The sequence below is a fragment of the Arvicola amphibius genome, chromosome 2 (genome assembly GCF_903992535.2).
Source record: "Arvicola amphibius chromosome 2, mArvAmp1.2, whole genome shotgun sequence".
Classification (NCBI taxonomy): domain Eukaryota; kingdom Metazoa; phylum Chordata; class Mammalia; order Rodentia; family Cricetidae; genus Arvicola; species Arvicola amphibius.
This window is the reverse complement of record NC_052048.2, coordinates 131,609,063-131,891,300: the sequence shown is the minus strand read 5'-3', so window position 1 is coordinate 131,891,300 and position 282,238 is coordinate 131,609,063. Positions and strand designations below refer to the sequence as shown.

Genomic DNA, 282,238 nt, shown 5'->3' with positions numbered 1-282,238 from the left:
CAGCCATACAGGCCAAGGAGTGGTAGCACACACCTTTAATCCCAGGACTCGGGAGACAGAGGCAGGCGGATCTCTGTGAGTTCAAGGCCTCCCTGGACTACACAAGATTGAATCTGTCTAAAAGAGAAACAGAGCTCACACAAAGGTGAGCCCAGCACTTGGGATCCTTTAATCACAGCACAAGTGAGGTGGAGACAGGAGCGATATGGCTGGGTGGAGAGAGGAATATAAAGGGGAAGAGACAGGAACTTAGTGGCGTGTGGAGTCTGAGGATTCATGGAGACAGGATCTCTCCCTTTCAGTCTGAAGATTTGGTAGAGGTAAAAGGTCTCTCTAGTGGTTGGCTGCTTCGCTTTCTGAACTTCAGGTTGAACCCCAATATCTGTCTCTGGGTTTTTATTATTCATACTATAGATGTGTATGGCTTAACTGGAAATAAGGGAAGATAAATTTCCATTTTAAAAGACATTGGCAATTGATGGAAACTATTCAAATATTGCGGTAATTCATGATTCCTTGTTATAGGCTATTTGGGAAAGAAATCTGGAGATTTTACCTGACTCTGGGTAGGATGGGGAGATGTTCTCTCTGGTGAAGGTTCTGGATAGTTAATAGCCTATGCTTTTCTCTCTCTTTTTTTTCCTTCATTTTTTTTTCCAGGTATGTGTGTATGTATGTTTTCATGTCCCTCCATCAGACACCGTGTACCCTGGGTCAGGGCAGGCTGGCATGGGCTGGAAGTCAGGGCAGATGAGATGCTTCAAAGCATGTCCTCCCTGGAGCAGGATGGAATGCAGCAGTCCCAAGGGGAGGCTGTGACCTTGGCAACACCTCCATTGCCCGTGTGTCATGGATAAAGAACTAGAGAACTAGGCCAGAGGCAAAAACTTAGGTTGGACATGGGACTCCCATAGAACTTCTCTCATTTCTTCAATTCTTGGGCATGTGTGTGCTTTCTTGCTTGCTGAGTATGCTTTACTTAATATTTTCATGGAAGAACCTACAAATACGGCGGCATATATGCAAGTCATCAAAATGTAAGTGAAAAGTTAATATGAAACGAAGAGAAAGAAAGCATGAGCTTGTCTTTTGTTTTCTTTTGAGAATGGGGTAGCCTCGAAGTCACTACAAAGCTGATGCTGATTTTGAATTGATGTAGCTGATGCTGATTTTGAATAATGTAGCTGATGCTGATTTTGAATTGATGTAGCTGAGGCTGATTTTGAATTGAACCTCCCAAGTGCTGAAATTACAAGTGAGTAATTTATAAACATTACAGAGCAAGGCAAGCAGCGGGGGTTTTTCCATGATATATTTCTCTTTCTACAAGTTACATAGACATGCTATAGTGATTCAGAGCTGAGAAACTCAGCTCCAGGAATCCTGGATAACCACCCCTGCGCTGCCTTCCAGGAGATTGGTAGGTTCTGTTTCCATGGCAATGAGGTCAGCCCAGGAAAGCAGCGGAAGATGCCAGGAGACGACAGAGAACAACCTGGGTCAAAGTCTTTGGCAAAGCCACAGTGGCATAACTGGAGACCCCATTTCTTCTCCCCTTGCCTGGAGGCCCTCACAGGAACTGTCTCAGGTCTGGGGCTCTCTGTACCTTAAGAAAGGTACCAGACATCACTGGGAAATGAAGGACCTTGGTTCTAATTCTGACAATATTGTTGCCATGCCTATTTGGTGTCTTCATTTCCAGACATCCCAGGTGACATCGTTGTTCCTGGAGACCAGAGCTCTTGGGTGACATGAGTCTCCATCATGAAGGCATCCATAGGCTATAATCTGCACCTGTCTGTGATGGACCGGGAATAAATTGATGGCTTTTTTTTTCTTCAGAATTTAACTTGCAGGCCAGTCTCTTACTTTGCCTCAGCTTGGTCCTTGAGGTCATTTCCAAGTCTTTGAATCCTGCCGCCTTCCAGAACCACCAGGCAAGTCTGCAAGTATGGCTACACTCCACAGACACAAACACAGGGCTCTCTCCCCAACAATGCCCGGTGCCACTGAGGTGCCTCCAGTACACCAGGTACCCCCTGTTGAGCCCTTTGGCGGCTTCAGCCAAGCACAGGAGTTCAGGGATGAGCACCACCCCTTCAGAGGAACAAGGCTGAGGTGGAGGATGTCTGTGATGCTCATAGGAGGTGGGTGGGTTCCTCTTCCTGAAGCTGGCTCAGCTCCACAGCCTACGAAGGAGACCTGCCTGCAAGGGGCTGTGTCTTGCCTTCTTGTTGCTGTGATAAAACGCCTTAACCAAAGCAATGAAGAGAGGATGGGGCTATTTTAGTTCCTAGTCCAAGTCTGTCAAGGCAGCAAGGCCTTGAAGCAGCTGGCCACATCTTATCCACAGTCAGAAAGACAGCACTGAATGCATTGACTGCACACTGCTCAGTTCCCTTTCTTCATTTATACAGTCCAAGATCCCAGCTAGGGAAGGGCGCCACCCTTAGTGGGCGGGTCTTCAGGTCTCAATGCAGTCAAGATAATCCCCTACAGACATTCTCAGAGGCCCATCTAAAGTCTATCACTTTTTTTATGTTTTTGTGCATTGGTGTTTTGCCTGCATGTATGTCTGTGTGAGGGTGAAGGATCACCTGGAACTGGAGTTACAGACAGTTGTGAGCTACTAGGTGGGTGACGGGAATTGAACCTAGGTCCTCTGGAAGAGCAGTCGGTGCTTTTAACCACTGAGTCTCCAACTCCTCAAGGTGACATTTAACACTGACCACCACAGGCTGTACAAATCTTGGCTTCTTTGACAGGCTGCTGTCTTGTGAATCCCCCAAGACTAGGAAATAGAGCAATCTCCTGCGTCCTACGAGATTGCCTCCGTGAGAACTGAAAACTGAAAACCAAAGCAGGTTACCTTAGGGAGCTCGGGTTCTTATCCCTGAAGATAAGCAAACCACAGGGGTTACATTCCCTACCTTGTAACAGTTTCCTGGAGGAAAATCAACCAGGAGCTAAGCCACTCACGGTTTGCTAGGTGGGTGGGGCAGCGCCTGGGAATAAAAACATGAATTCTGAGCCTTCAACAGCAGAGGGCGCCATACACTTCGGGATGTGATAAGCTGGCTGAGGACCAAAGTAACAGCAGCGGACAAATAGGATGTGCCTACGGCTTCACAGGACAGATCCAATTGTCCCAGATATGGAGTACTAACCCCGAGAAGCCTTCACTACAATTCATTTTAAGGTCCTAATGAAGCCAGTCACAGTTATGTGGCATGTGCCATTCTTAGAAGAGCTAAGCAACCACACCCTAGATTCTAAATTTAGTAAATGTAAGATTTTAGAATTATAATAGATGGACCTTCGATCTATCTGCACAGACCTTTACTGAGAATGAAGACAGCTCCAAAGAAAAGGAAAGTCTGGTAGCTACGGTTGGCTAGAACCCAGGCTCCTGCAACAGAGTCTCTGCACGCATGCTTGTCTACCAGTTCCTAGCCCAGAACTCTTAGAACAAACACTGCATAAACAAATGAGCAGATGGACGGATGGACAGATGGATGGATGAACGGATGGACGGACGGATGGATGAACAGACAAGGACGGATGGATGGACAGACGGATGGACTGACGGATGGATGGATGGCTTGTGAGAGGAATGTATGTTATCCTCTGCATTAGAGTTTGAGTTTCATCCGTCTGTTGTTTAGAAATCTATTAGTCCCAGGGTCTGATCATGCAGGTCCATTTCATAGTCAGAACATTTTGGGGATTAGCAATAAGAGTTGACACCAAAAATACTTAAAATACTTAAAATACTTAAAATACTTAATGTGTTTCCTTCCTTCCTCCCTTCCTTCGGGGTGTGTGTGTGTGTGTGTGTGTGTGTGTGTGTGTGTGTGTGTGTGTATGCATGTGCAGGTGTGCTTGCCTCTGTGGGCCAGTGGAATCCAGTGGCTGGCACTGAGCTAGCTTTCTCTATTGATCCCCCCCTGATTTTTACTCCTAGCAGCCGTATTGTTTCTTTATTTGGGGACAGGGTCTTCCACTGGATCTGGAACTCTCCACTTCTGTTACATTGCTGGTCAGTGAGCTCAGCTCTGCCTGTCTCTGGCCTCTGTGCTTGGGTATGAATATACCACCGTGCCTGGCTTTTAAATGGGAGCTGGAGGTCAGCTCTTACCCTGAGGTCCTCATGCTTTTGTGGTAAGCATTATATGGACTGAGCTGGTTCCTCAGTTCAACATCATTTAACTTCTTGCTCCCCTGGTTAAACAAGCCAATCGATACTGATGTGAGTCAGGTGTGTGTGTGTGTGTGTGTGTGTGTGTGTGTGTGTGTGTGTGCATGCGCTTTCTTCCAACCTCCTGTCTCTGCTTCTCTCTTTACACCGTGGGGCTGGCTGCTGCTCTGACCCCAGGATGTGTAGAATGTCATTAGCATAGTGAAGGGGAAGACAAAATATTTGACCCTGAGAAAGCAAAATTTAAGGAAAAAAGGTGTAGTCACTCCAGAAGGGTTTGTGGCAGCTGGAGACCACGTGGTCTCTCACCAACCAACACAGCAGTGAGCCACGGGGAAGAAATGACAGCGAAGACGTGGCTACCTGCATGCAGGAAACCGTTGGCGACCAAAGATGTGCCGCGCTACCAATGTGGCTAGATGGGTTGGAAGCTGTCACAGAAGATGGCATTAGAAATGGGTGTAGACTTGTCACAGCAAGGTGTTACAGGAGAAACTGCAGCCGTTGAGGAGAAGGCACTGGGAAGCAAGGGCAGTATAAAGCTCAAAAGTGCTCAGCACTCGTGGAGAGGAAGAGGAGAGAAGCTGTGGGTGTGGACGGATATGAAGGCTGCACAGTGGAGACCGATGAGAGCACCCTAGACACAAGGAAGCAGTAAAAGTGTGGAATTTTGCACACTAGAACTCATGCCTAGATGGCACGACCATGGTTGTTTGGCTATAATGAGCAACAGCAACCTTTAACCGCTAGCTGAGTAGATACTTAGCCTCAGTCGAGGAAAATAGTGACTATTGAAAATGACCATCCTAAAATACAACATCCCTTCATGATAAAGGTTTTGGAGAGAGCAGGGATACAGGAACATACCTAAAACAACAGTCAACATCAAATTAAATGGAGAGAAACTCCCAGCGATTCCACTGAAATCAGGAACAAGACAAGGTTGTCCACTCTCTCCATATCTGTTCAATAGAGTTTTTGAGGTCCTAGCTAGAGCAATTAGGACACCAAAAAGAGATCAAGGGGATACAAATCGTAAAGAAGTCAAACTCTCACTATTTGCTGATGATATGATAGTTTATATAAGTGACCCCAAAAATTCTACAAGGAACTTCTACAACTCATAAACACTTTCGGTAATGTAGCAGGATACAAGATTAACTAAAAAAAAAAATCAGTAGCCCTCCTTTACACAGATGATAAATGGTCTGAGAAAGAAATCAGAGAAACACCACCCTTCACAATAGCCACAAATAGCACAAAATATCTCAGAGTAACTCTAACCAAACAGAACTTTAAATCTTTGAAGAAAGAAATTGAAGAAGACACCAGAAAGTGGAAAGATTTCCCATGCTCTTGGGTAGGTAGAATTAACATAGTAAAAATGGCAGCCTTAACAAATCAATGTACAGATTCAATGCAAATCAATCAATCAAAAATACCCATCAAATCCCAGCAAAATTCTTCACAGAACTCAAAAGAATGGTACTCAATTTCATATGGAAAAGCAAAAAACCAGGATAGCCAAACTATCCTGTACAATAAAAGAACTTCTGGAGGCATCACAGTCCCTGACTTCAAACTCTACTACAGAGCTACAGTACTGAAAACAGTCTGGTACTGGCATAAAAACAGACAGGAGGACCAATGGAACCGAATCAAAGATCCAGATACCAATCCACACACCTAAAAACACCTGATTTTTTAAACAAAGAAGCAAAAAAAATATAATATGGAAAAAAAGAAATCAGCAAATGGTGCTGGCATAACTGGATATCAACATATAGAAGAATGAAAATAGATCCATATCTATCACCATGCACAAAACTCAAGCCCCAATGGAGCAAAGACCTCAACATAAAGCCAGCCACACTGAACCTTATAGAAGAGAAAGTGGGAAGTACACTTGAACACATTGGCACAGGAGACCACTTCCAAAATATAACCCTAGTAGCACAGACACTGAGAGAAACAATTAATAAATGGGACCTCCTGAAACTGAAAAGCTTCTGTAAAGCAAAAGACATGGTTAACAAGACAAAACGGCAGCCTACAGAATGGGAAAAGATCTTCACCAACCCCAATTAGACAGATGACTGATCTCTAAAATAAATATACAAAGAACTCAAGAAATTGGTCATAAAAAAACAAATAATCCAATAAAAAATGGAGTACACACCTAAACAGAGAACTCTCAACAGAGGAATCTTAAAATGGCTGAAAGACACTTAAAGAAATGCTCAACATCCTTAGCCACCAGAGAAATGCGAATCAAAACAACTCTGAGATTCCATCTTACACCTGTAAGAATGGCCAAGACCAAAAAAATTGATGACAACTTATGCTGGAGAGGTTGTGGGGGAAAGGGAACACTTCTGCATTGCTGGTGGGAGTGCAAGCTGATACAGCACCTTTGGATATCAGTGTGGCGATTTCTCAGAAAATTAGGAAACAGCCTTCTTCAAGACCCAGCAATACTCCTTTGGGTATATATCCAAAGGATGCTCAACCATGCTACAAGGATATGTGCTCAACTATGTTTATAGCAGCATTGTTTGTCATTGCCAGAACCTGGAAACAACCTAAATGTCCCTCAACCAAAGAATGGATAAGGAAACTGTGGTACATTTATACAATGAAGTACTACACAGCAGGAAAAAATAACGGCATCTTGAAATTTACAGGCAATGGATGGATCTAGAAACACATTGAGTGAGGTAACCCAGATCCAGAAAGACAATTATCATATGTACTCACTCATGAGAGGCTTTTTAAACATTAAACCAAAGAAAACCAGCCTACAAATCACAATCCCAAAGAACCTAGACAATGAGGACACTAAGAGAGACTTACATGGATCTAATCTATATGGGGAGTAGAAAAGGACAAGATCTCCTAAGTAAATGGGAGCATGGGGACCATGGGAGAGAGTAAAGGGGAGGGGAGAGACAGGGAGGGGAACAGAGAAAAATGTAGAGCTCAATAAAATCAATTTTAAAAAGAAATAAAAATAACAAAACTGCAGAAAGAAAGAAGAGGGAGAAGTAGACAGAGAGAGAGAGAGAAGAGAAAGAAAGAAGAAAAGAAAGAAAGAATAAGCAAAGACAAATAAAGAAAGAGACGAAAGAAGAAAGAAAGAAAAAGAAGAAAGAAAGAAAGAAAGAAGACAAGAAAGAAAGAAGAAAGAAAGAAAAAATGACCATCAAGACCCATCACCTCCTGGGTATTTCATGCTGAAAGGAAATGGCATGAGGAATGACAGAGAAATCGCTGAGAGTTTTGGGAGAGAGAGAACATGGTATCTGTATGTATGTTCTACTTTCATTTTAATTTGGATAAGCTATTATTCCAGTGATAGTCTACATAAGACATCACACAGTGTAAAACAAAGGTACAGAAATTATTAATATTAATATTATTTTTGACAGAGTCTCACTCTAACCCTAGATGACCTGGAACTCACTATGCGCCTCAAACTCACAGACATCTGTCTCTCTCTCCCTCTAGAGTGCTGGGATTAGATGCCACCATACCCCTTGTGTTTCTGAAAGAATTAACCCATCAATATGACCATTGACCTTAATCACCAATATGTAAAATTTCTCTACTAAAGAGACGTCCATGTTTATGAATTAGTAAATATAAAAATAAGTCATTGATTACAGAGAGCCACACATGGAGAATCCCAGATCACAGCACAGAAGGAAGAATTGCTACTGAGTGTTGTTCCTCATTGCAAGGAATATCAGCAGAGAAAGCAGAATGAATATCCACGGAAGTGCAAACCTATACAGAGAGTGGGGGAGGGAGGAGAGAAGAGGGAGAAAGGAGGGGGCAGGGCTCATTCTCTGCTTTATTGGATCATACACAGATACATCAGAAAATTGGTAACACGGCTCTGTTTTGATGACATCCTGGTGCCTATTAGCAACTGTGCCATGAAAATGACAGGAAGGAACAGGGAGCAGCCAACGCCAGACTGGATCCAAGATTCCACCACAAATGCAAGAGCCATTGCAGACAGAGCTTTGAATTAAAATCTGCTCCCTTCAAGCATTTCCACGGACTCAGCGACTCTTAGTGTGGGGCCATCAAGATGGCCTCGATGGTAAAGGCACTTGAGTTGCAAGCTTGTCAACCTGAATTTGTCCCCAGAACCCACACAAAGGTGGAGGAGACACTGACTCTATAAAATCATTTTCTGGTCTCAACACGCGTGGCTGTGACACATACGCCTACCCCCTCAACACTCTACACAATAATAATAAATAAATCTTAAAATGTAAATAATTAAATACCCCAGCTTGGGAAAACTCTCAGTGTCCTCTGGTCTAGACACATACCCGTGTCTTGTCTCTGCTTGGATCCTCTACCGACTGGGAGCTGGCTCATTACCTCCCAAGGTATTCTGTTCATCAACTGTTTCTAACCCTCTCCTTTGAGACTACAAAACAGACCTCACACCTCTCTGGTATGACAGACATCCCTTGTAACAACCAAGAGAACCCTGTGGGACCTTCAATATCATGCTGTTCAAAGTGGCAGGAAAGAGAAGGCATCAGGCCTGGATGAAGTCCCTCCCTCCCTTAGTTACGGTTACTATTGCTATGATGATACATCATGACCAAAAGTAAATTGGGAAGGAAAGGGTTTATTTTGCCTATGCTTTCCCCACGTCTATAGTCCATCACTGAAGGAAGCCAGGACAGGAACTCAAACAGGGCAGGAACCTGGAGGCAGGAGCTGATACGGAGACCAGAGACCATGGAGGGGTGCTGCTTACAGGCTTGCTCCCTCAGGCTTGCTTAACCTGCTTTCTTATAGAATACAGTACCCACTTGCCTATGGGTGGCCCTACCTGCAATGGGCTGGGCCTTCCCTCATCAATCACTAAGGAAATGCCTTACAGCCTTGCCCACAGCTTGATGTTATTAGGGCATGTTCTCAGCCTCCCATCTCTTCAGTGACTCCAGCTTGTGTCGAGTTGACATAAAACTAGCCAGTGCACTCCCTCAGACCTCTGTCATGGAGCTTCCTCTTGTGGTTCATAAGGACTTGGGGATCAGCGCTCAACTCCTGACCTCTGTGAGGACAATAAGGGCCAAAGCTCTTTTGGGCGCCAGAGGTAAGTACTAGAAGTCATGGAAGATGCTGGGGACCTTTCCTGTGCCTGTCTTCTGCCACACAGTCCTGACACAGAGTTCTGTGTTCAGTTGGAACCGCCCCCCCCCAATGCTTTATCCAGAAAACCCCATTCCTCTCTCTCCAAACCCTACCCTCTCTTTGCTGGAGAATCTCCAACCAAGAAAAGACACCAAAAAACCCAGTTCCATATTCTTGGTGGCTGCGGCAGGTCCTCCTTTTAAGTTGCCTGTAGCCCATGACCACTCCAAATTGTCAGCTTTTGACCATACTTGGGCACAAACCCAGCTTGTAGGGGACACATCATCATCCCTTTCTTACACGGTATATAAGCTCCCTACTTCAGTTTGGGAGGAGGTGTGACTTCTCCTGCCTGATCTCTGGATCTGAAGAACTCACCCAGGAGTTGCTTTGCTCAAATAAACCTGTTCTTTTACTTTTTTCAGTTTGGCTTGATCTGGCTTACTGCATCAGCAGAGAAACCTATTATCTCATTACAGAAAGCCCATTAGATGGGATTGGGGTACCTCTAAAATATCCTCTTGGCTTTTGTCGTGGACCCATGGTTAAAATCCATAATGTTGAAAGCCTAATCCCCAGTTCTTCCGAATGCGTCTGTACTTGGGCATAGAATCTTTTAAATCAGTTGAGGTATAGTGAGGTCATCAGCATGGCTCCCAACCCAATGGAATTGATGTCGTTATAATGAGAGGATTAACTGATGCATATTATTAATTAATGCATAATTAATTTATAAATGCATATATTATATTTTGTTATGAGATTTTTCACACATGTGTATAAAGTAATTTGATTATATTTGCCCTATGAGCTACTCTTGTCCCCGACTCTGCTCTTCTCAGCTATAGTCCCCTGGAACGTTTACGTCTTTTTTTTTTTTTTTTTTTTTTTTTTTTTTTGAGACAGGGTTTCTCTGTAGCTTTGGAGCCTGTACAAGCCTGACCTGGAGCTAGCTCTTGTAGACCAGGTGGCCTTGAACTCACAGAGATCCACCTGCCTCTGCCTCCTCAGTGCTGGGATTAAAGGCGTGCGCCACCACCGCCCGGCTATCTTTTTAAATACACATATACTTGCCTAAAAGAAAATGTGCAATATTTGTATTTCTGAGTCTGGCTTCTTTTGTTGAATGTGATAATCTTCAATTCTATTTATCTTCCTGGAAATTGCATCATTTTATTTTCCTCTATGGTTGAATAAAAACCTTTTGGATGCTACAACATTGTCTATGCCCGTTCATCTGCTGGCGGGCTGACAGGCGGATTTGAGAAGCTGGCTAAGTGAACAGTGCAGCAGTAAACACGATGTGCCCATGTCTCTGCGGTGTGCTGACTCCGGGTCCTTTTCAGTACAAGCTAGGAGCTCTACAGCTGGACCATATGGCAGCTCTATTTTTAGTGTAGTTTTTGGGAGGACCCTCCATTTCCATAGTGACTGCATTATTTCCATTTCCACTAAGAGTACGAGAATTCCTCTTCATCAGCCCCTGCTTCCTCTCTAGCGCGTGTGTGTCTGTCTGCATGTATGTATGTATGTGTATGTATGGCTGTGTATGTGTCTTTGTGTGCATGTCTCTTTGTGTCTCTGTCGTGTCTGTCTCTGTCTATTTGTGTGGGTGAGGGACTGTCTATCTTTGTCTGTTCATGGGGGTGTGTGACTGTCTATTCGTGGGGGTGTGTGACTGTCTGTCTGTCTATTCATGGGATGTGTGACTGTCTGTTTATTCATGGGTTGTGTGACTGTCTTTTCATGGGGGTGTGTGTGTGTCTGTCTGTCGTCTGTCTGTCTGTCTGTCTGTCTGTCTGTGTGTTTCCTTCACAATAGCCATTCTGACTTGAGACAAAGGCTCCTTACAGTCCTGCTTAGGATTTCCCTGATGGCCATGGATGTAGCGTGTTTTCAAGGAGAGAATGGATACTCAGAGACAGGAAAACTGTGTGGTGACCTGGGGCAAAGACGGCCATCTGACCTCAGGCTTGCAGCCTCTAGCCTGGGACTTCCTCACTGTGGCAGACCGATAGCGCTGCTGTCCTTGTTATGGCTGCCTCAGCAGACACCGCCGCTCTCACTGCCATCTGGACCTCCACAGTGTAGAGGAGGTCATAGAAACCACACGAGGCGTGTTCGCAGAAGTGGACCCTGGGCCATCCCAGAACCTCTGGATGGAGGAAGGGGAGAGAAAATGAGACATCACTCGGGCAGCAACTGGGTTCATCCCATGCACGTGAGAGCTGGGCCCTGAGCCCCTACAAGCAGGGAGCCCAGACTCTCCCAGGTAGAGAGAGGGGTGTCTTGTTGGAATCTGCAGAGAAAGGATTCTGTGGCCAACAAGGGTATGTAGAGCCTGTGGCGGGACAGGAGATCTGGAATGCCCTGCTCCACCCAACCTCCAAGGTGTCAAAAGCAACACAATGGGGAGAAAAGAGACAGCAGGAGAAGGCTGGGGAGGAAAACATGAGCAGAGCACAGTGTGAACGTGTCACCTGGAAACTAATTTTTGTACTTTAATTTTTTTTTAAATTCTAATCTAAAAATTCAAAGAAAGAAACAACATCAGGGCATGGGTGATGGAAGAAAATAAACCCCATTAGGCCGCCACACTGGCAGCAGATACTAAGAACCACAAGAAGGCCTAGAGGCAGAGCACATTAACTCAGGAACTTCTGTGTTTCCAGAACTTTCACGAGAGCTGATATTCCTTTCTTCCCGGTGACAGCTGTCAGAGGGTGTCAAGAGCCACACTTTCCCCAGGAAATAATGAAGCATTTCAGTGAAAGGATGGAGACCTGACTTTGACCCTGTAGCTCCATTACCTGGTCCAGGGTGTCCCTTTCCTCAATGATGACACACCCTCTGCCCTGGAGCTGTGTTTTTGTACGGATGAGAAAGTGCCTAGTGAGTTGAGTAAAGGATGGTGCCCGCTTCCAACGTCTCTGACGGAGTGGATGGTGCCGGCTCCATCGCCACTGACGAAGTGAATGGTGCCCGCTTTCATCCTCGCTGCTCTGTAGTACTAAAATTCTCAGAGGTTGAATACCTTAGGCTAATTCAAGTAGATCCAAGATGCAGTGATAATTACCGGGGCATGGCTAGCGAGACGGCAATGCAGGTAAAGGTGCTTGCCCACTGAGCCTGAGAACCTGAGTTCAATCCTCAGCTTGCACATGGTGGGATGGAAGATCCAAATTCCCACGAGTCGCCCCCTGGCTTCCACACATTGTAGTGCATGCACCTTCTACACACACACACACACACACACACACACAGAGTAAATAAATAAATACATGTCATAAATAATAATTACAATAGGAGGGAACATCCTGGGATAGAGCAAGTAGCATGGTGACATAAACAAGGTTTCGGCTTCAAGTCACCATCATAGGGACCATGAGGAGGGAGAAGCATGGGACAATAAGGAGGCCAGGCTCAGGGCCAGCAGCTCGGGGGTTTTGAGCAATCCCAAAAGGTTGTCATGAGCTATTGAACAGCATTTGTCACCCTTGACGGCAAAGCAGGGAGACTAACGTGCTGTGACATTTTGAATTTGCTTGGTACCTTCCTGCCAAACAGATCAAAGCACCTCAAAATAAGTTTTTTCCTAAACTTCTGAGAAGGAGGCACTGAGGAAAATTCCATTTCGTCTACTAACTATCTTTGGTGTCAGAATAATCGCCAACATGTGACAGTTCTCCCTGGTTTCCAGAAAGGTTTTCACACATGCCCTCGGCGACACCCTGGGGAACCGTGTGGGGAAGACCGGCCCCAATTTCCAGATAGGTAAAGCAGAAGGCTCATGGGCCTGTTCCAGAGAAGCCATCATCCATCCTAACCTGCTGGTGCTATTACCATGGCCCAGCGTCATGCCACAAAGGTCACAGACAGAGCCAGTCCCTGAAGGCCAGAATGAGACTGGGAGGTGGGCTCTGAGCATCCTCCATGTGACGACTTCCTCCATCTTAAGATATCCAATGTGCTGGGTGGTTTTGTGTGTCAACTTGACGCAGCTAGAGTCATCCAGAGGAAGAACCCTCAGCTGAGGAAAACTTGCCTTGAGAGTCAGCTGCAAGGCATTTTCTTATTTAAGGATCAATGGGGGAGGGCCCAGCCCATGGTAGATGGTGCCATCCCTGGGTTCTCGGTGGGTTGAACAAGCCAGGGGAAGCAAGTGGGTATGCAGCAGCACTCCATGGCTACTGCATCAGTTCCTGCTTCCAGGATCCTGTTTTGAGTCCCTGTCCTGTCCTCCTTCAGTGATGAACAGCAATGCTGATGTGTAAGCCAAATAAACTGAAGTGTAAGCCTAAAAAACTCTTTCCTCCCCAACCTGCTCTTTGGTCAAGGCGTTCATTGCAGCAATAGAAACACTAAGACCCCCAGTATTACTATGTTCCCAACACCTTCTCCCCATTTGCTCCTTCAGGAGTCTCAGTCTCTCTCTCTCTCTCTCTCTCTCTCTCTCTCTCTCTCTCTCTCTCTCTCTCTCTCTCTCACACACACACACACACACACACACACCCCTCTACCTCCCCCTGCCTTTGCTTTCTGGCTTCCTACAAGGACTTCTCTCCTGATCATACACATGGCCCTGTCAGTCCCTTCCTGTCCCAACACGCTTCCCCTGCCTTTACCTTTGCCCTTCATGCTTGTACTCCCAGCTACTCCCTGCTCTAAGTGAAATAGCCCCACATGCTGCAAGCACTGTCCCTACCCTGTGACGCCCGTGAGATGGGCTCCATGAGCCCAGCTTCCCCGGCAGGTCTCTCACTTGGGACACCAGGCACTCCCCAAATTTTCTTCTTGTCCTTACATACCTCACCCCTGTCTTCTCCTGAGCTGTTGGTCGCTTTCCTGGAGAAATGTAGAGAAATGTCTGTTCATCCCAGATAGAGAGGGCAGAGGTAGACCAAAGAAAGGATTCCTTCCAAATCAAGCTGGGTTCTGGAGTTACAGGATGAACCTGGACAGCTACACCATTGCCAGGCCGGTTGTTCCCCTTTTATATTGTGGCTAATGGACTCTCAGGAAGGGAGTCGACTTGAGCATCCCTGCAGGCTCTCCACATGGAAATCCACATAGCCCTGGTCTCTTAGGCGTCTCCCTCTGGGTCATCACACAATTCAAGATGGTGGTGGTCATGTCCAACCTGGAGAAAACAGCTATGCTATGCAAGTGGCCTCAGCAGATGGACCCTAAAACCACCCTCGGCACCTCCAAGATTTGGATTTCAAATGCTGAGTCTCATCATCTCACAGTCCCATGGGCTGCTCAACTTCTTGGGGCCTTTTGACGAAGTGTTTCTAAACCACAACTCTGTGCCTTCTCCTCAGGCCAGAGGCTTCCCCAGGAAGTTTCTTCCTTGCCTTCCACCAACACTGCTGGAATCCTCAGCTGCTCTGGGCTCTTCTGCAAACAATCCTCACATCCGGGGAGGTCACAGAAGCCTAATCCTTCCTGCTTTCCAGGCCATCTCTCTCTCCATCTCATTCCACAGGACTGAGCTACTCTGCCTGCTTGGAGGCCCCAACTCTGAGTCTCCAAGACTTTTGCACATGCTGGTGGCATTGATCCCTCTTAAGGAGGAACAAAGGACCCAAGGGACTACGGGTTAGGCAGATTTCCTAACAGACAGACAAAGAGAAAGCAGCCACAGATAGATAAATTATGGCGAGTTTCTAGCTTTTTCTCTCTCCCTATCTGAGATGAAGGCTTGGGTGTGTGGGAGGCTTCTTCTTCTACTAACAGGGCCATTGGCTGCTTTCTGGCTAATCTATCCAGGCTAGCCAAACGAGGTCAGGGTCGAATCTGGACGTGTCTTCCTCCAAGATGTAGGTTTATCACCTGCCATTTCCTTGTCTAAACCAATAGTTTTCAACCTGTGTAATGCAGCGACCTGTTAATGCAATTCCTCATGTCGTAGTGACCCCAATCATAAAATTATTTTTGTTGTAATTTCATAACTATAATTTTGCTGCTATTATGAATTGTAATGTAAATGTCTGTGGTCTTGGGTAACTAACCAAGAGATCATGACTCCTAGGTTGCAAACCACTGGTATAAACTGACCAACCCTAAATTAGGGGGATAGGATTAATTCCCAGTCACCAAAGACCCATAATCTCCAAGTCCTCCAGGAGAGATGGGACGTTGGCTCTGTAGAGCGGCCTTTCTTGGTGTGTGTCTGTATGCCACCTTTTTTAAAAAAAATAGTTTATTCTATTTTTTATGTGCATCGGTGTAAGGATGTCACATTCCCTGGAACTGGATTTGTAGATAGTTGTGAGCTGCCATAGGGGGTGGGCTGGGAATTGAACTTGGGTCCTCTGAAAGAACAACCAGTGCTCTTAACCACTGAGCCATCTCTCCCGCCCCCAGCTTCTCCACCTTAATAACTTTTTCCACTTGTTCTTTCCATCTGCTGTGTCTGAGACTTTCCCTGCTGCCCGAAGCGCTGAGGTTTCTCCTGCCCTTTGATTCCTTAAATAACAGCAGAAATGAACCTGATCCAGATCCCTAGATACTAACAGGCCCACTTCTCAAATCTGGCCTCCTTATACAAGCCCATCTTCCCAACCTGAATACCACAGTTAGCTGCATCCCACCGAAGTCCCCTACATGCAGTATCACAAGAAAAGCCACCTTCCCTGGGTGGGCTTCCCTCTCCCCTGCTGACTCTAGCCAGCCAGTCTCAGCAGGGAGAGCTGAACATCACTGCTGAACTTTAACATTGATAAAACACCTAGCAAAGTATTGGCATCAAATGGTGGTCGTATTTATAACAGAGGCCAAGGTATACACAATCCCACCTACACTGACCCATGCACCAGTTCCTCAGCCTTGGGCATCTCTCTGCAGCAGGGAAGGCAGCGATGCCCCACTCAGGGATCACCTGCAAGGGGAGAGACTGTGACACAATGACAGGCAAACAGGAGGAAAAATGCGATTAAAAACTAAGTCCATCCCAGGCACCGCAGCAAATAAGCAAAGCCTTTGTCTTAGGAGCAAAGAAGGGGCTGGGGCAGGCTGGGTGGCTGTCCCTCTACGCATGAGCCCATGAAGGCCCTCCTTGGGCTGGTACTGTTCCACTGGAGTGCTCTTGAGGGGCTTGACCTAGTCAGCTTTTTCCCCTGCTGCCTTCCAATCCTGAGCTGCAGCTAGAAGCTGTCCGCCTGCTTCCCACACCTAGCGTGGCTTCCCAGACTCTCACTGGAGATTCCTTACAGAGAACCGAGCTTCATGAGGCTGTAGACTCACACCACTAAGCCAGGCTTTTTTTACTGGGTGCTGGAGATCCAAGCCCAGGTCCCATGCTTGCACAGCACACTCTTGACTGAGCCAGCCACCTCCCAAGCCCCAGAACGCAATCTTTATTCCAGGTGCTGTCCAGCTTGAGCAAGAGTAGCGGTAGCAGCTTCATTGCAGGGAGTTATGTTTCTCTGGGGGTGGAGGTGCCTCTGCTCTAAGTTGGAGGATTCTATCAGGGTAGTCTGTTGTACTCACTACAAGCAGGGGAGGGGCAAGGGCAGGTCACAGGGCCCTCTCTGGTACCCACAAGAGCAGCTCATCCCTGCTACACCTGAAAATCTTTCTCATGTCCAAGCATGAAGACTTGCTCACATCTGTGATCCTTCAAACCCACTGACCATGCCCCAGTTCCTTCCCTCCAGAGGGCTGGGCTTCGGAGCCCCAACAGCGGGGATCGCCTCCTTTCTCTCTCTGCTCCTGGCAAGTGTCTGCCTTCTTTCCCAAGGAAATATTCATACAGCATCTTTCTCAGGCACAGCTGTCTGTGATTAAAGCAAATAAGAACCACTGCTTAATTCTACCCTTCATTATGGCCGTTTATGTTCTGGAACAAACTGACACTTGATGTGTGCCATCCAAAGTCCTTAAAGCGGTCCTCAAGACCCTCTTGGAGGGGGTTATGGGGTCAAAACTATTTTCATAATCATAATAAAATATTGATTCTTCCCTCTTACTTTCTTTTGAGCACTGAATGTGACTATAAGATTGTGAGGAATGAGATTGCCCACCAAAGCAGACATGCGAATCCAGCAATCTTCTATTCAGCTACCCATGAAGAAGATTTGGAAGTACGAAATGATGCCACTTCTTATTTTTTGTAGAAAACATAGTATTTTTCACAAAATAAGTTAGTAGGCAGTGACTTAATCATTTCCAACATACAAATTATTTTTTAATCTGAATTCATTTTCTGTGTGTTGATTATTAGTAACTGTAGCCCAGCTGGGCATAAGCTCTTTGGTACCCTCAATAATTTTTACTGTATGCAGAGGGTCCTAAGACCAGAATGCCTGAGAAGAACTACTACTCACTCTCTCTTTTTAAATACACACACAGTCTTTTTGTCTCTAGAAAGTTCTCACATATCGCTGATAGCTGACAGACAAAGTAATTTCTATTTCACAAAGAAAACTGATGGCCGGAAGACTAAGATGTGTTTGTCACATATGTATTTCGGAAGAACACATATAACACAGCTTTGCATGGCTGAACAACCCTCTTATGCCTTCTGAAAGTGACAGGAACACATATCTCCAGCCTAGTGTGGTGGAGTGTGCCAAGAATCTCCCAGCACTCCAAAGACTGGAGCAGGGGGATCAGAAGTTCTCAGTCATCCTTGGCCACAGAGCAAGTTCTAGACCAGTCTGGGCTCCGGTGAGACCTTACCACAAACTACAGACTGACAGAGAGACAGACAGACAGACAGACGACAGACCCCCTTGACTGCTGCTTTCTTCCTTGCTGTGACAGACCTGAGGGAAGTGACTACAGGAAGGGTTTATTTGGCAATGGTCTGAGGGGTTACATCCCGCTCTGATGGGGAAGCAGCGGTAATAGGACATTGCTGGGTGTCATTGTGCCCACCATCAGGAAACAGAGAGAGGGGAGCCCTGGTGCTCCTCTAGATTGCCCTCTTTTCCCTTTTAGATGGCACCACCCAGACTGAGGGTGAGTCTTTTCCAAGTTAAATTTCTTTTTTTTTTTCCTTTTTTTTTTAAAGACAGGGTTTCTCTGTGTAGCTTTGGAGCTGGTCCCAGAACTCACCCTGTAGACCAGGCTGGCCTTGAACTCACAGAGATCTGCCTGCCTCTGCCTCCCAAGTGCTGGGATTAAAGGTGTGCGCTACCACTACTGCCACCCAGTTCCCAAATTAAATTTCTCTGGGAACTTCCTCACAGACATAGCCATAGGTGTGTCTCCAGGTGACTCCAAATCCAGATGACAATGTAGACTAGTCATCTTGCATACCTCAAAGCTAGAGCTTCTCTATAACATATGAAACATAAACCCTTATATAACATGTAAAAAGTGAGCACAATATCCAACTGTAAAATTATCTTAATAATTTATGTCAGTATTCTATACCATTTGGTATTAAGTAATCCATGGCTATGAACTAACTCTTAGATTTTTGCTGAAGGTTTCAAACTACCCAAATATCGTGGTAAAAAAATATTCAAGATAGCATCTACCGAATTCAATTGCTGTTGGTACAAAAGCTTATAGATATTATTGACACATAGATCATAGACACATATGGTACTTGGAACAGCTTTCGTGGCAGACCAAGAGTATGTGTAGGGGCTGACATGTATCTCAGTTATAGAACACTTACCTTGAATGCTCCAGTGTCTGGTACTACCTTATTGATTGGTTGGTTAGTTGGTTGGTTTGTTGATTGATTGAATATGAGACAGGAATTCAAACTCAGGACCTTGCACATACTGGGTAGGTGCTCTACCACTGTGCTCTACCCCAGCCCAATGGATTAGCCTCTGGATTCTATCCCTAGAATCACCACCCCTGAAAAGTTTGTCCTTAACAATGAGTGAACACAAAACTTCCCAGTTCTGAGGTCAGGGCCATGTTTCTCTTCCCAGTTGTCTCAATTGATTTGTGCCCCCAATAGCCACATGAACAAAAAGGAATTCCATCGCCTTTACGCAGTAGAAAACAATTTCTATTATCCACCTTTGAGGATTCTCAAATGCTCAAGCTATACAAAAATGTACATTTGCAGCCATTGTTACAACCAGGGGAGTAACATTGGTCTGGTGGGCATGAGAAGCAAAAGAAAAGACAAAATCTGTAAAGAGGCTGATGAAGGAGAATCCGCTCACGGTCCCATGTGGGAGTGTTATGTCTGAATCAGGCATGTTCCCACAGGCTCATATGTTTGAACACTTGGTAGCCAACTGGTAACTCTGTCTGATGGGGTTCTGAAGCCTAGCTGGGAGATGTAGGTCACTGGAGGCCAGGCATCTGAGGATTATACCTACCTCTGATCCCAGTCTAAAGTCTCCTACTTCCTGGTCTACCAAGACGTGAAATGCTGTTACCTCGTGGTCCCACCACTAAGGAGAGAGTCATCCTGGCCACCCTACCTTTCTCACCATGACAGTTGTGCCCTTAAACCCACCAATCCCAGTAAATCCCCCATAGGCTGCTTCTTACCAGGTATTTATTTGGTCAGAGCAATGAGAAAAGTAACTGAATAAGGAGATCACTCTGATGGCCGACGAGAGACAGGCTGCCCTTCAGCCCTTCGGTGAGCTCCTCTGGCAACAGCCACCTGGTCCTGCCAGGTGACTTTACTGGTCATCTTGGCAAGAGCCCCCCACAGCCATGAAAGAACAATGGTTAAAATACACTTTTCAAATGGCAAAATTGTGACTCCTGATTGGTTTATAATATAACAAGAGTACATACCAAAGGCTTAACTAACCTATGGATTGAGGCGGGAACCCATAACTACATAAATCAGGTTAGAGAGAAATCCAAAAGACAGAAAACTGGAAATACTGAAGAGGATTTGCTAACAGAGACAAGACAGGCTTCTTCCATGGGAATCGAAGTCAATTTCATGTTTTCCAGGAAAACCTCATTTGCCGTCCTATAGAGAGGTTTCTCACAAGTGGATTTCCTCCATGGCTGAGCTGCAAAGTCTCCAAAGACAAAGACCAGTGCAGGCTCCTAAGAAATGAAGGACCTGGGAAGGGTCTTCTAGACCCTGAGGGCTGTGCTTCTAAAACTCAAAAGACACCAATTAATTTTAAGAGCATAGTGTATTGAACCCAGTCATTCTGACAGGAATCTCTAATGATTGACTGTATGTCAGGGCGCACTGTAGAGCTGTCTGTGCAACTCAGTGTGAATCAGACTCACCGTATTTCAAGTGGTCTTTGTGGTTAGCAGCCTGATGGCAGGCCACAGGACAATGTGTCCTCCCAGCAAAAGGACACCTGGTCATCATTTTACATATTTAAAAGTCATTCAGATTTTTTTTTCTGAAAAAAAAGAGTTAAAACAGAAAGTTTTTTTTTTTAAGGCTAAACAGCGTCATTTAAAATAAAATCTCGTTTTTAATGAAAAAGAAATTATGCTAAGATTGTAGAGAAACAACTTAGGCAAGGCAGCTCACGTCCTGTAATTTCCGTCCTGGGAAAGTGAACACAGGAGGATCACGGGTTCAAACTCAGCCCTTCTAGGATATTTGAGGTCAGCCTGGGATTCATGCGACCCTGTCTATAAAAAACAAATGCGCCTGAGCAGAGATGTGATGCCAGAATCTTTGCTGTGATTCTCCCTGAAGAGGGGAACCATAGTTATGGATTTTTTTTTCTTCTTTTTTAAAACTTATCCTCTATAATTTTCCCACAACAAATAAACCTGCTTCTGCAATAAAAAGAAATCAATAAAATGCAATTTTTAAAAGACCAGATTTTAAAGCTGCCAAACTGGGGTTTATTTACCTTGAACAAATTTTAATGCAATATCAGGCCACAGGCTCCCAGGCCATTTATGTTTCTGGAATGTTCTTTGTTTTTTTGTTTGTTTGTTTTTGTTTGGTTTGGTTTGGTCTTTTTAGACAGGGTTTCTCTGTGTAACAGTCCTGGCTATCCTAGAACTCACTTTGTAGACCAGGCTGGCCTTGATCTCATAGAGATCCCCCTGCCTCTGCCTCCCGAGTGCTGAGAATAAAGGCGTGTGCCACCACTGCCTGGCCGGGGGTTATTCTTAGACCCAGGAACATAGAAGAGAATAGGCTCCTTGAATGTTGAAACGCAGTTCATGGAATGAAAATGGAACATTCTCAGGAAGACCTACAGCAACATGGATAAAATTTACATGTCTTTCTACTTCTTGCCTTTGACTTCACATAGGTCAAGTAGCCTTTGAAGGCCAATGTCCCATTCTTGGTCACCATCCTCCATGGGTCGGCCATTCTCGCCTGGAGCCTGACCTCTAAACTCACCTGAACCTCTTTAAGTGTCAAACATCCACTCTAGGATTTATTTTATCCCCCAGCATCCTGTTCTGTGAACTAAGAGGAAAAAGGACACACCCACGGTCCCCCACAGCATCCTAGACCCATGGCAACTCTTTTCTCACCAGAATCAGTCCTCAAGACAGAGATCAGGGTTACTGTGCCCTTTAGCACACTGAGCCCATCCCAAACTACCATGAATACAGGGAGCTGGACCTGGTGGGCCACACATAGAATCCCAACACTCGGGGCTGGGGTAGGAGGACTGTGAATTCAAGACCAGTTTGGGCTACATAGTGAGGTCATGTCTCAAAACGAACAGCGTAGTGCTTGTGTTAGTCCCCACCTCTCTCACACTAGCCAGCGGGAGGAATATTTCTCCCACCATGGCAAAAGCAGCTCTTTTCCAGCCTTGTGTCCTCATGAGAGTGTCTTCGTTTCTGTCCTCAGTGCTGAAGCAAAATGCCTGACACACATTAGAAGGAAGGGAGGGTTTACTTAGACTCTCAGCTTGAGGCAATGCAGGTTGTCACAAGGGAAGCAGGGACATCAAGAACAGCTGTGGCTGCAGTCCATGCTGCATTCACACTTAGTCTATACTGCATCCACGCTTCGCCCACACTGCGTCCACACTCGTCCACACTGCATCCACACTGCATCCACACTGCATCCACACTGCATCCACACTCGTCCACACTGCATCCACACTCGTCCACACTGCATCCACACTGCATCCACACTCGTCCACACTGCATCCACACTGCATCCACACTCGTCCACACTGCATCCACACTGCATCCACAATTTATACACACTGCATCCACGTTTCGTCCACACTGCGTCCACACTTTGTCCACGCTGCATTCACACTGCATCCACACTGCATCCACACTTTATCCACAGCCAGAAAAGAGAGAAACACCCTGTGAACCTCCTCCCTTTTCCAGCCCATGAATGACACCTACCATATTCAAGACAGGTCTCCACCCGAGTTAAAACTTTTCAGAAACACTCTAGATCTGTCTCCAACATGAGTCTGAACACATCCAAACTGACAGTGGAGATTAACCAGAGCATTAAACCAACCAAGTAGTAAAAGATTCTTTACTGTTTTTTTAAATAAAATTTTATAAACCAATCAAGAGCAGAAGCTGGGTTTCCTAGTGTCCTCAGCTCCCCAAGGGGCTAATGAGTCAGTGTGCTGTGGGGTACAGGACAAACAGATGACTACAGACTCTCTCTTGAGCTCCCCGTTCTCTGAGGTGGTCCTAAGAGTTGCTTTCTTGCCCTCATTATTATTCTTGCTTAGTACACAAACGAATTTTGTTGAGGGAGAAAAAGAGCAGAAAACAAAGCTTCATTATCCTTGTCTGTATAATGTTGGCATTGTGAGACTCAGTGATTTCTAGGTTCCTTCTGACTTGAAGAATCTGTGTGCATGGAAGAAATGCAAGTTTCAAGTTGTGGATTTCAAATACGGGGCTAGAACTGCTGGAATCATCCTGCGCTTCATCCAGGATGCGGGTTGCGAGCATTCTGATTGGAAAAGAGGACGAACTTTTCTTTCAAATTTGAATTAAAAATAAATACAATAACTACAATCACACCACAGGCTAGAAGGAATGGCCTTTAATTTCCAGAGTGCTCTCAGCATTCAGACAGCGATGACACACTAGAACTAACTTTGATGTTTTCATCTACACACCCACCTCCAGCCCCTCCAGGGTCCTCTCTCCTGTGTTGCCTGTGTCAAGCTGGATGGGTCTCATTTCCCACTGCCCCTGTTTATGGATCTGATTGTCTGTTTGCCATGTGGCAGCTGAATGCAGGACCTCACAAATACCAGGCAAGAGCTCAGCCTTGACTCTTTCCATCTCACCCCTGCCCCATCTCTACAATCTTTAGATCTTCACGCTTCCTGTCTTCTTTCTCCCTCTCTCAATATCCATTTCTCTGTTTTCTTGTCCCTGTTTTGGCTCCTGCTCTGTGACAATGACCTAGATACAGAGGTTTGACGCTCGGCTCACAGTTATTTTAATGGCTAAATAGAGTTCAAAGTGTTCTCCACATAGGGCTGTTGCTGAGAAATGTGACGGAATAGGAGGTGAAAAGAGTAGGCTGATGAAGAACCTTTTCCTGGGCACGGAGATTGAGACAGGCTCTTTCTGTGTAGTCTTGGCTGTCCGGAGCTCACTACGAACCAGGCTGGCCTCAAATCCACAGAGACCCACTTTCCTCTGCCTCCCGAGTGCTGGGATTAAAGGTGTGCACCACCATGCCTGGCTTAGTTGAAGAAGCAATCTTAACACAGCTCCTTGCTGTTCTGGGAGAACCCCTTTCCCAGTAGAAACCAGAGGAGAAACCATTGAAAAGGGAGGGGCTAGACCTTCTGAGGCTAGTGGAACGTCAGCGAGCCATCCCGGGATCTTTTACTACTTACTGGAGAGTGGAGCCTCCTGGAGTGGGAGGAGGAGCAAGCAGCAGCAGCAGAGGTTGACTTTCCACCAAGCAGATGTCCTTTGGAATTCTTCTTCTGCTCCTCAGAACAGCGTGACTTTCTGGACATCTCCGGTTGAACCGGTAAGAAATGAGTACCGTCACAATCGCTGGGGGGAGCTGTAAGGATGGCATGATGTGTTGTGGACGATCTAACTGACCCTGCTTGCAGCCAGAGTTTCAGTACTTCCTCCTCCTTACATGATAGTCCCAGCGTGTTCCTTGTTCTCATTTGTTGTAAGGTTATTTCAATCCTAGTGCATGTGGACTTGTAACACCTACTAGCCTTGGGGTTTGCGGGGTCTGGCCCCAATCTTTGCCTATTCCCTTCTCTTCCCACCACCTCCATTCACGGATGGTCTTCAGTTTGAAGCTTTGGGAGGGTCCTCAGCTGTCTCCCAAACACCCCCTAAGCTCCCCCATCCACAAGCTTACCCTCTTTCATCCTTGACTGTCAGATCCCTGCTCAGAACCACCCATCAAGTCAACAGCCACAGGAAACATAGCTCCTCCATTCCATGGTGATGGGTCCGGAACCCGTTTCTCCCTTGTTTGATTTCATCTACTTTATCTGACCTTTAAGGAGGTCTTTAGTAAGTCACACCAAATTAACCTCTGTGGCTATTATTGTGGAAGTGTCGTATGTTTTTATATCCCTCACACTGTTCTACAACTTTGAATAAATAATAGTTCCATGTGTGAGTGTGTACTATGTGTGCTATGCCCTTTACACAAATTTCCTCCTGAAATGCATGATGACCCTGGGAGGCATACGAAGAAGCTAAGGCTCAGGATGGACTTCTTTGCCAATGTCAAGTATCCATAATGTGATGGGAACAAGGATCCACATCCAGAGATAGATGACGCTACGCTTAAATTAAATAAAAAGAGAGAATAAACTAAACAAAATAGCTAAAAGCTAAGTACTGAGGATACCTGAAATCTCAGTTTTGGGTGAGATTTTTTTTATCAGCGTTGTAGGCCAACTAGCCTTCAGAAATAGGCAGGCTGAGAAAGCAAGCAGTCAAGTACCAGACCAACTAAATGCTGCAGAAAACGCTTGCTGCCACTAGGGGGCTCCCTTCACCTTAGGCAAAAGGGGATCAGAAGCTCTTCCTGCTATGAGCTAACAGGGTGATTAACTACATCTTCCAGAAGCACGAGGCATTTTGAAAAAAATTCCCTGGGCAACTGGGGAGACCATAGGCAGGGACCCAAGCTGGAGCAGTTTTCGCAGACCCATCCCAGACTTTCTAGGGTTAGAAGTGTTTTGAGGACGGCCCTAAACTTGACTGGAGGTTCTACAGGAGAACACAGGACCCAGAGAAGGCAGAAAAAAACATTTTTCCTCACAGAATTGGAGACCAAGGCTCCTAGATCAGCGGTTCTCAACCTGGGGGTCAAACGAAGAGCATTGGAAAACACAGATGTTTACATTATGATTCATAACAATAGCAAAATTACTGTTATGAAGTAGCAATGGAATAATTTCATGGTTGAGGGGGTCACCATGACATGAGGAACTGTATTAAAGGATCACAGCATTAGGAAGGTTAAAAATCATTGCCCTGCATGCAAATTGTGTGACCCTAAAATTATCCAGAATGGATTGCCCAGTGGGACCCCACACTTAGGAGTACTGGGGTTTCACAAGCTGATGTACATTTTGTTAAAATAGTGGATCCCGCTCCCTCCAACCGAAATGATAAAGTACGGTTTCCTCTGAAAATATTCCTGTTTTGAAAAACACCTCAGGAAGGCAGCCGGATTCACACCCACACCCGCGGAACCAAGGGAAGCCCTTCTTCAACAGCAGTTGGAGATCCCCAGGAATCCAGGGTAGGGGTGAAAGGCAGGATTGATGTTACATTTCAACACGGTTTCGCAACACCTTTGGGGTGACATCAAATGAAAAGAGGCAAATTGTAAAGCCATATTTAAGCTGTCACCCCAACTACAGACTAACGCGGAGCTCAGGGAAAGGCTTGGGCGTTAGGTTAGTTAAGGGAGGGGGGTTCCTCCGGCTCCTTTTACAGGACTGGTTTTTGTTCAATCAAGTGTGCACAAAGGTGAAACTGGGCTGGGGGCGGTGGTAAATGTAATCCCAGCACTCGGGAGGCGGAGACAGGAGGATCACTACAAGTTCTAGGCTAGTGGGGGCTACAAAACAAGACCCTTAAATCAACAGTCAGGAAATAAAACAAGAATAGGTGACGCTGACGTGAACTGAGTTTAAAACACACACACACACACACACACACACACACACACCGCAGAGATTTCATTATCTTTTAAAGGAGCAGTCAAAAATAGGGTAGGCATCTTGAACCTGGGCGCTGCGCTGGAGAAAACTGTAGTCATCCAGAGAAAGAACTGTGGGTTAGAGACAACAGAGTGGGCAGATGTGAACCGAGGAGACCCAGAGTGGTTGTTCCCGTGGTCTATGGGAACAGTTTTCTTGCAACGACCTCTCCAGCCTGCAGTCCCGCCAGCGTCAGACTCTGTAGGGCGCTAACCCGGTGGCGCAAGTGGGGACCCGCAGCCTCGGAGATCAGCCGCCGTCGCATTGTTTCAGCCCCTCGGGTGGGGTCTTGCAGGGGGAGGGGAGGCGATGTGTCCTCCGGAGCCGCCCCATACCCTCCCAGGGGACCCGTACAGCTGCGCGCCTCAGCGCCCAGGCTTTGTGAAGTGTCGCTAGTTACCATGGGACCGAAAAGGAACGCGGAGAATGGTGCTTAATGGGCTGGGGGCTGGAGAGGTTCTGGGGCAGTGCCCTCTGTCCCCTCTCGGACCCCAGCCCTGCAACGGGGACTGTCGGGATTTGTAGTCCCAAAGGCGGCGGCCGCGCGAAGGATGCGGGGCGCTGCTGGTCCCGCCTCCCCCCACTAACCTGCTAGCGCGAGGTGGCGAGGGCTGGGGCGGAGCCCTCGGATCGGTGATTGGCCCAGGCGGCTCCCAGCCCCCACCCTCGTCCCCACCCCCGCTCGCCACTCGGGACTCCAGCTCTAGGCGCGCAAGGCGGCCACCGAGCGAGCGCGCTAGCAGCCGCTCCCTCCCAGTGCATCCGCAGCTACCGCGCCGCGGCGAGACCCACAGACCGACCGACGGACCCGCACAGTCGCAGCATCCTGGAGGAGTGGGTGATGGCGAGGGGAGGGTGGTGGGCTTAATCTTCCCGGGCTGGTGCATCCATCCCGCTCTCTCTGTTTCTTCGCGAAGCGCACAAAAGGGAGGGAATTGGGATGCGCCTAGGCTCTCCGGGCCGCGGAGAGAGACGTTTAGGATTGGGGCAGCCATCCGGACTAAGGTGGGGCGCTAGTTAGGTTCTTTGTACGCCCACCGAGCTCGGAGTGGTGCCTTGCCGCGCCTTAAAGCGTTGAATGTGTGCTGGAGAGATTTACAAATAACTAGGGTGAGGAGGCGGCCGAGTTGAAGGGGTTCACACCTAGCACCCACTAGTCGCGCTGCCGTAGCTGGTCGACGTACGGTAAATGGCCAAAAGGGTGGGACTACGGGGGAGTGTTTCTCTAGTAACCGTCTTGCCCCACGGTAAATCCCTGGATCGCCACTGTCCCGGGGACCCACCCACCTCCTAGATGCACGTCCTTGGTTCCTTTCGCTCAACCTGGACCAAACCCGGGGACCGTCTGCATCTACTATCCCGCTCGCAGCAGAGCAGAGGCCTTCGAGGCACCTGCGGGAACCACAAAGGCCTCTTGCATCTGCCCAGCCCTTAGCGGCATGGCCCTAGGTCCCTCCGCTGGAGCCCTGTCGCCAAGTCCGCCACGCAGCATCAATCTTGATGGGCGAGGGACGTCGACGCCCCGGGGTCTGGGAAGCTGGTTGGAGACTAACCGCGAAGGGGACAAACGAGGGTGGAGGCCTGGATTTGAGCAAAAACAACAACAACAACAAAAAAACCAAAAACCAAACCAAACCAAAACAAAACAAACAAAAAAAAAACCCAGGGAGCTGGGTGGGGACAGGTGATCGAATCTGAGGGAGGCGGCCGGGGGGAAGGACTGAGAAGTGGGTGGGGAGGGGGGACGGGTCTGAAGCTCCGCGCAGGTGGAGCGAGGCGAGGCTGGTCTGAAGAATGAAGAGGGGAGGAGAGACGAGGGAGGGTGCAGACCTCCTGGGTTCGAGTAGTGTAGTCAGGCGTGGGGAGGGGACTGAGGCTGTGCACGGGAAGGGTCCTCATGAAGGGAGGGTTCTCCATCGGGGGAGGGGCAGGCAGTTGAGGAGGGGCAAGTCTTCGCCTGAAGACCCTCATCTCTAGGCCAGTAGCCTACGGCCTAAGACGCTGGCTGGGCGTGGTCCGTGGACTGGGCCAGGGAGCTCCGGTGACGGGTCCCCGACGGGGCTGGGCTGGCTCGGCTAGGAGCTTTGTTTCTAAGCTTGGAATAACCCATGGGGACTCGTTTAGAATTTTATGATAATCCGCAGCGCCACCCCCCCCCCCCCCCCGCCCACCCTGTTCGCGTTTAGCCCAAAGGCTTTGCCCAGCGGCAGATGCTGCCCGGGAGGTGGATGTGGGGGGGTTCGTCTCCCGCCCCGGAGACCCCGAGAACAATAGCCTGCATATGTCCACCCGTCGTCGAAGCAAGGCCCCCCCCGCCCTAGAATTCAAGTGTGAGGTGCTCTGGTGCAGAAAACGCTCTCTGAGAAACCTCAGAGCACGTGCTGTCTCTGGGGTTTGCCTTAGGGCACCTGGCACCCCTGGGAATTCTGAGTGGGAGTCGCAAGTGTCCCCCGGGCTGTGGAGTCTGGGGACAGCCGCCGCCCCCGGCTTCTAGTGTCGCTCTGGCTGCCACGTCTCTGTCCCCGCCACACGCGATTGACGACTTTAGATAGTGGCGCGGGAGCAGCATGGCAGAGATGCAAGTCCCAGAGGCCGAAGGTCGCCCTGGTGCAAACCAGGCTTTGTTTGCCCAGACCGCCTGAGCCCAAGTCTGGGGACTGCTGTGCTTCCTAAAAGAGCCCTCAGGGCTGGTGAGGTTCGGTGTAAATTGGGGAGAAAACTTAGGTGGGGGTTACACGTCAAGGGTGCGGCTCTTGGGTTTTAGAACTTGCCGCGGGGGACTCAAAGCTTCGTTTTGCAGGTGACCACACCCAAGCAAGGGCATCCTTTGCAGATTACACGCATATTGTCTCCTGACCTAAGAGATGGCTGTGGTATATAGGTAGTGACTGCTTGCTCATAGGAAAGCTGATGAGCAGAGAGTAAACACACGCAGAGGTCTTCAGTCTAAACGCCCTCTCTATTGCTGGCAGGCTAAACACCTTGCCTGTCGGCTGTAGCACCCTGACATGCGAACTAACAGCCAAAAGCCTGAATTCTGTTATCTGTAGTTTTAATTCTGTGACTGATAAGCTATAGTGAATCTTAGGCATAACGTTCAAATATTACTGACTTGCAAAAAACAAAAAGTGAACCAGACATGTTTTTATTGCGGGATTGAAAAACTAAATGACAAAACATAGAAGCTACGTTATCTAGGTTTGCCATCAAATTAACTGGTGGGCCGTTTGGCCCTCCTAACTCAGCCTTGAAACCTGGGGGTTTTCATTCCCAACCAGTCTGTGAATTAAACTATCCTATGACAGTGGAGGTGGATGGTCATCCACCTCCGGGCCTTTTGAAACCCTAACAACCTAACTAGGACATCAGTAAGTCTGAGCTTGTTGGTTTTAAAAGGTGATGATTTGAGATGGTGCATCTCGGAATTTACAGCTAGTCTCCAAAGGCTAGCTGGGATGCTGCTTGCTGAATTATTTTTTATTGTAGTTTTATTAAATCTTACACACACACACACACACACGTATTTATATCTGAATACTTTCATCCTGGCATATAAAAACTAGAATTTTAACATTACAGACCCATAAAGCTGACAATAGAGAGCTTTTATTGTGAAAAAGAAAACATTTTGAAAGGGACCATGTTTTGGTTTGCTCTGTTTGTTACAAACCTGTGAATTTGGGGGTTTGTTTTGGTTTGGTTTTTTAGAGGCAGTTTAGCCCAAGCTGGCTTCAAACTTGTAGCAATTCTCCGGACTCCCTAGTGCCACAATCATAAGCCTGAGTCACCATGCTGGCCAATCCTATGGATTTCTCAAGAAGTTTGATTCTATGAGAATACCCAGCACCACCCTCAGGAAGGGGATGGTGGATAAGGGGTGCTGGTGTGTTAAGCTGGCTTTTGCAAGAAAGAGGAGGAGAAAGCACATACACCCTAGTCCCCCCTAACTTCCCATTCCCTACCCCCGCTACTGCAGGGGCTGCTCTGTATGAAACCCCTAGAACATAGAACCAGGGAAGAACAGAGACAGGCAGCCCTAGAAAGGGACTTCTAGGGTGCCATTTTAAACTCATTTCCATGAAACCAGGGACTTCAGTTAAGTACACAATTTTGTAGTTGACCCAGGGACCCCAGGAATTTTCAGCATGGCCTCTAGGCCACTGTGGTGTTAGCCTGTGTGGTTGCTTGATTGCCGTGTGCCATGGGCAAATCTCCAAGGCAAAGCCAAACTATGTTTTCTTGGATATTTTTCTTTTTAGGTAGAACGTAGAAAAGTAGTAAGGGGTGGCAAGCTGGAATTGTACAGCTAGGTTATCTGAGAGCCTGTCTTTCTCATATAAAAATAATTTCCAATGTTCTGTTAGGATCTGGTGTCTTCCCCCGCCTTCCTCTATAAACTTCAGTTTCAGAAAAGAATAAGTTTATGGTAGTCTATAGAGCTATCGAACAGAATGCCTTGTCAATGTGAAGTACTGTAGAAAGAAACTGGTGCCATATGATAGCAAATAAGTGTATTTCACTATCATTTATTTATTTATTATTGATTTTTTTTTGAGATAGGATTTCTCTGTTGCTTTGGAGCCTGTACGGGAACTCACTCTGTAAATCAGGCTGGCCTCGAACTCATGTAGATCTGCTTGTCTCTGCCATCCAAGTGCTGGGATTAAAGGTGTGTGCTACCACCACCTGGCTCTTTTTTTTTTTTTTAAGAAAGCAGATATTTGATTTATTGCACTGCTTGTGAATAAATAAGAACTCATTTGAGAATGCGTCAACATTTTTACAGGAAGACAAAGGTTGAAATGCTGAGGTATGAATTTTATGGACTTTGATATGTATGTATGAAAGCTGCTGTCAGTTTAGGAAAATAAATTCAGGAAAGTATGTTTATGATTTGTCCCATTTCAGTCTTTGAAGCTTATCTTATTTAAAATAAATTGGCCAGCTCTTAGCATCACTAGTGCCTATGAAAGACTGATGTCAATCATTTGTTCCCTTATTCCTTCCATATTATAGGCCTGTACTTAAAATTCAGGCTCAGAGGTGGTGGGAGAACAGACCCTTGGCCCACTGCTATTTTCTATATACCTAACCTTAAGTGAGTTATCTTTCAGATACAATAAATGTAGTTAGTTGATGGGTGCAGTGTGTACCAGAAGATGGGTTGATTTAATAGGTGTGCAGATCTAAGAGCATTGGCTGGTACCTAACAAGTTGCCCATAAAAATGATGTCACTACCACCACCATCACATTCTCTCCCATAACCTGTGCCCACAAAGCAACATTTTGAGTTCTTGTTTGGTCTTTTATTCCCCAGGACAGGCTTCTGCCCTGTGACTTTCACTAGTGGGAACCCAGAGTGGTTAGGACTCCTCTGAAGCCCCACCGTCAAAAATAGCAGGAATAACATGACTTTAACACACAACTGTTTTGAGCAGCTGAGAACTTGGAGACTTTAAGAAGGTTCCAGAAGTGCACAGATCTCAGGTTTGGTGAATCGCTGCTCTGTATGGGGTTAGCCTGTTGTCTTACCCTCCCATACCATCCAAAGGAGCAATCAAGTACCTGAGGGATGGTGTCCCCAGGAGGTGGGAAGAGTGACCATGCTTAGTTAATGGTAAAATGTTGGAAATACAATAGCTCTGAGTTTCCAGCTAGGAAATATAGATCCTGGGGCTGAGGAGAGGGTTCAGTCGGTAAAGTGCCTGCTGACCAGGCATGAAGGCCTTATTTGGGGTCCATGTAAAAGCTAGATGTAGTTTGTAATCTGGCGAGACAGAGACAGTTGGCTCTCATTGGCTAGCTGTGTTCAGTGGGACTCTGTCTCAGACAATAAGATAGAAAACCATTGAAGAAGATACTCAGCAGTGACCATTGGTCTCCCCTGTACCCCCCAAGCATAATCACCCAAAGTGTATGTGTTCACATCCACACAAACATGTGCATACACACACGTGCACACACATACACATGTGTACCCCATGTAAAGAATTAAAGATCTCAGAATTGTTGACTTTCCAAACACATTCAGAGCATTTTCTCTATTCAAGAGTAGATCCCGGTCATTACCATCTTATAGATGAGGCCCCAGAAATATGAAGGCTCTCTCACCCAGAGAAGGAAGTTGTAGTCTGTGCTCAAACCCCAGGAGTCTGCTTAGAGCTTGTGTTGTCAGATTGGCTTGGGAGCTAGCTAGCACATCTGGTCATTCATAGGGCAGGCTGGCCGGTTAGAAATATGGGAGCCGATGGTCCAGTTGTAAGCTAAAATCGCTTCTTGGTTTTCCCTGGGGATGTCAGCCTGGTGTTTTCTTTATTCAGCTGATTAGAAATGAACACTGTTCACACTATTGAGGAAAGTCTCGAAGTCTTCTTTGCTTATAGCCAACTGATGGCCGATGATCACACCCTCATCATCCATCCTGGGCACCTGAAGTGATGAACTCAATTCTAGGACGTGGTGGCCTAATCAAGGTCACACAAATCTGCACATTCCATGCGCTTAAATCCTACCCCAAACTGAAAAAACATGCTAGCTGGGTATGAGGTTTATAGTGAACTAAAGGATTTTCATGGGTGCTGTGGTACACCTGTAATCATAGCAATTAGTAGGTAGAGATAAGAGAATCAGGAGTTAGGCAGTACCAGATTCAAGGCTAGCCTCAGCTACAGGAGCCCTTGTCTCACAAATAAACAAACCAAAAGTAGGGTCTGGAGAGATCGCTAGTGGCTAAAAGTGCTTATTACTCTTGCAGAGAAGTGGAGATTGGTTCTAAGCACCCACAGTGGGCGACTTACAATTACATATCACTCCAGCTCCAGGGGATTGGATGTCCTTGCTTGGCCTCCAACACCATCGAAATGCATACACATACAAACAAAAATAAAATAGATTTTTAAAGAAAGCCAAAAATAGAAGTAACAAATTGAGTGGTAGGCCCTGAAATTAACCAGAAGTATGCCTCACCATGTTTAAAATGCAGTTTGTTCCTATTTGTTCCTCTGTTTTCAACACAGACTATTGCTCAGACTTAAGCACATGACGGCTGATACTGGAAGAGCAACTGGCTGACCGATTTAGATAATATTTCATGGAATTTTTCCAGCCACTGAGACCTCTGGCTCCTCATTTAAATTTACAATCATTTGAGCTAAATGAAGTTAAGATTTTGTGAATGGCCAGTTTCTCGTGGGGAGGGATAAAAAGAGCGTTTCCGCATTCTGAACTGAGCATTGTCACTTCCCACCCCCGACATCTGTCCATTTTCCTTGGCTTGGCACAGTGTTTTGGGTCTGTCACTGCATTAGTTGTGTGTGGATGTGTGTCCCCCACATGTGAGCAGTGCCCAGCACTCAGTCACACCATCCTTGTGTCACACCAGGGTCCATTTCCAGGCTGCCCCTTTGTTGATTTCAAATCCGCCATTGACTTGCAGGCCTGGGGTCTTTATTCTCTCTCCTTTTGTCTGGTCCTGTCTTTCCCTTTGTCCTTCTGCAGAGCAAGGCCCTCCATTGATTCCAAAGCTGCCTCCTTTCTCGTTTCCACTAGTTCAGACTTCTGTCTGTGTGGATTGATTTGCCCATTCTGTTATACAATCCGAATGCCACCTTGTATTTTAAAATCAAACAGCTATCTCTAGCGTGTGCAGATTCCGTCCCATCTAAGAGATGTTACATGGACTGGCTTAGGTTTGCCAAGTTCCCACGTGGCAAAGCATATATGTAGAATGGCAACTTGGGGAGACATAGGCATAGTGGTTGAGGATGTATTTGAAATATGTGGGGGCTGAGATTATAGCTCAATGGTCGAGTGCTTGTTCAGCATACAAAAGGCTCTGAATCAAGTCCTAGTAGGTCCCCTCTCCCACCCAAATAGTTTTCAAATGGTTTATGGTTCATTGAGACAGCCCAGCAGGTAAAGGCACTTGCTGCCAAGCCTGACAACCTGAATTCAATCTCTGAAACCCACTTGGTCATGCCTTGTCATGCATGTCCCCAACCCCAATAAATAAACGTCAAAAAAGAAAAAAATATGTATGTATGCTTGCTTATGTGTGTAGATAATTTTGATGCTATGTATTGAACCCAGGACCTGTGCATGCTTGGCAAGTGCTCAACCACTGAGCTGTACTTACAGGCTTGCGCGCCCACACACACACACACACACACGTGCACACACACGCGTGCGCACACACACACACACACAAAATTTTAGTGAAACCTAGTAGATGCTCAGAAAAACACCTAAGTGTATAGCTTGATGATTTTTGCAAGCTAAACATAACATCATATAATAATCATCTTCAAAGGATTAGATGACCAAATACATAGTCAAAAATCCCTGTGCCTGCTTCCAGTTATTAACATTTCTCCCAAGGTAACCCGATATTCTCCTGACTTTCTTTCTTTAACTTTTTTTCCATCTTTGACTTATCTTTATTTTTTATTGATTTTTATTGAGCTCTACATTTTTCTCTGCTCCCCTCCCTGCCTCTCCCCTCCCCTTCAGCCCTCTCCCAAGTTCCCCATGCTCCTCCTTTTTAACTTTGTGTGTGTGTGTGTGTGTGTGTGTGCGTTTTAGCACACCTGCACAATCAAATGACAATCCAGGGGGGTTGGTTCTCTCCTTCCACTTTGTGGGTCCTTGGGATGGAACTCGGGTTGTGAGCCTTAGTGCCAGGGACCTTTATGCCATCCCACGGGCCCCAATTTCTCCATCTTTGAGCAAAATTAACTGTACCTCTTGAGTCCACAGTAGCCTGTCAGGGGTGTACAATTTCATCCATAGTAACTGATAGTTTTCTTTTTGTTTTTAAGATAGGGCATCTCTATGTCACCCTGGCTAGTCTGGAGCTGCTGTGTAGTCCAGGCTGGCCTTGAACCCAGAAACTCACCTGCCTCTGCCTCCTAAGTGCTGAGATTAAAGGTGTGCATCCCTGGGCCCGGCAATGATTCTTAAATGTAGTAAGTTATAGGTACATGTCAGTTTCTTTACTTGATCAACTTTACAAATCTGTGCAATTAGAGATTTCTCTTTTCAGTGCTAGAGAGGGAAACCAATGCTTTGTGCAGGTTTGGCCAGGGCTCTGCCCCTGAACTTCCTCCCCAGAGAATGCATCCCAGACAGCCTAGTTGGCAAGTTGGTCATCACAGAGTTTGTGAGAAAGTTGGCATAAAATTGGGGTGGCGCTGGAGAGATGGCTCAGTAGTCAAGAGTGCTGGTTGCTCTTCTGGAGGACCCTGGTTCAATTCCCAGCACCCACATGGCAGCTCATAACTGTAACTCCAGTTCCAGGGTATCTTACGCTCTCTTCTGGCCTCCACAGGCACTTCATGCATGTGGTACACAGACATACATATAGATAAAACCCCATACACATAAAAATAAGTAATAAAACTTTTTAAAAATTATCTGAGGGGCTGGAGAGATGGCTCAGAGGTTAAGAGCACTGGCTGCTCTTCCGGAGGTCCTGAGTTCAATTCCCAGCAACCACATGGTGGCTCACAGCCATCTGTACTGAGATCTGGCGCCCTCCTCTGGTGTATGGGCATACATCGAGGCAGAATGTTGTATACATAATAAATAAATCTTTGAAAAAAAAAATTATCTGAGGTAACCAGTCAAGACCTATGATAAGAATTAAGGAAGGCAGAGGCCCTGAAGAAAAAGCTGTTTTTTATCAGTAAGTCCTCCCTAATGATGCTATCTCTTCTTAGCAGGTCGTGCCTAGAACTGGCCACTGAGAGAGAACTGATCTCCCTGCTGTGAGAGAGGAGACAGTTTTGGGCTTGAGGCCATTCACAGTGTCCGAGAAGACAGTGCCACAGTCAGGAACAGGAATGGATGCGAGTTAAGCTTAGTGTAGTTTGACCTTCTTGCCTGACTGTCTTGGACCGCCAACCCTCAAATAATGACAAGGAGACTTATTAATATGAAAGCTTGGCCTTTAGTTTAGGCTTATTCCCAACTAGCGCTTTTAATTTAAATTAACCTGTTTATATTAATCTATGCTCTGTACCTTTCCTCTGTACCATTTGTCTGACTTCCTCAGTGTCTTGCTGGCATCTTGAGCCCCTAGATTGATTCATCCCGAGTTCCTCTTTCTCTCTGGAAGTCCCACCTTTTTTCTCCTGCCTAGCTATTGGCCATTCAGCTCTCTATTAAACCAGTCACAGTGACACATCTTCACACAACGTAAACAACTAATCAACAACAGCTCAATAAACAGGCATTTGAACGAGAACTTTTCTTTCCTCAGCTAATACTTGATGTGGACTTGAACTTCCTCTCGGGACTGTCTGTATTTGCTAAGTGCCTACAACAGGCCTGATCCCCAGGAAGGAGCTAGCACATGGGGAAGAGAAATGGGGCCTGCTCGTTCATCTCCTTAAGCCTGTTTCATTGTGAACTGAGGGACTGTTAACATCTTCACAATGGGACAAGGTACTCAGAGCTAGAGGGGCTAGCACTCTATGGTATTGCCCTTTCCACTCTGCACAACCATCCCAGAAGTTGCTTCTGTTAGTTCCGTGTTGCTCTTGCTGTGTTTTGTTTGCGTGAACTTGAGGGATTCTAAGTCCTCTTTTTGGAAAAGCTCCCTGTGCCACCTGGCCTATGGTCTTTGAGGTTTCCCTCCACCCAGGAAGGAGATGTCTCTTTCCCCTACTCTCTGCCTCCAGAGGATCTTCCTCAGAAACCCATCTGGGGAGCCTAGCCCTTTCCCACATGCTCTGTGGAGGAGGGAGGCCCATTATGTCCATCCCACGCCTGTCACCTGTGTCAGCACACTGTATGCTTCCCTGTCGGTCTGCCCAGTCACAGCCATGTGCCCCAGTGCCTTTGCCACGACTAACTCTGGGCTCCGGATCGACCCCGTGAAACAGCTCTCGGTTCTTGGCCCCCATCACACTGTTGCTGCCCAGTCATTGGTCAGGGACAGTATTGACTGTCTTGACACTCACTGCCTCTTTCCCGATGCCCTCCTGAGACACCTAGTCCTCCCCCACCCCCTGGAGCCGGGGCCTGGCCTGGAGCAGCAGTATATTGAAAGGCTGTTCTATTATCTTGAGTTAGACATGATCTGAATGCCATAAAGCTGTTCTGTGTGCAGCTGTGTCCATGGGGTTTGGTATGTTCTCCGAGGGGCACAAGCGCCACCACGATGTAATACTAGAATACTTTCATTGCCCGGAAGAAGCCTCAGGCCCAACAGCAGTCGTTCCCCGGTTTCTCCCATGCATTTCCTCTCTGCTTCTTCTCCCCTAGCAACCATTCAGCTACTCCTGTCTGTGTGATTTGCCCATTCTGGGTATCTCATACAAATGGAACCCTATAGAACTTGGCCTTTTGTGACCATTGAAGCCCCATGTTCCAGTCACTTAAAAAAAAAAAGTAATATGATGTCTTCACTCTAGTTCACAATATGCTCTTTGTTGTTGTTGTTGTTACTTTCATAGAAAGATTAAGGACATTTGGGAAAGGGCATACTGTTAAATAGTTGCCCACCAAGCATGCTAAGCCTACCATAGCTCAGTGGCTAAGGGCTCGTCTGTCATGTGTGAGGCCCTTGGTTCAGTCCAAAGAAAAGAAGATGAAGAAAAAAACCTGGCTATCTGGCGCCACACTCTGAGAAGGACAGCTCACAGAACATCTAGACCCCTTTCTGTCCAGAGCAGAAACAGATCCCACAGTATTCTTCTTTAGGTAGATGGGGGTGATGGTCGACATCTAAGTGTCTCAGAAAGGAGAAGGGGATTGTGACGTTTCCATCACTGTGGCAAAACCCCGAGAAAACAGATTGGAGAGAGAAGGATTTGCTTTGGCTCACGGTTTCAGAGGGTTCATGGGGCACTGGCTCCATTTGCTTTAGGCTTTCTGTGAGACAGAATATCATGGTAGCAGAACCTCAGGCAGGGGAAGCTGCTCACCTCCGCAGAGCAACAGAGAACATAGGAAGGGCATGGATAACAGCATCCATTAAGACTCATCTCCACCCCCCTCCACCAATAATGCCATCAGGTTATGAACCCATGCGTGAATATACCCATTGATGTACAATCACGTCTCTGGATCTCCACCACTGAGCAATTCATTGCTCGGGGCCTAAATCTTCAACAAATGAACCTCTTGCAGAGAACACTGCAAGACGAAGTGAATGTGGAGGGGCCAGCTGGAGGATGCTCAGCTGCCTTCTGTGTAGAGACTGGCAGTGTGAACAAATAGCTAATGCATAGCACGGCTCTCGGGCTGGCACCGACAGAACCTTCTTGACTGCAGGGATCCAGCATGCAGCATCATTGAACTGGGGTTGGGATGGTTTGGTAGGGCAGGGGCTCCAGGCAGAGGGCTAGGTGTGAGGTGCCCACAGATATGAGGATCTGGTGGGATCAGCATGGCTGGGAAAGGGGACTTGAGCAGCAGAGAGGGGGAAACAGACAAGAGTGGTTAAACGCAGCTGAGACCACGCCATTACATTTTCATTTTCTTTTCTTGGCTCTTCCTTACTGGCATCTGTCGGCTTTCCAGAGTCCAAGGCTGCTAGACCCGAGGAGTGGACTCGAGACGTGGGTCATGAGAAGCCCTTGGCTTCATCTACATTAATTTAGATGAAATTATTTAATTTACTTTAAAGTTCAGTAGTTGCCCCGAGTCTCTAGACTGTCCTCAGAAAGTACCTTCTTTTTCCTGTGAATTAAACTCACTGACTATGCCTGGACACGTTTGGAAAATATCTCTAGTGTCTGTGTATGTTTAAGGAAATCCTGTGCATACATGCAATGTGTTTATTGCCTGTAGACTTGGTTTAAAATAACACCACACATTTGCCTTCCCCTTGGGAACCTTTGTTAGGTCTTTTATGCTCCAAAAGCTAACAAATAGCATGAAAGAAGTGGCCTGTCCTTGGTTATAGAATCTTGTTCCAGCTAAGATGTAGTGATTTTCTGTTGTTTTACATTTTGGCTGACATTGGGGTCACCAGAGCATATTTTCTGATATACAAATTATGTCATCATGGGTATGGACCACAAGAAAGATTCTGTGTGGGAAAAGAGAGTCCAGAGCCCGGAAAATGTAGTTTATGGTCTCTTGTGTTTGAAGCTAAGCAGTTGTCAATGGCTAAATGTTTACAAGGACCCAGTGCCAAGTATTATCACCCATGTGATAACTGAGATTTCTGTAACACAGTCCTCTGTCCCCCCAGTCACCCCAGACTGAAATGCTAGCAGTCATGAGATTCTTGAAGGCAGGGATCCCATAGTACCCATTTTGAACCCTGCTGTCAAGGATATTGAGGGTCACCATGTGTGTCCTTGTACTTAGATCTTGCCTTGCCATGTTTATTAATCATGTGTGTTATAGGTCGAGCCAGTTAACCTTTCTGAACATGCTGGGCCTCATTCGTTGCAGGGTTGCAGTGAGAACTGGAAATTGAGTATCGTTAGCTCTTTGTAGCGGCAGCCTCTCCATCCTGAGATTCAACCAAGTGTGGACTGGAAAATATCTGGGGAAAAAATTACATCTGTATGTATCCAGTCAACATGTTCAGACGTCATTTCCTGCAACATAACAACTGCTTAGGCGGTGTTAAAATTATATTAAAGATTATAAATAACCTAGAGAATACTTACTTTATGTATTTGTTTAGTGTGTGAGGGTAAGGGGTTGTTAGCGTGCCTATGGAGGTCAGAGCACAAGCTGCAGGAGCTGGTTCTCTACATCCACCGTGTGGATCTGAGGGATTGAACTCAGGTCGTCAGCCCTGCCAGCAAGCACCTTTCCTGGCGAGTCATCTTGCCAGCCGGAGAATGTCTAAAGTATGCAGAAGAATGTGTAAGCATGCTCTAGAAACACACGCCATTTGTTAATAAGCTCCTTGAGCATCTTCCGGTTTTAGCGTCTTGGAAAAGGGGGATCCTGGAGCCAGCCCTTTTCAGAGATGACTGGATAACTGCATATAAAACACATAGTCTGTGCTCAGCATGTAGCATTGCTGAGCAAAATCGAAAAGGCTTTCAAGGGTGAGTAGTAAAAAAACCAAACAGCACTGAAAGAAAATACCACAAGAAAGGAAGAAATCAAGAAGTTAGTGAATTGCTCTCAGGTAGCCGCCGTCAGCAGTGTGCTGACCGTTTCTGATGCACGCATTATACAAAAGCACACATTCTCGTCCAGTCTAGGTTTTGTTTTTTCAGATTTGTTTCTAGTTTTAAATTACGTATATATGCCTGTGTTTGTGCATGCGACCACAGGTGCCAGTGGAGGCCAGAAGAGGGTGTTGGATCCCCTGGAACTGGAATTACAGGTGGTTGTGAGCCACCTCATGTGGGTGCTGGGAACCAAACTCAGGTTCTCTGCAAGCTCAGTATGTGCTCTTAACTGCTGAGCCATGTCTGCAGTCACAGGTCCATTGTTTTAATGGTTGTTATCGAGAGAGAGAGAGAGAGAGAGAGAGAGAGAGAGAGAGAGAGAGAGAGAGAGAGAGAGAGAGAGAGATGAGGAAGAGAGGGAGAGAGAGGAGGAAGAGGAGAGAGAGGGGGGGAGGGAGAGAGAGGGGAGGGAGGGATAGAGAGAGAGAGAGAGAGAGAGAGAGAGAGAGAGAGAGACTTTTTCTTTAGACCACTAAACATTCCGCCCACCCTGAAGTAACGAGCGGGGTGTCTCAGGTCCTATTTGCACCATGCACATGCTGATTATCTACATATAGGCAGGGAGGGAAATAATTTTTGTCATTGTTCATTTGTGAAAATGAGCAGTTTGCATCTGTGTGCAGATATCACAAGTGTCTGCACTGGGTTTCCATTTCAGTGACATACACGGCTGCAGCTTGCCTGGTCTCACAGAGCTCTTATTTACATATATGACATTCAAAGGAATGGAGACCGTTGCAGCTTATCCTACCGCTGCCCACCTATGGGCAACTCGTCTGCTTCCAGTTGTTTCTGTTTGAATACAAGCAGTGTTGGTGTGGCCATTCCTGTGCCTGTCTCCTCAGGTTCCGATGTCTTAATTTCTGTGCTTAAAGTCCTAGCAGTAGAGCCATGGGGCTTTCAGAAATCTTAATAGAGACCTTTTCAGACTTCTCCAGAAAGGTGTCACACTCCAGTCTCCGCTGGCACTGTCTGAGACGGTCGTCATGGCAAACCCACACTCTCAGTGCCTGCCACTCTCGGAGTCAGCCATTGCTCCGTCCACTCGCATGCCCTTGACCGCTGTAAAGGAGAGACGTTAGGTTTGCTCCATTGTGCATTGCATGGCGCCCTTTCTCTTGTTTACACACGCCGTTCCCATCTGTATTTAAGAGCCCGGGGTTGTCACATGGACAGCACATGTTTTCCCAGCCATTTAACTGCTTATTTAGTGGCTGATTTCTGCGGCACTGTCTCGGTTTCTTTTCCTGTGGCTGTGATGGGGGGGGGGGGAACGGTTCACTTTATCTCAAGGTAGGGAAGTCAAGGCTACTGGAAGTTGAAGTGGCGGGTCGCATCCCAGCTGTCGTCAGAAGTGAGCAAGCGATAAATGTGTGTGTGCTGTTCAGTTCCTTTTCCCACCCAGGGAAATGGAGCCACCTGCAGAGAGAACCAGGCCTCCCACCTCATTAATGCAGTCAGGATAATCCCCCACACGTCCATTTTCCAGGTGACTCTAGACCAGGAGTTCTTAACCTGTGGTACACAGGGATCACATGTCATATAGCCTGTATATCAGATATTACACTACCATTCATAACGAGCAAAATTACCACTATGGAGTAGCAATGAAAGTAATTTTATGGTTGGGGGCGCTCAAGACAACATGAGGAGGTGTATTAAGGGGTTGCAGCGTTAGGAAGGTTGAGAACCTCTGCTCTAGACTGTCAAGTGTACAGTTACCACTAACAGTCAGACGCATCTTTTACTTCATCAAGTTAATTGTGCGGGGTCTCACCAAGATGCCCTGCCTTGGTGGCTTAGGTTTCCAGATTCAGATAGAAAGTCTCCTCTGTTCCTTGGTTGGGTGTGTCATTTCGTGAATCATCCAACATCTAGTATTTGTATTGTTTAGTGTTTTACCTTCAGATAAAGTCCAGATAGGTGACCGACTCAGTGTGTACTATAAGGTGGGATGAAACTTAATATCCTTCGTGAAAAGTAACCAGTTACGTCATGGTTGACTGCATGAGTCATTTCCCTCACTGATGTGAAATGCTGTTTTTCTTAGAGTGCTTTGGAATCGTGGCCAAGCACTGTGTTCCCCGCTCGCGTGTTTGTCTACTCAAATGCTGAAGCCTCAGCTCTGACCACAGTGATTTGGTGGAGCGTATTTTAATATTATTTACTAAGGTAGGAGTCTGTAACAGTCGCCCATCTTAAAGGTGCAGTCCGTGGATGATTTAGGAATATGTAGCCTTGTGACTAAGGATGGCTCAGCATTCCAGAGGGCTAGGGTCTGATTCGCAGCACCCACACGGCAGCTCGCAACTGTCGGACACCCTTACACAGACACACATGCAGACAAAACACCAATGTATATAAAATAAAAATAAATCGTTAAAAACCAAGACCTGTGCAGCCATGATAGTGAGGAAACCTTCTGTGACTGGAGGAATCCTTTAGCAATTTGCTGTCACTTCTGCTCCCATCCCCAGTCCCAAGGAAACCACCCATCAAGACAGATCCAAGTCGAAGATGCTCTCTGTAGAGGTGTGCTCTCTCTGGACCGGCCCTAGTGCTTTTCTTCTTTATTCTTAAGTGGTTTTTAAAATGTTTTTCTCTATTGCAAATACAGTGTTTCCCCATTTTTCTGCTACCTACTTGATAGAAAAAATACCTACTATATTTATTTTATTTGATTATTAAGATAATTTTACTAATAAAATATTAAGCCTTTTTTTTAAAGATTTATTTTATGTGCCTTATTTATTTTAAGTGTTGGCCTGCATGTATGTAGATGAACCATGTATATGCCTGGTTCCTGAGGAGGCAAAAAAGGGGCATTGGATTTCCTAGAACTGGGGTTGCAAAAGGTTGTGAACCACCATGTAGATGCTGGGAACCAAACCTGGGTCCTCTGGAAGAGCAGCCAGTGCTTTTAGCCACTGAACCATCTCTCCAGACCCATGCTGTTGGTTTTTTTTAACTATGTAGTTGTAATTCATTTCATGTTTATCTTGAGAATGGAGGCCATTCACTTGCGGAAGTGACCTTCTACTCATTGAAGATGATGTCTTGCTGCTAGGGACAGGCAGGGCAAGGGTGACTTTCACTGAGTTGGGGACACTGGGACCGGAGCCAAGTGGAGGCAGAACTTTGTGGGGGCCAGTAAGATATTAAAGTAGAAAATTCCAAAAGGCCAGTGGTTCTCACTCAACCTGTGGGTTATGACCCCTTTGGGGTCACGTATCGGATACCTGGAGTATCAGATATTTACATTATGATTCATAACAGCAAAATTACGGTTATGAAGTAGCACCACATGAGAAACTGTATTAAAGGGCCACAGCCTTAGGAAGGATGAGAACCACTGCAATAGGCCATTTGGTGTGCAAGTTCATTGTTAAATAAGTGTACAAGAGGCATAAGTAACTGCTCGGGGAATTTGATGACCGTGGCACAGATTTCTTCCACTTGTGTTTTTGTGTTACTTCCCTTCCCCCACCCCCTAGCCAGGGCTATCACTGACTGTACAACCACATTACTGTAGAAATGCCTTCAAAAGCAAATAGTGAAGTGAGACTGTGTCCCGCTGCAACAGCTCCCCATGTATAATAATATGCTATATAGATTGCATAGATGTGTGTGTGTGTGTGTGTGTGTGTGTGTGTGTGTGTGTTTGAGACTGGGTCCCATGTCACCTGGGCTGACCTCAGACTCGCTACGTAGCGTAGGATGACCTTGAACTTTTGATCCTCTTGCCCCCACTTCCTCTGAGTGTTGGTAATATAGGCCTGTGTCGCCAGCCCTGGTTTTATGCAGTTCTGAGGGTCACCAGGGCTTTCTGCGTTCACTCCATCCGCTGAGCCACATCCCCAGTTTTCCCTCTTTTTCTTTTTATAACTAAGACGTTTTAGTTAGCATTCAAAACCATGCTTCCGCTCTGACATTTTCATATTTATATACCATTGAGCTCTGCTCATACCATATTTGCCTCTATTACTCCCCCTTGTCCCCCCCCCCGTTTTCATGGTGTGTGGGGGGGCAGTCCTGAGCTTGTGTAGCCCAGACTGACCTCAAACTCACAGTCCACCCAAATGCTGGGATTACAGGCGTGTGTCACCACGCATGTTGTAGTGCTGGCTTTTCCCTCTCCGGGTGTCCTTCCTCTTCCTCTGTGCCATTATGGCAGGTGTAAAATGTAAGCCCATCTTGATTTGCATTTTTCTGAATATTAATAAAGGTGAACATCTTTTTGTTTTCTTATTAGCTCTCTATGTCCCCTCTCCCGGTGGCTTGCTGCTCATACTCTTCTCTAGTGGAGTGTTTCCTTTCCTCTGATGGTCTAGAAGCACTCCCGTATACTGCAAATGTTGATTATATGTTGGCAACATGTCTGGACCAGTTTTTGTTTATTTTTATGGAAAGCAATTTGTAGTACCTTTTGCAGTATTACGGTTTCCCAGTATCATATAGTCTTAGTTAAATCAATGTTATGTTCTGGTTTTGGATTCTGCTGCAGAAATCTCAGTCAAGTTTATAAGTACCTCTATGTCTTCTTTCGGTCTGCTTGATATTTTTTTAATGTAAAGTGTAAATCTAATGATGATATTTCTTTGCTCAAGACGCTGGCGAACCTTCCTGCTTTTCAGAGTCTCAACCACACTCTCGGGGCAGGTCTCAGGCCTTAGAGTATGTGGGCCCTGCCCTTTAGATTCCCACACATGATATGCACCAGTTGTCAAATGCACAGAGCCAAATGGCCCCTGGGACTCCTATCCGAAATTCCCTCACTTGGCCTCTGCCATGCCCCAGGGAGCTAAACCACCACCACGTTTCTGAGGGGGGCCCCCGTTCCAGTTAGAGCGAAGTCTGTACCCCCCTTTCAGTGCTGACGTAGCTCACCTGACTTCCATCACGTACTGGAAATGTCTGACTGCATCTCTTCCTACTATAACCTCTGACTCATCGATTGTTAATGCTCTCTGTCTCCTTGTACAGTGTCGCCATACGGTAGGCAGTGACCTTGTTTGTTTTGTTTTTTGTCCCGTGTCTGCCCGTCCATCTGTCCATCGTCCGTCCATCCGGGTGTGAGAGGATGGCGTCTGGCACGAGGGAAGGGCAGAGTGGCATCTGTGGCAGTGGCAATGAGGATACTTGCTCACATCTCACACATCAGGAAGCAGAGAGCTCAGCCCTTAAGCAGGTGACTGTCACCTTCAAGGCTCACGTCACAGTGACCTAGTCCTCCAGCTAAGTTCCCCCTCCTAAAGGTTCCACAATCTCCCCAAAACAGTTTCACCAGCCAGGGACCAAGTATTCAAACACATGGGGCAGAGGAGGGAGTCCTGATCAAACTGCGATGCCCTGTCTCCGTAATCTGGATTGCGATTTAGCAGGCTTCATGTCAGAGCAGTAGAGAGAGCCTCGCAGCAATCGGAGCAAAGCCATAGCTCAGGTAATCAGTAAGGGTCAGGCGTGAGCACAATGGGACACATGAGAAGCATCTGCTTAGTAGACAGATATGAGCTTAAAGCACTTGAGTGCCGTGCTGGCTTTGAGGTGTCTCCTAACCATTCCACCGGAGAGAGGATCAGTGTGTTAGCCCATGAGCACCATCCGGACCTCTGATTATTACATAACTGTTTAGGATTACTCCAGCTATCACCCCTCTGCACAGAGCGCACGACCTTGCCTGGTCCTTACTACCACATCACCTGAGGCCAGCTGCGAGGCAGGCTCCCTGAAGTACCTTGTGCTAAAAGGTGTGCTCGGGGCCAGTTTTCTGTTCTCAGCTATCTCCTCACCAGTATGGGTCAGTTGCCATCTCCTGACTGAACTAAGGGATTTCAAGAAAGAAAGTAACCATCAGCTTTTTTAAAATTGTATTTATTTATTTATTTATTCACTTAATTAATTAATTAATTTTCCAGGCAAATTAACTTATTTATTTAATTTTCAAACTATGTATAGCTTGGATGTCCCCTCCATTCTTTCCCTAAAAATAGTGGGTCCCTTCCTAGCTCTGTTCCTTCCTTTTCTATTCTGTGGGCCACCTAATTAACTCACACTGGCACCCTTAGGCTCGACTGCCAGAGACATGGTTTTCCTGCCTCCAGGCAGCTGGAGCCAGCTGAAGCTCCTGAGACCTGGCTCCTGTCACGTTTTTATCCGTGGCCGGACACCAGTTGTCATTCTGGCTACCGCTGACCTACTATGAACTGTGTGTCTCTCAGAGCCACTGCTGCTGGCTCTGCCCTCGTAGACTTCATCCCGCGTCTCAAAGCAGCTTCCTCGTCCTGGTTACACTTTTAAGGTCCCAAGACTACAAACATACTGGCCATCCCAGCTTCTTCAAAAAAAAAACTAGAGGATGCCTGCCGTGGTCCTCTCCCTAGTCCTTGGCCCACCCCTGGTCCACAGAACTCTCAATGAGAAGCCTTCTTGACCATTTCTGTTGGCTCTTCTTTTGACCAACCCTAGACGCATGCAAGGCACCATCATGCTGGCTTATCCGTCCTTCAACCAGTGTTTGGTGACCCCCTTCATTTCTCTCAGAAGGATGAAGTGAATTCATCCAGACCCAGCTGTCAAGAGCCTGCTTCCTAGGAATTCACTCAGCTTTCATGAGCCACAGCAAGAGTCACAGCGGTCACCTCAGAGGGCTCTTGTGAGACTTTCTGAGGCTGGCATGCAAAGGCGCTCGAGAGACAGGGTACTGATCGCGATGATGTCACTTGACAGCCACAGAGGAATGTTCAGTGGGCTGAACTCAAATCTGAGGCTCCTGGCGGTACCTCATGCTGAACCCCACTCCTCTTCCTCCGAAGCCTTCATGTCTTCACTCCCTCCCTGTCTGTGTTTCGTTTGTAATTTTAAATGTTTAATGGATTATATATACGAATTCATTTAGCAATTTAAGGACTAATTTGAAGCCAGTGTCTGTGTCTTTCACACCTAACAGACGCTCTTGAGCCCGCCACCACAGTCCCCTTCCTTATCAGACAGAGCCTCAGGGGCCGTTGTGCCCTTCCTTGATTTTTCATCCCATCTCACCACGATAAGCCTAGTCTCTCAAATTCACTTTTGCCTAGCGCAATCATTATATTAATGAAATCGCACTGTGTTTGTGTGTTCATGTCTGCCCGGTCCCCTCTAACACTGTTGACAAGTATTGTGTGTGGCAGTGGTTAGTTCATACTAATGTTCAGTCTAAATGAGAAAAAAATGCAGTTTTTATTCATGTTCCAGTCTAAATCTAGATTTTTATTAGGTAGTCCAGAGGCTTGTGGTATTTTGTAGTTAGGAAAACTTGGGGTTTGGGGCTTTTTGTTTGTTTTGCTTTTTTTTAATAATTTACATTTTTGTGAGCATTGATGTTTTGCCTGCAATGTGAGGGTGCCAGATCCCCTGGAATTGGAGTTACAGTTGTGAGCTGCCATGTGGGTGCTGGGAATTGAACCTGGGTCCTCTGGAAGAGCAGTCAGTGCTCTTAACCACTGAGCCGGCTCTTCATCCCTGGGGTTTTTGTCGAATTATTGCTGTTGTTGTTTCTGCTTGTGACTATCACACTCAGAGCCTAAATCTCAACCTGAAAGGAATCCTTTGCCTGTTCCCTTCTGGCTTCGGACATTTGGCCCTCCACGCCGTGGCTGGATTCTGGGAAGCAGCCCCTCTGGAGGTCTTGGAACTGCAGCTGCTTCCTTCAAAGGGTGCTGGTGAAATTCTTTCTGGGGTCTGGAGACAGCTGGTTGGGGCCCTGGAGAGTTCAGCAGAGCTGAAGAATCTGCCCAGGTCAGGGAGGGGACTGACTGCTGGTCCCTGATGTTGTGCTCTCTGGTTAAACCCTCAGCCAGGGGTCTAGAGTCCTTTTCTCTGTCAGCCCTTCTCTAGAGCCTGGGGGCCAGGATTGTGAATGAGGGATTTCATTATGCTTATAGCTCTTCAGAGTACTTGACCTCTAGACATTTAGAGAAAGAGCCAGTGTCTGCCTCCATGTTCAGGGCAGTATCCATGGATGTAGAAAATGCCCATGGAAATTGACACCCAGTGAGGTTGAACTGTCCCAGTCTATCCCAACCCACCCCCGATACGCATGTCTGCATGTACACACACGCGCACGCACACACACACGCACAAACTCTAGCTTCTGACAGCTGCCGCTTTCTCTCCCGTGCCTTCCAGCTAACCTTGCTGAACAAGTGTTCTGTGGTCCGCTTCTTCCCACCCTCTCACAGCTAATCCTTGGGAATGTGGCTGCTGTCCTCTGGGCACTGCTGCTGGCTCATTAGGAGCAGCCACGCTGATCCAGGCCAATCCAGATGAACCACCGGGATTAAAACCTCTTACTTGATCTTAGCCTGCTGAGGACTAAGCGCCCTTGGATTTGCCTTCCTGAAGTGACTTGTTCCTTTATCTCCTCCCTGGCCTGGGTGGAGGGAGGGGGCAGCTACTCTTGGGTGGGGTTTGTAGCAGCTCCTTTGCCTTGAGTTAGTTTTTAAACTTAAAAAAAAAAAAAAAGCTGGTCTGGCCATCACATGGGCATCCTAGCAGTAGGGTTCTCTTCCTTCAGAGCCTCTTAGGGTGCTGGGTCTAATTCCCATCACCTTGGGCTCCTCCTACTTCTTTGTGCTACAGTGGCCCAGGAGGGGAAGTACTGCAGATATAGATGCTTCGTGGTCCCCAGTTTCCAACAGCCTGTGCCAGTCCTCCCCATAAGTGACACACACCATCTATAGGCCTGATTCTGCCCAGCCTCCAGGTTAAAGAAAGAGGTCCGGAGGACATTAAATGGGTTCTTTAGTAGCCAGTCTGGACTATAAATATGTTTGTGAGTACAAAAGACCCAGGATGATGTCATGTGTTGGATGTAAAATTTGTTACAACTTTTTTCTAGTTGCTGTGTCCAGATAGCCCTTGTCTATCTGGTCTTTCTTCGTGTCCAGATCCCTGGCATCCACATCCCCAGCTGGTCTTTGGAGGTCCCAGACAAGATAAAGAGGTGCTGCCCTTTGATTGGTCCTCCTAGTTCCTCTCCCCATGGTGAGGTTCTACTTGTGGAATCCCTCAAAACATTTTACATGAGCCTCACAACTGACCCATATCAGGCCTGTCCCTCAACATATCAGGCCTGTCACTCAAGCCTGGACAGACACACTGGCCTGGGGCTCCTGGAAAAGTCCAGTTATCTGAGACAATTGACAGGGTAATCAAATTTGTTTCAGACAAACTGTGTCCCTACTGCCTGTGGAATATTCCAGAGGGTCTAGTGGGTATCTGGATAATAAGAAAATGAGCTCTCATTGACATGGAATGGGTTTGTAGATTCCTGCTTATTTGAAAAAGGAAGGAAGGAAAGAAAAGAGGACCAGGGTTGGTGAAGAACAGAGTTCTAGGGCAGGTGGAGTTTGTGGAACATCAGGGAAAAGAGGTAGGAGTGGAGACAGCTGTGTCCTTCCTCCTCCTCCTCCCCTTTCTCCCTCCTCCCTCTTCCTCCTTCCTCCTCTTCCTCCTCATCTTCCTCCCTCTCCCCTCCCTCCTCCTCTTCCTCCATCCTCCTTTTCCTCCTCTTCCTCCTTCTCTTCCTCCTCTTCCTCCCTCCCCCTCTTCCTCCTTTTCTTCCTTTCCTCCTCCTCCCTCCTCCTCCTTCCTCCTCTTCCTCCTCCTCTTCCTCCCTCTCCCCTCCCTTGTCCTCCTCTTTCTCCTCCTCCTCTTCCTCCCTCCCCTCCTCCTCCTTCTGTGGTCACCTAGCTGTCATTGATACTAAGGAGCACTTACCTCTGAAAGGACTTGGCTGATGGCAGTGCTGAACGTACAGCCCCTCCTGCCATTGCCTGTGTGCCTTACTTGTCTGTCATCCTTTAATTATTTTACATGGTTATAGCTTTAATGCTGGAGATTGAACCCAGGGCCTCCCACATGCTAAATATATGTTCTACCAGTGAGCTATACCCCCAACCCCATAAATACTATTTAAAATTACTCCACTGTTGATTAAAATTATTAAGAATTAATTATAAAAATTTTACTGTTTTATAGTCAAGTGCTATTTTGTGCTTTCTAAATTTAGAAATCAATTTACTTAAAAATGGGGCCGGAGAGATGGTTCACTTGTTAGGAGCTCTGGCTGCTCTTCCAAAGGACCCAGGTTCAGATCCCAGCATCCACGTGTCCGCTCACAACCATCTGTAACTCCAGGGTATCTGGTGCCTTGTTCTAGTGTTCATAGGCCACAGTCGTGCCTATAATGCACAGATGTGCAAGTGAGTAAAACACCCATACATGTAAAATAATTTAACATTTTTAATTTATTAACTTAAACCCAGCATTCCCCACTTGCCCCAAAGTTACGCTCTGCTTTTCACGATCTATTGAAGCTTTGATTTGTTGTTATGGTTTTAACTCAAAAGAGATCATTTTCTGGATGGCTCCAGGGTGCTCCTCTCCTCTTCCTCCCAGCACGCCCTTCTTCTTCTTTGGTTTTTCAGTGTTAGGGTCTAAGCAAGCTCCACCACTGAGCCGCACCCCGTATCCTCACACCCTTTGGGCATGGCTCTCCCAGGATGGCTCTCCCATGGAGAAAGCTGTTAAATGTCATCTCTGCTGCTTTCTTCTATGCTGATTAGAGGGGAAATAACTGCAGGTTTTCTGTTCGTGGTATTCTGGAACAGCTGCAAGTGCTGGCCTTTGATCGCATGGTAAGGACTCAACAGCCCGCCCAGGCCAGCTTTGGCTTCCAATTGCACCAGCTTCCCTCACCCCTGGATCATCCCCAGCTAACACTAGGTTAGCTTAAATGCCACAGGACCTTCTTGCCTTTCTGTCTTTTCTTCCTTCTTTCTTTTTTTAATGTCTTAGGGGCATGTTATATGGCAAGCCACATTCACTCTCTCCCCACCCCAATCTACCCCCCTTCTCTTTCTCTTTCTCCTCCCTTCACAGAACAGAAGCATGCTTTATTAAAAATCATCACAGGAAAGTGGAGAAATCAAGTGAAAGAGACACACCCCAGAGTGGGCAGGGTTCCCAAGGGAGGAAAAAAGTCCCCACACATTTTTGTGTGGAATCTCTCAAAAGGAAATGTGAGCCAAGCAGTGCCTGTTAAAAATAGGAATCGATCCCAAAGCTGCGGAGAAGCCGTGTCTCCAAAATCCAAAAACCAAAAAAAAAAGAAAGAAAGAAAAGAAAAAATCTGTGTCTTAAAAGCCAATGCGTTGTGCAGGAAGGAGCCCCGTTGCACCCATGTGCCCCTACAGCCTCCTGCGGAACTGCTGCGGGGAATGGGGACAGCTGTGCGGGACAGACTGCAGGCTCCCTTTGTCTAGCGCCTCCCCACAGGCATGGGGAGCTGGGAAAGGTGATGTCAGAAGCAGACAGTTCCAGAATGTAGACTTGGGGTCGACATTTCCTTGGCAGAACACTGCGGCTTTCTAGGAGTTCGGGGTGTGTGCAGTTCGTGGCTGCTGCCTTAACCCTGACCGTCTCTGTCAGCGCGAAGCGCCCAGGGCGGGTTCTACATCAGGAACGCCCACCTGCGGTTTCCAAGAGGTGGGAGGGGCTTCTGTTCAGCAATACTATTGCTGGATAGCGGTAATTGTTGCCATTTTGATCCTGAAGAGGCTGGCTCTGAAGGCCCTCTCTTCCTGCTCAGTGTTGCCTTCGGCCCAGAACGCCTGGATCCCAGCATGACCTGTCCCCTTAAGCACTAACCCGGGTCTGACTGAGGAAATGCAGAAGCCAGGCTACAGAATCAGGAAATCTGGGGATGCAAGCTGTGTGCAGTTAGATAAAACTTGGCACATCAAGAGATGCACCAGCTTGTCGTTGAAGGCCTCACTGCTTCTGAATAAATTTTAGAATTTTTCAGATGCCTCAGTTTGCAGGGGAACACTACCCTGTCCCTCCTGGAGAGTCCTTTGTTGGGAAAAGCCTAGAGACTGGAGGCAGAGTCACACCAATGACAGGTGTAGTTCTGGAATGCCATGCATTATTCTCCTAACGGCTTTAACTATCTGGCATTTTTATCAGTTCTGCCTGAGACAGACATGTGTTCTGAATTCTTTTGCCTGCATAGACAAGTAGCCATCTGATTAAAATTTTTGTTGCTGTTAAATGTATGGCCAGACACATCTAAATGAGGTGCCATTTATTTCAAGGCCCACTTGTCCCTTAATGGTGATTTAACTATAACGCTCATTTCTGTCCAGAGTGATGTTTAGTCTGTTCACACTGATGGGATGCAAAGGCATGGAACTGGTGATTTGACAGTTCTGAAGCCTGGGAGTGCTGAGGTCACGGTATCCACTGATTTGGTTTTTGATGACAGCTCCATTCCTGGCTTTTGGGGTGGGGGTGCTTTTATGTTGTATCCTCACGGGGAAGAGAGTGAGAACGAGATATCACACTCCTGTTTCTTCTAATAAACATACTAATCCCATCGGAAGGGTTTCACCTTTAACCTCATTACCTCCCAGGGCTTTACCTCTGAGTACCATCCCTAGCCCTGGGGATCCAGGTTTCAAGCTTGGGAAGGAGACACACGGCATGCACTCTATAGTGTGTAGTGAACCTGTCGGCTAGATACAGGCTCTGTCTGTGCCGTTGCAGTGTGATTGGGGAATAAACGGGGTGATCTGGTAAAAATCAATCCTAACATTCCATACAGTTTCTGTGTTTTGATTGGAACCTTCTGACTAGAATGCTGCCTGGATTAGCTGGCTCCACCAGAGCAGAGGGACAGATTAGCCAGGGGCATTGGTGGCACTAAAGAGCTATAATACAATTGCCTTCAAATCTCTCCCTTTTGGGGACTCTCCAAAGAAGACCAGCGGATCACGCCGACTCCGTTCTGTCCCAAACCCTTCCACAGGCAGCCGGCTGGCAGAGCTGTGGAGAGATGCCAGGAACATGCTCCTTTTGTTTAGTTTAGCAGAGCTGAGCAGGGCAAGCTGTAGGAACAGGTGCTAATGAGGTTACGGGGGAGGTGAGAAGCCTAATGAATGTCAACAGCCAACAGCAGGGGAAGTAGAAGGGCTTGGCCTTCTTGGTGACACAGGTTGGAAAATGTAGAAACCTGTGGGAGAATACTGACGTCACAAGGCTCTCCTGCCATCACTGAACAGCTCTGGTCTGGTAGACTGGGAAGGAACCCAGGTTAAACCAGTATCGGTCCGTGTTTATCTCTTTATCTTTCCACTGTGAGGTGGGTACCTGTGTGTCCCTCACACAGTAGGCTGGATTTCCTCAGAGCTGGCCCTGGGTCTTTTCCACAACTGTGCCCAGTTTAAAAAAAAAAGTTACAAATGATTACAGTGTTACATTTGCATTTAAAGAAATAGTATCCAGATGTTTGAGCAGGGGATGTATTAAACAACCTTGCCTTGGTATTATCTGAACAAGGCAGGGCAGGTTGGGGGTTTTCCAGGATAACCATCCACTGTGCCTCCTGCAGCTAGAACCCAAGTCAGGACTGGGCTCTGGGCACTGGGTCCAATCCTGCCTCAAGGCTAGGCTGTGGTTAATACCTAAGTGGCTCCACTGGGCAGCTGTAGATCTGGGGGCTAGGTCATCCCGCTTCCATATTGGCAGCATGGCCTAAGACTGTGCCTTTGTGTTTGTATGCCAAGGATGCTGTAACAATGTCACAGAGTGGGTGGAGTAAACAGTGAAAGCTTAACTGGCTTCCAGTTCCGAGACTGGAAGTTTAATTTGGGGAGGCCTGTCCGACTGGCGGTTGGCTACCTTCTCGCTGTGTTCGCATGGCTTCCCATCTTTATTTTTTTAACATCCTTAGAAGAAAAAGAAAAAAAAAAGACCAGCTGGTCTCTTCTCTTACAAGGGCACAAATCCCATCGGGTCAGGGTTCCTCATCCTATTTATAACCTCATTTAACTTTAAAGATTCTTCTCCAGATACAGCCATCTGCCCCCGGGGATATGGCTTCGGCATATACACTAGAGGGTGGGGAGACATGGGGGGAGGCAGATGAAATCCTGAGTAAATGTGTGCTGTTGACCCCAGGACGGCCAGGCTCACGGAAGTGGCAAGGCCTTCCCCTGGTCTGGGTGCAGATGTTAACTGTGGGCAGTAAGTGTCAGTCACAGCTCCCTCCTGTGGCTAAGTAATGAGTGAAGGAATTTCCCCTCAGTGGTTCTAAGTGCGGTCCAGCCTGACTACCTAAGACTGGCCCAGCCCTGTAGGAATGGTGTCTCCCAGACCAGGGCAAGTGTAGCATTGCCTGCTCTTCTCCAGGGGAACTATCAGGGCTGAGTTTGCAGTCAGGGATTTCCAGCTGGGAAGTAGGGGGAAAACACTTGTTTAGATGGTGGCAGCCCAGAGAGAAGGGGAGGGAGCGCTGGAGCCCTGTGAACAGCCATGGCTCCTGTGAGAAAGGATGGCACGTCTGAATCCCACCAGCTGGCCTGGATCAGCTTACTCGCGCCTGGCTCTCTTTCGCGGGGAAGGTGGGCACGGGGGGGGGGGGGGGCTTTCAAACATCAGTTGGACACATTGGTGCAAGCCTTTAGTCTCTGGAGGCAGCAGTAAATGGATCTCTGAGAGTTCAAGGCCAACCTGGTCTACAAGGAAGTTCCCGTTCAGCCAGAGTTACATAGAGAGACCCTTTCTCAAAACAACAACAAAAGGCCAAACAAGCAAACATGAATGTTCAGATTATACAAGCAACACAAGTTTACTATATAACATTTGGAACTACTGGACCTATGACAGATATCATAGTCACCTGGGCTTCTGGCGCTGAGTTCCCACTACTAACTTCCTTGCCCATCCTGATCTGAAGTGCATCCCTGCCCCCCACCCCGGTGTGTGACCTTTAACAGGTTCCCATTGCCCGTCCTTCCCAAACTCCTGTTTCCTCCTGTTCAGCTCAGGCCAACACTTGGTGCTGTGCTCACTCTTCACAGGGTTGCACAGAAAGTGCTGGGCTCCTGATGCTATTGTACTGACAGTCACTGCTGCTGTTGCCATGGGAGACAGCGCTCCTGACTTCTGATTCTGGTGGCACAGCTCAGAGCGGAATCCCCTGTAAGGTTTCCTGTCCCCCACACATGCGCTGTGAGCACCGAGGCAATCCAGCATTGCCCTCTGAAACAGGAATATGAGTATTGCTACAGTGTCCCAGTGTACGGGAGCCTTAAGGCCTCTTGGAAAGCCAAGGGTTATGTCTGCACCTCCTGCCCTCTGCCCTGCCCCAATGGTCATCTTGTTATAAACTCTGGGCCTGCCCCTTCTTCATCACAACTGGAAGAAGGCAGAAGAAAGAATTTGGCCTGAGTAGTTTTCCCCATCACCTAAGAACCAACTCCGTTTCAGATTATTATAAAGTTAAGACTCCACTTAACTGTGGGGCAAAAGAGCCCATGCAATGCGTTTGGCCTCAGACAACAACAGGCTTCTCCCCATCTTCCCAGCCTCTCTATCTCAACTCCCTTCGACAGCCTGTTTGCCAGTGTCTCCCACACTGGGGAGCAAGGCCCCTCCTCCCCCAGGGTCAGAAAGATACCTTGCAGGGAGCAGATGTTCAAGGAGCACAGCGTCTCTCCCACTCACCTGCAGTGTGTCCCCGCACTCCCCGGGGCGACAGCTCCTGATTGCCACAGTTGTCCCAAAGTTTCATTAGCACCTGGTGGGCTGGTCTTGGGGGGCGCTGGAAGTTCCCTTGGGATTGTTTCCACGCGTGCTGGCCTAGGCAGTTGGCAGAAACGCGAGATCTCTCCGCTAACCAACCGTACACAGGGGAGCAAGCGGGACACTCCAGGTGGCTGATGTTTCTTCCCCAGATCCCAAGACCTGAACTTGGCTTGGGGGCGGGCAAAATGAAGCGAGGAGGATGGGAGAGAAAATCTGTAGCTTCCTTCATCGTGTTCACAGTACTTTGTGTTACCATGATCTGGTGTCCAAGATTACCAGATGTTCCAGAAACTTCTGGCACCGGCCTGCCGATCATGCTTTAAGCCACATTGCTTACCTCGAGTGCTGTTAGTAGCTGAGGTCTTCATCACTTAGTCACTGGTTCCGCGTGTTGTCAGGGTGAGCTTCACTTGTCTGCTTGACGTACCTGGAAAGAGGGGCCCTCAACTGAGGGATTGCCTCCGTCGGACTGGCGTGTGAGCATGTCTCTGGGGTGTTTTCTGTATTGCCAGTTGTGAGGAGGGTCCAGTCCATCTTGTGTGGTGCTGCCCCTGGGCAAGTGGGTCTGGGCTGTATAAGGAAGGAGGCCGAGCTGGCCAGTTCGTGGTGCTCCTCCATGCCCTCCGCTGCAGCTCCTGCCTCCAGGTTCCTGCCTGGAGCTCTGGCCTTGGCTTCCCTTTATGGTGGACTGTAACCTGGAAGCTGAAACAAACCATTTCCTCCCCAAGTTGCTTTTTGGCCATAGTGTTTATCAGTTCCATGAGTTCCATGAGAGCCTACAACCCTCTTCTGACCTCCTTGGGCACCAGACACACACATGGTCCACATACATATATGTAGGCAAAATATGCATACGCATAAAAATATTTTTATATTTATTTATTTATCATGTATACAATATTCTGTCTACGTGCATGCCTGAAGAGGGTACCAGGCCTCATTACAGATGGTTGTGAGCCACCATGTGGTTGCTGGGAATTGAACTCAGGACCTTTGGAAGAGCAGGCAATGCTCTTAACCACTGAGCCATCTCTCCAGCCCCTAAAAAATATTTTTTTTTAAAAAAAGAAAAGGCAGTGAACAATGCCTGAGGTGTTAACACTCACGGTTGACCTCTGACCTCCACATGTGTTTACACCCATGCCTGTGTCCTCCTTGTACACACCTAAAAGTGATGTTTCTGTGGGCCCCAGTCCCCCCAGCTTCTATATTAACACCATTGTGTCACAAGGTCCCAATAAAAACCCACTACGAGAACAGGGAAAGGCTTGTGATCGGAACTTCCTACAGAACCAGTTCTTTTCTCAGGCTACCCGTCTTTCTTCCCTGGCTACAAAATTGAGCTCTGAGAGGAAGGAGAGCGCTTCGGTGACGATGAACTGTCACCAAACGCAGTGGCCCTAACCAGTTCCACTTACCTTCCCCAGGAACATGCTTGCCAACTCAGCCAGCGTGCGGATCCTCATCAAGGGGGGGAAGGTGGTGAACGATGACTGTACCCACGAGGCGGACGTCTACATCGAGAACGGCATCATCCAGCAGGTGGGCCGCGAGCTCATGATCCCCGGAGGGGCCAAGGTGATCGACGCCACCGGGAAGCTGGTGATCCCTGGGGGCATTGACACCAGCACCCACTTCCACCAGACCTTCATGAACGCCACGTGCGTGGACGACTTCTACCATGGGACCAAGGTAATGAATGCTCTTTGGTGTACAGAGTGTGACTTGCTCTTTGTAGCTTTATCCTGTTTCTGGGACTGCTCCAGATGAGACCCACGTGAACCAATCCTTCCCAGTGCCGCTACAAGGGCTGGAGAGATCATTCAGAGGTTAAGACCACAGGCTGCTCTTCCAGAGGTTCTGAGTTCAATTCCCAGCAACCGCATGGTGGCTCACAGCCATCTGTAATGAGGTCTAGTGCCCTCTTCTGGCCTGCAGGCAGAACACATACACATAATAAATATCTTCAAAAGAAAAAAAGGGTTTCTCTAGGGGTCGATGTGGCAGTTGGGTTAGGGGTTTCAGCTAAATATCCTGGATCATTTAGAAGGAAGTATTTAGGTCTGTTTTGATAACCGAATCACCCATGTACCAAGCCAGGAGCTGACTTGACTTTTATATTGTTATGTCCTGTAACACAGACTTATGAGAAAGACGAGGATCAGCTAGTGTTTGTTGCTGTGCATGTTGGTTTGGTAGATCTGTCTGTGCATGGTAAGTTGCTAGTGTCTGTGGCAGACTGTAAAATCACCTCTAATTGTTACACACAGCAGAAAGCTGTCTTCTGTAATCATCGTCTGGTCTGTTTGTTTTCGAGACAGGGTCTTAATATGTAACCCTGGCTAGCCTGGAACTCAGTGTTTACCAGGCTGGCCTTGAACTCACAGAGCTCCACCTGCCTCTGCCTCCTGAGTGCTGGGATTAAAGGGCGCCACCATGCCCTCCTTTTTGCTTTTTGAGACAGGGTCTAGCTCTGTAGCTTAAGCTGGCCTCTAAATCAAGATAATCTTCCTGTCTCAGCGTCTCAAGTTTATTATTCTTTGAGTCAGCTTGGACAGTAGTAGTGGGTTCTCTTTTCTTTATGAGTATCTCAGACACAGTTCGTTACGTGGAGAGCTAGAGATGAGCTACTGTCTGTTCCCAAACACAAACTGTAGAAATTCAAACTTGTGAGACAGGTTAAATCCAAAGAAAACTGTGTTGTGGATATAATATATATATTATATTATATTATTTAATATATATTTATATATATTCATATATATAAATATATATATTTAATTATATATATTATATTATTTAATTATATATATATATATATATATATATATATAATTAAACCCACAAGAGGATGGAGCTCTGGTTATTGCTGCTCTTCCTCATCTTCTTAATGAACTGTCTGTCACGTTCCAGCCTCGCCCTGGACACCAGATCATGGTCTGGTGGAGGACAGGGCCTGGCCACACTCCTCTGCTCCCCCAGGGCCTGTGCCGACTGAAACTAGTGCATGTGCCTGCAGATATTTGCCCAGGAATAAGTGAATATTGCATATTGATATGGGTCTCTAGCAGGTGTCAGAGTCACAATGACGTTGTTTTAAAATCCAAAGTTGAGTCAAATTCCTGGAACACAAGCCCCCAGCCATGGCAGCCATTCCATGGAGGACTCACCTCTAATGAGCGCTGCCTGAGCGAAAGGGACTCACCAGTTTCTGGTCCTGCACCTGCAGTTCTATGTCCCACGTGGGCCTGCAGCCTCAAATCCCCCAAGTCCCGCACCCTGAATCCGCCGAGCTCAGGACTGTCCCTGTGAGATTCATTTTCTGAGGGCTCAGGTGTTCTCACTGGTAAGCAGCGACTGACAGGTCCCCCAAGCCCACCCTGAGGATTCTGGGTGGGGCTTTAGGGACAGGAAGGACTGTGCTCTGGCAGACATCCCTATAGGCTTGTCTACCCAAGGCAGATGGCCTAGAGGTCTTCCTTCAAGTGAAGACATGCCCACTTTCGAACCCAGAGGCTGCAGAACAGATGCTTGGAGGACCACATTGTGACACATCACAAGAGTCACAGCCCAGCCTTTGTGCTGAGGTAAGATGCTCCCTGGCTCTGAGGCCTGCCTCAGCCTGGGGAAGAAGAGGTGGCAGACGCTCTGCCTTCTCTGAGAACTTCGTGTATTCTGCAGGTGATGTTTCACTGGTGAGATAGGAAACCTCATCCTTATGAACCTGGGATCCTTTGCAGGGTGCTGTGGGGGCACTTGGGACTTTTCTTAAAGTCAGTAAGTATATCTGGTCACCACCGTGAGCCCTAAGGCCAGGCCTATTTTGTTTGTGGTTGTTTTCTTTCTTTTCAGTTTTTCAAGGCAGGTTTCTCTGTGTAGCTCTGGCTGTCCTGGAACTTTCTTTCTAGACCAGGCTGGCCTTGAACTCAGATCCACCTGCTTCTTCCTTCTGAGTTCTGGGATTAAAGGGGTGCACCACCACTGCCCAGCTGTTTGTGTTTATTTTCATTGTCAATTTTATTAAGGTACACTGTACACACAGAGGCATGCTTTGGCACCCCGAGTCGTCACACCCGAACTTGCTGTCGTCACAGGCTCTTTTTCAATGAACCAAGACCCAGAAGCCCCGCCTAGTCTCCATCAAGGGTAACCACTATCCTGACTTTAAATTCTACAGATTTTTTAATGTAACAGTGAGGTATTATTCACAAATCATATAATTTACTATGTAAAGTATACAAAGGGACACATCTGTAATCCCCAAATTTGAGACACTAATGTGGGAGGATTTTTGCAAATTTGAGGCCATCCTGGGCTGCACAGAATTAGGTCAGTCAGGGATACATACATACATACATACATACATACATACATACAAAGCAGTCGAGTCAGTGGTGTTTAGTATACTTTTCATAGCTTGGTTTTGAGTATTTACCTAGGATTCTTTATGTAAATGAAATCCCGTAGTTCTTTCACTCAGATCTTACTGCAACTTGCTGCATGCCGTAGTCTGCTGAGTGTCCTGACTTTGTGGCATTCCATATGGAACTTTTCCGCAATACTGTCAGTGAACACCAGGTCCTACAGTACCGTTGCTATAGATATGTCTGTGTCTTTTGGCAAGCACGTATGTACACAGTGCTGTGCATGTCCCTGGGAATGTAACTGCCAGGCCGTGGTATATGTCACTGACATGTTCGGCACTTGTAGATACTGTCCAGTAGCTTCCAAACTGGTCAGGGCCACTCCAGCCCTAGCAGGCAGTGTGGAAGGCACGGTGATTAACACCGACATTACTGATAACCACTCCAGTCAGTCTTGGAGCTCGTTCTGTAGGACGCCCAGGCCTTGAACCAAAGATTATAGCTTGCTGGTTGCTGCCTCTGCTTTGGGGACACCTTTGACCCTGAGCCGGATGCCACCCTGTCACTGTGCTTTCTACTGGCCTCGCAGAGGTCAGAGTGGCCTTCTCTGTCCTCTTTTCCACACTGTCTATGGCCAGGGCCTCATTAGCCATGAGTGACGCGTTTTCCCCTGAGAGCCTCCAGCTCTCTATAGATGATTAAAAGTGCACAGTTCTCTGTGGAAGGTGGAAGGAAACCTTGATCTTTTCCAGGCTGCTTATCCATTAGGACAAAAAATACCAGAGAACATCCAAAGGCCCCCGTGGGATTAAAGGCCACTGTTCTGCAGGTGTGGGCTGATGCAGACACCCCCCACTCTGTGTAATGCATTGTTGGGAATTTAAATCGTAGACACCCCTTCCCCAAGCCATCTTAGTTCCTGGTGACAGGGACATCTAAATGTGTGTGTGTTGTGTGTGCGTTGTGTGTATGTTGTGTGTGTTGTGTGTGTGTGTAGAAGTAAGAGAACAACTTTGTGTAATTGGTTCTCTCTATTATATGGGTTCCAGAGATCAGATTTACGTCGCCAGGTTTGCATGCCAAGCAACTTCCCCTGCTGACCCATCTCGCTGTCCTCTAAATAAAAGTTTTTTACATCTATCTCCTAAACAAGCCTCTGTGCCCCAGCCTTCCTATTGCCCACCATCTAGGTAACAAAGGCCCTGACCTCCTCAGAAGTTCTGCCTCAAGTCTCCCAAGAAGGGACTTCTTCCATGCTTTCTCCTTCACTGACCCCCACATCTCCCTTCCAGCTGCTGCTCCTAATAGCAGACATTCTGATTCCCTGTCTCAACTAGTTCCTGGTAGAAGAACTACTTCCCTGTTGACTCTGACTGTCGGGAGCCTGTGGGTTTAATTATGACAACTTGGTCTTCATGCAAAGGCTATACACTCCGGATAAATGGCCACTGATCTGCTTAGCTCACACCAGGAAAGACTAATTGACTCAAAGGATGTGGGTGTATAATAGAATCACAGTCCGGAGGAAGAGCTCCTGTGTGATTGGCCCACAGAGCAGGAAGGATCAGGCTGCATCTCTTCCCTGACTGTCTGGCGGACCCTTGGGTCTTGAACCCTGCATTCCCTGTGCATATCCTCCTCAGAGTTTGCATGCTTGATGTTTGGAGACCAGCCAACAGGCCTGGGAGAGAAAAGCAGTTGAAAGACTGACTTTGCCAGTAGCGTCTGAGTCCTCATTGTGCTGAGTCTGAAGGGAATTCTCCCTGGCACTGTAGCGAGCCAGCGGCTGGCTCTGCCTTGCTCCCCGGATCCCAGCTCCATCACTTGATCTGCTATTATCCTGACTGTCCCAGGCACCACCTCCCCACACCACTCCAACCTACAAGCTTCCCCACAAGCAGGACCAACCACTTGCAGTAATCCAGATCCCATTCCTGAAGGCTGTTTCCCACTGTGGGGAGGCAGATGTAGGGAAAGAAACATCCAGTTGTATTGGCTAAGAGTAGGGTTGTCCTCTTTGTGAATACCTCATATTGTGTCATCAAGAACATTTGCATGGGTGCTTGGCTGCTGTCAATCAGTGGTTCTCACGACCTGCGAGATAATCAGTATCAGTTATTTAATTTAAAAAACAAAAAGTTAGCTCATGGTGTCTCTGAGTGTGTGTGTTGCCTACGTGTTTGCCTGGGGGTCCTCTGGAACTGAAGTTAAAGACAGTTGTGAGCTGCCATGTGGGTACTGGAAATTGAGCCTGGGTCCTTTGGAAGAGCAGCCAGTGCTCTTAACTCTCCAGTCCAAAACCCATTTTAAAGCCATAGGCACCTGCCTCTTCACTAACATTCTGGTAGATGGGCAGACATGCACCACTGTCAGAAGCTTCCTGTGTGCCTCTCAAGCCTTCTCCAAAAAAATATTCTAAGAACCACGGCCTAGGCAGGCTGATGGTTGTCAGTCTTTGGAAGCAACATGCATTAGCACCACTTGGGGAATTTTTAACAGATGCCAGACCAATTAAATCAGGTCTACCCCCTCCCTCATCCGTATTTTTTTCCGAGATACCCTGTGATTCTAACCACTGGCAGGAAGGCTGTTGTTTGGAATGGTGCTGTGCCTTGGCTATGATGCCCATCTGACTGGCCCTTGCCTTAAGTGCCAAGGCTGACAGCTGAGTTCCATTTGACAGCATAGCCTGCCTGCCAGTCTTATTTGCATCTGTTTTTCCACTCACATTCCAGGCTCCTAGACACGGACTCCCAAACCCTAAAGCCTGCCACCCCCATACTCTCTGAGCCCCCTGGCACCATATTCTATCTTTCTTTGTGCCCCCTGCAGAAGTCATCATAGAGAAGTGGGCAGCTGGCTAGAGTAGCCATCAAACAGAATACTGAGACTGACTGACTTCTTGGAGGTCCCAGAGACAGCCTCCTTCCTGTGCCAAGGGCTGTCCAGTCACAGAGACTATCTCCTGTAGACAGAAGTTTCTGTCCCTCCCGGTTCCACAGCCATTCAGTCCCAAATATACATATAGAGGTTTATATTAATTGTAAACAGTTTGGCTTATTGTTCAGGCTTATTACCAGCTACCTCTTACAACTTAAAGTAACCCATAATTCTTATCTGTGTTTAGCCGTGCGACTTGGTACCTTTTCTCAGTAAGGCATTCTCATCTTGCTTCCTCTGCTTCTGGATGGCGGCTGTGTCTCTGCCTTTCCTCTTCCTAGAATTCTAGTCTGGTCACTGCGCCTGTACTTCCTGCCTGGCTGCTGGCCAATCAGCATTTTATTAAACCAATATGAGTGACAATTCTTTACAGTGTACAAGAGCATTCTCCCACAGCGTGAAAAAGTCAAGGTTTTTATGGTCAGCCTATGGGAGAAGAGTGTTTGTCAGGTATGAAACAGGCCTGGGGCTGTTAACGGGCACAAACTGAAATGGACCGACATATTCTGCCCCGACTGGAGGATCCTCGTCCTCCCTTTCTGTCTTCCACTACAAAGGAGCCTGTCTAGCAGGGTCCTGAGATATGCCAGGCTCTAATGCATAAATGAATTCCCTTAGGTGTTCAACCTTGCCAGCATCCGTCCTAAGGAACCCATTCACCCATTGGGCAGGCTGGTTTTGCCTCTGAAGTTTGCTCCCTTGAAATGAACTTTTTTGGTTTTTCAAGACAGGGTTTCTCTGTGTAAGAGTCCTAGCTGCCCTAGAACTCGCTCTGTAGACCAGGCTGGCCTCGAACTCACAGAGATTCAACTGACTCTGCCTCCCAAATTCTGGGATTAAAGGTGTGCACCACTACACCTGGTAGAATTAGTCCCCCCCACACACACACACACTAACTCAGGAACTCCTTAAACCAGCAGTTCTCAACGTGTGAGTCCTGACCCGTTACAGTCAAACTGCCCTTCACAGTCACATACCAGAGATCCTGCATGTCAGATATTTACATTGCTATTTAAAACAGTAGTAAAATTATAATTATGAAGTAGCACCAAAATAATTTTATGGTTGGGGGTCACCACAACATGAGGAACTCCATGATCTGCAGCATTAGAAACGTTGTGAACCACTGCGTTAAACACCATACAACCTTCAGATCTCTTAGTTGACCGCACACAAATAACTTCCTGGTACTCCATGCATTTTAAATTGTCTGACCAGACAAGGATGTCACATAACTGGCATAACAGACAGAAGCTGTTGAGCCCTCCACCCACCCAAGGCGGCAGCCCGATCTGCCCCCACCCCCATCTTGATGACCATGTGGATGTCAGCACTCTGGGGCAGGACAGTTCATACCATTTTCACACAGTGTACAGATGTCCCACAACAGATGTAATGAGGTGGTACATAACAAACACTTCACCCTGCACTTGAGATCCTTGTAGGGTCTGCTGCATCTACCCTGGGCCATCTTCCAGTGTATTCAGTGCCTTGAAGAAAGATCCATCCACTTTGGCTTCACCATGGAAGTGTTCTATGATCTTTTCTTTAAAGATTTATGTACTTATTATGTATACTGTGTTCTATCTGCATTTATGCCTGCATGCCAGAAGAGGGCACCAGATCTCATTACAGATGGTTGTGAGCCACCATGTGGTTGCTGGGAATTGAACTCAGGACCTCTGGAAGGACCTCTTAACCTCTGAGCCATCTCACCAGCCCACGACTTTTTCTTTAAAGATTTATTTTATTTTTGTTATTTGTATATGTGTGTCTGTGTATGTATGTGCACATGTGTGTTGCTCACAGGTGTCAAAAGAAAGCACAGGATCCCTGAGCTGGAGTTACAGACAGGTAGTTGTAAGCTGCTGGATGTGGAGCCCAGTGCAGTCCTCTGTTAGTGTGCAAGCTGAGCTTGACCGCTGAGCTGTCTCTCCGGCCCCTCTTCTGCTCTCCTGGATACCCTGCTGCCTGTGTCTCTGGCTCTGCCACCCTGGCACTTAAACCAACCTTCCTTGGGCATCATCTCTTATTTCTCAGCTCGTTTTCCTGGTTCAGCTGCTGCCTTACCATGCTGCCCTCCTGGCTGCCTGCCACCTCTGCAGCCTGGCTCTGCTGGTTGGAATCAGCGTAGCTCTGCCCCTCTTTCTTCTTTGCCATCCAGGTCACCCACAGTTGAACTGGGAGCGTTCTAGGAGCACCTATGGTACAGCTCTGCCTTATGAGGCACCTGGAAGAAATTCTCCCCCTCCCCCATGGTGCTTTGTCCACTTGCAAGGTGTATGTTAATTTTCTGTGTAACTAATTACTGTATTCGTCGTAATGTACAATAGCCATTTATTAGCTGTTTAGTGGGTTGGAAATGTGGGCACAGGTCCTCTGCCACCCACAGTCCCAAAAGCTATCATCAAGGTGTCACTGGAGTTTAGGGTGCTCTTATGCTATTGGTAGAATTCCCATTCTTGCCATTGAAGAAGGCTGAGGTCCCTGTACTTGTTGGCTCCTAGCCGAAGGCTGATCTGAGCTCCTCAGAGGCTTCCCACAATGCCTTGCCTCACGCCCCACTCGATCTTTGAAGGCACTTTCGTCTCATATCCCCTTCTGTCATCAAACCCTGGGCAGAATCTCTCCCATCATAAGCTCTGACCTGGGGTGGGTTCACCGAGTTATCTGAGGTCCACTTAAAGAGTTGGCTTCCTCTCTGGAAGGCAGTGTGCCTGCTGTTCTCTTCACTGGGTCCCTTCCTTCTCCACGGAAGGGTGCATGCGCGTCACTGTGAGTTCAGTCATAATTTTTCCCGCCACAAGGCATTCCATACACAAGCACAGCCATTCTGTTGTCCTTCTGCCTCCACTCGCCGGTTTTGTTAGCAGATTCTTCCCCCTGGGCTGGAGAGACGGGATGGTGGCTGAAAGTATGAGGACCTGAATTTGATCCTCAACGCCCACACGAAAGCTAGGCCTAGACGCACACATCCGTCATCCCAGCGCTGGGGTTGGTCACATGGACCCTGAGAGGTCGCTGGCCAGCCAGTCTATCCAAACAGCACACTCCAGGTTCCTCCAGGGTCAGTGAGAGACCCCGTCTCAAGAAATGAAGCAACGTGCAATGAAGAAAGACACTCCGCATCAACTTCCGGCCTCCACACGGATGAGCGCGCTGGTACACATACTTATGCACACATGCATACAGCACACAGAAATAGATAAATAAGATGGTATAAACACGTTTCCAAAAGTTTTATTTTTTTAGGTTTTTTTTTGTTGTTGTTGTTGTTTGTTTTTTGAGGCAGGGTTTCTCTGTGTAATAGCCCAAGCTGTCCTGGAACTAGCTCTTGAAGACCAGGCTGGCCTCAAACTCACAGAGATCCACCTGCCTTTTCCTCCTGAATACTGGGATTAAAAGCATGTACCACCACCGCCCAGCACATTTCAAAAATTTAAAATTAGATTTATTCATTCATTGCTTTTCGACTTTTTGGCTAAGATCAAGTGTAGATTTATTTATGTTTTTATGTGTGAGGGTTTTGCCTGCATGTTTATTCGGACACCATATGCATGGCTGGTGCCCGAGGATCATTGGATCCCCTGGAACTAGAGTTGCAGGTGGCCGTGAGCCACCACGTGAGCGCTGGGAACAGAACTCCCAACCTCTGCAAAGGTGATCAGTGCATATAACCTCTGAGCCATCTCTCCAGCCCCAAATAAATACATTTTTTTAAAAAATCAAAAGTCGCCTTAGCAGCAGCCCCTCCGCTGCCTTGATCACATCCCAGCTTCAACTGCTGTTGCTTCTGTTATCCAAAGCTTTGAGCTTAGGTTTCTAGATCTTCAGTCCAAGTACCTTACATCCGACCATATCCTAGCTGTCCACCCCTCGTGGCCCAGCTATTCCCAGCCCATCTGTGGCACCCTTCTTTGTGGCACCCAGTGTCACACTTCCTACAGCAAAGTCGGCCCCAGCCCCGTCATCCGGGCTTTGAGATTGCTTCCTGAGTTAGCTTTCCCTCTCAGCCAGGTGGCAGACTCTGAGGGCTGGAGACCATGGTTTATGTTTGGTCTGTGGTTGCCCGAAGACCCACACAGCTCTCACCACACAACAGACACCCACTTAACAGCTGACTGTCAGCTCGGTGTAGTAGTTAGGAGTGGAGCAGAGGCATGCTGCCCAAGTTTGAGCATCAGCCCCGCCTTCGCAGACTGTGTGCTTTACACAAGTTAATGCCTTCTGGTCTCTTGATGTCCTGATCTGGAAAACAGATGATTAATGGCCCTTTGTTTACATTTATTGAGTTACCATTTATGAAGAACTTGAAATAGCACTTGGTGCTTATTAAGCATTAAATAAGCATTTGTTAAATGTGTATATTGATCATGTTGACTGGAAGCAGAGCCTTGAAAATCTGCTTGTCCCTGGGCAGTGGTGGTATGTCCCTTTAATCCCAGCACTCAAGAGGCAGGAGGATCTCTTGAGTTTGAAGCCAGCCTGGTCTACATAGTAAGTTTATATATATATATATATGCCTTAGCAGCAGCCCCTCCGCTGCCTTGATCACATCCCAGCTTCAACTGCTGTTGCTTCTGTTATCCAAAGCTTTGAGCTTAGGTTTCTAGATCTTCAGTCCAAGTACCTTACATCCGACCATATCCTAGCTGTCCACCCCTCGTGGCCCAGCTATTCCCAGCCCATCTGTGGCACCCTTCTTTGTGGCACCCAGTGTCACACTTCCTACAGCAAAGTCGGCCCCAGCCCCGTCATCCGGGCTTTGAGATTGAGTTGTCCATATACATAGGACAACTAGGGCTCCACAGAGGAACCCTGTCTCGCAAATAAACAAACGAACAAACAAGAGAAAGAAACCCACTTGTGGTCTCTCAAACCCTGTCTCGCAAACAAACAAACAAACAAACAAGAGAAAGAAACCCACATGTGGTCTCTCATGTGTATCAGCATTAAAACTATAGGCATCAGTTAGGAACTGAATGACTGGATTTCCTTCCTACTCTTAGTATACCCGACTTAACAAAGCCTTGTTGGCAATTTTCAGTCTGCCTGAACACTGGTTGGCAGTTCGAAATGTAGAAAGGCCCAGTTAGTACTTCATAGAACAAGTGTGAGAGAGATACGTCATTTTTTATTTCAATTTTTATTGGAAATGACCCCCTTTGCTGACTCCTCCCCACCCCCCACTTTCCAGAATAAAGGGTGTTTGCAAAGAACTTATCAATACAGAGAGGTCATTGCATTTTGAAGTCTGGAGTCCGGAGTAGAGCTTACCATACCCGTGTGCATCTTAAGAAGCCTCCAGACCCACACAAGGAGCTCTGTGTTCTCTACTGAGCCAGTGGGATGGTGCAGCCAGTAAAAGAGCTTACGGAGTTCCATCCCTGAGACCCGCACGGCAGAGGAGAGAATTGGCTCCCAAAAGTTGTCCTTTCACCTCCGTGCATGTGCCGTGACACAGCACATGCAAATAAATACAATTCTTAAAATTTAAAAAGGAGAAAATGTATGTCTGTGTACGACAGTGATTCCTGCTGCGTATAGGAGATGCTGTTTCTTATTCTTTCCTTAAAGCCTTTATCGTTTGCTCTTTGATGTTATATTTTTGATATTTCAAAAGAGATTTTATGGGGTGTGTTATGTGTGTGGTATATGTGCATATGCACATATGTGGATATGGATGTTCGTGTGTATGCATGTGCACACACCCATTCAAGTGCATTTGGAGGTCAGAGGAGGATGCCAAGTGTCCTCTATTGCTCTTATTACCTTGAGACAGGATCTCTCATTGCACCGGAAGTGAACTTTTGACTAAGTTGGCTGGCCAGCAAGGTCCCAGGATCCACCTGTCTCCACTTCCCAGCCCGAGGGTTATAGGCACATGCAGCCTGGTTTTTACATTGGTGCTAAGGGTTTGAACTCCGGCCCACATGTTGCATAGGAATCATTCTATATATGAGACCCTTGCCCCAATTCCTCAAAGATATTTTAACATGGTCTTGTGTAAAACTTCAGAAGCCCTCAGGTGCAAGTCGGTGCCCTCCCAAGCCTTGTTGAGGTTACCTCTGAAGTCGCCATATTCCTTCACTGAACATGCAATGCATGTCTTAGGATGATCATGTATGTAGACACTGAATCTATCCCCTGAGAGGTTCCAGTTGCTTTTTTGTCCCCTAGAACCCTAGGAAGGTAGCTCAGTTGGTAGAGTGCTTGTCTAGCATGCATGAGGCCTACAACCACATAAACTGGCTGTGGTGGGGGAAAACAGTGCCTACAGTCCAAGCACCTGGGAGGTAGAGGCAGAAGGACCGAGGAATTTAAGGTCAGCCTCAGCTGGTTTGAAGCTAGCTGGGCTACATGGGACTGTCTCACAAACAAACAACAGTGACAAGAAAAATCTTAAAAGCTAGAGGATGCTTACCTAGTGGCTATAGCTGGCATCTGACTCCAGGAACAACTTCACTGACCAGTACCTCGATCTTATGCAACACTGCTCTCCCGCCCTTAGGCATCCTTGTGGTCCCACATCGACACACACAATTAAAGAGCTGGAAACTGACATGGGGAGTGGATTAATTTGACCTCTATCCATAAATTGCTTTCCCTGTTTAGATTTAAGTTCCATAGTATTTTCAATTAATATTTAAGAATTAAGCAAAGCTTGCTATCTTATTGGTGAGCTCTATCCTTGGGGAGATACAGTTATTATTAGATACTCACCCCTCCCCCCTTTCAATCAATGTCTTTAAAGCAACTTGGGCTGGAGAGATGGTTCAGCAATAGAGCGTGTATTACTCTTGCAGAAGACCTGGTTCAGTTCCCAGCACCCACATGGCAACTCATAACCATTTGTAACTCCAGTTCCAAGGGATTTCACACCCTCTTCTGGCCTCTGCCACTACTGCGTGCACTTGAGGCCCAGACATACCTGCTGGCAAAATAACATACACATAAAATGAAAATAAGTCTTTAAGAAAACAACCGGGCATGGTGGCACACACCTTTAATCCCAGCCTTCAGGAGGCAGACACAGGCAGATCTCTGTGAGTTCAAGGTCAGCCTGGTCTACAAAGCAAGTTCCAGGATTGTTACAGAGAAAAACCCTGTCTTGCGGGAGGAGGGGGAGAGGAAACAGAAAAGAAAGAGAAAACAAATATATTAATAATATTATATGTTTATCAATATACAATAAGACACATATTTTAACTTTTTGAAATTAAAATGTATCATTTCCATCTTCTCTTTCCTTTTTCCAACTCTTCCAATGTACCCTTCACCTTACTCTCTCTCAAATTTACAGCCTCCTTTTCAATAATTGTTGCTCTGTGTGTGTGTGTGTGTGTGTGTGTGTGTGTGTGTGTGTGTGTGTATTCCTAAATATATAAATACAACCTGTTCAGGCCTTATAATGTTACTTGTGTGTATATGATTTTAGAACTGATCATTTAGTATAGGATAACCAAGTGGAAACTACACATTTTTAAAAATATATTTATTTATTATGTACACAGTGCTCTCTGTCTGCAAGTTTACCCGCAGGCCAGAAGAGGGTGTCAGATCTTACTACAGATGGTTGTGAGCCACCATGAGGTTGCTGGGAACTGAACTCAGACATCTGGAAGAGCAGCCAGTGCTCTTAACCTCCAAGCCACCTATCCAGTCCCAAAGCTACACATTGAAAAGCATACGGTTTAGTACGTTTTGATATATTTATATACTGGCATGGCATTCCGATTAATATAAGAACCACATCTGCCATCCCTTCCCAGGGTTTTATAGCTTTGTAATCTTTCCAACTACTCTGGCCTCTCTCGCCCCAGATAATCAGTGACCTTTCTCCTGTGAATATGGGTTAATTCCCAGCACTTCTGTATAAATGGGACGATGGGACAGGTATCCTCACTCTCTCCCTTCTTTATCTGCTTTCTGGCATCGTCCTGTTAGGTTAGGGGCTATCGCAGACGAGGCTACTATGAACATCTGTGCCTGTGCGTTCATACGGACAGGAGCTACCATTTCCCTTTGGGAAGTACCTCGCAGCGAATGTGTCAGTCACACCGTGGGTGTGTGTTTGGCTTTTTAGGAGATCATCAAACTGTTCCCACACTGCTTGCAGCATTTCTGTTCCTCCCGGCAGATGCTCTTCCTCTTCGCAGACACCCGTTACGGTCCATTTGTTGAATGTCAGCCATTGTAATGTGTGGTGCAACTCATTGTGCTGTTAATTTCCATTTCCCTAATGATTGTGGCTGAATATTTTTCCATCTCGTCTGCCTGCATGTATCTTTGGTGAAGTGTCTGGTGCCTTTTGCAAGTTTTGGGGTTATTGAAGCATGATTTTTTTTTTGTTTGTTTGGTTTGGTTTGGTTTTTCCAGACAGAGTTTCTCTGTGTACCAGCCCTGGCTGTCCTGAAACTCACTCTGTAGATCAGGCTGGAACTCACAGAGATCCACCTGCTTCTGCCTCCCAAGTGCTGGGATTAAAGGTGTGCACCACCACTGCCCGGCTGGAGCATGATTCTTACCAGGTTGCAAGAGATGTTGGTGTGGTCTACTCCTTTGTTGAAAATACACCTTGAAAATATTTTCCTCCGATTGCTTGTTTAATCTTAATACTGGCTTTTATTTATTTATTTTGTGTGTGAGACGTGTGAATGCAGACACACAGGTACCCCAGCATTCATGTGGAAGACAGAGGACAACCTTGGGTGTTGTCAGCCCCTGCCTTCTATCTCTATTGGGACAGAATCTCACTTGTAGCCCTGGCTGGGCTCAAACTCACTACCTAGACCAGATTGGTGTGGAACTCACAGAGATCGACTTGTCTCAGCCTCCCAGATGCTGGGACTAAAGGTGTGTGTAGCTTGTTTTTTTACTCTTTGGGGGCCCGCCACTCATCTTCCAAACAAATACACGGAGACTTATTCTTACTTAGGAACGCGCAGCCTTAGCTTGGCATGGTTCTAGCCTGCTTTTCTAATTTAAATTATCCCGTTTCTCTTTAACTATGTTTTGCCTCTGGGCTTTTTCTACCTTTCTTTATTCTGTTTATCTTTCTTCCCTTCTTACTCTGCGGCTGGCTGTGTGGCTGTGTGGCTGGCTCCTGGCGTTCCTCTCCTTCCTTTCTCCCTTCTCACTCTCCCAAACCTAGATTTCTCCTCTTGCTTATTCTCTCTTCCTGGCAGCCCCGCCTGTCCTTTCATCTGCCTAGCTATTGGCCATTCAGCTCTTTAGTAGGTGTGTTAGGCAGGCAAAGTAACACTGCTTCACAGAGTTAAACAAATGTAACATAAAAGACTGCAACACAATTTTACAACATTAAACAATTATTCCACAGCAGAAACAGATGCAACACATCTTAAAATAATATTCTACAAGTGTGTGCCACCACAGCTGAATGACACAAGAGGTTTTTGTTTGTTTGTTTGTCTGTTTCTTTTTGTTTTTGAGACAGGGTTTCTCAGTAGCTTTGGAGCCTGTCATGGAACTCCCTCTGTAGACCAGGCTGGCCTCAGATTCACAGAGATCCACCTGTCTCTGGCTCCCGAGTGCTAGGATTAAAGGTGTGCGCCACCACCATCTGGCGACACTAGAGTTTCTTTTATTTCTGCAGCATCCACTGAGCAGCTGGCCCTGGACTTCTGGGAGTCTCCCTTCTCTGTCTCCCATTTTCCCCGTACAAGCTTTAGGGTTACAGATGTATCTGCCTTTATGTGGGTTCTGGGGATCCAAACTCAGGCTCTCATGTCTGTACAGATGACTTTTTCTCTCTCACTGAGTCATCCTCCAGGCCCCTCAACAATGACTTTTAAAGGGCAAAAGTATTTTTTATTTTATGTTCCATGTTTTGATTTCTTTTTCATCTTCATTTATTTGTTGTAGAATCAAGACGTTTTCATAAAATCCATGATCAGTAAGATTCTCCTGTATTTTTTAAGGTATTATTTTTATTTGATGTGTACAGGTGTTTTCCCTGTGTCCTCGTTAGGTTTCTGTTGCTGTGAAGAGACACCATGACCACAGCAACCCTTATAAAAAAAACATTTAACTGGGGTGGCTCCCTGACAGTTTCAGAGGTTCAGTCCATTATCATCATGACAGGGAGTATAGTATGGTGGCATGCGGCAAACACGTGCCAGAGCTGAGAGCGCTCGTCTCTCTTAGTTCTGGCCACTGAACCCAGGACTTCGTGGTAAGCCAGGTGAGCGCTCCACCAACCGCCACATTCCCAGACCTTTTAAGTTCCTTATGTTACTCAAAGGGAAAGAATAATAATAAATAACAAGTAATAAATATTGGCATGATTATAGATAGCTATGTAAATGTATTTATGGCCTTTGTATACCCTGGTTTCAGTTCGAAGTGTGGAAATATGACAGCAACACGGAAGACGGTTTGTAATGCGCTCCCTGTATCCTACACAGGGGCGTTCGAGGGTCGTCTAGGGATCCCAAGACAAGGGTAACTTTGCCTGGACTGAAAGTCTAAGAACTGTCGAGTTCCCAGCTTCTTTGTGATCCATTTCCCATCAGACCTGGGCAGGCTTCTCCCTCCATGCTCACTTGCTTTGCCAGTGTAACACACACCTGGACTTCTGTCTCTAATCTCCAAGCCCCAGACTCGGTGGCTCCGAGTTTAGTCTGTTTTCTGTACCATGTAAAACAACACAGTACAAAATGGGACCTCCTCAGTGTCTAGCGTGCTGTGGATCCCAGACCCTGCTAGCACCTGGAAGCATGTAGCCCTCCCCAGAACATGAAGCTTTCCCCCTGCATCCTCTCGTTTTGGTCGCAGGGTTCCTGTCACACACACCCCCATGGGAGCCATCAGGCTGTGACTTGCTGCTCAGAGCTCCCCCCATCCCCCTCTGCCCCTCATGCACCTGGTTTGGCCTTCAGAAGCCGGCTCAGGCAGACCTTGCAATCTGTCCTTCCTGAGTAGGAGGCTAGGTCTCCGAGGTTACATCACTTGCCAGGTAGGTAAATCCAGGGCAGGCCTGGCGCCCCTCCTTAACGGCTTCATGGCATTGTAATCACTTAATTGTGGGACTAAATGACGGTCCTGGTGTCGCTGGAACAGACAATGCACAGAGAGTAAGTGGGGTTACATGCACTTCACTCTGGATTGCTGGTCAACCCTCCTCTTGAGCATCTGTGAACAGCCTGGGCTTTTTCTAAGCATCCATGTGGCCTGCTGGTCTGTAAACTTTTCCACTTTGAGATTAGGAGGGACTCTGCCAAAGAGCAGGGTGACAAAGGGTCTCTCTGTGCCACCGTACTCTAGAGCCATTTCCACAGGCCCCTTGGCTTCTTGAGCGCTGGCAGCCACGTTCCTTCTGCCACCCAGCTCCCTTTGAGGATCGGCTCCGGTCTCCATGGTAACTACATGTCGGGAGACAGTCTGCGCAGTGCTGGGGCTTTGTATTAAACACAATGAATTTAAATTGGGTGCTCGGCTGTGAAGATAATCATTCTGGATCAGAGAGAGGCCCCGGGCTCCTCATTTCATAATTTTAAATGTCGGTACAATTCTCAGGGTTAGCCCTGTAATTCAGGGCCCAGCCACACCCTCTCCTCTATGTTGGCTACAGCTAGGTCTCATTTCCTGTGCGCTCTTTTTCATTCTTTGAATTTTGGAAGTAGGGAGCCCCTCGGTCATGTGGGGCTCACCCGAGCTGAGGGATGGCTAACCTGGGAGGAGCCTGGAGCTGTGGTCAGATGGGCTCTCGTTGGGCTTGCTTGTGTGATGTCCTCTAAGCCCCACTATAAAACGAGAGGAGTAGCCCCTGCCCTACAATACATTTTTTAAAATGATGTTGGCAAATATAGCTAACATAAAAGTCCCTACTTTAGCCGTGTCTATGCATATCATTCTGTGGGATTCAGGCACATTCATTTGGACACATTGCCACCCGGGTGTCCAGAGCTCTTTGTCTTAATTGCAGCTCCCCATCACTAAATGCTAGCTAACCCCGGTTCTCTCTTTCCTCCTTGTAACACAGCCGTTCTACTTTCTGTCCCTGTGGTGTGACCACTCAAGCTCTGCGTTTGAGTACAATCCCCCAGGGCTTGTCCACGGTGGCTACTTCCGTCCCTTAGCATAATGCCCTCGAGGTTCATGTTGGAGCATGTCAGAAGAATGCTCCATTGTGTGCACAGACCACATGTTCTCGTCCTCCCATCTGTGACTGTGGATGGAGTCTTGATTAATTGATTAATTGAGTTACCTCCATTTTTTATACATCACGAGTGCTGTGGACATGCGTGTATGCATGTCTGTTCAAGTCCCCACTTGTAATTACAGAGCGTTTTCATTGTTGTTGGGACAAAATCTCACTCTGCAGCCCTGGCTATCCTAGAATATACTATTGTGTGGCAGAACTTTCCCCAGGGAGACAAAACACACTCTTGTTTACTCATCCCAGCTAGGGATCCCATGAGAGAAAGTGTGCATACCACAGAGTCCAACTTGGTGGGACTTTATTGGGGTTACTTTCAGGAGCAGAAATGACTCAAAGACAGCTGTGTCACCAAAGCCCACCCCAGCATGGGTGACAGCTCTCAAAGCTGGGGACCTGGAGGATACTGCATAGCCTGCAGGTAGCTCAACAGGTTAGAACGTCCTTTCTGGGGTGTCAGTTGGCCTGAACCTCTTCCTAGAACCGCAGCTGGTCAGGTCCCTGAGTCCTCTTGGCAGCTTGGCTTGTCTGAGCATCTTTGCAGATTTTACCGCTTACTCTAACAGGGCTGGGCCTAATAAATCTAGTCAGTTTCTGGGACTTCCTAAAGCTATTTTGAATTGTTACCTACTAGGTTAAAGAAACTCCCTGCAGGATGGACCGTTACAATCTTGCGGGGAAACTTATACAACTATGTAGACCAGGCTGGCCTCCCACTTCAGGGACCCATTTCTGTGGGAAGGTATACATTACTATTTCCAGCTTACAGAGCCTTTAAAAAAAAGCTTATCTTTTATTTATTCTTTGGCCATTTCACACATGCACACAATGTGTCTTGATCACACTCGCCCCGACCCCTCCCTTCTACTCCTCCATACCTCACAACATAGCCTCCTCCCATCTTCGGGAGTCTATCTTTTTTAACAACCATTGAGTCCAGCTGGTGCTGCCTGCTGGAATGCTGGCTGAGCTTGTCACCTTGAGCGTGTTTGGTCATCACAGTTACAGCAAACTCATGCATGTAACAGCAACATCGTGACCAGAAGACAGCATCTTCCAGCACCCCCTCCCTGTCTTCCAGTTTGTCCTTTCTTTCCACCCTCTCTTTCACAGTGTTCCCTGAACCTTGAGGGGATCAATATAGATGTCCCGTTTAGGGCTAAGCATTCAACGGTCACTTATTTTTAATACTTTGGCTAGCTATGAGTATGGAGCCATTTTGAGGATCAAAAACAATAGTAAATATTAAGATTGCTGCGCACAGCAGGCTATTATTATTATTATTACTATTTGCCAAAGTTAAACCCAGAAGTTACTGTCGTAATAGGCTGATTACTTCAATGAGGGTGATGATGTCAGGCTGTGTCTGTCTCCCTGGCCAGCCTTGTGGAAATTCATTCATTCTGTGACCTAAAGGGAATGTCTTAACCATGGGAATGTGTGTCCTCGCTGTAAAAACCATACATGCGTTTATATTCCTCCCACCAATTGATATTCATGTATTCCTAACTCCCAACATGGGGGAAAAATTGTTAAGCCCTCTGTGTACACTTCCTTGTTAGCGGTCTATTTTAAGTACACCCTCCGGGAAACCCTGACATTGGGGTGGGACAGCTCGGGGCGCGTGACACCTGTTACACCAGAGAGCGTGGGCTTGGGAGTACAAATGCCTAGATTGCAGCCTGGCTGGTCTCAGAAAATCTGGGATGATGGCAGTGTCTGCTACATGTGGAAGCAACTGTGAAGACAAAAGGGAGGGACCCACTCCTGGATCTCTCCATGCAAGTAGCAATAAAGGATAGGATCTTGGAATGGTTTGGGGTCTCCTTTCACCAAGCCATCTGTAGGAGGCACTCTCTTGCTGCCCTGGAGCCGTCCAAACATGGAAACCTCAGACCTTGGGACCATCTTTCCCTGTGGGATCTGCAGTGTCCCTAACCAGACTCCTGCCAATGGTCCATTGCAGCCAAAGGCTGCTGCAGGCCACAGCCTCAGCTGGAGGCAGCTCCCTTTGTGTAGGGGAATGTGTGTCAGAGCGGGAGGAGGACAGGAGCCCTTGGCTAGCCTCCTTTGGACCAGTGCAGGTTCTGAATGCCCCCAACAGCACTGTTTATTAAAAGATGAAGGGAGAAGAAAGAGTGGATTTCATGCTGAGCCGTAGCCATTTGCTACAGGCCATGGGTGTGCACCTGCTGAGCTGGAGCCAGGACTGCTGAACAGATAAGCTCACTGGCTCTGAGTGACAGAAAGCCCTGCTTTTAGCCGGGCGGTGGTGGCGCACGCCTTTAATCCCAGCACTCGGGAGGCAGAGGCAGGTGGATCTCTGTGAGTTCGAGACCAGCCTGGTCTACAAGAGCTAGTTCCAGGACAGGCTCCAAAGCCACAGAGAAACCCTGTCTCGAAAAAAACCAAAAAAAAAAAAAAAAAAAGAAAGCCCTGCTTTTTACCCTCTAAACTCCTGGAAGCCAGTGAGTCCAGGAATATCAATGCCTTAGTTCCTATAGCTTCATGCCGGCTGGAACCCTTGCTAGTCTCCCTCTAGTTCTTGTCTGCACCTTTGACCCAACACTGTGTGGCTGCCTGGTGGGTCTAAAATGATCATGGCAACTCTTACAAAGGAAAACACTTAGTTGGGGCTGGCTAGTCCATGGCTAGTCCTGGCGGGAATGTGGCGGCCTGCAGGCAGACATGGCGCTGGAGGAGGAGCTGAGAGTCTACATTCAGATGGGCAGGAAACAGGAAGAGTGAGTGAGCCACTAGACCTGACTTGAGATTCTGAAACATCAGAGCTCCCCCCCCCCCACACACACACACAAGCACACACTTACTCCAGCAAGGTCACACCTCCAATAATGCCACCGAGTCCGTGGGACTGGTTTTTCTTTTTCTTTATATGCATTAGTGCTTTGCCATGGGTTTCAGGTTCCCTGGAACTGGAGTTACAGACAGTTGTGAGCTGCCCTGTGGGTACTGGGAGTTGAACCCGGGACCTCTGGAAGAACAGTTAGTGCCCTTAAGCCATCCCTCTGAGCCATCCCTCCTGCTCAGCTGTCTCTCCAGCCCTTAAGGGGGCTATTGTCATTCAAAACCCCCCTACCCCTCCAACCCCCCAACCCCCCCACCCCCAGATCAGAGGACCTTCACTGCCACAGCTGAAAGTCTGGTTCACGCCTGCCAGCCTAAAGTTCCACCCTTTGCCTTCATAAATCATTATTGCACTGCGCTTCTAGAAAAGGAAAGAGCCCCGAGGGCTCTAGGGATACTCCCAGTGGTAGAGAGTCTGCCTCGGAGGCACGAGGCCCAGACTTCAATCCCCACCACTGCTTCAACCGTGTGTAGTGGTGTATGTCTATCATACTAACACTGGAGAGGTGGAGGCAGAAGGTTCGAAAGGTCATGGTCACCTTCAACTATTTGGGCAAGTTTGTGACCAGCCTGGGCTGTAGTAGTTATTAAAAAATGCAAATGGCACCTTCAGCCCAAGCAAAATTTAACCTCCCCTAGGACCCTACTTCATCTCGTGTCATGCTAGATTTCTGCCTGGCTCCTAGACCCCTTCGTTAGTCCTTCTTGGCTCTCCCCACTCAGCTGTCTCGCCTGCTTTCTCTTGCCCAGCTCCTGGCTTTGGGAGATCCCTGTGACTACCCTAACGTGAATTTTCATGTGCTTCTCTTCAACCTCATCCTGGGTCACACCAGCTTTCCAGGAATTTGGCCTCACTTCCTGCTCTGCTGGGAAGTCTGAGACCAAGAGTGTGCACTGCCTCAACCCTCCCGTCTCCTCCTATATCCACACCCCCTCCCAAATGGGTGGCAAGTAGTAGCTCAGCCTAACTGGTGTGAAGAGCGACTTAGCTTCCTCATCTGACCAATGGGGTAGTGCACCTTTTTCATAGGCTGTTTTCAGAAATAAACAACTATACAATAAGTGTTCAATTATGCAAATATCTGCGGTTTTCATCTCCACTCGAATCAGAACTCTTCCATTTTACCTAAAACACCCTCCCCCTGCACCCGCTGCACATTTGATCCCCCTCTCCTGGTACTATTTGTCAGCCACTCAGTTCATTCAGCCTTCCCTGCCACTTATTTTCCTCCTCCATTGTCAAAACTTGCTTGTTCAAGGAACCTGCTCCACATCTGCCATTCCCATCCCCGTCCCAAGTTCCGATCAGTCATCCCCACGCTGCCACTGAACTCTGATACAGCCAGAGTAATATTCTTGTCCTCTGTCACCTGAAGCTGGCCGTGGCTGCATATAGCTTATAGCCAAGAGCAAGGAAAAACCCATCCCAGCTCTCAAAACAGCCTCTCCCTGGGCCGTGGACATGTCGAGGAATGGGAGCAGAGCCAGGGTTCTCTCTCCAGGAACTCCAGTAGGCCCACACTCCCTGATTCCCATCATTGCTACCACCTCTGTAAATACAGGTTGACAACATTGCTAATTGTATGAATTCCAGGTTAATCTAGGTTCATGCACTCGGTCCTTATTTCCTCAGCCTGAACCAAACAGGTCCATTCCCCATCCTCTAGCTGTGCCCCCAGCTTTACACACCACTTCCTACTCTCGTGGTCATGCCCACTCCCTGGCACAATGTGACCTTCCTTTCCTCAGGTCCTCTTTTGAAAGTGACGTTCTCCATCGTCCTTGAAGACTTTGTCTTATACTGGCTTATATTCCCACAGTCTCCTGAAGTCATTTCCATTGGGAATGAGCATTTTCCCCTCGGTCTGTTTGCCAGTTGAACTCTGCTCCACACGGTATTAATGATCTTGTTCCTGAAGCCCCTGCTGCAGAGCACAGAGGACAAATCATGCTACTTCCAAGTCCCTGCTGCCAACAGTCACAGTTTATTGAGCTCTCCTGAGCAGGCACAGGGTTGGGTACTTGACACACATGATACCACTCAATTCTTTTTTTTTCCCCCTGCATTAGTGTGTTATATGTGGTCAGACTTAGCAGCAAGCATCCAACCCCCCAGAGTCATCTCTCCATCTCTTAATTGTCGTAGTCACCCCCATGAGGGCTATAGTCACCCCCATGAGGGCTATAGTCACCCCCATGGGGGCTATATTCCCCCCTCCATGTCTAAAGTGAGCAAATGGAGTTCAGAGTGATTAAAAATTGCTCACGGTGTAACAGCTACTAAGTTATAGAACTAGGGTGCTTTACTGAAAAGTCAGAGTTAAAAGCCAAAAGAGATAAAAATTTATAAAGTTTATTTAAAAAAATTTTTTTGAAAAAAAAAATAAAGTCCTATTTTCCTGTAGTGCCAGCCAGTCTCAAATGTACTATCTAGCTGAAGCTGCTCTCAAACTCTTCCCCATCCTCCTGCCTCCACCTCCCAAGTGCTTAGGTTGCAATGTGTACCACTGTATCTGCCTCTGGAACTAGGATTTAAGCCTCCATCTGCACCCCTGCCCCAAGTTTGATTCACACTGGGGTACTCTTGCTTCTGAGTTTAGTGTTTTCGTTCTTGAAGTGTTAGCCTACATATTAGGAAATGTTTTCCCTGAAGTGCATTGTGAACGGAATGCTGCCTGCATCCTCTGAAGAAGGCTAAGCAGATGAGGTGTGAGTTTTAGATACAGGAATGCTCCTGATGTGCACACTGAAAGATCATAACATAGTCTACATAGTAAGTTCCAGGTCAGCCAGAGCTACTACATAGGGAGACCGTGTCTCAAAAACAAACAAACAGAAACGAAACAAAAATACAATGCTGAGAAAAAGCTGGTTTCCAAGAAGGCCGATGAGCAATGGATAACTGTGGAAGTGAAGGATGTTACCCCAAGTATCATAGAAACCCCTTAGCCAGAAGTGAAGGATGTTACCCCAAGTAATTTGGAAACCACTGAGCCGTAAGTGAAGGGTGTTACCCCAAGTAATATGGAAACCACTTAGCCGGAAGTGAAGGATGTTACCCCAAGTATTATAGAAACCTAGAAACCCCTTAGCTGGAAGTGAAGGATGTTACCTCAAGTAATATGGAAACTACTGAGCTGGAAGTGAAGGATGTTGCCCCAAGTATTATAGAAACCCCTTAGCCGGAAGTGAAGGATGTTACCCCAAGTATTACAGAAAACACTTAGCCAGTGATTTTTTTTCAGTACTTAGAGAATGTGAATTTTTTTTTTTTTTTTTTTTTTTTTTTTTTTTTTTTGGTTTTTCGAGGCAGGGTTTCCCTGTAGTTTCTAAAGCCTGTCCTGGATCTAGCTCTTGTAGACCAGGTTGGCCTCGAACTCAGAGATCCGCCTGCCTCTGCCTTCTGAGTGCTGGGATTAAAGGCGTGCGCCACCACCGTCCGGCAAGAATGTGAATTTTTTAAAAAATGGAAGATTTTAATATGAAAGGAAAAAGCAGTTCAGCGATTCTTGAAAAGCAGATCCATGTAAACAAATAATAGCTTCAGCAACTGCGTGAAGATGCATTTATCACTAGAGCTCCATTGGCCTGTTTACTGTATCTGTAATGAAATACTACAGGCTGTATGATTTATTTATACTCAAAAAAAAAGGCTTAGGTTGGCTTGTGATTCTTGAGGTCCAAGGCCAAGGGGCTGCATCTGGTGGTGGCGTTTTGTCAAAAGTATCCTAATAGAGTGCAGGGTGACGCACAGCAACAGAAAATGAAGACAGGCATGTGGCTACATAGTCTCTGGACTTTCTCCCTATAAGACTGCAGTGTTAAATCATGAGGCCCCACTCCATGACCTTGTCCTAATCACCTCCTAAAGCTCCCCACCTCTAAACACAGCAAGGGGATTGTTTCTGCCCTTTTCAGTATCTCTCAGTGGGGATTAAATTTTAACACACAGACCAGTAGGAAGTTACATTCGAACTATAACCAAACCATAGCAACATTGGACACTTGTCACTTTAATCTCAGTATATATGTAGCATGAATTCTAATTGGTCTTAGTAAATAAAAACCTGGAGTCAGATATTAGGGGGTGAAAATAAAGAGATCAGAGAAGCAATGCAGCTAGACATAAAGAGAGATATTTTACGTCTACCAAATCCTCAGGCCAAAAGGGCGATCCTGTCCTCCTCAGACTGCACTGAGCTCCTCTCTCCTCCTTATTATATTCCTCTCTCCGCCCAGCCATACCACTCCGCCTCTCCCGCTTTCTAGTGCTGGAATTAAAGGCATGGGCTCCCAAATGACTGGGATTATCTTTGTGTGCGCTCTGTTTCTCTTATAGACTAATCAATTTCGTGTAGCCCAGGGTGGCCTTGAAATAACGGAGATCCGGAGATCCGTCTACATCTTTTTCCCGAGTCCTGGGATTAAAGGTGTGAGCCACCACTGCCTGGCCTCTAGGGGCTTAACTCCCTGCACTCTGATCTTCAGGCAAGCTTTATTTGTTAAAACACAAACAAAATATCACTACATATAAACTCCCTGTAAAGTGAGTTTTCCTCAGCCCATACATCTCTGTAGCAGTGTCTCAAAGTTTCCCTTGTATATACACCCCTGTGATCCTGTACTTTTTCCCTAGAAGCCCTGTTTTGGACTTGACCCAAGTGCCAATCAGCAGAGGACAATGTTGTTTTGCCTTGATTTGTTAATTCTTGGCCTTGGATAAAGACAACCGCATTGGATGGGGAAGCATTGTGGGAGGGCGCCAGGGGAGTCACTATAGGAAACTGGAGGAAGAGTAAGATCTGTAGCAATGTGGAAGATACCAAGAGCATATCCCTTCAAAGCTCTTCTACCTGAGAAAGCTAAGAAGGACCAACTCCTTGTTCCTTCCCGTGTCTGAAAAGAAACATATCTAAATGACCCGTAATTATGCATTCTGCAGAGCGGGTGCCTGGTGAGCATGCAGACCCCTGCATTTCCCCCATAGTGTGGTCTGATGGAATGGCCTTCTGACGTATGAAGATAACATGCATAAAAGATTCAACTTTACTACCAGGGGGCTGGAGAGATGACTCAGAGGTTAAGAGCATTGCCTGCTCTTCCAAAGGTCCTGAGTTCAATTCCCAGCAACCACATGGTGACTCACAACCATCTGTAATGGGGTCTGGTGCCCTCTTCTGGCCTGCAGGCATACAGACAGAATATTGATACATAATAAATTAAAAAAAATTTTACTACTACCAGTTCCTACTCTTGGCCAACTGAGTCATAAAGTGAATCATCATTAAGCATGATTAGTGGTTTTAGAGAATAAAGAAGGGTAGCGTTCCTGGGCATCAAATAAATCCAGATTGACCCAGCAATATGCCATACACATCAAGAACAAAATATCGGTAGCCTCTTCGAAGTAGTAAAATTGTGTTTCGCACTCTGCCAAATGTGCACAGTGCATATGTGACTGCTGGTTAGATAATTCATGTCCACATTAATTGACAGAGATGTGAAATCCTACAATAGGATAAAAGTCATGCCCACATACACATGCCCAGGCAGGACGGCCTGGTTAGACAGGTGTGTGTGTGTGTGTGTGTGTGTGTTAAAGGCTTGGATTGAGCCAGGCGGTGGTGGCGCACGCCTTTAATCCCAGCACTCGGGAGGCAGAGGCAGGAGGATCTTTGTGAGTTCGAGACCAGCCTGGTCTTCAAGAGCTAGCTCCAGGACAGGCTCTAAAGCTGCAGAGAAACCCTGTCTCAAAAAACCAAAAAAAAAAAAAAAGGCTTGGATTGCTAGATGGACAATAGTTTTGGTCAGCCACCAAGTTCAAGGAAGCCCTGATGGGTTCTACTTTTCCCGGGTCAGGCATGGGTTGTCGAAGGTCTGCAGACTTTATAAAATTAGACTCCATTTTCTGCCAGTGTGCATCTGAGTGTGGGCTCTGCTCATACAAGCATGAGGGTCTTCAAGCAGGAGGTGAAACAATTAATGTCCAAGGAAACAAGTTGCCAAAGGATGCGGACAAGGTGATAGCATCATGGACTAGATAAACACAGAGAAGTATGTCAGCCTCAGAGCAGGTAATGGTGGAGATTATTGGGTCTATCAGAATAAATGATATTTCATTTGGAAAGTACCTCAGGCTGGAGAGACACTCAGCAAGTAAGTCACTTACCACTGCATGAGGACTGGAGTTCAGATGCCCAGGACCACACAAAACACCAGGTAGGTGTGTCAGCTCTCCTATAATCCCAGCTTTTGGGAAGTTCAGTGACAGGGGGAACTTTGGGGCATGCTGGCTAGGTAGACTAGTCAAATCTGTGAGCCTTGGGCCCAGCGAGAAACTCTGCCTCAGTGAAGACAGTGGAGGGCAATTAAGATGCCTACCTGGTGTCAATCTTCGAGCTCCACATGCAGTCACACGTATGCAGATGTACATCTGAACACGCAGGTGCACGCATGAGAATGAACACATGCACACACACATGCAAATGCACATCTGTACACACAGATGCACACATATGAACATGAAACCACACGTGCACACACACTACCGACACGTACATACCCAAATATACAAAGAAAAACATCTCATCGGGGGGTGTACCTCAGTGATAAAGCAAAGGTTTAATACATGAGACCCTGGATTCAACCTCTTACCCTGCCCCCCAAATGGTATTCTTGATAAAAATAAAAAGTTTAAAATATCTGAAGCAAAAAATATGAAATTATCAGTATCTGATAAATGTATGTGGTAGGTTACATGGGCAGGTTTTTTTAATCTTCTCTGCCTTTACTCTGCATCTGAAATATCTGTATAATATTCTGTAAACCTCTGAAATAACTAACATATTTTACAAATGGAGACATGGCTAACTAAGTTTAGTTTTAGCTTCTTCCAAGCGGATTTGTATAGTGCATATTACAAAGATGATATTGCTTTTAGTGTATGCTGTAAAAATTGATATATCCCATTAAATACATTTTAGAAAAGAAGAAAAAACAAATCACTCAGGACCAATCACCCCCAAAACAGCCATCAGTAACGTATTTGCCTGCTTCCTCCAGCATTACACTGAGTCTGCTGCTTCACTCACTGAGTATTGCCCTGTTACTGCTCAGCCTCTTTGCTGCTAGGGCTTTGTTTACTCAACCATAGCTAGAGCCATGTGGGAAGAGGGATCCAACTGAGAAAATGCCCATCCCACTGTGGGTGGCGCCACCTCTGGGCTGGTGGTCTTGGGGTGTACTAGAAATAGGCTGAGCAAACTGTGAGAAGCTAGGCATGGCCTCGGCATCAGCTCTGCCTTCGATGATGGACTGCTATGTGGTACTCTTTCCTCCCCAAGGTGCTTTTGTGCGTGGTGTTTCATCCTAGCAGTAGAAGCCCTAAGACAGCATCTATGAGCATCATCTTACTGCCTTTGGCTAAGTACTGTCCACAACTCACCTAAGCAACGCTTTTTGTGTAAGTAGTTATGACATGTGACAGGCCCGCAGCCAACTATCCTTCCACACATCCTTCTGGAAGCATCAGGAGCAGGACAGTGCCTTGCTCCAGTGATGTCTCTGCAAGGCCTTCAAGAAGGGGATGATACAAAGGTCTGTCACATCTGTGATGCCATTCTGTTCTTATGATGGAGCCCAGGGCATTCATCCTGAGCATCAGAATTGTGCCTGTTTGAAAGGCTAGCCGTGTGTGTGTGTGTGTGTGTGTGTGTGTGTGTGTGTGTGTGTGTTGCCTGTAAGAGAATGTACACCTCCCAGTGTCAGGTAAGCCCTGAGCCCGCAACTGGCGGGAAGAGAGTTTGCTGAGCCTGTGAACTCTGGTTTGGAGGCCCACAGGAGCAGTGTTGGTGATTGATCGCATTATCAGCGCACCCTTCCAAGCCTCCCATAGCTGCTGCCCTGGAGGTGAGTGGCTTGTGGAGGTGCAGAGGGGGCTCACAGCTGCTCCAGATAACAGCCAATAGGTGTGTGGCGGGGGGTGGGGGGATGGGGAGGTGTCAGTACCACCGCTCTGCATACTTTCCAGAACTCTTCAGTTCCTATCGTTGGACTCCAGAGGAGGCTGCTTAGGCCTTAGGCAACTTGCACGCTTTTCCCACAGAACTCAGAGGCTGTATCTGCCTGGAGCCCCTTAATCCATAGCCACACCATTGTTGGTCCCTGGAATTCCCTGACTAAAGGCCAGGAGCCCTTCCAGGATCCACACAAGCCTAACCTCTCTTCTTGGGGCTCAGAACACAACTCTGTGCATACTAGGTCCAAGGATGGCGTTTAACAGCAACGGACAGAGTTTAGACCTGTGTGCTCAGCATGTATCCAGGATGGAAGTGTCGAGAAGGGTGGACTCCGGGGGAAGTCAATTTCTCTGCCTTGTAGCTCAGTTTCAGGGGCCCTTGTAAGATCGTATTTGTCATGGTAGGAGGATCACGGTTTATCAGCCTGATCTGTACTGTCGTGTGCTTGAAGACTTGTGAATGAATTGCTTTTCCACTCTTGCCTCGGGGGTCCTAATTCCTTTATCACTGTGTCTCCCGAGAGTCCTTCCCCCCCCCCCCCCGCCCCATCCCTGGCTGCTGCTGTGGTGAAGATACACAAAGGACAACACGGAAAATCAAAGAAGAACAAACAATTTAGGGTATACAACGCTGGTATACCAGACTCTCCCACATGCACTTGGACAGGCAAGAAACGCTGGGCAGGCCAAAACAGAGTGCACCCACCTGCTGTGAGCATGAATCAGCCTGGCGGGATCCAGCAGAACCGGGAACAGAAGCCAGCTCGCGAACTACAATCTGTGCCCCACCCCCCTCCTCCCCCACTTCCCCCACCTCTGTTCCACCGTGTAGTACACGGAGCTACCGCCCTCTGTTGACTGCTTTGAGAAATGCAGGAAGTCACAAGCCACCAAGGCGTTGTGATTTTGTCTTAATTGTTGTTCGGTTGCTAGACTCGTTTCTCTTCATGCCTTAGTCCTCCCCAGCCATGTCTCCTGTTTGTGGTCAGGGGGATTTGACTTTTATAGAGAAGGCAGCTTCTTCAGGCTTTTCACCTCTCTGGAAAAGAATACAGTTAAGATAATTAAACACACCCATCAAGATGGCACTTTACCATTCCAGAAGTGATATTGGACTTTCTCTTCCAATTGCCCAACCAGGAACCTAGCCCCAAGTGTGAAGAAGCCTCTCATAAGCAGGGTTTGGGAATAGTTTTACCTGAAGTTTCCTTTGGGTAATGTCAGCTTTGGAAGCTCACAGAAGTCACATGCTCAAAAGTTTTCTTTTTTGAGTAATGGAGGAATTTGTTATGGACTTAGTCATTTTTCCTGGAGGGTTTGACTTGTGATTGTGAGTGAAGCTCCTAAAATCATCTTTCGAGGGGCTGACAAGATGGCTCAATGATCAAGGTGTTTCCCTCACAAGCGTGAGGACTAGAATTCGGATTCCCAGAACCCAGCCTGAAAGGTGGAGCCAGGAGACGCCAGAGCAAACCTCCTAGCCAAGACACCTTGTTTAGTGGAGAAGATGGAAGAGCAATAGAGGATGATTCTCAGCATTCACACTGAGTCTCCATACACATGCACACACCCCACACACACACTTGTGCCCACATACATGCAAAGATGCATACACGTGCACAAGAAATGGGGAAAAAATCTTTTGGAATTAGTAGCTTGTGGAGCCTGTGAATTGGGTCATTTTTCACTAGTAAATTAGACATACATCTAAAAGTGCTCTATCCCAGACAAGACAGGTAGAAGTAAAGTGAATAGGCAGATCTCTCTGAGATTGGGGCTAGCCTGGCCTACAGATTCCCATTTCAGGACAACCAGGGCTAGACAGAGAAACCGTCTGGAAAAACAAAAAGAAAAAAAGAAAGAAAGAAAAATAAATGAAGCTGAGATGCTAGGGGAGAGGGAAATGAGGATGAAGGGACGGATGAAGATGCAGTTGAATCTTTAAATAAAACTGCCTCATAAGAAGTGACAAAATAAAAACATATCTTCAACATACCACATTATGCACTATGGTTTAATGTATGTGTATAACTAGATCACAAAATTTTGTGCGTGAACCCTTGATTTTGCTTCACACCGTAACATATGTACATATACTCGGGCCTTTGATTGTGTTGTATGTGTATTGAAGTCAGCCAGAAGTCACTTGGAGGGAGACCCTGCTGGGCAGGTAGGATCTAGCCTTGTGACATGCTAAGTGCTTTTTCCAAAGGTCCAAACCAGAACTCTGCATGAGGAAGAAGCAGCTTTGTTTGCTAGACTCACAGTTCTAAGGAACATCATCCACTGCGCCTCTCTGGACCACCCCTTATGGCCTTCCCAGCCTTGCTGCGTCTGGTCCTCACCATCCCCGTGGTTGTTCCGCGTGCACCCTGAGCACCGTGTCTCACCTTGGTAGTGGCGTGAGTGCAGGCAGAGCGTGATGAGACGACCTTTCCCCTTGTTCCTTCAGGCGGCGCTCGTTGGAGGCACCACCATGATCATCGGCCATGTCCTTCCTGACAAGGAGACCTCCCTCGTGGAAGCCTACGAGAAGTGCAGGGGTCTCGCGGACCCCAAGGTCTGCTGTGACTATGCCCTCCATGTGGGGATCACCTGGTGGGCACCCAAGGTAACAGTGCTGATGGAACCCCCCACAAAGGAGGCACCAGTGGTCTGGTTCACAGAGGGGGTGTACCTGAGCTGGCTGGGGCCTGATGCTCTCTGGGTGTGTGAACAGATGCCCCCACCACCACTCCCCAATGTGCCAGACACATTTAGGAGCCCATAAAGATGGTGGGGAGGGGGACTGTCCTGCCAAACTTAAAGAACCCATTTTCCAGCATTCGCAGCGAGCATCACACTGCAACAGAGTCCAAGGCCATGCTCCAAACTCAGGAGCATTGGCTCCTCGCAGTGACTGCTGGGACTCAGTATGTTCTGATGTGTGCACGAGGTCCCATGAACATCCAATGGGGAGGAATGCCAAATGGTCGGCTCAGGCACTGAGAGCCAATGGCCGACTCTGGCACAGAGAGCCATGTCCTGTGTGCACTGATTGGAGCTTACAGCGCTGAACCTAGGCCTCTGAGACTGGAATTAGTCTTGGCCATTCTCAGCACTTCCTGGACCATCTCTTCACTGGGCCAGCACCTGCTGGTCCTCCTTGGCACTGACTTTGTGTTTTGCTCTCCAGGTGAAAGCGGAAATGGAGACACTAGTGAGGGAGAAGGGGGTCAACTCCTTCCAGATGTTCATGACCTACAAGGACCTGTACATGCTTCGAGACAGTGAGCTCTACCAAGTGTTTCATGCCTGCAGGGACTTTGGGGCGATCCCCCGAGTTCATGCTGAAAACGGGGAGCTTGTGGCTGAGGCAAGTCAGCAGTAGAGGTTACTGGGTGGGGGTGGGGGTGGGGCCCCTGGGCACAGTGTTCAGGGGCACCCTGATCATTTGTCACTGTCCTTCAGGGTTCAATAAATCTAGTAGTTAAATGATGTGAGACGTGGACATCATGGGTGCCAAATCTTGGTCTGAAACTCAAACTTTAAATATACATATATGTGAAGATATATATGTTAAAATATATACTAAAATATCTCTTTATAGTCCAAGAGGTTTCCTAAGTCTTAGATAATAATTTAGTGTGAATGTTATGATATTTAAATTCCACTATAGCAAAATAATTTAGAACATCTCTTGGGAATATTTTGAGGTATAGCATGCAAAAATAAACATCAACATTCCATTTTCCTAAACCTGTCTGTCAGAACTGTTACGTTATAGAAGTCTATTCTCTGATACAAAGTGGGGACCCCTTGGTTCTCCTAAGTCTTGGGGTGAAGCTGATCTTGAAGTCGCTGATACCAGAGACATGTGTTGAGATTTCCAGAGAGACAGCTCGAACTTTTAAACCAACTAATGGTGTTTGTCTTTGGTACCCCAGAGCTGTTGCTTAGCAACTGGTCTATATTTTTAAGAATAAAAGGTATTGTCTAGTCATTAAGAAGTGAGAAGGGAATCAGGAGAAGTTTACTGTGTGAGGTCCCTGGATTTATTCTTTGGAAAATGTGCATTAGGGAAGGAAGACATGCCTGACATACTTTACTGTCCCTTGGGGTTTGGTAATTTCTTGTATCTCTGTAATTCAGTTGTCTCTCTTGTGCTATTATTCAGGGTGCTAAGGAGGCTCTAGATTTGGGTATCACAGGCCCAGAAGGAATCGAGATCAGTCGTCCAGAGGAGGTAGGAGAAAATTCCTGTATCTATAGTCACTTTTTTTTCATGTAGACTCTCTGTATTCATTAGCTTTCTGTCACTGAAAATAAGCCTGAGAGAAAACTATTGCTGTTGTTATTCTTGTTATTATTATCATTTTATTTATTTATTTTGCACATGCTCATGTATTCAAAGAATCCAGTGGATGTTTCCACTTGGTCATAATGTCACGGTGACAGGGACATGTGGCAAAGGAGAGCTGTTCCCTTCATGATCAACCAGGAAGAGGCAAATGAAACAGGAAGTGACCGGGGAACTACCAGGGAAGACCAATCCCTATGGCCTCCGTCCTCCAGCTCAGCCTCACCTCATGTTTCTAGAAACACCACCACTATCTAGGGACCAAGAATTCGTGTCAGGAGACCATGGGAAACCGTAACACTCATGCAGTCTTTTGGCGAAATGCCAAAAATACGTTACATAGCAAGTTTGGAACCAGCGTGGGCTACATGAGACCCTCTAGCAGAATAAAGGAAAGTAAAATTATATCATTTGCATAGGGGAAATATGTGTTACACCATTTTCCCCCATAGATGAAATTCCTATCTCGAAGCTTCCCAAGGAAAATCAGTGTTGAGGAGACCTTGACCTTCCTTTAGAAAGACAGCATAAACCCCATCATGCGCCACTTAATTCTCATCTTGAGGCTTTGGGGAGACCATTTCAGGGTCACTTTTTTCAGAACTGAGTGCCGTGACAAAGGGACAGAGCCTTCATGTATTAGGAGAAAATTAAGCTCCAGTCTCTGCGTTCTGGAGATGTGCTTCTGACTGAGGAAGACTTGGAGCCTTCCCGCCAGAAACAAAGCTCATGACCATCCATGTTCCCTCAGACTCTCCGCTTCTCAGCAGGGTGGGAAGGAAAGGCGATGTGTACACTTATTGGGAGTTGACTTGGATAGCCAGTGTCTGCTGCTGAGAGATTCTACCCTGGCTGGTGGAACCACGGTTGATAATGCCTGCTTGTGCTAGTACCGTGTTCCGACAGGCTCACCCTTTGAAGCAGAAAGCTACCTCTTTTTTCTTCAAAGCCCAAAACACAGAGTAATGGGAGGGTCATGTGGGATCTGTATTCCCAGCTCCAGCAAGGTTGAGGCAGAAAGGGCTCAGGTTCCAGGTGGACCTGGGCTACATAGCGAGAGCCTATCTCAATCAATCAGTCATAGCGGGGTAGTAGTTGGAGCTCCAGGAGACCCGATGTGGGATCCTACTATCACTCAAGAGCCAACGTGGCGTACCTTATTCCTGCCTTTATCCTGTCCCTGTTGACCACTAGTTTAAATGTAGGTCCTGCTTGGGCACCTCAGAATCTGTAGAGAAATAGGTGCCAGGGCTGGGATGTAGCTCATTTGGTAGATGTTTGCCTGGCATGCATGAAGTCCTGGTACTATACCCAACACCACATGTAGCACCTACAATTTAGAGGTGAAGGCAAGAGGATCAAGAAGTTCGAGGTCATCTTCTGCTATGTTGTGAACATGAGGCCAGCCTGGGTTCCTGGAGACTCGGAGCACTTGATTCATGGGGTGGATCTGTGACAAGGTTGGCGAAGGGCCAACTCAGACTCAGGCTTTAGCTGCCTGTGCTGGGCAACAAGAGGAAGAACAAGGTTGTAGTGACAACAATGACTGTTACTGTCAGCATCTACTGCTCAAAAGGGACAGGCCTGAAAAAGTTTTTTTTTTTTTTTTAAAAAAAAAAAAAAAAAAGGTATGTACCTGGGTCTGTGCTGGGGCAGACTGGCCATCCAGAAAACATCTGGCAGTATCTAGAGATGTTTTCAGTTGGCCCAGCAGGGAGCGTGGGGAGAGTGATGCTGGTATCTGATGGATAAAGTTGAGGAATGCTGCAAACCATCCAGCAGTGTGCAAACAGCTCCAACCACAGAGAATTCTTGGGCTCTAGTGTCAGTAAGGCTAGGGTACAGAAGCCCTGATGTAGGCTAATCTCTGTCTGGATGTCTGTACTGCGTTTCATCCATTGCCCTTGTGCTAGCAGACAGGGAGAGGTGACACTCTACATGGCTGTTTGTTTAATATCCTTTCAGTGCCTTAAGACCTTCTTAAAAGTATGTTATCACTTTGTGGGGGAGGGGTGCCGCAGTACATTTGTGGCCATTAGAGGCCAACTCTGTTGGTCCCTAGCAACAATTTCATGTCACCTGGCTTGCCCAGCAAGCACCTTTCTAAGCCCTGAGTGGCATCCACCAGGGTGCACCTGGTATCCTAAATCCTAGGACTCTCTTCCCGTGGAAGTCCTAGTGGTTGGGTCTGGTGCCCCTGCCAGAGTGTTGCCCCTATCCACAGCCAGTCCTTGTGGATGCAGCCAGCCCCTCTGCTGTGTCAGCTGCTCCAGCACTCTCCCTGCGGAGAGCTCTCAGGCAGGTGCAGCTGGCTTGAAGGAGGTGGTGAAGGTCGATTCCTTATTGCCCCTTGTTGTTAACAGCTGGAAGCCGAGGCCACTCACCGTGTCATCACCATTGCAAACAGGGTAAGTAGCCCCCCATCCTCCACACTGGGACCATGGTGTGAATGCGTTCTTGTCTGGAGACCAATGCCACAAGCGGCTCTCTGGTGTGCATGCTGCCCGCCCCAGCGCTCCGCCCCACCCCTTTGAGCCGATGAAGGGCTGAAGCTGCGGAAGCTGAGATTCGTTGCTCAAAATATAAATGGCTTGGGCAGTTATCATTTAACCCTATGCTGCTGGGGCCTTTGTTTTCCCCGCTGCTTTCCTGGGTTCGGTTCAGAAAAAGTTCTTAACAGAGCACTGGCGGAGCAGAGCGGGAACCAGCTAGAGATGGCGCCAGAATCCAGAACCTTGCTCTTAACTATTAAATACGTGCTTTCAACCACATGCCCGTCATGCCCGCCTCTGATCGCCTCCCTCATTATCTGAAATTGGGATGAAATCTTACTCTGGAGAGTTCTTTGTGCCTCAGAAGGACCATCCTTTCCTGAAGGATGTCGCTGAAGGGTTCGATTTGCTCAGATAATCTGAACCACCGGCTCTGGAAGGATTGATTTCCAGCGGTGTGGTCTCCGGGATGGCAAAATCAGCACTGTGTGTCCGAATTACAGATTCAGATAAACAAGCTCTCGAGCTCCAGAGAGACCCAGACAATCAGAAACTGGGATAGTGCCCAGCATGCTGTGTTGAAAATTTGTCTGTCTTCCCCCAACCCCATGATTCTAATGAGGCCTCCTGCTTGGGACCTTCTCCTCTGGCCAGGGCTACTCTGGCTTCTAAATGCTGAAGTGTGGTTTTAGGATTGTAAGGGGCAGGGAGGCTGCATATCACCAGCCCTGGGATTGATCGACTCACACCAGGCATCTTAAAACCCCTGACTCCTACCTTGATAACCAGTAAAGACACAGAATGGCATCTTGGAAGGTTTCCTGTTAGCTCCTGGACATTGTTCTGTTGCCATGACTACAGTTATCTTACCAAATACTTCCTGATGGACACCCGGCCCACAATAAGGAAGGGTCTGACCAACCATCAGCCCCTTGGTTCTTAGCGCAAACGTGCCCAAAGAAATTAGACTGTGGGCTGTGTTTGCACAGTTCTGTAGAATAGCTGATGCATCTGACAGTCCAGATGTTTACAAGGTCAGTTTTGTCTAGCCCAGACTCTGAGCCTGGTTTTTCTCCCGAGTACATTCTGTCCGTCGATAAAGCAACCTTCAGACTGCTGGCATTGAAATGTCAGGTTTAGGATATGACTGTTTCTGGGTCATCACATTTGTGAACAGAAAAAATGAAACAGGAGAAAAAGCCCATGAGATCAGAGAAAATCTGAGGTTTAGACTCATCCTCTGAGGTCACCCCCCCCCCCGGGTTGGTGGTCTCCATCTGCTTCTGCCTCCCTCCACACAGTTCTGCAGCCTCTTGTGTACCCTGCATCCCGAGCGTAAACTACCATCTAGTCATGAGTAACGAGTGACACACAGGGATGTGTGTCGGTGCAGGACTGAGAGAAGGGTGCTCTGGGGGTGTGGCAGCTTTATGGGGGCAGGTAATGCTACTTCCTGCTGTCTCTTGCCTTTAGACTCACTGTCCCATCTACCTGGTCAATGTGTCCAGCATCTCGGCTGGTGATGTGATTGCAGCTGCTAAGATGCAAGGTGAGTCTTTGTACCTCGTGCCGTGGGATCAGAGGACAGGGTTCCTCAGCTCAGATTCGGCTAGGCTTGGCTGCTGAGACCAGGCATAGCCTGCCCTACCCATTTCTTCACGATTGTCTGCCTCAGAGTGCCCTGTGCTAGCCTGGGCTCAGTACATGAGAACTTTCTCCTCTCGCATGTTTGCCCAGCAGCTTTTCCAGAAATGTCTGTTACCTGGACCGGGTCAAGTAAAATTAAAGTCTTAAACTGAGTCATTAATTGATGTCTTTTGGGTCTGTTATATTGAGCTAACAGTTACCTTGGCAACTAATAAAATGCTAAACCAATGCCAGTAGGTATGTCGGGAGTGGGGGCAAAGTGGAAGTCGCTGGTAAAATAACAGTGCATGGGCCCAACTTCCCCTTCTCACTCCCTTGAACCCTGTGTCTGACCCTCGAGGGGCCTTCGTGTGACTCCCAGTGCAGACCCCCTGGTAGTACTGAAGCTTGTGGCCTGGGGCACTGGTAAGGGGTCCTGGTAACAGGAGAAACAAAGCTAAGCTAGAACCCTGTGGGTGTAAGCCAGAGGCATGGGTGCCACATCCTTCATAACATTGTGACATCTGGACCCCCACAATGCCTGTTCTTCAGCTGAGGGCCCCTGAGGGATTCCAGCTGGACTGTTGGCCCAGCCTGCTGGTTGGACCCCTCCCTCTTCTGACTTCCTGACTTCTGATTCTGCTCTGGATTCCACCCCAGCAGCTCCCAGAGCTGTCATGTCCCCTGCCTGCCCAGAGAACAGCCTGGACTGCCCACGGCCTGGCAGTACATGCATGCCCCACTATCATACTGCCTCACTCCCCCACAGCGGTGTGTACACAGCCAGGCCACACTAGACTTCTCAAAATTCTCCTCTATGCTCCTGGCCTCTGGATCCATGTCCCCCTCTGCCCAGTCTGGGCCTGAGCAAACAGGGGCGAGCCTTTTCCTATTTGCTGTCAGCCTCTTTACCTGTGTAGTGCGATGTGCTGTCCCAACACCTCGTGATGCTTTCCACTCTCCTTCCAGGGAAAGTGGTGCTGGCTGAGACCACCAACGCGCATGCCACACTCACAGGCTTGCACTACTACCACCAGGACTGGTCCCATGCGGCTGCCTACGTCACGGTGCCTCCTCTGAGACTGGACACTAACACCTCCACCTACCTCATGAGCCTGCTGGCCAAGTAAGGCGTTGGGGCCAACAGCACTCCATGCAGGGGGCTATAGGTCTTTAAGGTGATGCCCTCCAACTCTAGAAGTCAAACCTGACCAGGGTTTGGTTCCGTTGGGCCCTTGGGCTGGTTTTACTTGAACCTCTTCCTCCAGAGCCCAGCTGTCCCTTGCTATCCTGTTGAGCATCTCTGACAATTTCATTTGGAGTGAGAGCACTGACCAGAATTTCAGATGCCACTGACACCTCATCCTGAAGCCCAGTGGAGAGCTGGGACATAGGACCTCTTTTCACATGTATGGTCCTTTCTCTTCCTGACTGCATTAGTTACTGAGGGAGCAACTTTTAAGAGAAGAAGGCTTATTTTCACTCCTTCCCAGAGGTAGGTCCTCCATGAAGACTTGGGAGCAGGCTGTGGGGACTCCACACCTAAGCGGATCAAGAGACAGAGCAGAGAAATACAGATAGCTACCTGGATTTCTTTCCTTTTTACTCAACACAGACCCTCAGCCCTTGGGATGGTACAGCCTGTATTCTTCCTTCCTCAGTTAGTCCTTTCTAGAAAAGCCTTCGCACACACACCCAAAGGCATTCCGCCCTAACACCCTGACAGCTCTTAATTCAATCCAGTTGGCGTGGAGATCAGCCACACTTACCCTCACCTCTCCCTGTTGTTGCCTCAGTTTCTTTCCTTGTGTGTTCCTTCCTCCTCCTGTGCATTCCTTTCCATCTCTCTCCGTCCCTGTTATACCCTCTACCGACCTCCATTCTCAATCCCCTCTCTATCTAATGCTCAACCCCAACCTGAAGAAAAAAGTCCAAGGAACATTCTGGACTTGGCAAGGCACAATCATGAAAATGTTGGTTTTGTTTCCGGGACAGCTTACTGCTTCTTTGTCCTCTGCTAGTGACATTCCAGGAAGAGACATTACCTTCTCTTACCTTTGGCTATTAAAGTCATGTCTAGCTTATAGTCGACTCCTTGACAACTCCCCTAGCTCTCTCTGTTCATACTGGAGCAGATGGAGGAGGAAGAAAAAAATGGGACTATCTTCTCCATGCCCAGGTATGGTTTTTAGTCACCTTCCAGAGCCAGCAAGGGTCCTCATGAGCTCACTTACTCCAAGCCACTTTCTACAGTACTCATGGGGCTTAACTATCCCTTTGGTGGGAGAGCAGGCTAGACCACCCGTGTCACATCCAGAGCTTGGCTGTAGGCTAAACTAGTAAGATAGTGTCCCAAAGAACCTCTCAGCCCCTGGAAGAGAAGTCTGCCTTCTGGTTCTGATGTGAAGTTTGGGTTTCTGGAGAGGGCAAAAGGCACACGTAACTGAACTATACTGGTCAAGGTGTGGTCTTGTCCATCATTGACCCATCTTCGTCTAGCTCCAATCTCTCTTTAAAAGATGGTCTGGCAGGTTGTCAGAGCTGGGTGAAATCTCTTTGCAGAGACAAGTTTTTCCGCTTCCTCACCAAGCTTCTGTCTCTTCTCTCAACATGAAGGTTTCTGTCGAAACTCTGCTTTCCTGGGGTCATTGTTCAAGAGTCTGACAGCCAAGTGGAGGTGCCCAAGTGACCCAGTAAATAAAGTGGGGAGCCACCGTAAAAGACACCTGGTGGCAACTTTGGGCCTCTGAATGCATGCACAGATGGTGCACCCACATACATGCAAATATACACAACACTCATATATACGTATTTAAAAAATACTATAATAAAGACTTGGTTCAGAGCGTCCCTTGAAATGTTCCACTTGCTATAAGCAAATTTGCCAAAGGAACAAAAGCACAGTAAACGTCCAGTCTGCCTATACTCAAATTAGACAGGAAAAGGAAGCATTAGTCATTAAATAATTTTTCATAAAGCCTGTTTTCCATTTACTTTAATTATTTAAATTCTCATGTAAGAATTATGATTTCATATGGTAGAGAAATAGTTTTAGTTCCTTTTTAATCAGTGTGCATTGTAAATGTGTGCTATTTTATAGGATTCAGGGCAAAATTTTAACTATTCATAAGAATTTATGATTACTATAATTTTCTCCTATAACATGTTATTGGTATAATTCATGCAATGCAGAATGCTGGCTGGAAAACCCAGGCATCAGTTCCCTTTCCGGCAAGAGAATCCGAGTTGCTCACCCATCATTCACTTTTCCGTGTCATTTCTTAGTTCAGCATGAATAAAAAGTGCAATCCACAGTTGCCTTTTATTTTCAAGTCTGGTTTCCTGAGCAAGTGAGATACCTCAGCGGGTGAAAGGCCGTTGCCACCAAACCTGACAACTTGAGTTTAATCCCCAGAACCCATGTGTTAGAAGGAAAATTGTCCCTTGTTCTCCATGCTCATGCAGTGGTAAACATGTGTGCATGCATGCGCGCACGCGCGCGCGCGCACACACACACACACACACAAATAAATAGGTAAATAAGAAATAAATAAATTACAATTTTACCATCATTCATTCACACTTGCTGAGTGGTACCTGCTTCTGAGGAAGTTAGGTGCTCAGTTAAAGGTGAAAGTTGAGCCTGAGTTTCAGGGTTCCTGACCCGTAATGCGTTATTCTGTGTTGGACTCTCCCCTAGTCTAAGCCTCACCTGGATATCTGGGAGTCTCTGAAAAGAGAGTAAACCCTGAGACATCCTCATTTCTCATGGCTTCTGTAGATGCAGAGGGTATGGGGAGCCTTGGGGGTTCTAGAACACTCCTGCTCTCCGGAAGTCTCTTCCTGTCTCTGGAACCCTGGCTGAGGTCAGCCCTCTTACCCAAAGAGCTTAGTCATCTTGCTGTGGACTTGCCAGGAACATTAGTCTTTGGCAAGAGCCTAAACTGATGGGCCTGCCAGCTCCCGGGAGAGACAGCCCTCAATGCAGCCTGACTGGCAACTGCCCGGTAGCCTCAAAATCTGCCCCCAGACCCCATCACACCCCGTTCTGTTTCCAGAGCCCCTTCAGAGTGGGCGGCCCCTGTAGCTCATGTACTTATCTACAAGGAATGTGAGAGCCTTGGGGTCTCTACTGGGCCCTCCCACAATGACCCTGGTTCCACATGCTCTCCTTGCTGCAGCCAGGTCCTTCCTGGGGTTGCTTTGCCTTAGTGGCAGAAGCATTTTCATGGCTGAGGCTTCTAGTCTAGGAATCTCCCTGTTTGGCGGAAAGCATGCTGCAGCATGCCTCCCTCAACTCCCCAGTTCTGTATCTGCCTGAGGTCCTGGTTGAGCCTTAGGTACTCATAGCCCTCACCATGTGAAGACTTTGCTGTGGATGGCATTGGTGACAATGTCTTCAGCTTCTAGACGGTGGCTTGTTAAGTCTTGGCACCTTTTCTCCTGAACGCTTTGACTCCCAGGCACTTAGCAAGGTTAACACTGAACTTGGAAAAGCTTTGTCAAACATCTGTTATGTGTGTCGTGCCGGGACAGTGTGGGGCAGGCGAGCTGGTGGGAACAAACTGGCACGTGAGTCCTGGACATGAGGCCCACCTCTGCCCTCTCAGCCCAGCTAAGCCCTAAATGGTGGGCAAGTTGTTCTCTACCTGCTATTTTACCAGTCACCAACCCAAGCGTTGGAGTCTCCTGGAACATGCTCTGTGCATATGCCAATTCTGTGGATATAAATTGTTCATTTAAAGGAAAGAAACAAACCGTTAGAGGTCACCCAGCAAGTAAGCAGCAGGGTCAGGTTGGAAATGGATTCTCTGGGTTCCCAAGCCCAGGCTTCCCCCCTCAGCTTTTTCCCCACCCACTGGGAGATCGGCCTCCTGTCCCTTCACTTGTCACTTCTCTCTCTCCAGCGACACTCTGAACATTGTGGCATCAGATCACCGGCCATTCACCACGAAGCAGAAAGCCATGGGCAAGGAAGACTTCACCAAGATCCCACATGGTGTGAGCGGCGTGCAGGACCGAATGAGCGTGATCTGGGAAAGGGGCGTGGTAGGTGTCTGCAGCCTTGCCCACAATGAAGATCCCAGCGAAGCCCACTCATCAGGGGTGTGTTAGTCAGGGTCCTCTGGAGGAACGGGATTGGTAGAATATAAAGGAGATCTCGAAGAGTGGCTTGCAGGCTGGTCCGACAATGACTGTCTCCCAACAGAAAGCCCAGGAATCCAATAGTCGTTCAGTCCATGAGGCTGGATGTCTCAGCTGGTCCCTAGTATATGTTGGAATCCTAGCAAAGCAGGCTCTAGTATCAGTGAAGGAATGTCTCCGCAGCAGTGTGTATGAACTTGCCAGCAAGAGTGAGGATGAGCAAAGAGAAAAAAGCTCCCTTCTTCCATGTCCGTGTGTGTGTGTGTGTGTGTGTGTGTGTGTGTGTGTGTGTGTGTTTGCTTTTAGAAAGTGTGGCCCAGATTTAGGGTGGGCCTTCTAACCTCAAATGATTCAATCAAGAATAATCCCTCACAGTCATGCCTGTGTTTCAGCTAATTCCAATCAAGCTGACCACCAAGAATAGCCTTCGCAGGAGAGCTGACCCAGTCACAGCTCCTGTGGTACCCAGTAGCAAGGCAAGAGGTTGGCAGTGTCCGTAGATAGAGGAGGTCAGGCTTAGCTAGCATAGCATCAGCTCACACATACGAGGGGCGGAAAGGCTCGCCCCATTACACCGGAAAGTGATAGGACCTGTTAACGAAACGTGACAGTTGAGAAGCGCATGGGGAAGATCCATGCAGTTGGAACTTCAGCATTTTGGTATACTTCTTCCTACTTCAGCGCATGTGCCGGAATTTTCCTTTTGGTTTCTGAGACAGGGTCTCACTGTGTGGACAGGTTTGGCCTTGACTGTTTGGAGGTCTTCCTGCTTCATCCTCCCAAGTGACAGGATTTTAGACGTAAGCCACGGTGCCTAGCTAGATACATTATTTTAGTAACTTGATTCGTCTTTTTCCCCCTACATATTTTAAGACATTTTGAGTGTCTTCCTAGAAGTCTACAAAGCTGTGGGCTTTTTAAAAAGCTGGAATTTGGGACTTGTGATCTAACTTAGTTCTTCATACACACTGGGCTGGAGTTCCACCGCTGCCTACATCGCAAGGCTCAAAACGTCTTTTTTAAATTGCTGTGTAATACTCCTTTCAATGGAAATGCTGTATTTAATTCTTCCTTTGAAACTTTTGGCTGTTTCTGGTTTTCACACTTTAAATACTGCTATAGAGCAGTCCTTGCTTGTGAATGTGACCATTTCTAATTACTTCCTTAGGACAGGTTTCTAGAAGGAGATTTTTGGGTCAAGGGATATAAATATGAAGTTCTGGGTATATTTTGTCTAATTGAATTTCAAAAAGATAGGAGCTGAGATTTCATCTGGATGCCGCCTGTTCTGCCCATGCAGAGTGAGTAGATTTTGGCCCTGGTCTGTCATGGAGAACTCTCAGCACTCAGTATGCGCTCAAAGAGATTTGAAGTCCTAAAAACTAAGCCTCCTGCTCAGGGCAGGGCCGCGACTTAGCTCGGGCCATTGTCCCTTGAGGAGAGTGACACGCTGTCTGCGGCAGAGCAGGCAGCTCTTTCGGAACCCAGAATGCACCTCAGCCTCTCCCAGCTATCTCCAGTTTCAGGTGGTTCACAGTCCACAAAATAACAGAAAATCCTAAAAATAATTCATAGTTTGCGGAAGTTGTTTGTTTGAGACAGGGTTTCATACTGTACCCCAGGGTGGTCTGGAACTCATTTTGTAATCCAGACTGGCCTTAAACTCACAAGAGTCCTACCTCAGCTTTCCCAGAACTAAAATTACTGGCATGAGCTACCACATCCCATACTGTAAGTATTAAATAATTTTTGTTACAGTATAATGTTAAATTATTTTGTTAGTTATTGTTAGCTTCCTGCGGTGCCCAACTTTTGAGTTAACTTGGTTGTAGGTGAGCATGTATATGAAGTAAGCCTACTCTGAATTGGGCTCAGTTCTCTGTAGTTTCAAGCATCCTATGTGGGCCTTGGGATAATACCAGCAAACAAGGAGACGTAAGCTTTTGCACATGAAGGGAAGCCCCTTAGTCATCCCAAGTGGGCACATGTGTGGACCTTATCTAGGGGGTGCATTTGCCCCAGGCAGGCAGCCTTTGGCACAAGTCACCAGCGTGGCTGAGTGAGGGATGAAGGGGCAAGCAGGGTCTCAAGCTCTGCCAGGTGCCTCGTATTGGGACAGTGCCTATAGCACTGTTTGCCTTAGGACCACAGCTGTGGCCCTCTGAGCTAAGACCACAGGCTGGATATCAAATGCCTGGGAAGGAAGCCACACGTCCAGATCCAGGCTGATCTGACACATTTGCCACATTCCAGGTTGGAGGAAAGATGGATGAGAACCGCTTCGTAGCTGTCACCAGTTCCAACGCGGCCAAGATTCTCAACCTGTATCCTCGCAAGGGCCGCATCATCCCCGGAGCCGATGCCGACGTGGTGGTGTGGGACCCAGAAGCCACAAAGTAAAGCTTGCCACCAGTCTCCTGGGCCTGGGAGGACTTTATTTCAGAAATGCAAAGGCGAATAACCTTTGCAGCATTTCCAGGGTAGCGGAATGTGACGGTGACATGCCTTCCATGTGACTGCCCGCCTCCCTTGCTCATGTATACCCATTCCTTTGTATACCCATGTCCAGTGTCTCTGTCCCTGCTTCTAAGGACACCAGTCAAATGGGAAAAATACACACTAGTTTTTGTTTTTGTTTTTTTGAGACAGGATTTTTCTGTGTAGCTTTGGAGCCTGCCCTGAAACTCATTCTGTAGACTAGACAGACCTCAAGCTCACAGAGATCCACCTGTCTCTGCCTCCTAAATGCTGGGATTAGAGGCGTGCGCCACCACTGACCGGCCTACACTTTTTATGTACAAAAGCCTTTAACCTCTTTTTGCATTGATTCTCTAAAGGCTCTGTGTCCAAATATGGCTCCATTCTGAGATGCCAGGGGTAAAGATTTCAACACAAGAATTGTGAGGGGAGGGCTGGAGAGATGGCTGAGAGGTTAAGAACACTGACTGCTCTTCCAGAGGTCCTGAGTTTGTTCAATTCCCAGCAACCACACGGTGGCCTACAACCATCTGTAATGGGATCTGGCGCCCTCTTCTGGCCCTCTTCTGACATGCAGACGGGGCTGGAATTAAGCCCCATCAGACTGCTCTGGGTACCATGCCTGCCTACCGGGCAGCGTCTCGTTGCATCAAGCTGTACTGTCTTTACCGGTAGGCACTCAGATCTTGTCCCACCCTTATATCCCACCAGGACCATCTCGGCCAGCACCCAGGTGCAGGGTGGAGACTTCAATTTGTATGAGAACATGCGCTGCCATGGCGTGCCGCTGGTCACCATCAGCCGGGGACGCGTCGTGTATGAGAACGGCGTCTTCATGTGCGCAGAGGGCACTGGCAAGTTCTGTCCCCTGCGGTCTTTCCCAGACATTGTCTATAAGAAGCTGGTGCAGAGAGAGAAGGTAAGATGGGGTGGGAAGGAAGATGTGTGGGACGAGGTCAAGGCCCCTGTTGGGGGTCGTGTTCACTTTTCTCCATTAACGCTCAGATACTGTCGTGTTGTATGTTACTTCTGCATCCAAATGTAATCCGAATGCCTTAAGAGAGGAAAGGGTTAACTGAGCTCATAATTTCAGAAGCTTTAATGTGACCTGGTGCAGTTCGTGATAATGGGAGTGTGTGAAGCAGTGGTTCTCAACCTGTGGGCTGTGACCTCCTGCAGGGGCCACGTATCAGATACTGACATTACAATTCATAACAGCAGAAAAATTACAGTTATGAAGTAGCAATTAAATAATTTTATAGTTGGGAGTCACACCACAACATAAGGAACTGTATTAAAGGGTCACAGCAATTGGCTTTTGGGAACCTGTTCCCCATGCTGGATTACCTTGCCCAGCCTTGACCCAGGGGAGGAGCTCAGTCCTGCCTCCCCTTGAGTGTCTGGCCGGTGGGAGGCCTGCCCCTTTCTGAAGTGGAAATGGAGGAGGAGGGGAAGGAGAGCGGACTAGGTGGAAGGGGGTGGGAGACTGCAGTCAGTGTGTAAAATAAATGAAAAATGTTATTTAAATAAAATATTTTAAAAAATGTAAAAAGGGGTCACAGCATTAGGCAGGCTGGGAACCACTGGTGGAGTGGCTCACGGTTTGTATGCAGCAGGCAGGGAAGAAGCCAGAAGTCAGGACAAGAGGCCGGCTGGTAGCCTTCAGAGGCCCACCACAGTGACCTGCTTCTGCCAGCCAAGTCCCGTCTCCTAGAGAATTCCATTCAGACAAGCCCTAACACAGCGTTTCCTCTGGATGCTGTCTGTCACCATCTGTCCAGGAACTATGTGGCAGAGACAGAAGGGATAGTAGATTGGAAAATGCTGGTTTCCACGTCCCATTTTGCATAGATCTATTATTTATCATTATTATTATTAATGTGTGTGTTTGTATTGTGTGTGTATACACATATAAGGAAGGGTGCCCGTGGAGGCCACAGGGTTCAGATGCCCCTGGAGCTAGAGTTACTGGTGATTATGAGAAATGAACTCAGGGCCTCTGCAGGAGCAGCACACACTTTAAACCTCTGAGCCACCTCTGCAGTCTCAGCAGATAAAATGTAAACGGGCAAGCAGAGAGGGAGGGAGTCTGTGGCCGGTGAGCTCCTTCCATACACAGGCTGATTGCTCTGTTCCTGGCCCCTCTCGCTAACGCCAAGGATGCCTTCAGAAATCCCCTGTGTGGTTTCTCTCATTAGACTGGGCAGGCAGCCTGCAAAAGCGCAATTGAGGCTCCCTCCCAAAGGATACAGTGCTCACATCTCTGCCGCTATTGCTGCTGCTCCCTTGGCCACCTGCACGTCCTCCAACACACTTCCTCCCTGTCACAGTGGCACTTTTAATATAGTGAGTCATCATCACGGACCTAGGCCGGGACAGCTCTAAGTGACAGAGCTGAAGCTGGAGCCTTGGTGGCCTGGTTTGTGCAGTACAGCTCCTAACCCTTTATTTAGTATTGCTGCCGGCAGTGTCCCATGGCTACACCAACTCTATCTAGCCCAAGTTTTCTCTGGGTTGTCAGACCACACTGAAAGGTCTGCCTGTTGGGAGCCTGGCCTTGTCAGGACACTGCCAGGATGTTCACTGTGGAGGAGTTCCTCAGCTGTTTCTCTGGCAAAGTCCCCTGAAAGGATTCCATCCAAGCAGAGGGCAGAGACTGAGGCACTTTCTGCATACGCACATTTATGCGTGCGTGCATGCATACGCCCATCCTACGTAGAAGCCAGGAAGGCATTACTTCAGCACTTGGATCTACAGAAACAAGAAGCCTGTCGCCCGTGCGTCTTGGGTCCTGTGGGTCATAGCGGGTGTCTGTGGAGGAGGTTGCAGCTGTGTGCTTGGCCTTGACATTCCTGTCTTTTCTCTTCACCAGACCTTAAAAGTGAGGGCGGTGGACCGCACTCCCTACCTAGGGGACGTCGCTGTTGTTGTCCACCCTGGGAAAAAAGAGATGGGAACACCACTGGCTGACACTCCCACGCGGCCAGTCACCAGGCACGGGGGCATGCGGGACCTTCATGAATCCAGCTTCAGCCTTTCTGGTAAGGACGAGGATGTGGAAGGTGCTGGCAGGTTCTGGCAGGCAGGAGAGAGGCCTGGGCAGTAAACTGCAGCCTGTAGGTCCTTTGTAGAGCCATGAGGACAGGAGCCGTCTCCAGGTGCCCAGCTTTGTGGTCTTAGAAGAGCAGCTTATGCCAGGAACCTGTGGTTCCCACAGGAGGTACTAGTGGCCTGTGGGGAGGTGCTAGTGGCCTGTGGGGAGGTGCCGGTGGCCTGTGTGAAGGTGACCTCCAAAAACACACTCTCAAAGGGCTAGTCACTGCCACAAGCAGTGGGACATGAATGCTAGGTGCTGTTTCTTGTGCACTGTCCGAACACACTGAATCTTTGTCAGTCTGGGATGTGTGGCTTCTCAGGGTCTCCCGAGCACACCACAGCCTACAACAACTGACCTGGGCCTCTGGGGCCTGACTAGTCAGTTGCCTCTTTTGCCCCAGTCCAAGAGCCATGACTGGACAGTGGCTCCTTCCGACAAAGTAGACATCAAGTTGCCTGTCATCTCTCTTCCAGCCCCAAGTCTTAATCTGTTGGAGATGGGGATCACTGAATAATGCCCCACTGTGATCTTTGGGGTCCTAGACCCTTCTTTCTGAGTCTTAGAATTCCAGAGGCAGTGCCTTTGGAATATGGGTCATTTTTCAAAATAGTTACCAGTTTTCTGTTTCAGTATCTGGTCTACTCGTTGAGTGTAACTGCAGGTTTCTCTCCTGCCCGCCAGTTCCCAAATAACCACTCAGAGGCTTCATATTAATTACAAACTGTTTGACCTATTAGCTCAAGCTTATTATTAACTAGATCTTACAACTTAAATGAATCCATTTCTATTATTCTATATTTTACCACAAGGCTCGTGACTTCTTAACTTCACATCTTGCTTCTCCAGCGGTTGCTGGCGTCTCCCTTCTTTTCCCTTTATCTGTTTGGATTTCCCCGCCTGGCTCTGTTCTGCCTGGCTATTGGCCAAATCAGCGTCTTTATTAACCAATGGAAATATAACCTACTCACAGCATACAGAGGGGAATCCCACATCAACCAAGACCTGTGTGTGAAGGTCTGTGTGACCACTGGCTGATCCCTTGGTCTAACAGCACAAGTATTGCTGTCCATGTGAGTGAGCAGAGAGGCTCCTGAAGTAGCTCCGAGTCAAGAAGACCCGGGTTCACACCCCTACTGCTGTAAAATGTGGTTTCTCATCCAGATAATGGAATAGAGTCATGAGGGTTAAATGACCAGAATACCTGGGACTTGGGGAGTGGCTTCATCAATAAAGCATTTGCCTTGCAAGCGCAAGGACCTGAGTTCAATTCCAAGAAACCATGTTGAAAAAGGCAGGCACAGGGCTGGAGAGAGCTCAGCGGTTAGCAGCGTGTACTGCTCATCCAGAATACCTGTATTGAGTTCCCAGTTTCCCAGCACTCAACTACGTGCAAATTCCAACTCCAGGGAAATCCAACACCTTCTCTGGCACGTGCACATACCAATACACAGCTCCAAACCTGTCCTAAAAGAGGTGGACAGCATTCCCTTGAGGGGCGGGAGAGGTCTGAGCCTCAGTGGTCACAGGGAGCCTGCTAACCCAGGCAGCTTCTGCGTGGTTGACTTTTCCTGCTTCTTTCCCCCACGCAGGTTCTCAGATCGATGATCACGTTCCAAAGCGGGCCTCAGCTCGGATCCTTGCGCCCCCTGGAGGCAGGTCGAGCGGTATTTGGTAAAGGCTCTGACCAGCCCCCCCAAGTGAGGATGCTCCACTGCCACCCGCCTGCACACCTTCCGGCCACAGCTGCAGGGGGTGGGAGAGGTTGGGCAGGGCAGCGCTCTACAGGTGGGGGCTCCAGGAAGCAGAGAGCCCTCCCCTTGTCTGAACGTGATTCACGGGGCTTTGACCCACCCCTAACAAGGCACTTTGAGCTGTCCCTCCTGCTCGGCTCCCTCCTTCCTTCCTCGGTCCTGGGGTTTCTCTGGGCCCCAGCGGCCACACTATGCACAGCACCCAATGCATAGCGCCTGGCCCCGCCCCTCCTCTCACGACAACCTCCAGTGCAGGCTCTGGGAAGGCCCGGACTTGAGTGCCCTGCCCTGCTGCCCACCCAGACAGGCGTCCAGAGCACTTTAGCAGATGTGTGTTATAAGTAAGGGCCTTCCCCCCTCATCCCTTAGGTACTATGGTGACATTTCCCAAGTCAGACAGGTGTTAGCTCCCCAGCCATGCCCGAGATGTCCCATCTTTACTGACTCACCCCTGTGTAGGTACAGTCGGGACACCCTGGTTGTGGCTGTGGTTGGGACACCCTGTGCCCTTTGCTGGCCTCTTTCCACTCCCTACCCACTCCCTCTGGGAGCCCCAGGCCCCAGATGGGTAGCTGGGTGGGCATGGGGCTGGTGCCAGGCGCGTGTAAATGGTTTTGTTTTGCACGTTTGGTTTGCGCAGTGGTTTGGTTTGACTTGTTTGTGCACCCTGTGGACAATAACGGTGCTTCGTGTCACTAGCGTAGCATAGAATCGGGAGTAGATTTGGTTCTTAGGAGATGCTGCAGTCACCACCAACCAGACAGTCCAGGGCAGCGGTGGGGACAGGCTGTCCCCCGGCCCCTTTCCCCCAACCCAGGGTCCTGCTACAAGACGCAGCCCTGGACCATGCCTCCCCTGCCCATACCCCTACCTCTTACCACCCCATCCTACTTTTTCTACATTCAAATGTCCTGGATGCTGACCCTGGGAACCTCCAAGCAACAAGGCGGCCCCTCTCTCATCTCTTCTCCTGGTCACTCCAGCACGAACCCCCATGTCCACACCCTTACACCCTACACAGCTTCCTATAAGTTGCCCCTGCTGGACAAGGCCTAGCTACTCCTCCTGTGTGACTAGCAAGAGGCCTCATACCTGCTGAGAGAGGGGGAGTAGGAGAGGGTTGGCCAGCCAGCCACCAGGCGGGGGGCTTCAACATGCAAGCCCTAGCTGGAGAATCCACTCCACTGCCCAAGTGCTATGGGGTCCTGCACTCAACACCTCGCTCTTGTTGGCTGCTGGTTAGGCCCCGCCCTGCCTCAGAAGCTCTGGGGGTTCTCATAGGTGGCTACCCAATCTGAGAAGTGACCCAGCTGTCTGCCTTTGATAGGCCTCATCATCCTCCCTCCCCCTCCTTGGGAAATGACCTCGCTTTTGCTTGAGCTCCCCAAACCTGCCAGAGGCCTCAGAGATCTTGGTACTCATCCCTGCAGTGTGTACTGCTTTGGGCCCACCAAAGCACTTCCACGCATCGGCTCCTCCTTATGGTGGAATGCTTACCACTCTCCCCCATCTTACAGATTAAAAAAAATAATAATAACCTGAGGCCCCAAAAGTTAAGGCTTGCTGGCTCCAGAAGTGTCCATGACTGACCTTATGGCCTTGGCTTGTCTAACCTAGATGTGGAAAGCGGCTGTGGACTGATACCGGGCCCACCAGGAGTTTCACCAGATAGAATGAATGCTTTCTCCCTGAGGAGAAAAACACATTCTGCCTCACTTTGCACAAGTCGATCTTTATTATCTTTATTGTGAGCAGACTACTGTATACTCTCGGTTTGAGCCTGGACTAGAAAAGTGTTGGGAACTTGTGTGTGGCTTTAGTTGCATCCTCATCCTCATTGTCCTCATTTTGGAGCTGAAATGATAACCCGGAGAACTGAGGAAGCCATGGGAACAGTAAGCAATGACGCTGGAAAAGCCTCATGGGTAGCAAAAGCAGTGATACTGATCCCTGGTACAGCCCTAGCCTCTCTCTCCTCTTTTTTCTCCTCCTCTTCCTTCCTCCGCCTCCTGCTCCTCCTCCTCTTCTTTTTGAGACAAAGTCTTGCCTATGTAGCCTGGCCTTGAACTCAGAGCATCCTGCCTCAGTTTCCCAAGCACTGGAATTTCAGGCACAAGCTACCACACCTAGCTATATGTCATCTTTATCTATTTTTGCCCTTGCTTGGTCATGGGCCTTGGGCAGATGCCAAAGATCCGAGGGATGGTAGGACCAGCGAGGCAGGGCACCTTGCTTGGGCCAGGAAAGCTTTACCTGAGTGCCTCCACCTGAGAAGTGCATGACCTGGCGTGGTGAGAGAGTACGTGTTCAAGGGGCCGCTATAGGCCTTCCACTTCATCCATCCCCACCCTTGGGTACGCCCAGATCCACCCTTCCTTAGACTGTGCTCACCCAGAAGCTTCTGGGTGTGAATCAGGAGACTCAAGGAGCCAAACAAACCATCACACACCCCCACCCCCGTGTCCACTCCCTGCCCCATCAGAGCTCCAGCCAGCCCCATCCCAGGCCCAGTGGCTGCTGGCTGGAACAAAAAGGGTCTCTGGTTGCACCGAATGCAGCTCTCAAACTGGTCTTGTACTTGCTGAATAAATACTGTTGTTCTTGCCTTAGCTGCTCTCTAGGTTTGTGGGGTTAACGCACCCAAAAATTGTGCTACTGTGTGTGTGTGCGTGTGCGTGTGTATAGTGCTAGGAGCCCACAGTAGGCCTCTTGTCAAGCCAATGCCGTGATAAGGGCATCTCTTATACTGACCCAGAAACCACAGAACCACATAGAAGCCAAACCCGCTCCAGCTGCTGAGGCAGCAAGTACACAGCCTGGGGTCAGAATGGAGCTGTCGGTAGCACCCCAGCACCCAAGGGACTTCCTCACTCCTCTGTAATGTCATGGTGCTAAGATCGTGTCAATCCCAAGAGGACACATAGTCCTATGCTTTGGCCACCGTTTGAGGCAAAAACCAAACAGCCCGACACATTGTGTTCTGGTACAGGTTTGTATTAAACTGTAGCTACTTCTCACTCGGCCTCTGTTGTGTTTATTCAAGAAGTAGCCTGGCAGAAAGCCGCTTCTACAGCGGTTGTGTGGTGCTTCCGTTGCTAGGAGAACAGCTTTGGTCCATCACTCTGATCCAGTGGCAGCTCACAGGGAGGTCTGGAAACGTAAAAATAAAAAGTTTAAAAATAAACATTTGTTTTTAAGGGTCATCCCTCTCCCAAGAGCCCAGGATTTCTGATGGTGCAAAAGCAAACATTCCTGGGACAGTTGGCACATTATCTGAACTAAGAAAAAAATTAAGGAGATATTAGAAACAAAAAGAAAGGATCTAGACTCCCCACCCAACCGATGACACTTGTTCTCCTGGCTACCATTTGGAAGCCTACAAACCCCATTCCGTTCAGCAGGAGCTGACGGACTGTATTCCCATAAAGATATGACAAAGTCATCCCAAGGCCCCAATGTGTGTCTGAAGGGCCTTTGCCTGCTTACTAGCTTTCTAGACCCTCCCCACCTTTGAGTCTGGCCACTGGGCCCTCCAAATCCCTTGGGTGTTGGGAAGACTCCTCTGATTAAACCCACACTGAAATGAGTGACGTACAAGCTATCGTTGCAGTACTTGGACTGTTGAGACAGGTGGATCATGAGTGTGAGGCCAGCCTGGGTCACACATAAGCAGATCCAGTCTCAAAGAGTGGGTGTACCATTCATTTCAGTACTGTGAGACACCTTGTGCCAATTTCTTAACCCCCAAAGACGCAACTCTAATGAGGAAATTCTAGATCGTGGAGAAAATCGGCATAGCACACTGTTGGCGCATAGTCGGTTACCTAACTGCCCCCAAACGAAAGTAAATATGTGGGGCTGGGGAGAAGACGCAGCCTTTGGTGCCAGCACTCGGGGCAAGGGCAGGCAGAGCCACAGAGTGACACCCGGTCTCAACAAACAAAAGGAAAGAAAAGGCACTGTCACGTGTCGTCGAGTGTTTGCATGGCACAAGGCGTGTACAGATACATACTTGGGAAGACCCCGTAGACCTTAATACGTGTACAGTTGGAAAAGGACCACAGGTTTGGACTTGAAAATTTGGATCAGCCAAGGGAATCTACAATTTGGAGCTACTCAATTCAGTCAGCAGCTGTGCAGCCATCAGCAGAGATTTCATCAGGCACAGGTGACATTAGGAACTGTGGAAGAGGCTCAAGGAAACCCTGGGTCTGAAGAACAAACAGTATGATACCGGGGAAGGGTAGACTTAATTGTAGTAAATGATTAAAAAATACTTTTATTTTTTTTTGAATTTCACTATGTAGCCCAAGCAGATCTGGGACCATGTAGATCAGACTGGCCTTGAATCCAAGGGGGATTAAAGACACGCACCACTACACCTGGCCATGAGAAGCTTTCCCACAACACTGCCAACGAACTTAATACACTTAAAAGTTTGCTTTAAAACACCTTACTCTTGTCTACCTTTAGAGTGTCATCCGCATCCTATCTGAGCATTGTTTCCTGGCTACTCACACGGATGCACTGGACATTTTCCTTAAAAAGCAAGATGTTCATTTTTTTTAATTAGGAGAAAGTGATCCTTTTGAGATGGGGATTTCTGTGTGTCTTTCTCATTGGACAGAATGACAACATGGTTATAGGAATTAAAGCCTTCTAAGTCCCTCTGAGAGGACACTCTGCAAATCCAAGGTCACCAAACTGAAAACCGTCACAGACCACACTGCGTGCTTTGGTGACACCATCTAGCCAGTGCCTCTCATGTTGCTGGAATTCGTTGTAAACTGGCCTGAGTTTGGTGGATGGATGACCCTGGAGTTCCTCCCTTCTGTCGGCCCCCAGCAGCATCACCATGTCACATTCCAACGCACCTGAGGGGTTAACTTCACTAACAGACTTCTCAGGAAAGGCTTTGACCCTTCATTCCTGAGGGAACCAAAGCTACTGGAAACAACTCCCAAGAGGACCAGGTGTGTTTTGAGTCTCAAGGACAAGACCCTTCAGTGGCAACACCTTGTGACCCTGCTTCGGTGGCTGTGGATCATCTGAAAGAATTCCTGGTGGCCAGGAGAGGATCTTCCGGCCCATTGTGGGTATAGTAGGCTGAGTTGCTATGTGGGGGCTGCTGATGTTTATTCGGTGTTCAGCGGGTCTCTGTGAGCAAACCATCCGCGATGTGGCCTCGCTCGTAGTGTCTTCCCTCAGAAGGCTTTGTAATTCCTCCTTAATGGCTGCACTGTGGCCGTGAAACTCCCAGCAATGGTACCACAGGCTATGAGAGAATGCTGCCGCCTTCCGTTTGTAATCCTGTTTTTCATATACAGCACGTTCATCTGGCATCGTGGTCATGAGAACTAGTATCCCAATTCCAGTCACTGTGCAAAGCCAATACTTTGGGGATCATACTTGTTCACCTGGTATGGGCGAAGTGGGGCTCCCTTCTGGACCCTTGGACTGAAGTTGCTCATCGAGCCCAGTGCCTCTCAGCCAGGGCCAGTTTTGTCCTCTAGGAGATACGAGTAGGGAATATTTGGACATTCTTTCAGCTGTTACAACTTAGGGGACTGGGACTACTGGGATCTTGGGGACACCACTCCAGGACACTGCTGAGCATCCTACTCAGGAGGTACTCAGGGCAGCCATCACAATAAGGAATTGTCCAACCCAAAATATCAACAGCACCAAGCTGTTCTAGCTTAATGATAATATGAGATCATTGCTTTAGAAAACTGCATGAGGAAATTTAAGAAGAAGGAGGAACAGCCAGATGGTGGTGGCACACACCTTTAATCCTAGCACTCGGGAGGCAGAGGCAGGTGGATCTCTGTGAGTTGGAGGCCAGCCTGGTCTACAAGAGCTAGTTCCAGGACAAGCTCCAAAGCTACAGAGAAACCCTGTCTTGAAAAAGCAAAAACAAAAAAGAAAAAGAAAGAAAAGGAAAAAAAGGAGGGAGGCAAAGCTAAATTTATGGTACAACTGTATAGCAAGACATTCTATACAAAAATCATCATGAACAGCGCTGGACCAAAGCATCCCAGTAGCAGTCAGAAGCAGAGCCCCAAGGAGTCTTAGCATGTTCTTTCCCATGACTTTACCTGTTAATCCTCTGCCACCAAGATCAGGAGCCATGTTGTACGTGGTTCTGCTTGACCACTGTGCAGTGCTACAGGCAACAGAAGGCTCTGCATGCAGATCTGAGTGGGGTTCTAAATGCAGAGGTGCCATGGCCATCTCGATTCCCGAACCATCGCATTTATAGACTTGGTTTTGTTTTTGTTTTTTTGTTTTTGTTTTTGCCATATTCTGAAAATGGATCCCCACATTCTGTATAATCCCCATCAAAATTTCAACTACAAAAAAAGATGTCTGGTTTTAAAATTCATTTGAAACTGTGAGGGATTTGGAGGAGTAAACTAAGGAAAATCCTAAAGGAACTGGTGAAGCTGTCATTAACCCACTCGTGAAGATGGAGCCCCCAGTGACCTAACTGCCTTTCAAAGGCCTTTATTCCTTCACATCAACCTTGCCACACTGAAGACTGAGCTTCCAACACAAAAGCCTTTGGGAGATACACTCAGACCACAGCAAGCACACACCCAACACGGCAGGGGTGGAGCTGTCCTAAAGACACACATCCCCTCGACTGTCAGACTACTGAGACAATGAGCTCTAAAGGGATTGACATTTCCCCAGGAGTCCCATTCAAGGGAACAAAAATCCTGAGACCTGGAAAAAGACTGCACAGTATGCTGAGGGTACATGACAGACTGAGAGCCAGCAGAAGTCAGTGATGGGTGGGACCACTAGAAATGCCCAGTTATGTGCACCATGTACCTCTATTTAAACCTCATGTCAGAACTCCAGATGTGGATTTAGAGCACCACTGGGCCTCCTTATTTGTTCTTCTCAGTATGAATGCACTGAATAAATCTTTTTCTGCTCGTTACTGTTGTCCACCTGTTAGTGGCCTGTTGAGGATGGTGGCTTGGCCTTGCTTATTAGAGCTGCCAGGGTCCAGGCTCTGACCCTAAAAACTTCAGTAGGAGTATCAAGATACTCAGTAGAGAAAAACAGTATTCTCGATAAATTGTGCTTAGACAACTGGATATCCACATGCAAAAGAATTGAAATTGGAATTTTGCCTCACAATATGTAAAACTCAACCAAAATGGATAAAATTTTTAAATCTAAGAGCTAAAGCTATAGAACTTTTAGGAAAAAGCATAGAGATAAATCTTTATGACTTTGATTTAGTATCAGATCCGTACACATGATAGGGAAAGCACACATCTAATTTCAGCGGACTCTGAAAGTTCATATGTCAAATGAGGCTTTCCTCCCCCCCCCCCCACAGAGAGAGAGAGAGAGAGAGAGAGAGAGAGAGAGAGAGAGAGAGAGAGAGAGAGAGAGAGAATCTTTTGTGCCTTGGAAGATGTAGAGAACAACTGGAGAAGCAGAGGATTCTGGAGAAGCCCTTGGTATTAATCTCCTTTGGCATGCCTTCAGCCTTGGTTCGAGCAGCAGCTGACAGAAAGATGTATCTTCCCTTGTCCCATCCATTTCTGCTCCTAGTTGGGCCTCCTGCTCTCCCAGGGCCTTTCCAGGTTGAACGGGCAACTCAAGCCATAGTTCTACCCAGAAAGACCTCCAGATGGCGCTTTAAACTCACCAGTGACTACTTTGGCTTAAGCAACAGGCCACTGGGAAAGGCTCAAGGAAAACAGTCAGTTTCTTTGCTTGGTCCTGGACACTCCCAGAGGGGCCTAAGGTGGTGCAGTCAACACATGAATGAGGTGCCATAGCAGTTTGTCTCAGGTCTGGACAACTCTTAAGAGTTGTCTCCCTGAGCAGGCAGAGGCAGGCGGATCTCTGTGAGTTCGAGAGCAGCCTGGTCTACAGAGTGAGTTCCAGGACAGCCAGGGCTACTCAAAAATAAATAAACAAACAAACAAACGAATGAATGAATGAATGAATGAATGAATGAATGAAAATAAAGGTTGTCTCGCTCAAAACCAATCTCCAATAAATAAAACAAGACCGGTATGCTAAACTAAAGACAAAAAGGAAAAGAAAATAAAAAAGAAAAATCAGAAATTCACATTTAATTAAGATGTCATATATTCATCTAGCTTACTGAATGTTCCACCCTGTTTTTTTTTAAAGATTTATTTATTCATTATGTATACAGCATTCTGCCTTGATGTATGCCCGCACACCAGAGGAGGGCGCCAGATCTCAGTACAGATGGTTGTAAGCCACCATGTGGTTGCTGGGAATTGAACTCAGGACCTCCGGAAGAGCAGCCAGTGCTCTTAACCTCTGAGCCATCTCTCCAGCCCTGTCCCACCCTGCTTAACTGGTGCCTACGGTCATCCACTGGCCCTCATTAGATGTACAGAAGTAAGCCAAGGACAGCTCCTCCATTAGCAGTGAGTTGGGGATAAGATGTATTGACAAATAGTTGTAGTAGAACAAGCCTAGAATGGAGGGGAAAGTGGAGATTTGGATGTTGGCTCTCAGTTCAGAACCTATTTTTACTGTTTACTAATCGTGTGATTGTAGGCAAGTTATTAACTTCTCTGTGTAGCAAGGAGGCTGCTTGTTGGTTTTGGCTGCTTAGCCCCGAAATAATTACACAGAAACTGTATTATTTAAATCACTGTTTGACACATTAGCTCTAGCTTCTTATTGGCTAACTCTTACATCTTAATTTAACCCATTTCCATTAATCTGTGCATCACCACAAGGTCGTGGCCTACCAGCAAAGTTTTAGCACGTCTGACTCTGGCGGCAGCTCCATGGCTTCTCTCTTACTCCACCTTTCTTTCTCCCAGCATTCTGTTTAGTTTTCCCCACCTAGCTCTGTTCCCCTATAGCTCTGCGATAGGCCCAAAGCAGTTCCTTTATTAACCAGTGATAATCACAGCATACAGAGGGGAATCACAGCATATAGGGTGTGAAAATGGGAGTGTCACCACTGTTGGGAGGTGCCCAAGGAACACTGTCCATGGCAGAACCAGAGGAGATACCACTAAAACTGGTGTTAAGCAGTGGGTAGATGTTCACCTGAGGAGAGGCCACCCCACAGCTTAAGTCTCAGCCGTGAAACACCTGCTTGCGCGAGTAATTCCAAGTAGTTGTTTTCGTATGTGTGGAGCAGTGTTGACATGGGCAGGACATAAGAAGAGTGGAGAGGAAGAAAACGGTTGCTAGGGACCAAGTCGTGTGTCTACTGTATGAAGGAGCCTGAACTTTAAATCTTTAAGAAAGTGCCTCCCAAACTTCATCATTAAAGTACCCCTAAAGACGGGGCAATATGAAGAACATCTTAGCGGAGACCCCAGATTTCCTTAAAAGTTTTGTCTTCAAAATCATTTAGTTTTGCACTCCACTCCATGTGCCGTTTCAATGTAAAAGATATTATTAGCCAGCAGGCGGTGGTGCACGCCTTTGATCCCAGCACTTGGAAGGCAGAGGCAGGTGGATCCCTTTGAGTTTGAGGTCATCCTGGTCTACAGAAAGAGTTCCAGGACAGCCAGAGCTGCACAGAGAATCCCTATCGCAAAAACAAATAAAATGATATTGTTGTTCTTACTTTCTAGACAAAACAAAAACCCGGAGAAAGAGCTATTCTACAGCTCTTCTAACCTAGGTAATTATATGAATTTTCCACAAGCCAGTCAGTTTGTGAGGGAAAGCCATGGGGATTTAAAGCTAGGGTTACAGGAAAGGCTTTAGCTTGCGGAAAGAGCCCTAAGGCAATGGTGTTGAGGGTGGTTAAGAAATGGAGATACTAGGGGCTGGAGAGATGGCTCAGAGGTTAAGAGCATTGCCTGCTCTTCCAAAGGTCCTGAGTTTGATTCCCAGCAACCACATGGTGGCTCACAACCATCTCTAATGGGGTCTGGTGCCCTCTTCTGGCGTGCAGGCATACACACAGACAGAATATTGTATACATAATAAATAAATAAATATTTTTTTAAAAAAAAAGAAATGGAGATACTGACAGGGAGGATAGGTGTGAGATAAAGCCACCTCCCAGGTCGGGATGGTCCTGGCGGGAGAGATGAAGGAGGTGACAAACAGATGTGGGTGACGCTTCAGAAGTAGAACTGATTATAATAGAAAATCATCCCGAGGGCTGGAGAAGGGGTGGGTTAGGATGGTGCCCAGGTTTTTGGACCCCATCAACATTAGGACTATAGGATGGGTATCGGTGGGTGGGAGGGAAAATATATTTTGCTTAAGCATATTGAGTTTTTTATGTCAGGGCTGCCTAGAAAGTCTGAGACTTGGGAGAACCAAAAGGATGGAATCCCCAAGTACAGAAGTCACAGGAAACGATGAGGTCATTTAGGGAATGTGTATGGAGAGAAGGAAGCAGACAGGACTCTAGAACAAGGGGACTTACTGTTGGAGAGGGCAGAGTTTCAGTTTTACAAGATGCAAGGGGTTCTTCTGATGAATGGGGGTGATGGTAACCAAGGAGACCACCCAGTGTTTGGGTGACATTATGGGATAAGGTAGAATGAAAAAAGAAATGTCAAAAATGTCACGAGAGAGCACCAAACAAATGGGCAATGAAAGAAAACATGAACAGGGGGCTGAAGAGATGGCTCAGAGGTTAAGAGCATTGCCTGCTCTTCCAAAGGTCCTGAGTTCAATTCCCAGCAACCACATGGTGGCTCACAACCATCTGCAGGCATACACACAGACAGAATATTGTATACATAATAAATAAATAAATAAATAAACTAATAAATAATAAATAAAATATTTAAAAAAAAGAAAAGAAAACATGAACACATTGCATTCCATAATCATTTTTTTTAAAAACTGGTGGATTAAGAAAAACAGTATCAATAGAGTGAAAAGGAAACCATAGAATGAGAGAAATTATTTTCAATTTACATATCTGATAAGAGGTCAATTCCCAGAAAACACTCTGAATACTGAACACCAGGGAAAAAATAATCACAATTCAAAAATGGGAAAGAGAGACAACGCAGTGGTGACGCATGCCTTTAGTCCCAGCACAGGAGGCAGAGGCAGGTGGATCTCTGTGAGTTCGAGGCCAGCCTGGTCTACAAAGCAAGTTCCAGAACAATCAGGACTGTTGCACAGGGAAACCTTGTCTCGAAAAACAAACAACAACAACAAAGATGGGACAAAGAATTCTGAAAGACATTTCTCTGCCCCACCCACAATGTACAAGTAGCCAGTAGAATACAAAATAGTCTCAAAGTTAAAGGCAAAATCAAATTATAATGTGATTCCAGCTCATAGACATTATGACAACTATCAAAAAACAGAAAATGACAAATGTTTCCTCTAAAAACAGAACTACCCTATGTTTCAACAGTTCCACTTCTGAGTACATACCCCAAGGAATTTAAAACAAGGTCTCAAAGAGATATTCGTGTGCCCATGTTTACAGTAGCATATAACACACTAGCCAAAAAGTGGGTCTGAGCAAAGGGTTCACTGATGGGCGAACGGATCAGTAAAATGTTACATGAACATACAATGTCATTATCATTCGGCCTTTGTAATGAGGACAGTCTGTGTGGCACATGCCTGTAAGCCAGCATTCAGGAAGCAGACACAGGAGCATCAAGAGTTCAAGGCCAGCTTCAACTGCATAGTGAGTTTAATCAGGCTACTTACAACTTTATTTCAAAATAAGTAAAGCCAGGCAGTAGTGGCACATGCCTTTAATCCCAGCACTTGGGAGGCAGACGCAGGAGGATCTCTGTGAGCTCAAGGCCAGCCTGGTCTACAGAGTGAGTTCCAGGACAGCCAGGGCTACACAGAGATACCCTGTCTCAAAAAACCAAAATAAAGAAATAGACAAATAAAGGATGTATCTGTCATAAATTGAGCATCAAGGTAAGTTATCTGGGCTAAAGAGATCTCAATCAGGAAAGTGCTTGCCCAGTAAGACAAGGACCTGAATTCCATAACCAGAACCCACATTAAAACAAAGTAACAAAAAAAAAAAACAAAAACAAAACAAAAAAAACAAAGTAACAACAACAAAGCCAAATGTGGTGGTTCCCACTTACAACCCCAGTGCTGAAGAGGCAAAGACAGGTGGGTCCCTGTGTCACTGGCCAGCCTAGCCTGTGTGTCAAGTTTTAGATCAGAGAAACATCCTGCTTTTAATTTGAAAAATTAAAAAATGTGAACCAGGCCAAGAGAACAATACCCGAGGTTGTCCTTTACCCCCCCCCACACACACACACACAAAATCTTAGGAAAGAATTATAACCCACTGGTAAAACATCTGTATTCACACTTATGTACTGAATTGGCAGTGTGCCACTGGACTTCAGTTGCTAGGGACCAGTAACTACGATCTACACCTTCGCTTTCCTTCCTCTTTGAAATGAGGGTGTCTGTATCAGCGATCCCACGTCTAGACTACCACTGTATGCTGACTATGACTAAGAGGCAGGTGATGAGGTTTTTGACTTCATCCAAAGCCTGATGGATGGACTGGTACCCAGGATTTGTAACCAGAATACAGGACCAGAGGAGCCATATACACCCTGGGACCTGATTCAGATCATGAGCAGTCATTGGGCTGCTGGAATGAGACTTGAAAGTCTTGAGGGAAGAGATGAGTGAGTTTTGTAAACAGATGTCCAGATGTGACAAATGACACCTTCCACACTAGGAGCATCAACAGAGCTCCCATTCAAATAAATGTATTGGACTTCAGTTCATAAATGCCTGCCACACAAGCATGGGGATCCGGGTTTGATCTCCAATACCCAAGTAAAAGCTGGGCATGATGGCATGAGTCTGTGATTCCAGTGCTGGGGATGGTGGAGACATGGATCCTTGAAGTTTAGTGAACAATTAGTTTAGAAAATCAGTGAGCTCCAGTGGGGCCAGTGAGAGATCCTGCCTCAAAAAATAAGGTAGAAGCTGGATGTGGTTCAAACCTTTAACCCCAGCATTGGGGAGCAGGGCATTTAGATCTCTATACAGCTGAGGTCAGTCTGATCTACATAATAAGTTCTAGGCTAGTCAGGGCTACATAATGAGATCCTGTCTCAAATAAATAAGAAGGGAGGGAGGGAGCAATCAGACACTGATATTGACCTCAACCTTACACACACACACACACACACACACACACACTCACATAAAACACATACCAAAAAATTGTTGCATACTTTTGCTATATGACTTTGACCTTTCTTCCAATGAAACATGGGATCTATGCTCCCCGCCTTGCAATTGTGTTTTTTTGTTTCTTTGTTTGTTTTTATTTTTTAATGTCATATAAATTCATAGTTTATTAGTCAAGATTTTCAAAGATTTATTTATTATATATATTGTTATGTCTGCATATATGCCTACTCACCAGAAGAGGGCACCAGACCTCGTTACAGATGGTTGTGAGTCACCATGTCATTGCTAGGAATTGAACTCAGGACCTTGAAAGAGCAGCCAGAAGCCAGTGCTCTTAACCTCTGAGCCATCTCTCCAGCCTGTTTTTACTTTTTAAATCAACAGGACATGATTCAAGTATAGGATTCTTTTTGTTTGTTTTGTTTTGTTTGTTTTTTTTCGAGACAGGGTTTCTCTGCAGCTTTAGAGCCTGTCCTGGAGCTAGCTCTTGTAGACCAGGCTGGTCTCGAACTCACAGAGATCCACCTGCCTCTGCCTCCCGAGTGCTGGGATTAAAGGCGTGCGCCACCACCGCCCGGCTCAAGTATAGGATTTTGAAGCTAGGTTATAAAAAGGGATTTCATTTTTCTGTGCATTGGAACATTGACTCTTAGAACCTTCAACTACCATGTGAATAGCCCAATTGCCCTGAAGCTACCAGATGGTAGAAAAGCCAAAAAGCAAGGAGATACCATGAAGGCAGGAGGTTGTCCAGGAAGCCTCTAATGTTTAAGTCCCAGCCACCATTTGACTGCAATGACACTAGAACCATCCAAAGGAGGTTGCCCTAAACTCCCAGCCCACAGAAATTAAGATAATGAAACGATTCTTTACACCATAGAAGTTATGGCGATTTACTATGTAAAAACAAACAAGCAAACCTTCAAGTGTTAACGCGGGGAGACTCTGGAAGATGGGGTAAGTAAAATGTGCTATAAATCCTCTCACCTCACGTGTGATGGGAGCTGCTGACTTACAACCTTTCATCTCAGGATTACTCAGGGGCTGTCTGTACCACCCAGGTCGGCACCTGCAAACACAGGGCTGAGCTAGAACTTCACAAGGAAGCAAAGTACACTGGGCCTAACATCTCACCCTCGCTCTCCCAGCATCCAGACACCTTGTAGGTGCAGTGGGGAACCACGTCGGGTTTCCAGTTCTGCGTTCAGGGGCAAATGTAAACTGGTACCTACATTTCTAGTGGGAATTATTTGACAGGTTTCCTGAAAGCTGCTTTAGATGGGAAGGGGGGAAGGACTGGTTCACTCCATGTCAGGTTTTGTAGTTTTATTTTGTTTTCTCCTTATTCTCCTCTACCTCCTCTTTTCCCTGAGGAAACGGACCTGTTTGGAGTGCTTTGACATCAGTAGTCCTTGGGTGGTATTCATGAGAGCAAGAAATGGAGATTTATAGGAGAAAATTAGACCTCGAAAGCAACTTTTACGTCAAAGAGAACATAACATCTCTGGTGTGTCAACATGTCCAGAAGAATCCATTGATGGTCACCAAAGGGGTGTGATGAGAATAGTCCCGTGTTCATATAGAGGGTGACTGAAGTCAAGGAGGAGGGGAGGATGTCTTCAGCCAGTGTGGACAGACACCTCACTAGAAATGCCTGTGACTGCAGAAGGGAGGATTGCAAAAGGTGAGGATTCAGGATATAGAAAACACCAGAGTCTTGGTTAATAGATGACGAGAGCCTTGGCAGCAAGATCAAAAGGTAAGGGTGTGGGCCAGCTAAAATAGTAGCATCTGTAGTCTACAAAATATGTGCATAGACAATGAGGAAGATGTGGACTGAGAGTCTGAGGGAGTGAGGCCAGAGAAAGTGAGGGAAAATGAAACCTTTGTCTTCGCGTGAGCCAATTCCATACACAGTTAGTCGTTCTCTTCTGTGTGTCACATTCTGTGCGAGATGCAGAGGAGGCTGATGAATAAGACAGAATTCCTGCCCACCCGGACACATAGTCTGACAGGGGAGACAGAAGTGTAAACAAAGGATGTTACTGTAAGATGTGTGTAACAAAGGAAGTGTGTGTGAGGTGGGTTCAGAGGTGACCACAAGGCATCCATGGGAGTCAGGGCTAGGTGTGGGAGAGAAGGATAGCCAAGCCAATGAATGACATCTCGTTGAAGCTGGGCATAACAAACCTGAAGAGAACAGTGTGGGTCACGGGACTGCAGGCATTGGGAGGAAGATGCATCCAAAACCAAGGCCATTCATTAGAGCAGACTTGGAACAAGGAATTTGGCCACATGAATGGGTATGTCAATGAAGGATCTAGCCGTGAAGAGGAGAATACACACCAGCGTTGGGGCCGGGGGAAGGAACAAGCGCGGTTGTCAAATGCACTGGGAGGGGACAACAAGGCTGGTGGACACTCAAGGGATAGCTAATCAGAGATGGTAAGGTCAAGGCCACCAGGCTACAGAAAAGAGCCCCTGTCTTTTGTTTTTGTTTTGTTGTTGTTGAGAAAGGATGTCACTCGGTAGCCTAGGAATGACTTTGAACTTTTGGCAATCCTCCTGCCTCCACCTCCCAAGTTCTAGAATTATAGGTGTGAGCCTGTAATTTACCAGGCTGGGAGGACCTGTCTCAAACAACAACGGCAAATAAACAAACCCTCGGATATGCGTATAAATGCCATTCTGTTAGCTCGACTTCGGGGTAAAGGTGCAGGTTTCCTCGCAGGAGACTAAAAGGGACGCTTGGCTGAGGGAGAGGAAAACTACATGCCATTGAAGATTAGAGTAACAGACTGCAATTGGAAGACAGAAAGCAAGAAAGGCCATCACACCCCACTTCAGTCCTCCAATATCAGCGAGCGAGAAGAAATAGACTCTTCTTTTGCCTTTGCTAAAGCGGTAAGAAAGAACCCATCATCCCGCCACTACAGAATCAGAAGTAAAGGCTTGTTCCTTTGACTAGACAGGGTGGAGGAATTGTTACCCTGTTGCTAAGGAAAAAGGAAGGGGCTGTGCCCAGTTGCCATGGTGACAAGGTAAGAGCGTTCCCTCGGTACTGTCGTACGTTGTCCTGGCGGTTTCTTGTACTCGTCGCTATGGCGATCTAGAGCGATTGTTCTCGTCTCCCGCACCTCCCGCCGCCGTTGCCAGGACGAGTTAGAGGTAGGGGTTGTCCGCCTCTCGCCGCCCGGTTGCCGTGGAAACGGCGGGTGCTCTGGCCCCGCCCCGCTCGGGCTGACAGCGGCGGTCGCATCGCGCCTGCGCACTGCTCTCTTACCCCCGCAGTCTCTGTGCGTTGAAGCCGGAGACCGCGGCGGCCTCTGCTAGGACCCTCCGCCCCGGAGCCTCCGGCCGGAGCTGCAGCCTCTGTCGCAGCGTCCCCGCCGCCCGTCCCCTCCCCTGCCGCCTCCTCCGGAGCCGCCTCGCGCACTGTGAGTCGGGGCCGAGGCCACGGTCGCCGTGGGGCTGAGTCAGCGGGAGGCCCGGGCCGGGCTGGGGGAGGGGAACCGGGCTCCCCATCTCCGCCGGCCCCCACCCCCACTCCCACCCGTGTCCCATTCCACCGGTCTCCGGCCCTCGGTGGCCTCCGGGGCCAGGCCTCCCCAGCCACTCCTCCTACCCTGCCCTTCTTCCTTTCTCCGTCCCTCCGAACCCACCTCGGGGTTCTTCCCCTCTGGATGTGGCGCTGTGGCACCTTTGCCCGTGGCCTTGTATTTTCTCCCAAACTCCCTCCTGCCTGCCCTTGTCCCTTGTCCCTTCTCTTTACTCCGGGGCCTGACGTCTCCCGGCCTCTAGTTTCCCCAAGTGATATTCCAGGAAAAGAGTGACAAGTGAGACAGCCAGTGGAGACTTGGGGGAGGGGGGCATTGTATCTATCCAAACCTTGGGACCCTAGGAACCAACTTACCTACCCTCTTCTGACCCACTCCTGACCCTCTCCTGACGGATTTGGTTTAGGAAAGCAGGTCTGGATAGTTCTAAGTAGCTGCAGAGAGCCGGTGCGGCTTTCGGAATAGCTTTTTGCTAAGAGGGGTCAGGCTACCATGTGATCAGCTACTGTTGGGTGCACGGGGCTCGTGCATGGTGGCCTTCTAGTGTGCTGAGCCACTGCCCTGGCCACAGGGAAGCGAGGGGGGGGGGCATGGTTGATTTGGGAGTTTTAGCTCATGTGCTTCCGGTGCGTTTTTAGAGTCACATTACATCCTTGGTATATGTGAAGTTTGAAGACCGACCTGTAATATCTACAGCAAGTGCTTGCTGTGTGAGGGGTTTTGGCAGGACTTGATTTCCGATACGTGTAAAATTGGTGAAGTAACCAAGCAGGCAATAGTGGGTTTTGACGGCGGCGTGAGCAGAGTTGGGAGGAGGGGCGGTCGTGAGTCCTCATGAGTAGCTGGGAGACCTGTATTCCTGCCTCCTGCAGCTCTGAGTCTCCGTGGGGGCCCTTGCCTCGTAGGATTCCCAGGGTTGCCTTTGCTCATCTTGCCATACCTAGTGTTGAAATAGAGTCCCAAGCTATTTTCCTTTTTTTTTTTCCAGCAAGAAACTCAGCTGAAGTTCGTTTTTTTTGCGCTGGTAGCCAGAAAGTTCCTCATAGACGTGCCTCAACTCGAGGGCTCCTAACTACTGTGTGTACCTCATTTGCCAGCCTCTTTTGATTCCCTCCCAGATTTCAGTGTAGTGTTAGAAAAGGTATGTAACTGTAAGGCAGTTCTAATAAATAAGAGGCTTTGGATTTCTTTTCTTTTTTCTTTTTCTTTTCTTTTTTTTTAACTCCAGGCTTCAAAGGGCGTGGTCTACTAAAGCTCAGGGTGAAAGACCCACTCATCAGGTGTTTCTGGAGTTGGAAACAAGGGTTTTGCTCCCAGGCCTGCTCACTCATGGCCTATTGGCAGCCTCCTCGGGGCCACTCCCTGCCCCCATGCCCATCAGATTCGTTTGCAGTAGCAAACACGGCTGTCGCTCTAGTTTTAAGCACAGAGGTGGAGTTGAGGAAAATGACAGTCCCCATCCAACAGTGGAGTGTGTTCTGTCTCAGATGCCAGTCTGGGGTTTGGCGGGACACACCTGCCTGTGGTGCAGTGGGAACTCTGGGGCCTGGGAGTTACATTCCTTCTTGTGGTTCCTCTCTGTGTTGCATAGCTTGCCCAAATACCCAAGGAGGACAGGCGGAGACAGCTGTGCTGGAGAGCCGCTCTTCCTGGACTGAGTGTATTTTGGGAATCAGTGTTATTTGGGGTGGATGGGGGTGAATTAAGCAAGAAAATGTGTCAAGGATAGAGAGATCAGGGAAGTGTGTTCCCTTTGCAGCCTGCTATGGTATAGTACCTTTTCAGAACATCAGAGTGGCTTTTATATGGGTTAATTTGCCTTTGAAAATCCGTAGCAGTGTTTTATGAGATAATGACTGAATGCTCTATAAACTGATCCTCTTAAGAAACATGACTGAGACCTTTTTCATACACCTCTCCAACTGCTATTGAAGGTAATTGTTAAGATCAGGGAGCAGGGCATGATTTGGACCAAGTCAGACCTAAAGCTATGTGACAGATGTTAAATGGTTTTATAGGAGTGTATTTCCTTGATCTTGAGACAAGCCTGTAATTTACCAACAGCTTTTAGGTAAAGTGTGTGTGTGTGTGTGTGTGTGTGTGTGTGTGTGTGTGTGTGTGTATTCTGAGCTACATCCTAGTGAAGCAGAAGTTATCAAGCCTTGAAGGAGATATTTGTGTGTCTTCGAGTTAGAATGGTGTTTCATTTTCTGTGAAGATGCCAGGACTGCCCCACCTGAGTGCGTTCATTGTCAAGATGGGTGGCTCCAAGCCCATGCTCCTTGTGGGCTTAGATGATTAACCTGACTTAGGTATGCTAGTAGCGTTTTGTTTTTGTTTTTTGAGACAGGTTTCTCTGTGTGTCTTTGACTGTCCCGGAACTCACTCAGTGGACCAGGCTGGCCTTAAACTCACCAAGATCCACCTGCCTCTGCCTCCCGAATGCTTGCTAGTAGATATTGAACAAAATGAAGTTCCCAGATGTGAGTCCAACTCAGGACAATAATATAGTACTCTCCAGAAATTTAGCAAATAGCTGGAAGCAAATATCTTATGAACTAGCTCTGAATATAATAAGCAAGTAGCGTTTTCCAGAAGTTGAGTAGAAAATATAATTTTCATATGTTCATTTTACAAGAGGCATGTGCTCCAGCTCATTTGTAGACATGTTTGTAAGGGTGCCAGGCATATGTTCCTCTCCCTTTAGCGTGTTAGAACTGACAGGACCAAAGATGTCATAGTGTTCTTATCTCCATGTGTTGACATGAGACACTAAGAAGTAATTTGCCCCAACGTGACTCAACTAATATAGAAAGTATGTGAAAACCGTCACCTGTGTACAGTGTGTAAGTGGCGTTGGCAGCTCTCTGTGTCTGAGTCAGGATCATTTCCAGACTAGGGCTACATGGCACCACCACGCTGCTGCATCTGTCACATTTAATAGTACAAAGGGCTTTAATAAAAATAATTTAGTAGTCTCTAATTATCCCTGTAGACAAAGGCTTCTTTTATTGCCTGAGATGTTGCAAGGCCAGGCAAAATTTAATGTCCAAGTGTCTAATTAAATATTTATTCTTGCCACCTTAAAAATAATATTTTTTCCTCACATGTTCCAACTTCGGGAGGCCTTTATTTTTAAAATATGCATCACCTAACAGAAAGCAAATGTGAAATTGGTGTTGAAGTCTTCTCGGCTCATCCGTGAGCTGCTGCAAGCAAGGAGGAGAGAGCAGAAATGGGGCTGGGGCTGGGGCTGAGAGTGGGAGCCAGCGTGAGAGGCAGCTTCAGGGCCACCTTCCAGCTCTCTAGCAGCGTTTCACAGGTCCCAGGGGCCACGTGGTGTTCTCATCCCCAGCCTTTGGAAACTGAGTTGATCTGGCCTCTCAAAACAGATAAATATATCTGAGCACATATCCTAGTCCTTCTACTTCTAGCTGTGTGACATTGGGCAGGTTATGTAACTGCTAAGTGTCAGTTTTCTCGTCTATAAACCTGGACGGTGGCTGTCCCCCAGTCCTCTGTAAGCCTGGATGGTGCTGTTCCCCAGTCCTCTGTAAGCCTGGACGGTGGCTGTCCCCCAGTCCTCTATAAGCCTGGACGGTGGCTGTCCCCCAGTCCTCTGTAAGCCTGGACGGTGGCTGTCCCCCAGTCCTCTGTAAGCCTGGACGGTGGCTGTCCCCCAGTCCTCTGTAAGCCTGGACGGTGGCTGTCCCCCAGGGCTGATAGAGGATGCTAGTAAGCAAAGCTTGTAGAGTAGCTGCTTTGTGGCTTATTTACATTTACTGGTGCTTTAAGTTTAAAAATAATGTCTCCAAGTTTGTCAAGACAAGTCATCCTGAGCTAATGCTAAACCCCCATTCCTCAGGAGTCTTCCTAATGTGTTCAGCGGGAACAAAGATTTGTCCCATGAAAAACTGAGACTTGCAGTGTTATTTCAGCTGCCAAATGAGAGAGCATGTATATGAAATGGTCCTTTGTCTCCATGCATTCAGCTGACTTGGTTGTCTGACAAAATAACCAGGCATGAGCAGTGGGACTGGAGCAGAGAACAGGCCAGGTGACTTAGTGTGGCATGTGGTTGCTCAGTCCTTCTGCTGGGGAGGATAGTCAGAAGAATGATCTTTTTTTAAAGATTTATTTATTTTTATGTGCATTGGTGTTTTTCCCTGCATGTATGTCTGTGTGGGGGCATCAGGTCCCCTGGAACTGGAGTTACAGACAGTTGTGAGCTGCCATGTGGGTGCTGGGAATTGAATCTGGTCCTCTGGAAGAGCAGCCAGTGCTCTTAACCCCTGAGTCATTTCTCCAGCACCCTCCACTCCAGGGATGACCTTAATATGAAGTAGAAAAGCTGAGGAGTGCTGGCTTATTAGTAAGCCTCACATGGTCATCGTCATTTGCTTCCTCTACTGTCAGGGGTGCACCTTGAACCCTGACTTTGCTCAGATCGGTTTCTGTACTTGTGAGATACAGAGGTCGTGGGAAAGGAGTCCCTCCTCCCCAGAGGTCACCCTCTTCCCCGGAGGTAACCCTCCTGCCTGAGCGAGGAGAAGAAATGGGGTGCCTTCTGGATGGAGCAATTACAGAATGGTTACCAGGGAGTTAGTCAGGTGGCCAGACCCATATGGAGCTAAATCCCTAGATCAAGTTTGTGTCCATCTGCAGGCCTCTAAAGACAGCTCTGTAGTAGGTAGAGGCCCCTAGCACATGCAGCTTCCGGTTTGATTCCCAGCACTGCGGATAAACTTGGACAGTACCTACCCATGAGAAGTGGGATTTGGGAGTAGAGATGGGGAGAGGAGACTCAAAGGGGAACTTTTGTTTCCTGTGCTTCAGTCTTTGACCTGTTGGAAGATACACTGTTTCATGCACGTAGCTCAGTAAACACATTTTAATATAAAACCCCAGTTGGAGCATTCAGTGATGGGAGCAGATAGCACTAAATTGCTTCCTTCCGCAGAACCAAGCCAGTGTCTAAACCAGGCTCTTGAGGAAGGAAGGGCCCTCTGAAGTAGCTGCTTCCCTGGCGGCCAAGAATACTTAGTGAAACACCTACCTCGTCAGTTCTTTGTCCTTTCACGCCCCTTTTTGAGGATAGTCCCCTCTTCTTGATTATCTGAAGCAAGCAGTACTTCCTAATAAGCTAATTTAATTTCAACTATTGACAAAAGTGGCATCTTCCCATGTGACCTTTACAACAAATCTGTGAGGTAGACATGGTGCTGGAATCCCAGCACTTGGGGTAACTTGGGCTACATAGTGAATCTGAGTCTCAAATAATGACAAGATATTACATCTTGTGCTACTCATCTCAAAAGAGCTTGAAGCTTAAGGATCCAACCACAAAGTGGGCATACGCTGTGTTGGTAGCTGCAATCTAAATCAGGCCTGGCTGGTCCTTTAACACAATATTGACAGATTCTGTTAGAAATGATGAATAAGGGACTGGAGAGATGACTCAGCAGTTAAGAGCACTTGCAGTTCCTGTACAGGACCTGGGCTCAGTTCCTAGCACCAACATGTTGGCTCACGACCATCTGTAGGCACTCATATGGTGCACATACATGCAGGCGAAAAACTCAAGCACATAAGATAAGTAAGCCTAAAAAGAAAGAAGGAGGAAGAAATGGCCATTCCAGTGTGGTAAGAGTTCACTAAGTGATGCTGAATTTTTAATCTTGTCATCAGTTGGCCAGTTGTCTCTTTCAACCAGGTGTCCTGTTGAGTACAGAAAGATGACACGCTTATCAGTCGGGCATAAGCTTTGGGTACTTACCCAGAAGTAACATGGATCTTGCTGGGTAATTTACAACCCATCGCCCAGTCTTTCCTTTGGCTAAGACAAATCTGCATGGTAGCTGGCCAGGATTGGTGAGACATCCTACAGCCAAGGGTGGATTTTCCCTAGTGTGAAGTTGGCTGGCCAGTTGCCACACACTAGATCATGTTTTCAGTAGCGCTATGCCCTACCAACTTTGCTGAGCCGACTAGATGTTGTTTCCCAACTCCTTATCATAACATCTGTGTCCTACGCTCTGGATGCTTCATTTCTCACAAGTAAATAAGGACTTAGCCCATCTCAAATGTTTGTACTCCACACAAAAATGTTTTCATGAAACTATTACCTATATATAGGAAATACATACTACTTATATAATATGATTAAAATAGCTGAGCAAGAAACATGACTCCTAATCTGTCTAGTAGTTCAGACTCTGTGTATACATACACACATACACACACACACATATAGCCTTAAAAGGACACATATCCTTAGACCATAAATTGCCATTTTCAGACTATTTAGGACCTTCGGTTAAAGGTGCATTTAAAAATATATGGATTTTTATTAATACATTATTAATAATATAAAATATTTAAAACAGCCAGAATTGTTGTGCTGAAAATGCTCTGCACAGTGGCCCACACCTTTAATCCCAACATTTGGGCAGCAGAGTCAGGCAAATCTCTGTGGGTTCAAGACCTACCTGGTCTATGTATTGGTCTATACATAGTTCCAGGCTAGCCAGGACTATAGTGTGAGACTTTGTCTCAATCTCCCCACCCCCAAATTTAAGTAAAACAACCAGAAGTGTTAGACACTGAGGACAGGGTCAGGTTCGCAGAAATAAAATACTGCATAGGCTTTAAAACCCTTTGGTTAATATTGAAGCCAGCAATAGTGGCACGTGTCTATAACCCTAGTACTCAAGAGCCTGAGGCAAGGAGTTCCAAGTGCAAGGCCAATCTGGGCTGGATACCAAGTCCCTGGCCTCCTCAGCCACTGCACATATGTGGAACATATACATACATACATGCAGACCAGGCACCCTTACACACAAAATAAAAATAAGTTTATTTAAAAAGTGAATCTTAAAATAGCCTTATTTCCTTTTAACTTTTGCTGTCTAAATTTATCATCTGCCACAGACCCGACCTCTGTTTAGGGTGGCCTGCCTTCTCCCATGCCTCTCTAGATTCTCTGAATTGCCCGCTCCCCAGTGCTCTGGGCCTTCCTGTAGGCTTTCCCTTGTGTTGAGTGTACATATTCCCATTTGAACTGCTTTCAGTCTATGCTCAGGCCTTCACAGCTCCCTTCTTTTCTCTGTCTTTGGTCCCATTTTGTTTGCCCACCAGCTCAGAGATCCTTTCTCTTCCAGGAATGGATGTGGATGTCTAAGTTAGGCTTTTGCCAGTAGTGGAGTTTGTTCATCTTGAAATGCTAGGAAAGGGACACTTGTAACCTCCTCCTCCTGGGGATCCGGGCCCACGTGGAGTGAAGGGACATATGGCCTGGCACACAGCTTGGCCTGTGCTGCAATCAGTGTTTGCTAAACGGGGTCTGTCTCTGCTTCTGAGTGGTTCTGACTACCCAAACACTCATCCCAGATGGGACAGATGCAAGCCTTGCTGACTGCCTTTATTAGTGAACAAGTCTCTGGTTATGTCTGGCTGGAAAGACTCCACTAGCAAGTGATGGTTGAACAAGCAGTCACTTTATCTTGTTGTCCTGGTTACCTCGTAACATGATATAATTATAATATAATGTCCTGTTGGCCTTGTAGTGCTGTTTCCTGGCTGGTAAGAAGTGATATCTTAGCTGCTTTTGAGTCAGCAAGATCATAGTTAGGGTTGATGTGTGTGTGTTGCCATGTGGAAGAGGCAGGTCTGGGAGCCCTAGATGAAATTCAATATTCCTTCTTGTATAAGGAGTGTTGTGCTGAGGGCTTATCTCCAGGGCTGAGAAATGTACCTTGTAGCCAAACTTCCCTGTAGCACCAGACTCTTGGCCACTAGCCAGCCCTCATCCCCTTCCTTGTGGGTTATTGCCGTCTGTCAAGCTCTCGGGTTTTGTCTCAACTTGTTCTGATTTTCGGTAGGTAGAGTTCACAGCTGGAAACTCGCCCTTTGAGCATCACATCCAGATCCCTAAGCAACAGACTACGGAGATGTGATGTGCTGGCCCCAAAATAGCAAGCTACGGTGTTTTGAGACAACCGATAAGACTTGTACTCCCCAAGAAATAGAGTTTCCAGGTTTATAGGTTAGTCTTAGGATTGCGCATGTTGTCTTCATGAGGCCATGGTGTAAGTAGAGTCAGCAGGTACTTGTCAAGTGTTTTCTCTGACTTGCATACATGATTGCTATGTGTTGATGGTGGTCCAGCTAGTTTTCAGTTAGAGTTTAGTGTTACAGTGATTTTGAAGAGGTCGTCACATATTTAATGACATAAAAAAGAAGCGCTAGAGTCAACCATCCATATCTATGGGTTTAACCAACCAAAAAGCAAAACTTGAGTTTGGCATGTGCTGAGAGTCTATGCTGAATCTGTGTGAGGTGCCATGTAGTCACTGTGTTAGGTATTACAGGTAATCCTCTTGTGTCCTCCTGCATCATCCCCTTGACCCTGACCCTGATTTAAAGTATAAGGAAGATGGCTATACCTAGGCTGTATGTAGGTCCTAGGCTATCTTATAGGAGAACTGAGCATAAGACTTTAGCATCCATTGGAAGACCCTGGAGCCAGTCTCCTATAAAATTATGTACCAAGGGACATTTATATTTGGAGACATTCATTTAGTACAAAGGAGAAAGGATGCAGAAAAGAACTGTTTTTGAGAGACCAGGGAAAGGATGCCTTCAGATGCAAGGGCTCTTCTCCCTCTGAGATTGGTGGGGAAGTGGGGAGACCGCTCTTTCTGCCAAATAGGTAAAGTTCAGGGAAGATGGCTGGCTTCCTGGTAAGAAACACCCTTCACTTCTTCTGAAACTTGACTGTCAAGGCTGCCTGCTAAAGAGGAGTGAGGGGGTTGGTGGTGGGAGATCGAGGTCTTGAAGACCTGAATTAATCACAGTGAAGATTTAGCCTGGGCATTTGGAGATGAATAAAAGTCTTATTGTTCAGGGGCAAGGGCCTATTTGGGCGTATGAATTCATAATGGGCTAGGTCTCCTTGCTGGGCCAGAGACACAAGGAAGGGGGAGGGGCACCAGAGTTGGGGTTGTGTGACATTATCTAGGCAGGGATTCTGAGAAGGCAGAGTTTAGAATGGCTATGAAGCAGCCGGGCCAGAAAGGAGTGATCTGATTTAAGCAGAGCTGGCTGCCCACCAGAAAGTGGGGGCAGAGTGCAGGCCCCAATGAGAGCAGAAGACAGGTTTGCAATGAGGGATGAGCCATGAGGAGGCCAGAGATGGGGGAAGGTCTTCGCTGGAGCTGTAAGTTCTATTGCAGCTGCCTTTACCTTTGTTTACCGTCATGCAGTACTTGGAATTGTTTAAGTGGACATATAGAACCAGCCACATCTGTAGTAGCTAAAATCTCAAGAGAAGACCTGGGGCTTCGTGGTCCAGCTGGCTTGCTTGGACACTGATAAGGGAGAGCGTGATGAGGGAGCTGCGCAGAGTCGGGCTCTACAAGTTGCCAGAACTGGGAGGAGCCTCTGCTTGTCAGCTAGTGGCTCTGCCACCCCTGCTTGTCACCACTACAGAGGCATCCAGCCACTAGCCCTTATCTGCCTGCACACAGGGTTTAAGCTTGAGGCGCTGACGATCCTGGAAGCTCCAGAGCTGTATCTTAGATGTGCAGTTGTGTGGGCCGGGCTGTTTCCCGTCATCTGCCCACATGCCTTTTCAAGCCAGTCAGTCCTTTCTGGCCTTTGTCAGGGAAGAAGACCACTTCTGTGTCCCCAAGACTGATGCCACCCCTTGCTAGAAGTGTAGTCTCCTCCCTTAGCCATCGCCTGAACTGGGTGCTTTGTGCAGTGCAGAAACTGGACAATTTTATGTCCAGAAATCCTTCTTTTCTCTCCTGTTTTCAGTTCTAGCCTAAGGCCTTTGCCTCCACTGACCCCTCCGTCCCGCTGCCCTCCTAGAGCATCTACTTTGACCCTGACCCTGGCCGACATCCTTGCTTGTGGCCTTTCACCTGCTAGACTCAAATTACTCTCATGCCGGACGACTGAAGGCATTTGCCAGCTAGTGCTCCGAACCGGTCACAGGGCTGATGACCCTGGACACACAGGGCGGAAACCTGCGGGAGGCCAGGTGCGAGTGTGGGAGCTGGCAGAGCGGGCTGCCTCCAGTCCTGGGCTCTAAACCTAACCCTTGCCTGGATGTTGTGACCATACCCCTCCCTGAAAGCTAGGGCCCAAGCAGGAGCCTGGATCCCAACCAGTCCCCACAGGAAGGAACAAACAGCCCTGTACAGGCCTCAAGCCAGGTGGGTAGAGCGGAGGTGCATTGTTGTACACGGAGAATCAAAAATGGGCTCTTTGTAAACAGTCTCGTGCCCATCTTCTTCCCCTTTCTCCTACCGCACCTGGAAGAGAATCATTAGTGCTCGGCTCCTGATTGAGTGAAATCAAGGGAAGGACAACAGCTCATGGACTGCAGTGATGACCCTGGAGCTAGAGTTAGGAGACGTAGAGGAAGTCATATCTCTTTGATCTCGGTTTCTCTTCCTGTACCATGAGGGCGATCTGGTAGAGGACACATCCTTCCCTGGCTGTGTAAACCTCCTCTGTCCTGGCCTAACTGCTGTGCCCCCAGCAGCATTCTGCAACTCCCACCCTGTTCCCCTGGAGTTTAGGGTTCCTGGGTTACCTTTCTGTCCCTATGACAGAATCCTGTGAAAATCAACTTAGGAGAAGAAAAATACACATTTTAGCTCATGGGTTCCAGAAGTTTGGTCTATTGTCAACTGTCTTCATTGTTCTGGGCCTGCGGCAGGAAGAGCAGCCTGGCTGGGCATGTGTGGTAGAGCAGAGCTGCTTACCTTGTGACAGTCAGGAAGAAGGGAGAGGAGGAGGGGGAGAGAGGAGGGGCAGGGAAGAGGAGAGAGAAAGAGGGAAAGGTGAGGGAGGGAAGAAGAGAGGGAGGGACAGAGGAAGGGAAGAGAGAATATCCCCAGTGACCTAACTTCCTTCTGATAAGTCCCACCACCTAAGGGTCCTACCACCTCCCACCGTAGTGTGACAACCAGCCATGTATGAAGATACATGGGACTTTAGGGGAGATCCCAGATCCAAACTACAGTGGCCTCCATGATAGGCTTTTCCAGGTGGTGGGTCATAGTCATTAACAGCTGAGAGCAGTTAATTGGGGGTGTAGTCACTGTTTTTAAAATGAACAAGCCAGGGACTGAGGATATAACCCAATTGACAGAGTGTTCAAGCCCTGTGTTCCAGCCCCCTGCACCATACAAGCCTGGGCATGGTGGTACCTGCCTGTCATCCTACTGCTGAGGAGGTGGAGAGGCAGGAGGATCAGAAGTTTAAGGTCATCCTTGTCTGAGGCCAGCCTGGGCTACGTGAGACATGTTCCCTCACCTCCCCCAAGAAGGAACAGATCAGAAAATACCGACAACAATTGCTTATGATATGAATAAGAATGCTTTAATGAATCATTTGTTATTACATACATCTCTGTCCATATGTTTGAATATATGTTAAATTATAAAATACATTTTTATAAGTAGATTAAAGGCCTATGTTTTAGAGATCTTCTTTCCCAGTACTTGTCCTTTGTGATATTTTATGTGCTGTGGCAACAGTTTATAATTATCTCGCGTTATGGGTATGATTTATCATAACTAACAGGCTCCTTGAGGCAAAGACCAAGACTAACTCACTTATCCACATAAGACTTGATAGTGATTTGGATGTGTCCTTATTTTGTGTTGGTGTGTATATGTATATATGAGTGTATGTGTGGTCTGCATGTATGTAGTGTGTGTACACATCTGAATACATATGTGCAGGGCCAGAGGAGTCTGTGAGTCCCCTCCTCCATTGCTCTTCTCCTTCTTTCCTTGAGACAGGGTCTTGCACTGAACCTGGAATCAGGTGGGCACCAGCAAGCCCCGGAGACACTCCTATCTTTGCCTGACACAGTCCTAGGGTTACAGACACCCATACTCAGGTTTCTGTGTAGTTCTGAGGATTCAGAACCTTATACTTATAAGGGCTCAGGTCCTTTTACTTGCACACCAAGGACTCCCCTGTCTTCTAGTGTTAGGTTGGGATCAGCATGTCAGTGCCTTCTGGCCTTCAGGATTATGCTGTGTTGTCTTTCCTTAGTCCTGTGGCGTGTTCCTGGAGTCAGCACAGTAACTGTGAGGACGGAGGGAAAGCCTCACTATGTACGTGATGGACAGTAACACGGGAAAGCAGTCTTTCCACTTCTCCATCCTCAGTTAGGACTGATGCTAGAAAGTCCCCCCACCGGGCTGTTGGAGGCAGGAGGCCAACTAAGACACCCCTGAGCACCTCGGGTCCAGCTTTTCCAGAGCAGCCGCTTCCCTTCCCTTCAGGCCCTTCCTGCTGTTGGGGTCTCAAGGACTGGGGTGTCCATCAGGGTCTGCCACACATGCAGCTTTTCCTTAGAGAACTCCATTTCTGCACCATCGCTTCACCTTGTCCTGGTAATGTTTGCACCCATGGGTCTGCTTTTTCAGGAGCTGAAGGAGAGAAAAGACTACTTAGCACTATGATTTTGCCCATGTTTTGAGAGAAACTTCTAAGAATGCCAGATATGAAAGTTCTCCATAACCTTGTCCCCAGAGAGCCACTGCCGCTATTCAGTTGAGCAGTCCCCTTTTCTGCACACACTAATGTGACTTGTTTGTCTGTTTATTCAAGGCAGGGTCTCACTATGTAGTGTTGGCTGTTCTGGAACTCATACTGTAGACCAGCCTGCCTCTGCCTCACAAGTCTGGAATTAAAGGCGTGTACCACCGTGCCTGGCTCTAATATGTTTGTTTGTTTGTTAACAAACAAAGCAGCAACTTGAGGGGCTGGAGAGATGACTCAGGATGAGAGTCCCTGCTGCTCTGTAGTGGACCCAGGCTCAGTTCCTAGGACCCACATGGTGGCTCACAATCACCTGTAACTCCAGTTCCCGGGAAAATGGTGCCCTTTCTGGGTTCTACAGGTACTAGATATGAGTGTGGTACACACGCGTGCACACACACACACACACACACACACACACACACACGAAAGCAAACTCTCAAGCACATAAAATAAAAGTAAAAAAATTGAGATCTTACTAATTTTCTTTCATAGAAAAATCAAGAGATGTAGAAAAGCGTAAGTGAGAGAGGTAAAAACTCCTTAGGCTGGGTGTAATCCCAACACTTAAGAAACTGAGGCTGGAGGACTGTGATCTAGGCTAGCCTTAGCTACATAAGATCATGTGTCAAAAACTCAAGAGTTGGGCGGTGGTGGCACATGCCTTTAATCCCAGCACTCGGGAGGCAGAGACAGGCAGATCTCTGTGAGTTTGAGGTACAGAGTCAGTTCCAGGACAGGCTTCAAAGCAACAGAAACCAAAAAACAAAACAAAAACAAACAAGCAAAAAAAAAAAAACCAAAGAAAAAACCCCAAACACCTCAGAAGGAAAAGAAAATAGAACCACTTTTAATTATACTACTGAGAAGTGGTCCTAAGGGGTATTTAAGTGGGCTTCAGCTCTACCCAGTCTCTTCAAGCAGCCCTAAATAGACACAGTACAGGGGTGTGTGTGTGTGTGTGTGTGTGTGTGTGTGTGTGTGTGTTCTGCTTGTGCAGTTTCAAGACCCTCCAGGTAACCTTCCTGCAGAAGACTTCTCGCCTCTGAGCTGTTTACCTTGGTAAAATGGATGCATTTTCTTGCACGTCCTCTAACTAAATTAGAATCATCTGCCCCTAGGGTTTCCAGCAGTCATGTTCCAGTCCCAGGGCAGAGTCCTGTGGGAAGCACTGCCGGTCGCTCCCACAACTCTGGTGCCAGTTCTGCATTATTTCAAACAGGCAGAAATAAAATATGAGGAACTTTGCTCTGAATTACTCTGTATCCTGATCAGGGTTACTCTTGCTGTGATGGAACAGCATGACCAAAGCAACTTGGAAAGGAAAGGGTTGATTTGACTCACACTACCACATCACAGTTCATCACTGAAGGAAGTCAGGACAGGAACTCAAATAGGACAGGAACCTGGAGGCAGCAGCTGATGATGCAGCGGCCATGAAAGGGTGCTGCTTACTGCCTTGCTCCTTACAACTTGCTCAGCCTGCTTTCTTACAGAACCCAGGACCCACCTCCTAGGCATGGCCCCACCCACAGTGGACTGTGTCCTCCCCCATCCATCACTAATTAAGAAAATGCCATACAGGCTTGCCTACAGGTCAATCTGGGAGAAGCATTTTCTCAATAGAAGTTCCCTCCTCTTAGATGATGACTTCTGCTTGTGTCAAGCTGAGATAAAATTACCAGCTCACTCTCCCATGCTTCCGCTGTGATCTCTGAAGAGCTAAACACCAAGGCCATCAGTGACTAGCTCCATCTTAGCTGGACTCACCCTCACCTGTGAGTGTCAGAATGCGAAGGAGCAGCAGGGGCTTCCTGGGGCCTAACCTCTTTGAGCCTGGGTACCAGTTGCTTCATGCCAGGTCCTGCACAGATGAGCCTCTGCTTTGAGAAAGGCTGTTAAAGACATGCCATGCTAAACCTTTCTTCCCTTTTGTAGAAGGTTGTTGCCAGAGTCTTCTGGGTGCTGCCTAGTCATGCTCCATGCCACTAAGATACGACATGATGTTCTTGCGCACAGTATTTCACAAGGTCCTCTTCCATGCATCAATTCTCCATGAGCACACACCTTTCCAGAGGGACTTCTGAGAGAGTCAGGCTGAGCAAATGATGATGAAGCTATTCCTTTAGAGGTAGCATGGCAGACATAGGCTCTGGGGAGCCACCACATCAGACCAGCACCAGCCACAGCCAGGCAACCATCATAACCACAGGAAGCTCTACAGGGCAAAGCAACAGAGAGACTCTTCAGCTTAGTGGGCCCAAGTGACAGGAGATAAGATTTATGCAGTGATTTTCAATTTTGCCTCTAACAACTTAGAAATGTGCTGGCTCAGAATAGCACATCATCTTAAGGCTTTGGAAGCTGGAAGTCCAGAATCTTTGCCAATGGGTTTGGTGAGCAGAACGGTGCCTCCCAACATGTCCTAAATCCCAGAACTAGAGTCTACTACTTCATATGGCAAGACAATGAACATTACTTTATATGACAAAAGGTGGAGCTAAATTAAAGATCTGGTGATGGACACACTGAAACCCAGCACTAGAGGAGCAGAGGCAGACAGATCTCTGTTGGTTCAAGGGCAATGTCGTCTACATAGTAAGTTAGTTCCAGGACAGCCAGGGCTAGGTAGAGAGACCTTGCCTCAAAAACAAACAGCAAAACAAGTAACTCTCTTGAGCCTGGGTTATCTTGGTGGGCCCTAAATGCAGTCATGTCTCATTACTGGGGATGAGATGTAGCTCAGCAGCTTAGTGGTAGAGAACTTCCCCAACTGTGTAAGACCGTGGGGTTTGTCTCCTGTTCTGTCTCCAGGAAGGCAGGCAGCCATGCACACGCGCACACACACAACCCTCCTTGTCTGTGTGTCCTGATGAAGGAGAGGTAGAGAGGGATTTACGGAAGAAGAGGAGACTTGGAGTGGTGTGGCTATAAGCCAAGGGATGCCTGAGGCCCCCAGAAGCTAGAAGAGAGCCCAGGAGTAGATCCCCAGAGTCTTTAGAAGAAGGGGTGCAGCTGGGCCAACATTTTGATCTGAGGTTTCTGGTCTTCAGGATAGTAAGGAAATAAACGTCTGTTGTTTTAGCCACCCAGTTTGTGACAGTTTGGAATTGATTATAGCCAGAGGACACTCAGTGGGTCAAAGTTCAGGTGTTGGTAGGGTGTTTCCAGAGGCCATAGGTGAAACTCTATTTTCCTGCCCTCTTAGCTCACGGGCCTGAGTCACTCTACCTCTTTCACTACCCCCCGACCGCCAGCTTTCCTTGACCCCACTGGGCTCACCTAGATATTCCAGAAAGGCCTTTCCCTCCCGTGATGATCAGCTCATCCTCACCACAGGACAAAGTCCTCTTTGCCACTTAAAGTAAGAGTCAAAGGTTGCCAGCAAGAGGGCATAGATTCTTTGTGGGGGTGGGGAGGGATGCTCAACACAGTCTATAAACCTGAGTATGGGGAGGGAAGATGGGTCTGTTCACCACACCTCAGGGTGTTCCTGGGAGAAGCTATTCTTAAAGCTTGAGAAAGGTGGAATCAAGGAAAGCACTGGAGTTGTGTTACTCTCCCGGGTCCTTTAGGCAGGAAAACATAGACAGGTACTCACCCACTGGCCAGAGGACATGAGTTCAATCCCCAGGTTCTACAAGAAAACCAACTTCCAAGAGTGTTGTCTGACCTCCACATGCTTGCCATGGTACACATAACATCTGCACATACACCCCAAAAACAAAAGTGATAGATGAGGGTATGGATGCAACCCGGCTGAGATGAAGTGCTCCCTTGAAATTTTTGAGGTGACAGGGCCAGAGGGTTGTCTCCCATAGCACTCACTGTTGGTGCTCATGAGGCAGACTAAGCTAAAGGGACCTTTGACTTAGCCTGGTGACATTTCGTGCAGCCACCAGCTCTAAAGCTGAGGTGGAGATACTGGCCTCCAGAGATATGTCACAAGAAGTGTGCATAGTGGGAGGGCTAGAGGTGATGGGCAAGGTCTCACACTGAAAGTAGCATGCTCTATGGCAGATGCTGAGGCTCTCATTGCAAAAGATGGAGCTAGCCTGTAGGGTATTGGTCAGAAGGGAGAATGAAAGGCTGAGGAGTGGCCATCAGAAGCACTTCTACCTAGACGGAAGACAACTTGGGGTTAAGTGGCGTTGCTGCTAAAGCAGGTGGTGTTTGAGGCCATTTGAAAATAAATCAAGACCATCAAAAAGAGTCCCCATTCTGTTCCTGACTGTCTCTCCAGCTCTAGAAAATAATGATTTCTTCCTCAGAAGTAAATAAAGCTTCCTTCTCAGAGAGGATGAGAAGGCATTCATTATTAATGTTCATCTTCACATTTGTAGATGAAAGGCACACTGACTTCAGAGTGGTAGATTGTGACTGGGAAGACCGTTAATTCTCGACATTAAAATTATCTGCTGGAAAACACTCACACCAGTTTTGAAAAAGTTTCTTATGGTTGAATATAAAGTTGACAATTTCAAAAAGAGATCTGACAACCAATAAAAGTGAACAGTCTATTAGGACAGAAATGTTCCAGTTCCTAGGAACCAAAACTCATTTCTAGGACAAAGTTCTAGACAAGGGTGACAGCAGGCAGCCACATCAGGCACGCTGGGGACAGTGAGAGGTTCTGGCCAGTTCTTACAGGTTCTCAACTGTGCCACACCCCACTTACGGAAGGCCTCCCTGTGTAGCCCTGGCTGGCTTGGAACGCACAGAGGTCGCCTCTGCCTCCTGAGTGCTGGGATTACAGGTGTGCGCCACCACGCCTGACCTGTCATCTTACTTCCACCTCAGCTCTCTGTCAGGACACAGAGATTTGGAACTCTAATTGATGGATTTCCCTTTTAAAACAAGCTTTTAGAGTACTTGCTCAACCCTCCTAATGCTGTCACCTTTTAATACAGTTCCTCATGTTGTGGTGACCCCAACCATACAATTATTTTGTTACTACTTTATAACTGTAATTTTGCGACTGTTATGAATCATAATGTAAATGTCTGCTATGCAGAATATCTGATTTGTGATCCCCAAAGGGGTTTCAACCCACGGGTTGAAAACTGATGGTGTAAGGTAAAAGATGCCAAAAGAACCCATCCTTCAGCCACCTTTACACAGACACACTGCCACCTGACACACATACTCCCAATAGTCTCAAGTAGGCTGGCCTAGAATTTACCGTGTAGCCGAGACTAGCTGATCCTCCCGATCACACCTCCCTAATGCAGGGATCACAGGCGTGCACCACCACACTGTGTTTACACAGCACGGATCAGGCCTAGGGCTTCATGCACACTAGACAAGCAGTCTGCCAATCAATATTCCCAGCTCCCCGCTGTGCCTCCTTACCCACTGGCCAGTGCCACAGTGACGTGGCCCCAGTGTCACTCATGGACCAGCTTCCTGATGTGATGGTGGATGTGTTCCTTGATGGTTTTTAATTAAGGCCATTCCCCCATCTCAGCGTCCTGTGATGCTGCAAGACAGTATCTATCCTAACTATTTAATTACATGTTTAATCGTCAAGAAAGAACACTGCATGCATTTATCTGCTTTAGAAGAAACCAGTCAGCTGATAGCCATAACCTATAATCCCCAATCACTGATGTGATTTTGGGTTTTGTTTTAAGGGGTGATTTTTTTTTTACGTCTGTATAAGAAGGCAGCACTTTAAAAAAAAATTTCTTCACATTGCATTTATCCCATCATAACATTCTGGAACCCAAAAGAAAATACTAAGGCTTTTGGAGATGAGGGCTGTAAAATACCATGTCTTGCAGTGACCCAGCTGTTTACTGGTCAGGCTGCTGACTGACCAGAAGTGACAGGAACGGGGCCAGAGGCTGGAGACTTTGTGTGTGTTCTCTGGAGCTGACCTTCTCAGACATAACCCTACCACTGAGTCACCAGGCAAGTCTGTGAAAAACGCAGCCCCGAGCCCTAGCCCACATAAATCCTTCCCTGTGCTCGCCTTAGACTCTACGGTAGTAATAATATAGTCCGTCCATCCACACTGGAAGTTCTGAGGGCTCTGCCCTAAGGAGCTTTCCTTCTCGAGGTCAGTCTTGGTCTGAAGGTGTGTGTGTGTGTGTGTGTGTGTGTGTGTGTGTGTGTGTACTTTGAGCCAGGAGAGCGCCATGCACTGACTCAGCATTCTCTGCAGGGAGAATGACTTTATCTCTCATTGCCACTCAACTCTTCATAAGAAGCTGACAGTCCTGGCATTTTTGTGCTCTAAATTGATATAGCAGCAAATCTTGGCTTGCCACTGTCGTCACCTCTTTCATTGCATGAGGGTGTTCTTGAGTTTTTCTTAGTTCCCTAGGATGGAAGGGCTGTGAAGACTTTCTGGTTTGTTGGACATCAGGCAACATCCTCTAGTCTCCAGTGCCCCATGAAGCCCCTCCTTGGTTTGGTCCAAGAGAGAAATGTGTGCTTTGCTGAGCTTGCACCGTGCAGAAAGCCCTGCACGCACACCTTAATTCATAACAAAAGCCATCCTTCATCGTGTAAGTCAGGGGAAAGGACAGTAATAGGAACAGAATGACCGACAGGCTTGGCTGTGTTTTCAGTTTCAGTGTTGTTAGCCTGCCATGCTGGGAGAGTCAGCTCCTCGTGCCTCTACATATCCTTCTGGAAAATAGAAAATGAGGTTGCTGTCTGTTGCCGTAGCCTGCTCATGAGACAGTATTGAGAAGATTTTTAATTTTTCAGATGAAAGATGATATAAAACCCCAAAGTAAGGAACTAGGTACAGGACAAGGTGCAGGGTAACTGCAAAGGAGGCTACAGAGCACAGCTGCAACATGTCAGGGTGTCCTCCGCTGCCATGGGGGCGCTGGGACCATTTGTTCCACACTTGTCTAATGAAGGATAGGAATACACAGTGTCACAAAGAGAGGCAGCCTAGTGGAGTGACCACAGCAAAGCCTTGGGTCAGAACCAGAATTGTTGGGGATGGACACAGAGCACATTCCTAAGATGATCTAATGCACCCCAGAGGTGGAGGAGCATCTCTGCCCCACCAGCATGCTTTTACACACTTCCCCCAAAATGCACACACACCACACACACCACACACACACACCATTCTCCTTTCCCACTCAGTCTCTCCTGAACAAGTATCTTGCTCATCACACGTAAATCAGATGGCTCACTGCTGATGAACCAACTCTTCCTCCAGAGCCAGGTTGCACATTACCCTCTGCCCCAAGCTTTTCAGGCTGAATTACTCTCAAAAATGAAAGAATAAAGCCGGGCGGTGGTGGCGCACGCCTTTAATCCCAGCACTTGGGAGGCAGAGGCAGGCGGATCTCTGTGAGTTCGAGACCAGCCTGGTCTACAAGAGCTAGTTCCAGGACAGGCTCTAAAAAAGCTGCAGAGAAACCCTGTCTCGAAAAACCAAAAAGAAAAAAAAAAAAGAAAAAAAACTGAAAGAATAACATATACCTAAGAGAAAGCGGGGAGTTTTTCCATACCTACACAGAGATATGACCATGACACTTTGGGAGGGAAAAGTCACACTATATTCTGATTCTCTGCTCTCTAAATATTGATTAAAAAATGTGTCCATATAGTTTAACTTATATAAAGATTCGAAGAAAACGTACATATTAAGAGTAGTTTATGTGCTGGGCAGTGGTGGTGCACACCTTTAATCCCAGCACTTGGGAGGCAGAAGCAGTCAGATCTCTGTGGGTTTGAGGCCAGCCTGGTCTACAGAACGAATTCCAGGACAGCCAGGGTTGTAACACAGAGAGACACTCTTCCAAAAAACATAGAGAGAGAGAGAGAGAGAGAGAGAGAGAGAGAGAGAGAGAGAGAGAGAGAGAGAGAGAGAGAGAGAGAGAGAGAGAGAGAGAGAGAGAGATAGGAGAGTGTTTGCATCGTTACCAGGGAAGAGTTGGCTGTCCTTATAGTCCTTGTATAGTGTATCATCTTTGTGCTTGTCACTTTCCAATGTTCAATGACAAACTCTATAATGACAGAGCCCTGTGCTGTGTGTCTGCTTGTCACCAGTGCTCAGCACTCACTGCCCTTGACACTTTGGGGATTATTGGGTTTTAAAGAACTAAACATCTTGGCCTGGCATTGAATGCCTATAATGGCAGCGTTGAGAAGGCTGAGGCAGGAGTGTGACTGAAGCCAACCTGGGTTCCTGTTGAAGAGAGGGTGGGAAGGAGGAGAATCTAAATTATGTTCTGGGTGTCTCAGATGGTCATCCTGGGGAGGGGTCAGCTCAGAACTAATGAGCAGCTGGTGGTCGTGGCGACACTAGCAGGAATGAAGCAGAGTGTGGACCACCATTCCCCTCACCAAAGAAAGAATTTGGCAGTGGTGTAAGAAAGACGAGAGCTTGACAGTGGCGGCGGGTACACATGGTCTGGGTGGGTGGTCACTGCCACTGGCTTGTTACAGGCTTGACTTCTCAGTTCTACAGCCCGTGTCTGCCCAAGAAACTGCTACTCTTTCAAGATACAATAAAACACGCTCTTCCGTTGAGAGACATAAAGAAATAGTCTCATCTTCAGCAAATGGGCTTGTCCTGAGTGCCCTCAGTCTTTTCCTGTCCAAAATTCTCCCTCCTAAAATTGTCTCGGTGGTCTCTCTGGAAGGCCACCCTCTAGGTATCCCCTTGTCTCACGCTCACAGTCAGCTTCTCAGACCCTAAATGCAGACAATTAAAAATAGGCGCCACTTCCCATGTGCTGGTCAAGCTAGGCTGGTCACACTGACCCTCTTCATCCACCCACATGAGAACTGAGTTCCCACCCTTCACTATCAAAACCAGACACATACTTTGTGCCAACTCACTGGTAGAAATTGGATGTGTCAAAACTTTTCGATCTAATGATTTGGGGGAGTTAGAAGCTGTGCTGACGGTTGTACCTAGGAAAGAACAACAAATGGGGTGTTAATATTGAGAGTATTTATCCAAAAGCTCTCGCTATACATGTAACATATAATTTTAAAACTGAGGATGTAGCTTAATGCTGGAGTATTTGCCTAGCATACTCAAAACCTTGAACTCAATCACCAACACTGTTTTTTTGTTTTGTTTGTTTTTTTAAGTAACTTTAGGTGCTGGAAAGATGGCTCTGTGGTTAAGAATCAAAACTACTCTTGCAGAAGACCCAATTTCTATTCCCAGCACCCACACCAGGCAGCTCACAATCGCCTATAAGTCAAGCTCTGGGGGACCCAGTGTTTCTACTCCAAGGGTGCCTGGATCCACACGCACAACACAACTTTTAAGTTCATTTTTAAAATTTATTTTAGGATTGAGGTCACTGTGTCATCACACACATGTAGAGGTCAGAAGGCAACTCGTGGGAGTTGGTTCTCTCCTTCTACCTAGATCCTGGGGATCAAACTCAAGTCATCGAGCTTGGTGGTAGACACCTCACTCCTCAATCTCTCTGTCCCTCTAAAAAGTGATTTGAAAGTAATACTTTAGAGGAATCAGAACACTTGATCTTGTTAAGAATTGTTCTTATGCTGGGTGGTGGTGGCACATGCCTTTAATCCCAGCACTCGGGAGGTAGAGGCAGGCGGATCTCTGTGAGTTCGAGGTCAGCCTGGTCTACAAGAGCTAGTTCCAGGACAGCCAGGATTACACAGAGAAACCCTGTCTCAAACAACCAAAAAAAAAAATTTGACTTACTGTAAGAATTGAGATGATGTGTGTGGGGAAGAGAAGACAGGTCACTCAATGAGCATTATAAATTGACTTGGGCTATGTATCAAAATGAAAAGATAAATATTAGGCAACGCTACCCATTCCTGTCCTTGAATCCATACTTTGGTTTTAATATACTCTGCCATAATCTTGAAAATGTTGCATAAGTCCCCACCCTGAGACTGAATGGAAATTGATCGATATTACTCATCAGCATCCTCGTTAAGACACTGTGTGGGCCAGCAGTGGGAAGACGGCTCAAAGCCTTCCACTTCCCCGTGTGGAGGCTGAGTCTGCAAACCGTGTCGTTTCTGCCCAGGAAAACCAGGCTTCTGCTTTGTCCCCTGCACACAGTGTACCTTCCCGTCCTTTTCACTGTTCTGTTGTCTCAGGTGGGCTCCCCTCAGAGCGCAGCTCCTACTTGATTTCCTCTGGAGATGCTGTGCCTGCTGCAGCAGAGGACCTGGCCAAGTGTGGTGTTAGAAACTGATCGTCTGTACTCCTCTCTGGGCCCCTTCTAAACCATCTGTGTGAGTCACTTTAGGCTGTCTAGTGTCAAACTGACTGGGCATCCCACCAGATTACACCAATTTTCTAGTCACAACCTAAGTCCCTCTCTAAAATAAAAGCTGTTCCCAGGGACAAGAGATCTTCGTCTAAGGGGAAAGTGCTGGGGTGATTGGGAGGAGGTGTGGGGCCTGCCTGACTTAGTGCAGCGTGCTGACATCAGAGGTGGGCGTGGTGTGTGAGGGGCAGGAAGACAGACTCATCCTAACAGACCAACAATATAGATGTAAGGAGTGCCTCCAGAACACCCCGGGGCTGGTGCCAGATGGTGGGTGCTGTCCAACATTTCAGCCTACTTTTGTTTTTGCTGCTGGAAGGAACTGGAGTGCACTCTGGCCATCTTGACTATTTGGAGGTCAGCAACATGACTCTGGATAAAGGCATCCGCAACTGTCTTAGTTACTGTTACTGTGACAAAAACCACGACCAAAATATAAGTTGAAGAGGAAGTGTTTATTTGGCTTACCCTGCCATATCGCTGTTCATCGTTGAGGAAGTCAGGACAGGAACTCAAACAGGACAGGAACCTGGAGGCAGGAGCTGATGCAGAGGCCATGGAGGGTGCTGCTTACTGGCTCTTCCTCATGGCTTGCTCAGCCTGCTTTCTTAAGGAACTCAGGACCACCAGCCAAGGTGACACACCCACAATAGACTGGGTCCTCTCCCATCTTTTGGAGGAATTTTCTCATTTAAAGTCCTCTCCTTTCAAATAACTAGTTTGTGTGTCAAGCTGACATAAGACTAGCCAGCACAGCAACCAAACCTGAATATCTAAATTCAATTCCACAACCCACATGATGGAAGGAAAGAACCAACTCCATCAATTTTGTCTTCTGCCATAAGCTCGTGATGCTGTGCATGCGCGCGCGCGCGCGCGCACACACACACACACACACACCAATAAATAAATGCAATTTTTAAATGTATTGTTTGTTGTGTGCCATGTTCCAAGGAAACCAACATAGCTCACAGTGCTAGTTTCTCAGGTTTTTGGGTCTAACAACTTTCTGAAGGTCACAGGGTCCTGAGGACATGCTCTACAGTTATTTCCCAGACACAGAGCTGCCAGAGATTCAGTTTAACATAGTGAGGACATGCTTCTTCATATACTGTGGTGCCTTGGAAGTCAGGAAAGTAATCAGAGCTTGCTTTCTGAGCATGAGTCGAGAGCACCTAGAGTTGGGAAAGGCTAAGGAATGATGTGTCCTCCACATGACTAGTCCGTGCCCTCCACTAAGGAATGATGTGTCCTCCACATCGTGGCTAGTCCGTGCCCTCCACTAAGGAATGATGTGTCCTCCACATCGTGGCTAGTCCATGCCCTCCACCATCATCATGACCAGAATATCAATTCCAGTTGAAAAGGCTGCTACTCCACCAGACAGTGTCAGAAATTCTCTGGCATAGTTTCACTCTTCCGTTGCCTTTTCTAGATTCTGTAATGACCACCACTTCTGTTCAAAACCCTCACAGCAACCAGACCCCACGTTGTGCTGTATTACAGTTTTCCAAGTCTGCAGATTAGTTTGCATTGGTGAGTTAAATCAGCGCTGCCTGGTGGCGTATGGGAGCGATAGCAGCCATATTTGTAGTACACACTGTTTCTCCTGACAGGTGACCTTGTGCATAACAAGTAAATACTCCTTAGTAGGGACTTAACAGGCACTGGCTCTAAGGGCCAATTACAGAAAATTGTACCTTGGCGGGCCAGATGATCTCAGTTACGATGACTCTACTCTGCTGTTGCTGCCCACTATGGGTAAATGAGTGGGTGTGTCTGTGTGCCCGTAGAACTGCTAAAGAGAAGCAGGGAGTGCCAGCTGCTTGTGAGTCATGGCCCCAGAGGGATCTCTTTCCTGGCTTTGCCACAGGCCTCTTAAATATTGGCATGAAGCTTACACCTCTAAACTGGATTCCATCACCTCTCAGAATTCTGGGAATCTGGACATGGCATGCTCGAGGCTGAGACTGGGCAGCGCCCACATGGTAGCTCACACCTGCCTGTAACTCCAGTTCCTGGCATGTGGTACCCTCACACAGACAGCCATGCAGGCAAAACACCAGTGCGCATGAAAACAGATTGGGGGGCATCAAGACAGGGTTTCTCTGTGTGGTCCTGGCTGTCCTGAAACTCACTCTGTAGACCAGGCTGGCCTCAAATTTAGGGATCTGTCTGCCTCTGCCTCCTAAGCACTGGAATTAAAGGTGTGTGCCATCACCACCCAGCCAAAAATATGTCTTTAAAATAAAAAGAAAGGGAGGAAGGAAGGAAGACAGGAAAAAATTGAGTGCCTTCTTGAGGAATGGTGGGATGTGTCTGAAAACCCAGCAGGCATCTGGGTTCCTCCTGGATATCTTGTTTTCCCTGGGTTTTACTGGGACAATTAGAGAATCAAAATAAATTATATCAATGTGTTATAACCGCTCAGATAGAATAACAGTCTCCATGGTTACAGCAATCTTAATAAATGGGAAGCCAAAGCCCTTTCTAGTTGTGGATTACGGGGAAAGAGTCAAGCCAGGTGGGGTGGCACATGCCTTTAATCCCAGTACTCAGGGCAGACACAAGCAGAGCAGACGCAAGCAGAGCTCTGTGAGATCAAGGCCAACCTGGTCTACAGAATGAATTTAAGGACAGCCAGGGCTTCACAGAGAAACCTTGTCTTGGAAAGAAAAATAAAAAAAAAAAATGTGATTGTCCAGCAAACTAGAGGGAAGGCAGCATCAGACCTTTTCACACCCTGAGCCTCTTGCTAGAGGGTAATGTGCAGGAGAAAAGCTCTCCTGCTGAGGCCTGTGAGGCCTCTGGAGACCCTGACATCCAGGTCACAAAAGACAGAGGACAGTAGAAACGCAGTGGGGACCATAAGCCTTCCTGGCCTGGTCTTCCTGCTGTCCCCACTGTACTGTCTTTACTTCCTGTTAACATGCTTGATCTTCAAACCTGGAGCTCCAAAGCCAGAAGTTCCTGCCTCTAGAGTCCTTGGCAGCTCTGAGAAAACAGGAGACTTCTTCTGTAGTGATACTTTGTTTGTGTTTTAACAAATAAAGCTTGCTTGAAGATTCATAGTGCAGAGCTAAGCCACTAGAAGCCAAGCAATTGTGGCACACACCTTTAATCTCAGGACTCAGGGGACAGGTCGATCTCTGTTAGTTCAAGGCCACCTGGGCTACATGAAATTGGGATTTAATCTAAAAGAGAAACAGCTCACACAAAGGTGATCCCAGCGCTTGGGATCGCACACCTTTAATTCCAGCACTAAGGAGGTGGAGACAGTAGCTGGGCGGAGAGAGGAATATAAGGAGGGAGGAGACAGGAGCCCAAGGCAGTCTGAGGCAGTCAGTCTGAGGAGGCAGTCTGAGGACAGGACCGCCCCTTTGGTCTGAGCTTTGGTAGAGGTAAGAACTCTCTAGGGCTGGCTGTTCTGCTTCTCTGATCTTCCGGCAAGCTTTTTTTGTTAAAACACAGACTATCACTATATTCTTCAGTAGCAAAGGACACAGACACATGAGTACTTCTCTTTTTTGTTTCTTTTGGTTTATATTTTGATTTTTCCAGGCAAGGTTTCTCTGTATAGTCCTGGCTGTCTTGGAACTTGAACTCTGTAGACCAGGCTGACCTCAAACTCAGAGATCCCCCTGCCTCTGCTTTCCAAATGTGGGATTAAAGGCATGTGCTACTACCACCCCATTAATGTAAAAAAAATTTAAAATCCAGATAAGTCTAAAGAATAAAGTAAAAATCCCCTATAGCTTCACCATAGACAGAACTATTGAGATTATAGCATGTATCCTTATATTATTCTTCTGAGCCTGTTTGTTGTCTTGTTCAGTAATCCATCCCCTTAAAATGCATTAGAGGCCTCTTCACCTGTCTTTTCAGGACTTTAAAAAAACATTTTAATATTTACTGAATGGCATACACATGCCACAGCATGAATGTGGAGAGGTCAGTTGACTTGCAGAAGTCGGTTCTCTCTTTCTACCATGGGAGTCCTGAAGAACAAACTCAGGCTATAAGGTCTGGAGGCAAGTGCCTTTACCTGCTAAGCCTCTTCAGCCCGTCAGGATTGTTTTTGCGGATTTTTTTAAAGATTTATTTTTTACTTGTATTAGTGTGTAGTAAATATGTAGTCTGTTTGTGTACATGTGGTATCCAAGGAGACCAGAAGATGGTGGTGGATTTCCTAGACTTTGAGTTACAGACAGTTGTGAGCTATCTGCTGTGGGTGCTGGGGGCCAAGCTCTGGTCACCTGAACAAGCAGCTAGCCATCTCTCTAGCCCCTAGCGTGGTTTCAATGCAAGAAATAGCAAGGGCCGGGCGGTGGTGGCGCATGCCTTTAATCCCAGCACTCGGGAGGCAGAGGCAGGCGGATCTCTGTGAGTTTGAGACCAGCCTGGTCTACAAGAGCTAGTTCCAGGACAGGCTCCAAAGCCACAGAGAAACTCTGTCTCGAAAAAAAAAAAAAAAAAAAAAAAAAAAAAAAAAAAAAAAAAAGAAATAGCAAGGAATAGAGGCCTTAAGCAAGGGTGTGTGTGTGTGTGTGTGTGTGTGTGTGTGGTGTATGTGGTTTGTGTGGGGCATATGTGTGATGTGTGTGTGTGTGTGGTGTATGTGGTTTGTGTGGGGCATATGTGTGATGTGTGTGTGGTGTGATGTGTGTGTGTGGTGTATGTGGTTTGTGTGGGGCATATGTGTGATGTGTGTGTGTGGTGTGATGTATGTGTGTGGTGTGTAATGTGTGTGGTGTATGTGGTATGTGTGGAGGCATGTGTTATGTGTGTGTGGTATGATGTGTGTGGTGTGTGTGTGGTGTGTGCGGGGTGTGTGTGTGTGTATGTGTGTGTGTGGTATGCAATGTGTGTGAGGTGTGTATGTGTGTATGTGGTATTGTGGTGTGTGTGTGTGGTGCATGTGACTGTGTGTGGAGGTTGTTTTGCTCACGTAATGGAATCTGGAAGAAGGAAGTTCAGGGTGGTAAAAGCTTAGGACCTGCCAGCTCCCTTAGGCTGCTCTGCTCCCTCCTGGTCTCAAGGTGACTTGGCTCTAAGTCTAAGGGAGGCTGGGGAAGCAAGGGTCTCCATCCCTGGCCTCTGGACAGGCAGGAGAGAAAGATGGGTGTTGACTCAGCAGCTCCCGGTGCTGAAGCGTCAGCAGTACATCTGGAATAGTTCTCTTACATAGTGTAGCTGAGATGTACTGTGATGTGTTTAACAGTTTGTAATTGAGCATTTCCCCTGCTAGCTTTCGTGGTTATAGATAGGCTTATGCCTAAAACCGGGTATGGTGGGGCATCTTTGTAAACTCGTCACTCTAGAGGTGGAGGCAAGAGGGTGAGGAATCCAAAGCCAGTCCCGGCTACATATAGTCAAGGCCAGCAGGAACTGTAAGAAATCATGTTTTGAAACAAGTAAACAAATACATGCCTAAAGTGTGGACATGCCCATAGTTATTGATTTATTATAGAATTTCTAGAAATGGACTTAAGGTCAAAGGGCATATTGGAAATTGTAGAAGGAGTGGCGGCTGTGTCCCGCCACCCGGCTAGCTTTACCCAAAATAATTACACGGAAACTGTATTCTTTTAAAACACTGCCTGGCCCATAGTTTCAGCCTCTTATTGGCTAATTCTCACATCTTCCTTTAACCCATATTTAGTAATCTGTATAGCACCACGAGGTGTGGCTTACCAGGAGAGATCTTAACCTGCATCCATCTCGGAGAGGAGAAGCATGGAGACTCACTATGGCGACTGCCTGAAGCGTCTCCCCACTCCTGCTACCCAGCATTCTGTTCTGTCTACTCCGCCTACCTAATTTTCTGTTCTCTTAAAGGGCCAAGGCAGTTTTCTTTATTAATTAACCAATGAAAGTAACATAGACAGATAACTCTCCTCCATCATTTCCCCTTTTTCTGTTTAAACAAAAAAGAAAGGCTTCAACTTTAACATAGCAAAATTACATATAACAAAACAGTTATCAAGCAAGTATTACAGTTACAATATTTAGATCTATTTTATCTTTTATCATAACTAAGGAAAGCTATAACTATCTATTTATTCTTCAACTCCATCAAAGACTCCAGAAGGATATAATATTACCTAAGTAAACAAGTCATATGCAACTTTCAAACTCTAGAAATGACAGAGACAACTCGTTGCCTGGACAGTCACCCAAAGTTCCTCTGTACCGTTGGGGCATCCATCTTCAGCCTATAGGCCCATAAGTATCCAGCAGACATTTCCATGAAGCAGGAAATTCCAAAGACATTTCAGTCACTTTCTGCTGTGTCCTGCAGAACGTCTCGCAGACTCTTTAATGAATCAGGAACCCCAAAAGACCATCTCACCTTTAGGCAAGTTCAGCAGTCCTCTTTCTGTGGGTTCCTTGTGTCCAGTTTATGCAACAGTCCAGGCAAGAGCAGTTTCTTGCCCAAATGGCTAACAAACTCCATAAGTAGTCTCTTCGATGCCCATCTTCCTCTCGAAGTAGATTGGTGCTGCCAGGAGCAGACGTGTCTCATTGTCATGAAAAACCCTAAGTTATTAAAACATTAAATGCCATATTCTGCAGTCTTTGAAAGATATGAAGAATGTCTATCTAACTGAGATATATCTCTACATATCTAGAAAATCTAATAACATGACTACAAGCTTAACTATTATCAATGATTACCCATTAACAACCTATATTTCCTAATTATACATTACATTTTTAAATGAACTACACAATTACAATACCTTAATCAAGATCAGAAATACATATACATATAACAAATTGACCTTAAAATCCATACCAATGCAAATTGTTCATATCTATATCATCTCCCCCTTTAAATGTAAAAGAACATTTATAAACAATATTTGGGAAAATGGGCGCAGTTTTTTCTCTCCAAACTGCTTCCTGCTGAATGGGGGCATTGTTATTTAGGTCTTTCATGGTATAACCTGTCTGCCAGGTTCATCTCAGTCGGCAGTTGAGCGAAGTAATTTTTTGAGGGTGTTCACAGCAACCTTTCAGGAGGGCGTGGTCTATCATACCATATTGGAATAGAAGCAATCCACAGAGTCTCATCCTCTGTGAAAACAAAAGAAGAAACTCTTTTCCAAAGCATAATGTTCTTAGATCCAAATTCTGAAGTCATACCATTAAGATGTCCATTCTGGTCGAGCCTGGCAGCCCATATAATGAAATGTCTCTCTGTACTTAGCTCCTTTACAGTCAAAAATTTCAAAGAAAACACAATAAAATACATCATCCAGACTCTCTGTGAATTTTCCATTTTTACGTGGCTTATTTTTACTCTATCACTTACTTTATTCTGTCTCTTTAAAGACTTTACCCCTTTTTTTAAGGCATTAACTTTATTCTCTATATATTTATTTTTTCTCTCTCTCAAGCCTAAGTACAGTCATCCAACATTGTGACCCATATGGGGGTCTTCTATGTCTGAATCTGTCCTATTGTGAATCTGTAATTCTTTACTATCCAGGAGCACTTCCTAAAAGGTTAAGCACTTCATAAAACCTTAAGTTGCGCCATGTAGAGGTAATATGGTACTGCCTGTTTCCAGCCAACTCTAAACCTTAACTGCGCTGTTATCATGGTGATTACAATAGATCCTGCCTGAGATCAGCACAGTTCAGCGTGGCGAGCAGAGCCAAAGCCTCTCCTGCCTCAGTCATTTGGTGCCCCTGAGCCGCACACAGTTCCAGGCACACAGCAGTCCACATTGGAGCCGCAATCAGCAGTTTAATTCTGAGACTGAGCGTGCAGCACAGAAACTCTTTTCATCCAAGTTACAGCCAAATCTGAGACACAGAGCACTGCGCAGTCTGAAAACATTTCTCTGTATGGTGGCAGAAATCCGCCATGTTCTCCCGCTCGCCTAAGCCTGATTCCGCCATCTGCCCAGGTGCAGGCGGGGAGCTCTGAGCCATTGGCATGGTCTCAGAGCACTCTCCTTCCTATCCCAAGCGGGAACACAAATATCCAGGCCCATAAAAGCCACTGAAATGCTTTATAGCCAGAGTTTGCACTGGCAGCACAGCGCAGGAAGCTGCGTTTTAAAATGAATCAGCTTTTTCTCTGCCGCTATTGCCGAAACAGGAAATCTCTCTACGGCACGTCCAGGCAAACAGCAAAAAGCTGTGTTAAACTCTCTCTCTCCTTTATTTAAAGCTTTTTCAGGTTTTTAAGTGGATTTAGTCCATCACGTTGGAGCGCCAATGTAAAGGCATTTGATTTTTCTTTCCTTCCTTCCTTCCTTCCTTCCTTCCTTCCTTCCTTCCTTCCTTCCTTCCTTCCTTCCATCAGTTGCCCTCCAGAAAAGGCAAAGAGTGGGCCAGTGAGCTGGCTTAGCTGGCAAAGGCTCTTCTGTCAGGCATAATGGCCTGAATTCGAGCCCTGAGATACCACACACAGGGGTGGGTCCAGAACTGACTCTTGGTAATTGTTCTTTGAACTTCACACACACACACACACACACACACACACACACACACACACACACACACTATGGCTCATGCACCCATAACACATGCACAAACAAAATAAATACAATATTTTGAAAGGTGAGAGCATACTATTACTCTTACCAGTTATGTTTAAGAGCCGTTTCCTCATACGCCCCAGCAGTAGATATTTTAATTTTGTCATTAAGTCCTATGACTGCTATCCATAGATTCATTTTGCCTTAGCCCTGACAACACTCTGAAATGCCACTGGCCTCTTAGAACCTAGAGCCAGGGACCTTGGAAGCCCTGGACCAGTTCTCCCTCCAGCCCTTTGCCATCTGGAAGTGGGGCTGCAGGCTCACCGCATGGCTTCACAAGCCCGCCTGTCCCTGTGCTGAAAACCCTTGTTTTCCGTTTTGGAACTGGAGTCTTTCTACATAGCCCTGGCTAGCCTTGAACTCACTTTGTAGACCAGGCTGGCCTCAAGTCTCAGCAGTCCTCCTGTCTCTGCCTCCAGAGCGCTGGGAGTACAGGTCTCATGCTAACATATCCCACTCTGAAGTCTTTTCTGCTCTCTCATCTGAGTCCTCAGTCAAAGCCATCTGACTTGTCTAGATTTGTCTGTACCTGGGATCTGGCCTAATTAGAATAACTGCCTCCATATCCTGTCATCGCTCCTCAGGAAGGGACCCGACAGGTTTCTGACCTTGTCTGTGACAGAGAACTGGGTGTAGCTCAGTGGGGTGACTCGTGTTTTGTGTGTGTGAAGCAAGGAGCAGGGCAGCAGGGGTGGCTGTGTAGAAGAACAGATAATGTGGCCTTACTCCCGACAAACGGCTGAGAAGATGGTGTCAGTAGATTCCAAGGCTGTTTTAATCATATTGTTTTGTGACATGCTGCGGTTTCCTGGGAAGCAGTCAAAAGAACAAGTTACCCCAGGCATCACCACCGTTCAAAATGCCTACTAACTAGTGAGCACTTAGCCACTGTGTGTAGTCGTCCACTGCGGAATCAGCCACCCCATGCGCAAGGCCTTGGTGCAGTGCCAGTGGTGGTACCGCTGTGCCCACAGCTGCTCTATGATGTCCACACCTGTCAGCATCATCATCCTGAGTCATCAGAGGAGGGAAGGGAAACAAGCAAGGCAGCTACATCACACGCCAGCATTGTACCGCACCACTCTAGAAAGAACATTCCAGAATCCTGATATTGGGGGAGGAGGGTGACAAGGATTCCATTTTAATGGTCCTTCAGGACCTTACCCAGACCTAAGGGTGACTCCAGAGTGTGAGAGGTGCTGTCTTATGGAACACGGGTTCTTCAGGTGCCTTCTTGGGTGTGATTTTACTTCTTGTTCATGATTTCCACCACTGGAGAAGAGAAAGGAAAACCAAAATCCATGAAGCAGCTCTTGGGAATCCAGCTAAAGCCAGGACTGGTGTCATGTCCAGTCACTACTGTCTTAACTCTCAGCTCATGGCTTCTTCCCAAACCCTCCCTGACTCCACTGTTGAATGTTGCTTCATGCCACACACAACTCTAGCTATCACAGCCTCCAGTCTCCTCCTCCCTACCTCAGTAGCCCATTCCTGGCCCTATGTTAGGCTTCCTAAGATTCTCTTGCAGTCAGAATTGCATTTAATAACCTCTGACCTGTAACCATTACTAACCCAGACTGGTCAAAGTCAAGTCCTATGTGACTACCACACTACCTAAACTTTGACCTTCATAAAGTCTGTTGACTTTGTTTGACTTATGTTATATAGAGTTGAGTTTGTATCCTAAATTAGCCATTTACACTCCCTTTTCCCTGGATTGTCTGTACCTATGTCCTTGTTTGACAAGCCCATGATGGCTGAAAGGCACTGTATTATACAGTAAGAACTGCCCTGGAGAGGCCACCGTCATCCAGGGCACTGGCAATCCTGAGAGGCAGAGCAAGTGGGGTAGGTGGAGTTTTTCTTACAGCTTTTCTTTCCTTTTTTAAAATTTATTTTTATTTCCTGTACACTGGCGTTTTGCCTGTATGTATGTTGGACATCAGATTCCCATGGAACTGGAATTATAGACAGCTGTGAGCTGCCATGTGGATGCTGGGAATTGAACCGGTGTTCTGGAAGAGCAGCCAGTGCTCTTAACCACTGAGCCATATCTGCAGCCCCCTCTTATTGCTTGTTGTTTTTACTCTTTGCTTTTTGGGGGACCTACCACCCAGCTCCCAAAATAAATACACACCAGAGTCTTATTGTTACTTATGAATGCTCAGCCTTAGCTTGGCTTATTTTTAGCCGGCTTTTCTTAAACTATCTCTTCTATTTTTTGCCTCTGGGCTTTTTTGTTTTCTTCTGTGTATCTTAACTTTCACTCTTACTCCATGGCAGGCCCCTTGTGTCCTCCTCTCCTTGGTCTTACTCCTTCTTCTCTCTTGCTTCTTTATCCCTCTTTTTCTCCTTCTGTTTATTCTGTCTACCTGCCAGCCCCGCCTACCCTTTCTCCAGCCTTCCTGTTGACTGTTCAGCTCTTTATTAGACCAATCAGGTGTTTTAGACAGGCAAAGTAACACAGCTTCACAGAGTTAAACAAATGCAGCATAAAAGAATGCAACACTTCTTTGCATCATTAAACAGATGTTCCCCAGCATAAACGGACGTAACACATATTAATATTCTACAGCACCCTCTCACAGCTTTTCTTTCTGTGCTCCATACTGCCTGTCTGCGTAGCTGAGTGTAGCAGAATATTCCTAGGTGCGTACACCACCCCACAAGGCTGTCCGGGATATTCCTAAGTATGTACACCCCACAAGGCTGTCTGGGATATTCCTAGGTACGTACACCACCCCACTAAGGCTGTCCGGGATATTCCTAGGTACGTACACCACCCCACAAGGCTGTCTGGGATATCCCTAGGTACGTACACCCCACAAGGCTGTCCAGGATATTTCTAGGTACATACACCCCACAAGGCTGTCCAGAATATTCCTAGGTATGTACACCACCCCACAAAGCTGTCCTTGGTAGTTTTCAGTCAGAGTTTGTTCTCCAAGTTCTGTACTCCCTACTCACATCAGTACCTTGGGAAACCCCACATTATTTTCTTTTTCTGAACAAGTCCTTCCCATTAACCTTTTTTTCCCTAGACAGAAATTTAAGAGGGGAGTATCTTGGGCAAGCTTCAGCTTCTACTTGGTCCCCTGATAATTTGTGTTTTTCTGTTGGTATCAAATTCCCCCTTTTTTCAGTATAGCGGGAACATTCTGCTTGTTTAAATAATTGCTTTCTGTGGACCTTCAAAACCTTCAGTAAGTCTAGTGTTGTGTTCTTCAAATAAAACTCATAGACTAGTGAGTAAAAAATAAAATTAAGTATGTGGATATGTCCAAGGTCCATACAGATTTGCCTCAGGAGGTATGACTTGTGAAAATTCATCAGGATTCCCAGATGTTAGACATGCATGACCACGCAGATTTCCAGATGTTAGACATGCATGATCACACAGATTTCCAGATGTTAGACATGCATGACCACACAGATTTCCAGATGTTAGACATGCATGATCACACAGATTTCCAGGCGGTCACTAGATATTACCATCTCTCAAATACTTACAATTCACAGAAGAGTAAATGTGTGTGGGCAATAAACATGAAAATAGGTAAACCTTTACCAGTCACCAAAAAATAATAATTAAAAGGACAAAAACTATCAATTTTATTAAATCAACCCATTGAAAAATAATAATACTCAGGGCCTGGGCCTGATTTTATCAAGAATATTTAAAATTATACTGTTTAGTTCAGGGGTCTTGGATATGAACAAAATGTTTTGAGAGACACCTTGGAACAGTTCAGAGGACCAAGTGACAGCTATCCAGTTACTCCTCCAATTCTTAGGGCTGGATCTACTGACGTTCAGAATGACCTGCCTCTCAATTTCTACACAGACTTGTACAATGCCCTGTTAAGTCAGAGCAAAGAGGGACTAAAACAGTCCAAAGCATAATCAAGAGAGACCTTGTGTGCTCTTTGAAAGACCCTGACACTCCTAGCAAAGCATGCAACTAGGTGGGATTATAGATTTGCTCAGAGCCTGGAACCCTAAATCCTTGCTTCCTCATTAGAACCAAAAGAAAAACGGTGTCTCTAGTTTTTTTGTTTAGTTGTTGTTTTGGAGACTTCCAGGGATTGGATTGGATTGGTTGTTTGTTTTTTAGAAAAGGTCTCACATACCTCATACTAACATAAACTCACTCTGTACTGAGCTCCTAATCTCTGTCTCTGAAGTACCGTGATTACCCAAGTGTGTCACCACTCCCAGCTTGTAGTTTAATTAATGATATGTGATGATCGGGTTTAATTGTCAACTTGGCACAGCCTAGAATTAGCTGGGAGGAGTGTCTCAGTGAGGGATTATCTAGATGGAGCTGGCCTGTGGGCGTCTGTAAGGTTGGTCTTGATTACCTACAGGTGGCTGGACCTAGGATCTTGAACCGTCTGAGTGAAAGAAATCAGGCTGAGCACAAACAAGTTTACATCCATTCGGTTTCTGTCCTGGACTGGGTGTCACTAGCTGTTTACAGTAACTGGGGCCTTGACTTCCCTGCAGTGTTAGGCTGTGGTCTGCAACCATGAGCCAAATAAGCCTTCTTCTTTTAAGTTGCTTTTGCCCAGGTGTTTTATCACAGCCACAGGGAACAACACGAAGATAACATAACAAATGTAATGTAATGACCTGTTGTTAGTAATTGTCGTATAGCCTGACAGGAGGAAGCTGGGAGAGTCCGGAAGAGGACACCTGAGAACTTTATTTTTGTTTGAATTTCAAGCCTCAAATCACTTTAAAATAAAAAACTTGCAAAACTTGGAGCAGTCCTGGAATCAATTCTTTTCTGAATTTCATAGAAAAGAGGGCTCTGGAAGTTGTCCCTGGAGTTAGGTTACTAAATGCTGTGGCTCGGTGGTTTCTCCTCAGAAATGGTATTGCTGTTCTAACTATGGTGTTGTTGCCAGTACTTTGTATTGTTGCAAACATATTGTATTCACAAGAAAATAATCCTTGGTGAATGTCCGCCTTGACCCTGGCATCCAGAGCCGCTGGTGACGTGGCTTCACTCTCCTTCAGTCGTGTCCTTTGCCCACGTGTGCCCACATTCTGGGTAGGCTCTGGCGTCCTCTCTCTTCCCCCATTCATTTCCCTTCCTCCTCACTCAGTTCAAACTCTGCTTTTCCTAACAAGAAAAGGAGAGCGGCTTACTCAGCTGAGTGTGTCTCCTCTGGTCATTTCTCTCACTTCCCTCCAACACCAGCCTGGGTCTCATGGCTTCCTGTAGGCCGCATGCCTTGCCCAGTAGCTGGCATGGAGCCCTGTGTGTGGAACACACGGTTCCATTGTGGTGGGCGGACTGGAGAGAAGAACAGGGCGGTCTCTACAGTGTCCCTGGAAACCCTTTTGTTTCTCCTTATCGCCTTTCAGTAACTTTCCTTAAAACTAGAAGTCGGAAGGGCCTCTAGTGAAATATACAACCAAGCCAAACACTAAGTCAATCCTGAAAACATTAGCTTCTGGCTGGAGAGAGGGCTCAGTAGTTAGGAATGCTTGAGGACCCCAATTGGGTTCCTAGCACCCATACCAGGTTGTTCATGGCCTCCTGTAGCTGCAGCCCCAGGGCATCTGATACCCTCTTCAGACCTCCCAGGTACCTACCTGCACACAGGCAGCATACACAAGACACACACATACACATAAATAAAATTTTTTTTAAAAAAACATTTCTTCCTAAATATTCAACTTCATGTAGATTTTATTAACATTTCCCTCATTCTTTGGGGCATTGGCAATTAAAACCAGGTCCTTACCCAGGTAAGCTGGCCCTGTAGCTGAGCTATACCCTCAGCCCTGTTCATTCTTTCTTCCTTCCCTCCTTTTAATTTTTTTTGTTCTTGTTTTTCCTACTTTGAGACAGAGTCTCACTAAGTTGCCCAAGTCGGCCTTGAACTTGAACTTCGCCTATTTCTTTCTTGATCCTGTGTTCTAAGCATGGGGGATATGCTCCTACTCCTAAGCCTCCTTGCATGTAGATCTAGAACTGACTTGGGTAGACCAGGAGGAGTTCTGAAGAAATGTGGGACCTATCAAGCCACAGAGAACACGTCTGTTTAATCTATATGACACTTAAAATTTTAACTACAGGAACCTGATCTCACCACTCTACAGGCTGCCAGTCCCTTGTCTGCCACAGGCACAAGTGATCTTGATGACAAACTCCTGAATTCCTTCCTTAGCATTCCTCTGGCTGGGACTTCCCAGTTACTTGGAGGTCCAGCCTCTGTCCTCACGCGGACAGAATGACTCAGGACTCCTTCTCTCCTTCTTGTGCGCACTAATGACCACTTCATTAAGTTCTGGTCATGTCATTTACTGGACTGCCACCCTCCTCCTGGAACCAGCCCCTCCCTGGCTCCTGAGACTTGACTACCTGGCCTGGCCTCCTCTCCTTTGATGGCACTCCCTACCATTCCTCCACGGGTCTCATGTTCACTTTGTCAAATAAAAGTGACAGTAAACACACTTTCCATACTCCAGTTCCCTGTGTTCATCGCTCTCTGACATCCTGTCATCTTTCCAGGCCCAGACCAGGGATCCCTTCCCCCAGAATTGCCTGCCTACTGAGCCCACTCATTCTTTGCAGGCCACTGGGGTGCCTGAAAGCCAGATGTGCTGTTCTAGTGATGTGGTCCCTTGTTCTTTATGAATGACTTTATGTCTTCAACCAAACAAAAGGCTCCTTAAAGACAAGACCTGGCCTGGTGATGCTGGGCCTGCAAGGGGCCTCTCTGTGTTGAACGCATGGTCAGTGGTCAGCAAACACTTGTTGGTTGAAAGTAAGGCTGTTGAAATGGTATGTTAGAGAGACAGACAGACGAAGCCTCTAGAATTCCTTCCCTCCTCTTCTTACTCAGAGTGTGGAAGCCGAGTGTAGCGTTCTGCACTGCGGCTGTGCAGACATCAACCCTTCTTCCAGTCAGAGTGATGGTGTTGGAAAGAGTTATCTGCAATCAGGAGGCCAGGGCTTAGCCCTCACTTGGCCAGTAGATAATCATGAACATAGGGAAATTACTTGAATCCAGAGCCTTCATTTCTTCATATGCAGAACTGAGTTGGTGATTAAAGCCTTTGGAGGAGAAATGCTCTGACCTCCGTGGGTGATGCTCCCAGTAGGTATTTCAGGGCCTGTGATAGGCCAGAAGAGAGGCTCCAGGAAGGTAGGTGGGCCTTCTGGGACCTCACCAGTGTGAATCCTTAAGGTGGGATCTGTCTCCATCTGGGGTTAATCCTGTAAGGTGGGCAGGGAGGATGGAGTGCTGGACAGAGGACAGAGACTCAAACAACACTGAATCCTCAATTTGTTCTGGACAGCTTTATGACATGTGGGTGGATAGAAAGGCTGGAGGATAAATGAGCAGTCTGTGCTCTGTCAAAAGGGCAAGGGGTAAAACTGGAGGATGCTAGGGGGACACTAAATGGGGGGAAGGAAGGAGAAAACAGTGAAAGTGTCGAGCCACGGCCAGAGAAAACAATCAATTCATGAAATCCAGCATTTGGGGAAGGCCAAGAACTTAACACTGTCCTGGATTACCATGGTAAGCTTCAGATCAGAAGAGATGTAGTTCTGCTTTTTGGTTTGGGGTTTTTTTTTTAGTGTGTGTGTGTGTGTGTGTGTGTGTGTGTGTTTATTCACATGTGTGCCATGGTGTACATGTAGAAATCAGAGGATAATTTAGAAGAGTTGGTTCTCTCCTCCCACCACTTGAGTCCCAGGGATTGAACTCAGGTCATCAGGCTTTGCTGCAAGCACCTTGACTCACTGAACCATGTTGGAAGCCTAGATGTAGTTTTAAAAGAACATAAAGTAATATGGTCTATATGTATCCGTGGAGACATGGACAGGCTTTGGGAGCATGGAGAGCCACAAAGGAGATGCCAGACCCAATAGGTCTCTAGAAACGGGAATGTTCTCCTCCCAAAATGTCCCAACTCCATTCCCTGTCCTTGGGCCATCAGCAATGGGCCAGCTGTCTGTTCCCCTGGACATGCTAGGGGGAGAGACGCTCCTGGAACGTGGCCAGATCCTTCTCTAGAACCATCCTGCAATCCTTCTCTGAGTAACCTGGGGAACTGTGTTGTCTGCTGCTGAAGAAAAGGCTTCAGTCTATGCTGAGAGTCCCAAGCCTACTGTATGAGTAGCCAGATACCAAGTTGGTATTTCCTCTCTCCTTGTAGCCAACAGCACTTCCTTGGAGTAAACACATAAGAACAAGAACAGAAAACCATCTTTCTGAGCCCTTTTCTGCCTTCTGAACCCTGTCCTCTGGTGATGCCTCTCTTACCACTTAGCAGCTGTTGCATACAGGCTTCTAGGCCCACTCTAACTGAAGGAAAAGAAGGGTACCCAGCTCCAAAGACACCCCTCTGCTTCCTGCAGAGATCCTTGGCAGCCAGGCAGCAGAGAAGCAAAATCCAAGTCTGTCCCTGCCCTCTGCCTGCTCAGGACCCTGAGTCAGGAAAAGGAGTTGAATATATTGATGATTCTCAGAGTTGCTCAGCTGCTAAGGTGATGCAGCCTTCTGTCCTCACAGCAGTGCCTTCTCCTTCCCCTCAAACCAGCCCCATATTCAGTATTGTCACAAATCTGGTTCTTCAGTCATGAAAGCCAGGCCTCTTCCCTGGGCTGTCCAGGAGGAAGGATGCATTTCTTGCTGTACACATCTTCACTGCACCACATCCTCACTGCACCACATCCTCCCTGCACCACATCCTCACTGCACCACATCCTCACTGGACCACATCCTCACTGCACCACATCCTCACTGCACCTCATCCTCACTGCACCACATCCTCCCTGGACCACATCCTCACTGCACCACATCCTCACTGCACCACATCCTCCCTGGACCACATCCTCACTGCACCACATCCTCCCTGCACCACATCCTCCCTGGACCACATCCTCCCTGCACCACATCCTCCCTGCACCACATCCTCCCTGCACCACATCCTCCCTGCACCACATCCTCCCTGGACCACATCCTCACTGCACCACATCCTCACTGCACTACATCCTCCCTGAACCACATCCTCACTGCACCACATCCCCCCTGCACTACATCCTCCCTGGACCACATCCTCACTGCACTACATCCTCCCTGGACCACATCCTCACTGCACCACATTCTCACTGTATCACATTCTTCTTGGTTTAATGATGGGTCCATGGAGTTTTGTTGGCTTAAAATATGTTAATGGGGCTGAGAAATGGCTCAGTGATTAAGAGCATTTGCTGCTTCTACAAAGGATCCCAGTTCAGCTCCCAGAACTGGCATGGCAACTCACAACAGACTGTAACTCCAGTTCCAAGGAAATTGACACTGTCTTCTGGTCTCCCCTAGCACCAGGCATGCACATGGTGCACAGACTTATATGCAGGCAAAACATATCATCCACATAAAATTTTAAAAAACCTTGTCTCAAAAAGTAAAAACATGGCCTGGTGTGGTGATACACACCTCTAATGCATTTAATCCCAGCACTCAGGAGGCAGAGGCAGGTAGATCTCTGAGTTCCGGGCCAGCCGGTCTATAGAGCATGTTCCAGGACAGCTGGGGCTACACAGAGAAACCTTGTCTTAGGGGTGGGGAGATAGATATCCAGAGAAAAGCCTTTAAAAGAAATGGTTGTCTTTCTCCCTGCCCACTCAGATGGGCCTTACTAAAAGGACTACTTTTGGCAATAAGAGCTATTTCTGCACGCCTAGCTCTCCCTTAGCCATTTGAGTTATGATCAGATAGAGCACACTCACTGTGACTCTTCCAGAGACACCATTCCCTTGGCAGTGACCAGCCCATGGAAACACCTGTACTAATTCAAATCCTATTTGACAAGACAAGACCCATTACCCCGCACTGAGACCTCAGCAGGGCTCACGGCAGGGAAAGAACTCGGCTATTTAGGAATGTTGTGAGGATAGACTTCTGAAGAAGCCCTGGTCCCTGTGTGCCTCTGCCACCACCCAGATTTTATGCTGGATCTGCCAGAGTGGGTGCATGTGTGTCCCCTGGTAAAACCCTTAAACCACTCACCTGCCCACCTCTGCTTTGACTGATGCAGGTTTTTGCCAGTGAACATCTCTGTGAGTCAAGTCTTCACTCAGCCATGAGAAGAAGGTGATTGGCTAGGCATGTCAGGGCTTTGTGACCCGCTGGCAGAACCCTGTGTCTCTGCCAGCTCTCAGAGCCCTCCATCCCTGCTGTCACATATTGCCTCCACATATCCCAGGAATAGCATGAGTGTGTGAGCCAAACGGGGAAGGGATAGCAATTCTGCAGTGTTTTCAGACAAGCGACTTCAGCCCCTGGGCCTGGCAGGAAGGGGTAGCCCAGGGACAATGGGCATAACCCCATATCAGGAGTGGAGATACTTTGACAGGATCCACAGAGTTCCCTCCTCTCAGGTCTCACGAGCTCTGTTCCAGTTTTCCTTCAAGGTAGGATACCATCTGAAAGCAGATATATGGAGCTGGGCCTGGTGGTTCACACCTTTGATTCCAGCACTTGGGAGGCAGAGGCAGGTGAATCTCCATAAGTTCAAAGCCAGTCTGATCTGCAAAGTGAGTTCCAGGCCAGCCAGGACTATATAGTGAGACCCTGTCTCAACAACAGCAACAAAAGGCTGCTATATGGGGAAACTTGGGAGGGGATCATATCAGACCCTGATGGCTATCCCAGGCAGAAGGGCAGAGAACAGGACAGTGTTGAGGTATCTTCTGAACCACTATTAGGATCCCTGAAACCCAACAGGAGTTGTGTTCCAGGTGCCCGCTCTGAATCAAGTGCTCTTGGACTCTTTGTCTTCCCAATAATGTGGTGACACTTAGCAATACTGGGCACCAGACTGTATGTGCTCGGTGCTCGGTACATATGTAGTTCACTTAGCTCTCAATAGCTCCATCTGGTGGAGCCACCCATTTTATAAATACGGAAAAGTAAGGCCTAAAATAGAATAGGACATGGAAGAGACAGGATTTGAACCTGAGTGGTTTGACTAGAGATCCAGGACTCTTTCAACAAAGGTTTTGGAGTTGACATGATATCAGTCCCAAACTGTGGGGAGAAAAGCTACGTGAGTTTATAGCTGTGCTGAGCAGAGATGGTGACCTGGGACCTGCAGAGAATTCTCCAGAGCCAGGCTGAATCTGAGGGAAAGGGATCCCTAGAGATTAGAGAAGATGGGAGCCCCCGAACTGTCTTCGAGACATGGGTAGAAGATGGATGTTCACTCAAGATTTAAAAACAGCCAAAATGGGGGCTGGTGAGATGGCTCAGTGGTTAAGAGCACTGACTGCTCCTCCAGAGGACCCAGGTTCAATTCCCAGCACCCACATGGCAGCTTGCAGCTGTCTGTAGCTCCAATTCAAGAGAATCTGACAGTATTATATCAATGCGCATGAAATAAAGTTAAATAAAGAAAAAAACCAGCCAAAATGAAATGTAGTTAAGATGATGATAAGGCAATTAAACATTAGAATATGAGACCTCAGGGGCCTTTAAACATACTGTCTGCAGTTTAGGAGTGGAAGTGCCAGCCAGGGAGACCAGGTATCTGAGAAGTACTGGGAATCTATAGAAACCCTTTAAAAGAATTATTTATTTGCGTGTGTGCATGTGTGTGTGTGCATGTGTGTGTGCATGTGTGTGTGTGTGCATTGCTACAGTCCATGCGTGAAAGTCAGGGGACAACCTCAGTTCTTTCTACCTTATGGGCCCCAGGGATCAGTAAAGCTCCTGTTATCAGGCATGGCAGCTAAGGTCTTTACCCACTGAACCATCTCACCAGCTCTCTAGAAACCCTTCTGACCCGAGAGATCAAGAGTTGTTCCTGGTAACCATTTTTCAAGGCCTCAGCCAGCAGAATAAGCAGCAATTCCCCTCCTATCCAAAGCTGTGGTCCCCCAGACCCTGAGGATCCTGGCTCAGGCAATGACTTAGCAAAGTCCTTTCTGAGTCTGGAGCTGGTAACAGGAGTCAAGGCCCTAGAAAGCAGGCTTTTCCCAAAACTACATCTTGATGTGACCCTCAAGTCCCTAGCTAACCTGGAAGGAAACATGCTACAGCCTGATCAGAGGATGCTTCTCCAGACAGTCAGCTTGTCACAAGAATGGTGGTAGAAAGATAAGGACATTAGAGGACCTGGCTGGTGTAGCCCCTGGGAGGTTTCCTGTCATCCTCTCCCAGGAGTTAAAAAGCTCTTGATGACAAGTCTGTTACCATTACAAGGTATGGCAGAGGGTGACTCTGCTGCCATTCAGGCAGCTGCTCCAATGGGAAGCAAACGTCTGGGCCTTTGCCCCAGCCACTGGGTGCTGGGCCTGAGTCAATCCTCAGCCCAAAGGGCCATCACATGCTGAACCAGTTGTTGAGTTAATGGCTTTCAGAGAAGTGAAGGCTAGAATCATCCCAGAATCTGAGTGTAAACTGCTTGGGCCACTCCAGCTGACCTGGCTCTGAGGGGACAGGCATCCCATTCTCCCCTCTTCCATGTTGTTACCAGATTTGGGGGGGGGGGGGGGGACTTGGCCTTCTTTGGGGAAAGGGAAGCTCAGATCCAAGCTATTAGGGAGAAGGCTCTGACTGGGAGAGACAGTGCAAGGAAGGACCTGGGTGCCACCTGCTGGCATGTCTGTTTCCATGCACAGGGCCAGACTCAGGGCAGGAAAACTGAAAGAGGGCACCCATCTCCCCCATCCCCAAGCCTAACAAGGGGCCAAAAGGCTGGCTTCTTCATGACACTACAGGAGGTGTGTAGAAGATCTCCACAGAACCCATCAGATGAGTCCCCCTGACCCAAGATGGACCCAACCAGAGCAGAGAGCACCCCGCCTGCAAGAACCACTCTGGTTCTGGTATTGGCTGCTCTCTCACAAAGGCCAGTGATGGGAGGTTGCGTGATTGGTTACTTGGCCCTTAAAGGAGCTGGGGTGTTGTTGTTGATATTTTGTATTGTGCTGTTTTTTTCAACCCTCTCCTTCTAAGCACCATTGCCTCTCGAGGACCCTGGATTCAGATGCTGAGAAGCATGGGAAATGTTCCCCCCTGTCACGGGGCACTGACAGAATGGGAGGTTTCTGGACAAGGAGGAGACCTGGACACAAGTAGTCACGTAGCTCCTGGTGACTCCTGAGAGCAGTTGTAGTCTAAACTCTAATGAAACTAGAGATTTTTCTTGATACCAAGGAGGAGGGGGCTAACATTTTCCCTCAAGAGAGGTGGCAAAAATAAACAAATCCTGTTGTCCCAGCCTATGCCATTGCCAAGATGATGGCTGTGGTTCTCAGACCTGCCTTACAGCAGGATCACCTGGGATTTAAAAAAAATGTATGATAGATAGATAGATAGATGGATGGATGGATGGATGGATGGATGGACACACTGACAGGTGGGTAGATGGGTAGATGGAGAGACAGTATGCATATATAGTTCAAACACACACAGAGATACATGCACACACATGCTTGGCTTCTCCTAGTGTGGAGCCTCTGGAATGCATGGAGTGGACCTTCAGCAGGTCTGGTTCCATAGAAGCTCAGGAAGGCCTCCCTCAGGCTAAAAACCCTTTTGAAAGTCATAGACTGTAGAGTGAAGTATAGGACCATTGCCTCTGCTTATGTGAATGATCAGCCTTCGAAAGTCTTACCCATTACACAGAATAAAATCCCTTATTTGACTCAAGAATTCTCAGGGCAAAACAAAGAACAAGAACCACCCCACAAGCCTAGACCCTTTTAGGCCTGCCCCCCCCCAGAGTGTCAGCGGACTAGAGCTCAGGGGCCGCCTGGAGAAAAGAGTCCATATGGGAGAGGCTCATTTTCACAGCTACCAGAACAATGTGAGCCCACTGCACCCAGCCCAGCAGACACACCCAGACCTGACCACCCTCATGTGCGGACCCGTTTGGTCCACCTCTCTCTGAATTGCATGTCTTCCTTGACTGCCTGTCGTGATTTTGTTTTGCCACGCATTGTGGTGTTTGATTCGACTGTTTATCTCCTGAAACATGGGACATTTGATTCGACTGTTTATCTCCTGAAACATGGGACATTTGATTCGACTGTTTATCTCCTGAAACGTGGGACATTTGATTCGACTGTTTATCTCCTGAAACATGGGACATTTGATTCGACTGTTTATCTCCCTGAGCACGGGGCAGGTTTTCAACTCCCCCAGTCCATAACATATGAGATAAAATGTCATCCTTGACTCTTGCCCATGCTGCCTCTCGAAAGGCTTAGGATCCATCCACGCTGTTCACCACCCTGCTTGTACTTCGGAGGACTCCCTAGAGGCTCAGAAGCCTTGACTCCAGCCTCTGCCTTCCACCAATGTGGTTAGGCCATTACTGCTCACCAAGTGGTATCAGGGAATCCAGAGGTAAAACAGACAGCCTGGCCCTGAGGAGCTCAGTCAAGTAGTAGGGCAGACACAATGATGCGTTTGCGAGTGCAAGGACGCCACTGTTAGCTTTGCCCAGGATGCCATAGGGTCCCATAGTGAAATTCTCTGTGGAGGATGCTGGTACCAGACCCAAGGAGTGGAGCTGGGGATCCAAGTCAGAGAGTGACAGCAAACACTGAGAAAGGGTGTGAAAGGTATCACCCATAACTTCAGCAGTTTCCCTGAGTGGCAGACTATGTTTCCAGGCCCTTCCTGCCCGGGGGGGGGGGGGGGGGAGCCAGGCATAGAAACATGACTAATGGTGAGTTTGAGGGTCAGGCACAGGGCAGCAGGCTCAGACTCAGTCAAAATTATCCTGGGAAACCTTTGAAATTGCCAGATCCTGAGTCCTTAGAAAGTCCCAAGATGATAATTTTTGTTTTTCTTGGCTTTTGAGCCTCACTTGGTCTCCCTTTGCCCCAGACAGTGAAGGAAAGGGCTTATTTTGAAACAGAGGAAGAACTAGGAGTAAATAACAGGATTTTTCTTTAGTGGTTTTTATGCTGAAGGAAAGGTTCATTTAAGTTAAAGATGCATGTCATAGTCTCCATTAGACAGCGGTGGTGAGGGCCAGGGACAAGGCATCCAGACAAAGCTGAGTGAGCCCTGTTCTACAGCCGGATTTGTCTCATCTGCCTGGCCTATCGTGAGCGGCTTGATCAAAGTCTGGTTGGGATCGAGCAGGTCTAGCTAGGTCTAGCCCATCAAGAGTGTGTCTGCAGGTTGATGTGGAGGAGGATGGTACCATGGCATGTGCTACCACCTCTGGTTTTTCATGCAGATCAAACCCAGGGCTTCATGTGTGCTAGACACCACACCAACTGAGCTACAGCTCTAGCTCTGGAAATATTTTAGTGGGACCCCTTTTCTACCATTTGTGCTACTCCTTAAACAGACCCTGTCTCTCTGCCTTACCTCCAAATTCTTCCGGCTAGGAGCCAGAGGTAGCTCTCTCCTCAGCCTGCCTTTGGCAATCTGTCCCCAGTCCTGAAGTCCATTCATTTACTCCCCCAGTGGTTCACAACATGTCATCCCTGGTCTCTCAGCACTGGGCTATGTGGACACCATCTCATTAGAAATGATAGTCCTTGTACATCTCTGCGTATCAAGTTGGGGGTACTTGTGGGAAGGGATGGCTGCCTGCAGGGTACTAGGAGTTGGGGCCATATTGTCTTCCTTAACAAAGACACTGCATGTTAAATCTAGAAAAATAGCCAGGGATGATGGCCTTTTATCCCAACACTTGGGAGGCAGAGGCAGGTGGATTTCTATGAGTTTGAGGCCAACCTGGTCAATAGAGCTAGTTCCAGTACAGTCAGGGCTATACAGAGAAACCCTGTCTCAGAAAACAAATGAACTAACAAAAAGGCCTGGAAACATACTTTTTATTCCAGAAATAAGTGCTCTTCAGTTCTTAGGGCACATAGTGCTTTTATCTCGCTTGTTTCTCCATTTCTAATAAAGACCAAGGTATAAGAAATTGTTCCCGCTTTTCTTTGCAACGACCATGCACAGCTGATTCCTGACTTCTGTTCGGGGTGGTGGGTAGCAAGGGGCTCATGCCTGCCTCCTGGATTGGCCTGAATGCCTCTACTCAGCACCATCTGTAGGAGTGGGGAACATTTTGGCCCAGAGTGGCAAAATAAACCTTCAGAAATCCTCAGCGGTCTGTGCAAAGCACCCTGGCCTGTGAACACCGAGCACTGATGTTTCCAACATTGCCACTGCAAAACAGTTCAAGTTTGTGACGCAAACACATGCCTGGGCGCTTTATTTACCACTGTTGGCTTGAAGTTGGGATGTGGGTGTCCAGGCCTGCTGTTAAATAAATTCAGGGGTGTTGGAATGGATGTGGGAGAAGGGCTGGTGGCCGGAAGGCTTTGTGGGAGGTACCCGGTAGCTGTGGCTGCCAGAAACTATGAGAAAACTCAGAGGGAGGGAAGAGCCTGGACCATTGAGGAGGGGAGCTGAGGTATGAGGCATACTGGAAGATGGCAGAAGAGAGGGTTGGTGGGCTGGCAGACCTCACAGGTTTATAACAAGACTGATTCGGGGCTGGTGTTTATAGTCTCTGCAGTTGTACATACCGAAGATGTTTTATGAGACAGTTGTGGACAAATGGGACTTAGTTGCCTTTGGGTGGGTCATCTAGCCGACCACTGGCCACAGGAATGGGGATGCAGAGGCAGAGGAGAAGCGATGGCTAGTTGGCTCTAGAACAGAAATCTGATCAGGTTACTGTCTGTTAAAACCTTCCAGTGACTTCCAGTTGACTAAATAGAATTTCCCCAGGGGTAAACAAAATCCTTCCAGATCTGTCCCTGCTAATCTCACTGCATCATGCCTCAACATAGAAACCTATGCCCCAGGCCTGCTTAGCAACTCAGAGCTCTTGAAATGAGTGATGCCTTTGTTCTTGCCAGTTCTCGGGCTATTGGGCCCCTTCACCCCATTACTTGGTCTGCCCAGAAAATCCCTCCTCTTCCCATCTCTGCTCTGAGTCTTCACAACCCTGACAAGCCAAAGAGAGAGAGAGCGTGCACACACACACAGACACACACACACACACACATACACATATACACACATGCACACACACACACATATTCACCTTTTATTTTTTATTTTTTGCCATCCTTGAACTTCATGTGTTCATCAACTGCTCACCTCTCTGTGCTGAGGTTTGCCTGTTTCCTGAAGGTAGAAACTTAGTTAACTTTGTATCATTCACCAGCTCCTGGAGAGAGCCTAGGTATAAGAGACACTAGTAAACATGTCTAAGGAAGAAACCTAAGCCCATTCATTCTCTATGGGAATTGCAAGACTGGTGTAAAGAGAATGTTCCTTGTATCCCCAGGGCTCAACCAGGCTGGGGAGAGCTCAAAGCCATCATCTCTTCTTTCTCTACAGCTGGGGTATGGCCGTCAATGTGTACTCCACATCTGTGACCAGCGAGAATCTGAGTCGCCATGATATGCTCGCGTGGGTCAATGACTCCCTGCACCTCAACTATACCAAGATCGAACAGCTCTGTTCAGGTAGGTGGAAAGGGGGTAAAGGCTCACGTGACTGTAACTAACATGAAGACAAAGAGCAGGGAGAGCACGTGCTACTTAGAGTCGGAATCAGGAAACTGAGGCTGCAAAAGTGGAGAGCAGGTGGGGCATTCCTGGGAGACGAGAGCCCCGACAGACAGGGAAGCCACCATTTAACAGCACGGGGGTCCCATGGAGCCGCTCTGAGTCCAGCGCTGTTCTCTGCTGCAGCCCTTGTAGGTGCCAGTTTTCGCATCCAGTCAGAGCCATCCCCTGTCTCTGTCAGGTGGCTGTAGGGCTGGCCTACATACTGAAGTGCTTGGAATGGCACCAGTTCATGGTTTGGATCAGTATGGGGGCTGGGCAGGTAGCTCAGTGGTACAGTGCCTGTCCCATATTTTCAGGGCCCTGGGTTCAATCCTTAGCGTCACCACATGATTACATAACTGGTAATCATGGATGTTCTTGTAAAGCCAAGGGGAATTTAACCATATCTAACATCCCAGATGGACAAGCCCTAGCTGCAGGACAAAGGAAGAGGGACCAGGCTTTGGGGAGTACAGCAGCAGGGGCCCGGGGGGTGGGGGAGGCCCCTTCATCAGCCATGCCTCCTCACAGGGGCAGCCTACTGCCAGTTCATGGACATGCTCTTCCCTGGCTGTGTACACTTGAGGAAGGTCAAGTTTCAGGCCAAACTTGAACATGAATACATCCACAACTTCAAGGTGCTGCAAGCGGCCTTCAAGAAGATGGGTGTTGATAAAGTAGGTGTCTGTCCCCGGGGCCCATGAGGAGCGGTGTAGCCCTGGGGAAGAAGGTGACCCACCAGCCAGGGTGACAGGGCTACTCGGTTCATTCCACCACATGCCTTTGTACCCCGAACCCCAAAAGGAATGCTGTCCACCCAACTCAAGTCACAGTGAATGCACCCGCCCAGACCCCACTGAAACACCTCCTTCCCTTTCTCCTCGTGGGCCCACCCACTCTAGATGTTAAGACTCCAAGTATGACCGCTGCCATATCTCTTCAGAGGCCCACAACATACCAGCTGGCTATGCCGCCCGTATGGACCCTGAGCCTCCAGTTCACCTGCGGGCAGCAGGGTCACCTCCCACACAATTTTTCCTGTGCCTATAGGAAAGGAATGTCCCTGAATTCCTCCCTGGTGGGGCCTGCCAGCCTGCTTGTCCACTCTGGTGCCATGGGAGGGGGTGCAGATGGAGAAGGTAGACGATGCTGTGGCCTAGGGGCTGGCTTTCCTGTGCTCACAGTGGAAGGCCGTCCTCCACAGCAGCTGCCTAAAATGATGTGCTTCTGTGGTCTATTTCAGATCATTCCTGTAGAGAAACTAGTGAAAGGAAAGTTCCAAGATAATTTTGAGTTTATTCAATGGTTTAAGAAATTCTTTGACGCAAACTATGACGGGAAGGACTATAACCCTCTGCTGGCGCGGCAGGGCCAGGACGTAGCGCCTCCTCCTAACCCAGGTGATCAGATCTTCAACAAATCCAAGAAACTCATTGGCACAGCAGGTAACATGCCCAAGCTGGTGGAGGGAGTTTGGGGGGCTGGGCCGGCAGGGCTATCCAGCCAGGAGTGCCCCCTGGGTTACCGGCCCAGCCCTGCCAGCCTGGAGGAGACTGTTATCACGGAGTTCAGATGACATCACCTGCTGCTTACCTAGATGGGGAGTCCCATTTTGGGGTGAGAGGGCTCCAAATGTTGTCCTGAGAGGGGAGCCACCTGCACCAGGTATGGTAGCAGCTTGCTGAGACCCAGGACGCTTTGTCAAATAACATGAGCTAGCTTGTTTGCCTCAAGCTGGATGGGGCCTGGCTCCACTGTCCAGAGCCATCAGGCTGAGCTCCCAGAGCCCGGACCCAAGCCCCTTGTGTATCCCTGCCCACTGGATACCCGAAAGCAGGTTCCAAAAATCCCATAGCCCAGAGATTCCTTTCCAGAAATGAAACCTTGCTGGGCTGCTAGGAGCAGCGAAAGAAGCAATGAGGCCTGTGGCGACAGCAAGTGTGTGGCAAGAAAGAGGGGAGCAGCTCCCAGCCGCATCTGACCCGTCATAGCAGAGCCACCTCCTCCGTTTGCGCTGCTGTGCTGCCTGGGCCTGGCCCACCCAACTGCTTGCTTTGCACTAGAAGCAGCCGCTGTCTAGGGAGGTGCCAGTTGCTAAGAGCAAGTAGCCACAGCATGCAGGCTGTGCTAGGGAGGAGCCTGCGTCCTCCACCACTGTGCGATACCAGTCCAGCCCAGCAGGGGGAAACAGAGCCCAAACTGAAAGGGAGCTGGAGGGGTGGGCTGATGAGATTCACTGAGGGTGGCTTTGGCTTCTGCTGGGACAGACTGCATCAGCTGCTCTCTTGGGTCTCATCTGTCAGTACAGAGCCAACCAGCTCCACTTCATCAAGTTCACCATCCCAGTGTCCTGCATCCTACTCTCAGGCCAGCTCTCCTCAGGTCCCAGTACCCAGATCACCTTTCCTTTAGCTTCCTGTGGCACTCACGCTCCCAGGCTTGCCAAAGGGCTGTCCAATGGCTGTAGTGTCACATGTGGCTGAGGCTTGAGGCCTAGATGTAGCTGCTCTTCCTGGGGGAGAGTGCCTGTCTGTTGCATGGTCCTCATACTGGGTTCTCATGGGCTGTGCCGCGCCATCTGACTCTTGTCGTCTGGACAGTTCCGCAGAGGACGTCCCCCACAGGCCCCAAGAACATGCAGACCTCTGGCCGACTCAGCAATGTGGCCCCACCCTGCATCCTTCGGAAGAATCCCCCATCAGCCCGAAATGGTGGTCATGAGGCTGATGCCCAGATTCTTGAGCTCAACCAACAGGTGAGTGGGATAGGAAAGGGGAGTTGATGCTGGGGACAGGAGGAAGGCAGGCAGAAGCGTCAGAGGCAGGAACATCTGGCATAAATACTTCTTCCTGCCTAAGCAGCTGCTGGACTTGAAGCTGACGGTGGATGGGCTGGAGAAAGAACGAGACTTCTATTTCAGCAAATTGCGTGACATCGAGCTGATCTGCCAGGAACACGAAAGCGAAAACAGCCCTGTCATCTCTGGCATCATCGGCATCCTCTACGCCACTGAGGTGAGCCCTCTCCTCACCCCCTCCCACTAGTCTACCAAGATTGGAAAGCAGGCTAGACCTCTGAACCCGGGGCCACTTGGCCCTTGTCTCTAGACTGTGTGTGGAACCTGAGCCCTCAGCTTGGCCAGCTGGCTCACCTTTTCTCTCTCCTCCTCTCCAGGAGGGATTTGCACCCCCTGAGGATGATGAAATTGAAGAACACCAACAGGAAGACCAGGACGAGTACTGAGGGCGGCGCCAACCCTGGCTGACTGTGGCTTCCCTGCCCCCCATGCCCACCCCACATTATAAGTCCTTTCCTACAGCCAGCCAGCTGGGTGCTTTGTGTCAGTGCCGCAGCACTGGGGAGCTGGGCAAGTGGGGTTCGGGAGGTTGGGGCTGGTAAGAGGATGAGGCTCTGTCTAGTCCCTCAAGTGGCACTGGCCCGGGGACATCCAGGACCCCTGTCCACTCCCCACTCCTATTTATTTCCGTTGTCTCCATGCTGTGTTGGCCAACACTTTCCAGGGTGCTGCCGTCACCCACCAGCCAGCTCCCTGCTCCCCGACAGCCAGCAGCTGTATATTTGACAAAGGCATTGGTATATTTTTACTTACTGGTTGTCCTTGCACTTTACTGCTCCTCTCCAGGGCTGACAGCAGGGCTGGGGCAGTCTTCCTGGCTTGGCTCCCCTTCCCTATAGCCAAGACTGGGCAGGACTCACCAATTCTTATTTATTTTGTCTTTTGACTTCTCTCTCGGTAGTTGAGGGAAAGGCTGGTATGAGGAAGGGGGTAGGGGGCTGAGGAGGCAGTGCTGTGAGTCCAGGGATCAGGGAGAGAGAAGGGAGCATGCGAGGGATAGAAATGACCTTCTGGCACTGGGCTCACCCACCCAAGGCCCCGCCTCAGCACCGATGCCCAGCACTGCCCCAAGGCTTCCTAGCCACTCCCTCCTGCAGCCTGGTTATACCACACAGACTCTGCCTGGTCCCCATTTTCTGTCTGTCCCTCATTCTCCCACCTCCCCATCTTTGCCCCCTGGGCACTAGCCTGCATATGTGTTCACTTTTATTTAAATAAATTTGTGTGGTAAAAGTCCTTGCCATGTTTCCCTCAACCGAGCTACAGCCAGATATCAGGGCACATCCCTCTGTCCTCCTCTCTCCTGAGGGACAGCCATGCAGCACAGCTCACCTTATCAGAGCCACCACCGTCACTGGGCTCTGACCTACACCTAACTCCCAAGGCTGCTAACTGCTCTTGAGTCAGGTTTTATGTGACTTTTTCAGGGAGATGTAAGATTGCCTCCTAGAATGGGTTGGCACCAATAGGCCTGAAAATGACTTGATCAGGTTGATGAGTAGCATGAGTTACTCGTGGTTGTTATTTATTATTATTATTATTATTATTGTTATTATTATACTCACATTATCTTGATGAGTAACATGAGTTTATTAGGGATATAGTGTTATTAGGGATATAGTATTACTGTTGTTATTATTATTATTATTATTATTATTATTATTATTATTATCACATTATCTTGATGAGTAACATGAGTTTATTAGGGACAGCTTACAGGCCAGTGGATGACAAAAACACCTTCTACACACACCCCTATGTAAGCAGAGGTTTTCGTCAGGACCACCAGCTCCCAAAATAACCATACAGAGACTTACTATTAATTATAAATGCTTGGCCGATAGCTTAGACTTGTTACTAGCTAGTTCTTTCAGCTTAAATTAACCCATATTTCTTATCTATGCTCTACCACGTGGTGGTACCTTTTTTCAGCACAGCATGTTCATCTCCTGTTTCCTCAGTGTCTGCTGGTGACTCTGTCCTCCTTCTTCCCAGTGTTCTCTCAGTCTGACTCTCCCACCTAACCTCTTCCTGCCTATTTATTGAACAGTTGGTTCTTTATTTGGTGACACATGCCTTTAATCCCAGCAATTGGGAGGTAGAGGCAGGCAGATTTCAGTGAGTTCAAGGCCAGCCTGGTCTACAAGATCTAGATCCAGGACTGGCTCCAAAAACTCCAAATAAACCCTGTCTCAAAAAAAGAGAGAGCAAAACATCTTCACAGTATACAAAAGGATTATTCTTCAGCATTTCCCCCTTTTTGTCTAATTAAAAAAGAAGGCTTTAATACACAAGAATTTCAGTTGCACTATCCAGTCCATTTGTATTTGGCAAATTTAGAGAAAATACTCTATTATCTATCTTATCTTTGTGAGTCTAAAGTTTTATGCCTAATTTATTTTTATCATAACTAAGGAAAACTAAGTCTAACTATTTAGTCTTTAACTCCATTAAAGACCATTGAAGGATATAATATTACCTAATGGCAGAGACATCTGGCTGCCTGGACAGTCACCCAAAGTTCCTCTGTAATGTTCGCATATCCATCTTTAACATACAGGCCTAGTATATCTGACAGACATTTCTGAGAAACAAGGAATTTTGATGGATTGTCCTACCTTGTCAGAGTTTAGCAGTCACTCTATTTTGCATCCTGCTGGTCCAGTTTGGACAGCATACTCTCAGCAATTGGGGCAAGGACAGTTTCTTTGCACAGTGGCTAGCCGCAAACTCCATGCGGAGCTTCTTCGATGTCCATCATCTTTTCTGAAGTAAATTGGTGCTTTCAGGAGCAGATGTGTCTCACTGTCAAGAAAAGCCTTATATTATTAAAACATTTTAAATGTTATACTCTTTAGGTTTTTGAAGTATTTGAAGATCATCTATCTATCTAAATATATCTGTTTAACCTTGAAAATATACTTAATAAGACTACAAGTTTGATTACTATAGATGACTACAAATCTGTATTTCTTAATTATACATTACATTTTTAATGAGCTGCATAAACACATAAACCCAAACAGGATTAAAAACACACATACAGTGTAACAAAAATAACTTTAAATTTGTATCAATAAACCAAAATCCATACCAATGTAAAATATTTAAGATTAATAGTTGCTTTTTGGATTAAAGTGGATTTAATAATCTACCTTTTTATTTCATCATGTCTGTATTATATTCCCCCCTTTTTGGAAAGAGATCTTTGATTTAACTCTTTTGTTTAGCTTTATTCCTGACTATGACCAAACACAACTTGTAACCAACTCCCCTTAAATGATGACAAACATCCATAACCCATCTTTTGGGAATGTGGGCATTGTTTTCTCTAGAGTGCTTCCTATTATCCCGGCATTTGGGGGGGGGGAGCCTTGAGGATATCAGGATAATGGTTAAATCTTGGCTGGAGGAGTCTATAAGGGTAGACCATCTCAGCCAGCAGCCTTGAAGTTGTTCTGGATGCATAACTCTGAAGAAATTACAATAGAGGCATTCTGAGATGCTGGTTCACCTGAGCCATTCATTTTTATTGGTATCTGGTTCCCTTGCTCTGAAAATACATAAACTTTCAAAGGTAACATATATAGCTGCACTAATACAAGTATAGACTGTGTGTTGTACACAAGTTAGCCAAAGATAATTTTTATTTTATGTTTGAGTAAGTAAAATATATATTGTATGTCATAGTTTTTCTAGGTTTATTTCTTTATGTCTATATTCAAGATTTTCAGGGGGTCTTCCTCCATCAAACATGATCTTCTTTAACCCTGAACAAATCCATAGCCTTTCATTTTCTATGGGAACAAAAGCATAACCCCTTCCACAAAGCAACATGCCTTTTGATCTCCACTTTGAAGTCAAGACATTTTAAAATACATAGGTTAGATTAATCCAGCACAAGCCAGTGTCTCTTAGCAACTATTGCTTGTTCAGCAATCAAAAAATTTAAGACAGCATAGTAACATACAGAATCCAGATTCCCTTTGTATTTTTCATCTTTACATGGCCTTTTTCCTTTATATTACTTTACTGTTTCTTTAAAGAGTTTATTATTTTTAATTTTTTTTCTAGGACCGTCTATACTCTTTCTCTTTTCTCTCCCAAACCTATGTACATTTGTAAACTGTAACCCATTTAGAGGTTTTTCCCATCTGGATCTGTCTTTACTGCATATCTGTAATCTTTTCTGTCTGCATGTCCAAAACCTTAAACCACTGCATTATTTTGCTCATGGCATGCTGCCAGCTGTCTTTTCCCCCCTCAATTCCCTGAGAGCCCTAGCCTCATGCTTTAGGAAGTTTTTGATTCTACACTGCTTTGGGCATTTTTACCTAGTCTTCCCAAATAATCACACAGAGATATTATTTATTATAAATGCTCAGTCAATAGCTTAGGCTTATTGCTAACTAGCTTTTTCAACTTAACCATATTTCTTATCTACGCTCTACCATATATGGTGATACCTTTTCTCAACATGGCATATTCATCTTCTGTTTTCTCTGCATCTTCTAGTGACTCTGCCCTCCTTCTTCCCAATGTTCTCCCAGTCTGACTCTCCTACCTAACTTCTTTCTGCCTAGCTATTTGACATTTGGCTCTTTATTAAAACCAATGAGAGCAAAACACCTTCACCATGTACAAAAGGATTACTCCACAGCACCCTACTGATCAGTTTTGTACAGTTCTTATGTCTAGAGCAGAGCTGATGCAAACATGGGCTCAGAGTACTGCTTGATGCTAAGACACCAAAGGTGACTAAAGCTCAGACAGCATAAGGCTCAGACAAAACTAGACAATAAAATAACTGTGTTTACACGTACTCAGTCCTTGTCCTTGCCAGTAACTGAGCCAGTTCCAACAAACACCGTCCAGCTGAAGTAAAGAATGAAATCAAGGATGGCCTGTCTTGCTGCAGTCTGGCACATAGACCCACCAAACGGTAGCTTGCTGCAAGACAGTTACTCCAGCTAGGATCTGGAATGGTCTCACAACAGGGGGCCCTCAGGAGGAAGGAGAAAGCCTGCAGCTATGGCTGTAAGATGGGCAGCCCAGAGAGTGGCTGTGGAGTGATGGGGTATACTTGGCTAAGGAATGTCTACATGATAACCCTCAACTGCTTGTCAAAGTGCTCATACCTCACAGCAGCCGTGCAGTAAACAAGCCTGGGGCCCAGAAGACAGCCGTGTCTACGTGGTTCCTTTTTCTTTATTATTTGTATCTGTGTGTGCATGTGTGTATACTGGGGGTAAAAACCAGAGCAATACCCAAGTACCCATCTTATGCCCCAGCCCCTGAGCAGGTTGTTCTGCAGAGCAAGATGTCACAGGAGGAAGAACTCAGGAACAATTCCATGCTGTCCACACGGACCCACACTCCTGAAGCATGTTTGTCGAAGAGCCATAGTAGCCAAGGCCTTGGAAGCCCAAGAATTCTGAAGTGAATGCCAGCCCCTTGGGACTCTCTGAGAGCAGCAGTTCTCAACCTGTGGGGTCAGGACCCCTTTTACAGGGATTGCCTGCTGTAATTTTAAAAAAGCAGCATGAGAGGGAAAGACACCATGCAACAGAGCTCAGGTGGAGAGGTTTTTTTATTGGGGGAAAGTGAATGGGGAAAAAGGGAGGGGAGGAGAGAGAGACTGGCCTCTGGGACAGGAGCAGAAGGGAAGAGAGAGAGAGATGGACGGTGGGCAGAGCCCTTTTAAAGGGGAACGTAGTGAATGTGCACAGGAGGGGCTCTTAGTAGCTACAGCTGAGGATGTATACCCAAGATCAGGCCAGTACAAATGCCTGAATACTACCATCACCTAAGACCATCAGAAAACACATATATTTACATTATGATTTATAACAGCAAAATTACAACTACAAAGTAGCAACAAAAATAATTTTATGGTTGGGGGTCGCCACAACATGAGGAACTATATCCAAATACCACAGCTTTAGGAAGGTTGGGAACCATTGACCTAGACCATGCACAATGAGACTTGCTTGAGGTGATAGAAATCTTGGACTAGAATTCAATATGTACGTGTGTGTATATGTGTGTGCTCTCTGGTGCCAGAAGAGGGCATTAGATCACCTGGAGCTGTAGTGGGAAAACCAAGTGTTTCTCATCACAAAACAGGGCCTCTTCTGTGACCATACATGTGACATCAGTGATGGAACAAAAGGAGCATTGTTGGTGTCTGAGTAGAGGCGAGCAGTGACCTGAGAAGTTAACAGATTGGTGATCAGCTCAAAGACATTTCATCTTGGAGCTCCCTGAGACAGTCAGCCACGCTCAGGCCTGACGGGGATGGAGGAGCCCAGAAGGAGGCTGCAGGGGTTGGTCATCCCTCACTGCCTCCCCCTCTGTGACCCATCCTTCACACAGCCCCATGCTCAGTTTTTGTAAGGATCATGTCACCTAGCCATTGTTTTTTAAGGTCTAGAGAATAAAGTCCAGATTTGGCAACCAAGATCCTTTTCCAGGGCTGGAGAGATGGCTCAGTGGTTAAGAGCACTGGCTGTTCTTCCAGAGGTCCTGAGTTCAATTCTCAGCAACCACACCGTGGCTCACAACCATCTGTAATGAGATCTTGGTGCCCTCTTCTGGCCTGCAGATATACATGAAGGCAGAAAGCTGTATACGAAATAAATGATAGAGAGAGAGAGAGAGAGAGAGAGAGAGAGAGAGAGAGAGAGAGAGAGAGAGAGACAGAGACAGACAGACAGACAGACAGATAGATGATAGATAGATAGATAGATAGATAGATAGATAGATAGATAGATAGATAGATGATGGATGGATGGAGAAAAAGAAGGTTCTTTTCCATTCTTATCAAGCACTGTCATTTTTTACCACCCTAGACCTTTGTCTAAATTAATAAAGCCATACGGGTGAAGTAGTCTCTCCACTGGCTGTGATCTGCAACCAATGAAGATTCTCCCTTCCTAGGAGCCATCTCAACTGCCACCTGTTTCAGGAACACTGCCCTCGTCCTCCTAGGGCTTCATTCATCCCACAGTTGAACTGTACTGCCTTCAATCCCAGCACTCGGGAGGTAGAGGCAGGTGGATCTCTCTGTTAGTTTGAAACCAGCCTGGGCTACAACGCGAGTTCCAGGACAACCAGAGCTGCACAGAGAAAGCCTGTCTCGAAAAATCCAAAGAAGGAGGATGAAGAGAAGGAGGGAAGACAGAACAAGAAAAAACGGGACTAGTCCCATTTCCAAGCAGGCCCTGGCCGCAGGTGCAGAGTAGTCATTTTTGAGCCGCGGGGGCGGGGCCTGGCTGCCGCCGCCACTCCCCAGACCCGCCGCGCGGTGGCGCGGACGGACTACGAGTCCCAGGCTGCTTTGCGACGGCGGCAGCGAGGACGTGGCACCCGGGGAAGGCCGTGCGGACTGGAAAGCCAGTAGGTGGTGGAGCCGAAGTCATGTCGGCCAAGGCAGCGGGCCCCGGGGGCTGGGAGGTGGTGAAGAAGGGCCGGCGACCTGGAGCAAGCGGCGGTGGACGAGGAGGCGGCGGCGGCGGTGATCGCCGAGCGCTGGGAGAGGCGAACGGAGTGTGGAAATACGACCTGAGCTGTGAGTACCCGCCGCCGCCCACCTGGGCCTGTGGGGCAGGGGCGCGGCGGAGCAGCTGCGGAAGCCGGGAGCGGATCCGCGGGACCCCGGCCACCCCGCCTGAAGTGCCGGGAGAGGTGGCCATCCCCACCGCACTGGTCAGGAAGCGGAGGCCCAGCGAAGCCGACTCTCGAGTCGGAAGAGACTGGAATTCCGATCTCCATCTGTTCAGGCCTTTGCACACAGCACTTTCAGCTGTCCCGGCCCTCGTTGGCCAGGTGTCTGAGTGACTGGACAGAGGCATTGGGGATCCCACACAGTGCTCCTTCTAAAGTAACCAGCGTATCTGGGAGGGGTGGATGCCGAGCCCAGGACTGGTAGGAATGACCCGAAATACACTCCGACCAGAAGTTAATCTCTGTGTCACTTACCCCATAGTCTCCGGAGAAGGGGAGAAAGCTTGCCACTTGTTGAGTATAGAGCTGTCTTTCAGAACCAGCAAGAACTGGGAGTGGGAACCATGCTGGGAAAATTCCACCCTCAGAGACTAGCAGCGAGAGCCCTTGCAGCCCACCCTCTGTACCCGAGACTGGCTGAACTCCCACGTGCTTTGCTTTATCTAATAAAGAACTGGAAGAGCCAGGGACCTGCTGGTGGGGACTGAAATCAGCCACCACGAGGGCTCTTTGCTGTGCTTCTAAAGCTCCCAAGGGAGGAGCTGGGGACAGCATCTCACAGTAAATGACTTAGGTGCCCCTGCAGAGAAGGGACCACTGTGCCATAAGCCCTGGGGTCTTAAGGGTGGCCTGCTGTTTTCTGCCTGTCATCATTCCAGCGCCAATCCAGACCACGAGCACTCTTTATGAGCGTGGCTTTGTGAAAGTCGTGAAGGGACAGAATAAAGAGCAAGTTCCACCTCCTGCTGCGGAGCCTAAGAAGCCAGCAGCCAAGAAACAGCCAAAGAAGGTGGCAGCTGTCAACAGCCAAAACCAGAAGCAGGGCCTATTCCGAAGCCTGGAGGATGCACTGAGAGCTGTAAGTGTGCTTAGGCGTAGGGTGCAGAGAAGATGTGGAAGATAGGACTGCCGGACGAGAGCAGTTCCAGCAAAGATGGAACGCCAAGGGACAGAATGTTTGCTCGTCGAATAGGAAGGAAGTAGGATGTTCATAAGAACCTTAGGCAAGAAGAGTGATAGAAACCCAAAAACAAGATGGAGGTGATGGAATGGCTGGCTTGGGTCCTCTGTTCTCGCCCTCGAACGTGTGAAGGGCCTACAGGTGTATGGCGTTGAGACCAGCATTCTTAGCTGTCCTGCCCTGCACTTACTTAGGATATGGGTGTGGCAAAGTCGTAGCGTCTACATACACAAGTCTCCTTCAGCCACCACCGACCTGCCCCTATTCGCCTTGCCTGCTCCTGTTCACTCACCTGAGAAGTCTCTCCTTGACAGCTGGATGTGGCAGCTCTGCAGAAGGAACTGGACAAGAGCCAGAGCGTGTTCACTGGGAACCCCTCTGTGTGGCTGAAGGACCTGGCCAGCTATCTCAACTACAAACTCCAGAGTCCCCGGAGCGAGCCCACCCTGAGCCAGTATCCGCATGGTTAGTCCCCCACCCCTCAGCTCAGATAAGGACATTCTGAAAGGGTGAATGTTCCTGAGAGCCCAGTACCTCCACTGTCCTGACTCGGACATGTGGCTGTGCAAGTGGCGGGGTCTTCTTGGGGAAGAGAAAGCCAGCCTGGGTGCAGGGGCAACCTGTCCTAGCTCTCACAGAGGCCGATGGCCCCAGATTATCCCTACAGCCTCGTGAACCGAGAGCTGCGTGGGATCATCCGAGGGCTGCTGACCAAAGCTGCAGGGTCTCTGGAGCTCTTCTTTGATCACTGTCTGTTCACCATGCTGCAAGAGTTGGATAAGACACCAGGTAGGAATGTCCATGAAAGGTGACCGTCTTGAGAGCTTACCCTTTTTTTTCTTGCTGTTGACGTAGTCATCCGTTCCCTTCCCAACAAGAAATGTCCTAATCTCCTAAGACGTTTCTGGGAGAGAAGGGAGGAGGAGATAGGGCTTGAGATCACAGCTGGGAAAAAAAAAGTTTGGGGTGCCAAGTTATATGAGAGCATACGTCTCTCTAGGGGAGTCGCTACATGGATACCGCATCTGTATTCAAGCCATTCTGAAGGACAAGCCCAAGATTGTCACCTCAGACCTGGGCAAGGTGAGCCTTGGGTGGTACTGGGGATACCAGGGGTAGGACTAGGGAAACTAACAATGTAGTTTCCCTACATTGTTAGTTTGGTTGTGGGAGGGAGTAACACATAATTCACTAGCATTTACTGTGTGTCTCTGTTGGATAAGGTTGGCATTATGGAATACTCTGTTGGTATTATGGAATGGCTGGACCATAGAGAGGTGCCATAGCCTTCCTAGAACTGTTCAGCCAGTGCGATGAGCATCACTGGGCTCACTGTGCCACACTGCCATAGGGTTCCACTGTTCTTGGCACCCTTCCCACCTATACCTGTCTTCCCACTGGGATCTGTAGTTCAGGTGTGCTAGCCTATAACCTGCCCCTTCTACCCATCTCCTCAGTTCCTAGAACTTCTGAGGTCCCACCAGAGCCGACCAGCAAAGTGCCTGACCATCATGTGGGCCTTGGGGCAAGCAGGTTTTGCTAACCTCACCGAGGGACTGAAAGGTAACAGACAGAGAAGGATGGATTGGTCTCTTCTCTGATGCCCCTGTGCATGAGCCTGAGACTTGCTAACTTTTGACTTTACAGTGTGGCTGGGGATCATGCTGCCTGTGCTGGGCATCAAGTCTTTGTCTCCCTTTGCCATCGCATACCTGGACCGGCTGCTCCTGTGAGTAATGGGGGGACAGCGAGGGGAAGGCCCAGGGTGTCCACAAGAGGCTGTTTCGGCACAATGGGATGCCATGATCCTGGTCTCCATAGATGCGAGGAAACTCAGGACCAGCTCCTCCCACCTCCAAGTGTGATGGTGAGGAAGGAAAGGGAGGGAGCCATTGAGGGCTGGGGATGGGGTAGAGTTTATGCCCTTCTCCCTGGACACTGGCTTAGCCAAGTTCATGACTGGAGCACCAGAGTACTTTCCAACAAGCCTGCTTCTCCTTTCTCTAGGATGCATCCCAACCTCACCAAAGGCTTTGGCATGATTGGCCCCAAGGACTTCTTCCCACTTCTAGACTTTGCCTATATGCCCAACAACTCCCTAACCCCCAGGTAGGACTGCTTTGAAGCATGCGTACAGGGAGAGTTCCCAGTGCAAAGTTGAGACACCACAGTGCATTTCCATACCCTTTCCCCCTCCCCCCCCCAAAGCCCTAGATTCACAACTGGAAAGTTCCACAGGAGGTTTCAAGGGGTCTGTGAAGCCCAGAAATTATATATGTCTTTGAATGCGACAGTTTTTTTTTAATGTAACATCGGACAGTACTTAGGGAGACAAACTTTGCAAGGTGCTTCTGTGTACAAAGACTCAGAACCATCCCAAGACACTAAGTGACTCTCCCTTCAGGCCAGGGATGAGCTCAAGTGTCACAGTTCCATTTACAGCCTGATCCTGGCCCTCCTCCCCTAGCCTGCAGGAGCAGCTGTGCCAGCTCTTCCCCCGACTGAAGGTGCTGGCGTTTGGAGCAAAGCCAGAATCTACCCTGCACACCTACTTCCCTTCGTTCCTGTCCAGAGCCACCCCTAACTGTCCTGCTGAAATGAAGAAAGAGGTGAGCAGTCCTCCCCTGCCCAGAGCGCAGCTGCACTTAGCCTCATCCGTGGATGTTCCCTGGTTCTGCAGCTCACTCCACAGCCACTGCACCCCGCACTTGTGTTTTGCCGTGCAAGTATGGGCCTGAGAGGTGGGAGGGTGGTCACTGGTGGACTGTCACTCGTAGACAAGATCTGTGAGCTAAGGCTGCAGCTCAGGAACCACACCTACCCCGTGACAGCGTCTCACCTTCTCAGGGGTCTTGACAGGATCTCTCAACCTTCATGATAGATGTGTTGTTACCAGAAGCCCCAGCGCCCTCCTTTTCATCATCATCCTCTCTCTTGTTCTGTGCAGCTCCTGGGCAGCCTGACCCAGTGCCTGACTACGGACCCCCTCAGCACCAGCGTCTGGAGACAGCTGTACCCCAAGCACCTGTCACAGTCCAGGCAGGTGGGGGCGGGGTCACCTGCTCTGATCTACACAGAGAAGCCTCCTAGTGTATGCTTCCAGACTAGGGCTGGCGTGTCATACCAGAAACACCGCTCACTCCTCTCCAGGCTCCCACAGCTGGTGGCCTTAAAGAACTACTGTGGGTGGGGTCTTTCAGGACTCAGAGCCCAGGGTCTTGGTGGCAGAGAGGGGAGGCAGGCCCAGTGGGGTGCTGACTGACGGGAGCTTGCTCCTCCACAGCCTGCTGCTGGAACACTTGCTCAAGTCCTGGGAGCAGATTCCCAAGAAGGTGAGGAGCTGAGAGGATGTGGGAGACCAGGGTTGTCTGGGTTCTTGTTTGGCGCCCCTTGACCTCTGCCCTCCCTTTTCTGTGCCTTCGACGCTGAGCATTAAGCAAGGTTTCGGCACAAGATGCTGTTGCAGGCCAAGACTCACACTCTCATCTCATCTCTTGGTATTCTGTAGGCTCGGAAGTCTTTGCAAGAGACCATTCAGTCCTTCAGGCTTGCCAACCAGGAACTGCTAAAGAAGGGCAGTAGCAGCAATGAACATGTCATCAGCTGTGATATAGCCTGCAAGGTGTGGTGCCCAGCCTTCCCAGTCCATATAGCCCTGCATCTGTCTTGACACACCTGGGTTGGGCTTGGGTCACATCCCCGTCCCACCTGTCTGTGGATCCCCTCTACCTCAAGTCTCTGTGTAGGCCTAGCTTGGGGCTTGCACTTAGAAACAGAAACCAGGCCTTCCACCTCTGACCACTGTCCTCTCTCTCTGCTGCCAGGGCTTGTTGCAACAGGCACGGGGTCCTCGGCCGCCCTGGGCCCGGCTCTTCCTGTTGCTTCTGGTCTTTGCAATAGGATTCCTATGCCATGACTTTCGGTCACACAGCTCCTTCCAGGGTAAGTAGTGGTTGGTCGTCTAGGAAGAGAATATGGTGGTGGGCACAGAGCTATGTGTCGCATCTCCAGAGCCCACCTTGTCCTGGTGAGTTCTCAGGGCCGCAGTACAAGCACTTTGACCTCAGTGTTGTATTCAGGGTGGATATTCCCTTCAGGTTGGACGATACTCTGCAGAAGAGACATGTTTACAAATCCACAGCTCCTAAACACGTTTTTCTCCTTTTAACTCCTGAGGAAGAAGAAAGATTTAGTCTCAGATTAAGAGCATAGCTGGTAGAAACAGAAAGATAACTAAGTGATCACACGTACTTGCTGCCACGTATGACAGTCTGAGTTCCATCTCCATGGTACACATGGTGGAAGTCAGCACAAATCCTGACCTCACGGACATGCTGTGCCATATCCACATGCATGCACTAAATCACTAAAGGTAATTTTAAAAAGGAAGAAAGATCACAGCCTAGTAAAAGGCAGATACTCAAGCCTGAGGTCTTCTAACCTCTCAGTCCAAAACTCCACCAATGGCCCATTCTTCCTATTCTTGACCCAGCAGAAGTTATTCAAATCTGGCCTGCAAATCTCCCTCCAAACCTGTCTAGTTAGACTCGAGAGCACACGAAACTGTCCCACTGCCTCCCTGTGCCTGCCCCAGGACCTGGAATGTCTGTCTTCCAACCCTGCCCCTGCTCTCCCAGCTCACCAGACGCTCCCTTTGCAGCCTCCCTCACAGGCCGGTTGCTTCGATCCTCTGGTTTCCTGCCTGTTGGCCAGCAAGTGTGTGCCAAGCTCTACTCCTCCAGCCTGCAAAGCTACAAGTGAGCTCCTACCAAGGAAGGCAGGGTGGTGCCGGTGGTCAGGGCAGGCATGGACAGTGGGAAGTCTTAAACTATTCCTGTCCTCCTTTTTTGTCCTTCCTTTGGTGAGCAAGTTGGTCTGGTGAAGCTAAGGATATGACTCTGTCCTCCGATTTCTCCACAGCTGGCTGCAGGAAACATTGGCACTCTATAGCTCCCACCTGATTGCGGTGGTTCAGCCCGGTTTACAACTAGCCTGGACATACACCAATGCCACAGTCAGGTTCCTTTCTGCCCACTGTGCCTCCTACCTTGCCTGTTTAGGTGACAGCTTCACTGGCTTCTTGCAGAGGGTAAGTAAGCTGGAGATCAGGAGTCAGAAAAAGACCCATCCCCCCAGAGATAGAGTTCTTAGGAGGGAGCAATCCAGCACGAGCAGAATCTCATTGCCCTGGGTATCTTATTCCAACCACTCTCCTTGGTCCTCTGCAGGTCCAGCTCCCTGAGGCCCTGCAGCAGCTCTTCCACTCCTTAAAGGAGCTGTTGCTGCTCTTCCACCACAGTGTGCTGCTGCCCATGTGGCATCTGCTGCTTGTGGCCCTGGCCCAAGCCCAGGAGTACTGCCATGAAGCCTGCAGGTAAGACCTCTACTCCAGACTCTACAGGTTCCTGGTGACCCACTTCTGACCCTGGGGACAAGGGTACACCATTCATTTTTGTTACAGCCGCTCTGGGATGGAAATTATGGGTTCAAGCTGCACCCCTTTGAAGTGACACAGTCCCACATGTGACACCCAGCCCTCTCAAATGTTCTGCTTTTCTCATAGAGGAGAAGTGACCTGGGACTGCATTAAGACAGAGTTCAGTGAAGCTGCCCGATGGACATGGCTCTGCCTACAGGACGTCACAGTAGCTTTCTTGGACTGGGCACTCGCCATGATATCCCAGCAATAGTCCCTGCTTGCCTGACCACTGGTTTCTGTAGTGGCAGCTATCAGAGACTGCTGGAGGGTAGAGAAGGCAGCTTTCTCTTCACCTGGTGCCTGAGTTCTGTCTCCTAGACGAGGGGCCAGGTGTCTCTGTCTCACTTCTCCCATCATCAGGGCACTGGCCAGAGTTTCTCAGCCTCCCGCTCACAGGTCTGCTAGGTGTCAGGCCCAGTTGCACAGCAGCTCCCGGCCTCCTTTGGGCTGGTAGCCTTGCTCTGTGTCTCTCACCCCTCTCTGTTCCTCCATCTCATCACTTAAGCCCCACAACCCACCTCCAAAGAAGGGACATAGCCTCCTTTCCTCATTCCTAGTCATAACTTAAGCCACAGCAGGAAAAGGGAAAGGACTTCAGAAGGGCCAGCACCAGTGCTGGGACAGCAGCGTCACCTCCGCCAGCAGCCTGGGTAGCCATCAGTGGACATGCCTGTTACCTCAAATCACCCAGAACAAGCAAGCCTTCTGAGACCACTGAGGCCCTGCTCTGTCAGCGTCCTGGCTTCCCAGTGCTGTTCCCCTCAGTGACGGGGTCTCTCTCACGCCTCAGCAAGAGCTGTCCGCAGCACCACCCACCTGGAGAGCAGCGCCCTTACCTCAGCCTGCCAAAGAGTCAGCGGATGGCTCCTGGGTAGAATAAAGGACAGAGTGGATTTCTAGCTTTCCTTTCTTCGCATCTTCATGTGGGGATTCCCGTGGTTGGGGACAGAACAGCAGTCTTGGGCCTCTGCCCTGGGTATAGCACTGATGATTGAGCATCTTCTAGAAAAAAAGGCCATCTCTGTCACCACGAGACAGGATTCAGTTGGCTCTGCTGATTTTGTCTGACTTGTCAATGTTCCTATCCAGAAATTTCCTCCATGTGATTGGGGAGACAGGCAGAGCTGGGAGGTCTCCCAGTCCTTATTTATTAATTGGTTTGTTTTATGAGACTGGTTTATGCACCATAACCCCTGGCGTTTGCTACTTATTTTAGGAAGTAAACAGCCACAGCTTGTCTGCTCCTTACTGGCTTACTTACTGGTAGTGACCATTGTTCCCAGTGAGAAAAAGTCCTGTCCAAGGACCAAATGTGGCCTGCTAGGTCAGAGTGTCCAACAATGGTCCAAGTGTCCCTCAACTTGCACTGTTTGTTCTTGTCCATCAGCCACAAACAAATCAACCCTATTTCATGATTTGGAGAGGACTTTTGACGGCCTGGAACGGCCACAGCACAAGACAAGATACTATACTGTCTCAAGCAGAGTTAGAGAATGCTAGCCTGGTGTTTTGTGTTTCAGTTCAGCATCCTTGAGCATGTCATGATTCACTGTTGGCTTCTACTCTGTAGTGATTTAACTTGAGTTCATATTTTCTGGTGTTAAAATCCTTAAATGTGTCAGGTGCACACCTTTAATCTCAATACTTGGGAGACAGAGGCAGGCAGATTTCTGTGAGTTCAAGACCAGCCTGATCTACAAAATGAGTTCCAGAACAGCTAGAGCTACAAAGAAACCCTGTCTCAAAAAAAAAAAAAAATCCTTAAATGCAGCATTTTTCTTCAACTTGGATCAGTTGGCATTGCCACTGCCTCTCTTGGGGACACTGAAACCAGCCTTCCTTGGCTTTACAAGCCTATTGGGGAAAGTGACTCTTAGTCAAAAGATTCCCCCACCCCAAGACTATATAGTACAGTGTTCTTTCTGGCTGTAGTCAAGGATCACTTGCGCATCGTTAAGGTAAAGGCAGATGTTTCATTTTTTACAAAGCTGTCAAATAGAAGTCCAAGCTGAGCTGGTCAATTAGACCAGTGTGAAGCCCGCCTGTTCCAGTGGTGCAGACAGCAGTGACCGGAGGTGGGAGAGGGGTGACACTTTAGTCAGCCTCATGCAACTGAAGTTCAACAAGTAACAGGCCATGACACTGAAGGGCAATTTGAATGAGTGTGTCTGTCTTGCTGTTAGCAGTTCCTACGCGAATGTGGAAATCTATGAGTCATTTCTAGACAGCTTTTCTGTTCTCAGGAGTCTACCTTCCTTTGGTAGTTTCAAGTCTTCAGCTTTTGTTTTAGATGAGGGCAACGTAGTCTCTGCCTGACAATGTCCCTGAGCCCACACCTGCAGCTTGTGTCAATCCGTTCTCAGCACCTTAGCATGGCTTGCTTTCCACAGTGATGGGCGTGCTTCCCAATCCAAATCACCCAGGCATCCTTCACAGAGGTGTCTATATGGTTGGGTGACTTCTGAGCATCTTAATGTCATCTGAGAGAGGTGGGACTTGTGTGGTTGCTGAAAGTGGCCCATTCTTCTACTCTATTAGTGACCCATCATTTAGGGATGGGTGAATACTTATTACCACGTGTCTTGTCACTTAATAAAAACCAATGTGCTGAGCTGGATGTGGTGGTGCACGCCTTTAATCCCAACACTTGGGACACAGAAGCAGACAGATCTCTGAGTTCGAGGTCAACCTGGTCTACAGAGTGAGTTCCAGGACAGCCAGGCTACACAGAGAAACCCTGTCTCCAAAAACAAACAAACCTAATGAACTATATTATCTGTAAGTGATGTTAACACACTGGTAAATTTTTTTTGAGTATGTGTTATTTTAGAGCAATTTCAGATTCAGGTCAAGGGCAAAAATAGAGGCTTGTCCTTAACTGTCACCACCACATGTGTGCACAGGCGCGTTTACACACACACAGCTTCCCCACCATCAAGGTCTTACCACCAGTGCAGTCTGGCCCTACGCAGACCCAGCTGCCACACACTTCTATAACTAGGTTACACGAAATGCCTGTTGTGGATCTGGGGGAGACGACTCAGTGGTCGAGAGCACATACCGCGAGAGGACCTGTGGTCGGTTCCCAGCACTCACACTGGATGGTTCACAGCCATCTATAACTCCGGCTCGGTCACTGATGCCTTTGGTGTCTTCAGACACCTGCACTCATGTACACAGCACACAAATACAGTAAGTCTTAACTGTGATGGCCATGTCCACCACTCTGCAGGCAGGTAGGTGTCACTGACCTAGAAATGCTTCCTCAGAGATAGTGGAGGTCATTGATCTTGACAATCTCCAGATGTTTGCCTTTCTCACGCTGCCATGGCATTAATTACTGCACATATTTTAAGTTATCTCTCTCACTGCAGAGAAAAGTTTCTGTTCCCAAAAAGAGTCAAGGGTGGTTCAAAAGAGGTAGAACCCTTAACTTCAAACATTAGCCAGCAGTGCTAACAACTCGGAAAGAAAACAGTTCAGTGAGTGGTTCCCGTTACATTTGCCATGTTCTTATTACACCCCATATTCCAAATTTCTGGGCCATAGCCACATCTCGGCGGTTTGGCTCGGCACACTCCTGGACCCCCTGGCATTGTAGGGCGTTATACAGGAACAGGACGCTGCTGTAAAAGACTGTCACGGTAAAGAGTTGGAAGTGACCTAGAAATGTCTTGAGATTCTGGAAGCAAAGTCATATTTGATACTTCTGAGAATGGATGCATGAATGCTGACAGTACTGAAGAAAGTTGATGTCACATTGCTGTCCTCAGCAAGAGCTGGTGGGGAAAGTGCCATTGTCCATACAATTTAGGATGGGAGAAAAGGCACACACAAATTCCACTATGATGGTAGTGTTGAGGTCAGTAAGAAGCAGTTAAAATTCCTCTCCACAGCTCATAAATAGACCATTAAGTGAATCCCATAACGCCAAATCAGGACCATCAGCTCACTGATCTCACTGAAGCTAAGCATTTGGGACTATAACAAGTTGTGAATTTGGACGGGCCTACAACTATCACTGTTAAACATGAAGGGGCACACCTCTAATTCCAGCACTTGAGAGGTGGAGGCAAGAGGCTCAATTGTCAAGGTCATTTTTAGCCTGATCTATGAGAGACACTGTTTCAAAAAAAAAAAAAAAAAAAGATAATCCCAGCACTGAAGAGGCAGAGGCAGGTGAATTTCTGAGTTCTAGGCCAGCCTGGTCTACACAGTGAGTCCTGGACAGCTGGAGCTACATAGAGAGACCCTGTCTCAAAACAGTGAACATCCTAATCTACCAGTTTTGAAAGTACGGTCAGAAATCCTCTAGAATTCAAGATTGTGCTCATTATAATGCTGAGATGTCATTCGCCTTTATGATTGATGTGAGCACAGCTGGATTTAAACACAATACTGCAGGGTCCTCAGTGCGAGTCCAGGCTGTGTTGATCAAGGGTTTGTCCTCTCCTTTCACTTAAACTGTCCTTGTGGGGGATGGGCTGTGATGACCAGACAGAGTTCATGAACTCAGTACACAGAAAAAGTCAGGGTTTCTGAGCAACTTAACCATTGTTAGGGAACCTAAAACAGTCTTTCTTCAAATAATACAGCAAAAAGGCAATAAAGGGTTCCTTTTGGAGAAAAGTGTGTGAAGTCTAGTGACAACTAATAAGAAGTGTACAGCATTTACTCAGATCATCTTTTAAAAAAGATTTTTCTAGCCAGGTGGTGGTGGCACACGCCTTTAATCCCAGCACATGGGAGGCAGAGGCTGGCGGATCTCTATGAGTTTGAGGCCAGCCTGGTCTAGTTCCAGGACAGGCTCCAAAGCTACGGAGAAACCCTGTCTCAAAAAAAACAAAAACAAAAGACAAAACAAACAAACAAACAAACAAAAAAACCCAAAAATCAAAAGACAAACCAAAACAAAGCCAGAAAGAACTATCTGAAGCAAACCTATGCTGATTTTATCAGACGTTTTGATAATCGGTAGTATGAGTTTTCAACTTTGTTGTCCACTTTCAGTATTGTCGTGGTCATTCAGAGAACCAGGTAATCCAGCATGAATCTAAGGATTATAGATTTCATTTATGAAAATAAAATGTCATTGGAATTTTGGCATGAATTGCATTGAATTTATAGATTTTTCTAAGTAGGGCTGCTATTTAAACAATATTAAATCTTCCAAACCAACTGGCATGTGTTTCCATTTATTTAAGGTCTTCAATTTCTTTATTATTGTAAGGGGGCATGCATGTGATCAGTCCAAGCGGAGGGAGTTGATTCTCGCCTATAGTAATATTTTATTTGTATTATTAACAAATAAAGCTTGCCTGAAGATCAGAGTGCAGAGCTAAGCCACTAGTTAGTCACATACCTATACCAGTAGTTAGCCATAGAGGACAGTTCTTGAATCCCAGCACAGACAGAGGCAGGCAGATGGACCTCTGTGAGTTCAAGGCCAGCCTGAGCTACTTGGGCGTGACTCAATCTAAAAGAGAAACAGAGCTCACACCTCTGATCCCAGCACTTGGGCTGACACGCCTTTAGTCCCAGCACTAGAGAGAGGCATAGGCAGGAGGAATTCAGAGCAGTCTGAGGTCTGGTGGAGAGCATCGCAGTCCGCAGGCATGCTAGGACAGGATCGCCCTTTGTCTGAGCCTTGGTGAGGTAAGAACTTTCTAATAGCTTGGCTGCTTTGCTTTTCCAGTCTTCGAATCTTAAGTCTCTGTATTTGTATTGTTCGTGCTACACTCTGCTTCCACTGTGGGATCCTGGGGCTTGAACTCAGGTCATCAGAAACTGGCTTTCACACAATGAAGAGTTTCTTCTGCTTTTGGATTATGTTCATTGCTCTTTACGTATTTGATAGAATTCACATTGAAGTTCTCTGCTTCTGAATTTCTTTCTGCTAGATGTTTCTGAGTACTGAAATCCTTTTTCATTCTTCAAGGTTTTCCCGTATCTTTCTGAGTTATTCTAGATAACTTGTGTGTTTCTAGGAATTTGTCATCTGTAAGTAGATTGCCTAATTTTGTTATGTAATTACATATAAAGCTTATTTTTTAAATTCTTTTACTTTATAGGCTTCTCTTTAAAAAGTACATTATTTAGCATGCCTGTGTCCATATGTGTGAGTTCGTGTGCTGCAGCATCAAGTATGTGTGTGTCTGGCGGATTGGAGAAATGAGAGGACAATCTGCAAAAGCTGGTTCTTTCCCCTCCACCATGTGGGTTCCGGGAGTCAAACTCAGTTGTCAGCCTGGTGGCAAGGGCCTTTACCTGCTGAGCCATCCTGACAGTTTAAGTGCTTTTGTTTTAAAATGGATTGCCTATACCTAAGCATATTTCAAATAGATTAGAAGTAAATAGGAAAAAGTTTAAAAGAAGTGTGTGAATATTTTATCCTCATTTGCATAATATGCTAAATTTCAAAGAAACGGAGAAAGGTCCTAGAGGAAATGGTTGTACATAGAATTTTAAGATGCGTCTGTATCATAAAGCATCACAGACAAAAAAATAGAGAAAAATATTTGCCAGAAATACATCCCTAGGCCGGACGGTGGTGGCGCACGCCTTTAATCCCAGTACTCGGGACGCAGAGGCAGGCGGATCTCTGAGTTCGAGGCCAGCCTGGTCTACAAGAGCTAGTTCCAGGACAGGCTCTAGAAACTACAGGGAAACCCTGTCTCGAAAAACCAAAAAAAAAAAAAAAAAAAAAAAATACATCCCTGATGTTAAAAATATAAAAATCTACCCTAAATAAAAAAAAGCACTGAACACTAAATTGTGTGTAAGAGACATAATTCATAAGTAATTCTGCAAATAAATAACAGGCTTGTAAAAAGATCCATTTCATCAATGAAGTGAAAATAAAAAAAATATACAACTTACTTTATATTATGTATTTATTTTATATTATAAGATGCATGTTTATATATTTCTATTGTATTATTTATATTATCTATATACTATCAATATATTATATTATTTATAAGATGCATATTTATATATAAAAGATATTTACTTTATAGTATAAAATGCATATCACTAATAAAGCATTTCTCTTTTTTACATCCATTTATTATTTAGTGTTACATGTGTATTGTATGGGGTGCATTGTGTTCTTTTTTATTGTTTTTATTGAGCTATGTATTTTTTATTCCCCTTCCTTACTCCCTTTTCCTTTCTTCTCACCTCCTGCCCCTCATGCTCCCAATTTACTTAGGAGATCTTGTCTTTTTCTCCTTCCTAAGTGGATCCATGTATGTCTCTCTTAGGGTCCTCTTTGTTGTCTAGGTTTGCTGGGGTTGTGGAGGGTAGGCTGGTTGTCCTTTGCTTTCTGTCTAATATCTGCTTATGAATGTGTACATACTATATTTGTTTTTCTGGGTATGGGTTACCTCACTCAGAATGGTTTTTTCTAGTTCCAACCATTTGCTTGCAAATTTCAAGATGTCATTATTTTTTCACTTCTGAGTAAAAATTTACACTTCTGTGTAAATGTACCACATTTCCTTATCTATTCTTTGGCTGAGGAGCATTTAGGTTGTTTCCAGGTTCTGACTATTACAAATAATGCTGCTATGAACATAGTTGAGCAAATATCCTTGTGGTACAGTTGAGCATCTTTTGGGCATATGCCCAAAAGTGATATTGCTGGGTCTTAAGGTAGATTGATTCCTAATTTTCTTAGAAACCACCATACTCAGAGGCAGGCGGATCTCTGTGAGTTCGAGACCAGCCTGGTCTACAAGAGCTAGTTCCAGGACAGGCTCCAAAGCCACAGAGAAACCCTGTCTCGAAAAACCAAAAAAAAAAAAAAAGAAAAGAAAAAGAAACCACCATACTGATTTACAAAACAGCTGGACAAGTTTGCATTCCCACCAGCAATGGAGGAGCATTTCCCTTACTCCACATTCTCTCCAACATAAGCTGTCATCAGTGTTTTTGATCTTGACTATTCTGACAGGTATATCTGAGATGGTATCTTAGAGTTGTTTTGATTTGCATTTTTTTCATGGTAAGGAAGTTGAGCATTTCCTTAAGAGTTTTTTGGCCATTTGAGATTCATCTATTGAGAGCTCTCTGTTTAGATCTGTACCCCATTTTTTAAATTGGATTATTTGATATTTTGATATGGTCAGAGGCTGCTCATTAATTCCTGGCTGCTCAGAACCGAAATAATTACAAAGAAACTATATTATTTAAAATACTGCTTGGCCTATTAGCTTATGTATATTTCTAGCTAGCTGTTATATCCTAAACTAACCCATCTCCATTAATCTGTGCATCACCACGAGATCGTGGCCTATGGGCAAAGTTTTGGTGGGCTCTCAGGCAGAGGCATCTGTGTCCTGCAGCAGCTTCATGGCTTCTTCCCAACTCTGCCTACTCTCCCCCGTCTCTTTCTCTGTTCAGATTTCCCACCTGGCTTTACTCTGTTAAGCCACTGGCCAAAAGCAGCTTTATTCATAAACCAATAAAAGCAACACATATACAAAAGGACTTCCCACACCATTTTGGTGCTCATTTTGGTTTCTTGAGTTCTTTGTATATTTTGGAGATCAGACCTCTGTCTGATGTGGGGTTGGTGAAAATATTTTCTTACTCTGTAGTCTTTCATTTTGTCTTACTGACCATGTTCTTTGCTTTGCAGAAGCGTCTCAGTTACAGAAGGTCCCATTTATTAATTATTGCTCTCAGAGTCTATGCTACTGGGGTTATATTTAGGAAGTGGTCTCCTGTGCCAAGTGAATTCAAGGGTACTTCCTACTTTCTCTTTTATGAGGTTCATTGTGGTTGGATTTATGTTGAGGTCTTTGATCCATGTGGACTTGAGTTTTGTGCGTGGTGATAGATATGGATCTATTTGCATTCTTCTACATGTCAACATCCAGTTATGCCAGCACCATTTGTTGAAGATGTTTTCTTTTTTCTATTTTATAATTTTAGCTTCTTTGTCAAAAATCAGGTGTTCATAGGTGTATAGATTGATATCTGGGTATTTGATTTGATTCCATTGATCCTCCTGTCTGCTTTTATGCCACTACCAAAAGCTGTTTTCATTACTGTAGCTCTGTAGTTTGAAGTCGGGGATTGTGATGCCTCCAGAAATTCCTTTATTGTACAGGATTGTTTTGGCTATCCTGGGTTTTTGTTTTTCCATATGAAGTCAAGTATTGTTCTTTCAAGGTCCGTATAGAATTTTGCTGGGATTTTGATGGGCATTGCATTGAATCTGTAGATTGTTTTTGGTAAGAATGCCATTCTTACTACATTAATCCTACCTATCCAAGAGCATGGACCATCTTTCCATTTTCTGATGTCTTCTTCAATTTCTTTCTTCAAAGATTTAAAGTTTTTGTCATACAGGTCCTTCACTTGTTTGGTTAGAGTTACCCCAAGATAGTTTATGTTATTTGTGGCTATTATAAAGGGTGATGTGAAAATGGACACTATAAAATAATCTCACACTAACTCAGAATTGAGTATAATAAGGGGTAATTTATTTAGACTCACAGATCACAGTCCTTTCCACAAATGGGGAACAGGAACTGAATCCAGAAGCTGGGAGAGAGCGCACACGTTTATGTCAGCATTTATAGCATAAGAGGCCGCACCCAAGTGGACTAGTATCTCAAAGGTTACTGGCTGAAGGATTTCCCACAGCAGAGATGCTTCTCTAATTTCTTTCTCAGCCCATGTATCATCTGTGTAAACGAAGCTACTGATTTTTTTGAGTTAATTTTGTATCATCCTGCTACATTACTGAAGGCATTTATCAGTTGTAGGAGTTTCCTGGTAGAATTTTGGGGTCATTTATGTATACTGTCATATCATCAGCAAATAGTGAAAGTTGAACTTTTTTTCCCAATTTCTGTTCCCTTGATCTCCTTTTGTTGTCTCTAGAACTTCAAGTATAAGTTGAATAGATATGGAGTGGACAGCCTTGTCTTGTTCCTGATTTCAGTGGGATTGCTTTGAGTTTCTCTCCATTTAGTTTGATGTTGGCTTTTGGCTTGTTGTATATTGCCTTAATTATGCTTAGATATGTACCTTGTATCCCTGCTAGCTCCAAAACCTTTATCATGAAGGGGTGTTGAATTTTATCAAAGGCTTTTTCAGCATCTAATGAGATGATTGTGTATGGGTTTTTTTTTTATTTCAGTTTGTTTATATAGTGGATTACATTGATAGGTTTTTGTATGTTGTACCATCCCTGCATTTCTAGGATGAAGCCTACTTGGTCATGGTGGATGATTTTTCTGATGTGTTCTTGGATTCAGTTTGCCAGTATTTTATTGAGTATTTTTGCATCAATTTTCTTGAAGGAGATTGGTCTCTAATTCTCTTTCTTAGTAATGTCTTTGTGTGGTTTGGGTAGCAGAGTAATTGTAGTCTCATAAAAACTTTGGCAATGTTTCTTCTGTTTTCATTGTTTAGAACAATTTGAGGATTATTGATACTAGTTCTTTAAAGTTCTTGTAGAATTCTGCACTGAAACCATTTGGCCCTAGGCATTTTTTGGTTGGGAGACTTTTGATGACTGTTTCTATTTCCTTAGCAGTTATAAGTCTATTTAATTTGCTTATTTGGTCTTGATTTAATTTTGGTATGTGGTACTTATCCAGAAAATTGTCTACTTCCTTTAAGTTTTCCAATTTTGTGGAGTACAGGTTTTTGAAGTATGACCTGATGATTCTCTGGATTTTCTCCTTGTCTGTTGTTATGTCCCCCTTTTCATTTCTGATTTTGTTAATTTGGATATTCTGTCTGCCTTTTGGTTAGTTTAGATAGAAGTTTGTCTATTTTGTTGGTTTTCTCGAAGAACCAACTCTTTGTTTCATTGATTCTTTGTATTGTTCTCTTTGTTTCTATTTTGCTCTCAATTTGATTATTTTCTGTCATATAGTCCTCCTTGGTGAGTCTGCTTCTTTTTGTTCTATAGCTTGCAAGTGTTCTGTTAACTTACTCATGTGGGATTTTTTCAGCTTCTTTATGTAGGCATTTAGTGCTATGAACTTTTCTCTTAGCACTACTTTCATTGTGTCCCATAAGTTTGGGTATATTGTGTGGTTATTTTCATTGAATTTTAGGAAGTCTTTTATTTCTTCCTTGACCCAGTGGTGATTCATTTGAGCATTGTTCAGTTTCCATGCGTTTGTGGACTTTCTGAAATTAGTTATTGTTATTGAATTCTAACTTTAAGTCATGATGGTTCTATAAGACACAGGATTATTCCAATTTTTTTGTATCTGTTGAGATTTGCTTTGTTACTGAGTATGTAGTCGATTCTGGAGAAGGTTCGATGAGGTGCTGAGAAGAAGGTATATTCTTTTGTGTTTGGGTGAAATGTCCTATAGATGTCTGCTAAGTCCATTTGAGGCATAACATCTGTTAGTTTCCTCATTTCTCTGTTGTTTCTGTGTGGCAGACCTGCCCAGTGGTGTGAGTGGGGTGTTGAAGTCTCCCACTGATAAATATATGGGGCTTGATGTGTGCTTTAAGCTTTAGTAATGTTTCTTTTATGAATGAGGGTGCCCTTGTATTGGGGACATAGATGTTCATTATTGAGACTTCATCTTGATGGATTTTTCCTGTGATGAATATGAAATGACCTTCTACATTTCTTTTGGCTAATTTTAGTTTGAAGTCGATTTTGTTAACTGTTAGGATAGCTACACCAGCTTGTTTCTTATGTCCATTTGATTGGAAAAATCTTTCCCCAACTCTTTACCCTGAGGTAATGTCTTCTTTGTAGTTGAGGTGTGTTTTTTGTATGCAGCAGCAGCAGAATGGATTCTGTTTTCATATTCAATCTGTTAGCCTGTGTCGTTTTATGGCTGAATTGAGTCCATTGATATTAAGGGCTATTAATGACCAGTGATTGTTTGTTCATGTTATTTTTTTGGTACTGGTGTTATTGTGTGTGCATTTCTCTTCTTTGGGATTAGCTGGTGTGGGAATATTTCCTGTGTTTTTGTGGATGTAGTTTTGGGTTTGAGTTTTCCTTCTAGTACTTTCTGTAGGGCTGGTTTTGAATAGGTATTGATTTAATCTGGTTTTGTCATGGAATATCTTGTTTTCTCCATCTATATTGATTGAAACTTTTGCTGGATAAGTAGTCTGGGCTGGCGTCTTGTGGTCTCTTATGTGTCTACATGATGCCTGTTCAGGACCTTCTGGCTTTTATTTTTTCCATTGAGAAGTTGGGTGCAATTCTGATAAGTCTGCCTTTATATATTGCGTGACCTCTTTCCTTTGCAGCTCTTAGCATTTTTCTTAATTCTATATGTAGTGTGGGAGAATTGTCTGTATTCTGTCAATTATGTTTTAAATAAATGCTGATTGGCCAGGCAGGAAGTATAGGTGGCTCATGTTACAGAATGGTGCCCACATGGATAACTGCATCCACAGAAAGCCTGAGAAAGCTTGGGAAAGAATAGAGTAAAGCATGTTTTCTTGGTAGCAGCAATTTCTTGGGTCTGCTCTGCTTGCTAGAGGCAAGAAAGCTCTCTCATCTAAGAGAGGCTTCCTGACTCACCTTTAGCTGCAAAACCCTGCAGCTCTTTTAAGAGGTCCTGCCACGAAACACTTACATAGTGTTGATGAAAAGCTGAAGGCATGCTTTTTGGTTTTCAGCCGTAGCAGAAAAAAGGCTGCACCATTTTAAAATGCCGGCATTCATGGCTGTCCTGCCAGTGCAAACTCTGACTCTTTGAGGCAGGAGGGCTGGCGACAGAGAGAGGACTTGAGTGTTGTCTGTGGACATACTGTTGCAGCTTGCTTGCTGGCAGGGACCTTGAAACGCCATAGAGTTGTGGCCATAAACATGGCTACAGCCGGTACCTCTGCCATGAGGCTGGAAAGCTAAGGAATGGACTGGATCCAGCCGTAAAAGCCATGGCTTTAATCCTCTCCATAAAGACTCATGTGGTCAGAAAAAGAGAGATGTACAGTAAAGAGAGATCAGCGATGAAGAAAACCTCTAAATGGTTTACAGTGTGTTAAAAATATATGCAGGCTAAAGGTTAAAGTCCTTAAAAAAAAAAAGAGAGTAGTAGGGTGTGGTGGTATACACCTTTAATCCCAATGCCTGGGAGGCAGAGGCAGACAGACCTCTGTGACTTCAAGGTGTGGAAGCACACAAAACTTTAATCCCAGCACTGGGGAGGCAGAGACAGAGGGATCTCTGTGAATTCAAGGATAGCCTGGTCTACAGTTATTCCAGGACAAAGATACACAGAAAACCTGTCTCAAAAAGTAAAAGTAAAAATAAAAGAAATAGAGGTTAAAATAAAGCCACGTAAAGATGGAAAATACACAGAGAATCTTGATACTGTTTGTCATTGTGCTCTCTTTGAATTGTTTGAATGCTGAGGAAGGAGCAACAGCTGCTAAAAGATATTTCCTTATAAATGCTGCTGAATTAATCCAAGATAGGTATTTGAAAAATACCTTGGCTTCAAAATTGAAGTCAAAAGGTATGTTACTTTGGAGAAGAGATTTTGCTTTTGTTCCACAGGAAATGAAAGACTGTGGACTCATTCTGAATTAAGAAAAATCAGGTTCAATCAAGGAAGACCACCTAAGAAATCTCCGGTAGGAATAGATGGCCTGATATCAGAGTTCTACATCCAAAACAGATTCAAGACTGTTGCCTGAGGTGATCAAGACTCATAGGATACTCCAGTCAAGGACTTGGTAATTCTCTTTAGGGCCCTTTAAGATTATCAGCACCCCCAACCAACCAGAAGTAGCCTGGAATACTACGCCCACATTCTCAACAAATGGACTATGGATTTTTTTTGTTTTTGTTTTTGTTTTTTTTAAAAAAAAAAAAAAGAGGGATAGTGATTATAAGTGGATCAACCAGACAGGAAGTAGAGACAGGGCAATGAGAACAGGAGTATTCTGGGAAGAAGGAAGCTCCTTTGCCACTCCTACCCAGACCATCAAAGAAGTAGCATGTAATCTGCCAGGCTGAAAAAGGTACTGAGCCTAATGGCTAACATAGATAAGAATAATGGGTTAATATAAGTGATAAGAACTAATAAGAAGCCTGAGCTAATGGACCAATCTGTTTATAATCTTATGGAGTCCTCTGTGATTTTCTTTGGGACCTTGCCGGCTGTGGGATACAAGGCAGGACAGAAACCCCAAGCAGGCCCTCATGTTACATGTATGGCTAGTGTTTTGATTATTATGTGGTGAGGGAACTGCTGTTGCCACAGCCTGCTGTGCTGCTGGGGCTTCCTCTCCCAGGGCCTGGTGACCCAACCGCCATGCTGCTGAGATGGCCTGCCTCTGCAGCAGGTCTGTTCTTGAGCATGTCCTGGTACTCATGTGGCAGTCAGAGGACAACTTGGAGGAGTTGGTTCTCTCATCCTCCATGTGGGTCCAGGGAATCAAACTCAGGTCCCTCCAGCTTGGAAGAAAATGTCTTTACTGCTAAGCCATCTTAATGGCTCTGAAGGATTCTGTAATACTTAAACCAGTGAATGAATGCTGTTATTCTTTTAAAAATGCTATGGAGTCCCAGGCGGCAGCTGTAGGCAGGCAGCAGACTCTGCGAGCAGCCAGTCCCAAGGCAGAGACGGCTGCCCGTCCCAGAGCGGTGGCCCGAGCAGTGATGGCGGGCCATGCAGCCGGAAGACAGAGACATGGATAGACATGACTTGCAGAGTGAGGTTGAATATTTATTCAGGGGGTTATGAAGGGAGAAGGGTCCCCAGTCGAATGCACTGTACATAGAGTGTGCAGTGCTAACGCATGGTTGGACTGACCCCTGGGAGCAGTCCAAACATGATTCCAGTAAAGGAAAGCAACCATAGCAGAACGAGGAGAGACTCACCGATTGAAGCAGCCAAGGTGGCAACAAAGTCACCTGACTCCAATCAAGATGGCGGCAGCTACATGTTACACGGAAAAGTCACTCAGTTAAGATAGCAGTGAAGTCACTTGACCTCAGTTAAGATGGTGGTGAGGTCACATGACCTCAGTCAAAATGGTGGTGAGGTCACATGACCTCAGTCAAAATGGTAACAGTCATATGCTACATGAAAAAGCCACTCAGTTAAGATGGAAGTCACTTGACTTTAGACCTAGAAGTGTGATCCACCCTGTTGCTGAGCCACCATGCCACTGCCTGTGGCAGGGAGCAAAGGCTGGGATTGAAAAAAACCGGACCATGCTATGGCTGGAATTAAAAAAAAGCTGGCTACATATTTGACTGTGTGGTGGTAGTTTTGAACAGAGATGGATAAGTGTAAGACATTGAAGCATGAGGCCGGAGTGATAGGTCTGGATGGTTTGGCTCCCATGGTCATGGCTGTGAAAACACCGGCAAAAACAGTGGCACCTCAAGCCACCCCCCCAGAACGGCTCCCCGTTAGGCGAGATGCAGATGGCTCGAACACTCAAGACTCGTGAACAGGCGTCCGAGCTCACGAGTGGAGTGCTAGGCGGCCTGGCTGAATCCTCAAAGCTACTCGGGCAGGAGGAACGCAGCAAAGGGTTAGCGCACCGCACCGTAGTGGCCTGCCACACCATAGCCGCTGTCGACGAAGGAAGGAAGAAAAGAAAGGAAAAGAGAAAGAGAGAGAGAACTGGAGACCCGGGGCTTCCAGTTGTGGGTGGGCTGGGAGGCTGCGCTGTGCCTCACTGGCTTAGCACAGGAGACAAGCCAGGAGTGAATGCCAGCGAAGGGAACAACCAGGAAAGTTCCCCCCCCCCCACCCTAGAAACACCGGGAGGTTGCCGGGAGCTCAAAGGTCAATTCCCAGGTTAAAAGGGGCTTAAAAGGGGTGGTTAGGCTAGCCGGAAGGGAAACACTCACAATTATAAGCCGGTGTTATTCGTGGAGCTGCGCCCAGGCAGATGGAACACGTGGGTCTTTGTAGAGAGAGTCCTCAGTCCTGACCGTGCCAGTGAGGGAGGTTGTAGCCCCGGGCAGCGCCAGAAGCCCGGCCCCGGGTGGAATCCGGGGCGGGCAGGTCATCCCAGGGTTTCTGCACCAAATGTTGTTCTTTAAAAAAATGCTATGGAGGGCTGGAGAGATGGCTCAGAGGTTAAGAGCATTGCCTGCTCTTCCTAAAGGTCCTGAGTTCAATTCCCAGCAACCACATGGTGGCTCACAACCATCTGTAATGAGGTCTGGTGCCCTCTTCTGGCCTGCAGGCATATATACACACAGAATATTGTATCCATAATAAATAAATAAAATATTTAAAAAAAAATGCTATGGAGTCCCAGGTGGCAGCTGTAGGCAGGCAGAAATGCTGTAGGTCCCAAATGGTGGTAGCGGGCCATGTGGCGGCAGACAGCGGGCCCTACGAGCAGCCAGTCCCAGAGACGGCTGCCGATCCGAGCAGTGGCTGGTCCCAGGCAGGGAGACACATGGCGGGCGGGCAGAAGACAGAGACATGGATAGACACGACCTGCAGAGTGAGGTTGAAGATTTATTCAGGGAGTTATAAAGGGGGAAGGTGAGAGAGAGGGGGGGGGAAACAGGGGGGAAGGGGGAAGCAGAGAAGTGGGGAGAGAGGCAGAAGCGAAGCTGCCTCTCCAAGAGGAAGATGGAAAAGAGAGCGAGCTCGGGCAGGAAGCTGAAGATCAGCTTGCCTCAGCGGATTGGGGAGGGAGTGGGCGTGGCTTGTCTCTTAAAGGGACAGGAACCAAAACCATAACAAATGCCATGATAGAATTTTGCATATTCTAGGAAGTAAATTGGCAACTTTTATCAAAAGGTAGGAAAATCTCACATTGTCTGGCCAAACAAGTACGCTCCTAAAAGTTTTCTAGATGAGTAAGTAGAAATATGGGCAAAGATTTCTAAGGATGTGTACGCTGGGCATGGAGGTGTTATGCCCAGATTGCAGGTGTGGGGACCAGCTTCGACAAAAATGCCACTTGCCAGAGTAGGGACATGGGGATCAGAAATATACGTAAAAAGTATGAAGACGCAAAAATAATAAAACAGAAACCACAGAATAGTACCGGGAGGGTGTTCCAGTGAATACGGAAATCGCCTGCGTTTAATTTTCAATTATTTAAAATACCCCGACCCCAAAAGGTAGGCGTAAGATTTAAAAGAAAAAAAAAACTACATTAACATGATACAAGGAAATGAACAGAGGCCGTTGTGGTGTTGCAAGCTTTTATCTCAGCATTCTGGATGCAGAGGCATGCGAAGCTTCGAGTTCGAGCCCAGATTGACCCCAGACGCAAGCCCGAACGTCTAAAAAAAAAAAAAGGAACAAAACAAAACAAAAACACCAAAAAACAAACCTCCAGTAGAGCGGTGACATTTGTACAGACAGCATCGTCATTGCACTAAAAGTCCTTAAACCACTCTGATCTAAGTAGTGTTGGGCCTGGTTAGCACTCGCGTGGATGACCCATTTGGGAATACTTTGTGCTGTAGGTTTGAGAAACAAATAGATAAGTATGTATTGTGAATCTCACATTTTAAAGGCGTCGGAATTAAATATAGCAAGGGAGGAAGGAGAGGGGGTGGGAATAATGGGGACAGGAATATTGGGGACGGGAAGGAAGAGGAGGAGGAAAGAGAAATATGAATTACTTAAAAAGGCTAAACGTGTGCCCTGAAAACTCTCCACAGCTGAGGTCCAGGCACCGTGGCAGCATTCTCCCGCCCCCAGCAGAATGAAGTCAAACAAGATTTCAAACTATCATTCCACCTAGCTGGACGTTTCAGAACTGGAACAGTAAGCCAGGTCTCTGGACACACCCACTCCGCCAGACAGAGCCCGCTGCGCGGAGGACCAGGGGGTTGAATTTGTTCAAAAAAAAAAAAAAAAAAATCTCGTAGCTTTCAGTGAGCCGACAGTGGCCTGGCCCTGTGAGGAAAAACAACAAATACTTGAGCCAGATAAGGGGCAGGGTCGGGGTAGACACAAGGTCGAACAATCCAGAGGAGACGCTTGGTTACCAAATGACAGGGAAGGGGTCCACGTGGGGCGGAAACCCTTCCCAGACCTCGAAAACCAGTGAACTTGTTTAACAAGCGCTGGGCACTGCAGATCGGGCAGTTCGGGAGACTGCACCCAGCCGGCCCAGGGTACTCGGGATCAGGAATCCGCGTCCCCCGCCATATCCTAGGGTTTGGAGCACTGGGATCGCTCATCTCCCGAGGCTCGGCGTTTCTTTCTGGCGAGGGCCTGAGTGAGTGTCTTTCGCACCATCAGGAGCATGCTTTTTACTTGCACCGCGCCAAACCCAAATGAAACCTGGATCTGAAGCAGCGAACACGATTTGCAGTCCCCAAACACCGGGAGTGGTGTCTGCACAGCGGGAGGAACGCCTGCCCAGCTCGGCACTGAGCCGGCTCACAGCACGCTCCCGCTGCACGGCGAACCAGCGAGCCTGCTCTTTCGCCTTTCCTTCCGGTCCCGGCTCCCCGAAGACTGCTGAGAAACTGGCCAGAGCGCAGAAAATTCCCAGTAAGCATTAGAAGGAAAACGGCAAGTCCCGGAACCAGCGGAGCCTTCGATAGCTCAGTTGGTAGAGCGGAGGACTGTAGTGGATAAGCCCTGGCAATCCTTAGGTCGCTGGTTCGATTCCGGCTCGAAGGACTTCGTACATTCTTTTTAGCTTCATCCTATCTCAATTACTCGAGGGGTAAAGACTATAATTTGGTGATGGGCAATGTATTCGCTTGACGACTGTTGACCTGGGGTGCGGCACGTAGGCAGTTTAGTAGTCAAAATTCAATGCATTTTGTTCGCTCAGTGGGTGTAAAGATGATTACTGCAAGAAAAGTCCTTATTGCTTATGTGTTTATTACATGGCTCAGTTTCAAAACCTTGCTCAGAGTTCCAACGTACTTTATACTTTTGTTAGAAATTTTCCGTTCAATGAGCCCCCGGCAAGCCTTGTAAAGGCAATAGGAAGCCAAGCACTAGCAGCTGGGGGATTAGCTCAAATGGTAGAGCGCTCGCTTAGCATGCGAGAGGTAGCGGGATCGATGCCCGCATCCTCCACTTCCCTTTTGCAATCCACAGCCATGCTACGGACAACACTAGACACTGGCAGGTTCCTGGACATGTTGTTGGCCTTTTACTAGACAGTAGAGCTAAGGGCACGGTAAACAAGGATCCGCTTCACACAGCGTCTTCTTGTCCGCAGGTGAGTCTTTCCCTGTTGCCCGCGCCCCGGCTTTGTCTTTCCCGCCTCGGGGTGGCGGGCCGTTAACCGCCTCCAGAGAAGACTCTGCCTGAGCGGCGGACGTCGCTGGCCCGCGGGAAGCCCCCAAACGGCCCCCTCACAGGTACCTGCCAACGTGCACGGAACCCTGCGCGCCGGCCAATGGCAGCACGCTTTACTGGGCGGGTAGCCAGCTGCGGCTGCGGCCAATAGGCAAGAGACTTCTTGTTTCCTGGCAGAGCGGGGTCCCGGCACCGCGGCTCTCTGGTTTTGTGTGGGTCCTGGGTGGAGGGCCCGGGTGCCGGGGCCCGAGGTGCCGCCTCGCTAGCGGGACAGGGAGCGGGAGCAGCGGCCCGGAGAGAGGTGAGGGGCTCTGCGCGGACTGCGGCCCCGCGGCCGGCCCCGGCCCCGCCCCCTTCAGCCCGCTCCGCCCGAGCCCCTGTCGAATGCCACCCCGCCCCCCCGGCCTGGCGCGGTCGGCCGACCCCGCCTCTGGCTGACCACCTCTGAGCCCTTGGCCTCACCTCTGACCCCTAGGACCAGCCTTCCCATCCTCCAGTGTCTCTGTCTCGACCCCTCCCACGCCTCCAAACCCTCCCTGCCCTGGACCAGCCAGTCAGTACGAGGGTCCTCGCGAATCAAGGAGCTGCTTGCTGCTTCCAAGCGCGATTCTACTGGCCCAGCCTTCCTAGGGGTGCTTAGGACACCCGTTACCCACATCTTCGAGGGTAGCTTTTGCACAGGCTCCAGTGTCTACAGGGCGGGAGGATGGAAACAGACCCTAATTGGAACTGAGGTTCAGGGCAGGTGAGCAAGTGGCTTTGGCCAGGCACAGGCCGTGTTTTTCTAGTTTTCATAATAGGCATAGTATAGAAAGGGGGTGGCAACAACAGAAATCACAGAAACAACAGCACGATTCTAGTCAGTGCTTGTGAAGACAAAGGGGTAAAGAAAAGAAGCCACCATTTATACTTAGAAATTTGGTTCTTTCTGCTCTGGGCTGCACAGTACAAAGCCAATCAAGGAAATTTTAAAATGGCCCCTCCCTCATAGAGTCTCTGCTCTTTAGGTTTCTGAGAAGCATGACAGTCTAGAGTTTGCCAACTCAGCCAAAGAAGCCATTGAGCATTTGATTTGGCAGCAGCTGCGTGTAGTTAAATGGGGTCTTTCAGGTTACTCATAACCCTTGGGTGTCCAGGGACAGAGTTCAGCTTTCTCTTGATCTTGCTGGAAGGCTACTTCCATGTTTTCTAAGAAAAGGAGTATTTTGCTTCATAGAATACTAAAAGCATTTCTCATTTATCCAAAGATACCAAAAAAATTGTTGCATTTTTCTCTCCCACCTGCCTACAAACTCTTTCGTTTTTCCCCCAGCTCTCAGGGCCTGTGGGGGCAAGAGGATGCTTTCCCAGCCCCACCATGGAGCTGCGCTGTGGGGGATTGCTGTTCAGTTCTCGCTTTGATTCAGGGAACCTAGCCCATGTGGAAAAGGTGGAAACGGTTTCTAGCGATGGGGAAGGAGTAGGAGGGGGAGCTTCAGCCCCCACTAGTAGCATTGCTTCCCCTGACTACGAGTTCAACGTGTGGACCCCGGCCAGACTGTGCTGAAACAGAATTTGAGAACGGGAACAGGTATGAGAAGTGAGAGGGTGGGCGGGAATGTCTAAGTACCCTGATGCAGAGTGTAGTTAGTCCTTTGACTTACAGACCGTACAGTGTCTCGTTTCCAACCCCTCCTGTCCTCTTTACTAAATAGCTCTATGCAGATTTGACTTGACCCCCATTCCCCACACATTCCCTCTCTAGCCCTCCCACATCTGACAGCTGGTCTCTTGGTCTCAGGTCATGGTTCTACTTCAGTGTCCGGGGAGGAACTCCAGGGAAACTTATCAAGATCAACATTATGAACATGAACAAGCAAAGCAAGCTATATTCTCAGGGCATGGCCCCCTTTGTTGCGCACGTTGCCTTCCCGGCCACGCTGGGAACGCATTAGAGACCGGCCCACCTTTGAGGTGAGTTCTTCATTAGGAGGAAAGACCAAGTGCTAGTACAGGAAACAAGTTCCTGAGAGAAAGTATGAGGCAGGTAGCACCCCTAAGTTTAGTATCTTCTTTCTTCCACCCCTAGCTGGGGTCCAGGATGAGCCTGAAGAAGCTGGCTTCATATGGAAGTATCAGAGGGAGGGGAGTTGGTAAAGGTGTTCCTAACAGGAGGGGCTCAGTTCTGACAAATGACCATTCCCCTCCTCTTCTTCCTCTGCTCCCCGATGACAGAGACACAGTTTGTGCTATCCTTTGTTCACCGTTTCGTAGAGGGCCGGGGAGCCACCACCTTCTTCGCCTTCTGCTTACCCCTTCTCCTACAGTGACTGCCAGGATTTGCTAAGCCAGTTAGACCAGCGCTTTCCAGAGAATCACTCTACCCATAGCAGGTACTAACCAACCCTTACCCCTGCCACACTGTCTGAGATCCTGCAGTACCTCTACTGCTTCTGGCATTTGTCCTAAGAGCTCTTAGCCAGAACCTCATCAGTCTTTTCCCTGTGTGCATGTGGCATTTTGAAAAAAGGTGTTTTCAAACGATCAGCATACCACCACCTACACTCCCTCTCCCATGTGCCCAGCTCATGTCCTGTCCGATTCTCACGAGTTATCTAGAATTTGGCCAGTACTGTGGCTGCCCAGCACATCTTCTTTGTCTGCCTCCGAGGACAACTCTGTATGCAAATCTATTTTAATGCCCCACAAACTAGGAAATCAAACAAAAAGTTCACCCTAAATAAAAGGGTGTGGGGCAACAACAGCAAGTTGGCTCAGTAAAGAAGGGTGCTTGTTGCCAAGCCTGATGATATGAATTCGTCCCCAGAACTGACATGATAGGAAGAACCAACTTCTGCAAACTGCTCCAACAGGTGCTCGTGTGCACACACACGCACGTACTCACATTTCAGTCCTGTATTCTGCATCTGGCAGTACAGGCCCACAATTATCCTTAGACTCACCAGTTGAAGGGACTAAGAGGTCCCAAAGGTTATGGGGAGGGACCAGATAACACAAGTCCTGAGCTGGTGATGCTGCTCTTTCCAGGACCTCAGGGACTTATGACTAATGATTTTATCCCCCATAGTCCTCTGGATAGCATTTATTACCACCGGGAGCTTCTCTGCTATTCTCTGGATGGACTTCGGGTAGATCTACTAACAGTCACTTCCTGCCATGGGCTTCGAGAAGATCGGGAGCCCCGTCTAGAGCAGCTATTCCCTGATCTTAGCACTCCCCGACCCTTCCGTTTCACAGGCAAAAGGGTGAGTGGGGAGAACATAGGAGCAGTCCTCTTGGGTGGAGAAGACAGCTCAGTGTTTAAGAGCACCTGATACTCTTACACAGGATCCTTGCTTGGTTCCCATCACCCGTGCTGTGTGTAGTTGCCTTTTACTCCTGCTCCAGGAGGTGTTACAACTTCCACACTCCACAGGCACTTGTAGACAGACACACAGACATACACATAAATAAAATAAAACAGTACTCTCGCCTTCTTCTAGCTCCAGCCACTGTGGATAATTTAAAGCTTTACCTCTACGCATTCTGGACCCAGCTTAGCTTGTAGCCCAGGGCAGAAGATGGCAGACAGCCACTCCTGCCTACATACGTCAGAGTGGAACTATAGCACTACTGACCTTCTGCCTGCTTTCTTCTCCACCTCAGATATTCTTCTTAAGCAGCAGGGTACACCCTGGAGAGACTCCATCTAGCTTTGTCTTCAATGGCTTTTTGGACTTCATCCTTCGACCTGATGACCCCCGGGCGCAAACCCTACGTCGACTCTTTGTCTTTAAGTTGATTCCTATGTTAAACCCTGATGGCGTGGTTCGGGGCCACTACCGGTAAGTAGCCTAAACAACCATTTTGGATTTCCTCAGTTTCTCTTATGTCCCATGTCTCTGTGACAGACAGACAGCCTTCTGACTTGTCTGTATTTCTAGTCCTCTTGAACCCTAACAAGGACGAGTCCTTTTAATGTTCCAGTGAGCTGAGAAGGGATGGCATCTACATACACTCCTGGGCAGAAGCAAAAGTAGGCTAGGTGAAGACTACTTGGGTAGAGGGAAACTGTCCTTGGATTTCTATGGTAGGGGGACAACAAGCTGTACACTCGACAAGTCTTCCAGCCTCCTTGTCACCTACTCTAGTGTCTCTTGCTGGCCCAGACACCTAGACCCTGTTCAGTCCTGTCTTCCTACAGCACAGACTCCCGTGGGGTGAATCTCAAACCGTCAGTACCTGAAGCCTGACGCCATCCCTGCACCCGGCCATCTATGGCGCGAAAGCTGTGCTCCTCTACCATCATGTGCACTCCGGCTCAATGCCAAGAGTCCCTGTGCCCCGCAGCCCAGTCTCCAACTCCCGCCTGAGACTCCTCTTTCTGACCTGAGAAAGTCAACAACCTCCACAATGAAGCTCACCTTGGACAGCCACCCTGATGGGGAAAGCCCTGAAACCTGGGCCGAGACAGAGCCAGCAGCAGAAGAGAAGACTGACACCTGTGTGGGTTACGCCACAACAGCCTCCTGAGCTGGAAGAGCCAGCCCCTGACACCATCCCCCCAAAAGAGAGTGGTGTTGCTTACTATGTGGACTTGCATGGACATGCTTCCAAAAGGGGCTGCTTCATGTATGGCAAACAGCTTTAGTGATGAGAGCACCCAGGTAGGACTCTAGGTACTGTGTGGCAGTTAAGTCGTGCAGTCAGGAGATGAGAGTTAGGTTACAGGCAGGTGGGAAGGTGGCCTTCAAGAGAGAAGCAAGCAGGAAGGCCTGTGCACACTACCTCTGCACAAGCTTCAAAGGACAAAGAGATGGCACTAGGGCCTTACAGCTTAGCCACTGAGTGAAGAGCAAGCTACCAGCAACCCCAGTTCTATAGAGCTTGAGAACCAGAGCAGGAAAATGTGGCGGGAAATCTAAGAGCTTAAAAGAAATAATGTTCAGCAGTGAGACTTTCAAGAAACATTGATTACTGCTGATGGCTACAATGGTATATGCTACATAGTCACATGACTGTGCCTTATTTTTCTTGCCCGTCCCTTCTTTCTGTGTTGTCTTCCACCAAACAGGTGGAAACATGCTATATCCAAAGCTCATCTCCTTGAATTCAGCCCACTTTGACTTCCAGGGCTGCAATTTCTCAGAGAAGAACATGTATGCCCGAGACCGTAGAGATGGCCAGTCTAAAGAGGGAAGCGGTCGTGTTGCAATATACAAAGCCTCAGGGATAATACACAGGTTGGGAGGAACTGGCATAGTTGAGAAAATAACTTATTTAAAGAAAAAAATACCTATTCCAGGGTGTTTGAGGGGCTGGAACCACCCAAGTCTTAAAAAGAGAGTCTTCCACCTAGCACAGTTGGCATTAACTAGGGAGTCTTATTTTTGGAGGACTTCCTGGGCACGTGGTCAGTAGTTAGTTGGGAATTATTAGCACTTTATCTTAGTCTACTTGTTTCCAAGTGATTACTTCTTGTCAGCCATCTGCACCTGCCCCTCACTATTCTGTCCAGCACCTGTTCAGACAGACACTCACAAAGGTCTCTGTGTCTTAGCTACACACTTGAATGCAACTACAACACTGGACGCTCAGTAAACAGCATCCTGCTGCCTGCCACGACAATGGGCAGCGCCAGCCCCCCCTCCGCCACCAGCTTTCCCCCTCCAGATACACTGTGGAACTATTTGAGCAGGTATGAATCCATAGACTAAGTGGGGAAGTGGGAACCCCAAATCTGGGAACAGTTGATGCTCTGCAGAGTTGTATGATTTTCTCTTCGGTTAACTGTCCATGGTAATGACAAAAACACAGGCTTGATTTAAGATCCCCAACCCAGACATTACCCTGGGACAGCTAATTAAATCACCTGGCCTGAGCTGATATTCCTCATGGATTCATTCACTCCTAGCTCAAAAGCACCCACTATTATAGTCTTGGTATGTCTGTTCTTAGGCAATGTAAGAGAAATAAAACTTGAGGTTGTAAAAATACAAACTCATAGTGCCAACCAAAGCACAGCAGTCCCCTCCTCACAACAACAAGCTGTAAACAGACTTGAGGATAAAGAACCTGGGCACAAAATTCAGGGTACCCACTGTTACTCTAGCTTCCTCTTGCCTATTGTGCTGTGTACCGCTCCCCACAGCAGCTACATTAGAGGACAAAGATACTGAAGCACACAACTCCCCACAGGTGGGACGAGCTATGGCCATCGCAGCTCTGGATATGGCAGAATGTAACCCCCCTGGCCCCGAATCGTGCTGTCAGAACACAACAGCCTCACTAACCTGCGGGCCTGGATGCTAAGCACGTGCGCAACAGCAGAGGGCTGACCAGCACTGTGAGCGTGGGCATGGGCATGAGCAAGAAGAGAGGAGCTCGAACTCCACCCAAAAGTAACAAGTAAGACCAGCAGCCTGGAGAGTGCAGGAAGGTTGGCAAACTCTAGAGGTGTGGGGGGCACCACATGGTATGTTCTGTGTAATGAAGACTGGTGGGCCAGGCAGTGTTTGCATACATCTTTAATACTAGCACTCAGGGAGGCAGAGGCAGGTGGATCTCTGAGTTCAAGGCCAGCCAGGACAGGCTCCAAAGCTACACAGAGAAACCCTGTCTTGCAAAACCAAGAAAAAAAAAAAAGAAAAAGAAAATTGGTGAGATTACTTCAGTTTTTGAGAATGGGATCCTAGCCCCTTTCACCTAGAACTACATCTAAGGGAGCTGAAAATCAGGCCAAGGGACTCCTAGATCCAGAGCAATGCACAAACCTGCTGTCTTTGTGGCGAGAGTGTGGCAGGTCTGATCCCAAAGGTAAATGACTAAGTGAAGAGGGTTCTAGAGCCAGCACCACGGCTACTTAGGATGACAGGCAAGATTAAGGGGTATGCCCCAAGTTAGATTCTCCACCCATGGATATGCATTCCCTCCTTTCTTCCTGGGAATGGATTTTTATGACCTTTAACTCCGGAAGTGAATTTTAATTGCTCCGTCCTAAGGAAGCCTTAGGACACTTACTTCTTCCCAGGTGCAGGATAACTGGTATCTGCTTCTTTGCAGTGGATTGCCCATTTCCTGCTCTGAAAACACCTTGAGCCGGGCTCGAAGTTTTAGCACTGGCACAAGTGGTGGTGGCAGCAGCAGCAGCCAACAAATTCTCCACAGATGAAGAACTCTCCCAGCTTTCCTTTTCATGGCAGTCGGCCTGCAGGGCTGCCAGGCCTGGGCTCTAGCACCCAAAAGGTCAGCCATCGGGTGCTGGGCCCTGTCAGAGGTAAGCCAGTCTGGGAGCCCCTGCAGCAGGTGTTCGGTTGTTTGGGGCATTGCTGGGGGAAAGAGCTTGAAGACGTGCAAGGGGTAAATCAATAAAACTAGTCTGTCCTGCGACCTTGTTGTTCCCTGCGGCTTGACTTCAGAACAATACTGTGTATGGCCAGCCACAGGAAGAAGTCCTGGGGATTGTAGCTTCAGCACATGCTAGGAGCCAGGGACATTTCCAAGGACAAAACACTAGCTAAAGCAGTGCCAAACACAGACGTGGAACTTTCGTATCAAGGACAATGTAGCAGTGTCTTTGTGTTGGCAGTAGGAGGAAATTCAAACTGTAGCACTGTCCATGGCCTCTGTGGGCTGAAACTTCCTGGCTTCACGGCCACTCAGATAGTAATATCAAGATTCCAGTTCTTCCAAGGACAACCAGAGCTGAAGCGGCTTCTCTCACAGACTTATAAACCAGCAGTCTTCCTTCTCATCAGTGCACAGTGGAACAACTAGGGCAATAGTAAGTTTAGATTCACTTGATGAGATTCTGGGTAGGAAGTTTATGACCAATTATGGGTTTTGAAGGGATGGGGATGGGGGCAGGGAACAAAAGCTGGCAGGAAGCTGGACTGTGATTGGGGAAGAGAATTTTATAGTATTAGTTCTAGAAATAGACACCAAAAATCAGTACTGTTGATGTTTTGTGGGCTACAGAAATTTGTCAAAACATGGAGACTTGTAAGCTAGAACTAAGAGCTCTGTTATTGTGAGCATTTTTCTACTGTTCAGTTTGCGCCCTGCCTTTTGAAATGCTCTGATATGCACTGGTTAGTGTCTGTTAAATCTGATTGCTAGTTAGAGAAGCTGCAGAGGAAGCTCAGCTTGAGCTAATTAGAATGTTCTTATTTCTGATACAAAACTTGGTTCTGTTTATATTCCAACCCCTTTGACAGTCTAACTCATAGCACTGTGCTTTAACATTAGTAACAGATCTAGATAGCATTTGATAATAAGACAGTATCATAAATAGCTTCATTTCATTCAAGCAGATTCTGTGGGATGGATAGCGCGCCCATTTTTCTGATGAGACTTAGACTGCTTTGGGAAGGGCTTGTACAGCTGGGTGTGGTGGCACAGACCCGTAACACTGGCTTGGTAGGCTAAAGCAGAATGACAATTGAAGGCCAATCTGGGTTCCCTAAGTGGCAATTATTCCAGCCTGTCTTCTAGGTTTTTAGTATCTCTAGTCTCCCATAGTCAAATCTGGATGAAGTTTTGTGTTTTTTTTTTTTTTTATCAGCCTTTCCTAGATCATAGCTCATTTCTTTATCAGCATTATAAATTTCCTTCCTTGACCACAAAGGGCCTTTTCTATATCACTTGCATGAAGATTCAAGGGCTTTTTTTTCTAGGCAGGGTTTTGTTCTGTAGCCTAGATTGGCTTAGGATCCTCTTACTTCAGTTTAAACAAATGCTGCGTTATAGGCAGGCTATCATTCCCAGCATAGGTTGTTTGTAATCAGTATTTTAGTGACAACCCTTTAGTCCCACTTCCCTGATGCAGAATTTTTCTGAATCCTTGATGTGAGGGCCTGGTATTCTTTCTCTTGTTGCTTCCCAGAGAACTAATAGAAAATATGCAGCCTGAGTACCAAGTAGTTCTTGCTTGACTAGAAGCTTCACAGAGGAAACAGACAGTAAATACACATTAAAAAATACATGCACATTATAAAACATTCAGGGCATTTGGGGGGCTACTGTGGTAGGTCATGAGTAATTAAGCAAAGAATGTTCAGTTGAAGAAACAGCTTTGAAAAACAAATAATATGTGGCTTGACAAAAACATTCCAGAAATGAGAAAATGACAGCCATGATCAGAAACACATCTCCTGGGTGGACAAAAGCGTGTATATTTAGCTGACATACAAGGGCTACACCCTTCACCACAAAATCTGGTGAAGAAACGGGGGAAGTAGAAGTGTTTTGAAAACAAGGATGTTTTTAAATAAGGCATATGGTAACAACAATATGCTTCTAAGAAAAATAGGAACACAGTACTGTGCTGCACGCCTGAAAGGAGAGGGGGAGAGACTGGCTTGCCAGTCATTTATTTACACATGCGCTACTAGAGCATGGACCAAGGCCTGCAACAGAGACATCTAAGCATTAGAACAGAAGCGGCAAGATTCAATAATGGTAAAGACAAAAGACAGATGACTAGGAACCTTCACAGTTATGTGCAGAGGAAAGTTATGGTGACATCCAGACATGCCTATATTCCTTAGGTTATCTGTGGAGATGCCCTGTGGGCAAGTGGAGGACTGGAGAACTAAGTCACCACATGGAAGTGCTGTGACGCTAAGTGAGAAGGCATGCGTCCTCAAGTGAACGAGCTTGGGACAGAAAGAAGAGCTGGCTAGAGAAGAGATGCCCCCAAGACTTGCATAAATACTTGTAAAGCAGAGAACTATGGCTTTGAAGTCAAGGGTCCAAGATGAAAGTTACTATCAAAATGGACAGTGTAGGGAGTTAAAAAGTTAAAAGGAATCTTAAAAGTGTTCCGCTGGGCATTTGTTGGCAATGTCTTTTGAAGACCCTCAGGAAGGGAGGCTGGTTCTGATTTTATGATAGGGGCTGCAATGCAGACTAACATCTGGACTTGGCATTTTCAATCAACTGTGAGAAAACTTGTCTAGGGTGATCTGTCCTGCAGTGTTACAGTGTGACATTTGTTTTTCATGTCTCTGGCTCTCTGGCCTCTACCACAGCAAGCTATATGGTCTGTTCATTTACATTTATTGTGTTGAGTGTATGTTGTCTATGGGCAAGGGCACATGCCGTGGCACCCAGTGGCGGTGAGAGAACAAACCGATTGGGAGTTCTCCCTCCCTCATGTGGGTCTTGGACACTGAACTCGGCCATCCTGGCTGCTTGTGTTTTCAAAGCTAGGAAAAAAAAAAAAAAAAAAAAAAAAAACATGACCCCAGAACACAGAAATTTTAAACTGTAAATGAGCTATACTTTCCAACCCCCAAAATTTGAACTGTGGGGTTTGATAATTTTGTTGTTCTGATTTGTGAATTTATAAAATTTCTATGTCAAGTGTGGCGGTACATGCCTGTAATCCCAGCACTTGGAAGATAAAGAAAAGGTCATCCCTTTTAAGTTTAAGGGCTCTACCCACCCACGCCCCATAAAAAAATTTCATTTACTGTATTATCATATTTAACTACACATTTATTGGTTTTATTGACTAGAACAAACATGATATTGGGGGTTCCAGGGAGTTTTCTCAAGGTAATGATCTGGGCAGCTCAGCCAGCAGCTTAAGGCAGACAGGGAACTGGGTATGAAAGGCTCCATCTCAAGCTGGGAGATGGTGATGTAGAAGGCCCATGAAGGCCAACTTCAGACAGGAAAGCTCTTACCCACAGGAGGCCAGACAGTTCTGAGTCGAGTCTTAATTCCCATGCCTGACCTTAGGGCCAGAGAATCTACCTGACTCCCAGCTACAAACCATGCTCCTCCTGCCTTCCCAGATCTGCAGCACAGCTACAGTCGACCATCTCAGAGACACCAACAAGACGATCTGTAGCTGCTGTGACTGTAGGGGAAAGAGGGCACTGGAGAGCAATAGTGAAGTGAGAAAAGGCAAAAGGAATACAGAAACTGCAAAGTTGCCAGGCGGTGGGTGCGCACTCCCAGAACTTGGGAGGCAGAGGCAGGCGGATCTCTGTGAATTAGAGGCCAGCCTGGTCTACAGAGGCAAGTTTCAAGACAGGCTCCAAAACTACAGAGAAACCCTGTCCTCAAAAAAAAAAAAAAAAAAAGAAAGAAAGAAAGAAAAAAAAGAAAGAAAAACTGCAAGAGCTAAAGGGGCCAGGGTAACAGGCAGCATCTCCTCTCCATTATGCAGAGGCAGGTGATGCACCCAGGACACAAAATTCCATAATCATGTAGTTGCCCCTTTCATTTTGCATCCGAGGTTTCCTCACTTGCATGATTCTAGTCTTGCCCTTCAGCCTATCTATCCCGCCAAGAGCTGTGAAAGGTGAGGCAGGAGCCTTTAACTGTCGCCCTCTCATCCGACTCCCAGTTCTGTCACCTGAGCCTGCTATTACTAGAACTCTTGCCTGGCCTGGCCAGTGCCTTGGCTCAGCTAACGGGCAACTTTTGGTAGAGCAGCTAATGGCCAGCACTCAGTGGCAGCCAGTTCCTCTGGGGTGAGTCAATAGGACTTGCTGTCTCTATCACCATTGCCACTTTGACCAGTATCAGGAAATCCACCAACACTAGGACCTAGCACCAAGCCTAGCACTTCAGTATTCAGCAAATGCTTACTATGTGATGAAGGAAAAGTTTAGTTGGGAGTTAATGTTTAATCTAATCTTTCTAATTTTCATAGGGTGTAAGAACCAGCTGTGTGAGCATTCCAAAGATTCAAATATCAGCCGGGCGGTGGTGGCGCACAGCCTTTAATCCCAGCACTCGGGAGGCAGAGGCAGGCGGATCTCTGAGTTCAAGGCCAGCCTGGTCTACAAGATTCCAAAATATCTAGGGTACTAGATTGAGAGATGTCCCAAAGACGTTTGGAGAGATGATGTAGACTCTAGGTATAAAGCAACAAACATATATTTCCAACTATGACACCTTAAGAATATGATGCATCCTAACTCATTCCACATGAGGGCAGCCTGGCTCAACTTACCGTGGCTCCAGTCCTATCCTGCCAGCTTGTTACCATAAAATACTGTTTTACCACCTGTGGAAGCAGAGCCGATCACAGTACTTGGCAATCGGCATTACACTGTTCTGTAACTCAAAACTAAATACAGAATTGGGGCTCTTTATCCTCTTACAGAAATAGGGTAAGACCTGGATTAAGAGGAGTCAAAAGTCAAAAAACATAAGTGAGCTAGAACTGGGTGGTGGGTGGTTCACGCCTTTAATCCCAGTACTTGGGAGACAGAGGCAGGCGAATCTCTGAGTTCAAGCTAGCCTGGTCTAGAGTTCCAGGACAGCTAGGGCTATTAAAGAGACCCTGTCTCGAAATACTCCCTCCCCTTTCAAGTGAGCTAGCTGTGTTTCCAATGACAAATTACAGGAAGGTGTTAAGGCAGTCTTTAAGTAATTATTGAAATACTTGTCTTTAACACTTTATATTTTCCAGACCCACCAGACCTTTTTTCAAAACCTGATTAGATATAAGACTCCCTTTAAGCCTTGCTTTCTTTCTCAGGTTCTAGTCTCCCATTTTGTGTTGCCCTTTTTCTTTGGGGGGGGGGGGTTATTTCGTTTTGTTTTGTTTTTGGTTTTTCGAGACAGGGTTTCTCTGTAGCTTTAGAGCCTGTCCTGGAACTAGCTCTTGCAGACCAGGCTGGCCTTGAACTCAGAGATCCGCCTGCCTCTGCCTCCTGAGTGCTGGGATTATAAGGCATGCGCCACCACTGCCTGGCTTTTTTTTAATCTTTTTATCTGATTTGCCTCATTATTTCCAGAGTGACACTCAGCACTCTATTACTAGAACCTACATGTGTCCCAAGGTTTGTCTTTTTTTTTCCCCCAAATGTGACAGAAGTTCGTATAGCCCAGGATGGGCTCAAACTCACTTTGTAGACAACTGACCCCTCCTGACGTCCACTCGGAGTGCTGGGATTAAGGTGTGTGTTACCATACTCTAACCACTTTCTTGCTTCTTCATTACTTCAGGTGAGGTGAGGATCACGCTGTCACAGGATTTTAGCTTGCCTATATATAGACATGTATCTGATCTACACACCCCATTATTTCTGCTACTGTGCTGAGGAACATGCCTTCCTTTGTATGACAAGGTCCTCACTGTATAACCCTGGCTTGTCTAAAACTTGCTGTGTAGATAGATCAGGCTGGCTTCAAAAATGAGAGCTCTGCCCACATACGGGGGTTGAAGGTACACATTCGGTCCTAGAGACAATTTCAGTACTCACATTTTCAATCCAAACCACCAGGTCTATACACTGAGTATCACAAGTCACCAAGGTGACTATATTAAGGCTGATATGGCCACAAGTCTTCTCCGACCTCCTGCTCTTACCAGCATTTCTGCTCTCACTAGCCCCCTAAGGTCTGGTTGTTCTGTACTCTTACAAATCCAATTTAGACTTTAATTGCTATCCAGTGCAGGGATACATAGCAAGAAAGGGCTTCCATCCTAAGATCGATCAAAATAGTATCTGAAACAGGGCCTCATCATGAAGCTCATGCTGGCCTAGACTTGTGGTCACCCTTCTGCATGCTGGGATTTCAGGTTTGTATGTAACAGTGGAACAGCCTGCTGAAACCCAGTACAGACTGACACCTCATACCTGTACTTGTATTATTAGACACCTAGAATATTGACACCAGTGTTTTGTTTTCTACAGACAATTCAAGAGCACCTGGTACCTTCTAAAAGCTACTGAAACCTGTACTTTAAGTCCCTGTCCCATTCACCTACCATCTGTCTCTGTGCCACACCCTTCAGGCCAAAGGAGTACATCGAAGTACTACCCCTAGAAGTTAAGTATGCCCATAAACTTTTAAGAGGTGACCGATCTAAAAACAACTATGCTAGCCATGTGGAAAAGGGAACTATTCTGCCTGTAAATGGCCAAGGGTAACATTTACAGGGAGCTGACATTTGAGATGGAGCATGGAAGAGACTCAAGGTACTGCCTAAAGAAAAAACAGAAAATTTCAAGCAACCACACAGCTAGTAGCAACCATGGCTGAGGTATGAGCAATGAAGCTAGATCCTAATGATAGGTAGCCAAGAAACACAGCACAGGACCCTGAATATAAGGGTTTAAAATGGACTTTCTTCTTTAAAAGGCCTTCAGAATTTAGCTACATATAGTGGTGTGGTGAATGAATACAGTCCAAGCGTCTGGCAGGTGTGGGCAAAAGACCAAAAGTTCAGGTCTAGCTTAGGTTTACAGTGAAGACAGTCTGGGCTACACAATGAGGATCTGTCTGCAGATAAACTGTTTCTCCCTTACCCAAGCCTCAGTGAAAAAAAAAAAAAAAAAAAAAAAAAGGTTTCTATCTTAGGATAACTTGGTGGCACCTATGTAAAAGGATGAATGATTTAAAAAAAAAATCAAACCAAGGGAGAGGATAGAGAGTGAAAAATATCCATTTAGACCCCTGGCAATAGCATAAATAAGATGCAAGTGCGAAGCATCAGGATTTGACTAAACAAACAGAATGCAAGGGAGAAAATGAAGTGAAAATGAAGTGAGCTTCCTAGCAGACAGAAAGGAGTGGGGAAAGGCAATGAGATTTGGTTTGGCAATCATAGACTTAGGGAAGAAAAGGGCCTTAGAGATTACAGGACTTAAGAAAAATAAGAAGGTCAGATGGCTGGAACACTGGTCCTTAAGTGGCAAGAGCAAGCAGTGACAAGAGGAGCAGTTAGAGGTGAGGGAAAGTCTAGTAAGGCCATGTTCTAGAAGCTGTAACTTTTAACCAGAACAAACTGGCATGGATGAGAGCTGGCTTCATCTCAGTTGCTCCAGAACAGGGCAGGTTACTGCTTTGTTGACCAAACTTGAAAACAGGCATCTTCTGATCATGCCTGACCAGGGGAAGCCAGCAAGTCAGTGAAGCCTATCATACGGTGTCTCACTTATTTTTTTTTTTTAACCTGCTGTGTCTTTCTACTCAGAGCCCCGATGCCCAGACAGAAGACGGCTGGCAGCAGCCACTGAACCATCGTCCTACCACAAGCAGCCTGGCCCCATCCCCCACTCTTGCTAGTTCTGGCCCAGCCTCCTCAACGGAACCTGGGCTCCTGTCTACTGCCCAATTCACTCAGCTTATCAGGTCTGTACCCACTGCCCCTGAAATCCGAGTTGCCCAGCTTCTTGCCTTCTTGTACCACCCAGGGCTTAGACAGGCTACCAACTAAGCTTCAAGAAGAAACCCTTCAGCGGTACTACCTAACCTGGACTTCCTTTCTTGGCCCGATGTATACAGGCCACTTCAGAGCAGGTGTGAATTATTCTCCTGGTATCTCACACTCCTAACACACGTGCCTTTGTATGGGAGGATGGAATTCAATGAAATGAATTTGTAAAATAAAGTAACAGTTAACATTTATTGGAATGTTCACTCTGTGCAGGAACTGCTCTATACAATCTAGTCCTACGCTTGTAGCTCAAGAATGTTAGGACTTTTCTACCTGCAAAGTTGCTACTAATCAGTTCCCCTAACTCCCAAGAGCTAGGAGTGGGGATAAAATTGGAACATTTGAAACAACACAGGCTTTTCACCTATGATTATAAATGGCATCCTGTACTCTAAAACTTAAAGGCACTACTTGTATTTTAAGTTAAGAGACCCAGCGGGTATAAGGAAATAATGGGATTATTTTCTTTTTCTTTTGAAAACAGGGTCTCTCTTTGTAGTCCTGGTTGTCCTGGAATTCTTCGTAGATCAGCTGGCCCCAAACCCATAGAGACCTACCTGACTGCCCTGAGTGCTAGAATTAAAGATCAACAATTAATTTAAAACAATTAAATTATAATAAACAATCCATGCCCAGCAGGATTGTTTTCTATGACTGAGTCAATATATACTGTACCAACCTATCAATTTCTAATCAAGTTAGTCCTCAGTCTAGTTGTACATAATGGACTGACTCACCCACTCGCCCTTTGAGACAAGGTCTATGTTGCCCACTGTCCTGGAACTCATATTATATAGACCAGTTGGTCTTCCAGTTCTGCCTCTGGAATGTTTGGATTGGAGGCATGACCACTATGCCCAGATGGACTTTATTCCTAAGTACCTAAACATCTGACTGGAGTGGGCTCTAAGTTTACAAATTGAGTCATTAAACTTGAAAGTTTAATTTTAACCCAAAGTGGCAGCTTCACTTCTTGGGTCAGATTAGAATCCCTCAGAAGCAATTCTGCCACCCAGAAGAAACATATGACAACATCCAAGGAGGTTCTGGCTATTATAATAGGGAAGGGCCTAGGAGGAAACTGCACACAACAGTTGAGGTAGGGATGTTGTTAAACATCCTACTATGCACAAAATCACTGCAACAACAAATGACTGTTACTGCTAATTCAATGGTGCTGAGTGCCGGGCCGCTGGTATAGCTCAGAGGTTGAGCACTGGCTTATCATGAAATCCTACGTTTAATCCCCCAGCACCGTTAAACCAAAACAAGGTCAAGAAAACTGATCTAAATGAAGTTACTTCTCTTCTAGTCCTGCCTTGATGATCAGTTTCCTCTGTTCTCTAGGGAGAAGCTGCTCATTCTCGTCTTCAGGGGACAAGCCAGAGGCTGTCATGTGATTGGGAAAAGTCTGCTAGGGGCTGGTGCTCGGGATCCCCTGCATTAGGACTCGTTTGCAGGTAAAATTGGGGGGTCTTTCCATGTCCTTAGCATTAGCAGAGCCCAGGAAGACACTATTCTCCTGAGCACTGGGAGGGAAATGCTGAAGTCCTGCTTTACAGCCTCTGTCACCAGCCTATCAGAGCTAGAGCTGCATGGTACCTGAGGGTTAACCTACCCAGTCCCAATCAGCCAGGTATCTCACTCGCCTCAGACTCCATTGTCCCATGCCAGATGCACTCCAACCGCAGCCTACTAGCTTTGGCTTTCCCTACCCGTCCTTAGCGTCTCCTCTCTTCTCTGACCAGACCTGCCCGAGGAGAGTTTCCGCCAGGAGGGGTCCCGGATTCCCCAGGTAAACACATCTGGTTACTGCTCCTAGTAACGCCCTACCATCTACCTCCAACTCAGACAAGCTCCTCTTAGTTGACTATAGTTGGGCAGAAGCAGAAGCTGACTGGATGGGTGAAGTTTAAGCTGCTCTGGCAGGGGCGGAGGCTCAGAAAGCTGAGGGAGGTCTGCCAGTCCTCTACCATCTTTATTTATACGGCTTCTCAACCTCAGCCACCTCTTAACCATGGGAGACCCATGGAGGTGAAATGCTGGGCCCTTTGCCACCCTTAGATGAGTAAGACCTGGCACGTTGTCCTAAGCTGAATCTGGAAGTTTCTTAGCTGCCACCCCGCCTCATGCTCTCAGCTAGGAACAGTGCTCAGGACTCCTGTGCTAGATTCTTATGCACGGAAACTCTAGAAGCAGAAAAGCCTCATGGGAGGAAAAAAAAAAACTCTTAGATTACCCCTGTCCACACAGGCTAGGCCCAGGTTGGGCCGGAGCTCACCGCCGACTCGCAGAGGGATGAGAGGCTCAAGCCCCACTCCCCTATTCCCAGACCAGAGGGAGCAGTGAGCTGGAGCCGGGACCCCGCTCTGCCTACACCAGGGTGAGCACCGGAGTCCAGTCCTTCATCCTTCCCCTTCATTATCACTACTTCCTTCACCCCATTCCACATTCAGAATCATTTCTCTTTTCTCATTGATCCAAAGACTAAATGCACTTTCATTATTAATTTAGTCCCTGATTTTATTCCACCATGGCCTGTTCTTCACTTCACAGCGTACTGTAGTTAGGCCCTTAAGGCCTAGGCACTAGCTAGCTAGTTCTAGAGCAGACTTCTGCGCAGGAGTGACTCTTGCCTAGTCCTACCCATCTTCACATTCCCCTCTTCACTTCCCAGTCCCTGGCTAACAGACCAGAAATGGGGCTGATTCCACAACCCTGATTTCCTCTCTCTTCTCTGTTGCAGGCTGCCTCAGGCCGGCCCCCCACGGCCCCGCTCTGCCCCTGCCTTTTCTCCTATTTCCTGTACTCTATCTGATTCCCCAACCCGGATTTGTTACAGCAGGGGGCCCCTGAACCAGTGTGAGGTTTGTTTTGTCCCTAAATCTCCATCACTCACTATTTCTCCCAGGGTCTGACCATGCCTTTACCTCCATGCCCAGGACATAGACCTAAGGTGAGGGAACACAGTGAACGATATGTTAGTCCCGTCTTCCAGCTGCTGGTATCATGTGACAACATAGCTCCTTGGGATACCAGCCACGCGTCCGAGGCCTTGCAGAACATCACCTTGAGACAGAACAAAACAGGGACCTGCCACCCCTTCCCTCCCTCCACAGCACAAGATTTTGGGACCACAAAAAATATATATCTATATTTTTGTATTGGGGGGAGGGAATAGAAAAGAAAGCAGCCCCTATACTGGGCCCTATTCAGTGGCAGCTTCTTGTTCCATAGAGTTAAGGAAGACTTTGAGGAAATAAAAGTTGTTTGGAAAATCCAGGTGTAGTTGCTTTGTATGCTGTGATGGGTAGGAGGGATGAAGTGAAGTGTGAAGGCCCCTCACACCCTCCATCTTGCCTCAGACTATGTCCTGGAACCCTAGAAAAAAGGGGAAAGACCGTACGTAAGGAAAACGCTGCAGCTTTCTTTCCCTGCGGGGGACTCTTCAGGAGCCAACCCCCCGTCTAGCCCGGTTCCCCCTTACAATCTCAAACACACTTGGTTCCCAGACTCTGCCCCCTCCCTTTTGACCTCTCTGGTTTTCTGTTTGTAGATAACCCATAAAAACAAGGTCCCTGGTTTCAGAACATGGAAGTCTACATCTTTCACTACCATGCCCCTCCCTCAGGCTCCGTGGGAAACTGAGGCTTGGGACCGTTATCCCACACTTGGGTGGCACAGTTACGGCGCCTTTGTTTGTATTGGTGTCAACGACTCCTTCTAACCTGCCACTCTATCTACTGGGAACCTCAAAACTGGAGCCTGAGTAGGATCCGGAAACCCACCTCATTGTAGTAGGAAGCCGTTTAGGGGAAAGAAGCAGTGTTTCAAGGCAGTGTACAGAGTGCAAAACAAAGGGGCCCGGTTCTGGGACTAAGCTTGGCTAGACTCGTTCTGACTTCAAGTTCCTAAGTCTGCAGGCCCTGGCGCGGCCTCACCACTCAGCTCTCTGGGGCCTGGGCGCTACTGCCACGGACCGTTACCTGGGGCGAGGAAGGAAAGCGCTACTTTCATTCCTGCTTCTTGGGATTGTTGACTGCACGTAGTGATAGAGAACCACAAGCAAGAAAAGCGACACGCCCAGCATGTTGGCGAAGATGGCCAGCTGCACGTCCGTGATCATCCTGCGGACAAGGGGGAGGGACTGAGCCTCGGGTCGCGCTCTCCTTGCCCTCAGCAGGCCCGGTCCTCGCCAACCGCGGGCCAGCTTCCGCCGGGCTCGCGTGTGAGACGGCGTCTGCGAGGCTCTCACCTGACCAGCTCCACTCGACTCCGATGCTACCGCTCGCCGTACAGCTCGAGGTAGGAGACCTGAGCCGGAACTTCGTAGCGCTAGTCAGGGGAACGGCAAGGCACTTCCGGCTTCTCTACCCCGCCGACTCGTCTGCTCCGGCGGCGCGCGCACATGTCCGGGTCTTGGGCGGAGCTTCGGGGAGGCCGCCCTGCTGCGGGGGTCGGGACGGGACTGGGATTTCCGCAGCTGGCAGCAGCTGGCGCGGCGGGAGCCGCGGTTAGCTAGCGCTGCTGTGGTGGCAGCCTCCCTGGAGCGGAGGAGTGGGCTAGGGCGAGGGTGCGGCGAGCGGGAGGCCGGGCCTGACCCGCAGGCTCCGACCCACTTTCCTGCATGCTACCACCCTTCGCTTCCCTACCCGACCCAGCCAGGTGCTTCCTTTGGGTCCTGCCCCTCCCGGTCCCCTCCCAGGCTCGCCGGCGGTGGGGATAGATAGATAGATAGATGCAGAATGGAATAGGATCGAGGATTCGGTGCTCTCACGGGTGCTAATCTTTCCGAATCCCACGTCCTACCAAACAGGCGGGTTATTGACTACTTGACCAGTGCCGGCCTCAGGCCGGCTCCATGCCTCCATCCCACTCTTGGAGGTGGGCGTCGAAATTAGGGCGGACCCTTTCATATCAAAAACCAAACGTGGACCTCGGCCAAGTGGGAATCACCCCCCGGATGTGAAGGAGGGGGGGTAGGAAAGGAAGGGCTGGGACAAGCCAGAGGGGTCGTGGGTTTGTGGTGAAAAAGAGTTAGCTGCAGTAGACATCCAGACAAACGAGGGTCACTGGGTGAGGGGAGCAGCACCCTGAATCTCTACAGCCCTCTCTATTCAGCTAGAAAAGGGTTTCCCCTTTCTTGCTTTCCCTCAGCTTCACCATAAAAGGGAATGATGTGGAGCCAGACAGGGCCGGGGCTGGACTGTTACTCTGGAGCTGTCAGGGGTAATGGAAGCCAGTTGCTTTGCGGTAGAGGGGGGCCATGGCTCGGGGGAGGCCTCTGTTTTCTCTGAGCCAAAGAAAACTGTACGGGAGCTGCTATAGGGACTGCGAACAGCTGGGACAGGGGACCAGATTGCCTACGGTTGTGCACAGTGAGCTGGATCTGCACTATTCCAGTGCTGCTTTCTCTGGTCCTCAGACCAGCAGCAGTTTGTGTCCAGTTTGCCCCTAAACTCAATCCTTGCCGTCAGTAGTTAGTTTATAGCTTTCCGTGCCTCCTCCCACTTCTTGCCCCAGCCCTCCCCCACTGTTCCCAGAAGTTCATATTTAGAAATCCCAGGCCTACGTCCCCTCCACATAACATGGGTGAAAACCCAGGCCTGTTTTCCCCAGGCATTCCCCCCTGAGCTGGTGTGTCCCCAGCTCCGCCCTGAAGGAATGATGTCTAGATTTTATTATGCTTCATGTCTCCCTGGAAAATTGAAGCAGATCCAAGTCCAACCACTTAGGTATGCTATTGAATCAGAATCAGACTATAGTTTTCAAAGAAACTGTACCTCAAGAGAAGGCCCAAGAAAGTACCTCAAGATTTCAAACCAGCTGAGGCAGGTCCATAGCATCCTAGACAACCACAGCTGAAAGGCTCCTCCATGATTTATTTGTCATTTCATTTATTTATTGGTAAATAAGTAAATAGGCCCGGGAAGGGAATCTAGTCAAGGTCCTACAAACTGGGCTCCAGACAATGTCACCTGTTCTTCCTACCTTCTCCCCACAGTAGGTAGGCTTAGGAGGTTGTCCAAAGGTCAGAGAGAAAACGGGAAAAGATTTATTTTAGAATTGCCCAGAAATGTCCTTTCTCTTTCCCTTCCTGTGCCTAGGTCAACGACTTTATCAGCCTTCAGCGGGTCATTTGGCCTAGTGGCCTAAAGGAGCTGAAATAAACTGGCTTCACAGCTGAACTAGACTCAGTGGAGAGATGACAAATCTCAATTAAAAGCCTGGATGGAAAGCATGTGGGAAGTGATGCAGCCAGGCCTCATCCTGGCAGGACTTGGGGATGGTGGTAGGAATGAAACTTAATCTCTAATTTATATGATGGTTCTGTTGTTGCTGGCCATCTAAATAGGACTTCACTATATAGCCCAGGCTGGCTTCAAACTCAGGATTCTCCTGCCTTTGCTACCCCAGTGTTGGGATTACTGGTGTGAACAAGGACAGAACAAGAGTCCAAGGTCAGGTTTAGGAGTGAGAAATCCTTGGGAAAGGAGGGATACTGGTTTCTGAGTCCCAGGATGGTCAGATCCTAAAGCATTATACCTGGAGAAAGGCCTAGAAGGCGCGCGTGCCGCGCGCGCACACACACACACACAACACACACACACACGCTTGCATTTGGCAGCCATGAAGTTTGTCTTAAAACTTCTCATGAGTTTGAATTCCCATCTATGTTGGCATGACACAAGACGCAATTCACACGATTCTCCTTCTCCCTGCCCAGCATTTAGTCCTTTAACAGGGGACCCTTAGACATAAAATGTTCCTTATTTCTGGAGCTCCCTGCTAGCCTGGCTCTGAGAGAACTTCAGTTGTTGCTAAGTCAGTGATGGCTGAATGAATTAATTGCCTAGTATGGCCAAGATTTCCCACAGGCACTAGGTCATCAGAAATCCCCCACCTTACAGTTGGTATAAAAACAGACTCTGTCTTACTACAGGGACTTAGCATTTTGTGTGTAGTGTGAGAGAGAGAGAGAGAGCAATTCTGGCCAATTACGTTGGAAATTTTGTGGCTGCCTGCCAATACTACCACAGCAAATGTGACTGCCACCATTACCACTACTTTATCCTAGCCAACACTGTCGCCATTGCAACTTGCTTGCTCACCCTGAGGCCAGCTATTGGCATTTTCCTTGCCAGTGGATGATGAAACTGGAGATTTCACATTCATGTCAGACCCTAGGTCTCGGCTCCTAATTACAAGGCAAAGTGAACGCGACCTCCTGCACTGACTTTTCAAAGCCAGCGTTCTTCCACGTGACACATTTAAACTGTACAAAGGAATGTATGACACAGGAGCTCAGGGGAGGGCCTATGTGGCAGCTGGGCAGTAGCAAGAGGCTGGAGGCCGGGCATGGTGGCACCAGCCTTTAATCCCAACACTCAGGAGGCAGAGGCAGGAGGATCTCTGTGAATTCAAGGCCAGCCTGGTCTACAGAGTGAGTTCCAGGATAAGCTCCAAAGCTACAGAGAAGCACTGTCTCAAAAAAACCCAAAACAACAACAACAAAACCCAAGAAGGCTAGGCTGATTTTTTGTTGGTACGATTTTTCAAGACAGAGTTTCTTGTGTAACAGTCCTGGCTATCCTGGAACTCGCTCTGTCTGTAGACCAGCCTGACCTCACAGAGATCCGCCTGACTCTGCCTCCTAAGTGCTAGGATTGAAGGTGTGGCACCACCATTTTTTTTAAAGGTTGCCTGAAGGAAAGGAGAAGAAGAAAATTAGAAAACTCATAGTGGCAGTCAGGGCAATCTGAAGGGGAAGTGGGTTGGTTTCTGTCAGGCCAGGGCCTGCAGCTGATGCAAAGACCAAGAGTCAAGGCTCCTGCCCTCCCACTGCAGACTCCTGCAATCAGCGCCCCTAGGAACATCTTCAGTCTTCCTGGTGTGCTAGTTCCCAGGCCCCTGAAAGAGCAAACACATTGCTGCTTCCACTGGTTTTGATTTTTCCCCAACACTTGACTGGCATCAGTATTTCTTCTAGCCATCAAGGTCGTATGCCTAGGTGTCTGCGGCTCCCAGAAGCAGAGCAGGCCACTCAGTCTGTTGTGGCGTTCGTTGCTCCGTGGCTTCCAATTAGCATTCTGTAAATGGTTCTCAGTTTTAAACTATTTTCTAGACAGTTATTTATTTCTACTAAATGTATTACTCTACATTTCTTTTCAGTATGTGGAGGCTAAGCCTACTCTTTCCAACCTCCTCCTTCTAGCTCAAGCTCTGGAACATTCTGTGGTGTTTCCTTTATCTTCAGTCACCGAGCAGGCATAACCTTTCTTTCTTTCCATGGTCACGATCACCAGCACAACCCTCGGCATCACTTTCCAATGCAGAGTTTGGAAGAGGTCCTCAAGAGCAAACAGACCTCCAGGGGTGCTATAGGATGCATTCAGAGTTACAAGCTCCAGAAACTGAGGCTGAAGTCCTTGTAACCTCACTCTGGGTTCATTGTACTTACTCACTCCAAATCCTGCGATCTAACAGCCCCGCCAGTCATGGGAAGCCTTGCTCTCATTGGCCCATAATCTACCTCTTTTGACTCCTGCCCTGCTCCTTCCTAGCAATTAACAGCTGGCAGAGGCTGAGTATAGTAATATTGGCAGTCAGGAGGCTGAGGCAGGAGGATTCCCACAAGTTCTAGTCTAAAACAAAAAGCACTAACATAATAATAATAATAATAAAATAATAATAATAATAACTAAACAATAACAAGCCTTGATTATTATTACTATTATTATTATTATTATTATTATTATTATTGGCACTATTCTGGAATTTTTAAACTGTATTAATCCTCACAAACCCAAGATGGAAGAAGTTATATTATCCCTGCGTTTGAGGCAGAAACCTCATTTTAACTCTCCCTGAGCCTGAACTCTTTTCCCTTCCCTTGTCCCCGTCCTTCCCTCCTCCTCCTATGCTGCCCCACACTGTCCAAGTCTGCCTTTCCCGGCAAGCAGCTCTTCCTCCTACCCCAACACCAGCTGTCTCTCCCCTGCTCTTCGCCAGCGCACACATCATCCCTTTGTCCTGGCCTCTTGGCAATTGGTCTGTCCTGCTTCTGTGGTTGTCTGTCTGGGGGGCCCTGTTCCATTCCCCAACAACCCATGTTGTTCCTTAATTGTCAGTGACAGAGCTTTAGACTTGCCTTTACAAAACGTCGGCACCTATCCAGTGCCTGGCAGCAGCCTCTCATAGCCGGTGTCTGTCTGTATTCAGCTTCGTCCTTCTAGTGTCCCCCGGGAGACAATGCAAAGGCAAGAGACAGCAGGGCCCCTCACCAAGAGCTTTCAGTTATGCTGAGGATTCTCTGTAGACGACAGAGAAGTGACTGGTCCCCAAACCAGAGAGCAACCAGGTCTCACCTCGACCATCACCATAATCACCCGTCCTGGCTATAGCCTGACCTTCCCTAATGGCAGGCAGGAAGGAGATGGCCTCTCCTCTTGTCTCCTCCATTAGAAAAATACTGCCCTTTGTCTTCTGATTCCTTCGTCTTCTCTCTCTCTCTCTTAGGCTCCCATCTGTCTCCATGGAGTGCCCCCTGCCTCCCTTTTTTCTCCCGAGTCGTTAGAATCACTTGGAATCTAATCTCAACCATGTTACTGACTTGCTGTGTCACCTTGGACAGATGACTTACTTTCCCACCGTGAGCCTCTAAAAGGAGGCAGAAGGACCCAGTGATGATGAGGCACTGCCGACCCCCCCATGTATACTATCCCCAGTACAGTCCTGCCTTCTTGCTGTCCTCAGGGTTCCCTCTCTCTTCATCTTCTCCCACCGGTTTCTGTTCTGACTGACCCAGGGGAGCTGGGACTCTGGCACTGGTTCCTGGTCCTAGCCACCAGCTCTGTGTCTCCTGTCCAGATTTGGTTCCCAGCTCCATGTTGCCTGCCTGAGAGGCTGGCCTCAGCCCGGCGGCAACTCCACATTCTGTTTTTCCTTTTTTTTTTTTTTTTTTGCCCCCCTCTTTCCCGAGTTAACAAGAAGCAGATGTGGCGCCCGATGGTTGGAGAGGTGGGGGAGGAAGGGGGAGGCTGGACCGCCAGCCAGACAGGGGGAAGGGAGGGGAAAGAAGGGAGGGAGGAGGCTGGCCCGCCCGTGGTCACTCTTGTGCCTCTCAACAGCCAAAGGGGCAAAGCTCTGTCATCCTTAGGATCCAGTCACCAGGGAACAGAACAGGGAGACCAGAAGAGGGGCCAGCTGGAGCCAGGGGGTGGAGGCTCAGGAAACAGTCTCTGAGAGGGGCAGGGACCAGGCACGGGAGGCCAGGGGCCCAGAGAACAGAACTCCCCTCAGAAGTGCAGAAGAGGAGAGCGGAAGGAACTGAGGGAGGGACAGACAGGAGCCCGAGGAGGAAAGAGGAGGGAGAGAGAGAGGGGTCAGGCCTAGCAGCCAAGGAGGAGGCGTGTGGGCTGGGGGCTGCAGGCAGGAAGCGGGGGGTCGGAGCTGGTTTAGCCCGCTGTCCCCTGAAGCAGGAGCAGCGGCATCCCCTGGAGGCACAGGTCTAGGCACCAGTGGTCAAGCCGGGATGTGTCTCTAACGGCGGCAAGGAACACCTCACCATGGCCCCCAGCACCCTCTGGAGCTGCTATCTCTGCTACCTGCTGACCGTAGCCACGGAGGCTGCCAGCTACCCTCCTCGAGGTTACAGCCTCTACAACAGGGGGCAGTTCTGCCCTCAGTCCTGGGGGGACCCCAGGCCCAGAACTCACCGCGGCCTACCAGCCGCCACAGGTAAGAGTCTGTATCCCCGACCAGGGTTGGAGGCTGTGTGTTTGGGGAAAGTTCTCAGAAGGTGGGCAACAGGCTATCTCCCTAATGCAATGAAGAGGGAGAGAGGACACCCGTCCATCAGTGACCTCCCATGTGCACCTTCCTGCGGGACTTTCCCCAGGACTTTGGTGGCCTAAGGGGGATCAGCTCACACCCCACGCTCCCTATGAAGGCCTGCAGTTGGGTGCCCAGGAAACTACACTGAGGGGCATGAATCAGACCTTCCTGCCAACTGTGTACCAGCCAGCTCGGGATCAGGCAGACCTTCTGTCCCTCTCTAGGGCTTCCTTAGCCCGCTCCACTAATGTATGACTCCCTCTGCTTCTGCTCCTCTGTCTGGCCTCCACAGCAGCCCACAGATTAGAAGTCAGTTGTGAACGGGGCCAGAGTGCAGCACCACAAGCCCCAGGAGGGGCAGAAACCATCAGTGGCTTATTCTCTACTTAACCATAGGCCAGACATCTGCTGCCCCCTGCTCTCCTCCGCGAGTCTGGGTGGAAGCACCATGTGCAGGGGATTATTTCCAGTATCCCGGGTGGTTGGCTTACACAGCTGGGACTTGAAAACAGCCCCAAGGGACTGTGAACTCCAGGGTGCCCAAGACCCCACAGTCATGAGAACTGATCTCCCTTTGTGTCTATTTCTTCTTCCGTCCTCCCTGTCTTGAAAAGTCTTTATCTACTATGATGACTAACACGTGGGACGGGGGCCACCTTTGCAAACCCCCTACCTTTCACTGGTCCTCAAGACCCCTTCATCTTTTGGCCCTCCTTCAGCCTCTGGGCCCGCTGGGGCTTGTGTCTTTGGTCCTTTGGCCCAGGTAGGGTTGTACCTACAGGAACTGGTGTGCCTACGTGGTGACTCGGACAGTGAGCTGCGTCCTTGAGGATGGAGTGGTAGACCATCGTCAAGCCAGACTATCAGCCCTGTGGCTGGGGCCAGCCCCAGTGGTCCCCGAAGCATCATGTGAGCCCCCCAACACATTGGGTACTTAGTGGGAGCTGAGCAAGGGTAGACAGCTGTGGCCACTGTGCAAAGCAGGGAGTAGGGGGCAGGACAAGACTTTCTGAGAAAAGATTAGGGTCCTGGCTTAGTTGGGGAGCTGCTGCAACTCGTACTTTCCCTTGTCTCCAACCTTTAGGGCCTGTTGGTCCAGGCCAGCCTCATAGCCGTGAGCTCAGGGTTCTAGCACAGGAGAAGGGGAGGAAGAGCCAAGATTTAGCCCTTGGCTAAAAATCTGATATCTGTCAAGTGAGCAAGGCCACACACGTACCGGCCAGAGAGGGAGACAACCCTGACAGAACAGAGAGAATACAAAGTCTTCCTCTCCTCTGGCCAGGTACCGGAGCTTCCTTCGCCCTCGCTTACCGGGTGGCCTACAAGACAGTGACAGACATGGAGTGGAGGTGCTGTCAGGGGTATGGGGGCGATGACTGCGGAGAGGGTCCTTCTTTCTGCTCTGGGCCCTGCACCCGCCACGCCACATCCCCGGCCCAGGCCTGTTCGCCCCAACCTATCTGGCTCCAGTGCGGGCAGCCACCTCAGTGGGCTAGGGGGAGAAGGGTGAGTCCCCACGTTACTAGGGATGGGGAGACCCCGGGGTGGTAAAATGTGGGGCCCCGCTGTGCTTCAACTTGGAGGGAGGTGGACAGAAAGGAGGTAATGATGTCCCTGAGATTCTGTGTGTGTTTATGCCTGCGAGGCTTGAGTGTGTTGGTGTGATGGGGGAGCCAGGAGTGGGGAGCAGATTGATTGAAAGACCTGAAAACCTAGAGCCAACTAAGAAGGCATAAAGAGGATTTGCTCACATACGCCCTCATGCGGCCAAGGTCCTTCCTAGTCGGGAAAGGCTATGGGAGAAGTGGGGGGAATTCCTTTGAGAAGCTCTGTCTGTCCCCATTGAAGACAGTTAAGACTACAATCCTAGCATGCATTGCACCTGACTACAGGTCCCAGGTCCCTTTCTGGCCCCGGGAGACTGCAGGTCCAGAATGCAATAGTCCCTGTTGCATTTTCTTTCCTATGTGTATGTGTGAGGATAGGCAACACCGGATGCGCGCTCTTTTCCTGCCAAAGAGATAACTGGACTATAATTATGGAAACAGAACTTTCTGGCTGACTGGCTAGCCAGCAGCACCTGGCAGGCTTGCTGCAAAGGCTTCTTGTTTGTCCCTGTGGTGCTATAGGGAAATGCCCTGTCATTGCTACAGCGGCATGTGAAGTACTTCACCTTCCCGTTTTTGTACTGTTTGACAGCCCTAAGAGGGAGGACACATGGTGTCATTCTCATTTCCCAGATAAGAAACAGTTTCCAAGAAGTCAAGAGGTCTTAAGGACAAGTGGAAACGATTGTGGGTAGGTTTTGGGTAGCCAGATGGTTGGATTTGAAATTTGACACGGCCCCCTGTCAAACTTTTTTTCTTTTGGCCAAATCGTCCAAAGGAATGCCTCTGACTCTGCTGGACTACCAGACTACTTCCTCTGGTTCTTGGCTTCCCATGTCATCAAATGGGCAAGAGTATCTATCTGTCTGGTAGAAATTTTAAGAGCTGTGATTCAAAGCTGGGCTAAGGGCATTCGGTGAACAGTATTTCCTTCTTTTATTTCTCTTGCCTGAATCGTGCAAAGGAGAACCCCTGACTCTTGCTGGAGTTGGGGGAGCAGGACCTGGGCCCTCAGTCACCTGCTGTCCTCTGTCTCAGGTCCTGGAGAATCAGAGAAAGTTGCAGCAGCTGGAGCAGCAGGTTCAGAGCTTGACCAAAGAGTTGCAAGGCCTTCGAGGTGTCCTGCAGGGAAATAAACGGGCGCCTGACAGAAGACGTACAGAGGGCTGTGGGAGACGGCTTTTAATGGGAGGCAGCAGCCGGCAAGATGCGGCTGCCCGTCCGGGTGTGCATGAAACCCTCAATGAGATCCAGCATCAACTGCAGCTCCTTGACAACCGTGGTCCTCCACCCATGACCAGGAACTGGGCCACCTTAAACAACCATCATAACGGAGGCACTGGTGAATGGGGTCAGGTCCCCAGCCCCTGTCCCAGTCCCTTCTGGCCTTAGTGAGGAGGTGTTGTTGCCGGCAGTTGGACCGGCAGCTGCAGGAGTCTTGCTCCGTGTGCCTGGCAGGGCTGGATGGCTTCCGCCAGCAGCAGCAAGAGGATAGGGAGCGGCTGCGCACACTGGAGAAGCTACTTGTCCTCCCTGGAGGAAGCGTCGACAGCAGCACCTGGGACCTGCCATGGCCAGGAGACCCCCAGAGATGGGCCAGCGACTGTCAGAGCTGGAGCGGAGGCTGGATGTGGTGGCTGGCTCAGTGACAGTGCTCAGTGGGCGTCGAGGTTCTGAGCTGGAGGAGCAGCTGGGCAGGGAGGCTACCCCCCAGGCTACACCAGCTTGGCCCCCTCCCGCCTTTCCCGCCTGAAGACCGTTCAACTCCTACCCTCGGTCCCTCGGAGGAGCAAGAGAAGGACTGGCATGGGAGGACCAGGGAGGCTGGGCCACTGGTTGCCTGACGCTTTAGGACGGCTAGAAAAGCTCGAGGCGCACATGGGCCAATGTGAGCAGGGAGCTGGGTGGCCGCCTGGATCTGCTGGAAGAGCAGGTGCCAGAGGGCCGTGCAGGCTTGTGGACAGCTCTGCTCTAGGGGCTCTGGGGAACAGGATTCTCGGGTCAGTGAGACCCTCAGTGCCTTGGAGCGCAGGGTGCTGGACAGCGAGGGCCAGCTACGACTGGTGGGGCTCCGATTTGCACAAAGTTGGAGCAGCAGGGGAGGCCCAGCAGGCCATGTTGGAGGGACTGCAAGGGATCGTGGGCCGCCTGCAGGAGCGCATGGACGCACAGGAGGAGACCTCAGCAGAGCTCCTGCTGCTCCTCAATCTCACAGCAGCCCGGCTCAGCCAACTAGAGGGCCTGCTGCAAGCCCGCGGGGACGAGGGCTGTGGGGCCTGTGGCGGTGTCCGGGAGGAGCTGGGCCGCCTTCGGGATGGCGTGGAACGTTGCTCCTGCCCACTCTTACCTCCTCGGGGCCCTGGAGCTGGCCCAGGTGTTGGAGGACCAAGCCGCGGGCCTCTGGACGGCTTCAGCGTGTTCGGGGGCAGCTCGGGCTCAGCCCTCCAGGCCCCTGCAGGGAGAACTCTCGGAGGTCATCCTCACCTTCAGCTCCCTCAATGACACACTGCATGAGCTCCAGACCACTGTGGAGGGCCAGGGTGCCGATCTGGCCGACCTGGGGGCCACCAAGGACAGCATCATCTCTGAGATCAACAGGCTTCAGCAGGAGGCCACAGAGCACGTTACAGAGAGTGAGGAGCGCTTCCGAAGCCTGGAGGAGGGCCAGGCACAGGCAGGCCAGTGCCCTAACTTAGAAGGGCGATAGGCCGTCTTGAGGGAGTCTGTGAACGACTGGATACCGTGGCAGGGGGAGCTACAGGGCCTGCGTGAAGGCCTTTCTAGACATGTGGCTGGGCTTTGGGCTGCGCTACGGGAAAACAACAGCACCAGCGTCACACAGGCAGCCCTGCTGGAGAAGCTGCTGGGGGGCCAGGCAAGCCTGGCAGACGACTTGGTGCCCTCAACAGTTTCCCTGCTACTCCTGGAAGACCGTCTGCAGCAGTTTAGCCTGAAGGACTTCACTGGTGAGGACAGAAGGCGTGAGAGGGTCCCCTTTCAAGCCCTTCCTTGTTCCCTTCCATCCTACGATAAGCAGCAAGGGAGGCCTGGTCTCTCCCCCGCCACCACCTCCTCTTGCTCTGCTGTAGCCCTTACTGTGTCTCTGGGAGGCTGACGTGTGCAGACCCGCAGAGAAGCTGCCAGGGTCTAGTTCCCTGCCTTCCCTCTGGTTGCTTAGAGCTGGGATGTGGCTGTCAGTCAGGTGCCTTGCCTGCAGCCAGGGGGCCCCATGTCTCCACAGTCCTCCAGGCTCCTGTGTCTCAGCCGCCTCTCTAATGGCGGAACTGCCACCTCTCCTATCAATGAGAAACTCCCTAAACGGTTGTCCTTCAACTAGCTTTTGTCACCACAGGGCCTTCGGGCAAGGCTGGGCCCCCTGGGCCTCCTGGGCTACAGGGGCCTCCAGGCCCTGCAGGACCCCCAGGACCTCCTGGCAAGGATGGACAGAAGGGGCCCATTGGACCACCAGGTATAGTGGCTGAGACACTTGCTACAACCAGGGTTGCCACTCTCCCGGCAGCCCAGGCAAAACACTCCACATGGAGCTTGACTGAGAAGGGGAAAGGGACGAGGAAAGGGACGAGGAAATGGGGGTTCCTAGCGTCTAACAGTGAGTAGAGAAGTAAGTGACTAGTAGCTGAGGTGGCCATTTGGCTGCTGGGTATCTTGTTCTCCCTGCCATATTGCAGATTAATGCTTAGCCTACAAGGGCCATCTGGGTATGCACAGCCCAGGGCTAAGCCTATGGCCCAGCAGCTGCACAGATTAAACCCTTCTTATACTGTGCTTGGCACCTCACTCCTGCCAGGAAACACACCTACACTCAGAGTCCTGCAAAACAGCAATGTTTGAGGAGTGGCATAGGGAGAGATGCCCGACTCATTGTTGTCTCCTTTCTTCTCACAGGTCCTCAAGGTGAACAGGGTAAGTTCTCTTTAGACTCTGAAGGAGGAAATGAGCTTGGGGCTGGAGGAGGCTACTCCTCAGGCAACCTGGACAGTGGGGAAGGGGGCTGAGGGTCATGAACTAACTCTCTCTACCCCTATTCAGGAGTGGAGGGAGCTCCAGCGGCCCCGGTGCCGAGGGTGGCATTTTCAGCTGCCCTGAGTTTACCTCGGTCCGAACCTGGCACAGTCCCTTTCGACAGAGTCCTGCTCAATGATGGGGGCTACTATGACCCCGAGACAGGTAACCTAGGAGCGCTGGGTGGAGCAGTTGAGGAATGGGTGAGGTTGGGCAGTGCTAATGCCCAGCTCATGCAGCTTGTAGACAAGTACATCTCTTCATTTTGTGAGTTAGAAAGACCTTTATTCCTCTCCATGCGTTTTCACCACAGCTGGACACGGAGAGAGTGGGGAGGAAGGAGACTTTCAGGCCACAGGTTTTTACAGGGACAGGCTCCCGCGCGTCCTGCAGTAAGCGCTGGCGATGCAGTTCAGTGGAATAGCTATGAAAAGACCGACGGGCCTCTCCACAGTCCAGGGGTGCTGTACCCACTCCCTCCCCGAGAACCTTCCCAGACACCATCTCTCCTCCTGACTGTCATTCTTGTCCCCAGGTGTTTTCACTGCACCGCTGTCTGGACGCTACTTGCTGAGCGCCGTACTAACTGGACACCGGCACGAGAAAGTGGAGGCAGTACTGTCGCGCTCCAACCTGGGTGTGGCCCGCATAGACCTCGGGAGGCTACGAGCCCGAGGGACTGGAGAATAAGCCTGTGGCCGAAAGTCAGCCCAGCCCGGGTGCTCTGGGCGTCTTCAGCCTCATCCTGCCGCTGCAGGTCGGAGACACTGTCTGCATCGACCTGGTCATGGGGCAGCTGGCGCACTCGGAGGAGCCGCTCACCATCTTCAGTGGAGCCCTGCTCTACGAGGACACAGAGCTTGAACAGGTGTAGACAGGGTCGGCCAGACCACCAAATTTATCTACAGAGGCTGCCGGGTCACCAGGGTCGCGGCTCCCCACGAAGGCTGGGGCGGGGCAAGTCCCGGGACCACGCCCCGCTGCGGTTCAGGCATCCAGAGTGGCCGCTCAGCACGCAGCGACTTCGTGGTCTCTGGGACCTAGGTGTCTCCTCTTGACTTTCGGCCTCACTGCCGTCCCCACCAGTGTCCTCTCCAGGACCCAGGCTGCGGAAGAGGAACCGTCCCTCGCACCCTTTGTTTCCGCAATCCTCGGGTCCAGGGCTTTCCCGAGCCCGCACCGCCGTACTAATCTATTCAGGAATAAAGACACTTAATTTTTTTCTACAAAACATAGCTATTCTGCTCCGGTACTTGTTCGGGGGTAGATAAGGGACCGGACGGGAGGAGACGGAGTTCTATGGTGGGAACTCTGGCTGGTGGTCTCGCTCTCCGCTAAGGCGGGTCACGGCAGCCGGTCCTCCAGCGGCCGCCAGGGGGCGCAGGCCCAGGCCAGCACCACCTCGCAGGCTGGCAGCGTTCCCAGTCACGTGAGGCTCGCTGGCCTGGCTGGGGCGGGGGCTTCGGCTGGGAAGGGTGGGTCACAGCGGCTGGGAGGCGGGGAGCATGTGCTTCGGTGCTTCTACTGCGAAGGAGGGGTTTCAGTTGCCTGAGCCAGCTCGTCTGGGTGGTCCAGGGTCTGGAGTCAGCAGCAGGTGCAGAGTGGCCGGAAAGGTGACGCATTAGTAGTGCGTTTCGCTTTGCATTAGTTGGACTAGCCGGACTCTGTCTGACAACAGAGGCGGAGAAGTAGAGGTTCTGCCATTGGCCGGATTAGGTAACTCTGGGAGGAGCTCCGCAGGCGGAGGAGGAGCCAGGGCAGCCCCTGAGAAGCTGGGACACCTCCAGTTGATAAGAGGCAGAGCCCAGTAGGAATTCCCTCCGCTTGCTGGTAGGAAGCTTGGGGAGCACCCTCATGGAAGAGAAGCAGATCCTGTGTGTGGGGCTGGTGGTGCTGGACATCATCAATGTGGTGGACAAGTACCCCGAGGAGGACACGGATCGCAGGTAGGGGCGCCCAGGCCCCTCGGAGACCCCAGGACCTCATAGCCCTGTCTTTGTGCCTGTCATTGCTAATTGGATGCTAAGCCAGGGATATCCCCGTCCCCATGCAGTGAGACATGAGTCCAGCTGGAGTGCGGGTGTTCTCTGTCAGGGGAGCCTAGGGGCTCTCAGTGGAAGTGAAGACAGGAGACTTGGAAGCCATTAAAAATAAGACCCAGGGGTTGTGTTGTTTTCTTTTGACGGGGTCTTGCTATGTAGCTCAAGCTGTCCTAAACTCAGTCAACGTCTGGAATTAACTATAGTGCAGCACTGCGCTGGGATCATGACTCTTGTTAGCTGGCTCCCATCTCAATCCTAGGACCTAGTGGATTGTCAGAATCCCGGCTCTAGAGACTGGGCTGAAATGATTCTTCCCTCCGAAGGTCACAACAGCTGATAAGGTGCCATACTTTCTTCAGTTCCCCCTCCCCGCCAACCCCAAGCCTATGCACTTCCAATTTACCGCCTACTGCTAAATAAAACACGGGGTAGCTAACAGTGAGTGATATGTGCAATTAAATCACTCACAAACATTTAAAAGCCTGGCGTGTGAGCCTTGCCTAGCTCAGGGCTGGCTGGCAGTGTAAGCAAAACCTGGAGCCTCTCAGGTTAGATAGGGAGAAACTTGGCTCAAGTTTTTTCCTGGCACTAAGTGCCAAAGAAGTCTACAAGAAGTCTTTTTACAATACGGGTAAACATCTTAATGAATGTACTTTGAACATCCACCAGTTGTCTAGTGGAAGCTGAAGTGTCCTTTGACAGATTTATCTTTACTCCTGATAAGGGCCACTCCATTGTGCTACCAGGCCGTGAAGGCATGGCTACGGGGTAGAACATTGGCTTTCTCTTGGTGCGTGGGGTCTGGTGCTCTGAGCAATACAGATTGTTTCTTGGCTATTAGTTGTCTCAGCGAAGAACTGGGCAAAAGCAAGTTCAAGGCTGACCTCTGGCAAGACCCAGCTCTGAAAACAATGAACTTACTTACAGAGGTGGGGAGGCTGGGTGCTCTTGGCGTTTTGGATTCAGAGTACTGTCCCCTGTGCTGTCTTGGGGCTCCCTGGGAACTGTGAAAGCACCATTCCGATCCTTTCCTTAGATGAGGAAGCTGAAGATTTGGAGGAGCCGAACCGTGTTTATCAGGCCACATACCAAACAAGTGTCAGGGCAGTGACTACAGCACATGTCTCCAGTTCAGTGTGCACTCTCCCTGTCTCTGTCGCCACCTGGCCCACAGAGTTTAGCCTTTGCTTTGAGTTGCTTTATTTGCCAGAGGTTAGAACCCTTGCCAGGGGTGCAGGGATAGTGGTGAAGGAGGAGACCCAACCTACTTACCAAAATAGAGCCACCCCTACAAACTTGGTGCTCGGTGGGGAGATAAGGTTTTTTTTCTCTCTCTTTTTTAAAAAAAGGATTTATTATTTTTTATGTATGTGAGTGTTCTGCCTACATGTGTGTGCACCACATGTAATCTTGGTGCCTGAAGAGGTCAGAAGAGGGCACTGAATCCCCTGGAACTAGAGTTACAGACGGTTATGTGCACAATGTGGGTGCAGGGAGTTGAACCTGGATCCTCTGCAAGAGCAACAATTGCTCCTAACTGCTGAGCCATCTCTCCAGGCCTCCTCTCTCTCTTTAATTAAGTGACTTATTTTGTTTTATTTTATGTGCGCTGGTGTTTTGCCTGCATGTAGGTCTGTGTGAGGGTGTCAGATCCCCTGGGCTGGAGTTACAGACGGTTGTGAGCTGATAAGCAGGTGCTAGGAATTGAACCCGGGACTCTGGAAGAGCAGTCAGTGCTCTGTGCTCTTAACTACTGAGCCACCTCTCTGGCCCGCATTTCAGATTTGTTGACTTTATGTGTGTGAGTATTTTGTCTGCATGTATAGATTTGCACCCCTTGTGTCCCCGGCGCCTGCAGAGGGGAGAAGAGGGCTTTGGATGCCCTGAACTGGAAGCATGGATGGTTGTGAGTCACTGTGTGGGTGCTGGGAACTGAATCCCGGCCTTCTGCAAGAGCAAATGCTCTAAACCACTGCACCATCTCCCCAGCCCTAGGCTTTTTCTTATTCCAGGAGAACATGTGTGTTTCTGCCTCCCAGTTCTCCAGGGATTGTATTCGAATCAGAAGACATGCAGCGCCACACTCTGCTAGAACTGAACACCCATTTCCTTGAGCTTGTTTGCCTGAAGGCTAAGAGAAGGGGGACCCTTTATCCCCTGCTGATAGGACAGGTTCCATGTAGAAGGCAGATACTATCAGAGGTGCCTCTGGAAGAGCCCCCCTTGTCCGGCAGGTTCCCGCCCTCAGGGTGTACCTCCCTCTGCAAACCTGTGGCTGTGTAGCGTCTCTATCTCTGGGTTCTGTTGAGCCACCCAGAAGAGCAAGAATGAATAGGACCCAATCCTTCCTAACATCTCCACCCCACATGACCCAAGGACTCTCAGAGCTTGGGTGGGGTTCACAGTCGGAGATGACCTGAGAGATGACTCCTGTTTCCCAGAGTGCATGCTGACGAGAAAAAAAAAAATCCCTACACTGCGTACTTCTGCACAGTTTGAAGCTTCAGCAGGACCTTGAAGGGTTTCACTGTGTCATCTCATTGCCACTGAGGAAGAGATGTCCAATTGAGAGGGCCCCAACAGGTTTCCTGGGTCACTAAAAACAAGTGGACACAGTTACACACTTGAATACAGCCCAAGATGGGGTGGGGGCAGACCCTATCCCATGACTGAGTCTCAGCAGCTCCATTTAGAAACTGAGCTGAAACAGATTCATCACGGCTCTTGCATTCTGTGGACTCCTACACCGGAGGCCAGGGTTGGTCCTGCTTCCCCCAGGACCAGTCTGCTGAGGCTGCAGGGGATGTGCCTTGTGCTTTCCAGGTGCCTAACCCAGAGATGGCAACGTGGAGGCAATGCGTCCAACTCCTGCACTGTCCTTTCCTTGCTTGGAGCCCGCTGCGCCTTCATGGGCTCCTTGGCCCCTGGCCATGTTGCCGAGTAAGTTGGGGAGGAGGGAGTAGCTGTTGAAGGGATGCTTGCCTGCAGGGTAGGGCGAGAGGAGAGTTGCCTGAACCCTGGGTGGGCAGGGTAGAAGAATGGTGGGTGGTGACCCACAGGGGAGTCCCAGATTCCTTGATCCTTCTGGGGTGATCCGTCTGCTGGTCAGGTACTGACCCCATTCCTGTAAGGGTTCCGTTTCCACAGCCTGCTGCAGAGCCTGCTTAGGCTGCCCACCACCTCCCACCTCCTTCCTTGCTTCCAGTAGAATCGGCCTTTGCCCTTCTCATGGCCCTTATCCTTGCCATGTTTGATGTAAGGGACAGTTAGGCACATGCTGTACCCTTCCCTGCCTCGGGGCATCCAGCATCCATGGTCACAGGATGAGGGCCCACAGCTGAGGATTAGGGCCACTGCCCATGTCCTTACCGTAAGAAAGTACGAAGAGTACACTGCTCAGGACATCCTGAGGTCACGTGTTAGCATTGGGCCCCAAACCCATTTATGGTGGAGGCCGTGGTCCACAAGTGACCCACGCGCCTTCTCCATGTCAACTACAGCAACGACCCAAGAGCCCTTTGACTCCTGGCACTGTCAACTCAGCACACATTTATCGGGAGGTGTGGCCCATACTTTGCCCACTGCGGGCACTGGGGCAGACTGCCAGGTTTCTGGACTGTAAAGCAGAGCCCTTTGATCCCTAGTTTGAGGGGGATGTTGCCAGTCAAATTCCCAGTCTTGGTGAACTGGAACAAAGCGAATAGAGTGAGAGACCCTGTCCTGCAGATGGGACAGTAGTTCCTTCCTAGGTGGAAGCAGGACCCTAGGTCTTGTTTAGATGGTGGACTCTCCTTCATGGAGCAATAATATTGGTGTGTGAGCTATTCAGAGTTCTCTCTATGCATTCAGCAAACGTTTAATGAGCACCTACCATGGGCCAGGCATGGTGGGTGCAAAAAGTCAGTTAGCAAACCATACCATATTTCTAATGCTTTGGGGAAACTCTAAAAGGCCCCTCAAGTAGTCAAGTCAAGGGATGATGCACTTGGTCCAGCTTAGGTGCTGCTGAAAGGGAGGTCTGCTCATAGGACAGCTGGGCCACTGGGCACAGTTGCTTGCTCTGGGGTTTCCTGGGAGGAGTGGCACCAGCCTCCTTGCCGTCCCGCTGGGCTAATCTTGAAGTGATATCCCTAGGCTCATTCTAAGTAGAGGGCATTATGTGAACTCGTTCTGGACCAGGTGCTTATTTACAGGCCTCCCACAAGTGCACCAATTCGTTGCCCATAGGGGCTAGTTCACATTTGAGAAGTCAGCACTGAACAGGGCCCTCAAGGCAGCACCACTTCCGGGATGGTCAGCTGGGAGGAAATGTAAGATGAGGTACCATGGCAAGATTGGAAGGGACCTTAGAAAGCATCATGCCAAGAAGACAAACACGCAGAGGGCAGCTGGAAGGGGTGCAAAGTATTGCCTTGGCGTTTAATTATTAATTCTACCTAGGTCTTGCAGGAACCAGGCCACAGGACTCACACACAATTAGTTCAATACAGGCTCTGGGCCCCAAATCTACCTCTACCCCTTCTAGCTTTAAGGGTGGGGGCAAAGCTTGAACTAGGCTGAGACTGACCTGGAATGTTGGTGTTCCTACTTCTCTGATACCCAGGCTCTGCACCCTGCCTCTTCTGCCCCCTGCCATCATGACCTGTGGCAAGACTGAGATTGCCAGTCCCCTTCTACTTCCTCTGCTCATCCCTTTGCCTTTCAGGGTCCCTGGTGGCCCTCCCTTCTAGTCCCCTAAACTCTTGCCAAACTGCCCTTCCGGGGGGGTTACTCCACCCTGGCAGTTTTGTCCTGGATGACCTCCGCCGACATTCTGTGGACCTACAATACGCGGTCCTTCAGACCGAGGGCTCCATCCCCACCTCGACAGTCATCGTCAACGAGGCCAGCGGTAGCCGCACCATCCTGCACGCCTACAGGTTTGTACAGCTGTCTGCGCTTTGCCAGCTGCTGTCGCTGCCATCGCTACACTCGTAGGACAGGACCCTTCTTCTTTCACAGGCCCGTGTGCTCCAGTGTACCCTTCCCACTCCTGGGGGAGGTCTAGGCAATGTGTAGCTCTAACCTGTGTCTCCTTGCCCTCTCCCTGGCTCGGGTCCCTCCCCCAAAGCTTCCTGGTGGCTGACTTCAAGCAGAGGGGCGTGGATGTGTCTCAAGTGGCCTGGCAGAGCCAGGGAGATACCCCTTGCTCTTGCTGCATCGTCAACAACTCCAATGGCTCCCGTACCATTATACTCTACGACACGTAAGGGCCCCTTGGCCTTGCCCTGCCACAACCCACCAATCAGTGCCCTCTCTCACCACTGGGCAAACCAATGGCTTTCCGTCCATGGCTTCTCTACACCAGAAATTGTCCCCATGCCAAACTGTTGGGAAATTTTAAAAATTGTTTTCAATTAGGGGAAAAGAGAGGTGGGAAGGGGTCAGCTCTGTCCTGCTTGGTAATGTGCTCTTGCCCAGCACAAGGGTGGGCAAGCAGGCAGACCTGTAAAACTGTAATTGATTGTGTGATTGCTTCAAAATTAGTCAATCAGCAGCTTGGGTCTGGGTGTAGGAGATGGGAGACAACCCATATAAAGCCCTGAAGGGCTATGGGACCCGCTGGGATTTCTAGAGCCAACCCCAGAGTTCTGGAGCCTGCAGCATGGCATCAAGGAGCTGAGGTTTGGGCCCCTCCAAAGGTCCTGTAGGATGAAACCAAACCGCACACACCACTGGTATGCACGACTGAAGGAAGGGGAAAGGGAACACCAGATCAGCGAGTCAGGACTGTCTAATCATACACAGACGAGCATTCCTTCCGAGTCCCACTCCCAGGTGCCTCCTGGACAAACCCAGAAATTCGTTTTACCGAGAACCCCAGTACATGGCAGGTACTGGACAAAGGCTGGCAGGGGGACGAGGCTAAGGGCTCCAGGGTTCATGCCTTCCTTACTACCTAGCGTGACCACTGAGCCTAGGTAAGCTATGTATATAAAAGTGAGTGGGCATTTACATATTAAAGGTGACTTTCAGATTAGGCGATCTTTGTCATCTGCCTGTTAAGCAAGTACTGTGGGCAGCAACTCAGATCAAGGACGCATATGGTACTCTCAAGCAGGGACAGGAGGAGCCTGGGAGAAATGTTTATTGTCTTCTGGCCTGGGTCCAGATATATTCCCGTACATAGCTCCAACTGCAGCAGGCCCAGGAGGCTAAGGACTTTCAGTCCTGTGTACCGATGAGAAAGCAGCCCCAGAAAGGCCCACGCCACTAGCCGCAGCATTACAGAGGTCACACATGGGCTGTGCGATCAAGGCGTGTCGAGGCCAACGCTTTCCTGGGTCTCCACACCTAGACCAGCCAAACGTGAACTCTTCCTCAGAGTGCCAACTTTGACCTTAGGGATGAAGTGTAAAGCGCAGCTTGGGACAACGTGTTCCATCACTGGCAAGCTCACAGCTGGAGACAGTCACTAAGGAGAGCTCGGGCTAGGCGGCCTTGGGCTTTGTAATTCGCGGGGCCATTGCACGCTGGGAGCTGTATGCTCCAGCGAAGGGCCTTCTGGGAAATGTAGTTTCTTGCACTCTAGGGACTGTCACAGGTTGCAGTTGTGTTTATCCTTAGATAACGTTAAACACCTAAATTCCAAAACAAACAAAAAAAACCCATAGCAAAGTGGGACAGGGCTCAGCCCTGTGCTTCCCAGCTTCCTTCCATGCTGCAGGTATCGCTACCAGGTACAGGGTCCCATCAGAGAACCCAGCCATGGTTGACCTCACACGCGTTTTCTCTTTCCTTCCTGTCTTGTGATGTAGGAACCTGCCAGATGTGTCTGCCAAGGACTTTGAGAAGGTTGATCTGACCCGGTTCAAGTGGATCCACATTGAGGCAAGCCCCGTCCCACCTGTGTTCCTAGGGCCTTAGCCTACCATGGTCAGCCTCTTCCATGATTTCTTTGAACCATGGAGTACGATCAGGATAATGAATAGCCCTCCCCCATTCCTCTCCACCCTTTCTTATGTTTTCCTCTGAGGAAATGGAGGTGCAGAAAGATGGGGGGGGTACATCATTTAAGCACCAGGCAAAGGTCAAGGCTGGCTCCCTCCTGATACTGGCCTCTGCTGGCTGCTTAGGAGTTGACTTCGTTCACTTCTGAGGAGACAGGAAGGAGAGGGCCTGAAGGGAACTAGAACCTTCTTTTCAAGGGAGAAGTTTTAGGATCCAGATGGGCGGAAGCCTTGACATGTCCGGGCTTGTCATTTGACTTAACGCAGGTTCTTTCCGTGTCTCTCCACCTCCCGTCTCTTCCTATCTCCATCACCTCTTCACTTTCTCACCTCCTCTCTCTCTTCTCTCTTTGTTCTCTCTCTCTCCCTCTCCTCTCACTCTCCCTCTGTCTGTTCCTTTGGGATTTTTGTTGGTTGTTTGTTTTATTTTTTGAGACGTGGTCTGACTGTAGGCCAGGCAGACTTTGAACTCACGGCGATCGGACCGACTCAGTTTCTGTGTGCTGGATTAGAGGTGTGCGCCACCACACCCAGTTGCCCTTTGCTTTCTTGTTTCTTTCTCCACCAGGGCCTTTTCCAGGGTCTTACTATGTAGGTCAACTTGATCCGGAATTTACAGTCCTTCCTGCCTCAATCTCCCAAGTGCTGTGGTCACAGGCGTGCAAAGTTCAGCCTCTTTTATTCCTCAGTCTCAATTTCAAAATGGAAAATCAGGCTGATCAGGCCTGCAAGGCCCATGACAGTCCTAGAATGTTGCTTCTCCAGTAGAGTTCCAGCCCATGTTCCTCCAACCCCTCTCCCTCCTCACCCAGAGTTCCTGATATCAGGGAGGGAAGAAGGAACTCTTAGCAGCCGGGCTCTGAGCTGCCCTGTCCTGCCCCAGGGCCGGAATGCATCGGAACAGGTGAAGATGCTGCAGCGGATAGAACAGTACAACGCCAAGCAGCCTCTGCCCCAGAGAGTTCGGGTGTCGGTGGAGATCGAGAAACCCCGGGAAGAGCTCTTCCAGCTGTTTGGCTATGGTGAGGTGGTAAGTGCCCTGCAGCTTCTCTTGGTCACCTCTAGCCGACTGGATTCTTAAGAGAACTAGAGAGAACCCTAGTCCTGCCTACCAGGCTCTGAGTATCAGCTTGGCAGCTCCCAGTAGGTCACAGCTCCTCGGTTATGGTAACTGGAAGTAGCCCAGAAGTAGAACATTCTTGCTCAGGTAAATACATAGGAATAAGGATGGACAGAACGCAGACAGCCATGGGCATCTCCTTGCGCCCCATCCCCCACCCCCAGTCTTTCCCTATGCAAAATGAAAAAGGGAACCTCTGTGCTCTGAGGTTTCCAGTTCTTTTGTGTACCCCCCCCCCCCCACACACACACCATAGGTGGCAGGTTGTGAGAGCCAGTAGCAATGAGAGGAGGCTGAGGAGGAGCCTGGTACAAGGAAGATTTAGACAGGACTGTGTGTAAGGGAACTTAGGCGATAATCCCGGGATCACAGCTAAAGCTAGTTGGACACTGTCTAGACGTTGTTCGTTGGCTTTGGTGCACAGTTTAAAAATATGTCAGGCTGATCCTCCCTCCCGCAGAACTGTCTCTAGGGACTCTAATATGAAGCCACTGTGAAGAGGGTTCTAGAGTCCCAGTTGCTTTATTTTACAGATGAAGAAACTCTCCCTGAAGGGTTTGGCTGTGCCGGGAGCAGACAAAACGGAACCTACCCTTGAGAGCCAGCCTGGTTTGATTTCACCCCAAGATGGCGCTCCAGGCTCTTTCTGGGTTTTGAATTCCCTGGTAAAAATACCAGGCCCACAGTGTCACAATTCACAGACTGTATTTTAGCACAGCTTAAGCAAGCATAAGATGAGTCCCTGTGGGATGTGTCCCTGTGAGATGCCATGCGAGGCATTTACGTGACTAAGTCGGAAGAGCTGTGCCAGAAGAGGTTTTTAACCTGGCGGTAACACTGGCCAGCAGTAGCGAGTGACTCATTAGAGGTGACTGACTGCCAACCTCTCTTTCGCTGCCCACAGGTGTTTGTCAGCAAAGATGTGGCCAAGCACCTGGGGTTCCAGTCAGCGGCAGAGGCCCTGAGAGGCTTGTATGGTCGTGTGAAGAAAGGGTGAGTGGGGAGGCCAGGGAGGAGCCTGAGGGGGCTGGGGGATGAAGGGGATCAACACCCACTGAATGGGTCTTACAGGGCTACACTCGTCTGCGCCTGGGCTGAGAAGGGCGCCGATGCCCTGGGCCCTGATGGGCAACTGCTGCACTCGGATGCCTTCCCACCGCCCCGAGTAGTAGACACTCTGGGGGCTGGAGACACCTTCAATGCCTCTGTTATCTTCAGCCTTTCGAAGGGTGAGTCCCTCAGCACAGGATCAGGGCAGGGCTGGGCCTGTCCCTCTCTGAACGCCAGGCTGACTGTGCCACTTGTCCCCTCTCCAGGAAACAGCATGCAGGAGGCCCTGAGATTCGGCTGCCAAGTGGCTGGCAGGAAGTGCGGCCTGCAGGGCTTTGAGGGCATTGTGTGAGAGGTGGGCAGTAAGAGGCACCAGCTCAACATCTTGGAGGAGGCTGGCACTATTGCCTGCCATTGCCTTTTCTACTTCATCCAGCCTGGCATTCAGCTGCCCTGTTCCCTGGGCAGGTGGCATCTGCGGAGAGAACTCTGCGTTCATGTTTCTGGATACCTCCAACTCCATTCTGTAGATGCTCGGAGCAAATAAACCTTCCCCAAGCCAGCTTTGTCTGTCTGATTTTTGTTATTGGTCTATTTTTGTTTTCTGTCTGCTCATGCAGCCCAGGGTTGGTCATGAATTCGACGTTTCAGCCTCCCTGTGCTGGAATCACAGGCCCGGCTCATTTGTCCTTCTTGATGTTCAGACTGCTCTGGTTGAGATTCCAGAGCCTTTTACACCTCAGTCCTCCATTTTTTAAAAATTCATTCTTCAAATTAGCCCCACCCACCCAAACCCAGAGGAGAGGCTACACTGGCTAAAGTAGTAGGCATGCTCCGGCCTCACCAGCTCCTCAGCTATCCTCAGAGGAGTTTCAGGAAAGGTAGGGGCCTTGAACCATCCAGTCCAGGGAGGACAGCCCATCCCTCTCTAGAACAAAACAATAGGAAAATAATTTCTCCAGGCCTTAAAGCTATGTGATAGCAGCAGTGGCGAAGGAGCCTGCTTTCTGGGTCCGTGAGGCTTCTGTGTCCAAAGCTACCTTCGTTCCATGGGCTTCCCAGGAGCCTCAATGTCCTCAGAGCTTACCTTGAGTCAGGTTAGTACTTCAACCACAAATGTAGCCTGACACAGGACGCTGCTGTCCCTTGGGAAGGCGAGATCCAGGTGACATGTCAAGATCGGATTCGAAGATGAGATTCCAGATAGTTGGACAAAAACATAGGCTTCCTTACTCCTCCGTCTTTTGAGAACCTTGTACACGCCAGGCGCCAAGCTGACATTTTAATATAGCATTTTATCTGATTTTTATCCTCTCAATAATTCTATGGTCAGGCAAAAATCAGCTCCATTTGACAGATGGGAAGTTAAAGACAATGGATTAAGCAATGTGCGCTAACGTGGTACACAATTAAATAACTTATTTGAATTTGCATCTGTCTGCCAAGGAAGTCTTCATTTTTGTCCAACTGTCCAGAATCTTTTTTTTAAAGATTTATTACATATACAGTGTTCTGCTTGCATGTATACTTGCAGGCCAGAAGAGGGCACCAGATTTCATTATAGATGGCTGTGAGCCACCATGTGGTTGCTGGGAATTGAACTCAGGACCTCTGGAAGAGCAGCCAGAGCTCTTAACCACTGAGCCATCTCTCCAGCCCCAGAATCTTATAATAGAATTTGATCTTAATATGTCACCTGGATCTAACCTTTCCAAGGGACAGCAGCGTCCTGTGTCAGGCTACACTTTGGTTGAGCTCTGAGGACACTTAGGCTCCTGGGAAGCCCATGGAATGACGGTAGTTTTGGACACAGAAGCCCCACGGACCCAGAAAGCTGGCTCCCTCACCACTGCGGCCATTACATAGCTTTAGGGCCCGGAAGAAAAGGAGGATGAGGAAGAGAAGGGGGTAGTGGGGATGGTAGCAGGGAATGGGGACCATCTGCCGGCCTTGAGCTACAGGGATCACAAGGTTCTGAATAGCAAGTCAAGGGGGAACTTCGGGAGAGAGTTTGACTCCCAGGGTGGACTGAACTTTCTTCCCGGGCTTGTCTGCAGCTGGCTGTGTTTACTGTCTCAGCACCCCTGGCCAGAAACCCTGAGAAAGCTGAGTCTTCATCCCTTCAATAAGTTGGTCCAGTCCCCAAACCCTTGTGTTCTGAGGAGACGGAGCTGGGCGGGCTGGATCAAGGACACATAACTATGGAGATAAATTCATTCTGTTCTTTATTGGTTGTTTGGGGCCTGAAAGCTGCCTCTCAATTTACAGTCTCCCTGAGCCACACAGAAAGTCCTGCTTCCTCCTGAGGCCAGAAAGGAAATGTAGGAGTTGCTTTTTTTTTTTTTTTCTCGTCAAGACAGGGTTTTATTAATCAGCCCAGCCTAGCCTCAAACTAGCTATGTCGCCTGGGCTAGCCTGGCGCTCTCAATCCTTCTGCTATTGTCTTCCAAGCTCTAGGATTACTAGCTTGTGCCACCGTACCCATGTCAGAGGTGACTTTTTTCCCCGCATATATGCCCCACTCTTCACGCTTCTGCTCTGCGCTGAGATTTTAAGGGACAGGAGCTTGTGTCATTAGTTTATATCTCATCATTCTCCAGTTGAATACTGTGAGCCTCAACCGCATTTGGGGTGTTTATGGTATCTGATGTTTCCACTGGCATTTCTTTGGCTTCCCCTTCATTGTCCTTGCTCCCCACCTGCCCCCCAGCATTCTCTCTGGGACCTGGGACTTCTCCTTCAGCCTCCACCTGTCTCCTAGTCTCCCCTTCATGACTGAGGCTATCTACTTTAGCCCCTGTCTGATGTCCAGCCTCCTGTACAGCTTCCAAAGACTCCCTTTTGGCCTCCACCTGGCCCCTAGTTTCTTCTCTAGTCTCCAGGGATTGCTGGGTTTCTGGTTGCAATGGACTGTTAGCTAAATGCAGCGGCCTTCCAGCAGGTTGTGGCTCCTGGAGAGCTGGGGGAAGGGACTCCGTGTGCTTGGGGGCATCTCCTGGGAAATTGATTAGCTCTGCGGGAGTCATGAGCCCATCTCCATCCAGGTCCTGGGTCTCAAGTACCTGGTCCACTACCAGGATAACCTGTGGAAACAGTTACCATAGACATTTTCAGGAACCCAGCCCCTCCCTAACAGCCTCATCCCTGTTGCATTGGGTCTGATCTTACTTTTCCAGGGAACTACCAAAGGACCAAAGCCCCAACTCCCTCAGCTTCCAGCAGTGCTTACCGGGTTGATGGGAAAGTGTGCAGCTTCAGGGGCCAGAGCTGCTGTCAGCATGGACAACAGCTCCAGGCCATCCAGCTGTCCGTTCTGGTCATAGTCGTGAAGAGCGAAGAGGTAGAGCAGGACTAGAGAAGAGAATGTGGGTTAGAAGAGGCGGGAACCCACAGCTCTGGTCCCCAGAGCCTCCCAGGCTGGTGCCAAGTGCCAACCCCTCACCGCGCTCCCGGTCCATTTGCTCTGGGTCCTCTTCCATCTTCTCTAGTCCCTTGAGGTAATTCTGCAGCCGTCTGTCAAGAAAGTGGCGAATTGGTCAGAAGAGTCCTGTCTGTGACCCAAGGCTTGACCAGGTAATACCTACTGAAAGCCCCCAGTTTACTCACTGGAGCTGGTCAGGACCTGGCTCGAAGGGGTTGGGCGGGAGCTGCTGTTGCACTTCAGGGTCCAACCTAGAACAGGCAGAGAAGTGTCAGCCCAGGACCTAGCTTAGCAGCCACTTGGCAGATTTCCCTAGATCCAAAAGAACTTGTCCCTTTAATTTCCCAGAAAAGGCTGTAGAGAAAAAACTCTTCGGTGTCACCGGAAACAGAACCTTACCCCCAAGACTGCTTTTAGGTGCCTTAGTGAGGTCTAGAAAACCCAAGGAAGGAACTGATGGCTCAGTGGTTAAGAACACTTGCTGCACCTTTAATCCCAACACTCGGGAAGCCGGGAAGCCGAGGCAAGAGGATCTCTGTGAGTTCAAGGCCAGCCTGGTCTACAAGAGCTAGTTCCAAGACAGCTAGGTCTGTTACACAGAGAAATCCTGTCTCAAAAAGTCAAAACAAACAAACAAACAAACAAACAAACAGCACTTGCTGCTCTTCCAGAGGACCCGAGTTCACCCAGTACCCATATTGGGCGGCTCACAGCTACCTATAACTTCAACTTCAGGGGACCTAACCCCTTCTTCTAGATTCTGCAGACACCCCCACACTCATGCACACACAGACACATACATGTAAATTAATACAAATTGAAATGAAAGAAGAAAATGCCTGGTGAGATCGAGGCCACCATAGTAGACACACAGTAGTGGTCCAATAATATAGTCAATCCAGTGTCAAGACACAGTGGCTGATGGTGGTCTTGCTTCTTCAATGCCAGGACCCAAGGAGTAGATCTCAAGCTAAGGCTGGTAGAGATGCCCAGCTTTCCCAGTCTGCCCTATGACACATCATTGCCTCTTCTTTTTTCAAGCAGAGGGCATGGATGTCAGCCTGAACTTTAAGTCTGTCTGGGGTCTCAGAAGGGTTCCTACTTCTGCATGGGGTGACTGTGTGCCCACATCAGCCTGGAATGGCAGAATCAACAGGAGTTGTTGCAGCCACTTGGGTCACTGTTGCCAATGTTGTTCCAGCTTCGCTCTTCTACTGCGCATACTGAGTATACGAAAGCAGTTCCAGGAAGTCAGAAATGCTAGCTAATGATCCCTGTTCCTTTGGTATTGATTCAGGTCTTGATTCACAGATCACAGCCCCTGTCCCAGCTTCCAGCCACTTCCTCATGCCTTACACAGGACTGGAGCTGAACTCCTGACTGCAAAGGGGTCACCACGCACAAACTAAATCCCTACTTGTGACATTCTGACAATCACAAGGCAGGTTTGTGTGTGAGCATAGAAATGAAGGAGGCTATACTTCAATGGGCTCCTGGCTCCTGGCTCCTCAGACGAGTTCTGACATCTTTTTAGAGACTCTCCCTCCTAATCCTCTTACCTTGCGGCTCCATCCTTGGGAGCAGTGTGACCCAAAGGTAGCAGCAATAGTGGCAGCATCAACGCTTGCGTCAGCCAGTGGAACATCCTTCTGGAGACTGGAGCTAGAAACAGAATCAGAGAGTCAGGGGAGGGGTATCTGTCACAGTGTTGGGGGTCAGATGGATCAGACAGAAATGACTTCCCTCCTTGCATGTGGAAGTATGCGGCATAGAAGGACACCTGGGAGGACTCTACAAGCACACTGGCAACCTCCATGGAACTTTGCTCGACATAAATACCAATTATAGAAAAACACATAAATCCTGCTCCGGTGTTTAAGTGCATGAAAGCAGAGCTGCACGGTGGGAGGCAGCTCTGGGGGTGAGGGCTCCTCCCTGTATCCCATTGGCCTTAAGTGCTCTAGAGCGGCCACTTTATTTACAGATGAGGAGAGATCAGAATGAGAATGCTGGGGCTCCCCAAAGACCAAAACATGCAGAGAGACAAAGCGGGAGATGACCTGGGAGTCTGCACTTAGGAAAAACCTACTGAGACTTGGTGTGGTGGTACATACCCTATAAGCCCAGCACTCAGCCTGCAATGCAATGGTGGCAGACACCTTTAATCCCAGCACTCAGGAGGCAGAGACAGGCAGATAGATCTCTGTGAGTTTGAGGTCAGCCTGGTCTACAGAGCTAGTTTCTAGTACAGCCAAAGCTATGTAAAGAAACCCTGTCTCGAAAAACCCAATAAACAAACAAACAAACCCAGCATACAGGAGTCTGAGGCAGGAGGATTGTGAGTTCAAAGCCAGTCTGGCTGTCTCTACATTATGCAGACTTGATCATACGGAAATGGTCAAAAATAAAATGAGCCCATTGAAAACACAGAGCATTAAGCTTTCTGGCTCATCCTAAGGATGCACACATAATATGAATTTCCAAGGGGGCAGACACCCACCTAAACTGAGACACCCCCCCAAAAAAAGCCATCTTTGTGCAGAAAAATAATCAGATGTTTGATGGTCCAAGCAAAGGGTCAGGACCTCTTGTCCACAGAACCTAAAATTCAGGCAAGCACTAGATTTTCCTAAAGAACATTCCATGGCTTTCAGTGGATTCTCTGAAAGGTCCATGATCCTAACAAGGTCAGAACCACATTCAAGATGGATATCAGTTCCCTGGGAGCCTGGGGTGGAGCGGGCAAGCACCTGGCTTACAGGGAGATAAGCATGTTTACTGTTTGGAGCTGCATTGAGTAGGAAGACCAAAGGGTGGAAGTCCAGAAAATGATGGAGCCATCACAGCATAGGTCCTGTGTAGTCTCTCACAGAACCTGAGGCTCACCAAGTCCCAGTTCCTGTCTCTGCCTCCCTAGCACTGCGATTCCAGGTCACACTGCTGTGCCTGGGGTGTGTGTGTGTGTGTGTGTGTGTGTGTGTGTGTGTGTTATCAGCATGTTAATAGATGTGGGGGTCAGAATTTGACATCGAATATCTTTCTTTGATCACTATCTTTGATCAAGAGAAATTCTGATTGATTTAGAAACGTATTATTGCTGTGAGTGATGTGGCGGTGGGCGTGTGTGCCACAGTGTATGTGCAGAGGTCAGGTGACAACTTTACGGAGACTGCATTTCCATAGATTCCCGGATTAAACTTGGGTCCCCAGGCCTGCAGGGTAGGTATCTTTAGCTGCCAAAGCACTTTCATGTTTTGAGACAGAATCTCTTACTGAACTTCAGGTTGATCAGCTCAGCTAAGCTGGCTGCCCAATAAGTTTCAAGGATCCACCTGTTTCTATCCCTTCATCACTCCCCCCAGCACTGGGGTTACGGGCACACACTACTGTGCCTGGCTTTTTACATGAATTCTAAGGGTCTGAACTCAGATCCACAGTAGGCGCGTTACCAAATGAACGCCTCCCAGCCCTGAGTCTGACTTTCTACATGGGTGCTGAAGATTGACATCAGGTTCTCATGCCTGTGTTTGACCAGCTAAGCCGTCTCTGCACCCCTACCCTCCCACCCTCATTGCTATATTCATTTGTCTATGCGTATGATTGGTCCTGACAGCTACACTGAGTACATGTAGCTTGCTGATCTCTCTAAGCCCCAATGGTCGAAGAGACGTTGAAGCCACTACTGCCAGAAAGGTATTTATAGCGTTAGCTGAGACTGGAGAGCCTTGGGTTCTAGTTGTAGCAAGGAGAGATGATGGTGTAACGTGGTCATTTAGGGTAGGAAACTAGACCTGAGTTCTCCGTGTTAACATTAAACCCCCAAAGGGACACAGCCCAGTCATAGGGTGAGCTAGACTGCCACACCTGAGAGTATGGTAGTAAACGTCCCCGGGAAAGTAGGTACAGGGCTGGATACAGGTAGAACAAATTCCTCCAGGAGCACTGGGCGGCAAGACATTCTCAGTCTACCAAAGCACAGTGGAACCAGTCATGGGGGTGACATCACCCTCGTCAGGAGTGTCTGTCAAACTCAGTCCATGTGAACTGGAGTCACCCGTCTGAATGGTCCATGCAGCAGAGCAGACCAGAGATAAAGCAGGAGCTGGCCTATAGGAACAGACTGAGAGGAGGCTCCACACATCCAGCTGAGATTCCAACAGCTACACTCCATGCATGTGAACAAAGGGGGCTGAAAAGAGAGCTCAGAGACTAAGAGCGCTTGTGGCTCTTCCGGAGGACCTGAGTTTGGGTCCCAACAGCCGTGTCAAGCAGCTCACAACCAGCTGGAACTCTGGCTTCAGAGCATTGGGTGGTTCCAGGCCAGTCAAGGCTACGGAGTGAGACCCTGCCCTATAAAAACCATCACCACCAACTACAACAAGAACGATAAAAAAAAATGTCTAAACTTACCAGTTGTTAATTAAATTTCAGAATTTTTATGTATTTTATATATGTAGATGCTTTGTCTGCATGTATGTCTGTGTACCACACATGTGCCTCATGCCTACAGAAGCCAGAAGATGGCATCAGATCCCTCTGTGACCCAAGTTACAGATGTGAACCACCATGTGGGTGCTATGAATTGAATCTGGAGCCTCTGGAAGAGCAGAGATTTTGTTTGTTTTCTTTTGTTTTTGCTGTTTTTTATTGATCTATACATTTTCTCTGAAGAGCAGAGTTCTTAACTGCTGAACCAGCTTCCTAAACTTATAAAATTTAAGGGGAAAAAAGGGACAGATTTGAGAATTTCAAAACTCTAAATTTCTGCAATCATGAAGTTCAAGGAATTGACAGCAGTTAGAGTCTGGAGGCCACCTGGGCGCCTCAAAAGGAACCGGAAGGCAGAAACATCAACGGAAGGAAACCCAAGCTCTGCAGATTGACCCCTTGTTTCCTTTCGGGGGAGGGGCAGCTAGAGAGGAGACCCTGCCCCAGAGACCTGTGTGACAGATAGCAAAGGGTTTGGGAACTAGGCAACCTTAAAAGCTCTTTGTATGCCAAGTCTCTGGAATAAGGAAGGGCCAATTGGGGTCCAGTTTCCAATATGAAAAGAAGGGGTCCATAGAGCTTGAGAGAGCCAGCTGCTAGGTCAGAAGAATGCCAGGATGTGTGGACCCTGGGCTAGATAAGAAAGAGGACACCATGGGGCAGTAGCTTGGATCTGCACGGTCCTCTGAAGACCCCTGTATTAGAGGTGAAGGCATGAGTCTAACCCAGCACCACTGGGAGAGGGTAGAACTTTTAAGAGGTTGATCCTGGGCTGGGCAGGTGGCTCCATCCGTAAAGTGCTTGCTGGACAAGCGTGAAGACTGGAGATCCCATCTCCAGCCGACTTGGAGGGCATGGGGGTGGGACTGGAGGGGGATAGAGCCAGATAGATCTCTGCAGCTCACTGGCAAGTCAGTTTAGTCGATTAGTGAGCCCAGGTTCAGGGAGACCCTGTCTTAAGAATTAAGAGAGAGTGATTGAGGAATATATCCAATGTCTGCCTCTGGCCTCCACAGTTACATACACAAACATACATGTACACTCACACTCACATGTATACACATCCACATGAATGCCCACACAAACATACAGAGGCGAGGGAAAAGAGAGAGACAGAGATGGAGAGGGGAGAAAAGGGAAAAAATGCTGTCTAGTGGGAGATCTCCATCTCTCTAGGGATGCATGGAATAAAGGACCCCGGCCTTGTCTTCTTTCCTGCTCCCGTCCTAGCCATGAGGTGAGCAGCTCTGTCTCCCACCCAGCCATGATGGGCTGCCTCTCCACAGGTACAGAACCAACCAGGCCAACTGGCCCCATGCTAAAACCTCTGAAATTAAGAGTTAAAAGTAAGCCTTTTCGCTTTTTAAGTCGATGGTCTCGGATGTTTGTTATAGTAGCAGAAAGCTACTGTCAAATGACAAGACCAGCAGGGCCGGAATTTGAGGACAGCAACTGAACAGTTTGTACAATACAAACACAGATTTTCCCTAGGTAGCACGTGTCGCCTTTCGTTTCCCTGCCTCTGCCTCCCAAGTGCTGGGATTACAGATGTGTGCCATGGTGTCCAGCTGTTCGTTTCTTTGTTTTTCAATGCTGGGAAGTCAAGCCCAAATCTTCACACATGCAAGTCACGTGCCCTACCACTGAAGTGTACTGTTAGACTATTTTTCAAATATATATTAGACTTATGTAAGTATGTATGCATGTATGTATGTATATGAGTGTTTTGTCTGCACGTATGTATGTGTACCCTGTGAATGCCTGGTGCCCAAAGAGACCAGAAGAGGGCATCAGATCCCTAGAATTGGAATTACAGAAGGTTGTGAGCCACCATATGGATGCTGAGAACTGAACCTGGGTCCTCTGCAAGAGCCACAACTGTGCTCTTAACTGTTGAGTCATCTCCCCGACCCATTTCCTTACTGTCTCGAGTTTCCTTCTTATAACTGAGGTACTCTCTTAGCAGTAAGTTGAAGGGATAAGATCAAATGACTTTTCCTCCTTAAGGCTTGCAAAATTACACAATCAGGGAAAGACACACCTGTTTAAAGAATGAACAGATGAACAGAGTGAGTGGCACATGCCTGCAATTGCAGCTCCTTGGGAGGCTGAGGTAGGACGGTTGTGAGTTCGAGGCCAGTCTAGGCAATGTAGATCCTGACAGGGAGGAAAGGAGGGACACAGAAATACAGAATTGCTAGGAGAATGAGGTCTAACCCAGTGTTCAAACATGGTCCCAGCGCAGGCTCTGCCTTGCCCTGTGTACCCTCTCTATCTTCTGTCTCCATCGGCAATGCAGGATCAGTGGTAGCTAAATGAGTAGAGGCCTTTTCCTTCCAGAAGTTGTCCTGGCTGCTCTGCAGTGTCTTTGCACACACTTTCCTTTCTGGTCTTCCCATCTGAGTCCTTCAAATTACTTTCTTCTCCCCATCAGTTCCCTGCCAGGATCTGGGCTGCAGGGGACTCACATAATTTAAATTCCTAAGAGCTGGACTGAATCTGTTGTCATCCACTAAGGTCACTTTTAAGAAGAACTCAAAAAAAAAAAAAAAAAGCCCTGGTGGTGGCAGTTTGGGCCCAGCAGGAAGTGCCCTTCCACCCACCAATTCATTCATTTATTAGATTGATTGCAGGGACCCCAAAAACATGCCTATAGCTGTTTTTGTTTTTGAATTTAAAATTGTCCTTCTTGCAGGGCAGTGGTGTTCCACTCGGGAACACTCGGGAGTCAGAGGCAAGCAGATCTCTGTGAGTTAGAGGCCAACCTGGTCTACAGAGAAAGTTCCAATACAGGCTCCAAAGCTGCAGAGAAACCCTGTCTCAAAAAAGAAAAAAAGAAAAAAAAAAGAAAAGAAAAATCTTTCTTTTTGTGTGTGTGTACACATGTGCCGGAAAACATATGGAGGTCAGAGAAGAATATTTAGGAGTCCTTTCTTTCTACCAAGTAGGCCCTGGGGATCAGCCTAAAGTCAAACACCTTTACTACCTGTCTTGCTGGCCCAAGTCTTCAATATGTTTTTACCTTTCTTTCCACTAAACCTGGAGTCTAATTCACTTCTTCTTACATGTTTGGACTTAGTGACTGGCTTCCAGATGACTAAGACAGCCAAAAAGATTGCCAGGTCCACGTAGCGCCTCTGCCTCTCTCTGTCTCCCCGCAAACCCCTAAAAGACTACATAGGGATAGAGCTCTTGGAGCCCAGCTACCTCCCAGCCAGAGAAGCAAGAGAATGAATCCATTTCAATTGGCCTAGCCAACAGTATGCATAGAAGAAAGCTGGTCCTCACTGCCTTGCCTAGACAGCATCCGGAGTAAAGTTAAGGTTATCATCTGAAGCTACTAAGTTGTTTTGTTTGGTTGGTTTTATGAAACGAGGTCTCACTATGCAATCCAAGTGGGATTTAAACTCATTTAGCTCAGACTTGCCTTAAACTCACTGAAATCCTCTTGTCTCAGCCTCCCGAAAACAGAGAGTTCATGCTCCACCACACCTAACTCTGGTTACTTTTATGAAACAGGGTCTCCCTATGTAGCTTCCTGCCAAGTGCTGATTGCAGGAGTGTGCCCCCATATCTGGCTGTTATAGCCTGCGTTTTAGCCTACAGAGGATTCCTATAGCCTAGCCGGTACTGAAGCATCAGTGTGATAATCTAGTCTGCCTAGGAGCAAGGCAAGCTCTGGAGCTGCTTTCGGCCCAAACTGTACAAGCCGTGTGCCTAACTCTGGGAAGCCTGAGACTACTTGGGAGTACTGGTAGAGAGCCTGCCACGTATGGAGCCCCTTCTGAAGACCGGGAGGGGTTCTGAAGGACTCGGGGGCTCGCCTCTATCTTCAAATCCAAACCGTTTAGGTTTTGAGTGGCTTGTTAAGGAATCGTAATAATCCAAACACCAGCCCCAGAGAGCTGGCTTCCTAGGTGTGGGATCTGCTTAGCCTACAGAGCCTACAGACTTGGCTGTCTGCTGCTCTGCTGCAGCTGTTCTGAAAGTCTCAGCCACGTGTGCACTGGGCTCTATAAATCACGTGCTGATGCATCAGTGTCACCGTCCTCTTCCCTGTCCTCTGAGTCCCTTGTATATGTAACTATTTAGTGTGTGTAGTAGACGGAACCCAGAGCCACTTTCGTGTGCTTGCAGTAAACAGTAAGTGAATAGTGAGCTCCTTCTCACACAGTCTGTTACTGTTGTCCCAGCTTGTGGGACTGTCTTTACACCCACATCAGATACACCTCCCTTTACTAGAACCCCATTGCTCAAAAGACATGTTTTATTGCGTATTTCATTACTGTGTGTATGTGTGCATGAGTATCAGCCGGTGTGTGTCAGGATGCACCTGTGGAGGTCAAAGGTCAGCTCTTGGGCATTGGCTCTCTCCTGCCACCTTGTGGGATATGGAGTTTGAACTCAGGTCCTCAGGCTTGCTTGCAAGTATTTCAACCCATTTTGCTGATCCATTCAAAACCCTTTTTTTTTTAACAAAACAAAACAAAAACAAACAAGCAAACAACCCCCCCCAAAAGAGCAGGGGCTAGAAATATGGCTCAGCTGCTAAGAGCATGGGCTCAGTTCCCAGCACCCATATATTCGCTAACAACTGTCTGTAATCCAGTTGCAGGGGCCTGGTGTCCTCTTCCGTCCTCCTTTGTCCTCTGAGGGTGCTGCACACAAGTGGTGCACATACATGCGGGCCAAACAACCATGCACATAAATTCAGAACAATAAAGGCTGGGGGTTTTGACATACAACCTTATTCCCCATACTTCAAAGGCAGAGACAGGAGGATCTCTGTGAGTTCCAGGCCAGTCTGGTCTACAAAGGGAGTTCCAGGACATCTAGGCTTACAGAAAGACTCTGCTTCAAATAATCAATTAATTAAAAAAATCCCACAGGGTCTTACGTACCCCAGGCTAGCCTGCAACTTATCATGTAGCTGAGGATAACCCTGAACTCCTGATCCACACACTAGGATTACTGGTGTGCACTACCACACCTGACAATCCCACCAAGACCTTTAATGGCTCCTGGTTTTCTCACGGTCCAGTCCTCACTTGGGTACTCAGGTACCACACCATCTTCACCTCACCCTCCAGGGCTCCATTATAACAAGCACTGCTTTAGACAACAGCATACTAGATTTTCTTATTTTTTGTTTTTTAGTGATTTTGTCCAAATCTGTTCCACCTTGCATCTGGACCCTCCTGATAACCCTAGCATTCAATTGCAGTCTACCTCAGAAGTGAAAAACACTGCACGTGGACTTTGAGTCTAATATTCTCTTGATGCTTTCAGCCATTGTTTAAGGGAATCAAGACGACATTCCGTGTGAGGTGTAATGAGGGCGATGCCATATAACTTGTTCATCTTTACACAGTTTGAAGCCCATGTAAGAGCTTTTGTAAGTAACAGAAATAGAGTGGTCATTGAATGATTGCTTGTAAAATAAAAATGATCATAGCCTCTTCCTATAATTATAACATGCATAAATGCAACCATCCTAATAAATACTTGAAAGCCACCATAACTGCAAGTTAACAGTTGTGATATAACTCAGAGAAGTTACTTAAGTTATACACACACACACACACACACACACACACACACACACACACACACAGAACCTTCTGCCTCCAGTTTCTTTAGGCCTTTGCCCTAGATCACAGGAGGAAACTTTGGCCTTGAAGTTGGACCTTTGGTCAGATCCTGCCTCTGCACTATTACGTGGTCCAGGAGGGTGTCTTAACCCCTCTTAGCCCTGGGATCTTCATTAGTAAGATGAGGGTGTTTCTTAAGGACTTCGGGAGGGTACAGGGAGATAATATAGACTTAAGCTAGTTCTAGCAGATGCTCCCCGATGGGGCGGGGGTCTTTGAGACTTAGCTCGCATGGCTTCCCATCTGGTAGATACTTTTTACAGTATCCCTGTCAAATAGCCACAATGCCTCTCCTGAGCCTTTCCAGAACAGAAGCTGCCATCGTGAAGGGCATCCATGTTATTTCTGAACAAGTCTGACCGTGGAGAACTTATGTGAATCTAGACATCTCCCTTGATTTAACCCCTTAGTGTCCGGGTCTAGGGAGGCGGCGTCCTAAATGGCCGAGGCTATGCAGTCTAAGGGGCGCACACCTGAGCTCAATGGAGACTAGCTATTTAGATGACGATGGACAGCGTCCTTTAAATTATCTCCATCTACTGAATGAGGTTGAACCCTAGTTAGCTACTCGAAACCCTAGAGCAGGGCTGTTGAACCTGTCCTCAAACCCAGGGGCTTCGGGGGCGCTTGCACCCTTCCTCTATCTGCTCTCAGGGATGATCTCCTCCCCAGTGGTACTTGGAGGCCAGAGCTACCTCTCCAGCCCGAGTCCAAGCTGCAGGGGATGCGGAGGACTGCGCTCTCGGCATCCTGACCATCCTGACCGCAGGCAGAAGGTCTCCACCCTCAACCCCAAGGAGCGGGTACCTCCGCCGCCCCGCTAGGCCCCAGCCCCTGCCCGAGTCCGACCCACCTGCTGCGGTGGCGCTGCGCGCTACTGGGGCTCCGGCTTCGTGCGCACTATAGGCACCGCGCCGCCCTCGCCTGGCTGCCCGCAGCCGGCCCTCCCCCGGGCGGCTCCACGTGGCCTTTCCACGTCGCCCTCCAGGCTGCAGCCACCGCCCAGGCCCGGGCAGAGTCCTATGCGAGAGACAGCCACGGGAGGGCCACCGCCCCGCCCTGCCCAGACCTGTCTTGCAGCGCCTCCACCTGGCCTTGTTCCATGCGGGTGTGGGGGGAAGATGGATGGGGTCCTCAGTGCGCGTCACTGGGATCCGGACGGAGGCAGACTGGTTTGAGTTTGTGAATGTGACAGACTGGTGAGGGGGAGTCTGCGTGTGTGACAGAGTGGAAAGGATTTATAGGGTGTTTGTGTGGCTGGCTGGGGAGGCATATGGTATAGATGAGCCCGAGTCAGAGTGGGTGAGTCTGGCTTGTGTCACAGGCAGAGTCACGGGGCAGTGAGACGGGGTGTAAGACAGACGCAGAAACAGTGGGGGGGGGGGTGCGGGAGAAATAGATACAACCGGACAGGTACCAGGCTGGGGTTCGTTTAAACTGTCTTTAACTATGATTATGCTGTGGGTGCCCCTGACTGTATCTGAGAAACTTGTTTGTAATTGAGTAGAACATGACTTACTGTTAGTATGTGAGCAGTGTGGCCAATACACGGCCAGTTATCTAGGAGTGCGACAGTATGGGTGTGAACAGGTTATATGTAGCAGGCATCCTAACAAGCTCTTCTTACGTTGTTAAAGCTGAGGTTCCAAGGAAGGTGTCCATGTGTCCCTGTGACCACATGCATTATGGAAGAGAGGTTCCACGTGAGGGGAGAGGCAGATGGGACTGTGTATCAGGAGAAACCATGGCCACAGGAGCAGTAGTTTGCCAACACAGACGGTGCAGCTCTTAAAGCTGTCAAAATGGAGTGTTGCCTGCTTTTACCCGAGTGGTGAGTCCTTCTACCTAAGCCCTGGGCTACATCTCACCCACTGGTCCATGGACTTAGGTTTTTAAATAATCTCATGCCTCAGAATCTTCAACCTCCTTCAATTCCATCAGAGCCTTCAGTCAGCAGCCATCACAACCATAAGACACCCTTCCTTCCTGTGAAAGGAAGGACCTTATCCTTCCTGTGGGGGGTGTTGTTGGGCAAGGTTGCCTTGGATCCGTGTCCACTGGTTTCCGCCATGCTACTCCTCCCTGTCTGGTCAGTTGGTCTCAGTTCTCCGCATGCACTGGTGTTCCTTGGGATTCCCTTCTCACTCTCCATTTTCTCATGTGTTCATGTAACTTCCATCATTATCTGTGAGATGTAGGTGGAGTCTCTTTGTGCCCTGGCAGCCACTCCCAAATAACCACACTGAAACTTATTGATTACAAATGCCCAGTCGATAGCTCAGGCTTGTCACTAACTAGCTCTTACATTTTAAACGAACCCATATTTCTTAATTACACTCTGCCACATGGTGATACCTTTTTTCAGTACGGCAAATTCATCTTGCTTTCCTCCAAGTCTTCTTGTGACTTCCCAGACTCCACCCTTCTTCCTAGCATCATCTGTGTCTAGGTGTCTTATCTATACCTCCTGCCTAGCTACCAGCCAGTCAGCTCTTTTATTAACCAATCAGAAGATGCTTTGGCAAAGACACAGCTTCACAGTGTACAAAAAGATTATTCCATAACAGTCAAGGGTTTGGCTGTGTTATCCAAATGCTCAACTGTTGAAGCTGTAACCACCAGAGCTTCCGAATTTTATCATATTTGGAAATAATGTAATGGCAGATGCAATTAGCTTAGATGAAGTCATACTGGAGTATATATATTCCATATGACTGGTGTTCATAGCTAAAAAGGAAATTTGAACACATAACATACAGGAATAATACTGCCATGGTCTGAAATGTCTCCCAAAATTAATGTCTCAAGACTTACCCATTGTTGTGGTGCTAAGTGGTGGGGACTTTTTAAAAATTTTTTTAATTGAAATTTATTGAGCTCTACATTTTTCTCTGCTCCCCTCAATGCCTCTCCCCTTCCCCCTTCAGCCCTCCCCTAAGGTCCCCATGGTCCCAATTTACTCAGGAGATCTTGTCTTTTTCTACTTTCTACTTCCCATGTAGATTAGATCCATGTAAGTCTCTCTTAGGGTCCTCTTTGTTGTCTAGGTTCTCTGGGATGGTGGTTTTTAGGCTGCCTTTCTTTGCTTTATGTTTAAAAACCATCTATGAGTGAGTACATGTGATAATTGTCTTTCTGTGTCTGGGTTACCTCACTCAAAACAATGTTTTCTAGCTCCATCCATTTTCCTGCACAATTCAAGCTGTCGTTATTTGTTTCTGCTGTGTAGTACTCCATTGTGTAAATGTACCACATTTTCCTTATCCATTCTTCAGTCGAGGGGCATTTAGGTTGTTTCCAGGTTCTGGCTATGACAAACAAAGCTGTTATGAACATAGGGTGGGAACTTTTGAAACATGATTAAGTCAAAGGTTCTGCTCCTGCACATAGATTAATGCCAATGTGGGAGAAGCTGCAGTGTCTGTGCCTCTTGCTGTCTTGTCTCCCTGTTCTCTCCACCATGTAAGGACACATGAATGGCATCATTTATGAAGAACAGGTCATGACCGGACACTAAACCCTGTTAGTATCCGATCTTGGACTTGTCACACTCCAAAACTGTGAGCAACAGATTTGTATTGCTTATAAATAATCCAGCATAGGCCTGCAGAGATTAATGCTTGATGGTTAAGACAGCACAGTGTGTTCTTGCAGAGGACACAGGTTTGGTTCCCAGCACCCATGTCAGGTGGCTCACAACCACCTGAAATTCCAGCTCCAGGGGATCGAATGCCCTCCTTTAACATCTTCGGGAAACTGTGCTTACCCTCCCCCACCCCCAAACACACATGGACAAACACATAGTAAAAAATAAATCTTTAAAAAGTGTCCAGTCTGTAGTATTTTGTTATGGGATTGCCATGAGAAGATAGACACAGACCAGACTGCCCATGGACACTGACGATTACCAACCAGTCCTCAGGAGCGGTGGGAGACACACACACAGATCCCCACGGAACCCACCCTGATGACATTTTATCTTGTGTTCAGACTGGGGGCATAAATTTCTGCTAGAACATCCATTTTGCAGTGCTTTTTAAAATCAACTCAAAAAATGATTTCATCATCTAAATGCTGATGAGCCAAGCATGGTGGTTTACACTTGAAACCCAGTGTTTAGGCAGAGACAGGAGAATCGCTTCACGTTCAACGTCAGCAGTTCCTGAGCCAGTCAGGGATAGACAGTGAGACCCTGTCTCAAAAGCAAAATAAAAAAGACAAAAAGCCACCCCACTCCAACTAAGTGGAAATGACTCCAAGATCTCTAACTCTAGCTTACAAGGGCCCGGTCCTTGGGAAGTGAACATCCTACTGATTTGTACCTGGGTCTGGGTTTGGGTTCTGTGGCTGGTGCTGGCACTGAAGGGGTCGATGCTTTTTAAAGAAAATGATCTTCAGTTACCTTGGAGACAAAAGGCAAGACAGTCCTGCTCAGTCCCAAGGGGGGAGCACCAATCACCAATGTCCTTTGGCAGACAGACAGGAGCAAAGGGCAGGCACAATCCAGGGTTTTTGTTTTGTTTTGTTTTGGTTTGGTTTTTGTTTTTCTGGGTTTTTTTTTCTGAGGAAAGACAGGCAAGGGCAGGGCTAGTATTAACCAGATTCAATAATTGGGGAGGGCTCTGGAGCACACAGGCTGTCCTTAGTTGCTTGGGGGAATGGGCTCTGGGTTGCAGGGGAGAGGTCCATAACCTGAGCTGCTAGCTTGGCTTCTGAGTAATGGATGGGTGCAGGTAGGAAGGCACAGAGTCTAAGAAAACAGAATATGCTCCCGCATTCTAGCCCAACACGTGTGAAGCATTTTTCACCCTGGGGATAGACACGCCTGTATCTGTCCAGTCAGAAACCTGAGAACCATCCTCAACTCCACCACGCTAGAGTCCTGCCAACTCTGCCTTCTGTGCTGACTATCTTCACTCTTCTTCCTGCCCGGGTCCCAGTGCAGGCACCTATTTTCTGTGCTCCAGTGCCCAGAGGGCTCCTAACAGCACCCAGTTGGCCCGTTTGCTTCTTCTGTCTTTAGCCTCCTCCTTCTCTAAGTAACCTGAGGGTTTCATCTAAAACACATCTCTCTGACCACTCTCTTCCTGAGTCCTTTGATGGGTTTCCTCTGCACTCAGGAAGCTCTCAATACCTGGTCCCTTGATCACGCATGAGCTCAGCCACTTTTCTTTTGGCTCCAGATTTTCACTTCTGGAGCTAGCACTCTTGCCTCCTACTCGCCTGGGAAACTCCTACCCACTTTCCCGCCTTTCCCCATTGAAGTTTGGGCATCATTCTTACCTGTTCCCACACAGAAGCAGGGAGTACTTCTTTTTCTAGTACTGTTTCCTGTCCTAAGAATTCAACATTTAAATCTCACAGAGAGATTTTGCGTTACATACATTGATATATCCAAGCCTTGGCTCTTCCCTAGACCGGGAGTGGTACAAGTCGCGAATGATTCCAGTGGGAAGCCAAGGTTCTACAGCAGCAGTCCCTATTCAAACAGGGTCAGGATCCCTGCGACGTTCATATTCAACGCCTGAAACAGAGTTGATGAGCAAATCATTTGTTGCACCCTTTTTATTGGCGGGGATCATAAGAGACAACGTAGAGACACTCAACCAAGGGAGTAGAATATCACCACTGAGCGGCTGAAACCTGAGTCTGTAACGATTTGTTGGGCAGTACTTGTGCCCAGTGTGTGAGGGTCAGGGTGAATGGCTGCGCTGTGTGACTGAGCAGACTATTCTCACAGGACTGGCTGCGGAACCTTCCCAGGCTGCCTGATTCAGCTTTCACCGTCCAGAGAAGGCACACACCAAGATGGCAACTGCGGGGGCGCTGCTTACCCTGGGGCTCCAATGCTTTTCACCAAGGAGAAGTAGGAAGGGAGGGTTGTGGGCGACCCGGTCAGGGCCGCTAAGGTTTGTGAGGTTCGCCTGACAGCCAAACAGCCTCGGTACTGGCGGCGGGCGGGGCCGATGGAGGGTGGGACCTGCAGAGGTCTGCCAATGGCGTGCAAGAGGCGGGTCCACGGCAACCGCAAGCGGAAGAGTCAAAGTTCAGGAGCTAGAGCCCTCCGGGAGCTTGGGAACTGCAATACCCCTACATAACCGAGATGCTGAGTACCTCCCTGAGCCCGGAGAACGCCACCTGGTCAGACACCGTCTCTCTGCTCTTGGCTCTTGGCATTCCTCTCTACTTGGGCTACTACTGGGCATGTGTGCCCCAGGTGGGTGAGGGCTGAGCTCTGGCCGCTGCGCTTGGGGTTCTAGAATGTATGGGGGTAGTCTTCAGCCTGGGATCCAGCCCTCTTTGAAAGCTTGGATAGTTGGCTCTCCTGCGCCCAGTGAATTTTGCTATTATGACCAGAGAGCCAGTTCTGCTCTTTAGATTCTCGGAATCTTCCCTGCTAGCTGGGTCGTTTAGGCACAGGAAGGGCGCACTCCCTGTACTGTGGACTGATAAAGGTGGGTGGAGGTATCCTCAAGTGTCAGAGATCTGTGCTTTCTGCTTTCCTTTTTTAGGTGGCCTAAATAAAACATGCAGATTATGTTTGCTAGCTGCGCAGAATAATGGAACGAATGCCTGTGTGGTTGTGGCACCAGTCCATCAACTTGGCAGGGCCTCCTTTCCTTTGAGGACTAGCTGAGGTTCCTGCCAAGCTTAGGACAGATGGGTAATTCTACACAGTCAGCCCTGTTTTAAGTTCTAGACACTTTGTGTATACCATGCTGAGGAAGTCTTAACAGGTTGTTTTTGATCAATTTGGATATTTCCTTAACTGAAATGTAGATAAAATGTATAATCTACATATCTAGGAAAGCTAACATTTTTGATCTCATTAAAATCTATTGAGGTAAATGAGTTTAACAAGAAATCTATTGATCCAACATCTTTAAAAAGATCTATAGGAGTTAAACACTTAGTCCTGGCTCCTGGGAAGGCTAAGACAGGAAGATCACTTGAACCCAAGAGTTTTGAGCCATCCTGGGCAACACAGCAAGGTCCTGTGCCCACACAGTGAGGCCAAGGGGCCTGTCTCAGAGAACTGAGGACTGCTGCGGGCACCGCTACGTGGAAGGAATGTAAATCCGAAGTAAAGAGGGGTTCCAGTGGTTAAGGGCATCCGGGTTCAGTTCCTGACACCTACATGGCACTTCCCGCTCACAACGGTCTGTAACCCTCTCTGGCTTCCAGGGGCACCAGGCATATAGGTGGTGCACAAATATTCATGTAGGCAAACACTCACACATATTAAATAAAAGTAAATCTAAAATATAAATGGTAAAAAATAAAAATGTTTTTAAAATCACATGATTATTCATTAGCACAATATTGGGAATGCAATAAACATTTAACAATTTTACCTACAAGTTATTATTGTTGCTATCATAGCTATTAATTCTGCTTTGCCCTTGTTTGCTCTACCTTTGGGCAGACCAATTAACCTATGAGAGTCATGATTTCTTATCAAATAAGGTGATTAGTCTGCATTATAGCAGTGACTTCATTGTTGCTATTCCAGGGTTAAGGACCAGGGTCCAAGTCACAGTATCAACTGGGCCTCTTCGGTGTATCATTCCCTAGTCCCTCTTGAGTAGCAGGACTGTAGATAAAACAGGATCTGATTAAGTTACTTAGAAAAGCCACTTATGATTAAAAAATAATTACTTCCTCAACACTGGAGATTGAACATAGAGCCTACCAGTGAGCTGCTACACCCCACCCTTCAATTTCAGTCTCTAGAGTCCTGATTTTGTTTGGCATACTCTTCTTGAGTCTGTACGGCTAGGCCCTCCCTCTCATTTACTTCGTGGCTATGCAGAACCAAGCAGAGAGGCTGAGTCATGGCTTCGTGCCCATTGACCTCATTTATCCCTATTATTCCATCTCTGTTCCCTTTCCCCTAGTTGGCATGAAGGAAATATTTGTTCACATTATGGATGCTTCCTCCTGTACAGCACAGCTTAAGAACTGGGGCTCCACAAGACAGTATGAGGTGCCCTTGTAAAAGCAGCCCTTCAGCACTGAGCACACACATTAGAGAAAGGCAGAAAGAATATAGACAAGGCCCAGGAAGAGCCAGACTGACCAGAGGAAGCTTCGGGAGATGCATTTGGACAATTCAACGGCAATGCAAAAGGTCACAGGTTGCACAGTGTTGACATTTCTTTGCCTGGACGAGAATCCCAACCAGCAGAGCATGCTGACACAAGCCCAGCACAGAGACAGGAGGATTATGATGAGTTCAAGACCAGTGTGGGTATAGTATAACTTTGTCTCAAGAAAACCAGCCACCCTGGGCTAGAGCTGTCTCAGCCCCGAAGAGCATGTACTGCCCCTGCGGATCAGTTTTTCTAGCCTCCATGTTGTGGTACTCAACTGCCTGTAACTCCAGCTCACATCCTCGTCTGGACCCCACAGGCAAGATCTGCACCTGTGTACATTACCCACAGAGGCACGTCATTAAAATCAAATCATAAAAAAGGCCCAGACTCCAACTAACCAACCAGAGGACCACAGCCCTTATTGTAGGGATCACCTGAGCAGTTTATATTATCCGCTCTCCCACAAGTGAACTTGAGGGGACAGGCTGAGCGAGGAAGTCAGTACCCCTTCTGGGTCAGTTCTGGAGGTGACCCTTTAGGACTGGGGTTCTTTGGAGGCACTAGATGACTGTATTATTGATGGTGCCCTGGCCATTCTAGTCTGAATTATGCTGTACCCTTCACTATGGCAAAGCTGTGTCCTTAAGGCTGGATTCTGGGGAAGAAATCACTCGTTCTCCAGTGTCTGGGCCAAGAAAAAAATGAAGCCAACTGTGTTGTGATTACAGAGGCCTCGTCTGGTGGCTGGGCCTCAGTTTCTGGCCTTTCTGGAACAACACTGTCCAGTCACTGTGGAGACTTTCTACCCCACATTGTGGTGTTTTGAGGGACGGCTACAAACCATCTTTCGAGTCCTCCTGCAGTCTCAGCCTAAAGTCTCTTACCAGAGGTAAGGACAGTCAGAACACAGAGCTGCCAGTTTTAGGGGTAATGGATCCACTTTAAATGAAGGCAATCTTTGCCCTAGAGTGTGGTGAGTGTAAACTAGGCAAACGGAAAGGCTCTTTACTTGGCACCTATACAAGCTTAATAGTTCATCTATCCACTCTATATGGTCAGCCTTACTGTTTTATATAAAGCATGCCTTCAAATAATACCCATGACAACCTGCAGAGCTTGTGGGTGAACCAGAGGGTAGATTTTGGAGTCCGATTCCTGATAGTATCTCTGTATACCCATCTCTCTTGAATCCCAGTGAAGTCCTCAAGACTGCCGATGGAGGCCAATTCCTTCTAGACTGGGCTGAGCAGCCTAAGGACAGTCACTACCCAGACCCCACCACCCAGCCCATAGTATTGCTGCTTCCAGGCATCAGCGGCAGTAGCCAGGAGCCATACATCTTACACCTAGTTGACCAAGCTTTGAAAGATGGCTATAGGTAAGGATGGGATAGAGCTTGGGAAGGGGAAGTGGATCTGACCCTGATAAAGTTCTTTTGGCAGGGGCCTTTCTGCAGACGACCAAAGGGGAGGGTCTTCTTGGGAGGGTTTGGCTCACCTACCTGTGTTGCCCCAGGGCTGTTGTATTTAATAACCGTGGCTGCAGAGGGGAAGAGCTGCTGGTGAGTACCCTCCTTCTTGTGGTGGCCCTGCACCTGCTCCCTTTAGAGATCACTGGCTCTAAGGCTTTGCCTACTTACCGCCCCCCACTTCCGCACTACCTCCTGAGTCCTCCCATTTGGCTGCCTCCTGGCGAGAGCCTCCCTCCATAGCCGACGCCCCACTCTGCCGCCAGACTCACAGGGCTTACTGTGCCAGCCACACTGAAGACCTAGAAACAGCCGTGACGCACATAAAGCGCCGCTACTCGCAAGCTCCACTGCTGGCTGTGGGCATCTCTTTTGGAGGGTAATAGTTGACTGGATTTACTCCAGATCTTGTGTCTTTTCCTTTTCTTCTGCCCCAGTTAACTCACGCCAACACTTTCCATGGCCTTTTCATCCAATTTTATAGGATACTGGTGCTGAACTACCTGGCACGGACCAAGAAGGCCGGAGGATTGGCAGCAGGACTGACAATATCTGCATGCTGGGATTCCTTTCAAACTGTTGACTCTCTGGAGACCCCGCTCAACTCACTGCTCTTCAATCGGCCCCTCACTGCTGGACTCTGCCGGCTCATCGCCAGGTAGGACAGCAGACACACCTGGCTCTGCTAGTGCCTGGGTCAGTTCCACGTGGGGTCTTCTTGATGAGGTAAGAAAACAGAAGCTGGGAGCTCTGAGAGGGGCAGGAGTCCAGACAAACCCTGATGTATTCTTTTCCAGAAACAGAAAGACAATTAGAAAGGTGTTGGATGTAGACTTTGCCATAAAGGTATTTTTCACCCCTCCCCTTACCCAGTGTTGGTCTCCTGTTGTCTCCTATTTTCTAATATCATAGCCTATACCATACCTCCACCACACAGGCCCGCACAATCCGCCAGCTGGATGAGCGTTACACGTCTGTGGCTTTCGGGTATAAAGACTGTGCAGCCTATTACCAAGCCTCAAGCCCAAGAACCAAGGTAGATGCCATTCATACCCCTGTTCTTTGCCTCAACGCAGCAGACGATCCCTTCTCCCCAGCCCACGGTGAGTGGCTTCAACACTGCGGACTTGATCCCAAGGCTAGTAAGCCACAGATGTGGGTTCTCACTGCCGGGCAGCTTCCTGACCTCTTTCACTCCCTCCCAGCTTTCCCTCTGCAGGCTGCTCAGAAGTCTCCCTATGTTGCACTGCTCATCACGGCTCGGGGTGGCCACATTGGCTTCCTGGAAGGGCTGCTTCCCCAGCAGCACTGCTACATGAACCGTGTCCTGCATCAGTATGCCCGAGCCATCTTCCAGTACTCCAGGGAGCTACCTGACCTTGGGGCACTCACTCCTTCTGAAGATGGAAAGAGCTGACAAGAGAGCTGTTTGGGGTCTCGGTTCAATCTTTCTTTGTTTATTAAATATCAACTCTTCCTGCCTAATGAGCCGAGGCTCACTTTCCCTTTCCTCAGGCCGGAGTAAACCATCCAGGAGCTTCCTGTATCTGTGGCCTGGCTGGTTTGCTGCTACCCAGCTGAGCCCACAGACCACTGCTACCTGAGTCTCCCTTTGCCTCTTCCTGCCCTAACAGCAAGTGCCAGCCCAAACCTTTTTTCAACAAAAGCCAAGGACCTCGTGTAATGGTTGTAAGGGGAGGAGGAGAAACAGTTTCTGGAGGAAGGATGGCAATGCCTCCAGGCTCTTGGTCACCGTCACATATTTCTAGAGAAGGAAGAGCTAACACTCTGGAGCCCTGAGAGGCAGAGGGAATGAGGCAGGTAGTATGCCCTGGGCTTCAGACCACACTGTCCTAAATGGATCCACAGGTGATGAATGCAGGGCTCCCAAGATCTAAAGTGATAATGGGGCCACAGGCAAGCTTTAGCTGAGGGACAAGCAGTACCCATCAGTCTCAGCAGAGGCAGCCTCAGCTGTGGACCACAACGGCTCTGCTCTGGGAGGTGGCAGTGTCCAAGCCCGATTCCCATTGGTCATGGAAGCTAAAGAAAACCTGGAAAGGCACTCTGGAGCAGCAGGATGGTCACAATGATAAGGCCGACACACATCAGGAGCAGAAGCCATACAGGAACACTCCCTGAGGGTGGGACAAGGGAAGAAGTGAGTCGGCAAGGGAGCCTCAGAGCTTAAGGCCAGAACCCTGAACCCCCTTCATTCAAGGAGGGGAGATGGGTGGACAAAAACAGGGGTCAATTTTTGCTATAGCTAAAAATGAAGAGGTATCCCCGATACACACGACAGAACATTCACTCACGCCGTGAGGGCAGCAGGTGCAGCTGGCAACGACTATCCACAGCCACAGAGAAAAGAGCAGTTTCATGGGATCCAAGAAGCTGTGGACCACAGCCCTTCTCAGGTAGAAAGGTGACATCTGTCACCACAATGCCATGGGCCTCTTTCACATAGTAGAGACGCTGGAGAAGGAGAAAACAGGCAAGGAAAGCCTATTTGGAGGCTCCGTTTTGGGAAACATGTTCCACAGCCCCAGCAGGCTTCCCCTATGAACTGGGCCAGACTCTTTCCTGTACACTCAGGGTAGAGTAAGCCTGTAGCCCTCCCAGAGGGTTGTGCCAACCTCTACCCATTACCTGGAGAGAGAAAGCTATGTAGATGGCGACAGAGCCAGTGACCGTGCCTAGGCCTAGGAAGGTACCCGATTCACTGTAACATACAACAAAGCATTCGTTGTTCTGAAAGCGTGTGCAGACACCCTCTCCCCCGACAGCGGTCCTCGAGAGACTGAGTCAGGACTCACTCCCCTCTCCAGCTAAGCAGCAGCCTCTCATACCTGACACTGAGGCAGGAGATGACTTCGTGGCCACAGGGCCTGGTCCGAAGCGGCAGGAAGGTGGAACTGTCCCAGGCTGTGAGGTAGCAGGGTGCAGGCTGACGCAGGCGCTTGTGGGGGATCTGTACTGTGAAGAGCCGCAGCCCCCCGGGCTGATCTGGAACCTTCCCAAACCTGGAAGCCGGTCAAAAGGCTTTTTCAGTTGCTGCTAGCCCTCAGGTTTGTGCCTTCCTGTACCCTGGTCACTTCTGAAAGCACCTCCAACAAGGCTACAGTCATCCCCAGACCATCCCAGTCTCTTTCTGCTTCCCCAATACTGCTGAAGTGTGCCTCATTTAGCCGCCCTGAGCTTGTCACACCTGCAGGCCTGGTAGCGGTATGGTGTGTTAGAAGAGGTGGATCCATTCTCTTGCCATTGTAGCTGTGCTACTAGCTGATCCTTCTGCCACACGGAGGCCTTGAAGTCCCAGCCCACAGTAACCAACTGGGCAGGAGTAAAGAGTCCAAAGATGGATAGTTAGGAAATCTACTTACTAGGCAAGCAGCCTAAGAGCCTCCCCTCTTCTGCACCAGCACCCCACATTCCCACTTCCTTACCTTGCCATCAGGACCCAGAGCCAAATCTCCAATCTCCCCTTCATGTGCTTTGAAATCCAGAACTTTCTCCAGACTAGGTACCTACAGCCAAGCCAGTATCATGGTTCAGACCAGACACAGCAAGAACACTATGATCCCCATCTCTCTTGTCCTAATGGCCACTCACGAGTTTCCCAGAATGCATGTTTGAATCCTCACAGTTCACGTCCTTTAAGCCCCCTAGAGCCATACCTTCCAGACACGAACATGGCCATCAGTCCCTCCGGTGGCAAGCAAGGTATTATCATGGTTGAAGTGTACCACTTTCTGCAGTGGTTCAGCACTGAAGTCTGTCTGTACCGCTTCCAAATTCTTTACTCTGAGTTCAACCCCTTCGTGCTGAACTTCTGCTCCGGATTTCTTCTCTGCTGGAGCTGCCCGCTTCCTCTGTCGAGGTCCCTGCTCCTTGGAACCTGCAGCATAAACATTTGCCAGGATCCAGATTTCTTTGGATTTTTGTTTTGTTTTGTCTTTGTTTTTAAGGCAGGGACATGCTATGTAGCCCAGGCTAGCCTTAAATATCCTCTTAATAAATATCACTCCTAGTACTGAGGCTGCACCACAACCTAGCTGAATCCAGGCTTCTGTACTAAGTACCAGTCCTTCTTTACTGACAGGGCATAGAGCGTTCAGCGCTACCATGACCCCACATCTAATCTCTTCTTTAGAGACCAAGATTAAAAGGATTTTTCCAAAGCTCCTCACCTGACTTCTCTGCTTTATTGCTCTTCACTTGATGGACCTGGAAACGCAGGAGCTGACAGCGGGCATCCTGTCCAGCAGCAAGGATGTCACCAGCCAGTGCCAAGTTCATAGTGGCCCGTGTCTCTGTGTCATGAGAGTACAGCAAGGAGGCGCTCAGGCACCCGTTGATTTGCTCCAGCTGCAGAAAGTGCTGGGAGGGAACCAAGGTGGGCAAAGTTCAGGCGAACCCGGAAGTCACATCAGTCCTAGTCTTAGCCGTTTAATCCTGGTCTTAGTTGTATTCCTTTGCTTCCCACACCTCTAGCTCACGGGTTTTTTGTTTTGTTTTGTTTTTTAGCTTTATTTTCTTGCTGGAGTTCCCCAATTCATACAGCAAACAGGGCTTAGATTACTAGGTCCAATTACAGGAAGAAAGGAATCCAGGCTCGAGCTACTTGAAGGCAGACAAGTCAATGTGCCTTCCTGAAAAAGGCCAGCTTAAGAGCCCTGGACCAGCTCCCGTGGCCCTGCGTGGGTGGGCAGCCCAGCTTTCACAGACCCGCACAGCTTTCCGTCTGTTTTTGGACGACTCAACCGTTCTTCTTAGGTGAAAGCAGCACCCAGGCGTCTACGCCGGGTTTTCCTACCAGAAACCGGCAAGGCCTAAAGCAGGGGTACTGTCCACCCCTGCATCCCGACCCCGCCCCCTGACCACCCCGAAATCGCCCTTGGCCAAGGCATGACCAGTTCCCAGTAGCCTTGCGTTCTCACCACGCCATTCTTTATGCCGGTCTTGGCGGCGCCTCCTCCGCCCGCAGCGATGAGCAGCCCGGTCTTGGGGTCCACCCGGAGCGCGTACAACGGGAACGGGGCCCGGTAGAGCTCCAGACCCCGGCGCCGGCCCATCCTGCACGCGCGTTCACTGTCAGTCCCGCGGAACCCACGACATGCCGTGCCCCTTCGACTGATGCCAAACTCGGTAAAGCCGTCGCCGGGAAGACCGAGGACCCGGCTCAGCACGGCGGGCTCTCTACCACTCAAACCACCGCAGGTCTCCGATCTGCGCTCGCGCGGCTGTCTGACTGAGGCTCGCAGACGCGCAGTGCGCACGCGCCGCGCTCTGGGCCTCTCTTCCGCGCAAGCGCAGTACGCCAATCCGCGTCAGCACTAGCGGGACGCGCTGCCACGGAACCCAGGCTTCGGATCCGGTTCCTAGCCCGGAGTGACGGCGGATCTGCCATCTTTGTGTGGGGCGTGGGGCTGGACGAGATTACTGAAGATCAGTAAACATTGAATTAAAAAGTTATCGAATTGGGACGCTCTCCACTCCACTTCTGTAGAGATAGATACACGGACTCGTAAAAGCCGGGACTTTTATCGCTTCGGAGAGGAAGGGATTTCTCCCAGGGCACAGCGAAGGCAGGGACCCCAAAACAAAGCTGGCTTCAAATCATATTCACTGCTTCCTAAATATGAAGAAATAACTTCCCACTTTGATGGCATCCTCCGCAGCTGATTGGGACCTTTCTCACGGCTTGGCACCCAGTTCTGGAACAGAGAAGTTACGGGTGGCGGCGGTTGCTCTCTGACAGGTGTTTTCTGTGTTCTGTACCTGGTACCTCACCACTGCCAATCCCCCCCCCCCCTCTTTTTTCGAGACAGGATTTGTCTGTGTAGTCCTGCCTGTCTTGGAACTCACTCTACTCTGTAGACTAGCTGGCCTTGAACTCACGGAGATCGCGTGCCTCTGCCTCCTGTGTGCTGGGATTAAAGGCGTGCGCCACCACCGCGGGGCTACTGCCATCCCTTTTTAAAGTTGTTCTCTCTTTTCTGTTTTTTTCTCTCTCCCCCTCCCTCTCTTTCTCTCTCCCTCCCTCCCTCCTTCCCTCCCTCCCTCCCTCCCTCCCTCCCTCCCTCCCTCCCTCTTCTTCCTCCTCCCCTCTCCTCCTCCTCCTTCCTTCCTCTCTCTCCTCTCTCTCTCTCTCCTCTCTCTCCTCTCTCTCCCTCTCTCTCTCCTCTCTCTCTCCCTCTCTCCCCTCTCTCCCTCTCTCCCTCTCTTTTCCCTCCCTCCCTCCCTCTTTTTCTCCTCTCCTCTCTCTCCTCTCTCTCTCTCTCTCTCTCTCTCTCAGTCTCCTCTCTCTCTCCTCTCTCTCTCTCTCTCTCTCTCTCTCTCTCTCTCTCTCTCTCTGTGTGTGTGTGTGTGTGTGTGTGTGTGTGTAATGTGTCCACATAAGCCAGAGGAGGGTGTTGGGTCTCCTGGAACTGGGGTTACAGTTGTGAGCTACCATATGGATGCTGAGAATTGAACCTGAACCCGCAGCAGCTAGTGACCCACTCAGCCATCTCTCCAGTCCTGGAACCTTCTGGTCTGTACATGGGATTTCTGTGTTCACCTGTGAATGAGTTGTTAGCAATGTCTTTCCCAGTGAGGAAAATGGGCTGCTGTGTGTCAACCCAGGCATAGCCTGAGAAATGGGCCCAGTGGCCTCTTCTTTGATTCCAATTATCTGTCCACAGACTTGAATTAAACCGGAAAAGGGCCTCACAGAGGTCTCTAAGCACCTCAGATACCGGGATGTATGGCACTTTCTGTCCTTGACCTCCCTTTCCCTCCAACCTTGTTGAGGGACCTTATCCTATAGCCCTTGATTCCATCCTGTGGGCATAGTAGGACACAGACATAAGATCTCAGGGTTAGGCTTTATTGGA

The 282,238-nt window shown here is 48.1% G+C and overlaps 10 protein-coding genes and 2 non-coding genes across 18 annotated transcripts; 9 read left to right on the top strand and 3 right to left on the bottom strand.

The window, feature by feature from the left end:
- The first annotated feature begins 57,654 nt into the window (after positions 1 to 57,654).
- On the top strand, positions 57,655 to 107,442 carry Dpysl5 (dihydropyrimidinase like 5). The gene is made up of 12 exons (XM_038320358.1): positions 57,655 to 57,915; positions 89,043 to 89,201; positions 89,766 to 89,945; positions 90,747 to 90,815; positions 93,293 to 93,337; positions 94,895 to 94,970; positions 96,017 to 96,173; positions 99,955 to 100,096; positions 102,446 to 102,588; positions 103,382 to 103,589; positions 105,543 to 105,711; positions 107,357 to 107,442. Exons 1-12 carry the CDS (start codon positions 57,655 to 57,657, stop codon positions 107,440 to 107,442), a joined length of 1,695 nt encoding a protein of 564 aa, XP_038176286.1.
- Positions 107,443 to 123,943: 16,501 nt separating this feature from the next.
- Positions 123,944 to 177,254, top strand: Mapre3 (microtubule associated protein RP/EB family member 3). 2 transcript variants are annotated; one of them, XM_038320146.1, is made up of 7 exons: positions 123,944 to 124,101; positions 172,950 to 173,077; positions 173,693 to 173,838; positions 174,405 to 174,561; positions 175,762 to 175,916; positions 176,023 to 176,175; positions 176,336 to 177,254. In XM_038320146.1, the coding sequence occupies exons 2-7, from the start codon at positions 172,957 to 172,959 to the stop codon at positions 176,402 to 176,404; spliced, it is 801 nt and encodes a 266-aa protein (XP_038176074.1). In that variant the 5' UTR covers positions 123,944 to 124,101; positions 172,950 to 172,956; the 3' UTR covers positions 176,405 to 177,254. The 2 variants fall into 2 exon arrangements, with proteins under 2 accessions (XP_038176074.1, XP_038176073.1); XM_038320145.1 differs by having other exon boundaries at positions 174,405 to 174,606.
- A 6,117-nt stretch (positions 177,255 to 183,371) lies between these two features.
- Tmem214 (transmembrane protein 214) lies at positions 183,372 to 191,082 on the top strand. The gene is made up of 17 exons (XM_038320582.1): positions 183,372 to 183,588; positions 184,403 to 184,602; positions 185,019 to 185,169; positions 185,359 to 185,493; positions 185,705 to 185,787; positions 186,162 to 186,267; positions 186,352 to 186,433; positions 186,712 to 186,813; positions 187,172 to 187,313; positions 187,652 to 187,743; positions 187,988 to 188,036; positions 188,213 to 188,326; positions 188,529 to 188,646; positions 189,365 to 189,461; positions 189,625 to 189,793; positions 189,933 to 190,078; positions 190,268 to 191,082. The coding sequence occupies exons 1-17, from the start codon at positions 183,438 to 183,440 to the stop codon at positions 190,392 to 190,394; spliced, it is 2,064 nt and encodes a 687-aa protein (XP_038176510.1). The 5' UTR covers positions 183,372 to 183,437; the 3' UTR covers positions 190,395 to 191,082.
- A 17,596-nt stretch (positions 191,083 to 208,678) lies between these two features.
- Trnay-gua lies at positions 208,679 to 208,767 on the top strand. The gene is given in 2 exon segments: positions 208,679 to 208,715; positions 208,732 to 208,767. It is a non-coding gene; the product is annotated as a tRNA-Tyr (tRNA).
- Positions 208,768 to 209,102: 335 nt separating this feature from the next.
- Positions 209,103 to 209,175, top strand: Trnaa-agc. Its single transcript has one exon. It is a non-coding gene; the product is annotated as a tRNA-Ala (tRNA).
- A 619-nt stretch (positions 209,176 to 209,794) lies between these two features.
- Agbl5 (AGBL carboxypeptidase 5) lies at positions 209,795 to 227,847 on the top strand. The gene is given in 30 exon segments (XM_038319830.1): positions 209,795 to 210,928; positions 210,930 to 210,970; positions 211,181 to 211,295; positions 211,297 to 211,352; positions 211,607 to 211,688; positions 211,690 to 211,772; positions 212,468 to 212,645; positions 213,046 to 213,224; positions 213,584 to 213,608; positions 213,610 to 213,639; positions 213,641 to 213,692; positions 213,695 to 213,864; positions 213,866 to 214,018; positions 214,020 to 214,065; positions 214,454 to 214,622; positions 214,940 to 214,983; positions 214,986 to 215,077; positions 215,578 to 215,625; positions 215,628 to 215,685; positions 215,688 to 215,787; positions 216,442 to 216,530; positions 216,533 to 216,655; positions 224,327 to 224,352; positions 224,354 to 224,437; positions 224,439 to 224,484; positions 225,917 to 226,029; positions 226,823 to 226,887; positions 226,889 to 226,943; positions 226,945 to 226,952; positions 227,316 to 227,847. Coding segments are annotated over 30 exon segments (2,673 nt in total). The 5' UTR covers positions 209,795 to 210,757; the 3' UTR covers positions 227,488 to 227,847.
- A 367-nt stretch (positions 227,848 to 228,214) lies between these two features.
- Ost4 (oligosaccharyltransferase complex subunit 4, non-catalytic) lies at positions 228,215 to 228,927 on the bottom strand. The gene is given in 2 exon segments (XM_038320286.1): positions 228,215 to 228,614; positions 228,617 to 228,927. Coding segments are annotated over 2 exon segments (111 nt in total). The 5' UTR covers positions 228,696 to 228,927; the 3' UTR covers positions 228,215 to 228,582.
- Positions 228,928 to 234,662: 5,735 nt separating this feature from the next.
- On the top strand, positions 234,663 to 242,266 carry Emilin1 (elastin microfibril interfacer 1). Its single transcript, XM_042054556.1, is given in 32 exon segments — positions 234,663 to 235,233; positions 235,235 to 235,261; positions 235,263 to 235,309; positions 236,187 to 236,247; positions 236,249 to 236,295; positions 236,688 to 236,712; positions 236,714 to 236,800; positions 236,802 to 236,911; positions 237,605 to 237,699; positions 237,911 to 238,143; positions 238,145 to 238,183; positions 238,185 to 238,217; positions 238,219 to 238,293; positions 238,296 to 238,325; positions 238,327 to 238,355; positions 238,357 to 238,420; positions 238,422 to 238,550; positions 238,553 to 238,688; positions 238,691 to 238,759; positions 238,762 to 238,817; positions 238,819 to 238,893; positions 238,895 to 238,948; positions 238,950 to 239,078; positions 239,080 to 239,463; positions 239,465 to 239,714; positions 239,717 to 239,766; positions 239,768 to 239,978; positions 240,365 to 240,481; positions 240,919 to 240,936; positions 241,063 to 241,200; positions 241,571 to 241,689; positions 241,691 to 242,266. Coding segments are annotated over 32 exon segments (3,252 nt in total). The 5' UTR covers positions 234,663 to 235,137; the 3' UTR covers positions 241,910 to 242,266.
- A 549-nt stretch (positions 242,267 to 242,815) lies between these two features.
- On the top strand, positions 242,816 to 252,798 carry Khk (ketohexokinase). 4 transcript variants are annotated; one of them, XM_038319649.1, is made up of 9 exons: positions 242,816 to 242,981; positions 245,901 to 246,017; positions 247,862 to 247,996; positions 248,188 to 248,322; positions 249,875 to 249,947; positions 250,950 to 251,096; positions 252,091 to 252,179; positions 252,258 to 252,415; positions 252,503 to 252,798. In XM_038319649.1, the coding sequence occupies exons 1-9, from the start codon at positions 242,890 to 242,892 to the stop codon at positions 252,586 to 252,588; spliced, it is 1,032 nt and encodes a 343-aa protein (XP_038175577.1). In that variant the 5' UTR covers positions 242,816 to 242,889; the 3' UTR covers positions 252,589 to 252,798. The 4 variants fall into 4 exon arrangements, with proteins under 4 accessions (XP_038175577.1, XP_038175579.1, XP_038175580.1 ...); XM_038319650.1 differs by having other exon boundaries at positions 242,826 to 242,981; positions 248,079 to 248,322; XM_038319651.1 differs by lacking the exon at positions 247,862 to 247,996 and having other exon boundaries at positions 242,818 to 242,981; positions 248,167 to 248,322.
- A 1,646-nt stretch (positions 252,799 to 254,444) lies between these two features.
- On the bottom strand, positions 254,445 to 276,646 carry Cgref1 (cell growth regulator with EF-hand domain 1). 2 transcript variants are annotated; one of them, XM_038318667.2, is made up of 7 exons: positions 271,631 to 276,646; positions 271,080 to 271,320; positions 257,217 to 257,319; positions 255,843 to 255,908; positions 255,679 to 255,749; positions 255,466 to 255,587; positions 254,445 to 255,319 (listed from the first exon to the last, which is right to left on the bottom strand). In XM_038318667.2, the coding sequence occupies exons 3-7, from the start codon at positions 257,300 to 257,302 to the stop codon at positions 254,816 to 254,818; spliced, it is 849 nt and encodes a 282-aa protein (XP_038174595.1). In that variant the 5' UTR covers positions 257,303 to 257,319; positions 271,080 to 271,320; positions 271,631 to 276,646; the 3' UTR covers positions 254,445 to 254,815. The 2 variants fall into 2 exon arrangements, with proteins under 2 accessions (XP_038174595.1, XP_038174594.1); XM_038318666.1 differs by lacking the exons at positions 271,080 to 271,320; positions 271,631 to 276,646 and adding an exon at positions 266,650 to 266,778.
- Abhd1 (abhydrolase domain containing 1) lies at positions 271,828 to 276,848 on the top strand. Of its 2 annotated transcripts, XM_038318664.1 has the most exons (9): positions 271,829 to 272,013; positions 274,621 to 274,781; positions 275,088 to 275,270; positions 275,408 to 275,453; positions 275,627 to 275,739; positions 275,845 to 276,018; positions 276,158 to 276,206; positions 276,298 to 276,463; positions 276,566 to 276,848. In XM_038318664.1, exons 1-9 carry the CDS (start codon positions 271,900 to 271,902, stop codon positions 276,775 to 276,777), a joined length of 1,218 nt encoding a protein of 405 aa, XP_038174592.1. In that variant the 5' UTR covers positions 271,829 to 271,899; the 3' UTR covers positions 276,778 to 276,848. The 2 variants fall into 2 exon arrangements, with proteins under 2 accessions (XP_038174591.1, XP_038174592.1); XM_038318663.1 differs by having other exon boundaries at positions 271,828 to 272,013; positions 276,298 to 276,848.
- Preb (prolactin regulatory element binding) lies at positions 276,796 to 280,645 on the bottom strand. The gene is made up of 9 exons (XM_038318665.1): positions 280,301 to 280,645; positions 279,551 to 279,740; positions 279,038 to 279,258; positions 278,807 to 278,887; positions 278,569 to 278,693; positions 278,210 to 278,383; positions 278,010 to 278,082; positions 277,676 to 277,835; positions 276,796 to 277,498 (listed from the first exon to the last, which is right to left on the bottom strand). The coding sequence occupies exons 1-9, from the start codon at positions 280,433 to 280,435 to the stop codon at positions 277,404 to 277,406; spliced, it is 1,254 nt and encodes a 417-aa protein (XP_038174593.1). The 5' UTR covers positions 280,436 to 280,645; the 3' UTR covers positions 276,796 to 277,403.
- Between the last annotated feature and the right edge of the window lie 1,593 nt (positions 280,646 to 282,238).

What these genes read in the sequence shown, in the direction of transcription:
- Dpysl5 (XM_038320358.1), top strand. Translation starts at nt 57,655, where the DNA reads ATGCTTGCCAACTCAGCCAGCGTGCGGATCCTCATCAAGGGGGGGAAG. An exon ending in TCACCTGGTGGGCACCCAAG is followed by an intron (nt 89,202 to 89,765) that starts GTAACAGTGCTG and finishes TTTGCTCTCCAG; the next exon opens with GTGAAAGCGGAAATGGAGAC. An exon ending in TGGGACCCAGAAGCCACAAA is followed by an intron (nt 102,589 to 103,381) that starts GTAAAGCTTGCC and finishes ATATCCCACCAG; the next exon opens with GACCATCTCGGCCAGCACCC.
- Abhd1 (XM_038318663.1), top strand. Translation starts at nt 271,900, where the DNA reads ATGCTGAGTACCTCCCTGAGCCCGGAGAACGCCACCTGGTCAGACACC. An exon ending in ACTGGGCATGTGTGCCCCAG is followed by an intron (nt 272,014 to 274,620) that starts GTGGGTGAGGGC and finishes TTGTGATTACAG; the next exon opens with AGGCCTCGTCTGGTGGCTGG. An exon ending in GCTTTGAAAGATGGCTATAG is followed by an intron (nt 275,271 to 275,407) that starts GTAAGGATGGGA and finishes GTGTTGCCCCAG; the next exon opens with GGCTGTTGTATTTAATAACC.
- Tmem214 (XM_038320582.1), top strand. Translation starts at nt 183,438, where the DNA reads ATGTCGGCCAAGGCAGCGGGCCCCGGGGGCTGGGAGGTGGTGAAGAAG. An exon ending in TGGAGGATGCACTGAGAGCT is followed by an intron (nt 184,603 to 185,018) that starts GTAAGTGTGCTT and finishes TCTCCTTGACAG; the next exon opens with CTGGATGTGGCAGCTCTGCA. An exon ending in GTCACACAGCTCCTTCCAGG is followed by an intron (nt 188,647 to 189,364) that starts GTAAGTAGTGGT and finishes CTCCCTTTGCAG; the next exon opens with CCTCCCTCACAGGCCGGTTG.
- Khk (XM_038319649.1), top strand. Translation starts at nt 242,890, where the DNA reads ATGGAAGAGAAGCAGATCCTGTGTGTGGGGCTGGTGGTGCTGGACATC. An exon ending in GAGGAGGACACGGATCGCAG is followed by an intron (nt 242,982 to 245,900) that starts GTAGGGGCGCCC and finishes TGTGCTTTCCAG; the next exon opens with GTGCCTAACCCAGAGATGGC. An exon ending in TATGGTCGTGTGAAGAAAGG is followed by an intron (nt 252,180 to 252,257) that starts GTGAGTGGGGAG and finishes TGGGTCTTACAG; the next exon opens with GGCTACACTCGTCTGCGCCT.
- Mapre3 (XM_038320145.1), top strand. Translation starts at nt 172,957, where the DNA reads ATGGCCGTCAATGTGTACTCCACATCTGTGACCAGCGAGAATCTGAGT. An exon ending in GAAACTCATTGGCACAGCAG is followed by an intron (nt 174,607 to 175,761) that starts GTAACATGCCCA and finishes TCGTCTGGACAG; the next exon opens with TTCCGCAGAGGACGTCCCCC. An exon ending in TTCTTGAGCTCAACCAACAG is followed by an intron (nt 175,917 to 176,022) that starts GTGAGTGGGATA and finishes CTGCCTAAGCAG; the next exon opens with CTGCTGGACTTGAAGCTGAC.
- Cgref1 (XM_038318667.2), bottom strand. Translation starts at nt 257,302, where the DNA reads ATGTTCCACTGGCTGACGCAAGCGTTGATGCTGCCACTATTGCTGCTA. An exon ending in CCCAAGGATGGAGCCGCAAG is followed by an intron (nt 255,909 to 257,216) that starts GTAAGAGGATTA and finishes TGCCTGTTCTAG; the next exon opens with GTTGGACCCTGAAGTGCAAC. An exon ending in GCAAATGGACCGGGAGCGCG is followed by an intron (nt 255,588 to 255,678) that starts GTGAGGGGTTGG and finishes TCTCTTCTCTAG; the next exon opens with TCCTGCTCTACCTCTTCGCT.
- Preb (XM_038318665.1), bottom strand. Translation starts at nt 280,435, where the DNA reads ATGGGCCGGCGCCGGGGTCTGGAGCTCTACCGGGCCCCGTTCCCGTTG. An exon ending in CAATAAAGCAGAGAAGTCAG is followed by an intron (nt 279,259 to 279,550) that starts GTGAGGAGCTTT and finishes TTTATGCTGCAG; the next exon opens with GTTCCAAGGAGCAGGGACCT. An exon ending in TACCGCTACCAGGCCTGCAG is followed by an intron (nt 278,384 to 278,568) that starts GTGTGACAAGCT and finishes ACCGGCTTCCAG; the next exon opens with GTTTGGGAAGGTTCCAGATC.